General features: G+C 39.2%; 4 protein-coding genes and 1 pseudogene across 4 annotated transcripts in view; 1 reads left to right on the forward strand and 4 right to left on the reverse strand.

The window, feature by feature from the left end:
• LOC127441620 (GPI-anchor transamidase-like) overlaps positions 1-13979 on the forward strand; it is a 47625-nt gene extending 33646 nt beyond the window's left edge. The window contains exon 11 of the mRNA XM_051699220.1: positions 11548-13979. Coding sequence (XP_051555180.1) covers positions 11548-11664 — 117 coding nt within the window. The 3' untranslated portion in view covers positions 11665-13979. The remainder of the gene's footprint in view (positions 1-11547) is intronic.
• An 8950-nt stretch (positions 13980-22929) lies between these two features.
• On the reverse strand, positions 22930-75102 carry LOC127441621 (alpha-N-acetylgalactosaminide alpha-2,6-sialyltransferase 5-like). The gene is made up of 5 exons (XM_051699221.1): positions 74591-75102; positions 73729-73929; positions 41120-41532; positions 32255-32362; positions 22930-24368 (listed from the first exon to the last, which is right to left on the reverse strand). Exons 1-5 carry the CDS (start codon positions 74603-74605, stop codon positions 24122-24124), a joined length of 984 nt encoding a protein of 327 aa, XP_051555181.1. The 5' UTR covers positions 74606-75102; the 3' UTR covers positions 22930-24121.
• A 26267-nt stretch (positions 75103-101369) lies between these two features.
• Positions 101370-242728, reverse strand: LOC127440346 (alpha-N-acetylgalactosaminide alpha-2,6-sialyltransferase 3-like). The gene is made up of 5 exons (XM_051696885.1): positions 242514-242728; positions 206126-206320; positions 180590-180999; positions 125936-126043; positions 101370-109542 (listed from the first exon to the last, which is right to left on the reverse strand). The coding sequence occupies exons 1-5, from the start codon at positions 242529-242531 to the stop codon at positions 109353-109355; spliced, it is 921 nt and encodes a 306-aa protein (XP_051552845.1). The 5' UTR covers positions 242532-242728; the 3' UTR covers positions 101370-109352.
• Positions 242729-252595: 9867 nt separating this feature from the next.
• On the reverse strand, positions 252596-264901 carry cope (COPI coat complex subunit epsilon). Its single transcript, XM_051696886.1, has 10 exons — positions 264751-264901; positions 264501-264563; positions 264310-264410; positions 264029-264181; positions 260846-260899; positions 256928-257009; positions 254914-255069; positions 253265-253333; positions 252965-253039; positions 252596-252794 (listed from the first exon to the last, which is right to left on the reverse strand). Exons 1-10 carry the CDS (start codon positions 264850-264852, stop codon positions 252747-252749), a joined length of 903 nt encoding a protein of 300 aa, XP_051552846.1. The 5' UTR covers positions 264853-264901; the 3' UTR covers positions 252596-252746.
• Positions 264902-279004: 14103 nt separating this feature from the next.
• Positions 279005-279867, reverse strand: LOC127441136 (calcium-binding mitochondrial carrier protein SCaMC-1-like; annotated as a pseudogene).
• Positions 279868-288358: the final 8491 nt, after the last annotated feature.

The following is a 288358-nucleotide window of genomic DNA, read 5'->3' on the forward strand; positions in this document are numbered from 1 at the left end:
TGTGTTCGACAGCGTTTTCCAGTGACAAATCAACTGGAAGTCATTAGTTTGTGCTGAGAGTTGGCGATTTGAGGAAACAATAGCGACCACAGCCAGTGGTGAAATTGAGCATAGTTTAACTTAATCTATGCAAATGAAATGTGGTGGCTTTAAACTTTATATTTCCTATTTTAAATGAATTTGTTAAACTGAATTGTATTTGTTATTGTAGATTGTCCCCTTTTTTGCCCCCAAAACATTGAGTAAGGGATTCCCAATCAAAGGAAGCACATATGCATTCCTCTGCAATTTTATACTTTTCTTTAAAATGTATTAATATAGACTTTCAAATCAAATAGATTGGCTTACAGATTAAATTCTTTTGTGGATGCTTTTCACATACAGTAAGTAATGAAAGGGCTGGATTTCAGTTTCTCTTGCTTTTCTTCAAAGAAAAAGTGGTGGTGTTCTGAGAGTGCTTTAGTCTACTTGTAATCTTTGGATCCAAAGCTGGCTGGCCATATTTTTCTATCAAAAGCCAGTTTTTTTTTCCATCTCTTCTTAAGCTGTGAGACTTTCAAGAACCCTTCAAAGTTGATTGACACACTGACACCTGGTTTTAAGATGCATAACAAGTGATCTGATCAGTGGCAGTTCTGGCTTACTTGGTGCCGTAGGTGAGATCAGACGTGGCGCCCCCCAACAATTTGTTAACAATTGTTTTTTTTTTTTACAGAACTATGCTTTAACACAAAATATATAAAAGGGTTAGTTCACCCAAAAATTTAAATTCTCTCATCATTTAATCACTCTCATGACATCCCAGATGTGTATGACTTTCTTCTGCAGAAAACAAATGAATTTATTTTTAAAGAATATTTCAGCTTTGTAGGTCCATACAATGCAAGTAAATGTTGGTTAGAACTTTGAAGCTACAAAAATCACAAAGTCATCATAAAAGTAGTCCTTAAGACTCCAGTGGTTTAATCCATGTCTTCAGACCGACATAATAGGTGTGGGTGAGAAACAGATAAATATTTAAGTCATTTTTTTTTCTCTATACCTCTTTCACTTTCACATCTTAAAGTCACATGTGATGCCTGTTTAGTTTCACTTTCAGATCTGAAAGTGTAAGTGGAGATTTAGAGTAAAAAGGGATTATCGATCTATTTCTCACCCACACCTATCATTTCACTTCTAAATACACAGATTTAACCACTGGAGTTTTATGGATTACTTTTATGCTGCCTTTATGTGCTTTTTGGAGCTTCAAGGTTCTGGCCAACATTCACTTGCTTAGTATGGACCTACAGAGATGAAATATTCTTCTAAAAATGAAGTAACTATATATATATATATATATATATATATATATATATAAATTAACTGAATTCTGCTCAAAATGTTGTGTTTTGCTTAGATTAAATTTCAACTGTATCTGGGAGAAACAGTGCACCATTTTTTCAGCTCTTTCTTTGTCTTTTATGTCTTTTGTGGTTTATTATCATGCAGTAACACACTGACTGAGTGATTGATGAGTGTCGTCATGAAATTAGAGACCCTCCCCTTGAAATCTGAACATGAGTGGTCACAGGAGATGCATTTAAGCAAACTGGTGAAAACAGCGATGTGTCTTGCCTGACAACATGCGATTATCTGGATTTATTTATTTACTTGCTTTCTTACATGCATTACTTATTTGAAACAGTGACTCTGGTATAATGTTGTAAATTTAGAAAGTAACTTAAAAGTAAAGATGAAACAAATCATACAGCATGACCAGTGTTGTCTGATTCCCAAACAAATTACTCTCATGAACTGGTTCTTTTGAATCCACAGCGTGACTAGTGCTACCTCCCAAGAATACGAATGCTTTGAGTGAGAAACAGATCAATATTCAAGTCCTTTTCACTATAATTGTTTACATCCGTTCACTCTCCAGAATGTGTCCATGACGGGAATCAGTTCATGTTGCATGACGTAAGCGCGTTGCCATGTTCGTCACGAGAACTGACGTGACACAACCGGAAGTGCAGCTTGATTTGTTTACAAGAGAATGCTGTTCACAAGCTTCATTGGTTTCACTTTCATTTGAAAATGCCAGCACACTTACGTCACATCAGAGGCAGCATGAACTGATTCCCCTCATGGTCGCGCATTGGAGAGCGACCAGAAGTAAACAATTATAGTGAAAAGGACTTTAATATTGATCTGTTTCTCACTCAAAGCGATCGTATCACTTTAGAAGACATTCATTAAACCACTCGTATGGATTACTTTTACGACGATTGTCTGTGCTTTTTGGAACTTTAAAGTGCAGATCACACTCACTTGCATAGTATGGACTTACAGAGCTAAGATATTCTTCTAAAAATCTTCATTTGTGTTCTACTGAAGAAATTAAGTCATACACAACTAGGATGGCATAAAGGGGAGTAAATGATGAGAGAATTTTCATTTTTGTGTGAACTATCCCTTTCGTGAGACTTAAACTAGAGTAATTACTGAATCATTGCGTTAAAGATCGCTGCTGAGTGCAGTAAATCCAAAAATAATTGCATTTCTTATTTCCAAATATTTATTTCTCAAAAGTACTAAAAGGATCGTTAATGGAACCATTAAGGAACTAGAATCATTTAGAGGAAATAGTATTGTTAAACTCCTTACAATTCCCATTCCTACTAAAGAATACCTAGACAGTGGAGTAATAAATAACTTGTTACCTTTAAAATAATTTGATTACATTGCATGTTACTTTTATGTGTTACCTCCAATACAGGTTGGGTGGTGGGGGGCGAGGCCATTGGCAGACACATAGGCCAGACTAAACAGTGTCTTGAAAAATGTAAATTTAAGCCCTCTGCTAGAAAAAGAGTTTATTTTTCAAGTACCCCTATCTCCTTCGCTTCTGTTCCCATAGAGACCCTTTCAGTTTATTTCCCCTACAGTTATATTTGATCAGATATCAATCAAACTTTGTGTGGACCGCACACAACTGTGCAATGAAAATCTTCTTTCTTTTCTCTTCAGATCCAACGTACATGTTTGATTTGAAATGTAGCTGAGAGCCAGTTAAAGTTTGATTTTTCTTTTTTTTTTCTTTTTTTAAGCTGTTAAAAAAACTTTAAAGGGTTAGTTCATCCAAAAGTTAAAATTCTTTTCATAATATGAGGGTGAGTCATTTACTCAAAAGAGATATTAGGCATAATGTTAGCCTCGGTCACCATTCACTTTGGTCGTACAGTAAACGCTGTAAACTCTAAAAAGTTGACTTTACTCAAATGATTGAGTAAACTCATTCCCTCAGTTGAATTGAGCAATGGCGTCTCCAAACTTGTGTAATTAATTTAACTTTGTGTTCATACAGAATGAACTTAATATTTAAGTTAAGATAATTAGATGCAAGAAAACTTAACTCAGATTTGCTATTCAAATATTGTTGTTTCTTCTTAATAATTTTAGTTTAATTGACTCAAATTTAGATCATACAATTTAACACAGCTCAAATAAAGAAGATTATAATCCATTCTAGGTCAATCTGTAAATTAATGTATTTCTCCACAGAAATGGATAAATACCTATACTTCAGTTGCACATGCACAAGGTGAGCTGAAATAGAGTAAAAAGGGTCCAGCTTGACCAAAGGGGACATAGATCACCCTAATGGTGTCATAACATGGAACAACATAAATAATACTACTGTACAAAAGAGCTAAAACTTCTATGAATTCTTAATTACAAATATTAAAATGCCCCCATATGTTCCCATTGACCAAGGAAACATAATTAAATAATTATAGTATAAGGGATTATTGACCTGTTTCATTTGACGTCACTGTATGACCGTGCAAGACCGTGCAAGATTGCGGTGCATTAGTGACTTGTGCAGCAATCTCGTTGTTGGCAATCCCGTTTGCCAGAGCAATCTTATCATTGGTGGAGTGTGTGTGTCCTCCACCTAGTAAATGCGACGTCAGTGTTCACTCTTGTTTTACTCTTTTCTTTGTCTCTGTGGCTTTAACATATGTAGACAAAGCAACATTTATTTTCCTCTGTACAAGTCTGCCGTGGTTGATAATATTCTCCTGGCTGAACGGCTAGTTCAAGTAGCCACGCCCCAAACTCGCGCTATAGGCTGAGCTAGAAAGAGATGGGTGGAGCTGAGCGGGCCGCTCAAAATATGAACATCAATGTTTTGATAGTGCCTGGGAGGCTCAATGTTTATACTTTTGGGGGAGGTAAACCCACGATTGGCTTACTTTTAGTTGTCAATGAACAATAAACTGGGATAGTAGTATTTTGGCATAAAAAGTTACATACTTCACCTTTAAATGTCCACGAAAGTCCAGTTTGGCTATATTTGTGCTTTTCCTGGGACTTGGCATGGATCAAAAGCAATTTTTTATGTTTTTCTTGATATCGTTTCACGGGTGTTTTTCCATTCACCGCCATTGTATCCTCCCACTGATGCCCACTAATATGGTGGCAGCGAGGAAAAAGTGACGTCACTGAAACAGGTCAGTAGGTGTTCCCCATTGTCTAAATTTTGTATACAATCGTTTCAGTTATTAACACTTAAAATCTTAAGTCTATATATTTTTTTAAGATAAATAGGTTCAATGAACATAGATATTTGAATTATGAGCCAAAACTTGATATTTCAAGTCATTTTTAATTAAGAAAACCTTTTTCCAGTAATGACAACATTAGGGTATACACTGGATGCAATGAGAGTGAATGTTACTGAGGATAACATTCTGCCTAACATCTCCATTTGTGTTACATAAAAAAAGTCAGTTTTTAGTCAAACATTTTTATATCTTCTGTAACTTCTATGTTTAAGATACCAAAAGCAGCTGTATGCCAAATACAATTTATTTGAAAAGACAAGTCAGTGTGTAAGGTCACACTATTGGGAACACTGTGGTATGACCTTGTCCTTTCTTCAAAGAGCACTTGTACTTGGTCTCCTGCATAAAAATGTCTATCTCCGGCTGCAGATGAGGTTTTCTCTTTTGTGCAGCGATGGTTCTCACTTCTAAATCCAGCTTGAAATGTCAGAGACTAATCACAGTGTACTTAGCTGAAGGTGCTTTTCTCCAAACTCAATTACTTGGCTTGTTGTGATGATTTTGCTCGGAGAAGGCTTGTCTTCGACTTTGAATAGTTCTTTGTTTGCTTGACAGTTTGATGCCTCAGCCTCATGGCATTAGGGAATCAAAGCTGAAGGAGGAGGATGCATGCTTGTTTCCTTTTGTCCTTTTTGGCTGGGCTGTGAACCAGCTAAACTGAAAATAATTTCCTCACTGAATAGCATGACGTTTGATGACAGAGTTGGCAGTCTGTGGACTGGCACCATTCACTTCCATTGAAAGTGCTTTACTGTAACTCTGATTTTTGCTTTTTTGCTTGTTTTTAATGAATGAGGGAGTCAAAATTATTTTTTGTACTATCAACACTATGCCACAAATGCTGTCAAATGAACGTAGCTTTTACTGAACCCGGAACATTACTTTAAGTGCTCATTGCGATTTCTGCAGTTTAGTTTCAATATATGTTCTTGGTGGACTTTGCGCTTTGTGGTCTGAAAATTAGAGTATGTCTACAAACTACATCAAACTCTTTTTTTTATTTATTTTATTTATTTATTTATTTTATACAGAAGGTCAAAAAGAAAAATTCTGTCTTCTCAATTTGTCTGCTATAGATCTTTAGAAGCTTTGAAGTGAAAGATCTGTAACATTGAGTTAACAATTCAATGTACTTCAGTTCATGTTCCAGCTCTGTGCGTTCCATATCCAAGTACGCAACACTTCATACCTATAGAAATACAGAGGAGCATTCCATAGTTTTATTAATCTCCATGGAAACCGGGCCTGGGTAGCTCAGCGAGTAAAGACGCTGACCACGAGTTCGAATCCAGGGTGTGCTAAGTGACTCCAGTCAGGTCTCCTAAGCAACCAAATTGGCCCGGTTGCTAGGGAGGGTAGAGTCACATGGGGTAACCTACTCGTGGTCGCTATAATGTGGTTCTCGCTCTCGGTGGGGCGCGTGGTGAGTTGTGCGTGGATGCCGTGGAGAATAGCGTGAAGCCTCCACACGCACTATGTCTCAGCGGTAATGTGCTCAACAAGCCATGTGATAAGATGTCACTGAGATTCGTCCTCCTACGCCACCACGAGGACTTAGAGCGCACTGGGAATTGGGCATGCCAGATTGGGGAGAAAAGGGGAGAAAAAAAAAACTCTCCATGGAAACCAGCACAGTATTTTATTCTTGCTAACTTGCCATGATACTCGTGATCCCTTTTCTTAAACCACTCACATGCATCGAGTATTTCTTTTTCTCACCCTCAAAACAAGCACATTATACATTGTAGTAAAAGGCTTAATTATTAATTATTTGTAATTTTTGTAGAATGAAGACATTCAGAAACCTGGAAGTTTATCTTATTGTTTGATTGAGAGTGAAGCTGTTATTGAAGGTTGGGACAATTAAAAACTATATTTGACCTGACAGCAAACCCACATCCCAACCTGCTTTATTCTAAGGGTCTGAGAAAGTCGGTTGAAAATGGCACCAAAAAACATGACTTGCATGAACCAGATAGAAAAAAGAAAAGTTATGACCCCTTTAATACTTACGGTTTTTGTTTAGTTCAAATCCTTAATCTTAGCAACCATCACCGTTAAGGTTCCAGTTATCTAAAGTATTTTATTTACATGTTTTTTCCCATGCAATGTAAGAAAATGAAAGTACATTTTTTCCAGCTTATGGGGGTTTTTAAGTCACAGATACTATGAAATGTAAATTACTTTGCATCTACATAAGCTACGTTAGACCAAAAATACTCCCCCAAATGTTGTCGTGACAGAGTTCTCTGAACGAACAATTTCATACCAAACAATGTTGCTGATTTGTGAGTTGCCAGCATGCATGAATAACATGAATAAATGATGCGGGTAGTGTTATAGGCTTATTTTTTTGTTCATGCTACTGTTTTTTGTTGCCAGGGTTAGTTAATTGTTGTGTGTTAAGAGCTCATCTTTTAACTTAATGAGGTTTGTTGATTGTTACCATTATAGATTTGTGTGTTGAGGGTTGAGGTCTATTGTGTGTCTATGCCAAACAATTGCATGTACTGCCCTGCCTTGCAAGACGTACCTTTCTTCAGAGGCAAAGATTGCAGTTAACTTCATGTAAAAGTAATTTAAAACCATACACACAGTAAGATTGAAATGGTGGCAAAATAAAAGTTCTCGTAATTGCTAATTGATAGTTGGCTGAACAAGAAAAAGTAGTTCTCTCAATAAGAATTTCTGCATTTAGTGAACAAACTACGGTGGCCGTGAAGTGCAAAACAAAACAGCAAATAAAAAAACACAACAGCAAATCCAAAGACAAAATAACAATTCAGAAAACACAGCAGCAATTCAGTCGAAACGGAAAGGGTAGGGACCAAAGCTTCTCACCTGATTGGCTGTGTGAATGAGACCTAGTCCTTTCTTCAGGATTGGTTCACTGATTATATCAAAATCCCTGCAAGAAGGTCACTGACTGAAAATCTAAATCATTTGGAGTGTTTTCTCTCTCGGGAAAACAGTAACAGGAAACTTTATAACACAGAGAGTAGAAACAGCGAGTGGGAAAAGTTAGTTTTTGCTACAATGTTCATCTTTGGTCTTCTTGGTTCATCTAGTGCGTAAGGGACCATCTTAAAGTCCACAACCTGCACTAAAATGTTGGTGGCATCCAAGCGTTCATTCAACTTGCATGTTCTAACTTTTTTTGTATTTTGTATTTTTTTAATCAAAATTATAAAGGTTCCGGTTGCTGCCAATGCATAGATTTTCCAAGTATATCTAATTATATGGATACAGGATTAAATTATTTTAGAAAAAACACCACTAAAATTCATTAAGATGTAATTTTTACATTACAAAGGTTGTAGCAGTCTGCCAGTGGTGTGAATGACTAACTTACATTGTTTTTATTATTATTAAAAAAATAATTGAATACTGTATATGTATAATTCCACATTCTGGGAAAATCTCACTTAGAGTAAGTCAGCATATCTTATAGAAGCCTTCTACAGCCTTTACAATATGAAAATAATATCTTGGTAATATTTCAGCAATCACACTGTACTCATAATTGGACATGCTGTCTTTAAATGTAGAAAGTGAGCCATCACGCCGGTAGTCTACTGCAGCCTTTAGAGTGAGAAAATGCTTTTTTTAATAGCAATATTTGTTATGTTGGAATATTCAAGTCAAATGAATGAATGCTTGGATTCACAGTTTGTGGAATTTTTAGACGGTTCCTTACACACCTCGCTGTTTTTGCTCTCTGTGTTATAAAGTGTCCCATTACTGTTTCACTGAGTGACAAACCACTCACAATTTACATTAATTGAGCATTTAGAATTAAGAGAACCAATCCTGAAGAAAGGACTAGATATTCTCCACACAGCCAATCAGGTGAGATGCTTTGGTCCCTACCCTTTCCGTTTCGACTGAATTGCTGTTGTGTTTTTAGATTTGTTGTTTTGTTTTTCACTTCATGGCCACCGTATTAAAATTGACTAAACAAAGCAATGTTACTGAGGACAATTATTAAATGATAAAAAATCGTACTGCATCATGTGCCTTGATTTTTTTTAACTTTGATTAACAGTTATTTTTGTTTTGCTTTTTACAGTGATTTATCACTGGCTATCAAGAGAGTTTGCCCTTTGCTTGTGATAGCATCCAAAAGTCCCATGACACAAGTCCCCTTGCAGAATGAATCGCTTTCAGAGTGATGATAATCTTTGTATCATCCCACTCAATCTACCTCTTCCTCTTTATCGTGACTCTAGTTAACTCCAGCTCAGTTCCTCGGTTGCTCCTGGAGGTAGACTGAGTGATCTGTCAATTCATCAGTCCTTGTTCAGCAATGTGAAAAGCCCCCTTATGTACAGACAGCACCCTCCCAGGCCCCACTTAGCTGTGGAGGTTAACTACCACAGCACTCAGGACGTCTCTTCCGCTTGCCTCTACCATCAGCTGCAATGTATTATTCAGATGAAGGCTACTCATTATTGCTGTCTTAAGTCTCTGGTGCAAAAGACATTGGGGCGAATTCGCTAAACAGTTGAACTACATTTGCGAGTGGTATTTCATGGCAAAAATATGCGTTCTATTCACTAACCATCTGCAATTCAGTTGAACTAGGTGCTAAATGCACTGAAGTAGCGCTGCACCATATTAAATTTGTCACTGTTGTTCTTTTCAGCACAAACACCTCCTTTCGATGTAAATTAGGCTGGATTAATATACAAAACTTGGCTCTATTTGGAAAAAATAGATGTTTGTTCACATTTTCTATTGATCATGGCAGCATTAATTCATCAGATGATGGAAAAGAGTGTTATAGTCCAACATATAGGGCCTTATTTTCACACTTTTTATTCCAATTAATATTTAAGGTTCATTTTTGAAATCCAAGTCATATACCTTAAAGTCATGGTGACAAAAGAGCTATTGAATATTTTCACAATTATTGGCCAAGTAAAAAAACACATTGACCTTTTGTGACTTGACCCAATAGTGGTACAAAAACAATGCTTTTCCAGGTTTTCCGACCCCTTTTCCAGGTTCCTGTGGGTGGTGGCATCTGCGAGTCAGGTTATTTGCGCTCTGGTGGTCAGCTTGTTTGCGTACATCAGGATAATTTCTGGGTCGGTGTTGAGTTGGGCCTCAGGGTGTAACTCCATTTGAGTTGTAAACAGGTCTTCAGTTATATTCCCTGTCATGGTCACCTACAGTGACGGCAAGGCCCTTTAAGAATGTGCCATTTCCCACACCTCTGTTATATAATTGGAAAGTTATGAGCACTTTCTTTTTAGAGGTTAAGTCTTTTTTCTCAGTAGATTATTCAGTCTGCATTAATATGTAAATGCACCTCTGGTTATGCATGTTTAATAGTGGCTGATTTAAATGTATAATATTCATACACTAACTGATGATGAAGCTGTAAATGTGCAAACACTGACTGAGGCTGATGAGTCCTAATGCTGACGTGTGTGTGTGTGTGTGTGTGTGTGTGTGTGTGTGTGTGTGTCCTTTCTCAGGCACTGCAGCCATTTAGCTCTTATATCGTACATTTGTTTATCATTTCACTTATTTACCTAGGTCCATTTTTAATGTTCGTCAAGGTCTCTTGCACCAAACACAGTCGTATAAAATTTTTTGCTTGACCATTTTTGACCATTAGGATTAAACCGGCTGTTTTTTTCCTCCTGAGACCCGAGCACAACTGCTGTGGGGAAAAGCACAAACAAAAAAAACTATACAAAGAAAAATTATTTGACTTGATTTGACTTTTATGTTACAATGTTTTTTTCTACTTTGGCAACAAAATCTCAGTGTTCTCTCCTTGCACTGTCAAACAAACAAGTGATAGCCAATGCTGAAGCATTTTAACAATCAGAATTTAGCATAATTAATTAATTCTGATTCTAAGTACTGATGATTACCATTATCCCATGTCTGCCAAACACGTTGAGTGGTCCAAACATCATCTGCAGCCTGAAACTGAACTGTTGGTTGGAAGTTTGGAGTGAATGCACTTAGCTGCATAGGAAAGCTATAGGATGCTCCTTTGCTCCCTATTTAGTGAATGACTTAACCTCCAGTGTGCTGTCTTTCTGCACTGGTCTCAGAACACTTCAAAATGCACCTTATTTTCATCCTAATTCCACATAAAGCCTCTGAAAGCAAAATTTTTCAGCTTTTGGATTGAACCCGTCAATGTGATAATGCACAGTTAATATAAGATTTTTATGGAAAATAGCCCTATAGTCCACGTCAGTGGTCATTGTGTTTAACAGTATGACTCCGTGCGTCAAAAGCTTAACCCTTTACTGACATCCCAGAGTGTCCTGAAGTGAGATCAGTCAGTTTAAATGAAATTATATCATGCATAGCTTATCGCAAAGACAAAACACACAGTCCACTCAGAATGACGTGGGATTGCACGAGGCTAAAGAGAAAGTTCACCTAGAAACCGAATATAGAATACAGAAGAGAATAGCAAAGCTAATACTTTTATGATGCTTTCATGGTGCTTTGTTGTCCTGTTTGAGCTTGACAGCCACTGGTCACTATATGCTTTCATTGTATAGAATGATTTTTCCCCCTAACATCTCCTTTTGTGTGCCTTGGAATAAGAAAGGACATGGGTTTGGAATGACATGAGAGTGAGTAAATGATAACAGAAGTTTCATTTTTGGGCGAACTATTCCTTTAAGATGCCCTCTCCGCATGTGCAATGACCAACCGTGCGTACTCACAGGCTGTGCGTTTGCTGTCGGGACCAATATAGTTTTTGCTGCCCCATCCTTCAACAATAGCCTATATGCAAAGCCTGTATTATCTTGTTACAGGTTCACAAAAAAGTCTTAGACTGGGGAGAACATTTTCAGTTTTGAAACGTGCAGTACTTTTACATGGTACATCTATTTCAAAAGATCATGGAATTTGTTTTTGCATGTTATGACCCGTTCTCGCTCTGCTGTATACACAGAAACCCAAGCAGAAAGACTGGCACCCTCCTGATGGCTTCATTCTGGGGCTCTGGACACTTATCCTGCTTGTGTTCTTCAAGACCTATGGCATCAAACACCTCAAACACATCTTCTGATGGAGTCGACCCTCCCAGCACCAGAGGGGTCAAAGAACCGACCACCACATCAGGGGCCTCCATATAGTCTCTCTCATAAAAGAGCCCACCCTAGCTTTGTTCATGACTGATTTGATCAGGAATAGCTTTTTATTCATCTGACTGATGCAGGTTTGTTTTCTTTGGGTTTAGATTTGTGTCATGTTTTGAAAGTGTACCATGCACTGACTACTTTGAAACGGTCTTTGTTGTTCACAGAACTGTTGTGAAATCCATTTGAATCTCACATGGAGACTTTCTTTTGAAATTAAGAGACACACAGACAGCTTGCAGGGAAGAGCTTTACTTTTTGTTTGTTTGTTTTCTTTTGTGGGTTTGTTCTTTAATTTCTAGTTACAGTTTCGTTAGCCCAGGGCAGAGTTAAATTATTTTCTAACACTTCCAATGTGGAATTGCTATGTAATGGAAACTTGAATTGAGGACATGCCCTCCTCCTATATTTCTTCATTTTGTTCACAGTGGGGTGAAATAGAGCTGTTGAGGTTTTAGCTTTAAAACCGGAAGAGAATAAACATTTGAGCCATGGGTTCCCTCTGAAATTTCCAATGGGCTTTTAGAATAGCAGTTTTCAATTTGAGTAAAACAAGGTCTAAAAAACATTACTTTAAGGCACTTTCACGTTTTGCTCTTCAACATAAACTACACACAGTCATACCTCAAAAATGACTTTTGAAGCTGCTGTATTTTAAAAATGCGAGTTGCTGACAAACTAGCAATGTAAAAAAAAAAAAACACGGGTTGGGACTTTGTGTAATTTGTTGTAGAACAAAACGTGAAAGTCTCCACAAGTAATGTTGAACTCATAGATCAGAAAACACACTTTGGAAATTTCAGAGGGAACCCATGGCGAAGTAGCCTTCCAGGTTGTGCCTACAAATTGTCGCCGCTTTTTTTTTTTTTTTTTTTTTTTTGCAGATATCCAAAACTAGTGTATGTAATTTCTGTATTATTGCCTTTTTTAAATCTATTCTGGTTAATGGGACTGTATAATTTGCACTCACATTATTTAAAACATTTAATTGTAAAATAATTTAGCAGTTTATAATGCTGTGATTTTACAGATTGTGGCTTTACACTGAACTATTCTACTAGAACAGTACTGAAAGGCTGTGTAGGGGATGAACGTGGAGAATCTGGTTGTGTAGAATGTCGAACAATACCCCGAGGTAGCACTGAGAGGACTTTTTGGTTGTGAGTGAAAGAAAGGAATGTCTGGGTCATATTTCACTCATTTGTTTTTTTTTGTTTTTTTTTTTACTGTTTTCCATGATATTTAAGCACATTTTACCCTAAATTCTATTTACCATAATGTGAAAAAAACAACAACAAAAAAAACATTTTTAACAAAATAGAGTAATGAAAATATCCATGTCATATTTTACTCCTATTATATTTTGGATAAAGAAAATTAAACCAATTTTTAAGACCATTAAGATTTGTTTCCACCTTTTTTCCATAACAATTAAGCACATTTTAACCCCAAATTCTCATTACCGCATAGTAAAAAATAAAAAACAAAAAGCTCATTGTAATTACTGTAGTACACTTTAACTTTTACTTTTTTTTTTTTTTAAGTCAGCATAAATTAAATTCAGTACATAAAATACTACATGATACATATTTACAATTGTACTTTACGAATGTACTTAATTAAATGATATTTTTTTGTGTGTGTTACAGTATAAGAATTGATTTGCATTACTTGCCAACTGAAATTTGAATGTACTTAAATGTGCTTAATTGTCATGAAAATAATGTCACAATGCAAAATAATTGTAAAGGTCCTAAAAAATAGGGTTAATTTTATGTATGCAAAATATTATTTTTTTCTTTACATGTCCTGACAGATTTGATGAGATTCACCCAAAATATCATGTGAGGAAGTAAACAATCACAACATTTCCACACACAGTAACTAAACAACCCTTTGGCTGTGCCCTGAATTTGTCCATTAGCATCTCCAATCCACTTGAACTGTTACGAACATGCTTTTAAAAGGGGTCGACCGAATTCACCCCCAGCCACACAGTAAGTGTGAATGAGAGACTTACAAATTGCAGGACTCAGTCATTTTTTTGTTTGTGTGTCTGCCTAATGCATCATGAACTGTTGGTGCTGGCCAGTGGCCAGGCATCCAGCATTGTTCAGGACATCAGAAAATTCACTGGCATTTACATGTGCTGTGTGAGTTAATGCATTATGTGGGGTGGGGTGGGGGTTATATATATAAAACTGGTAAAAGATGACATTTTAAATAAAGCCTGCAGTGAAAAGACTCTTGAAAGCTTTTCATGTTCCCTTCCTTTTAGACTTGAAGGAAAATAATAAAGCGAATAAGGAGCAGAAAATAGTGGCTATGGTGGAAAACAGACACCTCAGCTTTTGTTCTTTGTGAAATGATGGAGAACAAAAAAACTCACATTTTATAGTGGAGAAACATTATGGCAATGAACACCATAACACCATATTGAGGTATGAGAAAGCTGTGTATGGTTAAAAAACACCCAGAGACTGGTTATGCTGTGTTAGTGGTAAAACATGTTGCACATCTTCTACATCAGTAGTTCTTAGCCAGAGGGGCAAAAGATGATTTAAACTTATTTAAAATAAGTAAATCTTATTAAATAAATACAAAAATTGATTAAACTGCTAGAACTCAACATGTACACCTACAAATAAACTGACTTTATATATAAAGTTTCTGAAACTTCTGGATTTACTAAATTAATATATGGACACTATTGTTTTTGGGGACGTGGGTTTCAATAGAAGAAATTGCATACCAATTTACCTCCATATGTCATATTTCAGACATATGTATCAGACATTTAAAATATCCAATGGGCCATGAAATACAGTCTTGTTAAAATGTACATTATGCTAGACAACAGCCCGCTCAAATGAGATAATCATTATTAATTATGGTTATTTCATTTATTAACTCATGCAGACCAATTGAAGTTTTATTAGTGCCCATTCTTCCTGTGTGCATTTTCATTATGGAAAAAAAAAAAAAAAACATTTTTAATGGACGGGATTTAATGCAACAGGGTCAATATGAATGCACCCCTCTGAATATAACACACTTATGTATTCTACAGCAGTTTTGGTTCTTTCATCTGATCGGATAAGCGGCGTTCCAAGAGTTCTGCTATTAAGTATAACAGCACTGGGCCGGTTCACTGTTTATGGGTCAGTGACAAATAAGATTGTCCAGTTTGATAAAAATGAGAAATCTCTACATTTAAAAATCTAGAAACATATTAAGTTTGTAGAAATATTCTCTGAAGAAGAGTGCTAACCTGCAGTTGTTACCTCAAGAATATATTAAATCCTATCGGTTTTTGTCAGGTAAATTTTGTCCGATTAAATTTTTTATTTTTTATTTTATTTAATAAAAACAATTCAGATGTTGTACCAGAATTTTTTTAAGTTGCTTCAGAAGTATTCATGTTGGTTTCATAAATTTTTGAAAAACAGTATTTTCTAAAAAAAAAAAAAAAAAAAAAAAAAGATTTAATGATAGAAAATGTCAAGTGGTGTAACCATCGAACTTCCTTTCATCTTTCTTTGCATAATTTATTTCAAAAAGGTTTTCAAACATATTTTTCAAGGTAAAAAAAAATAAAATATTATTTTTAATTCAAGAATATCAGGAAGTTTTCTCAGGATTATTCCATTTTACCTAAACAATATGTGACTTAATAAAAATGTCAAAACAATTTTTTAAAACTTCACATTTAGTCATAATGAAGGTCTAAAGTCTGTTTTTGATTAATATTATTTGTTTTTTGTCACATGACAACATAATGGTTACCTACATGTTGGTTACACCACCTGACTTTGATTTGCTGGACAAATGTTTATATATATATATATTAATGTTAATATTTTAAAACAAAGTTGTTTCATGGCCTGTTTTCTTTTAAAGAAATGATAATAAAAGATTACTCCAAAATACAAAATAAATAAATATTTAAATAATTCTTTTTAGCACTTCAACTGAGACTTATATATATTTTTGTACTGTGTGTGATATTTTTTTGTACTGTCTCTGGACGGTTCCACCACTTAGGCGTTTTTCACTTTAACCCCAAGAAAAAATATCAAAATGGCTTTGAACTCAGAAAATGCTCTAACTTAAAATAATGCTGTTATAATGAATTTAAGCAGGGCTCTGGTTCCCTGCAGCCTTTTTCCTACAGGCCAAATCACAGCAGTGCATATATTTAGTGCAACAGCACTCTTGCTTGTGTGACATTGAATGTCATTGTTTAACGTTTATATGACATCAATAATATAGCAATGTGAATTTTCGTATTTTGTCGTTTGAAGAGTGTTCTTTAGCAGCTTATTTCAACCAGACCTTTTAGCTCTTTGATTTAATTATAAGCCCATGCGTAAGAAGTGTTCTTCTTTATCATATTCTTTCATGTATTTTAACCATTAAATCATTAAGCATGTGATTCTAGGGTTGATTAACTGCTTCATCCAATATAAATGGCCAGTTTAGTGTTTAATTTTAGCACAGCACATTGCAAAGCCCCCAGCTATTTCATCTGTCTGTATTCTCAGAGCCTGGGAGAGGTTTGTCTCACAGTCAGGGACTCAGTGTTGGAAAATAGCCGGGGCATCACAGATCAATACACCACCAAGAGAAAGACTCCTGCTGTAGTAATCTGGGTCTCATTGCAGTGGCCCATATAGCTTTATGTCTATATCTCCAAATCCACCTACATCGCAAATTCAATATCAAACCGTAGTGCCACACTTGAGCTATTCTGTAGCAAACTCATTGTATTTTCTCTCAGTGTGGCACTTACAATGGAAGTGAATGGAGCCAATTTTTGGAGGGTTTAAAGGCAGGAACGTAAAGCTTATAATTTTATAAAAGCACTTACATTAATTCTTCTGTTAAAACTCATTTGGTAAAGTTGTTTAAATAGTTGTTTTATGGACGTTTTAGGGTGTTAGGGTTTACTCCGTTACGTCGTCATGGCAACAAAGTTTTAAAATTGGATATAACTTTAAACAGAAATGGTTACTAAGCTATTTTATCACACTAAAATCATGTTAACAAGCATATTAGTTACAGATTTGTGGCTATCCTTTTGAAACAGTGAGTATTTTGATAACTGGGGGCAGTGGTGGCTCAGTGTTTGAGGCTCTGGGTTACTGACCAGAAGGTCAGGGGTTCAAGCCCCAGCAATGCCACTGCTGGGCCCCTGAGCAAGGCCCCTGACCCTATCTGCTCCAGGGTGCTGTATCATGGCTGTATATGTTAAAATATATATTATGTGTGACATAAATAAAGGCTCATTACTATTTGCTTGTCATTTTGGACTTACAGTGACACCTAGTGGTGTGGATGTAGCATTCAAACACAATAGTTTTCAGTTACAGATGCCATTGTAGAAATTCACTATTCAAAGTCAGCCATGATTAATTTAATCAATGAGTGAAAGTGTCAAATAACAGGATGGTTACTGAAATTATGCGAGTAGTGTTCAGCTGATCATGTGATGCTAACATGCCTGGTCCATGAGGGCGCCCCTGCCCCATGTAGAATAAAACATCTTTTATAAGATTTCTGATATGACTGGAGTCTTCATCTCATGTGGGTGCTCATGAATTTATACATGTTTCAAAATTACAATTAATTTCTTTAGAAGTAAAGCTTTTTTAATGGGGAAAAAGTTACAGAGTGCATCTTTAATGTTTACGGATTTGCCCCATTCAGCTTAAGAGTTTAACTTGTATTGAACCTTTAAAAGCCACATCCTTCAAATAAGCTTACAAAATAGACACAATTGTTGTGCCCAGATCAATTAAGATAACGACCCTATAAAAGAAAAATGTGCTATACTGGATTCAGACAGGACTTGAAAGCACGGTTACATTTATTTTTTTATTTTTTAACAAGTATTTAAAGTTGATGTGTGTCATATCTGCACCACTAGCATCACCAAATTCAATCGCAAAAATAATCCGTTTTCAAACAGATTCCAGAAAGCTCCCCGTCTTCCATTGGTTGTACAAACAAATAGTCCCGCCCCACACTCACACCACTGGTCGAGCCAACATTGCTGTGTCTGGCTGGATAGGCCTCTCAAACAAATAGAGCTGTTTTGAAAGTGCCAAAGAGTCACAGTGTTACACTTTTAGGTGAAATCAACCTACAGATCGCTTACTTATAGTTCACTCTGCATTTTATGCTGAGATACGAGAAAGAAATCTGCAGTTTTTGTCACGAATCAGACTGATCTCACAATGAAATTGGAAACAGTAGACTGATTTTTCTATAACTAAAATCAGTCTGCGCTTACTGAAATGCAAAACACTGCTCCCAGTGGCCAAAGCGGTAAGTGGTGTTGGGCTTATAAGCACGTGTGAGCACCATTGTCTGGGTGTAATGTCCACAGAGGGGCGCCTAAAGCGAAGTTGTTTTCAGCTGAACAGGCTGTAATTCAGTGAGGAGGAATGCATATTTTATGAACTGTACCCCCCAACCTAAACCTAACCATCAGTGGAGTAAAAATGTAATGTTAGAGGGGGAAAAATCAACCTAAGAATCGCGCTTGTCTCTGATTATGCAAACGCGATTACTTCCTGATTTCAATGCTGGATCCCAACCTCAGTCTCCTTTGATGTTGACGCAACGTGCTTCCGGTCACAACACAAGGGACAGTAAACACATTAGAGCTGATGCAGAAATATCTAATAGGAGATGGAGCTCGTCACTGAGTCAGCATATTGTGACCAATCTTAGGGTACTGGAACTCTGGGAAACAACTTGCCGACTTCCCGTGTAATCTTGCTGCACAAATGGGTAAACAAGGGAAAAAATCTAAATGATCCATTGTCAAAAGGACAAATAAATATATTTATATATTACTAATAATAATGCAAACTACAGTTGCATGGCTGGTAAGAAATATTTATGACAAGTACATTTCTCAATTCACCTGCCATAAGTAATTGTGGCAAAAAGTTAATTCTGGACCCTGCTTGAAAGCTTTGTCTAGAATGCTGGATCTCAAAGTGACACGATTCACCTTCTTTCAGTTTTTATTAGTGCTAAATAAATATTCCACAATTCTTCAGCTCCAGCAACAAATGGACAGGCACATTTCAGCATTCAAACAATAACCAGTACGTTTTGCAATAATTCACACTCTACAAGGCAGTCTGATCGCTAGTTGTGCAGTTGTCAACAGTGATGCCAATGTAGCGCCCTCACCACCTGATGAGGGGAGAATTTGATGTGAAATAAAACACAAGACTGTTTTATTCTGTATTATTTTCTATAAACATTAAAACTATTTAAATATTTTTTTAAGTTTTACATGGATCAGCATTAGATTTGAATTAACAACATATAATTTTAACTCAACCAATCAAATATTACATAAGAAAAATCACATATAGTTTTCCTTTAACTAATGTCCCCAAAAGTTTATATATTTACTTCAGTCCTTTTACATATCAACGTAAACTCCTTTAAACATAAGGAAACTTTGTGGGGTCTCTTTGCTACTTTGCACTTCAGACGTTGTTTATACAGCTCAGTCGCCCCCTTTTCTTGGAAATGAGCTCTGAGTATTTGTCTTAACAGTGGCAAGGTAAGATTTGCCCTTCCATCTAGAAAGCTGCAAAGCTGAAGGCCAGGTGCAATTGCTCGTATGACAGCATTGATGATCTCAATCCCAAGGAATCCTTTGCTCAGTCGATGTTCAATTTGGTGGGCAAGACTAGAAAAGGTGAGTTTATCTTTTTGTCCCGGTTCACCTATCTGACCTGAGAATTTGAATTCTCTGTTCCATGGCATAACTGTTCTTGCCTGTGCTGACTGCCAATGTTGACTGATCTCTTGCTGGGCAGGTGAGTTCTGGTGTGTGTATGGGTTGTGACATGTGCTAACATTGTGTTGTATGCTCACTACACTGTTTTGTTTTCGCTCCATCAGCCTCTGGAAGGCTGACTGTAATGTGTCGATTTCCTTTTGCAGCTTATCCTGCTCTGTGACTTGTATTGTTGAGTCTACAATCACCTCTTGGGGTACCTGTGCTGTTTGTTGACCTACAACACTTTCATCACCCTGTTGAAGTTCACAAATTTTGTCTTTCAACCACAAAAGTCCTGACATTCCCTTATCTTCAAACGCCTCTAATTCCTCTCTCTCTCAATGTGTCTCACAACAGTAGAAATAACAAATGAGCGGCTTTTGCCAGTAACATTTTCACTCCTTGAAATTTTCAAAAACTCACACAATTTTACAAGACCTTCCTTTGACAGTGTATACAATGCTCCAATTACATCACTCAGACTTGGATATGTGCAGTGTGATGAAGATAAATGTCCTTGAAAAAAAAGCTGGCTGGAAGATGGCAACACTCCGGGTATCAGCGATCAACCTCAGTTAGCACGCACTGTCCCTCCTAACTCAAGGTGGACGTCAGTCGCTCTCACTCTGCTGTTCTCCTAAGCCAGAATGTAGGGTAAATGACACTGGAAGTAGACCATCAACTATGAATGCCGACCTTCACTGCATTCATCCTCGCTGGGGCCTCCAAAATGTAGCACCCTCACCACCTGATGGGGGAGAATTTGATGTGAAATAAAACACAAGACTGTTTTATTCTGTATTATTTTCTATAAACATTAAAACAATTTAAATATTTGTATACGTTTTACATGGATCAGCATTAGATTTGAATTAACAACATATCATTTTAACTCAACCAATCAAATATTACATAAGAAAAATCACATATAGTTTTTCATTAACTAATGTCCCCAAAAGAATATACATTTAATTCTATCCTTTTACATATCAACATAAACTCCTTTAAACAAGTATTTGATGTCCTTAAACTCAGATAATCATTAAAACACAGGCATATAATATCATTACCCTTTTCATATTTCTGATACAGACATTTTCGTAACGCTCATCCTCAATAAACAATACACTTCTTCTGAAATATAGTCATCTGTAACTCAATACCCCTGTTTTTCATGTTCTTTATCAAGAAAACACATTATATTCTCGTGTTCAGTCCATTATCACTCCATTGCTAAGACCGCATGGTCCACACTGTTAGCATAAGCATCATGAGTGACAGACCAGCTAAACTTAAAACGAACTTTCAAACGTTCAATACAATAACGTAAACCATTTAAACAGTGACATTAACCTTTATAGTACCTCTAATATGTCTGGAATGTATCCTTGCTTTATTATGTGTATTTCATACCTGATGAGGAGAGAATGTGAAATAAAACACAAGACAATACAGTACAATACAACCTACTGTATATTTTATATATACTATATATACTATTTTTATTGTATAATGTGTATTCTATATTGTGTGTATTTTATACTGTACAATATTCTATATTGTGTGTATTGTATACTGTACAATATTCTGTATTGTGTGTATTGTATACTGTACATTGTATGTTATTATTTGTATATTGTGTTGTGTGTGATTATGTGTATATTAGATATGTAAATTGTGTTGTGTAAATCTGATGTTTATTGTAAATTGGTATATGTCTCATCACTGTCATGACTGCTATGTTGCTCGGAACTGCACCCAAGACTTTCACCCACTATTGCACTTGTGTATATGGTTGTGTGACCAGTGTTGCCAACTAGTTTCAATGGAAAGTAGCTAAAGCCTGCTCGAAAAGTCGCTAAATGTCGCTAGATTACGTCATACGCTAATTAGAATATTCGTGACGTCACCGCGTCTCATTTGAATTTTGCATAGTGTCCGCCCTTTACATGTGTTTGCTTCTCTGTGCTTACTGTACATACTGTAATACCCTATTAATTCCCTATATCTATCAATCACTCAGAGAGAAAGTTAGAAGCGACAGAAACTTATCTTTTCTCTCACACAACGCTCAGCCATAACAAACCACTATGTGCATATTTACAAAAAAAATAAAAAAAATAATATATATATATATATATATATATATATGTGTGTGTGTGTGTGTGTGTGTGTGTGTGTGCGTGTGCGTGTGTGTGCATGTTTACAAAAAAACAATACAGATTCTTGATTGGTCCTTGACAACGCCGTTTGCACATGCGCAGCTCATGTCTTCCCGCCTGCTCACCTCTCTCTGTGTCAGTCTCACCAAACAGAGAAGAGGCAGAGAGAGTTGTGCCTCCGATTCCGGGCAGGAAAGCAAGACCACGCGCTCGCGGGGCAGTACTGGCGACTTTCTTCTACGGAAGGTAGCTAAGGTTTGTCCAAAAAGTCGCTAGATTTGTTGCTATAGGCGCTTTTTTGAATAAAAGTCACTAAGTTGGCAACACTATGTGTGACAATAAAGCGATTTGATTTGAAGACACGGGCCTGCTGCTTCCCCATCGGAGTCTCTGTATTATTTGAGCAGCGCGCCCCCTCCCCAGTCAGGTGAACATTCTTAAAGCAAAAGCAATCAATGATCGACAGATCGCTCAAGGCTGAGCATAGACAAATGTATTATCATTTATAGGCACTGTTTATTAAAGAACTATTTAAATTTGAGTACATTCCCTTTTTTAATATTTCAGTTACACATATTTGTTTAATATGATTTATAGTTTTTCTTCCTTTTTCTAGCCACCACACCAACACACTTGTCAGTCATCTGGGGTGCCTCCACATTAATTTGACAGTCCCGATGAGTGTGTACATTTGCATGACTGACAGGTGCAGTGTGGTCATGCGTGCCCTCCTGCTGTGATGGGCATAATTGCACCTGTACACCCCTAACATATTCTGCTCCAGACTGACCAAAAAATAATGGATGTTGCGGCATGTACAGTTTCTATTTCATTTTAATGTGCTCTGTGTCACCTTCCTGAGTTTTCAGATGCCTCTGTTCCATTTTATCTGGAAATAAGAATGGCATTTGGTATTGGTATTTGGCATAATGATTGTGTATTAATATGTGTTCCGGGTGACTTAAAGGGGTATGTCACAAAACTAGTTTCATCCTCTATCTTTTACTTACCCTCATATGGTTCCAAATCAGAATTACTTTCTTAATAAGGAGATTTAAAGCAGAATGTCCAAGCTGCTCCTTTTCTATACAGTGGAAGTGGATTGGAATTACATTCTGTACAGGGTGAGAAATAATCTTGATTATTCCAGCATTAGATAATAACAAGCTAAAGCTGCTGGATTACATCACACTGCCAATAATTTTTTTTAAAGGTTTTTCAGTTTAACAAACAATATTTTTTATTGTTCATGTTAAAACATTAGAATCAAACTTACAGTCAAGTATCGTTTGCACCATTTATGTGATTTCTCATGTGCAATGTGTTTAGATGCTAAATTATCTTGAAAGAATAAAGCAAATAAAATAAAATAAAAAAGACAATAATAAATAACTGAATGAAAACATTAATACATACAAAATAGATAATAAAAAGACTAATTTCTAAAAATACAACAATAAAGTGTCAGTGGGGAATAGATAAAAAAAATTACTTTGAAATTGGCCTTGTTATACATTTCAGTATGAGTTTTTATTTTAAAGATTTTGCACTGCAATGAGCTGTCTACATATTATAAGGGTCATTATTACACTGGACAGTATTGTGCCAATTTATTTTTCCTCTAATATTATCTCCTGCTCCCTAATGTGATTACAAAATCGTTGTATTATTTAAACTCAATATGAAATCAAAATGTACCCCATTTACATTCTTTATACATGTTCCTTGTCTTGTTGTGAGTGATTCATCAGTGCTCTTTATTCAAAAGAAAAAATGGTTGTCTTCATAATCTTTCATCAAAATTTAATAAATTGCTCTGCCTCTGAATTTTTTTGCATGTGACCAATCCATCTTATTTTTCAACCTCTCCCCTCCAACCAACCTCTCATATAGAGACGTTTCACTTTTCACAGCTTTTCACAATCCTGTCAATTCCAGATGTTTCTCCCTGAAATACGGCACATTACGGAAGTGGGTTGCGAACACTGTTGAATGTTGACTTTAACACCATTATTTCCAAGGAAAATTCCAGAGCTCCTGGCTCTGCCCCAGACATTGCCTAATTTTATATTTAAGCCCCACCCACCTTTCTTTCACATACTTCTTAAAACTAAAACTGACCAGTGGAACTCAATTCGATTCGAGTTTTCTATTTCAAGATAACGCAGATATGGTCCAGAGAAACACGCACAGGCTGTTGGAATGTCTTTCATACATAAATAAACTATGAATGAGCACAAAAAATTATTTACGCTTTAGTCCTCCATGAATGTGAGAAGCCCAGCATGAGTCTTCTCAAACTCAACCCTCTCCCAGTCAATCGAACATGTAAAGCTCCATCCACATGGCAACAGGAATTAGCCTGTGAGTCATTTGAGGCAGTTTGAGATCTTTTGAAGGCTCTGGTTAGAATCACGTTTTCTGCAATCGAGGCGAGGCTGTGGTCACCGAGCTGTTTCTCGGTAATGGAGGAGGGCTCCAGTCTGGCTGGTAGAAATGGATGTTGAATGTCCGAGCCCAGCTAGCGAAGACCCTCTTCTCTGTGATAAAGCGATGGTGGCTGCCTCGCCGGCCACGCTCATGGGAGATGTACATGGCACATTCGTCCGGACCCATCGGTTCATAGTAATGATATGGGACAGAGTGGTGCTGAGGCTCCCTGTAGAGAACGAGAGCAGAGATTCAAATGAGGACTGTGTTGAAATTACCATTACATGAATAAAGTCCCTGATTCCCAGATTAATACTGAGCTAGATATTCATTTTCAAGGCAATTAACCTGATTTGGTTCAGAGAATAACTTGCTTCAAGGGGAATAAATTGATTTTATGTAATACATTAAGGTTGCAAAATGGGCAAGGTGGGAGGTCATGCCTCAGCAGGGAATCACAATGAATCATTTAATTTTCGGCTCTTGGTTATTTTTCTTATGTCTCTGGTACACAGCAGGGGGTGCCGTGGCATTGGGTGTAGAATAACACATTATGTGGGGGGGGGGATTTAATGCTTTAATTGAGTGCAATTAATTATATTAAAAATAACACAAATAACAAAATTATCAATCATGCCTCCAGCCCATATAAAGGAATATTCCTATCATCAGAGCAATTGTAGCTTGAAGTACCACTTTCATGTTTTTGCAAGTCAAAGTCAGCAGTGGGCAGTAAGCTTAATTTGCGACACGGAGCTGAACAGGCAACAAAACATACTGACAGCAGACAACACGAGATGAGGACACATTCTTGCATTCAAACACAGTTGGACTGAGTGCAACTCTAAATGCAGGGAACTTAAGACATTTTTTTCTAAGTTTCAAACTATGTTTAACTTAACTTCCTAAAAATGCTGTGTTTATGATGCTATGCAATTAAGGTGAGATGGGGCAAAAGAGTCTGTTTGAGCATGTGTACATAGTCGTGCCCTTAAAAAAAGTCTGGGCTGTCGATTTCACACGTTTATTTAGAGAAATTAATAATATATAAAAAAGCCTGTTAAAATATTGACACAATTAATCGTGCCCCCAGATATGTATGTAAATTAAAGTACAGATTTTCCTACAATACGAGCAATTCAAGCTTGAAGTGCATCTTTTTTACAAGCTGCATCAAAACTCACAAGCAGCACAGCCACTGAATGAGAACCGCTCACTTAGGAGGAAGCACATCAGGTGCGGTGAAGTACAACAGAATACAGGAATCTTAAGTTCCCTATCTGTCACTCACTCGACATTGTGTCGATATAGTGACACTAGGGGTCACTCTTAGGAGCCCGAAACACATCTGGTCTTTGAAAAAAGGCCAATGGGAATTGGCGAGTGGTATTTGCATACCACTCCCCCAAACATACAGGTATAAAAGGAGCTGGTATGCAACCACTCATTCAGATTTTCTCTTCGGAGCCGAATGGTCGATGCTCACTGAGCTGAATTCCCACGGCTGTCCATTCACCTCTGCTGGATCTGACGGTACATTTCAGCAGCTTCTCCCCCTCTGCACTGGTGCACTGCAGAGAACGCCCCTGGGCGCTTCGGCAGAAATAAAAGAGTATATTCTAAAAAAGAGTATATTTCTCCAAAAGAGCGGCACACACAGAATGTCTTTTTAAAGATGCTCTTCCGTTTGTGTGTTATTCCTGGTTGCGGTCGTTATCTCTCGCCTTCTGATGGTCACGATCGCTGTCTTTCGTGTCTGGGCGCTACCCACGTGGAGACATTGTTCGTGGATGGGTCATGTCCTCATTGCGAGAACATGACCATGTCAACGTTGCGGTGGTGGCTTGCTTTCAAAAAGAAATCAAGCCACCCCAGCGGCTCCCCGCCTCGGTCCTTCTACCTACGGGTATGAGGCCAGCGCGGCTAGCACTGGGGGAGATCTGGGGACCTCAATGGGACCACCTCCGCCGGGAATCCCCCCACGGACCTCCCATTCCCCAGCACGCTTGTTTGCCCCGGTTGGGCTTCCGGATGAGTCCGCCGGCTCGTCTCAGGGTGAGTTCGACCTCTTGTTCGGAGCCCGCGAAGGTGATGAGCTCTCGAGCGCAGCATCGGAGAGCAGGCTCATCCAGTCAGACACGGAAGCCTCAGCTGGGCTTCCCCCCTCGGGTACGGTCACCCAGTCACAGGCTGACGCGGAGATGACGGACATGCTTTCCCGGGCAGCCGCGAGCGTCGGGCTAGAGTGGAACCCTCTGCTCTCCCCTGAACCCTCGCGGCTCGATGATTGGTTCCTGGGCCCGCGGCGCCACTCACAGCCACGCCCTGCCCCAGTTCCTTTCTTCCCGGAAGTGCACGAGGAGCTGACAAGGTCTTGGGAGGCACCTTTTACTGCCTGGTCCCGATCTTTCAGCTCCCCCGCCCTCACTACCCTCGATGGTGGGGCGGCCAAGGGGTTTTCGGTGATCCCCCCGGTGGATAAGGCGCTCGCGGTGCACTTATGCCCGCAGAGCACCACCACCTGGCGCGGGTGCCCGAAGCTCCCGTCCAGGGCCTGTAGGTTTATGTCGTCCCTGACAGCCTATGATGCCGCTGGACAAGCCGCATCCACCCTGCACGCCATGGCTCTCCTGCAAGTCCAACGAGCCAGGGCGCTAAAGGAACTGCACGAGGGTAGTTCCGCCCCAGGATTGATGCAGGAGCTGCACTCGGCGAGTGACCTCGCCCTCCGGGTGACGAAGGTCACGGCGCGGTCTCTCGGGTGGGCGATGTCCACCTTGGTGGTCCAGGAGCACCACATTTGGCTCAACCTGGTCGAGATGGGAGAGGCCGACAAGGCACAACACCATCGAGGACTTTGCCAGCAGTTCTCGGCAGTGAAGCAGCAGACGGAAGCTATCCAACACATCCTGCCCCAGCGCGGCTCAAGATCCCGCACCCCGTCTGCTCGTCGCCAAGGGCGTCCTCCTGCGGTGACTGCACAGGCTCCTCCGCAGCCCGCCCCCACAGCCTGGCTCCGGCGTGGAGCCCACCACAGGAAGCAGACGCCACCCGTCTCACGGACGGTCGCCAAGAACCTGAGAAAGGCTTCAAAGCGCCCCAGAGACGGGCGACCCAGGGGCGAGGAAACCAGCTGCTCTGGAGCTGGTAAGCAGACCACTCCATCCCCTGGTGCAGGGCCGGGAGGAGAATCTTTTGTTACCTTTTCATTTAATTTCGCCTCATGCCCAAGTGGCTGCGGTACCCAAAAGTTCAGCAAAAGAGCGGTTTCCTCGTTCCCTGGGTCACATACCTAGTGCGCACAGCCGTCATTACGACCACCATCCACATTCCATTTCGGCAGGTTTTGTGCTCCAGCGGCGGGCGGCCTCCCCGCCCCTGTGCGCCCAGCTGTGGCACAAATCTGCACCCGATGTGATGGTCTCCATGGGTCACGAGGACAAACCTCTTCCTCCACCCATCCCAGGCTGTTCCGGGGGTGGTCACAAGGAGCCAGGTAAGTGCTTTGATGTCCCTGAACTCAGCACGGCCACGGCACGACATGGCACCTCATGCTCCGCTCCGCCGCGAGGCCCCACCCACCGGTATGTCCGACGAGATTGTCCCCTTGGTCCCCCTCACCCGGAGCTTGGATGCGTGGCTTGCGCTTTCCAACCCGTCGCGATGACTGATCCGGACCGTCCGACTCGGCTAAGCGATTCAGTTCCCCAGGCATCCGCCCAGGTTCAGTGGCGTCCACTTCACCTCGGTGAAGGGCGAGAACGCCGCTACCATGCGCGCGGAAATCGCTACCCTTCTACGGAAGGGTGCAATAGAGCTTGTCCCTCCAGCTGAGATGAAGAAGGGGTTTTACAGCCCTTACTTCATTGTACCGAAGAAAGACGGTGGGTTGCGGCCAATCTTGGACCTGCGAGTACTGAACCGGGCTTAACACAGTCTCCAGTTCAAGATGCTGATGCAAAAATGCATTCTAGCGAGCGTCCGGCATCAAGATTGGTTCGCGGCGGTAGACCTGAAGGACGCGTACATCCATGTCACGATTCTCCCTCGACACAGACCATTCCTTCGGTTTGCATTCGAGGGTCGGGCGTATCAGTACAAGGTCCTCCCTTTTGGCCTGTCCTTGTAGACCTGTTCGCTTCCCGAGAATCCTCCCATTGCCCGCTCTGGTACGCCCTGACCGAGGCACCTCTCGGTATAGACATGCTGGCACACAGCTGGCCCCCTGGACTACGCAAATATGCGTTTCCCCCAGTAAGCCTACTTGCACAGACCCTGTGCAAAGTCAGGGAGGACGAGGAGCAGGTTGTCCTAGTAGCACCCTACTGGCCCATCCAGATGTGGTTCTCGGACCTCACGCTCCTCACGACAGCACCCCCCAGGCGAATTCTCCTGAGGAAGGACCTTCTTTCTCAGGGACGGGGCACCATCTGGCACCTGTGACCAGACCTCTGAATCTCCATGACTGGCCCCTGGATGGGACGCGGAAGACTTAAGTGGCCTACAACCCGCGGTGGTAGACACGATCACTCAGGCTAGGGCTCTCTCTACGAGGCGTCTGTATGCCTTGAAGTGGCATCTGTTCGCTAAGTGGTGTTCTTCCCGACATGAAGACCACCAGAGATGCGCAGTCGGATCGGTGCTTTCCTTCCTGCAGGAGAGGTTGGAGGGGTGGCTGTCCCCCTCCACCTTGAAGGTGTATGTAGCCGCTATAGTGGCACACCACGACACAGTGTACGGTAAGTCCTTAGGGAAGCACGACCTGATCATCCGGTTCCTGAGAGGTGCCAGGAGGTTGAATCCCTCCAGACCATGCCTCATTTCCTCATGGGACCTCTCTGTAGTTCTTCAGGGTCTATGGGGAGCCCCCTTTGAGCCCCTTTGAAGACTGCCCTCCTGACTGAGCTCACTTCCGTCAAGAGGGTAGGAGAACTGCAAGTGTTCTCTGTCAGCAAAACATGCCTGGAGTTTGGTCCGGGCTACTCTCACGTGATCCCGAGACCCCGACTGGGCTATGTGCCCAAGGTTCCCACGACCCCATTTAGGGATCAGGTGGTGAACCTGCAAGCGCTGCCCCAGGAGGAGGTAGACCCAGCCCTGATGTTGCTGTGTCTGGTGCGCACTTTACGCATCTATTTGGATCGCACGCAGAGCTTTAGAGTCTCTGAGCAGCTCTTTGTCTGCTTTGGTGGACAGCGGAAAGGAAGCACTGTCTCCAAGCAGAGGATCGCCCACTGGGTCATTGACGCCATAGCAATGGCATATCACGCTCAGGACGTGCCGCCCCCTGCAGGGCTATGAGCCCATTCTACCAGGAGTGTGGCGGCCTCCTGGGCCTTGACCAGTGGCGCCTCTCTAACAGACATTTACAGAGCAGCGGGCTGGGCAACACCCAACAAGATTCTACAATCTACGGGTTGAGCCGGTTTCGTCCCGTGTCTTGCTAGGTACGAACAGGTAAGTCCGGGACAGCTGGCCGGGTGAATCGCTTGCGCATAGTGCCTTTCGCCTCCCCTGAGCTGAAGCGGTGCGCTGTTGACTCCCAGTAGTGTTCACAAAGTGTGTTCCCTGGATGACTTCCTCCGAGCCCTGTGGCAGACGAGTTTGCGGAGAAAATCGCTGCAGGCTCAGTACATGTGCTATCTAAGCCCTGTACTGGGGTAGGTGCTCCGCATGTGTTGGTTCCACATAGGTTACTCCATGTGACATATATCTTCCGCTAAATCGTTTCCCTGTTGGTAAACTGCGTCTTCCTTGGGCAGAGGCCCCTCTGCCCCAGTCACTATGTTTGTAGAAATTCCTTCCCCGGTGGGTAGGACCTATCATGGGACTTCTCCACATGACATACTTCTGACAAGGCTCGGCAAGACCATGTGACATATTTCTACTCAAAATACCCCCCCCCCTTGGGAGTGACACCCCCCCGACGTAGACACTGGTGGCCCCAGTCGGTTAACAAATTTCACTCTTTTTTGGGGAGAGAAAAAAGAGGATAAGAGGCCATGACTGGGCTAGCCTGTCCCTAACTTTTGGGCAGTCGACTTGTCCCTGAAGGGCCGTTCAACACTCATAACAGCGTTGGGGGAGGTTACGTGTTGGCCTGGTGCGCTGGCTACGAGGCACACAGTGGTCTGCCCTTCTCGCACTGCCAGTTCACGTAACACAGTTCAGCTAGTTGTGGTGTTTCGTATAGGGACCCCTAGTGTCACTACATCGACACAACATCGAGTGAGTGACAGATAGGGAACGTCCTGATTACTTTCGTAACCTCCTTTCCCTGATGGAGGGAATGAGATGTTGTGTCCCTCCTGCCACAACACTGGACTACCCGCTGAAATGGCCGGGACCTTGTCTCGGCTCCTCAGCACAAAACCTGAATGAGTGGTTGCATACCAGCTCCTTTTATACCCGTACGTTTGGGGGAGTGGTATGCAAATACCACTCGCCAATTCCCATTGGCCTTTTTTCAAAGACCAGAGGTGTTTCGGGCTCCCAAAAGTGACCCCTAGTGTCACTACATCAACACAACGTCTCGTTCCCTCCATCAGGGAACGGAGGTTACGAAAGTAACCAGGACGTTTCCACTACTTTTAACTTGACACAGTGTTCTAGAAATGCACGTTTATGATGCTGAATACCAGTGAGATGCTCCAAACACATCCGTCCTGTGAGAACTGGACACGTTGACAAACTCAGTGCAAAACAAATTACTGTAGACTTGTTCAGTGATATGAGAATCAGATAATTATATATATATATACATATATATATATATATATATATATATATATATATATATATATATATAGAGTTCTTAAACCACTTTTTGTTTTGTCTATTCAATGCTTTATTCATCTGCCACAATAAGGCAATTTATTTCAAACTGAATTTCAATCCATATTATACTGTACATTTATTATAGGCCCTACATATTATATTTATAAATATTTGAATTATTATGCATTATTTATATGAATTATATTTATTTGGGGGCCTTTCTTAGCAAATAATGATGTATGTGATTAATTGCAATTAACTGATTAATTAATCAGCATGTCATGTAATCGATTTTTTATTTTAATCCCTAAATTAAAGCCCTAATATATATAGTGTATATATACTGTATTTACTGTATAGAATTTAAATATTTTTTATAAGTATCTAAGCATATATTAAATTATTGTTATTTGGGGGCCTTTCTCAGCAGATAATCTTATTATCGATTTAGAGTGCAATTTATTTAGATTGGGATTAATTTGATTAATAAATCTGCATATTATGTAATTACTTAGAATAGCAAATTTTAGTGATTGACAGCCCTAGTTAAAACTTTTATCTCATGTCCTCGAATACTGGTCTGATCATGGCCTTGATCATCCTTCAAGTGGAATTAGGTATAACTTGTGGTGGTATGGATTTTAATATTATTTGTGATAGTAATGACACATGTTAAATCTTTTCACTTTTTGGAGGAAAAGTTCAATATGTCTTGGACTTGCTAACAGAAAAAGTTGGATTGAACTTATAACGATAAAAATAAATAGATTGTTTCTGAAATAAAATTCTCAAATACTGATCTGGCAATCACACCTAATAAACCTACTCTCAGGTCATGATGTAAAAATCTTAAAATTAATGACATTTCTGATCTTCAAACTGTCACTTTCCTGCCATGGCAAAGTTGAGCTTTCCGTCACTTGTTTCCATCATAATCAAATAGAAACCCCTCTGGAAAAAAGTATTGGGGACAGTGATTCTGTGTGTTATTGAAAAATAACAAATTGTACACATAAATATTAAATGAACAGAAAAAGTATTTCATGTGACAAAGTGAAAAGCAGAATTTTACACATTTAAACATTTTTAAATAAACATTATAGATGGGGTAGTTTAAATGTCTGGATGGAGGAAAATTCTGTCAAATTTTATCTTTCAACACTTAGTGATTAAAATAGTGATTAAAGAGACAACAGAAATTGATTAAAGAGACCATAAAGTTCAAAACCTTTTAATGTTTACTTAAAATTAGACTTTTTTTCTATAAAAGCATTCAAGGGGACAGAAAAGAGTAGTATATGCTAAAATGGAAATGCAACTCATTAAATTCCGACTTACCTACAGAAATCTGGAGGCACCATGCCATATACATTGATTCTGTCGCAAAGCTCTAAGGCAATAGTCATTGTGAACCAGCCTGTGCTTAACCAGGAGTTAGAGATTCTCCTAAAAATAGACAGAGAGAGAGAGAGAGAGAGAGAGAGAGAGAGAGAGAGAGAGAGAGAGAGATAGTCTGCAGTTGCATTGAAAGCAATAAGATGCATACTGAACTGTGAAGCTATAGTTAACATTCCAGAGGACAATTCCGTTAGAAATTCTGCACACGCAATCCCAAGATCCCGTTCCGTTTAGAATGCCATCCAGCTGTCAGGATCATTTCTATAACTCAACGTTATCATCAACTGCTCATCAGTTCTGCCAACCTGCATTCTGACATAAAAGCCCTGGTGATTCTCCTACAAATAACACAATAATAGAGGAAAACAAACACCATTAGTGAACAACAGTCCTGGACGTGATTGATAAGAAGCCACTGATTACTGTTAAATTACCTCAGACAACAGAGTATTCATCTACGGTCAGGCAGATGCCACGTCAATAATCCCTGGTGCATGTGGTAGAATATATAATGGAATTAATCAACATCAAAACTATAACCTCAGCATAGATAAATCATTATGTCTAGTACCCTGGTCATTTATAAGCTTTGCATTTAGAGTTGTTGATAAGTTTTACACAACAGCTTGATCTATTGTCTGGAAATGGTTAGAATCATGCTTTTGTTTATGATAACAGCACATTTTACATCCGTATATGGCAGAATGTATCATTCTTCTGACTTCCAGTCCACTGATAGTAAAGTAACTGCAATGTATAACATTCGTAACAGTTGTATAAAAGCAACAAAACACTCAAGATTGTTTGTTATTTTCAAATAACATCATAGCTGTGACATTAATTTGTATGATATTCAGTATAAAACGGTCTCTTAACCAGGCACGATGCAAAGCAACTAGGGATAAAAGGCATATTTTCCATGTAAATCCAGCTCAATCTCATCGAGTTCTAGTCGTAATAATAGTACGAGATGGCAAAATCGTAATAAATCAGATGAGTTGGCCTGTACAAAAACTTTGTAATCAGTAACCAAATTTGTTTACAGATGTTTACTGTCTTAAAATAAATTGTTGGATAGGAGGCAAGCCAAAATTAAATGACTGTATTGTATCGATTTCAAATCCGTTTTATTGATTGGTTGTTGTCTTTGGGAATAAAGGTCGTACTTTTTTTTCAAGCTAAGACATATGATATCTTCAGATTTTGCCATCTTGTGCAAATTATTATAGTTTGTCATGAGACTAGTTGTGTGAATCTGAGTTTTTGTCCAAACCAGCTACCAATGTGACAAGCAACAGTACATCTGGTCATATGGCTTCTACTTTAGTGCTGTTTTGTTGGATAGCCCCATCCACAGAAAAAATCTCATTAGTCCATAATCCTACCCCTAATAACTGTACTGTACATAAAACATCAAATATGCTCTGTTGTTATATTATATCTGTATGTTATACCTGGTTAGTAAACTGTGTAATATGCTCCCTCTTGTGTTTGTCAGTTTAATGCTTTATGTTTGCATAAGTGCATGTAAAATAAAGGTGAGTGAAGGGGTCTGAAAACTTTATGAATGCACTGTATATAATAAATATATTCAGAAAATATTAGGACTTGTGTCAAGTTAAAGTATTTGAAACATTGAAAATCGCATTCTGTTATGCTTCATCCAGCTGCCATGAACACGTCCGGTGTAACCGGTTCTCATTCTGTGGCAGTGCTGCTCATGAGGTTTGCTAAGGCACACTGACACAAAGTTACATGTACTTCAAGCTTGAATTGCTCTGATGGTCGGAAAACACGATCTTTTATTTCAGAATTTACGTATGGCTCAGGAAGCATGATTAATTCTGTAAATATTTTAATATAATTATTCGCACTAAAATAACGCAATAAATCAACAGCGATCTTTTGAATTGCAAAACACTATACATACAGAATTGCAATGTTATTATATCGTGACCCAGGTATTCATATAATATCATATCACCAGGCCCCTGCTGATTCTTGCTCCATTGTATAATAAAGGTGGAACAACCAATTAAAATGAAGAATCATCTGTAATGCACATGTAAAGTTTCTGGATATTTCAGCTTGACACTGTTTTACTCATTATAGACTGTATGACTCAGTTCAAGGTCACTTCATTAAGCCTATAGTCTCAGAAACCATCCAAGAATAAAGATTTATCCAAAGGCATAAACCTATTGCATCAGTCGAGGCTTAGATTATTTCTTGGGTTTGTTCTTCCCTGTTAACTATTGAGTTGCATCATATAGACACTCTTTTTATGAATCCCAATACTTTCTCACTTACCAACTGGGAGTCTGAGCCTCTTATTTGAAGATGATCATGCATGGCAATGTTTAGTGCATGAACAGCTCTTACACCTGTGTGTGTATGTGTGTGTGTGTGTGTGTGAGAGAGAGAGAGAGAGAGAGAGAGAGTGGTACAGTATATCTGTGAGACTGCTCATAAATTCATGGCAGCACAGTGGATGACCACAACATCTGAATTCCAGTTATCCAGAGAATTCAAGTGCGAGGTTCTATTTTAGCAAAGTCATTACACTGAACTTGTATACATTAACCAACCAAATATTCAGCATTTGCCACAAATCAGCAAATGCTATTTAGATACCATGGAAACCTATTGCATACATTTACTTAAAAAACACTTAGAACACACTTTGACAGAAAAGTTTCTTCAAAGCAATGTTGTTTATAAGCCTGCATATGTGAATGGGTGCATTAAAACTACTTTGAGTGGAAGGAGAGAAAAACAGAAAAGAAAGAACAGAGTGGCCGTAGAAAAAGTCATAGAAAAACAAAATGCAGAACACTGGGTCGTGTTTGTGCCGCAGGGCTGTCTGTCACACTCACACTGGCAGGCCAGAGAGCAAAGGCACTGCATCTTGACTGTCAAGTGTTCCCAAACTTGCATGACCATTTATACATGGCCAACAATGCATGATTTTCAACATCATCAGCATGAATTTCTTGAAGGTGTCTAGGGTTCTTTTTCTTTAAAATGTTCTGAAACACAAACTACAACTTCAAATATTTGTTGACAGTGGTTAAGAGACTTGGATTTCATACAATTGCAGTTTCTGGTGACCGCCTCTTCAAGCTTCATAAACGATGCAAAAGTATAATACAGAAGTCTAATCATTTATTAAGTACTTAAGTAGTTCATTCATTCATAAATTCACCTCTAAATGCTGCAAAATATTTAAGAACAAAGAAAGCATACTAGATAACACTGACTATGATAAAATAGCATATCAAACAAAAAATATGTGAAGAAATACCCAACTACCATTAGTATTTGTTATCGTTAATCACCACATGTCGTTAACAGATTAACTTTTGGTCAGACTGATCTCATTCGGCAACAGTAGGTCGAAAGTTCTTCAGCTGAAAACGGTTTATGCTTACCGAAATTCTAATCACTGCCCTCAGTTACAGAAGCTGCAAGTGCTGAACATATGGGCACGTGTGAGCAGTTACCAGATGAAATGTCCACAGAGTGGTGCTAAATGAGAGTTGTTGTTTTTGTAATTGTAAATTATGTAATACAGTGAAGTCGAATGCTTATTTTATTAACCCTACTCCCTAACCCAAACCCCAAGCCTAAATCTAACCATCAGTGGAGTAAACCTATGGCTCTGACATGGTTTGCGCAACACGCTATCACTAGCACCACAGGAAAAGGTAAACAGATTTGAATTGATGCAAAAATTATTGATGGGAGATAGAGCTTGTCAGTAACTCTGCAAAATGGGGTCAATGTCAGAATCAGAATCAGAATTAGCTTTATTACCAAGTACAGTTGAAGTTTTTCACAATTCCTGACGTTTAATTGTAGAAAACTTTCCCTGTCTTAGGTCAGTTAGGTTCACTACTTTATTTTAAGAATGTGAGAGAATGATTTATTTCAGCTTTTATTACTTTCATCACATTCCCAGTGGGTCAAAAGTTTACATACACTTTGTTAGTATTTGGTTGCATTTAAATTGTTTAACTTGGGTCAAATGTTTTGGGTAGCCTTCCACAAGCTTCTCACAATAAGGCTGGAATTTTGGCACATTCCTCCAGACAGAGTCAGGTTTGTAGGCCTCCTTGCTCGTACACGCTTTTTCAGTTCTGCACACAAATTTTCAGATTGGGGTCAATGCTTTGTGATGGCACTCCAATACCTTGAATTTGTTGTCCTTAAGCCATTTTGCCAAAACTTTGGAGGTATGCTTGGGGTCACTGTCCATTTGGAAGACCCATTTGCAACCGAGCTTTAACTTCCTGGCTGATGTCTTGAGATGTTGCTTGAATATATCCACATAATTTTCCTTCCTCATGATGCCATCTATTTTGTGAAGTGCACCAGTCCCTCCTGCAGCAAAGCAACCCCCACAACATGATGCTGCCACCTCCATGCTTCACAGTTGGGATGGTGTTCTTCGGCTTGCATGCCTCACCCTTTTTCCTCCAAACATAACGATGGTCATTATGGCCAAACAGTTCAATTTTTGTTTCATTAGACCAGAGGACATTTCTCCAAAAAGTAAGATCTTTGTCCCCATGTGCACTTGCAAACTGTAGTCTAGTTTTTTATGGCGGTTTTGGAGCAGTGGCTTCTTCCTTGCTGAGCAGCCTTTCAGGTTATGTCGATATAGGACTTGTTTTTACTGTGGATATAGATACTTGTCTACCTGTTTCCTCCAGCATCTTCACAAGGTCATTTGCTGTTGTTCTGGGATTGATTTGCACTTTTCACACCAAACTACTTTTCTAAGACAGGGAATGTTTTCTACAATTAAATGTCAGGAACTGAGAAAAACTGAGTTAAATACATTTGGCTAAGGTGTATGTAAACTTCTGAATTCAACTGTTTAAGATTTAGTGTCAACGTAGTACTGGCCTGAAAGGCCGAAATGTTCACGCTGCCCCGGGCCAACAGGCCTTCCTTACTGTTGAACCATGTTAATAACTGTATAATTAAACATATATAGTTCTCAATTTACATTAGGTCACGTAAAATGCGCAGCCAGCAATTAGTAAGTGCTTTATTAAGATCTTTATTAAGCATTAATTTATTTAATAGTAAGTGCTCCTAAAACATTAAAAAATACATTAAGTAGAAATATGTCTCAAATTCATTGCATATTTGATATCTTTATTAACCATGAATTTCTGCTTTCTTAATGTTCAGATAAATACTTCTTTACCACTGGTTTGCATCAACTAAACACATCAGTTATGTATGATTAAAAAGTTGTTTCCTAAGAATAAAAAAACATGATCAAACTGCCTATATCTGAATTTATTCAACAATAATAAATCATTTGCTAAAGTTAATATGTAAGGGATAATGTATAGTCAGCCGGTTGTTATCACACAATAAACCCCTACAGGGATTTTGTGATAACAACCGGATGACTGTACATTATCCCACTTATTACACGTCTACTAACCAAATAAATAAATACATGGACATAAAATATTGATTTGCATTGAAATTATGTAATTTGAGAAGAAAGAAATCGCTGAACAGCTGGAATAATGTAAATAAATATCTCATGTACACATGTAAATTCACTTATATTTAATTCAATAAATGTATATTTCCCTACCTTGCTCATACATTACCACTTGCACATGTACATATGCCTTTCTGTTATATTTCCTATTATTTGTATATTTATTTATACTCTTACCTTGTTTTATTGTGTCTCACTGTAATGTTCTGTGTGCACTTGTTTTTTCCTCAATTCTGTGTACATGAACACTTGGCAATAAAGCTTATTCTGATTCTGATTCTGAATCAACCTCTAGTTTGCATTGGAGTTCTGTTGGTGTTTACTTTGTAAAATGACTGTCTGACTCCTCGATATTCAGCCTATTACAAGGCTACTTGCCATATAAATAAATGCATGTGAAACATTGATTTGTGTTTAAATTATTTTATTAGCTTACTTATAGAGATCGCACAGTGAGCCAAGATGCAGGAGAGACAGCTCGCAGAACCTGGATAAGCAGTCTGATACATCTAAATACCCGGATGTGCGGTTATCACAGAGCAATATCAGACCGCTGGATGGCGCTATTAACTAATCAGAATAGAGTATTCCAGAGAGCCGTGTAATAAAAACAAATAACATAGTATTTATATGCAGCTTATTAATGTATTAATAATGTACGAACAATAATTTACAAATGGTCAATTAACTATAAACTAATGCTTTACAAATACTTTATACCATGTAGTTATTAAAAAGTGTAACAAATATATTTGCTCCCAACCCTAATTCCACTGTAACCTTGCAAAGGTTTGCCCTAAAAATGAGAATGATTGGTATCTGACTGTTTCTGATTAATGCGTTATTTATTTGCAATGGTTCTGTCTCTTTATCTTAGAGCAACATTTGATAGACCAGCTCTTTGAAATTCGATCAATGTAAAACATTGATCAAACCAATAAAAACAACAGCAGCCTCCCTTTGCCAGTCTAACTGCTTGGCATAATCTTAGCCATCTTAGAGAAACAGTTTTTCATTGATATGATTCTCACAGCAATCTCTGGTCTTTCATTTTCACTTCCCCATTTTCAATTGCCACTTTGGAGAATAACACCAAAGAAACAGATAGAAGATGAAAGACACACTCTGACTATTGCAATAAGACTGCTGTGGTAATAAGGGACCAGTGCTACAAAACACTTGGCTGTATCATTCTAAGCGAATTCATCAGTGCTAGTATTTGCATTTCTTACTAATGAGCCTCCAAAGAGTTTTGACGATACTTTAGTTTTTTTTTTTTTTTTTTGATGGTACACATAAACAGACTTGATGCATTCACTAATGAGAGATGCAGAATGACACATATCATAATGAGATTAGTGGTCACCATATAAATGACTGGATTGGGATAAAATAAACAAAGATAGGTGTGAATACGCAGATTAACAGTACATAAACTATTCAAAATTTATTCTAGAACAGTACACTGCTGAAGAAAAAAAGACCCAGCTTAAATTATGTTAGCTGTTCTCCCAGCCTGGCCAAGCTTGTTAGGCTGGTCTGTTTTGCTGGTTTCAGAAGTGTTTTGGGCACTGGTCAACTGGTCAGAATGGGAGATCAGATGGCCGACCAGCTAAACACTTGCTTAGACAGGCTAGAAGATCAGTTAAACCAGTTTAAACCAGCTAAGGTGAGAGAACCAAAAATAGCAAACGCATGGCTCTCACCTGGTTTTGCTCAAGGACATCAGCAACAAAAGATATGATACAGGTAAGTGTTTTCTCCTCCCTTTTAATAGTTGACTATACTATTCATTTTGCTATCATAAGTTGGATGGTTAAGTTTGGTTTGTTGGATTTTAGCATTTGAATTTAGCATTGTTTGTTAGCATTTGTATTTTGATGTACATTTATACATCATATGAGAACAGCAATCAGCTTATAACATTACAATCTCTACTGAATGTCTTCTGAAAAAAAAAAGACTATATCCCGCCCCATTCTCTCCACACTCTAACCTCCTTTTCCCTTTGATTAAATGGTGATCCAGACTTAAAGTTTAAATCTAGAAACCTTCAAAAACTGATTTCCCTTGTGATTCTAGAGTTAAATGAGAAAAAGAGGTTGGTCCTCTCAGAGATCTGAAATTCTGGAATAAGAATGGCCTCTGCAGACTCCATTCTAGGACACCTCCCAGTGTTCCCATATAACATCTCTTTTAAGTAAAAATAGGTAATAACAAATTAGGGCATGCCACACGCACATTATTGGCACTTAAATGCATGCTCTCGGTTAATCGTGTTCTGCAGATCCATTTATATCCAGAAATGGGTTTAAACATTTTTCCACTTAGCTTTATACAATGTATCATGAAAATAGTAAATTATAACACATTTTCTGGACAACATCAGGACAGATACTAAAATAGGCCTCACAATTTCAAATTGGGTTGTAAAAATTAGACAAAGACCAATAATGTGTTTCACCCATATTTTTAACTGATATTTCCACTTTTCCACTTAATCGTGTAACAGTTCTTTAATATCAGCCTATTGGTTATCGGACACAAAATTTAAATCTGTATTAGTCATAAAAAAACAATATTTGTCGTTCTCTAATAAAAATGTTCATTATCTGTCTTTACCCATCTATCTTTTGAACAGCTCATTAAACTGTAACTGATATGCATATACGATTTTTAATCTGTTTGACCCATATTTTTACTGATACTTACAATTTTCCACTTAATCGTTTATCAGTTCTTTAAGATCAGGCCTATCGATAAGTTATTGATAAGTTAGATAGTCCAAATAAAAAAAAAGAAACAATACTTAAAAATCTACTATGCATATTGGTTATCAGACTCTTAAACATAAAAATAATCAGTATCGGTATTGGTCATTAAAAAAACGATATCTGTCAATCTCTAGTAAAAATGTCATAAAGTGCTCATTACCTGTCTTTGCCCTTCTCTCTTTTGAGAGAACTGTAACCTATATGCATATCCAATTTTTAATCAGGTTGACTCATATTTTTACTGACATTTGCACTTTTCCACTTAATCAGCTATCGGTTCTTTAAGATCGGGTTAACCGATAATTAAACCAATAGTTTAAAACAAAGATGAACTCACATAATTGAAAATTATTGTTATTAATGTGTCTAAAAGCAAAAAATAAAACAACACTTAAAAATCAGATATGCATATTGGTTATCAGACACTTACACAAAAATAACCCATATCGTATTTGTCATATATTTCAATCCCTAGCAAATATGTCATAAAGAGCTCATTACCTGTCTTTGCCTGTCTCTCTTTTGAACAGCTCATCAAACTGTAGCATTTTCTGCCAGGAGATGATGTAGACCTTCAGTTTTGGCAGAACTTGGTTCATAAGCCGCAGGTTGTTATAAACCAGACCCTTCCCGTCACGCCGCATGTAACTGCTGGGTCCCCAGAAGATGAAGACCGTGTCCTGACTGGAGTTGAGGAGTTCATGGCGGCTGCGCAGCACTCTCTGCATGCTGGAATGAGCGATAACCCTCAGGCTCGTGCGGTGACCCACGTCCGAGCCGTAACCGTGGGCTGTGGGCGCGTCATTCATTCGGATGACGCACTCTGCCTGATCGATCTCTTTTCCTCGACCCCCAGCAGTCAAATGACCAGAGCTGGTGACCAGCGCGCAGCTACTGCAGTGCATCTTCAGAGGCTGTGGGGAACAGAGCAGAAAGATTAGCACGGTCCATGACCCCAATGTGTAAAAGCACAGTCAATATTTCATATTCCGAGTGTATAATAGATGTAATGTAACTAATGTAAATGTGGCTGGCAGTGGCGTCTCTACACTGGGGGCAGGTTGGGTTGCGACCCACCAAATGTTATGCAGTTGTGCAAAATGCTTGGCATAATGTTACATTTATTTTAAGAAATAATATATTTTCTGCATCTTAAAGTTCAAGTCAAGTCATTTTATTTGTATAGCGCTTTTCACAACACACATCGTTTCAAAGCAGCTTTACAGAAAATCATGCATTAACATAAAATGAAACTGTAATATCTATAAAGTCTTAGAGTCATCATTGTGTAGTGTGATTAAATATGATTGTAAATTGTGTATAGATATTAAATAATTTAATAATAATTGTATTTATAACCCCAGTGAGCAAGCTGAAGGTGACTGTGGCAAGGAACACAAAACTCCATCAGATGTTGGTTAATGGAGAAAAATAACCTTGGGAGAAACCAGGCTCACTGTGGGGGCCAGTTCCCCTCTGGCTAAACAACATGAATATAATGCTAATATTAGTTATTCATGTGCAGTGCAAGTCATGGTTTTAAATGTGTAACTTAAGTAAGCGTTATGGTCCGTTTGTTTTTTTTTTAAATAAATAAAAAAGATTATTATTTTTTTTTTTTTTTACTTTAAGATTAATGACTAATGTCTTTGAAGTTCATCCTGGATTAACTGCAGAAGTTCACATAGATGCATTGTCCTTTGTTAGTTGGCTGATGAAGGGTTTTGTTGGCAATTAAATGACAGTCTATGAATTCCATTTCGAGAGTGTAGTCCATCAACAGACAAAGGTGATGCAGGCAGAGGTTAATGAGGTGCATCGCATTTCAACGTGCAGGGCATTTCGATGAGGTTCTGTGGGGTCCATCCTAAGTCCAAGGTTCAGGCAGTGTCATATGAAGTATCCCATGTCTTACAGTTGGAGTTGGCATCAGTTCATCCTCTGAAGTCAAAAGACTAAAGTGATGTCTGGCTGGCACTGGCTGTAGTCAAAATCACTGAGATCACATTTTTTCCCCATTCTGATGGTTGATGTGAACATTAACTTAAGCTCATGACCTGTATCTGCATGATTTTATGCACTACACTGCTGCCACACGATTGGCTGATTAGATAATCACATGAATAAGTAGGTGTACAGGTGTTCCTAATAAAGTGGTCACTGAGTGTAAATGTTTATATGTGTAAATGGTTTTACAGCAAAAATAGTGGTAAATATGTGCAGATTTTGTGACCAGTATTTCTGTCTGTCCAAAAGTAATAAGTATAAAATAATTCACAGAAAACAAATTATATATAAATGATCGTGCTTTACAGTTTTGTGTGCAATATATCAGAAGAATTCATCAGAAGGTCAGTAAATAGATAATGCCTTCTGACACTGGGAATAAGGAGGCTCTCCAAGTGAACAGGAATATGTCAAAGTTTAACTATAATGTTGACATGAAACACTTGCAACCGTATGCAACACAGTTTTCTTTTATGATGTTTTTATTCACAGAATCTTGCTGGTCAGTAATTGCAGTGGTTATCAATTCATGGTTCATTGCCTCCTGACCTTGAAAAGCTGGTAGTCTTTACAATCCATCCAGCTTCTCCCACACACCTCCACATTCATGCCAAACAGTATGCCACTGCATGTCTCTCCATTCTCTACGGCTTACCATGAATTATTCCAACCCGACATAAAAGCCCCATTGGTATTCTTATAGTGATAATGCCAGTCTCTCCAGCCCCCTCCTTGGGGGATAAAGTGTTTCGGGAATAAAGGCCCATCTCTGAAGTGTTACATTTATGGCGAATTTCCTCTCCCCCATTCTCTGTCACACTCTTTAAATCAATAATATGCAAAGAGTACGGCCAAATTTGCGTAATTTGTCCTGGATGAAGGCATCTGCTGTGAGAGAAATAATAATAACAAATGGTACCATGTTTTCCGCAGGCAATGCTGCGGTATTTGCATGCGTCTCCTCTTGGCATCCGTTGCTCTCTCTCAGTAATGAAACTCAGCTGTAGGTCACAGAAGACACAGGTGCTGCTCCACTGACATGATGTTTAATGAGGCTGGGAGCAGCTTAGGTCCTTGTGGGGCACATAAGCTTTGTGTATCACCCCAAAACCTTCGTTTAACCATTGAAAAACACTAGTATAATTGACAGCTGCATGGGAGACTCTTGGGATCTGTTCCATGAAGACGTGCAATGTATTAGTGTGGGTTACATGAGGACAACAACAATTGCCAAGATCAGTCATCCTCCACTGTATCTTAGCTGTGGGTGGTGAAAACTGCTCTGGGACCTGCTTGAATAAACACCCACAGGCTCCAGAATTGCTCACCAACCAGCCTGGAAATCATTAATATCTGTGAGGAGAAATGGAAGAGGCACAATGTTCTGCTCCCGGTGGATTCTGGACCATTGTGGAGCTTGTGATCCACAAAACGAATAACATATAGCAGAGAGATTGAGACTCTGTCCATGAGCTTAAGGAAATGTCACACTGAAAAGGCAGCATCAGTTTGACAGCCATATGAGTAATCTTGTGAAATAACATACTGTATGAACCCTACCCTGGCAAGACTGCTTGTGAATTTAATAATATGGTGTACTTCTACAAAAGGTCAACTAAGATGGCTATACTAATTTAAGTGTTACATTGGGAAGGTTCAAAATTTAATTTGCATTAGTTCTTTGCTTGAAGCCATTATTATAGATCATGTTTTCATACCATGAAATAACAAGATATCAGTTAGAATTAGAGTTACATTCTACAAACACATCTTTTTCTTTTGTGTGGAAATGCAGTCAAACCTTCAATTTAAAGGAATAGTTCACCCAAAAATGAAAATTCTCTCATCATTTACTCACACTTATGCCATGTGTGTGACTTTCATTCTTCAGCAGAACACAAATGAAGATTTTTAGAAGAGTATTTCAGCTCTTTTGGTCCATACAATTCAAGTGAATGGGTGCCAAAATTTTTAATTTTAAAGTCAGCATTAAAATAATCCATATGACTCCAGTGGTTAAATCAATGTCTCCAGAAGCGATCTGATAGGTGTGTGTGAGAAACAGATCAATATTTAAGTCCATATTTTGCTGTTATCAATAACAAAGCCGTTTTGTCTGTATGAGTGTTGTCATAGAAACTAATAAATTCAGAATTCCCAAGATGTGAACGGCTCTGAGTACAACCTCCAAGCTGCCATCTCGTAATTACAGTAATTCCGACACGACGTGAACGTAGCATATGGCCACTAGAAAACGTACACAATAAAGTTCAGTTTACCGCCTGCTTTCCGTAGGCAGTAATAGCTAAATGTTAATAGTGCCAGGCAAATGCCGTTGTGTGTTGTGTATAAAGCAAGATCCATAAACAGCCTAATTACATAGAAAGGAGGCATGATTGTGCTGAAAAGAACTATAATTTCAATATGGCACAATGCTATTTCAACGTATTAAGTGCCTGGTTAGTGAATATAATACAAGTGTTTTGAGCTGAAATACCACGCACAAATATAGCACAGATGTTTAGTGAATTTTCCCCCTAATATTTACTGATGCAGACTTTTGTTTGAGCAAAGTTTCCTTTGCTCAGACAAGGTTTTGTCTCCATATTCCAATGTGTTTAGAGCACGCTCATGAAACTCTCAAAAGGGAATAAAGGTTGATTGAAGACAAAAAGACACAAGGAGGCAGTAATTAGTCTCAGTGTACATACTGCAGGCAACCTGACCAGAAAGAAAAAATAGATATAAATTTCAAATGAGTGCAGAGAGAGGAACTAAAATTGCATTTGCATTGTGGGAGGAAGTGGCTTCGGGGCATTGTCGATTAAGGGCTCTACCGAGATCACTGTCTCCCTGCAAATCGCTCTGCTGACCTGAGCGGCCCATAGTGCACATGATGTACCGAGCTAACGAAGGAGACGCAACAGGCGTATCAGCCTTAATGAAACAAGCAGCAATTAGCTAAATCCCATCTGTCTCCCATCATCCCCCTGCTGATGGTCCAAGCTGCATGTTCCTGCAAGCTCTTAATTAGACAAAAAGCTTTTATTTTTGCTACACAGTCTACTAAAAAAGAATTGTATCTCAATTATTTGGAGCTTCCAATAACAGTACGTGACCTACAGGGCCTTGATTACCAGCTATCTGCAGGGGCTGTGAATTCTTCTGAGGGCCAAGGAATGGAAATAGGACAGTGTTATTAGGATGGTGTTGGAGCTGTGCTGTGTTTTAAACAGATGTCTCAGATGGAGATGTCTCTTACCTGAAAAAGAGATGTGCTGTAGGTGTCTAGCGATGTTCTCTTCTTGCCACCTTCTGTGATGTTTATATTGGAGGAAACATACTCAAGTCATCATTGCACAGACCCATAGGGAGACAGCGGAGTTGATTCATCTCTAGATGATGAGCAACCTTCACAATGTTCTCGCTGTGACAGTGTTGCTTATGTCTCAAAAGAACTGAATATTACTATTAACTACTCAATGCCACTATTGACAGAGGGCACGATGCCTGCACTGGCTTGTTTTCTCCCTTGCAGGTTGTTAGCACGCTCACACAGAATCTGCACCCACAATATTATAATTCAAATAATTAAAATTCATTACATCATATAGATACCACATATTGTGGCAACAGACAAGTAAAGCATTTAGCCAATACAAAAAGTGGCTTTAAAAGTTAAAATATTGTTTGTTTAATAGTTGTATTTCCATATCATCGAACATAACCCTATTATTGGCCAACCTTCCTCTGCACTATTTTAAATTTTTGGTCTATGTTCTCGTGCACCAGGCGGACGCTTTTGGAGCATCTCACATTGGTTACGTCACGTCTCACTTCAGTGTTTTCAGGGTCTCTCATAAGTCCTGTTTTTTAGAATGCTGTGTCAAGTTAAAAACGCATCTCGACATCCCTAAATTCTAGGAATGCTGATAACAATTCTGTTATTGGCATCGGGTCCGATACCGCACACATATACTTATACTCGTGCTCGTAAAAATGCTCCACATAAAAATAATTTTAAAAAAAAACACACACACACACACACACACACACACGAGAAAGAAAGGGCATCAAAATAAAAGCTTTGCCAAAATAAAAGCTCAACTTTAATGGAAAAAAGAAATATATCAGTTCTGTATATTTATGTAATATTCACTGTAATACTACTATTACTACTACTAATAGTAATAAAATAGTAATTGTATTATAATTGTACAATATCTGATATCTGTGATGTTCTGTTATGCAGCACTTTATTTGACAAAAATAACTGCAATATTGTATTTTGGATTATGCTGTGAGGTTCTGCATAAAAGCACTTAATTAGAAAATTGTTTAAACAATATTATGTTGAAAATGCATTGTTCTATATTCATTTGATTACATTTTGAATTTATTTATTTATTTAGACACCATTTTGATGATAAAACTGAAATTAACTGTTGATATTGAATTCATAAAAAATAAAACAAAAAACAGGTATTTTGTATCGGCAAGTACCGAAAGAAAAAGATTGTTTGTTTGACGAGGTGTGTTGCTTGAACAACTGAAGTTGCGCTGACTGCCCCAAGATGCCACAGATTCACAAAAATATCAAGGTGGTACAGCAAGCTTGAATTGCTCCGATGGTAGGAAAATTCTGTATTACTGTTTGGGGGCATGATTAATTACATTAACTTTTTAACTAATTATTTTCATATAATTAATTGCACTTAAACCTAAAAAGGTTTTTGTATCCTGGGGGATTCAAACATTTAAGAGGCTGGGGAGAGGAGCAATGAGTGAGTCGGTCACATTTTTGTGAAAAATATTGAAAAGGGGTCCTTGCAAATACTGAGGACAAGCCTTTGACTTTGTATATAAAGGCAGCATTTTTTGAAAAGGCAGCTGACCTCGAGGCAAAAGCTATCTATTGTTGTTATTTTCATGATTTCTGCAAGCTATAACATTTAAAATAAAAGGATGGAAATGCATTATGTGGGAAATGTATGTATGATGGCAATGTATGTTGGAAGATAACAATTACAGTTGAAGTCAGAAGTTTACATACAGTCATTAAAGTCATTAAAACTCTTTTAACCACTCCACAGATTTAATATTAGCAAACTATAGTTTTGGCAAGTCATTTAGGACATCTACTTTGTGCATGACACAAGTAATTTTTCCAACAATTATTTACAGACAGATTGTTTCACTTTTAATTGACTATATCACAATTCCAGTGGGTCAGAAGTTTACATACACTAAGTTAACTGTGCCTTTAAGCAGCTTGGAAAATTCCATAAAATTATGTCAAGCCTTTAGACAATTAGCCAATTAGCTTCTGGTGAAGTGAATTGGAGGTGTATCTGTGGATGTATTTTAAAGCCTACCTTCAAACTCAGTGCCTCTTTGCTTGACATCATGGGAAAATCAAAAGAAATCAGCCAAGAACTCAGAAAAAAAAATTGTGGACCTCCGCAAGTCTGGTTCATCCTTGGGAGCAATTTCCATATGCCTGAAGGTACCACGTTCATCTGTACAAACAATGGTATGCAAGTGTAAACACCATGGGACCATACAGCCATCATACTGCTCAGGAAAGAAATGCATTCTGTCTCCTAGAGATGAATGTAGTTTGGTGCGAAAAGTGCAAATCAATCCCAGAACAACCGCAAATGACCTTGTGAAGATGCTGGAGGAAACAGGTAGACAAGTATCTATATCCACAGTAAAATGAGTCCTATATCGACATAACCTGAAAGGCTGCTCAGCAAGGAAGAAGCCACTGCTCTAAAACCGCCATAAAAAAGCCAGACTACAGTTTTCAAGTGCACATAGGGACAAAGATCTTTCTTTTTAGAGAGATGTCCTCTGGTCTGATGAAACAAAAATTGAACTGTTTGGCCATAATGACCATCGTTATGTTTGGAGGAATAAGGATGAGGCTTGCAAGCCGAAGAACACCATCCCAACCGTGAAGCATGGGGGTGGCAGCATCTTGTTGTGGGGGTGCTTTGCTGCAGGAGGGACTGGTGCACTTCACAAAATAGATGGCATCATGAGGAGGGAAAATTATGTGGATATATTGAAGCAACATCTCAAAACATTAGCCAGGAATACCTCCAAAGTTGTGGCAAAATGGCTTAAGGAAAACAAAGTGAAGGTATTAGAGTGGCCATCACAAAGCCGGTCAGGGCTTATATCAATCTGATATAAAATTTGTGGGCAGAACTGAAAAAGTGTGTGCGAGCAAGGAGGCCTACAAACCTGACTCCGTTACACCAGTTCTGTCTGGAGCAATGGGCCAAAGCAACTTATTTTAAGAAGCTTGTAAAAGGCTACCCAAAACTTTTGACATAAGCTAAACAATTTAAAGGCAATGCTACCAAATACTAACAGTGTATGTAAACTTCTGACCCACTGGGAATGTGATGAAAGAAATAAGCTGAAATAAATCATTCTCTCTACTATTATTCTTACATTTCACATTCTTAAAATAGTGATCCTAACTGACCTAAGACAGGGAATGTTTTTTACAATTAAATGTCAGGAATTATGAAAAACTGAGTTTAAATGTATTTGGCAAAGGTGTATGTAAACTTCTGACTTCAACTGTAATTAATTTTCATGGGTACCTTTACATGCTTACACTCAGGCTTAAGCCCCGGGGCCCACGGCTGCAGGGGGGCCCCGAACTCCTGGGGGGGTATTCTCCCGTCATCGTTCTCGGGAGGGTGCGTATGTAAACGCATTCTGTAGGACACACTGATGTAAACACAGAGAGGGTGCGAAATGGCTAAACCCGTCCGTGTAGCGCATGGTCATCGAGTGATATGGATATATGTATATGTATACAGTATGTATATGTATTTGTATATATAAAGTAGGGGTGTAAAAAAATATCAAAGCCTTCTCTGCTGGCCTAACATGTCTAATAAATTAATATTTCTTCACCTTTTTGCCTATTTATTTTCAATCGCTTTCCACTCCTAATTCATCTAAAAAGGAATAGTAAACAATGAATAGTTTATCCAATCAGAATTGATTATTACAAGCGAAGCGTGGCGACTGGTTCACAAATCGCATGCCCATAGCCGAACGCTTTATCCGAAGCAGCACGTGAGTCTGAGCTCCATCCCGTTAAGCCTTCAGAATTTCTACAGAATCCCTCAACAGTACAGTGAATAGGCATCTAAAGTCAGATTGTCAGATTCATCAGCCAATCAGATTTATTTGTTCTTGTTGGGTGTATTCTTTAGGATATGTCCCAGTCGAGGCCTTCTAGCTGGCCTTGAGTGACGCAATCACACTTTAAGTGATGTACATAATTTGAAAGCGAAGAGCGCAAGATCTAGCTGACAAGTCGGCTGTCATCACTGCCGCAATCAACACTGAGAAAGAGATCCTTATGGATTTAAAAACCTGAGATGTAAACAGGAAAGGAGGACTGATTTTCACTTCAAGTAAATTGGTAAGTGCTTTTTGCATTGTTATAGCAACATCAGGAGTTTTCTAAGTGTAAATTAGGCTGCTTGAGCATTCAGTGTCAGTTTGAGTTTTGAAAAGTAACCATTTACCCTTTCGAAACAAAAATTATTGCAAGCAACATTTAGATCGCAAACATTATTAGAGAGCTTTTTCTTGGTATTAAACCTTCTTGGTTTTGGCTTTCGGGCGTGAACGTGTTTTAAAAATGTCAATTGGTATTATTATTTGGCTGCGATGTAATGTATGATGTCCATAGGCATAAGGTGTCTTATTCATTGTGAAACAGTATTTTCTTAATGGCATGAATCGCACTGAAGGCCAAGACTTAAAATGCACGGGTCGCCACTTGTGTAGACAAACTTATTTTCTCAAGAAAAACATGAAAATTGTGAGTTAATTTACATTTTTCTCAATAATCAAACAAAATAAATGCAGTGCTTTTGCTTAAGTTACTTAGTGCTCTGCTTTTTGATGCCAATATCAGACACTGTTGTGGCATTTATGATTTAAAAGACATTTATGTCGAATCCTTGAATAAGTCTGAGCGAAACATTTGTGGGTGCTCGTATTGTATTGTATCGTATCATACTGTGAAATTTGTGTATCATTACATGCCTAATATACAGTATATATATATGTTTGTGTATATATATGTGTGTATATTTCTATATATCTCTGAATTTTCTCAGCCAAATATCATATAACATATCAGAAATAATATAACATATCAGTCGACCACTATAAGTTGTATAGGCTTATAAGGAGGAAGTTCCCAGAACATAACAAAATTTAACAGTGGTACAGGCAACTGGCCTTTCAATTACTAGACAAATCTCCAGCAAATAGCCAGTTTTTATTATGAATGAAAATCAAGGATGCTGTTTCTACCAACAAATCTACTTGAATCAGCAAGCATTGAGACTGCAGTAATATCAACCTAGTGTTATATTTTTGCCAGATGATTCAAAATGCACGACACAGTTTAATCCATGGAAACACTTTATTTAATTAGTACCGGCTTATGCACAAGAGAAAAGAGCTTTTTTAAAGGAATAGTTCATTCAACCTTATGTTGTTCCAAACTAATGTTATTTTCTTTCTTCCGTTGAACAAAACAGATACTAGGCAGAATGTCCAAGCATCTCATTTATAAACAATGGAAGTGGATGGTGATTTATACTGCCAAGCTCCAAAAAAAAAAAAAAAAGAAAGAAAAGAAAGCATCATATGTCATACAACTTGTGCACTATATTTCAAGTCTGCATATGGTAGCTTTATGTGAAGAACAGTCCAAATATCCCTTATTCATTGATAATCTATAATAGCTCTCAAGTCTTATTTGTGGTTGTGTTCAATTTAAAAAATGGCATCTTTGGATGCATTGTGCTAGGTGTGATGTATCTGATGGCAAACACCATTGTTTTTTTATGTGTCTGGTCAAAGCGGGCAAGTTAAAAAAATTTACCAAAACTCAGATTTTGAATATAGTGCATGAGTCATATGGTCTGCTTTAATGGTACTTTTTTGGAGCTTGTCAGTATAAATCATCATCCACGTTCGTTGTAAGGAATACAGAAGCCCTGACACAGAAGTAAGAAATTAATACTGGGTTGGAACAACATGAGTATGAGTGAATGATGACAAAATTTTTATTTTTGACTATTCCTTTAATAAAATGTGAAGTATACAAAGGCATCGTAGGAAAGACACGTGTGTGGAGGTTGTTTGGATGTAACCCTTCCAGCATCATCTGTGCTGTGACTGGCAAAGCCGGGTAGATTCATCTTTATCCTCCAACCCTATAAGCCACAGTGGCTCTCCTCTACTCCATACTGAGGGTTCATCGCCTCCTCAGCAGGAAAGACACAATGTGTCTCCATTATTTCTTTTCCTCCTCATGTGATATGAGCAAAAGAGAGAGAATGGAAAAGGCAAAGACAGAGGGTGTGATAGAGAAAGAGCAAAAAAAGACAAAAAAGAAAGAGGAGACACTGCCAGAGTGGAGGTGAGATGAAGACGCCCCCCTTCGGAATGATTGACTTGCCCTGAAACCAAAAGGTGCTCCTGGTTCGTGTTGTTTGCGAGCACAGATAACAGTAGGTCATCCACAGACACCTGCAATTCCTTGAAAACAAGCCCTTGGGGAGAAATTAGCATCTATCTGCGGGCTTATAAAGCAGAGATGGGCTGCAACGATAAAAAGCTCCTCGCAAGGAGAGCGATGACGGGGTATGGAGAGTAGGAGCAATCATAGCGAAGTGAGAGGAGGGGTTAGAACTGCAAGAACAAGTGCTTTGAAAGGGGGGGGGGGGGCTTCTAGGAAACAATCCTGGAAAGAGTCCTTACAGCAAAAGGAAATGATCTAGCATCTGAAAGAGCACTTTTTGAAGTACATTACAATGACATTTTTAAAAAAAATACAGATCTAACTGATCTAGAAACACTAAGGATAGTAGGAAGGTTGGATGATAGATGGATGGATAGATCTTGTCGCACAGTCAAAATATCTAAACATCCTTAAAACAAGATAAATATACTGTATTTGAGAAGCAAAATCGTGTAAGATAATAACATTTGTTTTGAGTCTACAATATATCTTGAATAACTTTTATTTTTCTTACCCCAGTGCTAAATATTTTTTTTTCTTGTTTTAAGCATAAAAATCAAAAAAATTTTTTTTTTTTTTTTTTATATAGTTACCCAAAAAATGAAAATTCACTCATCATTTACTCACCCTCATGCCATCCCAGATGTGTATGACTATCTTTCTTCATCTGAACTCAAATGAAGATTTTTAGAAGAATATTTCAGCTCTGTTGCTCCTCACAATGCAAGGGAATGGGTGACCAGAACTCAGATGGTCCAAAAAGGACATAAAGGCAGCACAAAAGAAATCCATATGACTCCACTGGATAAATCTATATCTTCAGAAGTGATATAATAGGTGTGGGTGAGAAACAGATCCGTATGTAAGTCTTTTTTTACTATAAATCTCCACCTTTGACCAGCCCCAACCAGTAGGTGGCTGAATGTGAAAGTTACTTCAACACCAGAATGTGTAAGTAAAAGTGAAAGTGAAAATTTACAGTTAAAAAAGGACTTAAATATTGATCTGTTTCTCATGCATACCAACCATACCACTTTTGAAGAAATGGATTTAACCACTGGAGTCTTATGGATTATTTTTATGCTGCCTTTATGTGATTTTTGAAGATTCAAAGGTCTGGTCACCATTCACTTGCATTGTATGGACCAAAAGAGTTGAGATATTCTTCTAAAAATCTTTGTTTGTGTTCTGCAGAAGAAAGAAAGTCATACACATCTGGGATGGCATGAGGGTTAGTAAATGATGAGAGAATTTTCATTTTTGGGTAAACTATCCCTTTAAATATTTGCTTGAAATATTAGGATAATCGCATATCCTATGCAGTTTTGCTTCTTAAGTCAATTTACGACCGTTTTAATAATGTTTAGACTTTTAATGTTTAGAATAATGTTTTCACTGGAAAACAACAGAAAAATACTGAAAAGAAAATGATTTCTTGCAGTGTAAAGCCGGGTTCACACTGTACAATTTTAGTCATGATTTTGCCATCGAAGAGACATCTTGGGGGTCTTAAATGTTTTTCTTGTCGTAGGGCAAAATTAAGCTTGTTTTAAGCATGTTCAAGTATTTTACTGTGAAAAAAAAAATACTGATTTAGATTGTTTTTTTTTTTTTTTTTGCTGTGTATAGCCGAGTTCACTGTACAATTTTAGCCACAGTTTTGCAGTCTGAGACAAATATCTGTCATGGGGCAAATTTATGTTGTTTAAGGATGTTTCAATTTTTTACTGGAAAATAGACAAAAATACTGATTAAGAAAAACAAAATCAGTATAAAGCTGGGTGCACACTGTACAATTTTGGCCACAATTTTGTCGTCAGAGCCAAACTTTGGGGATCGTAAAAGATTGTCAGTCTTTGATTGCTTAAGTGTGACATGTACACCGCAACCAGTTAACCAATTTGCAATGCATCTTAGGTTCCAACAACATTCTGATGGTGTAAGAAATTTATCGTCACAGTTTAGGTGTCACAGTGTGACTGCTTCTGTGTTGGCCAGATGACATTACACTCAGTCAGAGTTGTCAGTCAGGATGCTTGAGACCAAAGCTTTGACATCTCAGTATCGCACAGTCTGAAAAAATGTCGCACACTGTTGCCATGGCTTATACCCAAGATCGCACTGGGAAAATATTGGGGATCATAACAGCCTCACAAGCAACAATCATAAAGGAGGACCATATAAATTGTACTGTATGCAACCAGCTTAATGTCAAATTAGGTAAATGGGTTACTTTCGTTAACTAAATTTAATGATGCTTGACATAATTAATGTCATTGTTAACATGGTAACTTTGGCAGCCCTTGAGTTTGCTTTTCTTTGAGGTGATACGAGCAGCAAGAACTGCAAATATGTGTGCGTGCAGATAAAAAATTACAGATCAAACTTGAACAAAAACCAGTGCAGAGTAGAAAGAGCAATTTAAAAAAAAAAGTGCACAAATACACAACAGAGAGAGTAAACATCTCCAGCCTTGATGCTTCACAGGATAAGAACCCTATTGCTGGAGGGGTCTTCTGTTTGGCATTCTGTATGCATACTGTGTGTTTTGTGTTGGATGAAATCAGTAAAACTGTCGATAATAGAGACACACAGCCCTGAAGACACATGCTGTCACCCAATAAGACACACTCAGTATTCATTAGAGATGTCCTATCATTGCCATATACAACACACCAACACACATGTAAGCTGTGCCAGTCATTAACCCCTCAGCATCTTTATCAGATAATGATAATGATGCTGAGCTTCTGCTGAGCTACTGAAACTATAACCTTGTGTTGATAACGCTCTGAAATATGCTTCTTTTCTCCTCGGGCTCCTGACTGGATAAACCTTTCTTCACCGACAACATGAAGGTGGGTAAATGATGACAGAATTCTCATTTGTGAGTGAACTATTAATTTAAATTTGAATTACAATTACAATTCTGTATCATGTTTACTACCACATCTCAAATTCAATTCAAATTTAGAAACTGAAATGGAATTTAAAGGGCATTCTCTATTAATTTCTGAATGATGCTGCCTGGACAATACAGCTGTTTATAATTATTACATGCTACCGTAACCCAGACACGACTGCAGAACTGTGTCATAAACGACTGTGTTATGCACATTCAGTCCAATTAACCTCGGAGACTCAATTCAATTTAAACCAGATTAATGCGATATGATTAGTTAGATAATATGGTCTATTGTCCCACAGTAGGGTTAATTATCGTCCACGATTCACTTCTCAAACCTTTCTCTATAAACCCCTGACCTTGGTAATAGCTGCTTCATATCTTTAATGGCTGACAGATATTAGAACAAGTCATTTAACCACCATGATCAAGGAGATGCTGTTACAAACGTTCTCCATTCATCTCCCAGATGGCACATTGCTGCTTATCCCTCAGCAACAAGACTGATCCTGAATTACTGTCAACTCCCAGCGGGGGATCTCCATATGCATAAAAATGGATGATAATACTGGATCTGTACAATAGCGCTTATGAAGTCTCACATAATGGGCTGTCAAGTGTGTTTTGAACCAAAGTATTGTGCAACATTTCATTCTGTCATGTCACCGGCGCTGATGAGAGCTGCCAAAAGCATCCATCATACTTGCAAAGCTGTGCCATTAGTCACTGTTGAATTGTGGGCAAAACCGGTGAATTCCTTTGGGAATACCAGAGTGTCAGCTGGTTCTCTGTTTTACTGTAATTGAGTCCAGAGGGGAAAGTAAATGATAAAATTAATATAAGAAATCGTTTTCCTTTGCAGATATTGTGGTTTGATTAAACCTGTACTGATTCTGACAATCTGAAAGTTTATATTTAGTATTACCAGTTCATCCAGAACATGTTTTAAAGGTGAAGTGTGTAATTTCTGTGACACTAGCATCAGCAAACAGAATTACAAAAATATTGACTATTTTTAAACAGCTTTTTACTAGGGATGAGTCACGATGGTCCAACAACTGGTTGATCAGTAAGGTTGCTAGATTAAATTTTATTTGCTTTGATATTTTTAGTGGTGGTGTTTATTTAGCATGCTGACAGTGTGCTGTGCTTTATCTGTTAGAAAGTTTGAAGGATAAAACCTTCTCAGAAGAACTGTCTGTAGCCATACACTAGGGCTAGTCAACTGGCACCTCGCGGGACAAATCTAGCCCTCCGACTGATTTTGATAAAATCGCGTTGCAGTCTGAAACATTCGACGTCATTTTTCTGTGGCTGCAGAGCACGTCACATTGAAACTGGCGCCAAGATCGTGCTCACTTCCGGGGGAGTCGCAGGGACCCTGCGCCAGCTGAGCACCTCAATAGAGAGGAATGGGAACTCTACTTATATCTCTCTCCAGGTATTTTAGAGCTATATTGTTTGGCCCACTTAATGAATATGCCCCTTTGCTGAACCAGTCAGTCATTTGAGTCCGAACAGAATGAGTCATCTCGTTCATGAAAAAGCATGGATTAGGATCTGTTGACCAACTGATGGAGAGGGGGAAAGCATTCTTTTAGTTCGGTTAACTTAGGTAATTTAGGTTAATAAGGAGAGAAAGGGGCTGGCTGGATTTTGAGTAAAATTGACTGATGACATTACAATCACATCAAGACGTAATTAAAACGTATAATTATTTTTAGGCTAATATTTTCTTTTTGTATAGTCATGCACAGCAGTTCTCAAAATGATAGATAAGCTTTGTTGTCATTTGAGGGGAAACAAAGTCTCTTAGCAGATTTGCAGGCACTCAATTTTAATACAGTAATTAGACTTGTGGAATGTGGAATGACTCAATGGTTTAATGACTCACTCAAAACACATAAAAGATGTTCATTGGTTGCCACCTACTTGTGTAAAATTGTGATTTACAAAAATCACAGTCAACTAACAAATTAATCTCATTGGTGAACAAATTCAAAAGACTCGAGTCACGAGTTAGTTAGAAGAAGAATGTAAAAGTAAACGTGGAGAGTGATAGTAAAAAGGTACTTAAATATTGATCCATTTCTCACCCACACCTATCATATCACTTCTGAAGACATGGATTAAAACACTGGAGTCTTATGGATTACTTTTATGCTGCCTTTATGTACTTTTTGGAGCTTCAAAAATTTGGCACCTATTCACTTGCATTGTATGGACCTACAGAGTTGAAATATTCTTACAATCTTTGTTTGTGTTCAGCAGAAGAAAGAAAGTCATACACATCTGGGACGGCATGAGGGTGAGGAAATGACGAGATAATTTTATTTTTGGGTTAACGGTCCCTTTAAATATTGCTGTGTTTCTCACCCACACCTATAGTATTTTATCACTTCCAAATCATGGATTTACCCACTGGAGTCATATGAATTATTTTTATACTGACTTTATGTGTTTTTGGAGATTCAAAGTTCTGATCACCATTCCCTTGCATTGTAAGGACCTACAGAGCTGAGATATTCTTCTAAAAATCTTTGTGTTTTGCTGAAGAAAGAAAGTCATACACATCTGGGATGGCATGAGGCTGAGTAAATGATGAGAGAATTTTCATTTTGGGTGAACTATCCCTTTAATGACCATCTGAGAAACATAATCTGGAGTTAATTCACTCCACTAAATAAATGTGACATTTATTGTAGTAATAGGTATTCATGGTTTTTAATATACTTTTAGCTATAGAAGTTGCAAAAAATTTATTCATTTTCTATATTTTCTTAATAAATGGAGAACAAAAAAAGGATTGATTAGGACAGATGAATGGTGTTGCCAATTAATAGACAGTTACAATAATATATAGTTTGTCTATATTCTTCAAGTGGTTTTGGTTATTTTTATAACTTTATAAATATTTAGACATTAAACATTTACAGAAAATGACAATACTCTGATTTTTAAAAATTATCATTCTTATAAGACAGTTGATATGTGTATTTGGAATTATATCTGTCTATAAGAAAATATCTGTAATTGAATTTAGAACAGGAGTGAATGACAGATCATTGTGAAATTCTACTAGTAAAAATTTAGTTACAGTTACAAAAATGCAGTTTTGGCTTGTTAAAATTCCATTGAGATATATATATATATATATATATATATATATATATATATATATATATATATATATATATATATACAGGTGCATCTCAATAAATTAGAATGTGGTGGAAAAGTTCATTTATTTCAGTAATTCAACTCAAATTATGAAACTCGTGTATTAAATAAATTCAATGCACACAGACTGAAGTAGTTTAAGTCTTTGGTTCTTTTATTTGTGATGATTTTGGCTCACATTTAACAAAAACCCACCAATTCACTATCTCACAAAATTAGAATACATCATAAGACCAATAAAAAAAACATTTTTAGTGAATTGTTGGCCTTCTGGAAAGTATGTTCATTTAATGTATATGTACTCAGTACTTGGTAGGGGCTCCTTTTGCTTTAATTACTGCCTCAATTCGGCGTGGCACGGAGGTGATCAGTTTGTGACACTGCTGAGGTGGTATGGAAGCCCAGGTTTCTTAGACAGTGGCTTTCAGCTCATCTGCATTTTTTGGTCTCTTGTTTCTCATTTTCCTCTTGGCAATACCCCATAGATTCTCTATGGGGTTCAGGCCTGGTGAGTTTGCTGGCCAGTCAAGCACACCAACACCATGGTCATTTAACCAACTTTTGGTGCTTTTGGCAGTGTGGGCAGGTGCCAAATCCTGCTGGAAAATGAAATCAGCATCTTTAAAAAGCTGGTCAGCAGAAGGAAGCCTGAAGTGCTCCAAAATTTCTTGGTAAACGAGTGCAGTGACTTTGGTTTTCAAAGAACACAATGGACCAACACCAGCAGATGACATTGCACCCCAAATCATCACAGACTGTGGAAACTTAACACTGGACTTCAAGCAACTTGGGCTATGAGCTTCTCCACCCTTCCTCCAGACTCTAGGACCTTGGTTTCCAAATGAAATACAAAACTTGCTCTCATCTGAAAAGAGGACTTTGGAACACTGGGCAACAGTCCAGTTCTTCTTCTCCTTAGCCCAGGTAAGACACCTCTGATGTTGTCTGTGGTTCAGGAGTGGCTTAACAAGAGGAATATGACAACTGTAGCCAAATTCCTTGACATGTCTGTGTGTGGTGGCTCTTGATGCCTTGACCCCAGCCTCAGTCCATTCCTTGTGAAGTTCACCCAAATTCTTGAATCGATTTTGCTTGACAATCATAAGGCTGCGGTTCTCTTGGTTGGTTGTGCATCTTTTTCTTCCACACTTTTTCCTTCCACTCAACTTTCTGTTAACATGCTTGGATACAGCACTCTGTGAACAGCCAGCTTCTTTGGCAATGAATGTTTGTGGCTTACCCTCCTTGTGAAGGGTGTCAATGATTGTCTTCTGGACAACTGTCTGATCAACAGTCTTCCCCATGATTGTGTAGCCTAGTGAACCAAACTGAGAGACCATTTTGAAGGCTCAGGAAACCTTTGCAGGTGTTTTGAGTTGATTAGCTGATTGGCATGTCACCATATTCTAATTTTTTGAGATAGTGAATTGGTGGGTTTTTGTTAAATGTGAGCCAAAATCATCACAATTAAAAGAACCAAAGACTTAAACTACTTCAGTCTGTGTGCATTGAATTTATTTAATACACGAGTTTCACAATTTGAGTTGAATTACTGAAATAAATGAACTTTTCCATGACATTCTAATTTATTGAGATGCACCTGTATATATATATATATATATATATATATATATTAAGAATGGGTTTTTCAGCAAGTAATGATGTTATTTTTTACATCAAGAATTAACCTGTTTTATTAGTGCAAGATGATATTGGTATCAAGAATGAGTATTTTCACTAGTAGCAATTCCATTGCTGATATCAAGAATCAGCCTTTTAACTAGTAAAATTAAAATATAGATGTCAATGGTTCACATCCTGCACATGATTATATGTTGAAAGGGCTTGCTAAATTAGAAATTAAACACACACACACACACTACACAGCAACCCACCGACTTGTCGATTATTTCCTTTTGCATAACCTCACTATTTTCAAACACTCCCCCCACATAACATTGGTTGGTCAAATAGATAGCTCCACCCCCAACACTATTTGTTGAGTCAATATTGCTTTGTCAGGCAGGTTGGGATAATCAAACAGTTATAGCAATGTTTTGAAAGCACCACAGAGCAACAGTGTTTACGCTTTTTTGGGGGAATCTGGCAACAAATTCCTAATAGCTATCTCTGCATATTAAGCTGGCATTGAAGAAAGTATTTTACATTGAAAAAAATTACATACTTCACCAGTCAAGTGAGTCATTTTTTAAAAAGTATTACACCTTTACATTCTTTAAGTAAGAAAGATTATTTGGAGCGACTTCAGAGCAATGATTTGATTTAGTGGAGCTGTAATGAATTGCTCCATGTGGTAAACGCAATATGTTGCAAATCTCACGGGAAATGTTATCGGCACACCAACTTATCAAGTCCAGATTACATCGAACACACAAATAATAGCTTGATAGCTCTTTTCTGGGGGTGAAAGACAACCTCATCAATCACATCTAAATAGCTGCATACTGTAATGCCTCGGGCTTCTTGAGCTGTATGGGCCAAAAAAATAAATAAATAAAAAAATCATTAATATCTGCTGTTTTTTTGCCCTCTACATTTCTTACCAGGAGAATAGCAAAAGGAAAATCAATTAATGTGTTATGTACGTATACCTTGCTGCAGACCACAGCAAGAATGTATCATTGTGCAAGTGTTTATGGTTTGTGAAATGAAATGCCTCTTGAGACTCAACTGGCAAATATCCTCCCCTCAAGCTGATGGATCACAGAGAACAAGAGGTTAAACATAAAAAGCATGAAATCGGCATTCTGCACAAATAAGTGCCTTCAACAACCCCATATTTCCTGAATTGCGCTGAAACACCCAGAAGCAGTTTCCTGACCTAGAATGCCCAAATGGCCCTCTACACAGTATTGTGTTGATGAAGGAATGCCCTGCCGTAAAAAATAAATAAATACATATTTTAACCCAGATAAAATGGCTTGCTGGTCTTGGCCGATCTAGCAGCCTGGTCTGATTTGTTGGTTTTAGAGGGGGTTATGGGGCCAATCTAGCATAATCACACAGGACTGTTCAGGATGGTCTCAGGTGCAACATTATGACTAATAATTTAAGGGATATACTGAATTTTTCACATATCTGAAGAAAATGTAATTGCTTGCCCATGTAAAACTCATTGCCACAATGCAAAAGTGGTTGCCAGGGTGGTGCTATGCAGCTGCTAAGGTGTTCTGAGTGGTTTTTAGCCTGTTGCTACTGTATGGTTGCTAGGTCATTGCGGTGTAGTTGCTAGGGTGTTCTGGGTAGTTGCTAAAATGTTGCTAACTGGCCCAAGTCTGAAGAGCCCAGATTGAAGTCTTTATGGCTACATTCACACTATAGCTGAGTGCTCTTTACTCATGTCACTCACACAGAAAATAGTTTCGATATTTCTCCAAATGTATCAAAACAGTGAATGCAAGCAAGTTAATGCAAATCTGAAATTATTCTAAATAACAGCTGTTCTTACCTTACATATACCTGTATGTAATGCCGTATTTCCTGATACCTTTCGCTTGTACGTAATATGACATTCTTGAGCTTAGATGGTAATTAAATTCCCTCCCATAACTGCAAATTACTGATAAATACTTCATTAGCCATCAAGAAGTCATTTTTTGCTCATTTATTTTTTTCTGACCACATAGAAAGTAATAGCACGCCTTTCTTCAATAAGGTGCACAATTTGAGGTGTCATTCATGTCCATAGCACAACCGATGCCGAAGTTTAATGCTTAAGGTAAAGGGTTTATTCAAATCCCTAACCCAAAGTCTAAGCAATAATAATGGCAATAGTCTCTTCTAAAAGTTAAATCTGAAATCACTAGCTCTCGAGATGCTTTTAGCACCAAATGGAAATTAAGTTTCAGGTATGTATTAGCTGTAACGACTGCATTGGCAGATTCTCAGTGTACTTGAGAAGCTCATTTCTGGCATGATGCAGCACAGAAAAATCATATTGGCAAAAAAAGAAATAGAAGGGAAGATGTGGATTGACTCTCATATCCCTCTCCACTGGTGGGACCCAATATTGGGTCACAGGTCTGTTCTGATAAGGTTGCGGACAGCACGGAAAACAAAGTGAAATGCAAATAATACAAATCTAAATAACTGTGCAGAATTAGGATAGAAAAATAAATAGGCTGGGTTAAGGGTTTCTGTTGACCACAATGTTTTTTGTGTGGCTAATTATTGTCTTAATAAATATAATAAATAATAATAATAAAAATCAGTGTTTGATTTTAAAGCCATTTTTGTTTACTTTTGTACGATAAACTGTTTTGGTACTGTGTTGGGTCGCCACTTGATGTCCAATGTAAAATCTGGTTCCTGAAGCGCAACCAGTTAAGAAACCACTGCTGTAAACTGAATACCTGAGATTGAAGCAATGTATCAGTGCATCTTCAAAGCTCCCCTACTGGTTAGGTCCACAGATTATGTGCTTCCAGAGCGAACAGATTGGAGGTTTTCAGCCCAGAGCAGAGAGTGTGCAAATCCACCCTCAATGGACACATCAGCCTGGGTTGGTGAGCAGAGCGAAGACCACTGGGATCTCTCTCTCTCTCGGCTGTCTCTATCTCATCCTCTCTTCCTCTCCACAGCCGACAGAAGAACTGACACTCATCTCGCCCCACACTAAGTGGATTCAAAGGAGCAGTCATCCAGCAAATGAAATGCAGAGAGCTGATGAGAGAGGGGACCAGTCCTATCACCATACACCTTTAGGAAGACGTTAATTGAACAGGCTGGGGGGAAAAAACCCCTTTCCGAATTGCTATGTGATCAACAGAATTAAATGACACTTGCAAAAATCAAATCAAATATTTGACTGCACAGTTTCAACATTACCATAGCTTGACAAAATATTAAACAAACATAGTTTCCATCTTATGTGTGATGTCAATGGCTTGCTTGTATAATCATCCAAAATCACAGCCTGAGGTTAATGAGCGGGAAATGCTAATAGCGCGCTCTAAAGATCCTTTGATGTCCACATGAATCTATCTCTAGCTTGTCTCTTATCATTAGATCTATTTAAGTCCTCTCAATTACTGGACACGCAAAGGGCATACAGGGGCAAACCTTCACACATTACTAAGAAATGTGCTATATAATGTGGGACTATAAGAGATGAGTTTTCAGGTTTTTTGAGTTGATACTTAAAGGTGATGTGTATCATTTTTCGATGGTAAATTATTTCTCCTATCCCTGTTTAATGTGCAGTGTCGAGCCAATCATAGGTTTATCTCCAGGAAAAGCATAAACAGTGTGGTTCTGTGGTGCTTTCAAGTATTGGAAAACATATTTGAAAAGCAGCCTGATCTCATGGAAATTAAAGGTGGCAACATTTTTGCAAAATGACATTATGTGGATCATTACATGTATAGCCGCAGTTTCGAGGTGAATGAGTTGCGATAAAAGCAAGTTAAATGTTCTCCAGAACAGATGAGGTTAAGGTTAATGCTTTATCAAGTTTTAAATCAACAAAACAACCATCCCTTGCCTAAAACTTAAACCTAAACCTAACAGACTGTGTCATAAAAAGCAAATATGAGTGAAATAAACACAATTGCTGAAGTAACCACATCATTTTATAGTGTTTCTTTGACACTTCTTGCTCTCGTATTGTGGGTTCTTTGCATCGCAAACAAAAGAAGAAGAATGTGGAAGTTAAAGTGGACATTTATGGTAAAAAAATAACTTAAATATGGATCTGTTTCTCACCCACACCTATCATATCGCTTCAGATAATCAAAGAATTTTCATTTTTGGGTGAACTCTCCCTTTAAGGACTTTATCAAACCTCTAACCCTACACTGTAAAAACTGTCAGGTAACTTAAAAAATATGCTTAATGTGGTAAATCTAAATTCACTGGTTTTATTCATGTAAAAAAAAAAAAAAGCTCCTTAAGGTACTGCTGAAAAATTAGTCATATCTAGATACCAGAATATCATTGGAGGTGTGCTCTATTGCCTTAGACCAGCAAGCAACCACCTAATAACCACCAAGAACACCCTAGAAACTACCTAGCAATGCTCTAGCAACCACCCAGAACACATTAGGAAATTGACAGCAGCATGCTAAATGCCACCTTTGGAACATCTTATGGTCTGTTTACACCTAACTTCTTAGCACTTCAAAGAATGTGGTGAAGTTTTAAAGCAGTTGAAATAGTACTTCATAATTCTATTTGCGTCCATGTGCCTTCCAAGTGGAGCTATTCCTGCATTTTCAAACCACATTATCAGACTCTACATTCTCTTACATGCTCTGGAGGATTGCTCCCTTTGAACTGGCAAGTCTGAATTTGGAGCAGCATATAATATGCATTCTTTCTATATGTTAGCTAGAGATCGCTAACAAAAATGGTGGATTTCCTAATCCACCCACATAATCCCATGGCAAACAAAACAATGAGCAGCACTTGGCATCTACTTTAGAGATTAAACCGCTGCCCATTTGAAGATCTTAAAGCAGCATATAGCAATGCAAGTGCACTCCACCATCAGCTGTACCAGACTGCTTTAGTACTTTTAAGCTGATCTTCATGTCTTTTCTCTCACGTTTGAACTTACTGTCACAAACAAAGCACAAATGTTAAAATCATAAATATCTTTCGCACTGACATTCACTCATCTAATGCAGAAACTCAGTAAATTCAGATATGCTGAAAGAGACAGGCCACCCAGACGTCTATTCAGGCTCAGTCACTTTAATAGTACTTAAAAAGACATGCACTGAATTCTGATCAACTGCACTTGATTCATACAGTCTAGGCCAAAAGTGCAGGAAAAGTGTATATAATTCTCACTTGAATAACTTACATATAATACTAATTACTGTAATATTCACCCCCTCATTTATTTTGACTCATTTGTATATTATAGGGCTAGTTCACACATCATTTACTCACCCTCATGGCATCCCAGATATGCATGACTTTCTTTCTTCAGCATAACACAAACAAAGACTTTTAGAAGAATATTTCAGCTCTGTAGGTCCATACAATGTGAATGGTGATCAACCATTTGAAGCTCCACATAAAAGCAATCCATATGACGCCAGTGGTTTAATCCATGTCTTCTGAAGTGATCCAATCAGTTCTGGGTGAGAACGGACCAAAATGTAACTCCTTTTCACTATACTGTAAACCTAGACATCAGCAGTCTCCTTGGCAATCGTGATTTTAAGCTCGATTACACTACCTATAGCGCCGTCTAGTGATCATCACTAGGAAGTGTAATCGAGTTTGAAAACATAATCATGCCTAGATACTGCAATGGCAAGATGTACAGTGAAAAAAGAAGATTTATATTTTCTTACCGAAAACCAATTGGAGCTCTTGAGACGACTGAATTAACCACTGGAGTCAAATGGATTACTTTTATGCTGCTTATATGTGCTTTTTGGAGCTTCACAGTTTTGGTCACTATTCACTTGCATTGTGTCGACCTACAAAGCTGAGATATTCTTCTAAAAATCTTTATTTGTGTTCTGCAGAAGAAAGTCATGCACATCTGGGATGGCATGAGGGTGAGTAAATGAGAGAATTTAAATTTTCGGGTGAACTAACCCTTTAATATAATAAAGATTTATTGGAAGTTTCAAATATGTTTACATAGGCTGAATTTGCTTGCACTGCACATATTTTACTAATGATATTATGCAAACAAATAATTAATAATATACAATATATTTCACTAAATGTTAACACACTAAAAAAAAAAAACTTAAAGATTTCAAAACAAATGCTGTTTGCAACTGTAGACACTGTTGCTCTGTGGCACTCTCAAAACATTGCTCTGTTTGTTTGAGTACTCCAACCAGCCCGAAATAGCAACATTGGCTTAACCAATAGTATTAGTTTTGTGCGGTACTATCTGTTTTTCTGACCGATGGAAGTGTTCAGGAAAATTGATTGAAAACAGTGATTGTTTTTACAATGCTGTTTTTGCAATATGGTGAAGTCATGAATTAAAACTAATGTCACAATTAAATTAAAGCATCTAACAATGCCATCCCCAACCATTAGGGACCTCCCCAGTAAACCTGGGTGCCTAATAATCAACCCACTGAGAACCATCAAAGTACAGGTAGCTCAGTGATCGATCCCAGAGTCATTTAGCTTTGTCAACAGCTCTTCTGTGACTTAAAGCGCTCCGCAACTACCATAACAGTGCATTTTCTATCAGCCCTCATGTGAACAGCAATGTCAGTCATTGGTGGCGGCATGAGACAAGTGGTGTCAGATCTCACTGCAGAAAAATTGCTTTGGGTTTATCAATAACAGATAGAAGAGGGCAGTGAGGGATTTCGCTTGAGCTGAAGCTGATATTGCTAACGGCAGGTGAGTATTGAACGGTCCGTCTGCCTGAGCCAGAGGTAAACAGTGATTAATGGGAGATGCAGGAAGGTTTTTCAAAGAACTGTGTGCGAGTGCCTGCAATCTGACTCTTCCGCTAAGCTAAACTCTTTACTCTGTTCAGCCTCATGCAAGTGAATCAATGAGAATAGGAGAAATTAATTTACTAATGTAAGTGCACCTTCTTTTTGCACCCAAACTGCTAAATGTTTGTGTTAATCAATGATGAGATTAGAAAAAATTTATTATTTTCTATACTAATCTTATTTATTGATTAGCAGTGTCAGCAAATGAATAAGCTTTAAATCTGACAGAATGGCTTAGGCAGTTTTTGCTGAATTTAGCTTCAAAAGCCTGGAAAATAAGCTAGGATATATGTCTGTCTGTGTAGACTGTGGTTTAGAGGTCTGCACGGGCCTTAAAATGAAACGACTCAACCCGGCCCGAACGATACTGTCAGATTTTAAACAAGAACCCGACCCGAACCCGAAATCACTTACTATCTAATTTCTTCTCCTAGCAGGTACTGTTGCAATAGGCTGTATTTTATGTAAGCATATAGGCAACATTCGTAAAACAGTACTGAAACAGTAAACATACACAGTTTTAACAAGGCACAGCAGCCCCTTAGTACACTAGAGCAGAAGGGGGGAAAAAGCATTGACTTACCATTTATTTAATGAAACTTCACTTGGTGCAGAATCTGGAATAAAATGAAACAATGCAACAGTCCCCTCCATGCAGCCTGAACTTGTTCAAAACAATGAATCTTTGTGACAACTGCGATAAAAACAATCTAGACGCAGCACAAATAATGAAACAGAACGCAGGTGTCTCAACATGCGTATTTGAAAATTTGAAGTTCTTTTTAAATTGAAATGGTGTTTAAAATGTGCCGGTCCTGTACGAGATGCGGTGCAAATTTCAAAGACATTCGTCCAGCATGTGTTTACATAGGAAAATAAGGGGAAAACAGAAAAGACGCACGCAAAAACACGTTCACTGTGAATGGCCCCTAACACGTCCGTTCGCATGTGTCTATGAGTGAGAGTGTGTCCGCGAAACAATTACAGTAAGCCTGTTTATTTTTTCATTAATTACAAACCCGAACCCGAGCCCGACCCGAACCCGAAGTCCTACTTGAAAAACTGACCCGAACCCGGGTCGGGTTGCAGACCTCTACTGTGGTTGTTTATCCATTTTAAATGTCACAGCTTCATTTTTAACCACATTGTCTTCCAAGATTATCACACTCTTTATTTTTCAAATAATTTCAACTCATCCCTACTTTTCTTAAACAACAGAAATAAAGAAAAATTATTCTTAATAAAAAGCAAATATCTGCTTTACAGTGAGGCACTTACAATCCAGAGAATGGGGAACATTTTTTAGACAGTTTAAAGGCAGAAATGTGAAGCTAATCATTTTATAAAAGCACTAACATTAAATCTTCTGTGGGGGGGGGGGGTCCGGTTCTCCCTATGGCCAGTCCGCCCCTGATTGAACCCAGAATATTCCTTTCAGGAACTGGGAGTGGTACCCTCAAGGGAACCCTTTTTGTACCTCTAGTTAAAACATATTTTGGGTACAAAGTTGTAAGGACCTTTTCTGTACCTTTAATGGTGCATTTATATGTTTTGTTCCTCTGGGAACTAAAAAAAAAGCTGTACCTTTTTTAAGGTTACAAATATGTACCCAAAACAAGGGTACGACCTCAGTGATAACCTTGTGGTCGTTGTACATTAAACAGTACTATTTTTTCTTGTGTTGGTTTATTTTTGAAAGTCACTTTATATACAGACATATTGTAAACCTTAAAATCTTGGCTACAAAAAGCTATTGACAGTTTTTAGTGTCATGGCAAGCAGAAAAGACACAGTTCGTATTGTTATTGTTGATGTCGTCACACTACATGGGGTAAGTTGTCACAGTTTAACCTGTTACATAGCCTAATATGGGCTATTTAATTAATGACTATTTTTAACAGCTAAATTTAAACAGTAAAACAATTATGAAGTGCAAAACGATTGATGAAACAGCAAATGTATACAAGGTACAAAAATATCAAACTACTGTTTTGGCCAAAACATTTAAAACCCAACCTGACATTTACAGTATGGGAAAACCCTTGTCCTAAGAATACAGTTGAAACATTTGGTTATATTCTAACGTCATTATATAGTTGACCCTTGCTTAAATGTATGCTAGTGCAGTTTTATTGTCTTGTTTACTCAAAAGTCTTTGCTACATTTGATGCTATTGGAATGCTTGTTTGGATATTTTACCCAAAAATGTCCTAATTAATGACAGTTTTGAACAAGGTCTTTGAAACAAACATACAGAACCTCTGCTAAAAAAAGTAAAACAGGCATTTGTGTAATTGGACTTTTGACTCAAAACCTTATATGCAAATAGAGAGCTCTGTTATTGAAATTCGAACTAGTTAAAAATCTATCATGGAGCTCTCTAATTGAAATATTACTAATAAAAATGCAATTGTAGAGCTCTCTGATTAGAATTCTTGTAAAAAAAAAAAAAAATCAATTGTAGAGCTCTGTATTTCAATTGTAGAGCTCTGCAATTGCAATATTACTAGAGAAAATGCAAATAGAGAGCTCTGTTAAAGGGATAGTTCACCCAAAAATGAAAATTCTCTCATTATTTACTCACACTCATGATCTCCCAGGTGTGTGTATGACTTTCTCTCTTCACCAGAACACATTTGAAGAAATATAGAAAAATGTCTTAGCTCAGGCAACTTCTCTTTAAAGGTCCAAAAATCACAGACAGTCAGCATAAACGTCATCCATACGACACCAGCTATTAAATGAATGTTTTCTAAAGTGACACAATCACTTTTGGTGTGAAAAAGATAAATATTTAAGTACTTTTTTAACTCTAAATCATGCTTCCTGTCGGCAGCAGTACACACATGTGACATAATCGCATTGGCATTTGAAACACGCATGAACTGACACACGAGTCACAGCCGGAAGAGCAGCGCTGTTTACAAGTGTGATGGAGGAACGCTGTACAGTAGCTTGGTTAGTTTTGGTTTAGATCTGTATTTATCTGTTTCTTTACTCAAAATGGTGCGTTTGTGTGCTTATCCTGGATGTCACAACCAAGTTGAGAACGTTAGATTACGTCGGTATCATGGCAATGAGAATATGTCACATAAGAGACCGCTTGGACTCCCCCTCAGCATTGGATTATAGTTAAAAAGTACTTAAGTATTGATCTTTTTTCACACCAAAAGTGATCGTATCGCTTTATAAGACATTAATTTAACAGCTGGTGTCGTATGGATGATGTTTATGCTGACTGTCTGTGATTTTTGGACCTTCAAAAGAGAAATTGCCTGAGCTAAGACATTTTTCTGTTTTTATTCAAATGTGTTCTGGTGAAGAGAGAACGTCATACACACCTGGGATATCATGCATTTTGGGTGAACGATCCCTTTAATGAAATTCTTACTAGTAAAAAATCTATTATAGAGTTTTGTATTTTGAATTCTTAGTAGAAGAAAATATATTATAGAGCACCACCTAATGAGTAAGACTAGAAAACAGTATCAATGAGATTTCCTATATTTCATTGTATTTATGCAGTATATACAGTATAATACAATTTTCACTTTCAGTATATCTGTCATTCACTGGTGGTCAAAAGTTTGGAATAATGTACAGATTTTGCTCTTATGGAAAGAAATTGGTACTTTTATTCACGGCATTCAACTGATCACAATGTATAGTCAGGACATTAATAACGTGAAAAATTACTATTACAATTTGAAAAAAATGTTCAGAACTTCTTAAACTACTTCAAAGATTTCTCATCAAAAAATCCTCCACATGCAGCAATGACAGGCTTTGCAGATCCTTGGCATTCTAGCTGTCAGTTTGTCCAGATACTCAGGTGACATTTCACCCCACGCTTCCTGTAGCACTTGCCATAGATGTGGCTGTCTTGTCGGGCACTACTCACGCACGGTCTAGCTGATCCCACAAAAGCTCAATGGGGTTAAGATTCATAACACTTTTCTCCAATTATCTGTTGTCCAATGTCTGTTTCTTTGCCCACTCTAACCTTTTCTTTTTGTTTTTCTGTTTCAAAATTGTCTTTTTCTTTGCAATTCTTCCCATAAGGCCTGCACCCCTGAGTCTTCTCTTTACTGTTGTACATGAAACTGGTGTTGAGCGGGTAGAATTCAATGAAGCTGTCAGCTGAGGACATGTGAGGCGTCTATTTCTCAAACTAGAGACTCTGATGTACTTATCCTCTTGTTTAGTTGTACATCTGGCCTTCCACATCTCTTTCTGTCCTTGTTACATTTACATTTACATTTATGCATTTGGCAGACGCTTTAATCCAAAGCGACTTACAGTGCACTTATTACAGGGACAATTCCCCTGGAGCAACCTAGAGTTAAGTGCCTTGCTGGTGGTGGCTGTGGGGATCGAACAAGCAACCTGATTACCAGTTATGTACTTTAGCCCACTATGTCACTACCACTCCAGTGGTTGTGTTAGAGCCAGTTGTCCTTTGTCTTTGAAGACTGTAGTGTACACCTTTGTATGAAATCTTCAGTTTTTTTGGCAATTTCAAGCATTGTATAGCCTTCATTCCTCAAAACAATGATTGACTGACAAGTTTCTAGAGAAAACTGTTTCTTTTTTTCCATTTTTTAACTAATATTGACCTTAAGACATGCCAGTCTATTGCATACTGTGGCAATTCAAAAACAAACACAAAGACAATGTTAAGCTTCATTTAACGAACCAAATAGCTTTCAACTGTGTTTAATATAATGGCAAGTGATTTTCTAGTACCAAATTAGCAATTTAACAAGATTACTCAAGGATAAGGTGTTGGAGTGATGGCTGCTGGAAATGTGGCCTGTCTAGATTTGATAAAAAAATGACTTTTTTCAAATAGTGATGGTGCTGTTTTTTACATCAGTAATGTCCTGACTATATTTTGTGATCAGTTGAATGTCACTTTGGTGAATTAAAATACCAATTTCATTCCGAAACAGCAAAATCTGTACATTATTCCAAACTCTTGGCCGCCAGTGTATAGGGATATATCAATATACATATATTATATACAATCAATTACTCACATACTTCACAACCTGAAGGTCATCAACTAGGGCATTTATTAATAGCATAATATCTTAGCACATGGGTTCATTTTAATAGCTTTTTTGTCTGAAAATCTATGTTGTATTTTATGTTTTTTTCTCATTCACACTGACGTGACAACAGTTTTGAACGTGGCACAATGCAACTAATGCATTGGCTGGCTAATTGAATGACTTAATTGCTGGTGAAAACGTTCCATTGCATTTTTTGTGTGTGTGTACGGCAGGGCTCTTGAACTACTTTCTTGCGGGGGCCAGATTTTCCAGATGAAAACATGTTACTTAAAAAACACCCTTAATACAGCGCATTTATATATATTAAAATAGTCACAGGGTATACTGTATATTGAATTATAATTTTTTAAGGTCTGGCCATAAATTCCTTCATAAGATCTGTCTGAAGAACAAACATGACTTTTACTCTTAACTAACAAATAATTTTTAATAAACTTTACTATAAAAAAAAAAAAAACATATACACACACACACACACACACACACACACACACACACACATATATATATATATATATATATATATATATATATATATATATATATATATATTTTTTTTATTTTTTATTGTTTACAAATTATTGAAACTGAGGAGAAACATTTAGACCTGCTTAAACCCTCTCACAATATCAACCCACATATGAAAACAATGGTCATATAAAAATGTCATGTTTACTTAAGAATGCATTTAAATTTAATTTTCTTTTTGGGGAAAAAATAAATAAAATGTCTATTCTTCCATTTTCTCTATAAAGTATCATCCTTTTCAGTGAGGAATATATTGTGAATTTGCACACGATAGTCAGTGCAGGAGCCAGATTTTTGTGTAGGTAATCATTGGCAATAGAAGAACAAACTGAGTTGATGCTGTTTGTGATTGAGAGGGCTGACTCACAGCTGTATAGCACCAAATATAATCAGGATATTTGCAGATTCAGTTTCACGTTATCATCTTTTCCCAAGCAATACAGACCCTGAACAGATGAGACACGATTGTTTGACACTTCAGGAATAGTGAATAAAAGCAAACTTTTCAGCTAATTTTCTTTGAACGTTCAGTTTTCATAATTGATTGCTTTTGTTGCCTAATGTGCATATGTGCTGACAACATTTCTGTCACAACTGCGGTGATCATTTTTTACATCTGTAGATTTGTCTGCACTCCACACAACTAAGCAATTTTATATAAATACATTTGATTGAAAAAGAAGCTATCAATGCTCACCTAAACGGTGTGATCCATATTTAGCAAAGCAGTGTAACTAAACTATCGCTAGAAAAGCTTAAACGTGCGCTCCGGTCCGCACGACTGATGACGGCTGAATGCTGTTGCAAGTGCCAGTGAGCGTTGTTAAACTCACCACTTATTTCTGAGGCTCGCGTCTATGAACGTTGAGTTTTGCACAGAGTGTGCTCTGGTATTTCAGATGGCGAGACAATTTCATCAAAAATCACTCGGAGGGTCAGACAAAGATGATTGGCGGGCCGGATTTGGCCCGCGGGCCGCCAGTTGACTAGCCCTGGTGTACGGTGATAGACATGAACCCCAGGGAGATACGTGGTTCTCTGATGCCCTCATCGCACATGCATGATGTGTATCTAAAATTTTACTGTAAAGCTCTCTAACTGGAATTATTACTTGTATAAACAAATGATAGAGCTCTGTATTTCGATTGTAGAGCTCTGCAGTTGCATTCTTGCTAGTAAAAATGCAAATACAGAGCTCTGTAATTTGAATTCTTACTAGTAGAAAATATATTGTATAGCTCTCTAAATAAAATATTCCTAGTAAAAATGCAATTACAACAAGTGATGCTGGGAGCTTTAAAAGCTAAATCGGCTTGCCATATGGTTACAGACAGCAAACTTCACTTGAATAGCTTTCTTTACAATACACAACAGCCTGGATTTACCTTGTGGTCAATGATGCTGCTGTATCCCTGCAGTGGTGGCGGCGCTCGGTGCGTCTTGACTGGCGCATCGGTGGGCTCCACTTTGTCACCCGACGCACCTTTGGACGCGCTGGATGTTGTACTATTATTATAGCTGACGCTGTACACGAAGAACAGACTGGTGCACATGGTGATCGCGAGAAACACGGCTACTCCATGACGCTGGAAAACACGAGGGCAAAAGTTCACATCCACCACTTTATATCACAGACTGATCAGAGCGCAAGGTCGTAAATCATAACCAACTAATGTCCTCAGTGCAATCACACATTGGTTTTTAAATCGCATTGCCATGCTGAAATAATAAACCTATTCTTAGACTATAGAGATTATAAGAACTGAAATTATGAGCATGTTCTTGCTAAATGATGATGATGCCTAAAAACTAACGCGTCAGATCATGCATTAATGATTTTGCAACCACAATAAACTAAATACAATCTTACTACAAAATAACCGCTTCTTTGTTAGAAGCATCATATAAACTGCACCGTTATTATAATCTCTTTTATTTGAAAGAATATTATTTATTGAACAGTGCCATACTCAAATAAATTAATGCATGTATTGTTTTAGAATGCATATAAAATAACAATAAAAAAAAACCAGGCTCTTTCCATAAGGCAAAGCCTTCTGTCCCCAAAATGTAATTTCCGACAAAGTACTTCTCTTTCAGGAAATGGAGATTAAGGTTTTTGAGTTGTTTTGTTCTTTAATCTTTAATTCAGCATGTGCAGTGGAAAGCAACAGAGAGCCGCAGTACTTCAGGAACAATGCTAAACAGGAGAAGAAATCCATTAAAAACTGTTTTTACAACAATTACCATCGGTGTCTTCATCCTGAAGCCAGCTGGAATATTCCCGCGAATGTGCGCATGAAGATCCAGTTTTTTCCCCTGATTGTTGCTACTTCATCAGATTATGCCGTCATTCAATTGCCGGCTCCGCTCGCGCAGGGTGAGATTACAGTGTGTGCGCGCGGACTGAACCCATTCTTATCGTGGAATTCACACAGACTGAGAGCAGCGAGCAGCGAGCAGAGATAGACCGATGTGACACCTCACGGTCCTAAAGATCATTGTGTTTTTAGTGTAAAGTCTAATTCAAATGGACTTCTTGCCCTCCTACAGAGCACTTCAGACAAATTGCAGAATTACATTTATTCATTGCGGCCACTACGGAAATCCCAATAGACAGGCTATCTTAAAGGTGCACTCAGTAATTTCTTCCTAATTAAAGTTTTACTTTAATGAGAAAGTTGGAAATGGAAAGTTTTACTTCTAAAGACATAAATTGTAATACATATTTATAAAATCATGAGCACTCAAATGAGATGAAGTCCCCAGTCATAGCAGTAACCTAATCAAATCTAGTTTATTCTACATGGGCATGGTCCTCTCATGGCCAAAGTAAGTTGCAAAGAGAATCAGACTTTATGCCATAGCCAAAAGTCTAGCTTTGCAAAACTGCCTATGATTCATAGTGCTACTGATAGAATGCTATGAACCCTTTCCTTTAAGCATAGTGCTTAACACTAGGCTACTTACTGCTTTGAAGCTCCAGCTTAAGCATCTTCTAAGGGACAAATACAGTAAATGATGTGTAGCCTACTATTGTGGTTTCAAAGCTTGTAACTTAAGGTAATGTTGGTCCTCTAGATTGTCTGACACTAAAATTAAGAGGTGTGTGCAAGACAGTTTGCCTTAGATCCACCTCACTGATATTTATTTGCGTGAGGGCCACTATTTCTGAGTGAGTCTGCCAAAGCACACCCCATACACACTCTGTGTGCTCACCTCATTACATTTGCTGCCAAAAGGCACATGTGTGGATGTTGCTATGACAGCCACAGAAGGAGAAAGCGCGTGATAGAGAGAAACCAGTGACTGATTTGCTATACATCCTCCACTGCATAAGATCATGCATATTTTATACTGCTTTTATATTTTAAGTGCCTTTTGAAAAGAGATGAAACATAAAAAGGCATCACATTTAGCCATGCAAGTTAGAAAACTATGTAAATGGCACACAACACAAACAACCCAAATATGATTCAATAATGAAAACAAAATACTTTACAAAATAAGTCGCAACTCGCGAGAGATGCAACTTTACCGTTCTGTGCTATTTAGTGCTTATGTTTGAGTTTGAATTATCGCTCTCCCTCTTGTGCTTCAGACTAACAAGTTTAATCGAATTATTAAGCCTTTACCTGTATATAGACATCATTGCAGATGATTTCTCATTTGCTCTTCAGATTAGGTATGTCCAAAACTACTAATTTTCATAGACTAGTTAGTGGGTTGCCTGAATGACCAGTCAACTAATGAGTCTTAAGAAAGACCTGTTAGGCTGGTTTTGGGTTTACCTGACCCCAATCAGAACAGAATGCACAGGGTATCGAGACCTATTTTTTAAAAGTGATACAATTTTAAGGGGTTGTTCAGTGTGGAAGCGGGATCCTGCCATGGAAAAAAAGAGATAATTCTGACTTTATATATCACAATTGCAACTTTTTTCTTGCAATTTCGACTTTATATCTTGCAATTGTGAAAAAAAAAAAAGTCTGAATTACCATTTGTATTGTTTTATTCTGTGCCAGGATCGAGGCATCATAGTGAATGGCCACAAACATGCCTTCCTAAAAATGCAACATTTGGTGGTAAAATGCTCAAAAAATAGCACAGAACATGATGCTTTAAAGGAGATTAATATTACAGGGTGACTACTTGCACCTGGTGCAAATTGCACCTGCCACACAGTGTGGCTATTTGCACTCAAATAGTCTGGTGGAAACTAAATTAATTAAAAACTTAATGGAAATTAAAAACAAACAGTGCCCCAAGTGTTGCTTCAATGGCATAGTGTGTTTGGATGTCCCGGGTTCGATTCACCCTTTTGCCCCACTTTTCCCAGTCATGTTTTCTTGTCTCCACTCTTTATTTTTCCTTTAATACTACCTATAATAATAATTAAAAATTAATATTAAGGTTGATTTTCTCACAGTGATTTGGTCACTGTGAATGTCAGGGAGTTTAGAGAAATGTTTGATCTGGGTAAAATTAACCATGGTTCCCTTTTGATTATGGTTAATTCGACATTGCATCAAACACTATGGGGAATTCCTTCTCTGACAACCTAGTTGAAGCCCTTGTACAATAACGCCAATCCTGTGATTGGCAGTGGTGTCTGAGCCCTTTAGGCGCGCAGTTGGCCTATACAACGGGTTTGAAATCACCATTTCTTCAGAATTGTCTTCCTTCAAGATAGTGACATTATCTCTCATCTTGACAGCCCTCTCTGCTTCACCGTTGAGATAAACTTCTTCAGCGGATGGGATCTTCTCTGCAGACAAGGACAGGATGACTTATCGCCTGGACTACTCAGCGCCTGCAGCGAGAAGACTCACCCACTACCCTGCAGTGTTCCGGCAAAGATTCTCTCCGCCTCGCCGTTGAAGACGCTTCACTGGTGAACAGGTTCTTCATTTCAGATGCTCATCGCCATTGACAATGCAGCACATCAGCGAGACACTGACTCACTTCCTGCAGCATTCCAGCAGGAGCTATTGTATCCTTTCCATATACAATATTATATTAAATGAGCCGCTTGCTTGTAATGCGTCTTTTTAAAGATGTCGTTCTGCAAGTGTTACATTTGTGAGCGGCACATCCCGCCATCAGATGAACATGGGAGCTGCGTTCACGCCCACGTCGAAGCGGCTCTCATGGAGACAGACTGCCTTCACTGTGAGGGCATGAGTCTCCGGCGCTCCACTCAAGGATCGCCCTCGTTCTGATTCTGGCTCCTGCCTCCTCTCACCCCGACTCCTCTGTGATAAATCCTGAGGGACCACATGAGGAGGCACGGTGGGGCCACGAGGTTCAGATGGATGAATTCGAGGAGGATCTAACACTGGCTCAAGCCCTGCAGATCCCCCAATCTTCCAATGCAGTGTCCTTGCCAGTGCAGTATGCATGTGATGAGCTCTGGCCTTATGTTGGAGTGCACGGCCTTATCACATTGAAACTGAATGGCGTGCACATTTAAAATTACCTCGCTGATTGCCTATTACTAGCCCGATCAGAGGCTCTGCTGTGTGAGCACATAGACTTACTACTTTGCCATTTGAACACCCTAGGTCTCAATGTCAATTGGGCAAAAAGCAAACTTTCTCCCAGCCAACAGATCTCCTATTTGGGGGTCCAACTTGACTCTGAGAGCATGCGTGTGCACCTCACGAGTGAGTGCGTTCAGATCATTCTTCAGTGTCTGTCTTAGTTTTATGCTGTCTGGGTTTTATGGCGGCAGCATCCACCATCATGTCTTTAGGTCTTTTACACATGAGGCCTCTCCAGTGCTGGATCAAGCATCATGTACCACAGCATGCCTGGCATTGGTGTAACTCGCTGCTGTCTGGCTGCTCAAGCAACATGGACAGCTCCAGCCTTTTACCAGCAGGGTGTTATGCTGGGTCAGGTTTTCAGGTGAAAGGGGGTGACCACGGATGCGTCCAAAACAGGCTGTGGCGTGTTGTATGATGGACACCTGGCTTTTGGCACCTGGACAGGTGCGAAGTGGGCGTGGCACATCAGCCTTCCTAGCCTTGAATACTTCATTCAATGAAGTGGCAGTGGTGGATCAGCGGGGGCAGTGGTGGCTCAGTGGTTAAGGCTCTGGGTTACTGATCAGAAGGTCGGGGGTTCAAGCCCCAGCACTGCTGAGATGCCACTGTTGGGCCCTTGAGCAAGGCCCTTGACCCAATCTGTTCCAGGGGAGATATCATGATATCAACAGGTATGGCCCTGCACTCTGACCCCAGCTTAGCTGGGATATGAGGTATGGCCCTGCACTCTGACCCCAGCTTAGCTGGGATATGTGGAAAAAAAAGAATTTCATTGTATATGTGCAAATGTATAATGTGTGATAAATAAATATAATTATAAATTTCATTCTGACATAGTGAATCACCACATTCTGATTTGTTCTGACAATATGATAGTAGTGGCATACATAAATCACCAGGGTGGAACTCAATAGCTGCCAATGATGAGCAGGCACCATCTCCTTTCCCTGTGTACGACGTGTCCCGGGCCACCTAAACTGCGAAGCGGATCTGCTGTCATGCCAGGGAGCGATGCCGGGGGAATGGAGACTTCATCCTCAGATTGTCCTGAGGATTTGGGAAGTATTTGGCAAAGTGGAAGTCTACCTATTCGCCTCCACAGAGAATGGCCATTGTCCCCTCTGGTACTCCTTGTCCCAAGCCCTGCAGGGGGTGGATGCCATGGCCCACAGATGGCCTGCGAAATGCAACTACGCATTTCCCCCAGTATGCCGCCTCCTTTCTGTCATCTGCAAAGTCAGAGAGGACAAGGAAACAGTTCTGTTGGTTGTGCCAAAATGGCCCAGTCAGTTCTGGTTTCCAGAGATGATGGAGATACTGGATGGCCCTACATGGGAAATACCACTGAGAAGGGCCCTCCTCTCTCAAGCACAGGGCACGATCTGGCATCCCCAGCCAGAGTTGTGGAACCTGCACATGTGGCCCCTGAACAGAGTGCATCGAACGTGCCAGAACTGGCTCAGTCGTTAATGAACACCATCTTACAGGCTAGAGCACACATGAGATGCCTCTATGCACTGAAATGGCATATATTTGCAAATTGGTGCTATTCACGTGGCAAGTACCCATTGAATTGCTCCATAGCTGAGATCCTTACATTCCTTCAAGAGTGGCTGGACGCAGGTCTTACCCTGTCAATGCTTAAGGTCTATTTTGGCATATCACGCCCCAGAGGCTGGCTCTTCTATAGGCAGACATGATCTAGTCAAAAAATTCCTTAGGGAAGCGAGGCACTTAAACCCCCCTCGCCCTGCTCCAGTCCCAATTTGGGATTTAAACCTGATGCTGAATGCACTCACAAGCCCCCCGTTTGAATCATTGGAATCTGTTGAGTTGTGTGTGCTTTCTCTAAAGACCATACTCCTGTTGGCTCTGGCCTCAGTTGAACGGGTGGGTGATATGCAGACACTGTCAGTAGACAGCTCATGTCTAGAATTCGGGCCAGGTCTTTCAAAAACCACCATCAAGCACAGAAAAGGCTATGTGCCTAAGGTTCTATCCACCCCTTCAGTGCTCATGTGGTCCACCTGCAAGCCTTCTTTCCCCCACTGTTTAATTTGGATAAGGAGCAGTTGATGCATTTGTTATGCCCTGGGCAGGCATTACACACATATGTGGAGCGCACCTCCCAGTTTAGGCTGTCGGATCAGCTCTTTGTTTGTTAGGGAGGACACACAAAAGGTATGTCCGTCCCCAAGCAAAGGCTCCTCACTGGATCGTTGATGCGATCACCCTTGCTTATGAATCACAGGGCGTGAGATGCCCTACTGGTGTGAAAGTGCATTCAACTAGAGGTATGGCCTCTTCATGGGCATGAACAGATAGTGTGTCCATGCAGGACATGTTTTACAGGAGGTTGGTCTCACAAAACATGTTTGTGTGGTTTTGCCCCCACCCCACCCCACCCCACCCCACAGAAGTCACAAGCACTTCCAATAAGAAATAAAACCTTCTTTCCCAACCTCTGGTTGTGAAGGGGTTAAGTTTATACTGTGTGTATTTATATGGTTCATATAGATTCCCAGGCTGAGATTAACTTATCGTCTGGTTTTCATCATGTGGGTTTATTCATTAATCTATATACTTGAAGGCATGTCTTTAATAAGTCACCATCCTGTAGGCCTGTGACTTCCTATACATATTATTTTTCAAGGGGTAGGTCCCTCTGGGCATATGACGTTATGTAGTGTGGCGTGATGGGACTCTGTTCCCCATAGCATTTGACACAATGTCGAGTGAACCCGTAATAGAAAGGGAACGTCTCTGGTTACACATGTAACCTCGGTTCCCTGAGATGAAGGGAACGAGACATTGCATAAGCTGGCCGCACTACTACTTCAGAGTTTCGAGGTACGAGCGATGCGCTTGTGGAACATTCTGAAGAAATTATGATTTCACACCCGCTTATATAGGCCAAATGCGTGCCTAAAGGGGTGGGGCTCAAACACCATTGCCAATCACAGGATTGGGGTTATTGTACACGGGCTTCAACTAGGTCGTCAGAGAAGGAATTCCCCATAGCATTTGACGCTATGTTTTGTTCCTATATCTCAGGGAACCGAGGTTACATGCGTAACCGTAGACATTTTACTAGAGTAATCTTGTAGTAACCATGTTTTCTGACAGAAGCCATAGTTTTAATGCAATTAACCATGGTGTTACTACAGTATTATAGTGTTAATATAGTTACCATGTTTTAATTTTGTGGTTACTGTGATTTTACTACAAAATACCATTGTGAAACTATGGTTACTGTAGTAAACCCATGGTTAATTTTTGTAAGAATAAGATGCTTTTGGTTGCTATTTACACTTAGTGCAAACTGCCTCTGCCTTAATTTTAAAGACACAACATCTCAGAGAGGGTTTTACTGTGCAAAATAGTGTCTGTTAAGCGCAAACATGCTTTTGCATTAAAAAAGCCAGATACAACACGCTGAATGAAACAGAATGAAGGTGTCTCGAGGTGTAAAGTTCTTTTAACTTGAAACAGCAGGTAATTTTAATAATTAATAATTTTTAATAATTATAATAATTATTATTATAAATCGCAAACTTCTGCACTATTCAACGTAAATCTGTCGTGTAATTAGTGCGATTAGTGTACTACATGTACTACTGTGTGAATATGTAAGTTGTTTGAGATACAAGTGTTGAACTGAGGTTGGCTAATGCGCTAAAGCTAGTGGCAACACATCACGTGCACTTGAAATGTCACTTCTGTCAGCTATTAAACTGTGAATGCTTCTGTGTAATAAAAAAACATTAAGTGTTCCATTTGGGACAGTACTACACTTTGAAAATTCAAACACTACATGGCTAAGTGCATAGTGTTTTGTGTAAGTGCATAGTGTATAGTGCGTCATTTGGAACACATCTATTGTCTTAAAGACATGGCACTCCTGCATGAGATGCTAAAAAATAGCGCAATGCAGCAATGGTCAAAAACATCCATCTACTGCACATTTAGCCTACACAGAAAAAAAAAATTAAGAAACAGCTCACATGGATGTAAATATAATGTTTTCTATGTGAATGGCCTTTCACAGCAAAAAAGAACAAATTAAAGTAACAGCACACACACAAAAAAATCTGTATAAGAAAATCTAGATAAACTAGTCAACCACACTAATCGAGTCAGTAGTTGGATGACTAGTTGACTATCATGACCCAATTTTAACGTAATTTGTAAGGGAATGGTTTATAATAATAAAAAAAGCCAAATATGGATCAAGTTTCCATATTAGTTTTGTGCCTCACAGAGCTTCATGGAAAGTAATCATCAGACAGGTGGTTTGAGCCAACAGCACAGATTTTCACCTGCCTAGTCACCCTGTTAAATTAATCTCCTTTAAAACATCGTGTTCTGTGCTATTTTTTTGAGCATTTTACCACCAAATGTTTTTAGGAAGGCATGTTCGTGGCCATTCACTATGATGCCTCAATCCTGGCACAGAATAAAACAATACAAATGGTAATTCAGACTTTTTTTTCTCACAATTGCAAGACATAAGTCAACGACAGACAGGTGGTTTAAGCTCGCACATATCCATGAAATATTAAAGAGAATCAAATTAGAGAACATGAAACTGGAAAGTAACAAATGATACCATGGTGACGGGGGGCACCTAGGCAATAAAATCAAAATGGGAAATGTGAGACAAGGTCCATTATTTATGTTTCATATCATCTTTTCATTAAAGAAATGTCCATCGCTTAGGAGCTTTCCTGGAAAAGGTAATCACGAAATGTGTTACCAAGAAACAGGGTGGAACATGTGCCTTAGCTTATAAAGCACAGCGTGTGCTAAGATCTCCATTAAGACCTCTCAAAGGTGTCAGATCTGAGATTCAAAAAGCCTCTTTGCAACAAAGAGCATATGTTGACATCCATCTATGAGAGGTATTAAAATCTTAGACCCTACCGGTATTATAGATAGTATTACAGTATGGACCATTTCTGACAAATAATCACTGATGAGCCTTTTTATGGCCCATTAAAGGGAAAGTTTCAAATGATAACCACATGCTACAAAAAGGGCTGGCTTGCAAAATCATACAGACATTAGGGATCAGTAGGCCTATATTGTTCACATCACTGGCTTTATCTTCTTGTATTATAAAAGCATTAAACTGAGAGCCAGATTAATGTGAAATAAGGTAATGATGTAAAACTACCTGTAATTTTGTCATTGTATGTTCTCACTTGGACCTAAAAACATCCACAAATGAATAGAGTTCCCTATCTGTCACTCACTCGACATTGTGTCGATGTAGTGACACTAGGGGTCACTCTAGGGAACCCCAAACACCTCTGCTTTTTTTGAAAAAAGGCCAATGAGAATTGGCGAGTGGAATTTGCATGCCACTCCCCCGGACATATGGGTATAAAATGAGCTGGTATGCAACCACTCATTCAGATTTTCTCTTCGGAGCCGAGCGGTTCTATTCATTGAAGTGCTCACTCTCGAGAGTTGCTGTACGCACACAGGGACCTCGTGCTCCGGCACCTCAGCCGACTGGGGCTTCGGGTCAACTGGGAAAAGAGCAAGCTCTCCCCGGTTCAGAGCATCTCTTTTCTCGGTTTGGAGTTGGACTCAGTCTCAGTGACAGCACGCCTCACAAACAAGCGCACAGTCGGTGCTGAACTGTCTGAAGGCGTTCAGACAGAGAACAGCGGTTCCACTGAAACTTTTTCAGAGGCTCCTGGGGCATATGGCATCCTCAGCGGTGGCCACACCGCTCGGGTTGATGCATATGAGACCGCTTCAGCACTGGCTTCAGACTCGAGTCCCGAGATGGGCATGGCCCCACGGGACACATTGCGTGACCATCACGCCGATCTGTCGCCGCCTCTTAAGCACGACTTTATCATCATGTTCCTGAGAGGCGCTAGGAGGTTGAATCCCTCCAGACCGTGCCTCGTCCCCTCGTGGAACCTCTCCGTTGTCCTTCGGGATCTACAGGGAGCTCCCTTTGAGCCCTCGGAGTCAGCTGAGCTTAAGGCACTCTCTTTGAAGACTGCCCTCCTGACTGCGCTCACTTCCATCAAAAGGGTTCGGGACCTGCAGGCGCTCTCTGTCCGCGAATCGTGCCTGGAGTTCGGTCCAGGTTGATCCTGAGACCCCGACCGGGCTATGTGCCCAAGGTTCCTACGACTGCTTTTAGGGATCAGGTGGTGAACCTGCAAGCACTGCCCCAGGAGGAGGCAGACCCAGCCTTGGCGTTGCTGTGTCGGTGTGGCAGATACAAGCAGGTAAGTTCCGGGACAACTGGCCGGGTGTACCGCTTGCGTATAGCGCCTTTCCCCTCCCTTGAGGTGAAGACGTACGCTCTTGACTCCCAGTCATGTTCACAGACTGTGATCCCTGGATGACTTTCCTCCTTAGCCCTCTGGCAGTTGAGTTTGCAGAGAAACTCGCTGACCGGCCCAGTACATGTGCTAATGAGCCCCTGTACTGAGGTAGGTGCTCCACATGTGCTGGTTCCCCGAAGGTGACCCCATGTGATATCTTCCACAAAATCATTTCCCTAGTGGTAAACTGCATCTTCCTTGGGCAGAGACCCCTCTGCCCCCGGTCACCATGCTCTGTAGAAACTCCTCCCCCTTCAGGTAGGACCTAACATGGGACCTCTCCACATGACATACTTCCGACAAGACTCGGTAAGACCATGTGATGTATTCCACTCAAAATACCCACCCTCTTTGTGGGCAGGGTGTGGTCTCCACGGTGTCTTCCCCTTGGGAGGGACACCCCCCGACGCAGACACTTAAGGCTCCCAGTCAGTTAACAAATTCCACTCTTTTTGGGGAGAAAAGGGAGGGAAAAGAGGCCTCGGCTGGGCTAGCCTGTCCCTATAGTTGGGCAGTCGACTTGTTTCTGATGGACTGTTCAACGCTCATAAGAGCGTTTGGGTGGGTTACGTGATGGCCTGGTGTGCTGGCTACGAGGCACACAGCAGTCTGCCCGTCACACACCACCAGTTCATGTAACACAGTTCAGCTAGTTGTGGTGCTTTGTTTAGGGACCCCTAGTGTCACTACATCGACACAACGTCGAGTGAGTGACAGATAGGGATTGTCCTGGTTACTTTCGTAACCTCCGTTCCCTGATGGAGGGAACGAGATGTTGTGTCCCTCTTGCCACAACACTGAACTACCCACTGAAATGGCCGGGACCTGGTCTCGGCTCCTCAGCACAAAACCTGAATGAGTGGTTGCATACCAGCTCCTTTTATACCCGTATGTCCGGGGGAGTGGCATGCAAATTCCACTCGCCAATTCTCATTTAGCCTTTTTTCCAAAAAAGCAGAGGTGTTTGGGCTTCCAAGAGTGACCCCTAGTGTCACTACATCATAACTCAAAATGAAAGTATCAAAAATATTCCTTTTTAACATAAATTATATCTACGTCAAGGGCTTTTTAAAAAATGTACATTGTTTTCTTACATTTTTAATAATATTTTATTATTTTAATGGATTTTAATGAATTAAAATCTAAAGTTTTTTTCAAGGTTTTAATTGCCTTAGAATAAAAATGATTTATCTAAACTGTCTAAATCTTGAGTGTCATTTTGTGTAGGTCTAAACAGTCTATTTAATTTCACTGTTTTTCTATTCATAGTCACATTTTGCAGATTTTGATTTAAGAAATATGAAAACAACCATTATTATGAGGTAAACAACAATAACAACAACACAATATTCAAATCAATATCAGTAACCATTTGATTTAAATGAGTAACCCAGTCTGCTGGGTTAACTGAACGTCTCAGGGCTGATCTTGTGGGAAATCGACGAGAAAAGGTCAACATTTTTGTCAGCTAAAATTGGCCTGTGCTTTCCGAATTTCCAGAGTACCCCAAGTGGGCGAAGCTGGAACTGTATTGTGGAACTTGAACGCATTTACACCTTCATGCAACACACTGTGCAAGACAAGGGTGGGCTGGCCATCGGGAGAAGCAGCACTTTTCCCGAAAGGCCGGCCACAAAACGGGGCCAAATGGGCCACCGCGTTATGCGTTATGCAGAATGGGCCACAACAATCCCGGGCCGATTTCTCTTCCCAGTCCGCAAGACATTAGCGCAACTAACATGGCGATGACAAACACAATATAAAGCAGACTGTTAAGAATATTTCATTAAAAATATATAAAGGCTACAGTATTTCATGTAAAAAAAATATATAAAAAATATCCTTAATGGAACTTCTGTTGCTCTTTCTAATATATGACGACACAGTGTCTTCCATCACCTTAATGTGTTCCTCTCAGTTGTGCCATAGTTCTGCAGGGAACAGACACTGGAGTGAAAATAGGCCTCCCTCTCATTTGTCACCAGCGTTTGGGTAATGAACGAGGTGGACTAGACGTACTTGCTAATTATATATAGGACAAAGAGCCAGCCAAAGATGCGAGTCAAGGTCTCAGCGCTACAGCAGGAAGAACAGTGGCTGATGAAGAAAATTAGTCGTGGTGTAAAAAAGAAATGTATGAAGATTCTCATTATCATCAGGGATGCCATCATCTTGCTACTGAAATGACACGTAGTCGTTCTTTAGTTGGTGTAATGAGCTCATTTGGCAAGCCATTGCTGTATTTCAGCAGATTTCTCTATGGCATAAAAATGGGTTCATTCATTGGTAATATTGGTGCTGTGATTAAATGCATTTTGTGTTTGATTTAAAGGAATAGTTCACACAAAAATAATAAAGTTTATTCACTGCTACCATCAGGTAGGCGGTATCGCAGCATCAGGACCCGCACCAGCCGACTCCATGATAGCTTCTTCCCCCAAGCAATCAGACTTCTGAACCCTTGATCTCCCACGATCAAAATACATCAGCACTGCACTTTATTACCCTTACTCTTATATCTCACACCTGTCATAAATTATATTATTATTATTATATTATGTTCTCTCTTAACAACTGACTATCAACCGACAGCCTGAATGTCAATACAGTACAATACTGTACATTCTATATATATATATATATATATATATATATATATATATATATATATATATATATATATATATATATATACACTATATTGCCAAAAGTATTCACTCATCTGCCTTTAGACGCATATGAACTTAAGTGACATCCCATTCTTAATCCATAGGGTTTAATATGACGTCGGCCCTCCCTTTGCAGCTATAACAGCTTCAACTCTTCTGGGAAGGCTTTCCACAAGGTTTAGGAGTGTGTTTATGGGAATTTTTGACCATTCTTCCAGAAGCGCATTTGTGAGGTCAGACACTGATGTTGGACGAGAAGGCCTGGCTCGCAGTCTTCGCTCTAATTCATCCCAAAGGTGCTCTATCGGGTTGAGGTCAGGACTCTGTGCAGGCCAGTCAAGTTCTTCCACACCAAACTCGCTCATCCATGTCTTTATGGACCTTGCTTTGTGCACTGGTGCGCAGTCATGTTGGAACAGGAAGGGGCCATCCCCAAACTGTTCCCACAAAGTTGGGAGCATGGAATTGTCCAAAATCTCTTGGTATGCTGAAGCATTCAGAGTTCCTTTCACTGGAACTAAGGGGCCAAGCCCAGCTCCTGAAAAACAACCCCACACCATAATCCCCCCTCCACCAAACTTCACAGTTGGCACAATGCAGTCAGACAAGTACCGTTCTCCTGGCAACCGCCAAACCCAGACTCGTCCATCAGATTGCCAGATGGAGAAGCGTGATTCGTCACTCCAGAGAACGCATCTCCACTGCTCTAGAGTCCAGTGGCGGCGTGCTTTACACCACTGCATCCGACGCTTTGCATTGCACTTGGTGATGTATGGCTTGGATGCAGCTGCTCGGCCATGGAAACCCATTCCATGAAGCTCTCTACGCACTGTTCTTGAGCTAATCTGAAGGCCACATGAACTTTGGAGGTCTGTAGCGATTGACTCTGCAGAAAGTTGGCGACCTCTGCGCAGTATGCGCCTCAGCATCCGCTGACCCCACGCTGTCATTTTACGTGGCCTACCACTTCGTGGCTGAGTTGCTGTCATTCCCAATCGCTTCCACTTTGTTATAATACTACTGACAGTTGACTGTGGAATATTTAGTAGTGAGGAAATTTCACGACTGGACTTGTTGCACAGGTGGCATCCTATCACAGTACCACGCTGGAATTCACTGAGCTCCTGAGAGCGGCCCATTCCTTCACAAATGTTTGTAGAAGCAGTCTGCATGCCTAGGTGCTTCATTTTATACACCTGTGGCCATGGAAGTGATTGGAACACCTGAATTCAGTTATTTGGATGGGTGAGCGAATACTTTTGGCAATATAGTGTATATATACTTCTTTATATTTTTTTATTTTTCATTTTTTATTGAATAATGTGTATCTATATAGTGCGTATTGTATACTGTACAGTGTATGTTATTATTTGTATATTGTTGTGTGTAATTATGTGTATATCAGACGTTTAAATGTTGTTAATTTGATGTTATTGTAAATTGGTAATGTCTCATCACTGTCACGACTGCTATGTTGATCGGAACTGCACCCAAGAATTTCACACACCATTGCACTTGTGTATATGGCTGTGTGACAATAAAATGATTTGATTTGATTTGATTTGATTTGAAAATTCTGTCAATATTTCCTCATGTTGTTCCAAACCTCTATGCTCTTAGTTTTGGTATGTGGAACACAAAAGTAGAATTTTCAGAAATCTTCACATAGATCTTCTCCATAAAATGACAGTTCATATTGACCATGGGCTGTCAAGCTCCAAGACAAAAAAGTACCAGGTTGATTTGTTACAACATGATCACACGAGAAGTTGGCATGTTGTATCTGAAAATTTCTAGTACCCTAGGATTGGCCACATTATGCCGAGTCACTGACAAACGGCATCTCCTATCTGACATTTTTGCATCAGCTCTAGCGCATTTACCTTTTGGCGCGACTGGAAGCACATCGCGGCAGCCGCGCAGGGGACTTGCATTTGGACCCTGCATTGAAGGTAAAGAGTAATTATGTTCGCATAATCACTGACTAGCGCAAGAGGTTGTATTTTCCCCTCTAATGTTACATTTGTACTCCACTGATGGTTAGGATTAGGTTTGGGGTTTGAGTTGGGGGTACAATTTTAAATTATTTAGTCCTCTTCACTGTTTTACAGCCTGTACCGCTGAAAACAACTAGCATAACAACTTGCTTTTGGCACCCCTCTGTGGACATTTCACCCTGAAAATGGAGATTGTATGTCCCCATACACCCAACAACATTTACCACTTTGGTTACTTGGGGCAGTTTTTTGATTTTCTGCAAACACAGACTGATTTTAGCTAAAGAAATTTCAACCTACTGTTTCCGATTTCACTGTAAGATAGGTCTGTTTGTTAAGTATGAGGTCTGGCTCAATTAGTCTAATGCTGCTATTCATCTAAAAAAAAAAAAAAAAAAAAAAAAAAAAAAAAAAAAACAGTAAACTCTTTCTAAATTCTTATGGTTTCAAAATGTTGTATACTGGTAAGGGGAAAGCAATGTCCAGCAAGATGTTCTTCTTCTTAATACTTGTTCCTCTCTCAGTTTGGTTAGAGCTGATGATTGTCCTGAACTCAGAGCAGAACTTTAATTAAATTGCTCCCTGGGGCATGATGGAGCTGCAATTTAGTTTCAGGGGTGACTACACTACAGGAGCTGTGAGATTCCAGCTCTTATGCCTGGCTAACTTATACACACCAGCACTTGTAGACATTTTGCCCTAATTCACATGACACAAATGGAAAAAGTAACTACACCTTGTTTTCTTTTCACTGTTTTTTTAAATAATTGGCCTACCCAGCAATACCCTTTCATGATCTGGGATAAACAGGAGGCAGCTGTTTTAACAGTTCCTCAGCTTATACACAATTCTTAATTAGTGGCAAGGCAAGTCTCACTATTACTATTGATCATATGTAGGGATAGTAATTCAAACAAATCCGTAACTCAAGGTATTAAACTTTAGTGCTTAACATTCTGCACCATTTGTACTACAGACACAAATGATAAATAACATGTCCATAAAGGGGGATAATAAAGTGTCCAAGGGGAATAGTGTTTATAACAAAGGGGGAATTTGGCATCCTCGCGGTGAGACGGGGCTCCGTGAAGGGCGGGGTAGTGTCCATGGAAAGGCCCAGGCATGAGATGGGCCCATCGGCCGCACACGCTCCCCTTGGTGGCCTGTGTATGCAGCCTGTTGTGGAGATGTGTGCTATTACTTTTCTAAGAGAATATACTCAGCATTTTTTACCTGCTGGACAATAAAACAGGCAAAAAAATTATTTGGACATTAAAGGCAGTGTTGGGTGTAATGCATTACTAAGATATTAATTATTGTAATTAAATGACTTTTTCATTGAAAAAAGTAAAGGGATTACTCTTAATTTTTCAGTAATTTAATTACAGTTACTTCTGATGTAATTGTGTTAAATGGATTTAATTAACAGAGGTTCGGGAGGAGCATGTTAATTTTAATTGGACAAATCACGGCCCGTGAGTAGGAATATATAAGCTGCTGCTTACCTGCTTCCTGTGACAATTCTCTTGACATGACAGTCTTTCTGGCATTGGCCCTGCCCATCCACAACAGAACCATGCAACATCCGATTACTCCGCTTGAAGAATTCGACCTCCTCATCAGATAAGCCATTTTATCACAATCATTATGTTATTCAATGGAAGCTGCTACAGCAGTTCACTATTTTCAGACATCGTAATATGGTGGCTGACACTTTAGCGCAGTAGGTGGTTTTTCTACTCTGCCTTTCTCCCTTTCAAACTATTACTTGCCGAAGAAGATCCAATTGCATCGAGGCTGCCTCCGCATGACCTGCCAATTTTTCACCGTATACCAGTTCTACCATTTCATAAGGCCGTGCTCAGGTCCTTTCATCATAACTCTCCCTATTCATTCCCACGTGCCAGATTGTTTTATTCCCGTGCTAGCGCACAGGTGGTTCCTCTTAGCTTAATTGCAGCGCTTCAGCTGTATCCTCTCTCACTCTCTCGCAACTCCTGAGAAAACTCCTCACGCACTGGAGCTTGAGGAGCCCAGTGTGAAGGCTGGAGAAGCTGAACATGCAGCACCAGCTGAAGTCTGGGCTCTGATTCTCCAGGGATTGAGCGGAGTACTTCCTCCTCACAAATCTATCGCCCTGCGATGCATTACCATGCAAAACGTGTATTGTATGGCAGGTGGCAGTCATACTCCTAAGGAGTGAATGGCCATAAGTGAATCCATCAATAATGATCGCAATTCGGGCCAGGCGCTGACTACCACCCTTGCAGTCGCAAGTTCGAATCCAGGGCGTGGTCTCCTAAGCAACCAAATTGGCCCGGTTGCTAGGGAGGGTAGTCATATGGGTGTGGTGGTGTGAGCAAGAGTGTCCAAGGGGAATAGTGTTTATAACAAAGGGGGAATCTGGCATCCTCGAGGTGAGACGGGGCTCCGTGAAGGGCGGGGTAGTGTCCATGGAAAGGCCCAGGCATGAGATGGGTCCGTCGGCCGCACACGCTCCCCTACAGGGTCCACGGCACGAGGGGCGGCGGCGTCCTTGGTGGCCTGTCTACCCAGGCCCGCGGCAGGTGAGAGGGGAAGGCGGCCCGGCCTCTAGCCCGTCAGCCATGACGTGTGCAGTTCTTTCCCGGTGACTGATCTAATCGGCCCGGGGGTCCGAGGAGCGGATTCGGCGGCACATCAACTCGTATGAACCCTCCCAACTCTGGTCCTGGCCGTGTGAGGATGCCAGTGTGTGCACACATGGAGATTTGAAGCCAGCTCCCCGAGAAGAGGTGCGCTCTGCATTTTAAAGACAGCGGTGATGAAGCCTTATTCACATCAGGTGTGCTTCATTCACCACTGTCAGAACGAGGCTTATTAATTATGCACCTCTTCTCGCTCTCCTGCCCAACTCCCATCGTGAGTCTGGCTGAAGGGCGACCCTAAGAGGCGGGGTGATGATGACGAGCCGGAGGGGCAGATCATGGGGTAACCTCCTCGTGGTCACTATAATGTGTTTCTCGCTCTCGGTGGGGCGCATGGAGAGTTGTGCATGGATGCCGTGGAGAATAGCATGAAGCCTCCACACGCACTATGTCTCCGCAGTAATGCACTCAACCAGCCACGTGATAAGATGCGCAGATTGACGGTCTCAGATGTGGAGGCAACTGAGATTCGTCCTGGATTGAGGCGAGTCACTTCACCACCATGAGGACTTAGAGAGCGCATTGGGAATTGGACATTCAAATTGGGGAGAAAAGGGGAGAAAATAAAAATAATAAAACATTTAAAAAATAATGATCACAAGTCCATTTCTCCTGTATTTCAGTATGCAGCGCAGAGCCAAAGCTCTTTATTACTCAGATCATTTTAAGCTGTTTTATCTCATTGTTTATTAAGATGTATTTCCCAACACATTTCTACTGCATTTACCATGCCCACAAATACTCAATCCACTGCAGCAACAGTACTTTAAACTCCGCTCCCGCAGGAAGCCCACTTACTCTACAGCCGCAGCAGCATTTTACCATGCTTCCTCCGAAGCCCTTTGTCTTCGCTTCTCAGCAGCTGCAATGAGCATTATAGGAGATGGCGGTCACCACCTCCCCCTGTTCTTTTCAAGCACCATATTTCCCTGTCTCTGGGTAGATTTTTGTGTGAGGCTACCTCCGCAAGACAGCCAATCTGACAGTATATCTATGGTTCAAATCCCTATGGTCGTACACAGGTCCTTTAATCTAAACCTTCCACTCGTATCGGGCCATTACGCGAGGCCGCCCCGTAAGCCGGCTGATTAGATGCAAAATATCACGGTACAGCTCCCTATAGCCGCATAATGGTCCTTCATCCAAACCTTCCACCTAGAGCAGGCCCTCGTGTGAGGCTGCCTCTGAAAGCCGGCTGTTCCAAAGCAGTTTACCACGATCTAGCATTTCTGTCAGCTTTTGATTTGGCGTTTCCTTCACCCAATTTTGGGGGTTATATATATTGTGCTTAATAATGGTTCTACTACAGCATATTATCCATTTCACCATTCGTTTCGTTCCTCAACCAATTCAAAAGCATCCAACCAGATACCACCAAAGGCTATCTGAGCGGCGTCCTTTTTCCATAAATCAATATTCGGCAAGTCCGCCCCAGCAATCAGTAACCCCCAAATTTCTCTGCTCATTAAACGCTCAGGCACCAGAATGCCTCTAACCATCGATATCTTAACAAAATGCCGAATAACCCTCTGCCTTGGTTACCATTCAGTAAACACAGCTTTCACGCTCAATGCTATGTTTATCCTAGCCTTCTTCGGCTTTCTGCGTTGCTCAGAAATCACTGTTAATACACAATTCAATCCCAACATCCATCCCACCTTCACAGACCTGCAAATCATAGACAACGAAACAATCAGACTCTTCATTAAACAAAGATCAGGTTAAAAAAGGGGCATTCAATTTACATTTTCAACCTGTCCTCCATCATCCAACCTTACCAATCTCATGCATCATTTCTCGCTTACAGATATTCCCACATTAAGTCCCCTCTTGATCCGCTTATTCACCGATGATAATAACCACGCAGCTTCAAGATTCTGGTTCCAAAAGCACCTTAAATCAGTCCTCCTCCAATCTGGCATCCCAGCCAGATTTTATTCCAGTCATTCATTCCGTATCGGCGCAGCAACCACAGCTGCCCAAAAAAGGTTTATCAGAACAACAAATTCAATCTCTCAGTCGTTGGTCCTCAGACGCATATCACAGCTACATCAGATCTAATTGTTTCCACATCAGGAAAGCTCATCAATCACTGTGCCCTGTTAAATTCTTTGGCCAGTTCATGAATCATTTATTTGATTTTATATGATTTATTTTAAATTATAAAAAGAACAGTTTCATGTCTATCCTTGTATTTTTCATCTGGTTGAGGTTGATAAGGATTTTAGAAAGTAATTAGTAATAAGTAATGCAATTACTTTTCAGACAGAGTAATTAGTACAGTAATCTAATTACACTGTAGAAGATGTAATTAGTAGTTAGTAATTAATTACTTTTTTAGAGTAACTTACCCAACACTGATTAAAGGTGAGATCTGAAATGACTTATAAAGAATTAAAATAAAAATAATTATCACTGGGGTGGGCTCCTTTGACTAAGGTGTTGTGGGTGGTTGCCAGAGTGTTGCTATGTGGTTGCTAACGTGTTTGGATGCAATGTGATATGTGGTTGCTGAAGTGTTCTTGGTGGTTTCTTACTGGCCCATGTCAAAAGAGCCCACCTTTAAGTCTCTATGATATTCTGGTATCTAGATATGACTCAGGTCCCTTGTTCAATGTAAGTCTATTAGATTTTTTCATTCCTTTTAGCGTAAAAGGTGCACTCTTTTTCCTCCTTAAAAACGTTTTGATGAATTAAATTAATCATGGCTGACTGTGAATATTGATTTTCAACAATGGCATTGGTAACTGAAAACTTTTGCGTTTAAGTCATGCTGCCCCTAGGTGTTAGTGTAAGTCCAAGATGACATAAACATAAAATTACTGAGTGCACCTTTAAGTTGAATACTTAGGATAACACTAAGGGGCCGTTTACACGACAACGTTTTCAACTAAAAACGGAAAACTTTTTATGCGCTTTGGCTGTTCGTTTACACGACAACGGCGTTTTGGAGCCTGAAAATGCAAACTTTTGAAAACGGGTTTCAAAGTGCACGTTTTTGAAAACGATGCCATTATCATCTCCGTGTTAACATACAAAAACGTGAATATGTGAAAACGATGATGTCATGTGCACGCGTATTACGTGTTATATAAAGAATGATGGATTGATAGGCATCAATTTGAGATGCATAATTATCAGTATGAATACTGGTGTCTGTGCAAATAACAATAATAAACAATTTATTCATTTGGAGTGTTTTGAAATGGAGTGTGAACATTGTACAGTAGGCAGAAACTGCAATTTGATAATCTTGAAATTAATGTATGGATTCAGATGGTAAAAATGTATTTATATTTTAAATGTTATTTATTTATGTAATTTTATTTGATGTACCTTTACCCTGCAATTCATTCACCCACCGCTTATGTATATAGCCTATAGCCTATAGATGAGGCAGTGAAAATGCATGTTAGATCCAGTGTACAAAAGACCTCTCTCTCCATCAGAAGATATCCATATATCAGAGTTTTGTCTGATATCCAAAACCAGTCAACATCAATAGCTTATGTTAACTTACTCTCCTACCAGCCCAAGAGTCAGCAGGGGGAATACAGAAGAAGGCAAGAGATGAAGTGATGGTAAAAATGAGCAGAGTTTATTGAATAATCTTGAGAGTTCAGTCTATAGACATGCGTGCAAGTACTTCAAATCTTCAATGGCGGACTACAGGACTGTGTTTGTGCTGCTCAAGATTTTGAGTTTATTGACACTTCTCCAGCAAAGTGTAGATTTACTGCATCACTACTACGACCAGCAATCGCCATCATTGTTCATTGTTTGTATTCACTGCTCTGTGGAAGAAATGCTTATGTGCGCAAGCACGTAGTGTTTCTTTACAAAGTGACATCGGCAGCTACTGGCCTGGCATGCATAATACAGTGTTTTTAGTCGTTTTCGCAGATCCGTGTGAATGGGGATCGTTTTGACAATGTTGTCGTCTGTACGCGAACCTTTTCAAAAATGCAAAGGAAAAACTTTTCCGTTTTTAGTACATCGTTGTCATGTAAATGTACCCTAAGTATGAGCAGTAGTGGTTGTGACTAATAAATGCTTAATTCAAATTAACCTATTGATTTCAGGAACCATTCCTTGTCAGGAAACCATCCTTGTCAACCGATTCCACCATGTTATTTTGCCCATCAGCTGAATTTCATACTTCATCTATCCATGACTTCTTGAAACAGTGACAAATATCAAAGAGCTTGTGACTTGAAAACTTCCCGAAATATAACGAAATATGATATTATCTGAGTGTTCCTTTGAACCGTTGCCCATTCTCCAGCTAGCCTCAGTCTGCCAGCATGTTCCTCATTTAAATTTGATTGGAGGCGCTTTGGTCTTTGACTTCAGAGAGAGCCGAGTTGATTGAGATTGTGGAAAGGAGGGATTAGTGTGATTAGAACTCCACCACTTAATAGCCTCCATCACTTAAATTGGCACTCATGCAGAAACATGTTTAACTTCTGTCATGCTGAGGTTAATAACAATTCATTTAAGCTAAGAAATCTGATTAAAATATCAATTATCAATAACACCATAAAAATACTGTGTCAGTATTCTGAAGGTTTTTAAATCAGGGTTTTTATGCCACCTCAAGACTTGAGCTGAACATAATACCACAACAAGGTAAACTGATATCTTAAAGGGATAGTTCACCCAAAAATTAAAATGTCTGTCTTAATTTACTCACCCTCATGACCTTCCAAACCCATTTGACTTTCTATCTTCTGTGGAACACAAAAGGAGATGCTTTGAAAAATGTTCACAGTGCTCTGTTACGTACAGTGAAAGTGGATGGGGACCAGGGGCTGTCATGTACCATTAAAACACAGTAAATTAGTCAATACAACTAACATCTAGCTTTGCAACCTAGTCTTATAGAATGAACGTTACTATTACTAAATTTTTGCTAACTGACTTTTACATGCTGAATTCTATGTTTCGCTGCAGTTTCCTGGTGAAATGAACACTAGAGGTGCTACAAAAACGTTAAAATAAAGCGTTTTATTTACTTTTACACAAATCACGAGTACAACGGCTGATTATGACTTTATAAACACGTATTTTTCACATGTTATGATATCAAAACACTTATACTCTAAAGTATAACTTTAATGTGTTTTGGAAATAATAATGATTGGTTTTAGAAATTAATTGGACTCTATATTAATATTTAGTGTTTAGTGCTTTAGTTTTAGGTGTGCAGAAGCAGAAGCTTAATTATGGCATGTTTAAAACATAAATTTTCTCTGGAAGATGTGTATGTACATTTGTGGTCATCATCATTGCCAGAAGCAATATGACTTTACTCTGCCAACTGCAGGTAAAAATCAGAACGTTTATCAACTTAGTACAGACCACCACAGCAGCACTAAAGCCAGAGGCTTTGGCTTTGAGACAGTCTATTCAGATAGATTATCATTTATCTATTTGGCTCATGCAGTTATATCTTTAAATAAGAAAACAAAAGTGCTTTTTTTAATTAATTCATTCATTCATTCATTTTTATCTCAGGCTGGTAAATGAAAAGATATAACCCATTTAATGGGAATAAATTAATGTACTGTAAACTTTCTGTGGGAGAACGTGATTGTACAGAGTCTGTTCCAGAGTATCTTTGATGCAATCTGTTGCAGCAGGCAGGGAGCAGTAGTTAATTGGGTTGTGGCTGGAAATAAGGCAGCTGATTGGATTCAAGTCCCTTGCCAAGGAAACCTTGAATTACAGCAATATTATTTAGAGACTAGCCACAACACTGAGCCAAAAGTCTCCAGAGACAATAGAAAAGGGAACCAAGTAATGCCCCTTAAATATGCTACATTTTATTTCTTCTCTTGACCCGCTCAACACCACTTTTGTGGAACTATCCGTTTATTGCTTATAGAGATTCATTGTTAGCAGGGTTGGGAGGGTTACTTTTGAAATGTATTCCACTACAGATTACAGAATACATGCTGTAAAATGTAATTTGTAACATATTCCATTAGATTACTCAAGGTCAGTAACGAATTCTAAATACTTTGGATTACTTCTTCAGCACTGGTAGATTTTTTGTTGTTTTGACTATAAAAACTCAGTACATTAAGACAAAATACACATTTTAGAAATACATTCTCTGAAAAACCTAAATATCTTATGCAGTGTTGTTTCTAAAACAAGATCAATCAAATTGATCTTGTTTTAAGGATTATAAGATATTTTTACAGGAAAACAATACAAAAATTATCATCAAGAATATGATTTTTGCCCTAATATCAAAGGTCTTACTAGAAAAAAAGAAATGATGATCCAATGTGTATTTTCTTGATAATAAAATATGCTCGTGCCTGGTAACATGTGCATGTAAAATGGCTAGAAATAGCATTTTAGCTTAGCGTAAAGCTGACAATTTACAGCTTTACGCTAAGGTTTATTTCTATTTCTTCTGCTCCAAACTTACTTCAAACTTACTTCTCTGTCTGCTCGTATGAATGTAACACATCATAAGAAAGTGTTTCACCGCTGTTCAACTGCACTTTGGATCGCATCATTTATATGTATAAATGTTTTCCTTCTGAAAGGACTAAATATTAAATGAAACAAATGACAATAAAATGCAAAGTAATCTCTTCAGTAATCAAAATACTTTTTGAATGTAACTGTATTCTAATTACCAATGATTTAAATTGTAACTGTAGTGGAATACAGTTACTTATATTTTGTATTTTAAATACGTAATCCTGTTACATGTATTCTGTTACTCCCCAACACTGATTGTTAGTTATGTGTTAATGGGGAGAACAAGGATACTCAATTTTTTTTTAAATCAGTTAATTATTATTCACTCACTCTCATGTCATTCAAAACCCATGTACTTTCTTTCTAATATTAAGTAAACAAAAAGGACACAAAAAGGGAGAATGTTAAGAAGTGACAGTCACCATTCACTTTCATTGCATATTTTTCCATACAATGAAAGTGAATGGGGACCGAGGCAAATGTAAAAAACATCTCATTCTGCATTCCTAAAAAACAAACTATGGAATTTAAAATTATGAAAAACAATATCCATGTGGAGACTATAAAACACCTGCCATAAAAATGACATTTTCACAATATTTAGTATAATTATAATTAAAATGACATTTATTTCCAATAAAGCCTATACAATAGGCTGCGGCCAGTGGCTGCGTAGCTCGAGATGGCCGGTCCCGCTCTGCTCTCGCGCTGCGCGGTAGTGGTGTTTTGTCTTCCATGCACAGCAGTAAATGAAAGTGCTTAATGAATAAGAGTGGTGCGATTGAGGGGCACTCCTCGTGGTTGCCATAAAGTGGTTCTCGCTCTCGGTGGGGCGCGTGGTGAGTTATGCGTGGATGCCAAGGAGAATAACGTGAAGCCTCCACACGTGCTAGGTCTCTGCGGTAACGCGCTCAACAAGCCACATGATAAGATGCACGGATTTACTGTCTGAGACGTGGAGGTAACTGAGATTCATCCTCCGCTACCCGGATTGAGGCGAGTCACTACGCCACCACAAGAACTTGGAGCGCATTGGGAATTGGGCATTCCAAATTGGGGAGAAAAGGGGAGAAAAAAAAGAGTGGTGCGATTGACTTGCCAAATGCTTGATCAGCCCACCGGGCAAAGGCCTGGTACGCCAGATGGCCAGTCCATCACTGCAAGAAGAATATGAATGTGAAAGTGGAGATTGACTGAGCAAGGAGGAGAATTTGTAGTAAAAAGTACTAAAATATTGATCTATTTCTCACCCACACCTATTATATCGCTTCAGAAGACATTGATTTAACCACTGGAGTCTTATGAATTAATTTTATGCTGACTAATGTGATATTTGGAGCTTCAAAATGTTGGCACCCATTCACTTGCATTATATGGACCTACAGAGCTGAGATTTTTCTAGATTTAAACATTCCTTTAAGTAATTTCATAATTCTAATGTCTAGTGTTATATAGAAATATAGAATATAAATATGGAAATTCACTCTAGGGATTTCTATGCAATTCAATGTCAAATCAACCACATTTCAGAACCCCCCCAGTTTCTTTCTGAAGAAATAGAAACATAAAGGATACTGGAAGTCAATATTGAAATCAATATTCACTGAGTAATTCATTATTCACACTTTTTTATGTTGTTTTTCCAAAGTTGGAGTATAGGACCTTAAATATGAATATACAAAAGTAAAGTTTATTCTGAACCAGAATCTAAAACAATGTTAAGATATCTTTAATACTTTTGGAGGTACTGGTATAGGCACTCCAACTTCAGAAAAACAACATAAAAATCAACGAGCCGTGATTAAGTTAACTGATTTTAGTATTATATAGTGTTGGGTTCGAGTCCACCTTAGTCGATTCCGAGTCAAGTCCAAGTCTTTACACAATCTAGTTTATAATTAAATTAGAAACAAAACATTTCACTGCCCAAAATATCCTAATATTTTATTGTGCATGGTTGAATGTTGTGAATAGTGGACAAATGCTGTAAAAGAATGTATTTTAAGCAGCTCATCATTGTTTTGAAAATTGTCAATCAATAATAAATATGTGCTGTTTATCTATTTAGAGTTGCTGTCTGCTTTAGCAATAACGCTTTTTCCCCCCTGACTATTTAAAAAGTTACACAGTTAATTCATCAAGCTATTATGGACCAGTTCAAGCTGACAACACTGAGTGGACCACAAGAGACTACAGAAGCTTTCAAGAAGATACATTACGCCTAAAAAGACTTACAGTGATATCCAATATTAATACTATATTTATGTATTTTTATTTTGATATGCTGTTTTTAGTAAACTGTGAGAGATGATGTGGGTGACTTGACTCAATGAAGTTCTTGATTTTAAGTTTTTAACCACACGCAATTTTACCAGTTGTCAAGTCCCGTATCATGTGAAATTGCCTTGTTTAGTTTCTATTATATTGGATACATACACATCTTTATTTTTTCGTCGTGCCAGCCACCTCAGTAGTCGATTTTATACAGTAGTCTCTGTAGTAACATTCAAGCGTTTTGGTTGACTGATGAGTGTGCCTGTGCACGTGTGTATGTGTGTGCGTGTGTTTGCTTAAACACAGTGACACAACTCTGCCTACGTCTACGACTTCAGGGGCTAATACAGCTGCATGCAGACAGAGATGTGTTCATTAATTTCTGTTTTATTTTTTTTTCATTGCATCACAAATGTCATGGACTCGGCTGGACTTGGAAAAAAATCCTGAGTCCCAAAGGTTCGAATCCAAGTCAAGTCTGAGTAAAAATGCATCTGAGTTCGTGACAAGTCCAAGCCCGTTAAAATTGGACTCGTGACTCGACTCGAGTCCAGACTTGAGTACCCCAACTCTAGTATTAGAGTTAGTACCTATCTCTGAGTAAATATAGAATAATAACACTGCCACTTTTCTATGGTTATTTTTCGACCTGCTGTTTTGCTCTCAATCATTGACAGAAATTGACATTTTGGACCCCCTCTACAAAATATCAGATAACTCAGTAAATATTAATCCATGGCATTTAAGATTTTGGCTTTCAGCATCATTAATGGATGTCTTTCACCAGTAAAAGAAATATCAAAAACTACATTCTGAGCTGGGGACCTGTTTCATTTAATGTTAAACAGCATGGTTGTTATGAATGTAACAATGTAATGAATGTAACCTTCAAGTAATTTCTGTTTATTTGTATCTGAATTGTTTAAAGTATTCATTGAATCATTGGTATGCAACACGCTGGTTTCATGGAACAACCAAGCATAGAAGCCCTTATATAACTTATTAATTTACTTCATTTATTACAAACAGCCAGACAGCAAGTACAAAAATGAGTGTGACACAATCTCATTGCTTGAAAAGTGTTGACTAACTGCTTGAAAAAAATTTTTCTCTCAGAACCCAAACACTGCCATTTAATGGACAATAAGGTTAAACAGAAAGAAAGAAGACACAGCATACATAGTTATAGATGTTAAAGAAGATAAAGTGATCATATAAAACAACTCAGAGAACAGTCAGCTTTCACAACAGCAATAAAAATGTAAAATTAAAAATGGTGTGATGGACCACTGACTATTTCCCCACTCTAAATAGTGGGCAAAATATATCATTTGAAAAATACACAAAAGGTTATTTTTTAATACAACAAAGTCAAGCAGAACCACTGATGTAGACAGATACTCCACAGGTGTCTCTTCACACATTGTTTTCTACAGTCATTGTGACTTCTGCAGAAAGCATTGAAATTGTGGTGGTGAGCTGAGAGAAGAGGCCTAGATGGTAGCACAGTGCATATGGCAATACCATCTGTTCAATGAATGGCATCAGCACAGTTCGGCAGAAAATGTATCTATTTGATAAGGAAAAATCTCTGAAATGATGTGCTATTGAAAATTCTCTCATCGTTTTCTCACTCATGCCATCCCAGATGTGACTTTCTTTCTTCTGCAGAACACAAATAAAGATTTTTAGAAGAATATCTCAGCTCTGTAGGTCCATACAATGCAAGTGAATGGTGACCAAAACTTTAAGTTTGCAAAAATCAAAGAAACTCAGCGTAAAAGTAATCTATATGACTCCAGTGTTTAAATAATAATTTGTTTCTCACCCACACCTATCATATCACTTCTGAATCATGAATTTACCCAGTGGATATATAATAATTACTTTATGTGATTTTTGGAGATTCAAAGGTCTGGCCACCAATCACTTGCACTGTATAGACCTCCACAACTGAGATATTCTTCTAAAAATATTAGTTTGTGTTCTGTAGAAGAAAGTAAGTCATAAACATCTGGGATGGCATAAGGTGAGTAAATGATGAGAGTTAAAATTTTTGGGTGAACTATCCCTGTGACGAGGAGGAGGGTGGGGCTGGGCCATGAGGACACACAGCCGGCCCTGAATCGGGCTAATCAGCCGGGAGGGGGATAAAGACTAGCTGGAGGCACCAGTTCGAAAGAGAAATACGCATGTGGCTGCGCTGCATGTGTGTCTGTTCGTTTATGTTTTATGTTGTTTTAAGTTTTATATCATTAAACCTTTATGCTGACTGTTCAGCCGGTTCCCGCCTCCTCATTGCCTGTCCTTATACTGTTACAATCCCTTTAACCACAAGAGACATAAAGAGTGAGGAAAAGGACAAAACTACAGTATGTTGAATGAGGAGATTTGTGGTAGATAGGGTATCAAAAGAAAGGATAACCCCAAAAAATGTACTAATTTTTGGGTGCCCTTTAAGTATTTTCTTGTAAAGAGGAGGAGGGCGGGGCCGGGCCGTGACTATGCACACCCGGCCCCCAATCGGGGTTATCAAGTCCCTCACCAGCATCCAGCAAAACCAACACCAAGCCCTCATGGTGCTATGCCTGGAGCTGGAACAACGGCTCCAAGCCCTGCTCCAGGCACAAGCGGAGGACCGGTCTGATCGCCAGAAAGGGGGCTGGCGTTGCGACCCCCCTGGAGCCAACCCCACCTGTGTCTCTGATGAGAATGGGGCCAAGTGACGACCCAGAGGCCTTCCTTAATTTGTTTGAAAAGATGGCCGAGGTATGGAAGTGGCCTCCTGACCAGTGGGTGGCCCGCTTATTGTCCCTACTCTCTGGGGAGGTTCAGCTAGCGACACAACAACTTCTCGCCACCAGCCTCCTTAACTATCAACAGCTGAGGAAAGCCATCCAGCAACGGGTTGGTCATAGCCCCGAACAGAGTCGTCAGCTCTTCAGGTCCCTGAGCTTCGGGAGGCACGACCACCTGTTCGCTTTTGCACAACTGCTCCGGAATGCCGGCCGGAGATGGTTGCTGGCAGAGGGAACCCGCAGCGCTGTGAATGTCGTCGATCTGGTGGTACTAGAGCAGTTCATCTCCCGAACTGCCACATTCGCTACACTTATCCCTCTCCTTGGCTGATTAGCCCGATTAGCCCTCCTCCTCATCACAGTTCTATAATAAAAATGAAAACAGAAGTCTAAAACAATCATCTTCATTGCTACAATGTTATTCACACCTTCACTGACAGCAGGGAAAGCTGGAACAGGAATCGGCAAGACAAAGTAATTACATCTAATAACCTCAATTGATTGATAAATGTTTTAACACATATGCTTTCAAAAATATACTGTTGCGCCAATTTATTAGAATGATTGAAACAAGAAATAAACTAGCTCCTCCCTATTTGATTGCACACCAAGTTGCAGTAGACTGACCTGAAAATAAAAAATATAAGTAATTATACAGTAACAGGACAATGTATGATGATGCCTAAACAGTTCGAATCCATTTGAAGGCCTTTGCAGTGAGACAAAGCATTGTTTGTATGCATCACAAAACAATTCACTAAAACAAGATTTACAACATTTTCACATTACACTTTTTTCCAATGCAAATTTTATAACATACTCAAGATCACAACACAAAATGGTACAGTGCCTTGCAAAGGTTTCCATGCCCTAATTAATTCTCTCATTTTACTGAGCTACAAATCCCTTTTTAATTAAATAATAATAATAATAAAATAATCATAATAAAAACTGTATGCAATTCCCACACTACAATATATTAAAGAGCCACACTTTGCAGCAATGACAGCTCTTTTGATAAGTCATTTGGAATAAGTATGTGCCAGTTTTGCACATCGATCAGTTGTAATTTTGCCCCATTTTCCTGGGCAGACTGGCATTTCAGGTTAGTCAGTGACCCTTGCACTGTGATTTTCAAACAGCAACTGGAGATTCACTGGGCCACTGATGGGAAATTCACCTCTTAGTCCACTCCACTGTTAAACTGACCTTGTGTTTGGTATCATCATCGAGCTGAAAGATTTCCCTATCTTTTTCACCATCCTTCACCACCATTATTCTTTTTTTTTTTTTTTAAGCAAGTTGCATAGACCCTGCATTTGAAAAGCAGTCCAACAGTGATTCTATCACCACTATACTTCAAAAGACGTATTTTTTAGATGTGGCTAGTAACATTATATTTACACAAAGTAGGGCCTTCAGCCATATCTAGGGAACAGAATATCATAAAGAATATCATAGAGACTTGGCGGTGGTTATTTTGACTTGGGCCAGGAAGCAACCACGTTGCAACAACCTTACAATCAACCACACCTCTCAGCATCACTGCGGCATGTTTTGCATGGGCCAACACTCTTCATAATTATTTTCAGAAACTGTTTTATGTTATAGTTATATTCTGTGATATTCGTTTATACCCTTTTCTAATCTGTTCACTTGTTTTACATTATCTCTAACTTCTTTGTAATGCTCTTTAGTCTTTTTTGTTTTCTAATAGGCCTTCTGAATCACAGTCTGAATGATGATACCTTAAATGCTTTTTTTGTAGAAAATGTAGAAGTAATTTTAATGATTCACAGATTGGGACCAATTGAAAGGTGTCCTTGTTAGGGGACTTGTATATACTTTAGCAAGGCACTGCATATTTGACTATTAGATTACACTACTAATGGGGGAAAACACACAAAAATCTTAACCAGCAAAAAAAGATAGCCTACTTTTGTCTGCCGTGAATGGCTGAAATCTTAATAGTGTGACGACATACAAATAGCAACAAAGAAAAATATAAAAAATAAAATCCAATAATCAGAATGAAAGATAAAAAAAGGACACTTTATGCTGCAAAGAAAAAGTGATGAAGTGTACACCTCAAACAAGCACCTTTTTAAAAGGTTAAAGAAAAGCACTTATGACATTTGATAAAAGAAACAAAATAAGACAAGCCCAATGCTGAAGTCAGTTTAGTGTTTTCACAAACAAAAAAAAGCAGAAAATGTGCTGGATTAAGTCACGGTCGAACATCTGGGTGATGAGTCAATATTGCCATGCTAGTGCAGAAGCACTAATGGTGCTGCAGATCAATGAAAAGGCATGGACTGCAGCAAGCAGATCATGAGATTTAGATCAGCAAGCTCTTCAAGAGTCACAATCTCTCCACTCACAGTTCAGAGTATATCATTGGTATACTGTGGTAATGACTGAGGCATGAACAGCAGGATATGGGATAAATTCAAGAATATTTACAAGTTTAAATGTGCTGTTTACCTAAACAGGACGTTTTTCATCACTTAGTGAACAAAATCAATACATAATGATGCCGGACCCAGGAAATTATTATCTTGAGTCAACACTCTGAGTAGGGATGGGTACAGATCTTGAAATACTGATACCAATATTGATGTTGTATCGAGAGGGTTAATTCTCACATTAAAATATTGACCCTAAGTGTTTTTAACGCTTCTGATTTAATAAATTATTTTGCTGATTACTAGGGCTGCAACTAACAATTATTTTGATAATCGACTAATCTAACGATGATTAGAACGATTATTCAACTATTCAGGCGATTATTGCAACGATTAATCATTAGCTCTTAACCAACTATTCAGCTTATTCCCAGAGTTAAAAGGTTGTATTACACATGCTTACTAACAATTAAGAGGACAAAATCATCTTTTAAAAATACTAATGTCTATATGACATTCACTGAATGAAAGAAAAATAATACTTTTTATTAAGTTTAATTCTGTAAAAATTCACTGCAAAAAATCCTATTGTTGTCAAGTGTTTTTGTCTTGTTTTCCATTTAAAATATTTTAAATATCCTTAAAATAAGAAACATTTACTTTAGAAGGAACATATAAAGCTGATCACAAGCAGAAATGTTGACAGACACAAGCAGTCACAGACAGTGCTCATTTAAACAGAAAATCAACATGTTGCTTCTGAAAGTTCATGTACCCTAAAATTAACCCCATTCAGACGATTTACTGGCAAGCAGAATCCCCCATCAGAAATCAATTTACGAATGAATGCATTTCCCTCTAGCTCGACCAGGGGCGGACTGGGAAGAAAATTCGGCCCGGGATTTTAGATAAAACCTGGCCCAAAATTTGTTGAGTTGGGGGGGTTTCTGTCCTTTTCTGCATATCGCGGCGCCGTTTTGTGGCGCGTTCTGCATAATGCGGTGGCCCATGCAGCCCCATTTCGTGGACGGCCCACTGGGAAAAACCAGGAAGTAATTGCATTCACATAAACAATGGTGAGCGTGACTCAAAGGTTGCATTTTCCCACTAAGATTACATTTTCTTGGCAGGCGGGTAATCCTCAGGGGATGGAGGTCATCTGGTGCACCCTCATTTCGTGAGTGGCGCTTCGAGTTAGGCAGGGTGGCAGCATTTGAGGAATTGGTATATAGAAGGCAGGGCAACCTGGATCTATACATCAGGAAGTGGGTCGGCTAGCTGGCCTTTTTGGATGGCACTCGGGGAGGTGCAGAGGGAATAGTGTTTTTATTTATTTATTTTATGTCGCTATTTTCTGCTGTTTTATTGTCTATTTGTGTGTCTATGTCAGTTGGCTTTTGACCACTGGAGTGCTTGTTTGTGTTGGATGGGGGGGGGGTTAATGTTCGGGGGCAAAAGTTATGATTTCATGTGGTTTGATTTAGCATTTTCTGTTATGTCTATGTGATTTGCTGCATGGAATCAATAAAAATTGTTAATAACAAAAGATTTATATACATTTTCACTCCACTGATGGTTAGGTTTAGGGTTGAGGTTTGGGTTAGGGTGTAGGGTTTAAAAAATATGCATTCCTGTTTCCTGCAATACATTATTTACAACTAAAAACACAACTTGCTTTTGGCGCCACTCTGTGGACATTTCACCCAGAAACTGGAGCTCACAAGTACACATTCTGTACGTTTAACAACAATTTCAGCTTCGGCCACTGGGAGGCAGTTATTCAAATTTTGGTAAGCACAGACCGACTTCAGCAGCAAATGTTCCACCTAATGTTACTAAATTCACACTGTGATCAGTCTGGTGTTTCATTTCACTAAATAACGGCCAAGCTAACTACTGAGTGTTATGAACTGATAATCTGCGTGATTTGTGTGAAAGGGAATAAAAGACATTGTGCCTCAAGTGTTCATTTTCGATACATACAAGCCATGTAAAAATCCTTTTGCAAAAATGTAGGTATAGTAACGTGATTCTACAAGACCAGGTTGAAAACCTTTCATGTAATAAACATATAAGTATTGGTAATTTGGTATCAATATCGCCAATACTTACTTGAATCTTGGTACTCGTATGGTATCCCATCAAAAAGAAAATAAGTGTTACTGGCCATCCCTAACTCTGAGAAATTGACCTTGTATCAATTGTTAACCTATTGGCTAGAAGCATGGGCAATATCTCATCACAAAACCGCTCCAGAAGTAGCACCACCTTCCTGTTCTCTGTGTATCAGTCTCATATTCTGATACCAAATTGACTCCATTCACTCTTCACAACTAATCCATTTAGATGTGTCTTTTTCTCCAGAGAAAATGTCTGGCACTGCCATGGTGCTCACAGTTTGTTGCAATGCTACAGCAATGCTGGTCAAACATGCACAGAGTGGTGGTGCATTAGAAGAGAAAGGCTGTCCGGGCTGAGCTGCCAGATGATGTCATAATCACAAACTGATTCGAAAACGTGTTACATATACTATCAAGACTATCCTTGATATAAATGCAAAAAGATTTATGCTGTGCTTTGATGGAGAAAAACCACAACCACATGCGCAGGGGACGTCTCAACACAGCGGGGGAGCCCCCGGGGTGCTGCATTGTCTGCTGGTTTGTGTTATGCTACAACAATTAGCTACAGTAGCTGATCAAATTAGCCTGCTAAACTGACAACAGGGAAAGTGTAAAATCATCTTAAAGGTTCATTCCTAAATGAAACTAGTTTTTTTACTCACCCTCATGTTTCATTTTTGGGTAAACTATTCCTTTCAGGATACTGACAGTGTCTGGACAGGAGGGTAATTTTTTTAAATACGAAAATAAGGCATAAGGAAAGTAATGAATAGGTTGCTTCAGCACTCAATGTATACTACACTTAATTCAGGCACAATCTTGACATTGGAAATCACTAAAATATGCACTGGACAATTCTCATGTCATCTGTCTATGGTACATATGGCAAACAATGAAAAATAAACAATACAACTACTCTCCTGTTTTCTTGCTTTTTTGCCATGGCACATAACAACAGAATATAAATGTACTGTATATTCCACAGCCTATTTTCACAGCGTGAAACTCGCATAATAAATGCAAGTATGAAAAAATTATATGCAAAAGATTGTGAATGACCTAATATTATGCTGTTCAAAGGGTGCATACAAAGTAATGTGTCCCCAAAGAGATGTGAGCGGCGTAGCGAAAAATTTTTAGGTTTTGGGCTGATGACTTTTGTAGGTCATGTAAAAAGGTAAAAGGTTTGACAGTGGCATCACTTTTTCTGAGGTTGATTTCAGGTCGATGTGTGTCTATGAGACAATAAATATAGTACAGAAACCAAGATCCATTAATGTTTATATCAGACTGCATCAGTAGCTGTTGTGATCCGAGATGTCTGTCAAAGCAAAGGTTTCTCAGTCATGCACTTCATCATCTCTTTTCCAACTCTGGTGATGAAAAAAAAAACTAAGCTACTCGACTGCCCAATGAGTAGAACATGCAAAATCCACTAGACTAGATGATCACAACGATTCAACAACAGGTGCAATAGAGACCTTTCAGTATGGTTTCCATGGGTGACTTACTGCACTCAAACAACTCCTGTTTGAAATTGCAATCTGAAGGATTCTTCTCCTTAAGTTTTGTGTTAATTTAAAATGGAAAGGTTATAGGCTGACAGAGCCTTAGTTCAGGGGACATTCAGAAGGAATGGGAGTCTTCCATTGGTCATGACAGCTGCCACTCTGGACTGAAAAACTTGATGGGGTGAGTCTTGGCCCACTTTGCAAAAACTGCCTTCTCTGTGATAAAACGGTGTCCGCCATATGGGGCACTCTCGTGCAAAAGATACTCTGCACATTCATCTCGACTTCCTGCTTCATAGTAGTGGTACGGTACCTTCCTGTAGTCCTCTGACCTAAAGGGAATGACAAGAGGGAAAGAGGCAAATGTTATTTTGTTATTCCATTACATGCAATGTACAACATTAATTCATACATCCATCCAACATGAAACAGCTTGTACAACCTATTTAACTTTCATAATGTGACATATTTCCGAGTGACACAGAATATTAAATAAGCAAAAAATGCAGGGCTGGACTCATGGGTGGCGCTGGGGGTGGTTTACTGGAGCTTAAACCCCAAAAGTTTTCAGCAAAGCCCCGAATGTGTTTATGATCTTGTAGTGATGTCAAAAGTACCAATGCTTTGGAATGAAGCTGATACTAAAATATAAATATTTGAAAATTAAGTAGTATATATACTGCATATTATATATATATATATATATATATATATATATATATATATATATATATATATATATATATAAAAATTAATGACACCAGTCTTTCCACAGTAGCGATATCACAGAATACAGACAAAATTCAGTACACTTGTTGGTGGCTGCTTTCCAGAACTCATGCATGTGTGCGTGGCTGAGTGCATGCAAGAAGACCACTCGTGATTACGGCTGTGCGTGTATGGTCAAAATGCCTGTCTTGATGAGATATTGTAAACTGTTTTGAGTTGGTGCATCCAGATGCAGTAAGTATGTATCAAATATTTAGATACTGTATATAACCCTGAAAACAAAGAGTAATATATGTACAGATGTGCTCGAGGAATATACAAACTTGAAGTCATGAGTCAGGGCATTTGTGTTTTTTGAAAAACTCTTTTTGAATGAATCTTTTAAGTGTACGAATCGTTCTCATTCACCTCAATACAATGACTCATATTTCTTGTTTACTGATGTCTTTCTCTTTTGAAGCCAACGAGCTCTAGCTTGAAGTGCGAGACTGCTTTGGTGGCTTTTCATGCCTGTAAAGACTGACTACAGCATGAGCCAATAGCATTTGAGTGCGTGCTGTGAAGAAGCATATCATTGGTTCGACCCGCTGAACGAATACACCCCTTCACTGAACTAGAATTAGTTGGTCATTTGTGTCTTAATGAGATGAGGTGTCATTCATGAACGAACCGAATGTACTAGTAAACTCTTTCGCGAACAAAATGAATGATTCACTCAGTCATTTCCTACATGAATGAAGATCTGCTGAATGACTGAACGAGAGGAGGCATGTTGCGCGTTCAGTTCGACATGTGAGTCAATCGCGTTCAACAAGGAGAGAAAGTGGTGAAATGCACTTAAGACATGTTTATAGGTTTGCACAAAACATGATCCCCAATTTATGAATATGCAAAAATGACAGAAGATGTACAGTTAAATAACATGAATTATGGATGGAAATGTTGTGCTTTGATGCACAAGATATTTAAGCTTTTCTCTGTCATGGTAAAATTTATTCCCAGCATTTGACAAAATATAGGAAAAATAAACCTGCCATTTGTGGTTATGGTGTTTAAACTCTATTTTTAAAGTGTCTTCATACATTTGTAGACATGCAAATTCCATTTGTGTTGCTTTGTCCTGCTTTTAAACACTGCCTATAGTGAGAGCAGGCTGTGAAGGAGCATACCATTGGTTGGACCCAGTGAACGAATACACTCTTTAAAGGAATAGTTCACCCAAAAACAAAAATTCTCTCATGCTATCTCAGTGTATGACTTACTTTCTTCTGCAGAACACAAATTAAAATATTTAGAAGAATATTTCAGCTCTGTAGGTCCTCACAATGAAAGTGCATGGGTGGCAAAATTTTGAAACTCCAAAATCCACATTATGGGAGCATAAAAGTAATCCATAAGCCTCCAGTGGTTAAATCCATGTGTTCAGACACGATATGATAGGTGTGGGTGAGAAACAGATTAATATTTAAGTCATTTTTGTCATAAATTCTCCTCCCTGCCCATTAGGGGGCGATATGCAAGAAGGATGTGAATCACCAAAAACAGAAGGAGAATGAGAAAGTGAAAGTAAAGTGGAAATTGAATGAGCAGGGAGGAGAATTATAGTAAGAAAAGGACTTAAATATTGATCTGTTTCTCACCCACACCTATAAATCACTTCAGAATATATGGATTTAACCACCAGAGTCGTCTGGAATACTTTTATTTTGCCCTTATGTGGATTTTGGAGCTTACATTGTATGGACCTAAAGAGCTGAGAAATTCTTCTAAAAATCTTTGATTGTGTTCAGCAGAAGAAAGAAAGTCACACACATCTGGGATGGCATAAGGGTGAGTAAATGATGAGAGAATTTTCATTTTTAATTCTCCCATGATTTACTTACCTTTAAGCCATTCCAGATGTGTATGACTTTCCTTCTTCAGCAGAACTGAAATGAAGAATTTTAGTGGCCCATTTCAGCTCTGTTTGTCCATACAATGCAAATAAATGGGTGCCATCAGCCTGCTGGCTGTTTGATGGTCCAAAATGCATATTTAGGCAGCATACAAGTAATCCACACAACTCCAGTCGATCAATTAATGTCTTCTGGAGCAAATCGATAGGTTTAAGAAACAAAATGATAATTAAAAACTTTTTAACTTTAAATCGTTGCTTCTGGCCAGTGCTGGATTGATGTTTGAAATGACCTAACTTTTGCATGTCAGTCGTTCCTCTGTTGTAAACAAAGCTCACGCTTCCTAATTCTTGCGTGAATGCACCATTGCTCTTACATAACACGACAGTCACGTGATGTGTCGACTGCTGGCAGTAAGCGATTTTTAAAAGTTAACGAAGTTTTAATTATCGATTTATTTTTTACACAAACATATTGATTCAGTTCAGAAGACATTAATTGATCAACTGGAGTCGTGTGGATTACTTTTATGCTGCCTTAATATTCCTTTTGGACTGTCAAACAGCCAGCAGCCTGATGGCACCCATTTACTTGCATTGTATGGACAAAAAGAGCTGAAATGTGCTTATAAAAATCTTCATTTCGGTTCTGCAGAAGGAAAGTCATACACATCTTAAAGGTAAGTAAATCATGAGAAAATTTAGATTTTTGGGTGAACTAACCCTTTAACTGAACCAGTCGGTCATGTAGTTCATGAACAAACTGAATGTACTGGTAAACTCATTCGCAAAAGAATTAAATGAATTATTCATATCTTTGTGAATGATCTGCTGACCGGCTGAACGAGAGGAGGAGCTGTGTGTTATTCGTTCAGTTCGTCTCTCGTTCAACAAGAAAAGGGGCCGGATTAATTATGAATAAAGTGAGTGATGACCACACGTTACAATGTTTATTCTGAAGTCACTTTTGTAGTAGAATTGTAGACACAATTTTTAATAAAGGTTAATTAGACTTGTTCTGGTTGTGAATTACTGCTTTCCGTTCAATGCAATTACTTAGAAGATGGCCATTTGGTGCCTTCCACAGGTACAAAGGCATAACTTGAAGAAATGGTCAATGAACGAATCAATGAACGAATATGAATGAATCTTTTTGGTGAATGGAATCAAAAGAATCGAGTCATTGAAATGAATCAAAATCACCACCACAGAGGTCAGATCAGATCTTCAACAACGCACTAGTCTCTCCAATATGGTAGGAAGCATTGTAGGGTATCGTAAATGAAATGCAATTAAGAATAATGAATGAACAATAGTAAAAATTAAATGAGGAGCATGCATGTCATGACATTGTACCAGGATGTTTGACAGGTCGGTCTAAGGTGACAGTATGCACATAACAATGCCACTGAGGGGTCTTTGGTTTCAAGACACAATTTTATGACATTATAGTATGTCCCACTACTATACATTATAGTATGTCTACACACTAAAGTGTAGACACTTTTCCATCACAAAAAAGAGTGCACACTTTAAAGAGGCAAATTGGGATGCAGCAATGGCAAGGATAGATCAGGGGTCTATACCATAAAGCTCATTGAACAAACTCAGGGTTTCAGCATTGGTTTTGAGTTGACAAAACCAAACCAAACCAATCCAATCAAGCTTAATTGGTACCATGATGCTGCTCATTAACTTTCTCTGTCAACTCAGGCTTTGATGCACATGAATGAGTGATCAGAATCACTTCTCGCAATAGAGTTAGCTGGATTTAACTTTCTGCTTAAGGCCGATCATTATGAAAATATGAAGAATTTAAATACATTTAAATAGCACAACAAGCGATTGTTATAAACATATGAAAAATGAGAACGGATTTTATACTGCACAATACACCATTCAGCCACAACATTAAAACCACATGCCTAATATTGTGTAGGTCCCCCTCGTGCCGCCAAAACAGCGCCAACCCGCATTTCAGAATAGCATTCTCACCACAATTGTACAGAGCAGTTATCTGAGTTACCATAGTCTTTGTCAGTCCGAACCAGTCTGGCCCTTCTTTGTTGACCTCAGTCATCAACAAGGCATTTCCGTCCACAGAACTGCCACTCACTGGATGTTTTTTGTTTTTGAAACCATTCAGAGTAAATTCTAGAGACTGTTGTTGGTTTGAGTGGCATTCATCCCTTTTGCCATGTTGTGGAGCAATTAAGCTTTTAATATTAAAATCAATCACTACTGGCAGGTATTATATTAATCCATTTTACTAGCTGTTTTATAGATAGCTTAATATTATATTATGTTTATATTTTCATGGATATTTTTATTTTTTATTGTATGGCTAGAGTTGGTAAATAAAAGACTCCATCTGTTGAAAAATGTATATTTAGACTTTTTAAAAAATGATCATGAATAGTCAATTTTATGGATTTCTAAGATTTTGTTCTGTAAACTGCACTTTAAGAGACACAGTAGAGTGACTTCATTGTGTCAGAGATGACATTTTACTCACAGCTGATTGGTTCAGTATCTGTTAGCGATCTGTAACCCAGAAAAAAAAACCTGCCATGGTGCAGGTTAGCCGTGTAGCTTAAGTTAATATGGCGATGAACACCGGTAAAAGTCAATGTCAAAATCAAATTCAGGTTTATTGTCATTTTTCCTTTGCAGGGGAGAGAGAAAAACAAATTACAGTTCCCTATCTGTCACTCACTCGACATTGTGTCGATGTAGTGACACAAGGGGTCACTCTTGGGAGCCCCAAGTACCTCTGCTTTTTTTAAAAAAGGCCAACGGAAATTGGCGAGTGGAATTTGCATGGAAGGATAGCTGGTATGCAACCACTCATTCAGATTTTCTCTTCGGAGCCGAGCGGCTCTATTCATTGAAGCTGAATTCATCCGCGAGTTCATTCACCTAATCTGCTGGATTTTACGGTGCATTTCAGCGGCTTCTCCCCCTCTGCACCCGTGGAGTGCAGAGAACGCCCCTGGGTGCTTCGGCAGAATAACAAAAGAGTATATTCTAAAAAAAAAAAAAAGAGTATATTTTCATTCTAAAAGAGCGGCGCACACACGGAACTTCTTTTTAAAGGAGTCTTTCCGTTTGTGTGTTATTCCTGGTTGCGGTCGTTATCTCTCCGCTTCTGATGGCCACGATCGCTGTCTTACTTGTCTGGGCGCTACCCACGTTGAGACATCGTTCGTGGATGGGTCTTGTCCTCATTGCAAGAACATGACCATGGCAACGTTGCGGTCGCGGCTTGCTTTCGTAAGAAAGCAAGCCACCCCAGCGGCTCCCCGCCTCGGTCCTTCTACCTACGGGTATGAGGCCGTGCCAGTTAGCACTGGGGGCGATTTGGGGTCATCAATGGGACCACCTCCGCCGGGTATCCCCCCACGGACCTCCCATTCCCCAGCACGCTCACTTGCCCCGGTCGGGCGCTCGGACGAGACCGCCGGCTCATCTCAGGGCGAGTTTGACCTCTTGTTCTGCACTCGGCAACTGACCTCGCTCTCCGGGCGACGAAGGTCATGGCGCGGTCTCTCGGGCAGGCGATGTCCACCCTGGTAGTCCAGGAGCGCCACCTTTGGCTCAACTTAGTTGAGATGCAAGAGGCTGACAAGGCACGGTTCCTTGATGCCCCCATCTCCCAGGGTGAATAAGCAGACGGAGGCCATACAACACATCCTGCCCCGGCGTGGCTCAAGACCCCACACCCCTTCTGCTCATCGCCAAGGGCGTCCTACTGCAGCAACAACACCGGCTCCGCTGCAGCCCACCCCCGTGGCCCGGCCCCGGTGTGGAACCCAACACAGGAAGCAGATGCCACCCATTTCACGGCCTGCCGCTAAGAACCCGAGGAAGGCTTCAAAGCGCCCCTGAGACGGGAGACCCAGGGGCGAGGAGACCTGCTTCTCTGGAGCTGGTGAGCAGACCACTTGGTGGAGGGCCGGGAGGAGAATCCTTTGTTTCATTTTTTGCTGCATGCCCAAGAGGCTACGGTACCAAAAAGTTCAACAAAAGAGTGGTTTTCTCATTTCCTGGGTCACATGTCCGGTGCGCACAGCCGTCGTCATGACCACCGTCCACCATCCCATTTTTGCAGGTATGGCGCTCCAGCGGCAGACCCCCCGCCCTTGTGCACACACAAGGACCTCGTGCTCCGGCACCTCAGCCGACTGGGGCTTTGGGTCAACTGGGAAAAGAGCAAGCTCTCCCCAGTTCACAGCATCTCTTTTCTTGGTTTGGAGTTGGACTCAGTCTCAATGACAGTGCGCCTCACGAACGAGCACACATAGTCGGTACTGAACTGTCTGAAGGCGTTCAGACGGAGGACAGCGGTTCCACTGAAATTTTTTCAGAGGCTCCTGGGGCATATGGCATCCTCAGCGGTGGCCACACCGCTCGGGTTGATGCATATCAGACCGCTTTAGCACTGGCTTCAGACTCGAGTCCCGAGATGGGCATGGCGCCGTGGGACACATCGTGTGGCCATCATGCCGATCTGTCGCCGCCTCTTCAGTCCTTGGACCGACCTTGCATTTCTATGGGCAGGGGTTCCCCTAGAGCAGGTCTCCAGACGCATCGTGGTTACAACAGACACCTCCAAGATGGACTTGAGTGCCGTATGCAACGGGCACACAGCCACTGGCTCCTGGACTGGTCCGTGGCTGCGTTGGCACATCAACTGCCTAGAGTTGTTGGCAGTACTGCTCGCCTTGCGGAGGTTCCGGCCATTGATCCAGGGCAAGCACGTGTTGGTCCGGATGGACAACACAGCGACGGTAGCGTACATCAACCGTCAAGGCAGTCTACACTCCCATTGCACGTCACAACTCGCCCACCGTCTCCTCCTCAGTTAGCAGTCAGCAGAGTCAGCAGCGCCTCAAGTCGCTACGAGCCACTCACATCCCGGATGCGCTGTCATGACAGGTTACCCTCAGGGGAGAGTGGAGACTCCACCCCAAGGTGGTCCAGCTGATTTGCAGTCAATTCGGTCGAGCAAAGGTAGACCTGTTTGCTTCCCGGGAATCCTCCCACTGCCCGCTTTGGTACGCCCTGACCGAGGCACCCCTCGGTATAGATGCGCTGGCACACAGCTGGCCCCCTGGACTACGCAAATACGTGTTTCCCCTAGTGAACATACTTGCACAGACCCTTTGCAAGGTCAGGGAGGACGAGGAGCAGATCGTCCTAGTAGCATCCTACTGGCCCACCAGACGTGGTTCTCGGATCTCACGCTCCTCGCGACAGCCCCCCCTGGCGAATTCCCCTGAGGAAGGACCTTCTTTCTCAGGGACGGGGCACCATCTGGTACCCATGACCAGACCTCTGGAATCTCCACATCTGGCCCTTGGACGGGACACAGAAGACCTAAGTGGCCTACCACCCGCGGTGGTAGACATGATCACTCAGGCTAGGGCTGTATGCCTTGAAGTGGCATCTGTTCGCTAAGTGGTGTTCTTCCCGACGTGAAGACCCCCAGAGATGCACAGTCGGATCGGTGCTTTCCTTCCTGCAGGAGAGGCTGGAGGGGCGGCTGTCCCCCTCCACCTTGAAGTTGTATGTAGCCGCTATATCGGCTCATCATGATGCAGTAGATGGTAAGTACTTGGGGAAGCATGACTTGATCATCATGTTCCTGAGAGGCGCTAGGCGGTTGAATCCCTCCAGACCGCACCTCGTCCCCTCGTGGGACCTCTCTGTAGTCCTTCAGGGTCTATGGGGAGCTCCCTTTGAGCCCTTGGAGTCAGCTGAACTTAAGGCACTCTCTTTGAAGACTGCCCTCCTGACTGCGCTCACTTCCATCAAAAGTGTAGGGGACCTGCAGGCATTCTCTGTCAGGGAATCATGCCTGGATTTTGGTCTGGGTTACTCTCACGTGATTCTGAGACCCCGACTGGGCTATGTGCCCAAGGTTCCCACGACTCCTTTTAGGGTTCAGGTGGTGAACCTGCAAGCGCTGCCCCAGGAGGAGGCAGACCCAGCCTTGGCATTGCTGTGTCCAGTGCGAGCTTTACGCATCTATTTGGATTGCACACAGAGCCTTAGAAGCTCCGAGCAGCTCTTTGTTTGCTTTGGTGGACAGCGGAAAGGAAGCGCTGTCTCCAAACAGAGGATCACCCACTGGGTCATTGACGCCATCGCGATGGCATATCAGGCTCAGGATGTGCCACCCCCTGCGGGGTTACAAGCCCACCCTACCAGGAGTGTGGCGGCCTCCTGGCCCCTGGCCTGTGGCGCCTCTTTGGCAGACATCTGTAGAGCAGTGGGCTGGGCAGCACCCAACACCTTTGCGAGGTTCTACAATCTCTGGGTTGAGCCGGTCTTGTCCCGTGTATTGGCAGGCACGAGCAGGTAAGTTCCGGGACAGCTGGCCGGGTGTACCGGGTGTACCCCAAAGGCGACCCCATGTGATATCTTCTGCAAAATCCTTTCCCTGTCGGTAACCTGTGTCTTCCTTGGGCAGAGGTCCCTCTGCCCCCGGTCGCCATGCTTTGTAGAAACTCCTCCCCCTTCGGGTAGGACCTACCATGGGACCTCTCCACATGACAAACTTCCGACAAGACTCTGTAAGACCATGTGACGTATTCCACTCAAACCCACCCCCCCCCCTTTTTGGGTGGGGTGTGGTCTCCACAGAGTCTTCCCCTTGGGCGGGACACCCCCCGACGTAGACACTTATGGCTCCCAGTCGGTTAACAAATTCCACTCTTTTTGGGGAGAAAAGAGAGGGAAAAGAGGCCTCGGCTGGGCTAGCCTGTCCCTATTGTTGGGCAGTCGACTTGTTCCTGAAGGACCGTTCGATGCTCATAAGAGCGTTGGGGGAGGTTATATGATGGCCTGGTGCGCTGGCTACGAGGCACACAGTGGTCTGCCCGTCTCGCACCGCCAGTTCACGTAACACAGTTCAGCTAGTTGTGGCGTTTTGTATAGGGAACCCTAGTGTCACTACATCGACACAACGTCGAGTGAGTGACAGATAGGGAATGTCATGGTTACTTTCGTAACCTCCGTTCCCTGATGGAGGGAACGAGACATTGTGTCTCTCTTGCCATAATGCTGAACTACCCGCTGAAATGGCCGGGACCTGGTCTCGGCTCCTCAGCACAAAACCTGAATGAGTGGTTGCATACCAGCTCCTTTTATACCCATATGTCCGGGGGAGTGGCATGTAAATTCCACTCGCCAATTCCCATTGGCCTTTTTTAAAAAAAGCAGAGGTGTTTGGGGCTCCCAAGAGTGACCCCTAGTGTCACTACATCGACACAACTTCTCGTTCCCTCCAACCATGACGTTCTCCAAGAAACCTTGGTGCAAACATTCAACATTTAGCAGAATTACAGCAGCACAGAAGCACCACGTTACAGACTGACAATAAATAGGCATGAGCGACAGTATGTCCAGACATGAGGGACAGTATATACAGACTATAGACAATTTACATACAAGCAATAGACAATATAAATACAAACAATAGACAACCAGTTATAAAACCGCTAGTGCAACATCCTGTACCAACGACAAGGAGAATTGTGCAAAAACTTATTCCAGCAGTTTGGCAGTTTGGCTAGGGTGAGGTATTTGTTAATTAGTGCAATAAATGTATAGTATGTGGGGGGGGGGCAGTGCAATGAGTCCATATGGATGTATGTGTGAACAGTCAGGCCGACCAACCTTCAGGGTACCTAAAACCCAGGGATGACGCAATCTAAACTTAAAGCAGAAGCAGCAACAAAAAACCGAGCATTTCTGACAATGGGTCAGAATGAGGGTCGAAAATGATGTTTTACAAATATATGGCTGCTTTTTGTGCAAAAAAAAAAAAAAAAAAAAAGAAACTTTACTAATATTATAAGTAAACCTCATGGAACATATCAAAATGATAAAAAAAAAAAAAAAAGGCATGCCATTTAAGCAAAATTTTGGCAAACTAGCAACAATTATTTTTTCTCATAATCACCTGTTTCTTTTACAGTATTTACAGCCTGCTATCTTCTAAAATAACTTTAAAACACCTGATGAATCAATAATAGGCTATAAAACTGTCAGTTGTACACAATGTGCTTTGAACTACGGTAAGCTGAAAGGGATAAAAATAGTGTTTTTTAGATCACGTTTTACATACTTAAGTACATACTGTTAAAAGCACGCAACTTTGAGAACAGCTGAGGGTAAGTTTATAAGACAACGATGTACTAAAAACGGAAAAGTTTTTCCTTTGCGTTTTTGAAAAGTTTCACGTACAGATGACAAAAAGATCCCCGTTCACACGGATCCGCGAAAATGACTAAAAAGGCTGCATTATGCATACCAGGCCAGTAGTTGGCAATGTCACTTTGTAAAGAAACACTACACGCCTGCGCACATAAGCATTCTTCCACAGAGCGGTGAATACAAACAACAAAGATGGCGAAAGCATCGAGCAATTTTGTCTGGACGGACGATGAGGTTGCTTTATTACTACAATTACTTCGCTGGAGAAGCATCAATAAACTCAAAATCTTGAGCAGTCCAAACACAGTCCTGTAGTCCGCCATTGTAGTTTTGAATGTCTCGCGCACATGCCTATAGACTGAATACGTAATATGCGTGCGCATGACATCATCGTTTTCACAAATTCATGTTTTTTTATGTTTACACGGAGACGATAACGGCATCGTTTTCAAAAACGTGCACTTTCAAACCCATTTTCAAAAGTTTGTGTTTTCAGGCCCCAAAACGCTGTTGTCGTGTAAACGAACAGCCAAAACGCATAAAAAGTTTTCAGTTTTTAGTTGAAAATGTTGTCATGTAAACGGCCCCTGAGGCTGACACAAAAGTTTGTGGGACCTTTCAGTTACAGTTTAAGTAATATTTAAAGATTTACTATATAAATGACAACTCAGATGTAACATTTAAACTTTTATTATTAAGTGTAATATATTCTGATATTTCATTAAATGATGGCCCCATACGTATCCACAGAGGTCTTTGCAAAGCCCCAAATACCCACTGACCCTAGAACCGCTCCTAGCTGGACTTGATTTTATGCATCAGGAACTGACTTGATTACGACATGTGGACATTCAATTCCAAAATGCATCCAGACCTAAATGTGAGTTCACTCTTAAGAACATCTTAATGTATATTAATGGTAAAGTTTCTCTTTCAATTCTATTATTATTAAGGGTCCAAGTACCACATAAATTGTATATTTTATTTTTACTTATTTTCTTATTATTCTTTTACTGACCTAAAAAGTGTCTGGGTGTCAGAGACCGTATGTTGTAGAGACCCCAAACATAGCCAGATGATCCCAAATCCCAAACCCTACTCAGACATACACACACCCATCTGACTCTAGGTGACATTTTAATTAACACTTTTACAAAACTCCTGAATCGTATGAGCAGGAATGAAAATAAGTTTTTCTCTTCAATTCCTAGAGTGAAGGGATTTATAGTTTTTCTGCCATTTTGATTTCGAACTCCTCCTAGGCTGATATATCATCTAAAGACCCTCCTGACAAAAAGTTATCCAAAGAATTTTGATTCGTCAATGCTCTTTGGAGTTACAAGCCAATGGAATGCTTTGGCGTGGCCCATTTTCACTTATGGACCAATTTCTACTAAATGCAGAGTCCAAACTGAAAGAAACTTGGTAAACCTCGACAGGAAGACATTTTGAGGATGCACACCAAATTTTGTCCAGTTCTCCCCGCAGGGGACTCTATAACTAAAAAACAGCCATAACTTTGCAACCATATCAAGGAAGCTGGAACTTGGCATGCATTTTCTTTTGTTCAAGTGCCAAAATATAGATTCGACAAATGAAAAAAAACAGCCGCCAGCAGCCAATCAATATTTCAGCACCTAATAACTTAAATTGCTAATTGTGCACATTAAGACCAGGGGCCTGTACCATGAAGCCGTTTTCAGTGGCTAGCCATGTAAGTTTCAATTTACTTTACGTCAACCCTGGTTTCAGGTAACATGAAGGTGGGTCAGCTTTTACTGGTGTTCATCGCCATATTAACTTGTGCTACATGGCTAACCTGCTCTGTGGCAGGTTTTGTTGTTGATTACAGATCGATAACTGTGAGTCAGCGATCAGCTGTGAGTAAAGTGACATCTCTGTCACTCCCCCATGACAATGTGACAATGAAGTCACTCACCCGTGTCTCTTAAAGCGCACATTACAGAATTATTTTTTTGTAGAAATCCACGAAATCTACTCTTTTTGATAAATTATTCATTTGAGAGTCTGAATATAGATTTACGGTAGTCTTTTATTTAATTTAAATACACTATAATTGTTTTTCATTTGCCTACTCAAAATAAAAATATAGTATCTATGAAAATATAAACTCACGTATAATATTAGGCATTCTATAAAATAGCTAGTGAGATGAATTAATATAATGCCTGCCAAAAATGATCACTTTTAAAATATTAAAAGCCTAATCACTCTACAAGATGGCTATAAAAATGGATGAATGCCCCCCAAACTTGTTTGTATCATGGAATAGAGATGAACATACTGTATTTCATATGAAATTCAATAAGTGGTAAACAAAGTACGTTTTAAAAAAAGAACAAGCATGTCTTCATATTGCATAATAATTATTGCATGCAGCAGGGTTCTCACTCTTTTCAAGGCACAATTTTCCAGGACATTTTCGGGACATTTCATGTACCCAACAAGTGTCATATTTAAGCAAAAACACATGTGTCCATTTAAATCAAGCTTTTATTTTGCCGTTTCTGTTTGTATTTTACGGTAGTTTCTCACCTCCAGATATGCAGTTTGCTCCATGTCCCAGTGTGATTATTAGTCCCCACAAAGTGCTCTCTGTCTCTGTCATCTCACACACATAAGAGCGCGCTTGATGACCATGATGAGGTGTTTTCAGTATATGAGCGGCCGGCTTCACATATTCATTTTGAAGCATGCATCACTTGCAGTTTATTTATTTATTCAATTAAATCAGAGACTTTTTTAGTTTAATTATCACACTAGGACATATCACAATTTTAATTTGATTAATTGTACATTCAAACATTCATTTTCATCCAAATATGTAATATTCCATGACATTCTGCGTTTTATTGCTAATGCCATTTTTTTTACTAGATTCCGTGGTCTAATTATAATAATCAATATCAATAATGTCCTTACCTTCTGCTTTATTAAAATTTGCATGTCAAATCTACTAATTTCAGTAGAATGTTTAAACATTATAAGAACAAAGCAGATCTACTGTATAATTTTCCTATAGTATTTAAACTGCTGAGCGTGACTTTGATAAGAAAAGACAACAATAATAGCCTAATAATAATCATTTTGAGTTTCAATAAGGTCCTTTCATCATTGTAAAGCACATTTCACATGAGTTGAGTCGAGGCGACAACACTTCGCTCAACGCCAGCGTCAAGAGGCGCTTTGCCAACCACATGACAAGCATTGCAGAAAGCGTCACTAGTTTTTACAAGCATGACATGCAAGAAAGCGGGAGGTGTGCACAATAAACATGAAAACATGTATTTGGAAAAAAAAAATGGCTATTGCTTTGATTGCAAAAAATAAAAAGAGGGCTTATTTATGTTTAGGTCTTTGTGTTTTTTTTTGGTGAATGCAATTACTGTAGTTCAATAACTGGGGTCTCTGGATAATCGGAAACGATAAGATAATAATTAATTAAAATCAGTTATGAAACATTCAATATCTCTTCATAAATTTGGACAGTTTTGAAATATTTATTGTAGCTTTGTGCTCTCAAAGACATCATTTGTAAGGCAAAAACGTGTTTAAAAACACTTTTGGTGTGAAGCTGGATCCGAGGTTGAGCTAATGCATCACTTAATGAACTTCAATGTATTTGGCAGCGCTGACGCGAGTTATGTGAAAGCCCCTCAACATGTATAAACATCAGTCACTTTTACGCATTAATAGCTCTTCCGCCCTTTTCTCTCCGTGATGAACAAGGTAGACTCACATGCCGATGCTCAAGTAAACAAACAACATGCCCTTCTCATTCAGTCGGTCGATACATGTACCAGGTCATCCAGTTTGTTTATGAATGAGAAGTTTCACGTGTGCTGCTTCTCACTGTACATGTGCTGCTGTAGCCAAGCACACAATTGGCAGTAGCTGTAACCAATCGTGAGGGTGTAAGCGCCCTTAACCGTTGATGTTGTTTCACAATGCGCAGCCGCCGGCAGTGACAAAATGTACGTATTTGTTATCCTATTTAGAGTCTTGATCGTTCCATGTTTTTGTACATGTAACGAAAACCTTGCTAGCAACACAGTCAAACTGTTTTAATATACTGAAATATTTTCCAGGACAAATAATTATTTTCCAGGACATTTAGGTATTTTTCTAATTTTCCATGACTTTTCCATGACTGGAAAACTGCATTGCAAATTTCAGGTTTCCAGAACGCATGGGAACCCTGACGCTGTATTGCAAGTGCTCTCTTTTTAATTATTCAATAGCCTATATTAATTTGTAATAGTATTATTATATAGATATTAATCTTTCAATTTAAATTAATATATGCTTTTAAAATTAATATAAGCTTTTAAAATTAATAATCCTGTGTGCTCTTGTTGTGGACCTATATGAATTCAAATATGCATTGATATATTAGCTGTTTCATATTTTTATCACATTCAGAATTTGTTTCCAGCAGTCCTCTTAAGATTTTGCAGCAGACGTGGTGTTTCTTTTTGCCGTATAAATATCTTTAATTTCTTCAAATTGTACAGTGATCCCTTGTGCTTGTCATGTGTTTTAATTCATCATGATTTCATGGTGATCTCTTGATGAGCAGCATCATAGTACCAATTAAACCAGATTGGACTGGTTTGGTTTTGTCAACTCAAAACCAATCCTGTAAGCCTGAGTTTATTCAACTAGCTTCATGGTACAGGCCCCAGGAATGTGTTTTAAGAAACCAATAAGGGTACGTTTTGGTTTTCAAGCTCTGACCCACTCTTACTTTTTCCTCAAAGCCTGAATACTCTAAATTCTTAAGGAGAATACCCTTAGAGATATGGAAGCTCGGGAGGCCTATTTTCTTTTAAAGTAATTCAATTTTTCTCTCCTGGTAACACCTGTTGAATATTAATTTACAAGAGCTCAACAGAGGTCAATTGCAACAACAGCTCACCACATTATGCTAAAATTGTTCCTTCCCAGCTCAACTGCCTTTCTTTAGAATGACTTTGTTGTGGCCACTGTTCTCTCATTTCCCAGTCTTTACAGGTGACTGGGAATTGCTGTGAAATGAAAATTGCTCTTTGTTTTGTAGAAGAAAGTGGAATTAATAAATGGTTGGGGAAAACGGATGATAATAGCTAGTTTATAAACAAACTAATCACATCATCGCATGCTTTGCTTATCATGTCTATCTACAGCAAGGGGTGGGTGGAGGGGGGGCATGAGGTTGTTGGGAACACTATTATTAAACTGCAATCAGACTGTGCGATTCATGATAAAGGGGATTAATGTGCTGCCAACTACAGACACACAAGGCAATGAGTTAGAAAACACGACAATTGGAGTATTTTACATGGCAAATGTTTTTTTTAATTTTTTATGTGACTTAAAATGCATTCAAGATATGCAATTAAAATTTTTTCCGTATGTGCGTTCACTGGGAATCTGTAGTTCGTTGAGCCACAGGACTATTATTTTGCACAGGAATAGAATTTTGACTGATGAAATAATTATTCCACTGTGCCAAAATGACCATTTCACAAATCAGAAAGAGAAAAAGTATAATTTTATGTGTAAAGTATAATATAATTTTTAATGCAGTAGTACTGGTAACAGTAATAATGCAATAGGAATAGTAATACTTGCCTTAGCAATCACCAATAAAATATTATAGAAACATATTTTATTGCTCTGAATCTGATACCTTGTGAAATTAATTATCATTATGGCAAGCCCATCGAGACAATCTCCACCGAGAGAGGTGTTGTCTATTGCTGAGGCTTTGTAATTATTATCAGCTCTGTAGTTTGTCCTACATAAACACTCAGCAAATGGGTGGATGAAGCTACTTTCAAACCATTGACTAGTTCTTGGTTGCATATCAGTCTTACTTGCAGTACGTGTCGTTGATCATGCCGTAGACTCGGATCTCCTTGCACATGTCCATGGCAAGAATGAGTGTGAACCAACCGGTGCTCAGATATGACCCCGACTGAATCCTGCCAACACAAAATCATCATGTCAGCACTCTTCCTTCATCATACCTCATTTACATACTCTTGATTCAGCAAGAAGGAAATCATAAACACAGATTCAACACTTCACAAGTCAATCCATTGCCTTAACCTTTATTATTATATTTATAGAGAGGCAATTGAAGATGCCACTTTGAATGACAGCACAGTGGTTTGAGCCTAGATTTGTCATAATAGAGTGAAAACCGATACTGAGTGAATACTGATACTGCGAGACAGATATTGCCTCGGTTAATAAATATGAATTAGATCTATGGCATAACATTTCTTTATTGTGCATTTTTTTTTTTTTTTTTAAAAGAACTTTTTCTGTTTATTATCTAAATTACATTTTGAATCTCAGATTTTTATTCTAAACTTGTGTACCCCTACTATATACAGTATATTTAGCAGACCAACCTAATATATGACTCATAAATAGGAGATTGAATACAAACTTACTGATATGCTGTAGACAGCAAGACTGATAGAAGACTTTAGAAGCTGTTCTATACAGGACCTGCACAGCTAAGAAATGTATAGTCACTGTGAATTTAATAGCCAAAATCATAGCAGTGCACAAAGTAAATAATGTATTATGTCACACACTATACACACTGCTTCACATGTGGAGCTTCCATGCCCTGTATTAAAGCTCCTTCACAGCCTCAATAGCTCCATCAAACACATTCAACCCATACTCTTATATTTCCAGCAACCTTGGGTCCATGAAACCCTCCCCTGCCGGGCTCAGGAGGGCGGTCAATCATGAAGACATATTAGAACATGTGGCCATTTAGAGAAGCTATTGGCACCTGTGGAAAACTCAATTTCCCTGGAGCTTTGTAAAGAACATGGGCTTCATCAGAAAGAGCAGACTTGCTTTCAAAGTACACGCATTAATTTAAAGTTCCCCTCCCCACCATCTCCCCACCTTGACTCTGTGGATGTTTAAATTGTCTTTCACACTGAATTTCAGAGGCATTGTTCACCTCTAAATCACATGATTTGGCTGATGAAACACAACACTCTTGTAATCACTGGTAGCTGCAGAAACTAAAAGGGATAGTTTGCCTTAAAAATGAAAATTCTGCCATTACTCACCATCATGTTATTTTAAACACATTGTTTTGTTATTTTGAATAATACATTTTTAATGAATAATAGATAATGTGCATTGTTCAACTCTTGCAGGGGTGTATAATAACGAATTACAAATACTCACGTTACTGTAATTAAGTAGTTTTTCCCAGGAATTGTACTTTAAGTAGTTTAAAAATGGCATACTTTAACTTGAGTACATTTTAAGTGCTGTAACTGTACTTTTACTGCGCTATTTTCCCTGCATCTGTGTTCGCTACTTCCCTGTCCTGATTTTATTATTATCCATCAACGTGATTGGCTACGGAGAGTCTCATGACTCCCGTTAAATCACTCCAGTCACAATCAAGCACACTAAAACTTGAATGGCAGCTGTATAGATTGGGCTCCAACTCTTATGGATGTGGAGGCTGCCTCAAGCAAAGTTCAACACCTAAACATCCACGGCCGCACCTGAAAGGGATTTTCGCAGCGAAAAGGCCAATTGCTTGATCGTGTCATGTAAGTTTAGCTTGCTCAAGCCAGATATCAGCATTAATCCTGCCTCTAACTTAAAGAAATTTCACATTTCTGCTTACAGACTTCTATGTGTGTATAACATAGCCTGTAATTTAGCTGTCATTGAGATTATTGTGTTGCTGTGAGAGATTAATGCAATGTTATCAATAGGGCTGGGCGATAAATGATCTCGATGTTTGTCGGAAAAAAAAAGAGATGTCCTCGAGTATTTTCTATACTTAGTCTATGTTCTACATCTAGACCAGTGGTGTTCATTACATCGATCGCGATAGCAAGAGCACCACTGGTTGGCTGATCTAGATAAAATATAAAAGATTGACTTTTAAACAAAGCAGTCGTTTATGTCTATGTCTTTAAGTGAACGTAAACAGTGGGACAAAAAGCATATTTGTACCAAAATGTCGGACTTGAAGTGTAACCGAAAAGACCACTGTCTAGTAAGTAATTAAAAGGCTAATAATCAAACAACAATAACAAGAAAATGAGAAAACCACTCACTGCTTTTGGCTGAATAACTTTAGTAGCTGTAAAAGTATTCATGTAATAGAATCAAACAGTGGCATTGTTAATAATAATTATTATTAATTATTAATAGTTAAAGTTTTTTATAATACCGACCCCTGATGTAGAGAGTGTGTTAATTGGTATAATAAATTACCAGGAAAGTATAGATGATAAAATAATTTATAATTATGCTTAGCCTTTATAAAGATAAAAAGTATCTGTGATGTGAATTGTGGAGCTTCAAAATTTTGGCACCGATTCACTTGCATTGTATGGACCAAAAGAGCGGAGATATTCTTCTAAAAATCTTAATTTGTGTTCTGCAGCAGAAAGAAAGTCATACACATACGGGATGACATACATGTGAGTAAATGATGAGAATTTTCATTTTTGGGTGAATTATTCCTTTAAAGCCTGATGTGGCCCCTGTACCAAACAACTTTTCCCACGCCTGCCCTCTCTCCTCTACTGTGCGGGACATGACGTGTCAAGTGATCCTGCTTTTTTAGCATTTTTTTTTGCATTCCTTACATTGTTTTTAACATGTTTTATGCACAACAATAACTCGCTCTGTCGTCATTAAGGGAAATTTAGACCCTGCACATAAACTGATTTTAATGTAATTGTTTCATACATTATGATATTGAAAATAACTTTCATCTTTTAATTTCTGTAATCATGTCACCCTTTTATTTTTTTGGAATCAGATTCATGTAGTGTTTATCATAGATAAGTGATGTATTTTAAAATTTGGTAGTCAAAAACACTTATAAAATACCTATATTTTTTATTCTTTCTGGCAAACAGCCATAAAAGGGAATGTAAATTACGGTATGTGTGCTGCATTTTCAAAATGCAGCATACAGTGTTTTTTGCAACTTAGTACTCAATACTCAGTACTCATGAGTACTTTTAAATGAGCTACACTTTTACTCTTTGAGAAGTTTTTTGGACAGGTACTTTTACTCTACTCACACTACATTTTTTGGGAAGTAACAATACTTCTACTTGAGTATGATTTTTCAGTACTCTTTTCACCCCTGAACTCTTGTGCAACTCTTGTCCATACAACAGCATATAGCGAGTTCACAGCAACCATGACTCTCAAGCTCCAAAAAGGACAAAAAAACACCATAAAAGTTCCAGACTTGGCACTTTTATATAACAGAGCGAACATTCCTTTTAAAAGAATAGTCCCGGCTTAAATACAAGTTAAACTCAAACAGCATTGTGGCAAGCTCTCTATTACCACAGAAAATAATTTCACCTTGTCCCTTAAATTGTAAAAACAAGCAAAAATCATATTTACAGTGATCCACTTACAAATGAAGTCTGTGTTGCTAAGCACTGCACCTGAATAAGCATTGAAATACACATTGTTTCAAAAGTAAAGCCACATATATATTTTAAAATGAGACTAGTGTGATAGAATTGCTTACCAACCTTGCACAAATAGGGAAGCACAGCTATTTTTTTATTTAATTGATTAAACTAGACAGGTAATATTTAATGGTAGGGTTCTGCTGACTACAGGACATTGCTTTCCTAAGATTTTTTAAAACTATTTCTTCCCTTGGGATGAGTTCTTCATTTAGCCAGGGGCGAATGGTATAGAGTTGGCTAGCGCTCTCAGGCAGCACCAATTTGTCTTTGTGAGGGAACTAAGTATGGCCATTATTACCTGACATGTTAAAGAAGACAGACAGTTCCTCAAAGCTAAGGTTGTGTTTACTTTCATTTCGGCAAGAACTATTAATAACCCCAAGGCTGTCAGCAGTTGCTAGTAAATGATGGGACTTCAGTAAGTTCACTGGCTCCTGTTCTTAAGTGGTTTTGCCTGGTCAGCACAATACTTTCCAAATGTATCCACTAACAGCTAATGATGCCATACCTGCTTTTAGTCTTCATGTCTGTGTGAAGGGTTTTTGTCACTCTTTTCTTTAAAATGCCATTTTAAATTTTACCTCAGTCATTGCTTTCTTGTGTGTGATCAATACAAAAGAAAAAGGTTTGAAATTACAGTTAATTAAAGTCAACTGGACTTAGCAGGCTACCAACCAAGCTGTCTGGTTTGATGGTTTTAGAGTTTCAGTCATCTAAACCAGCTGACCATCAAACTGACTAGGCTTGAAGACCAGCTGAACATTAGATTGACTAGGCTTAAAGACCAGCTAAACAGACTGATTAGGCTTGAAGACCAGATAAACCTGCTGAACATTAGATTGCCTAAGCTTGAAGACCAGCTAAACACCAGATTGCCTAGGCTTGAAGACCAGCTAAACATCAGACTGATTAGGCTTGAAGACCAGCTAAACACCAGATTGCCCAGGCTTGAGGACCAGCTAAATCAGTTGAACATTAGATTAACTAGGCTTGAAGATTAGCTAAAACATCTGAACACCAGACTGACTAGGCTTGAAGACCATCTGGTGTTTAGCTGGTCTTCAAGCCTAATCAGTCTGATGTTTAGCTGGTCTTCAAGCCTAGGCAATCTGGTGTTTAGCTGGTCTTCAAGCCTAATCAGTCTGATGTTTAGCTGGTCTTCAAGCCTGGGCAATCTGGTGTTTAGCTGGTCTTCAAGCCTAATCAGTCTGATGTTTAGCTGGTCTTCAAGCCTAGTTAATCTAATGTTCAACTGATTTAGCTGGTCTTCAAGCCTGGGCAATCTGGTGTTTAGCTGGTCTTCAAGCCTAATCAGTCTGATGTTTAGCTGGTCTTCAAGCCTGGGCAATCTGGTGTTTAGCTGGTCTTCAAGCCTAATCAGTCTGATGTTTAGCTGGTCTTCAAGCCTAGTTAATCTAATGTTCAACTGATTTAGCTGGTCTTCAAGCCTGGGCAATCTGGTGTTTAGCTGGTCTTCAAGCCTAGTTAATCTAATGTTCAACTGATTTAGCTGGTCTTCAAGCCTGGGCAATCTGGTGTTTAGCTGGTCTTCAAGCCTAATCAGTCTGATGTTTAGCTGGTCTTCAAGCCTAGTTAATCTAATGTTCAACTGATTTAGCTGGTCTTCAAGCTTAGGCAATCTAATGTTCAGCAGGTTTATCTGGTCTTCAAGCCTAATCAGTCTGATAAACCAGCTGAACATTAGACTGATTAAGCTTGAAGACCAGCTGAACACCATACTGACTAGGCTTGAACACCAGCTAAACCACACACTCAATCATTACCTTTACGTAATTGAATTTGTATGTTTTTGCAAGCAATGTAATCTGTTTAATTCAAATTAAAACAGTTTAATTGAGCCAACATAATTTAGTTGGATTAGATCAAATCAATGCAATATAGTTGGTTTAACTCAACTTAATTAGATTATTTTAACTTTATGTCGGTCAAACTTAATTGTATTAATTTACTAAGGTTTAATTAATTGTCTAATCTTTGGCCAAATTATTTTATTTTTTTAATCGTAAGTATATGCCTGGTGGCAACTGTAAGGACAGGGAGACTGTTGCACTGTCAGATAGGAACTGCTTAAAGAGCTAAGCAGCATCCAAATCAAACATTACTTGAAAGTGTAAGTCCATCCTCAACCAAAGCAAAAGCAACAGTCTTCACAATGGTAGCCCCCCAAACTCCAGCCAAACAAACACTACTTTTAAAAAATGATAAAACAGAACGGTAAACAAGAAAACGCATCCTGTTCTTATCCTTGTAATGAACTGGCAATGGAGATGGTGTTAGGATCCATGTGCTGGAAGTTTATAACACAAGCAAACAATCCAAATCGGCAGGCAAATAGAGAGTCGTTATGCAGGCGGTATAATCCAATAAGCCAAAAAGACAGTCCAACAAGGCAAACAAAACAAAGGGGTATCCAAAAAGCAGAAAATCCAGGAATCTGGCAAAGGTCATAACAAATAAACAATCAGTAATGGCAATGGAAAAACACTTGGTAAGGCAGGGTAAGCTGGCAATACTTCGCAACGTGACAGTGGAAACAGCATGGTATTTATATAGTTCAGACAGGAAGTAACCAATGAAGAAACGGTACAGAGTTAGTATTCGTGAGGTGGCTCCCTCTGGTGGTTGGTAGGAGGGGTAACAACCTCAGATGTTACAGAACCCCCCCCCTCTACGAACAACTCCTGGTGTTCTTCTGCTGGGATGTCCCCTTGGTCGTGGTGCTGGACGATCAGGATGGGCATGATGAAATTCTTGGATCAGGGACGGGTCCAATATGTCCTTGGCAGCTACCCATGATCTCTCCTCTGGTCCGTAACCCTCCCAGTCCACCAAATATTGCATCTGGCTCCCTCGTCGTCTTGAGTCCATGATCTCTCTGACCATATACGCTGGGGCTCCATCTACCTCTAATGGAGGTGGAGGCTCAGAATCCATGGTTCCGGAGCCAGACGCCGGGTTTCAGCAAGGACGCATGGAAGGAAGGAGAGATATGGTAATTAGCAGGAAGCTCTAAATGGTAAGTAACTGGGTTTATTTGACGGATAATTCTGAAAGGACCCACATACCTTGGACTGAGCTTCCTGCAGGGTAGCCGCAACTTGAGATCCCTCATGGACAACCAGACCCTCTGTCCCGGCTGATAGTTGGGATGAGGACGCCTCCGCTAGTCAGCCTGGAAACGTTGAGCTCTGACAGCTCGCTATAACTGGACATGTGCGCTGTCCCACACCCTCTCGCTTCGCCTAATCCAATCGTCCACCACTGGCACTGTAGAAGGTTCTCCTGACCAAGAGAACATTGGGGGTTGGTAGCCCAGCATGCATTGGAAGGGGGTTAGACCGGTAGAAGTATGGGTGAGGGAGTTCTGTGCATATTCGGCCCAGAGCAGGAAGTCACTCCATCTCTCCTGTTCATGGCTACAATAGCTTCGAAGGTATCTGCCAATCTCTTGATTCAGACATTCCACCTGTTCATTGGCCTAAGGGTGATAACCAGAGGTGAGACTCACATTAATGTCCAACTGTTTGTAGAATGCCCGCCAAATTCGTGACGTTAACTGTGGACCTTGATCGGACACAATGCCCTCTGGTAATCCATAGGCCCTAAAGACTTGGAAACTGCTAATGCTTTATTCCACCATGGCAGTGGGTAAACCGTTGAGAGGGACAAGTCTACATGATTTGGAAAATCGGTCTATGATTACCAGAATGGTAGTGTATCCATGGGAGTTTGGCAGGTCTGTGACGAAGTCAACGGACAGGGGAGGCCATGGTCTTTGAGGTATGGGCAGTGGTTGAAGCAACCCCATGGGCAGTTCTCTGGGGGGCTTGGACTGGGCACACACCTGGTAAGACTTCACATATTTAGTCACATCATGAATCACAGATGGCCACCATTAGGAATTACGTACCAGAATGATTGTTCTTTGGATGCCAGGGTGTCCTGTGCTCAAGAAAGTGTGGACCCATTGGATTGTAGTGCTTGGTTGGGGCGCAGTTAGGTGGTGATGGTTCATGCTGTTGTGCTCATAGTATTTCTTCCATTATGTCCCAGCTAATCGGTGCTATGATGACAGATGGTGGCAGGATAGTCCCAGGGTGAGGTTGGAGGTGAGGTGGATCGTGTCTGCGTGAAAGAGCATCTGCCTTGCTGTTCTTGCTGCCAGGGCGGTAAGTGACTGTGAAATTGAACCTGGAGAAAAACAATGACTATCGGACTTGGCATGGATTCAATCTCTTGGCTGCCTTGATATATTCAAGATTCTTGTGGTCGGTGATAACTTGGAATGGGTGGACTGCCCTCTCTAACCAATGACGCCATTCCTCAAGTGCCGCTTTCATGGCAAGTAACTCCTTATTCCCCACATCATAGTTACGTTCAGCTGAGTTCAACTTTCTGGAGAAGGCACAAGGGTAAAGCTTGCCTGGTGTCCGTGACAGGACTGCTCCATTCCCACAATCTGAAGCATCTACCTCAACGACGAAGGGAAGATTGGGGTCAGGATGTTTCAGTATTGGAGCGGTTGTGAAGCTTGACTTGAGGGAGATGAAGACTTGGTATACGGCATTGTTCCATGGCAACTTGCTTGGCTTTCCCTTGAGCAATGACGTGAGTGGTGCTGCAATGGTACTGTAGTTCCTAATGAAATGGCGATAGAAGTTGGCAAAGCCCAGGAACTGCTGTAGTTCCTTGAGTTTAGTAGGTCGAGGCCATTCCGTGACAGCTGTTACCTTTGAGACATCCATCTCTACACCTTGCTGGCTGATGTTGTAACCCAGGAAGTTGGTATGAGAGGTATGGAACTCACATTTCTCTGCCTTGATGAATAGTTGATGTTCCTGGAGACGTGACAAGACTGTCTTGACCTGCTGGATATGTTGTTCCATGTTTTGTGAGTAGATGAGGATGTCGTCAATGTAAGCCACCACACAATGATTCAGTAAGTCTCTGAAAACCTCATTGATGAAAGACTGAAAAAAATCGAGGGGGCTTTAGCAAGTCCATACGGCATGACCAAATATTCATAGTGCCCCCTGGTTGTGATGAATGCAGTCTTCCACTCATCCCCTTCTCGGATCCTGATGAGGTTATATAGCACTCCTTAGATCCAGTTTGGTATAGATCTTGGCTTCACGGAGTTGTTCAAGGGCGGAGGAGATAAGTGGCAATGGGTAACGATATTTTATGGTGACAAAGTTCAGGCCTCGATAGTCGATACAGGGATGTAGACCTCCATCCTTCTCCACGAAAAAGAATCCTGCAGCAGCTGGGGAGGTGGAGGGATGGATGTAACCGGAGGCAAGGGCTTCCTCAATGTAACTCCATGGCGAGGGTCTTGGGGTATGACAATGCATAGGCCTTGCTTCTCGTGGAGCTGTATTAGACAGAAGTTCAACGGCACAGTCCCATGGATGAGGAGGAAGTTGTGTAGCTTTAATCTGGCTAAACACTTCACTGAACTCTGCATACTCCATGGGAATCGTGGTCTCCTTTTGTGATTTAGGGCTCTCTACACTGGTGATAAAGCAAGGCCTGGAAACAGCAACATGAAGACAATGTTCATGACAGAAACTTGACCAATGTGTGAGCTCACCTTGGTTCCAGGATATCGATGGGTCGTGGACAGCCAGCCAGGGATGACCCAGGATAAGAGCATGATTGGGTGAGTCGATGACATATAGTGAAATATTTTCAACATGAAAGTCCAATCTTGATGGTTATAGGAACAGTCTGTTGGGTTATGCCAGTACAAATAGGTGCGTTATCCACAGTGGTGATGTTAAGCTTAGGAAAGCATTCAATGGTGGGTATGTTGAGTTCTTGTACAATCCCCTGATTAATGAGATAAACAGCAGCCCCAGAATCCACTAATGCTGTAACACATCTTACATGATCAGCAATGGAGGTCTCTACAGGCAAGAGAAAATTATGTGAGATGGGTGATTTAATGTTCATAGTACTCACGTGCTGCCTTGACTCAGGGAATCTTGATATCTTGTGTGGGCATGCAGCATTGAGATGACTTGGTGAACCACAGTAAAAGCAAAGTTCTTTGTTGCGCTGTCATTGGCGTTCCTCCATGGAAACACGAGTGTGAGCAACATGCATGGGTTTGGGTAATACAGTGGATGTCTGAGCCTGTACTGAGACTGTAGAATCTGGGGTGAAACATAACTGAGGCTGTGAAGCATTCTGAAGCAGGTTATCAATCTTGATGGCCATAGTGATATTCAGAAAGATTCATACCTTCACCATTGCAGGTTAGTTCAGTCCTGAGTTTCAGGTTAAGCCCCTCACAGAAAACAGTCTTCAGAGCAACATCATTCCACCCACTCTGAGCCACTAGTGTCCTGAACAGAACTGCGTAATCTGCTGCTGATCGATGACCCTGGTGTAGATGAAGTAGCTGAACAGATATATCTTGACTGCCCACTGGATATTCGAAGACTTAGTGGATTTGTTGAACGAAGTAATCAAATGAAACCTGGATTTGAGTATCTTTATCCCAAACAGCGGCGGCCCAATCGAGAGCTTTGCCGGTAAGCAGTGACATCAAAAAAGAACATTTCCTGGCATCTTGATCAAATGATTCAGGCTGATTTTGAAAAAAAAAAAAAACCTACATTGTCATAAAAACCCCTGGCATTTTTCAGCAGAACCATCAATCTTATCAGGGAGAGCAAAGCTTACCGGGTTAGCATGGGGAGCTGGCAGTGAGTGAATATATTGTGTCAAACATTCGTTGGCAGCTCGTAGTTTGTTCAGCTGGTCTTGGTAACCCCTTAATACCTCGCACTGGTGTGTGAATGTGGCCTGGAGCTGTGAAACTTCTGCTGGATCCATGTTAGGTGAAGTATTCTGTAATGAACTGGCCATGGAGATGGTGTTAGGATCCATGTGCTGGAAGTTTATTAGAACACAAGCAAACAATCCAAATCGGCAGGCAAATAGAGATAATCGTTTTGCAGTCGGTATAAACCAATAAGCCAAAAAGACAGTCCAACAAGGCAAACAAAACAAAGGAGTATCCAAAAAGCAGAAAATCCAGGAATCAGGCAAAGGTCATAACAAATAAACACTCAGTAATGACAATGGAAAAATGCTTGGTAAGCTGACAATACTTCACAACATGACAGTGGAAACAGCATGATATTTATATAGTTCAGACAGGAAGTAACCAATGAAGAAACGGTACAGAGTTAGTATTTGGGAGAGGGCTCCCTCTGGTGGTTGATAGGAGGGGTAACAACCTCGGATGTTACAATCTTGCTAAAAATGCATTAAATAACACTTAGTTTCAACATTTGTTCACACCATCCAGTCCCCCTGCAAAGCATGCTGGAAAATGGAAATCCCCTGGCCAGTTTCATCAATGCTACAAAAAATATTCATATAAACCTTACTCAATTGGATTAAGTAAACTTTAATTTGACAAATGTAATTTAATTTAACATAATTAATTTAAGACAAAATGTAGACAGAATTGTGTTGCTTTAGTTCATTTTAATTAAGTAATGTGAACAACCTGCAAAAATCATTTTTTTGAGTGCAGAACATCATCATCAACACCAGACTGATGAGGCTTGAAAACAGGCTAAACCAGCCAAACACCACATTGACTAAGCTTGAAGATCAGCTAAAACAGCTAAACATTAGACTGACTAGACTTGAACACAAGCTAAAACAGTTAAACTCCAGATTGACTAGGCTTGAAGGCCAGCTAAACTAGCTGAACACCAGATTGATAAAGCTTGAACACCAGCTAAACCAGCAGAACACCAGAATATCATCATCAGCACCAGATGGCTTGAAAACCAGCTAAACCATCCGAACTCCAGATTGACTAGGCTTGAGGATCTGCTAAAACAGTTGAACTCCAGATTGACTATGATTAAAGACCAGCTAAGCCAGCTGAAATCCAGATTTACTAGGCCTGATGGCCAGCTAAACCAGCTGAACACCAGGCTGACTTGGCTTGAAGACCAGCTACACCCACCTAACACCAGCTTGGCCAGACTGGAAGACCAGCAAAGCCAGTTTAAACCAACTAAGACCAGCAAGCTAACTTAGGCTGGTTAATCTGCTTTTCTTTCAGCAGGGTTGCCACTTTATATTGATGGATAGAAGAAAGAAGATAAGAAACTACCGTGGACAGATAAAGGGGATTGGGGTCAGGCTACATCAAAGGCTGGAATCAAACCCACATAAGTGTTACGGCTCAACACATCTGGAGCCTGTGCACTAACCACTAAGAAACAGCTCCAACACAAGTGCCACTCTTGACTGAAAATCTTGATAGAGTATTTGCCCACTTCTCTCTGAAAAACGGCTGTCATAAGGGGTACTCTCATGCAAGAGATGCATTCATCAAAACGTCCTGCTTCATAGAAGCAGAATGGCACATTCCGTAGGTTTCATATCACAGCCTGGCATGAAATATCACCATATTCCCTTAGGAAATCTAAGCAGGCATTAATTTTGTTTGTGCATTTTGTACAGAGTGCTCTATAAACTTTTCAGGAGCTATAACTATTTATGAATCATGATTGATCAATCTTGACCTGGAAATACATGCAAAAGTAAGGTGACCTAAAATATTATTCTCTTCACTCACAATCTTGACTCCGTTTCAGTTCTATTTTGAAATGGAAAGGAGAAATCCAAATTAAAACATTATATAGTCAAAAGCCATTAACTAATATCTCTTTCCATCTCCTTTCACTTTGGATTCCTTCCCCAACAAATTTAAATATAGCTGCAAGCAGCAATGATGGGCCCAAGCACAACTGGTCCATTTCCACCCGGTGGCTTTCGGAAAACAATGCAAGGTGGACACATGCATTTGGCATCTGACATTATTCTAAACAATTTTGAAGCAATTTGAGTTAATATAAGAGGACTATTTTAAAGTCTGCTATAAGAGCCACACTTCCTGCTGCCAGATGTTGGCGCTATGATCGTGACCCAAAATAGTCAAATCCATGTGATTAGCCCCCATGACTAAACTTACATCTCAATTTTGATCTAAATCACACATTGCACACAGAAGATATAAGACACTTCCTGCTTCCCATTTTTCGCCATTAATTTAATGCCTCATCATGGCAACAACATTCGATATATCAAAATCTGTTCGCAATTTACATCTTCAATGTCTTGTCATAATGTTGTCTAAATGTGGTGACAGTCTCATGAATCACCTAGGAGGAGTATTTAAAAGTTCAGAGACTGCAATATTCCAAAAATCCAAAATGGCTCAACTTCCTGTTGGGTGGAGCTAATGACTGTAAGTATGAAAGTTGTTTGGCTTGATGAAAACAATATATGTACCAAGTTTGGTGACTCTAGGTGAAAATGGGGATACTACTGAGACCCCATTACATGCCGATTTTAAAGGGAGTGCTAAAGGGCCCCCCGCCCATGTGTCAACTTTTGCACATTTCTAATGGCCGATGATTCTGATGTGTGTGCAAAATTTCATGAAATTTTAAGCATGCTAAGTACCGTCTCCGTTACTGTCGTAACCTCCGTTCCCTGATGGAGGGAACAAGATGTTGTGTCAATGTAGTGACACTAGGGGTCGCCCTTGGGAGCCCCAAACACCTCAGATCTTTGAGAAAAGGCCATTGAGAATTGGCGAGTGGAATTTGCATGCCACTCCCCCGGACATACGGGTATAAAAGGAGCTGGCTCGCAACCACTCATTCAGGTTTTGTGCTGAGGAGCTGAGACAGGGTCCCAGCCATTTCAGTGGGTAGCACAGCGTTGTGGCAGGGGGGACACAATGTCTCGTTCCCTCCATCAGGGAACGGAGGTTACGACAGTAACCTAGACATTCCCCTTCTGTCACTCACTCGACGTTGTGTCGATGTAGTGACACTAGGGGTCCCTATACGAAACACCACAACTAGCTGAACCATGTTACGTGGACTGCCGGTGCAAGCAAGCTACTGCGTGCGTAGTAGCAGGTGCCTAAAATCTCGTCTGCACATAGCCTCCCCCAACGCCCCAAAAACGTCGTATAGTTCCCCACAACCCTGGGGGGGGGGAAGAGACGTATCTAGTATGGAAGCAGGCCGCGCCAGCCACGGCCTTTTCTCTCTATGTTTTCTCTCCACAGAGTATTCAGTTATTCGGCTAGGGCCATTTTAATGCTCAATATATGTGCCGGGGAAGGTGTTCTTTTCCTATCCTATTCTTTCAGGGGGAAAAGACCCCGCGGAGACCACATCCTGCTCAGAGGGGAGGTAACATGTGGCAAGCACGTCATGTGGGCTCAGAGCCGCACATGGAAGAGGCACAGTGGTAGGTCCAGCCTGAAAGGGGAGGAGCTCTACAAACACGGCGTCTGGGACAGAGAGGGCTCTGTCGAAGGGAGACGCAGGTCTGCCGACAGGGAGTCCGTACTGCGGAAAATACATCACAGGGGGTTACCGAAGTAACCGGCACCTGTGGAGCACCTACCTCAGTAAGGGCATATGAGCACAAGTACTGGTTCTGGCTGTGAATTCCTCCGCTGAATTCGCGAGCCACAGGGCTAAGGAGGAAGGACATCTAGGGTTCACGGGTTCGTGAACTCGCATGGGAAAAGAAGCGCACATCTTTGCCTCTTTGGAGGAGAAAGGCACTATATGCAAGCGATACACCTGGCAAGCTGTCCGTATTCCCAAACTTACCAGTTCGTACCTGACAGAACACGGAACGAAACTGGCTCAACCCGGAGATTGTAAAATCTCGCGAAGGTATTGGGTGTCGCCCAGCCCTCTGCCCTGCAGATGTCTGCTAGAGAGGTGCCATGGGCCAGTGCCTTCGAGGATGCCAGACTCCTTGTGGAGTGTGCTTGTATTCCCGAAGGGAATCCAGTTGGCAAGCCTCTGTTTGGAGACAGCGTTCCCTTTCCGCTGTCCGCCAAAGCAGACACAGAGCTGCTCAGAGCATCTAAAGCTCAGCGTGCGATCCAAGTAGATGTGCAAAGTATGCACCGGACACAGCAAAAACAGGGCTGGGTCTGCCTCCTCCTGGGGCAGTGCTTGCAGGTTCACCACCTGATCCCTTAAGGGGTTGTGGGAACCTTGGGCACATAGCCTGGCCGGGGTCTCAGGATTATGTGAGAGTCACCCAGACCGAACTCCAGGCAGGTATCGCTGACAGAGAATGCTTGCAGGTCCCCGACCCTCTTGATGGAGGTGAGCGCAATCAGGAGGGCCGTCTTCAAGGAGAGGGCTTTCAACTTGACTGAATCTAGCGGCTCAAATGGGGCTCTGCGAAGGCCAAGGAGGACCACGGAGAGATCCCATAAGGGAAACAGGCTTGGCCTAGGAGGATTCAGCCTCCGGGCGCCTCTCAGGAACCTGATGATCAGGTCATGCTTCCCTAAGGACTTACCGTCCACTGTATCATGGTGTGCCACTATGGCGGCCACATACACTTTCAAGGTGGAGGGGGACAGCTGTTCCTCCAGCCTCTCCTGCAGGAAGGAAAGCACTGACCCGACTGCACATCTCTGAGGGTCTTCAGCTCGGGAAGAACACCAATTAGCGAACCAACGCCACTTCAGGGTATAAAGCTGCCTCGTGGTGGGAGCTCTGGCCTGAGTGATTGTGTCTACCACTGCTGGTGGTAGGTCACTTAGGTCTTCTGTGTTCCATCCAAGGGCCAGACTTGGAGGTTCCAGAGGTCTGGGCACGGGTGCCAGATGGTGCCCCGTCCCTGAGAAAGAAGGTCCTTCCTCAGGTGAATTCGCCAGGGAGGGGCTGTCGCGAGGAGTGTGAGGTCTGAGAACCAAGTCTGGGTGGGCCAATACGGGGCCATGAGGGTGACCTGCTCCTCGTCCTTCCTGTCCTTTCACAGGGTCTGTGCAAGTAGGCTCACTGGTGGAATGCATACTTGCGCAGCCCCCGGGGCCAGCGCGCCTGGGCCGAGGGGGGCCCCCGTCAGAGAATACCAGAGCGAGCAGTGGGAGGTTTCTCGGGAGGCAAATAGGTCTACTTGTGCTTTGCTGAACCGACTCCAAATCAGCTGGACCACCTGGGGGTTGAATCTCCACTCTCCTCTGAGCGTCACCTGCCGCAACAGCGCGTCCGCTGTGGCATTGAGGTTGCCTGGGATGTAAGTGGCCCGCAGCTGACCACTGGAGGAGACGGCGGGTGAGTTGCAACATGCGACGTGAGCATAAGCCACCTTGGCGATTTATATACGCTACTGTCGCTGTGTTGTCAGTCCGGACCAACACATGCTTGCCCTGGATCAACGGCAAAAGCCTCCGTAGGGCGAGCAATACTGCCAGCAACTCGAGGCAGTTGATGTGCCAACACAGTCGTGGTCCTGTCCAGGAGCCAGGGGCTGCGTGCCTGTTGCACACGGTGCCCCAGCCTCACTTGGAGGCGTCTGTCATAATGACGCTGCACCTGGACACTTCCAAGGGCTGAACAAGTGGCGGCAGATCAGCATGATGGCCACGCGATGTGTGCCACGGCACCATGCCCATCTCGGGACTCGAGTCTGAAGCCAGTGCTGAAGTGGTCTCATATGCATCAACCCTAGTGGCATGACTGGCGCCAATGCCATATGCCTCAGGAGACTCTGAAAGTGTTTCAGTGGAACCGCTGTTCTCTGCTTGAACGACTTCTAGCAGTTCAGCACCGACCGCCCGCGCTCGCTCGTGAGGCGTGCTATCATCGAGACTGAGTCTAACTTCATGCCGAGGAAAGAGATGCTCTGAACCGGGAAGAGCTTGCTCTTTTCCCAGTTGACCCGAAGGCCTAGCTGGCTGAGGTGCCTGAGCACAAGGTCCCTGTGTGCGCATAGCAACTCTCAAGAGTGAGCTAGAATCAGCCAGTCATCGTTGTAGTTGAGTATACGGACACCCACTTCCCTTAATGGGGCAAGAGCTGCCTCTGCAACTCTCGTGAAGACAGGTGAGAAGGGACTTTTTGACCATCCTTGTAGTCCGTCACAACCACCTGGCCATGGGTGTGAGTGTGGTGTGACCGGACGTGCGAAGGCGGGGGGCCCGCATTCGCGGCGTCTAAGTCGCAGGTGCTCAGTGCCTGGTTGCCATGATAACGGCGGTTGTAAACACTGCCTATGTGACCCAGGGAGTGAGAAAACTGCTCTTTTGAGAATGTGGTTCCGCAGCCCGTTCAGGGTGCGGTGAACATAAAAGAAAAGGAAACCAAGGATTTACCTCCCAGCCCACCACCGGGGGATGGAGTGGTCTGGATACCAGCTCCGGGTTTGCAGCAGACATCTCACTCCCTGTGTTGTCCGTCTCAGGGGCGCTTAGGAGCCTTCCGGGTCCTCGTGCCGGCCCGTGAGGTGGGGGGCATCAGCTTCCTGCAGGGGGCTCTATGCTGGGGCCGAAAACTGGGCTTGGGCTGAGGCGGAGCCACCTGGGCTTTCACCGCCGCAGGGGGATGCCCTCGGTGAGCAGACGGGATATGGGATCTTGAGCCACGCCGGGGCAAGATGTATTGTATAGCCTCCATCTGCTTCCTCACTGCCGAGAACTGCTGGGCAAAGTCCTCAATGGTGTCACTGAATAGGCTGATCTGGGAGATGGGGCGTTGAGAAAGCGAACCTTGTCCGTGTCCCTTGCCTCAACCAGATTCAGCCAAAGGTGGTGTTCCTGGACCATGAGGGTGGACATCGCCTGCCCGAGTGAACATGCCGTGACCTTCATTGCCCGGAGGGCGAGGTTGGTGGCCGAGCGCAGCTCCTGCATAACATCGGGATCAGGAACCCATGTGAAGTTCCTTTAGTGCACCTCCAGCCTCCAGCGCCAGCCGGGCCGGCCTTGTACCCGGAGGTAAATGGCGAGGCGCGGGGGGCAGCTAGAGTGGCTTTCCCCTGGAAGAAGGAAAGCCACGACCGCAACATTGCCATGGTCATATTCTCGCAATGAGAACATGAACCATCCATGAATGCTGCCTTAGTGTGATCGCTGCCCAGACACGTGAGACAGAGCCTGTGGCCGTCGGAAACGGAGAGATAGCGACCGCATCCAGGAATCACACAAAGACGGAAAGGCATCTTTATAAAGACGCATCTTTAAAAAGATGTTCAACTTCGATGTGTGTGCTCTAATAGAGAAAATATACTCTTTAGCTGGAATATACACTCTTTTAGCGCTGTCAAAGTGCCCAGGGGCAAAATCTGCACTCGTCGTGGAGAAGGAGGGAAAGCCGCTGGAAATGCACCGTATATCCAACAGCATACACTTCTTAAGAGGTGAATGGAACAGCAGTAGTACTCAGCTCGCTGATAGTACAACCACTCAGCTCCGAAGAAAAAATCTGAATGAGACCAGCTCCTTTTATACCTGTATGTCCGGGGGAGTGGCATGCAAATTCCACTCGCCAATTCTCATTGGCCTTTTCTCAAAGATCTGACTTGTTTGGGGCTCCCAAGGCCGACCTCTAGTGTCACTACATCGACACAACGTTGAGTGAGTGACAGAAGGGGAACTCAAAAACTCCCAAATATAGGAAGAAAGGAATAATAACAATTAATGCATTGCCATGGCAACAGTATTTAAGATATCAAATATTCCTTTACAATTGTACATCAGCAGTGTCTTGACATTATTCTAAAGAATTTTGAAGCAATTCATGTAAACACAAGAGGGCTATTTCAAAGTCTGTTAAAAATGCCATACTTCCTGCTGCCAGTTGGTGGCACTATGACCGTGACCCACAATAGCCGCATCAATGTGATCAGCCCTCATTAACGAACATACAGCTGAATTTTTATCAGAATCACACAATCAATCAATCAGTTTGCAATTTAGCATCTACAATGTCTTGGCATGATGTTGCACAAATTTGGTGCCAGTCACACGAATCCCCTAGGAGGAGTATTTAAAAGTTAAGAGCCTGCGATTTTCAGAAAATCCCAAATGGCCGACTTACTGTTGGGCGAAGCTGATGACTGTGAGTATGAAAGTTGTTCGGCTTGATGAGAACTATACATGTACCAATTTTGGTGACTGAAGGTGAAAATGGGGAAGCTACAGTGGCCATCTTACATGCCCATTATCAAGGGGGTGCTACAGAGCCCCCCACTTTCAGTGCTTGGGCCCTAATAATAATAATAATATTAATAATAATAATGATAATAATCCTTAGAAGAACAATAGGGCCTGTACACATTCAGTGCTTGGGCCCTAATTAAGCAAAAAATATTCATTAATCAGTGACGAGCCTTATGCTCTGATCTGTATCAGCTCACAGAAGCAGCATTGCATGATTTTACAATCTTTCAAGGTTGGAAATAGAACCAATAGATCTAATGTCTTTAATGTCACTTTCACTTCATCTGAGGACTGCTTGTGCATTTCCTTGTGCAAGGAAAAATATCTCTGCATTTGATTTGATTTATTGTGAAGTTAAGTAGATTAATTTGATAAGTGTATGCACATTTTTGCATCGAGGGATTCCAAGATCAATATACAGTATGTCAAAGCTTGTCATAGAAAAACTGAGACCAGCACAAATAATAACACCACTATCTTGATTTAAAGATAAGAATAGGAAAAGGGTACTATATCATAGCTGGAAAGATTAATATTGTAAACTGACCACTGCATGCATTATGAATTTATGAATTAACTCAGGCAGGCGTTGCAGCTCATTGTTATTTCTAAAGAGGCAAAATATGGGGAAAGAAACATAATAACATCTAACTCTAGTTAATTTGTCAGCATTTGAATGAACAATCATCCAATATCAATCTTCAAGGGTTAAACTGACTTTGTTGAAGTACAGATCTAATCTGGATGTAGTTGCATTTGCTGCGGGTAGGATTCTGAGTGAGCAAAATAATGAACAATTTCAATATTTGAATTCCGCTCACATCCCATCTCGGTAATGTCAGTTTCAAAGGCTCCAGAATTCTGCAATAATAGGCAATGAATGATGAGGCCATTGGCATGCATTAGGACTTTTATTCCCTCGCCCTACTCACACAGTCCTCAGGCAGCACCTGAATTCATGGACTACAAAGCCATCCATCCCAACAAGCAGTTGATGCAACAGAACTTGACCAAAATACACAAATAGAGGTGCCTCAGGAAGAACTCTCTTGATAATGGGAGGTCATTTCTGCTATTTTGCTGACATTCAGGCAAATTCTACAAAAGCACTAAAATTACAGTGGCCGCTAAGAAAGAGAGAATGGATTTCCTAATGGCATAAGCACCTCATAATACGTCAGATAGTTCCTTGGAATGAGGATATATAAAAGCTATGTTACAATTTCCATACTTCTGCACTATTAAATGGCATTATGTAGAATAACTAGTGTGAGTAGTAGTGTTTGCCTGGACAAATGCAATGGCCGCAGCTTTCCTTGCATAGTGGAATGGTAGGGTTTATTGGTTCGCAATGTTGGCCTGACAAAATAATTGTCATAATGGCGGACGTGGCAAATGTTGAACAGCAAAATTGAATTGATTTGAGATAAATTCTTTACCATAACCCCATGTTGTGCAAATATGTACATAATTTGAGATGTGGGTTAAGCTACAGCTAGCGGCAACACAGGCATTTAAAACAGTGTTTCCTTCAACTGAAAAACAGAGAAAGCTTCTGCGTTGCAGAAAAAAAGGGTATTGTTCCATTATTCCATTACCCCTTGAAAATTCATACACTATAGATGGCTGAATTCATAGCATATAGTATAAGTACACAGTTTACAGTACATCATTTGAGACACAACTGAAATATGCAGAGCAACTTTGTGCAACCAGGCACAATTACAAATAAATTAAAAGATAAGCACATCTCAAAAATCCTTTATGAGAATTCAGAATGGAAACTGTAAGCTGGAGAACTAATCGAAAAGAATACCTTTTCAGTTCCAGTATGATATAAGGGATTAGAGTTTAAATAGGGGTCAGTGCTATTGGCATGGTAGATTTCAGACTTTTGAAGGTATTTTAAACCAAACTGCCGTGCAGCATTTGCACAGGCAGTCTTTCTCTCTATGAATACAGCTTATAAATCAAGAAGGAAAGCACAGCATTATGCTTCAGATAAGTTTAGATCTATTAATTACTCTTGATTAGCTTGGATTTAAAAATTCATCAGTGGAACTATATGTCTTTTTAATGAAACAGATTAAATGCAGCACATTTATGAATGTTGGCAAGCCTGGCTGTATTCTGCTCTTGTCCTCCATAAGTAAAGAAAGTCAAGTAACGTCTGAAAGAATTAGGAAAATTTATAGGTATCATATTTAAGATGCCTCCATGCTTTTGTAACTTTTGACTGTTGAGTCATTAGAGACGTGGACACCATGGACAATGACAGCTAAACAGATGCAGCTTTTTTGCACGATTTATTTAGGATGGCCAACTGCACTGTGCAAATTGTGTTCAGCACAAAATTTGCATTACTTTATTGAATCAGGTGCTAAAAAAATTTGCATGCAAATAAACTACGCTACCAGCGGGTGCTATTTATTCTTAGTGAATTCCCCGCTACCGTCTCTACACTCTTATAGTTACTATATGATTTATTTTTAGAGTTGGCACATTAAATCGTTCATCATAGCTACATTTTGTTTAAAGTCCTCTCATTGTTTTTCAACAAAAAGTGTATTTAGTCAGATTTATTCCAACCTAATAGTCAGCGGATCCAATTATCGCTGATGATATCTTTCATATTATATTACGTGATGTGCAGGTGTATTGTAAATAGCTTGGGTAAAAGGGTCTGATTCAATTAGGCATAGAGAGGCAATGCTTTCCTGAGGCAGGATTGTGACTACTTGAAACTGTTAATGAGAACCATACGACTCTGTCTGGGCAATTAAATTAATTAAATAAATAAAAAATTATTTAAAATCATGTGTAAAATTATGAACCGGATTGTTCCAAATATAAATTCTGCTTGAATGAGCCACCTTTGAAGCGGCTGTAACATAGCCTATATTTTACTGAAAGTGCACATCAGTTGAGTTTTATATCAATGCGCCAAGTTGCTGTGTTGCATAGCAAACGTAAACAGCCTCCAGTTTGGCTAATGAACTATATTACGTAATAGATTTTCTTTTTATTATTATTCTTTGTTTGAATGATGCAGCATCCAGGCCACTAGGTGTCAGTGTAAGCCAATGTAAGCCACTTCAACATCATAAAATTACTGAGTGCACCTTTAACACTACTTATAATAATAAATAAAATGAATATAAAGGTTGATTTCCTCGCAGTGGTGCCAGTAAATGTCAGTGGGTTGAGAGAAAGGTTTCATCCCGGTAAAATTAACCATGGCTTTACTATAGTAATATTGTAGTAACCATGTTTTTAGGCAGAAGCCATAGTTTTAATGCAATTAAATATGGTAGTAATATGGTGTCAATATATTAACCACATTTTCATTTTGTGGTTAATATGATTTTACTACAAAATACCATGGTGATACTATGGTTACTGTAGTGAAACCGTGGTAAATTTTTGCAAGGGAGGGTCAGGGATAGGGGTTGGTGTAGGGTGTCTATGGGACTCTCAATAAACACAATAAACACACTGCAGTGATGCCCCTATACAGTATGTTACTATTTAATTAGGGATACAAAGAGTATCTGCCACTATTTGCACCAATGCAAATAGCCTCTGCCTACATTTAAATGAGGTAACAAGTTATCAGAAACCTGTGTGACTCTGACATTCACAGGCTAAACAAAAACCAAATCTGTCATTCAAAGTTTATTTGAGAATGTGCGCTGCTTCTAAGCTTGGTAAATTGAGTCTGAAATTTACGAAACTTCAAAGACTTCTGGAGAATGTATCTAAAGTCTCTGTATCACTGTCATATGTATCACTGCTAAATCAAATCTATAGATGAAGGCAATATACTTACAGGTATGAACATCTGTTTTATCTGCTGAGTATGTAATAAAATTAATTTAATAAAACGGATAGTTCGTCATTATCGTGCCAAATCACATTAATTCCTGGCAACCTTAAATGGCCTACAGTTAGGTTAAGAAATATCTTATATAGCAGAAGAATTGTTTACTGTAATTATTGTTCTGAATTAATTTAAAGCTGCACTACGTAACTTTATGCTCTCAAGCAACATCTGTGGTTGAAACATAAAATTGCAAGCAATTTGCAGAAGAATACGTTACGTCAGTTGTGTTCTGGCACTGCTCTTCTGGCGGATGAATCTCCCAATTTGAGCTTATCTGGTCATCGCCTGTGTGTGATCATGACTGAAGCCAGAGTCATAACGTGCAATTTTCATGTTGATGTTATGTTATACAATTAAACATTTGAAACGGAAATATTACTTGCTTTGATGAAAATAAACAACACTCCTATTTACATATTTAAATGAATTTTACACTTAAATCGATTTTCTGACACTACACTCAAGGCACTTTTAAATAGAGAACAGGGGACTCTCCTCAGCCATCACCAGTATATCTTAATAGGATTATTCAAGTGTTTTATCTACTATTAATGTTTGAATTGTACAACAATTTACAACATAATAGGTTAAACTCGTGATATGGCTGATACGAGAAGACTCCATTATTTTTATTCTATATTGTCCAGCCTCAGTTACTACAGTAGCATGTCTATGTAATGCACACAATAACACCGTAAACCTAAAACATAAAACGAGGATTCAGTAATGATGGGGATAAAATATACTTTATTTAACGTAAAAATAATATGCTTAAATATGCAATATAACAATTACAAGTCAATTTCAGAAGTCATCCGTATTAAACATGTCACAGTAACTTCACAGCACAACGTAGATACATCGCGATCAGTTAACACACAAGAAATGTTCGATTCATACAAGCATGACAAGCAATATAAGCTTCAACAACCCTACCAGAAAACATATCCAAGCGTTATAGCAGGTAAACAACTTCGCCAAACAGATAACAGATAAATATCCATCTAGACTGCAACGATGCTGTCCTGAACTGTGAGTGTTACTCAGCTGAGCTGAACAGCGTAGGTAGTTTCTCCAGCCGGAACATGAGACAGCCGGTACTTCTTTCCTGTTTGTGCGGACATGACGTAATGACGCAAGGATGAACGTCATAAGCCAGCGATTTCACACCAAATCGAACCCGACAGCTCAAAATACAAATAATTTTTGTAGACTTACCATAGTGAATCGATGTAAGGTAAGGACATAGTTTTGAAAATTGATTGTATATGTACTCAATCAATAATGGCAATTTGTTTATTTTTAACCAAAAATCTTACATAGTGCAGCTTAATTTAACTATTTCTTGAGCACTGAATGTCTTTTATTAAATTGCTGTTGCTTTCATTTTATGAAAGTAATAAGCCACTTGAGGCAAAGTGTTAAAGTGATTTTACCATGGTTAAGTGGGTTTTAGGCACCTCTGTGGAAACATTGCTGTAACGTAATTAAACAATGTAAATTAACTTACACCAAAGTCTTTCTAGCAAGTCAGTCCACTGTCGGCCATCTTTGGAATGCTCTCAGGAGGCTATTTCCTGTCATGCCAGTGCAGCTCCTATCTACTTGAATAGGGAAAGACCGAAATCTCAAAAACAGTTGGTCAAGCTTACTGTACGATCAAAGAACATATTTCAAATCAGCAATAAAATTTGACAATAATGGAATCATAAATTGTGATTCTTTACCTCATATTACACTAAAAGTTGATTAACAGGTGATGTCTGTATATAAAAGGTGATTGGCTCTTTTAACTGTAAGGCGGGACTTCCTTTCTACAACCGTTGACGCGCCCAGAGCACCTTGGTTGTATGTTCCAATTTCTCCCATTCATTTTAATAGAAGTGGCCCATCTCTGCTAAATAATCTCTGCTTACACATTTGTATATTTGGATATGTTTAATATTAAAAGGGCAATGTTTGTATTGTTGGAAAGTGGAGCAAAAGGGATGGGTATAATGTAATAAAGTGATAGAAAAGCAGTTATAACAGATATAAGATAATAACGGATAAGATATAACAGATGCAAAAGTGGAGAAACAAACAAAATAGTTCACAACATGAGCCTCAGACTATCAGTAATATCTGCAGTCTTGGCACCCTGTCTGTGTCAGCTCAGAGGTCAACAGCACTATCATGGCGGTGTTACCAGCACAATAAAGTGACAGTGTGATTTAAGAGGCCTGTCTGCTGTTATCTGTACATAGTTTAGCAGGCCACCCCCACACATAGCATGACAGCAAACCACTAAAGGTGCAACATTTAAGATAAAACAGTTCAGTCAGGAAGATTCTGCTTGGCCCAACACACGGGGCAGGAAATGATGGGGAGGCAAGAATGAAGGGAGAAATACAGGATAATGAAAGCAGAGAGGGATAAAGGTTATAAGGAAGGTTAAAAAAGCCAGGAAAAAGGGATCAAATTAGCCTGAAAACACAAGCAGTTCAAACTCTAATTAAGCTGATTAAAAATCTGGAATTTTCACCTGTTAATCCCAACAGTATATAGTCAAGTAATGAGAGAAACTGATGGAGAAAAACAATCTTAAACCAGCCTAAGCTGGTTTGCTGGTCTTAGCTAGGCTAGACTGGGAGACCATCTTAACCCAGCTAAGACCAGCAAGCCAGCTTAGGCTGTTTTTTCTTTTTCTTTTTTTTTCTTTTTGCAGATCTTAATCAATCGCACCACAATTAAAAAAAAAAAACAACAAAAAAAACGATTATTTAATTGCTCGGATAAGTAAGTCAGTGGACTGTATAGTTAGCAGTACAGAAGCTTGTCTCAATCTATTCTTTGTGAAACGACATTAATTGAACTTGTCCGATATGTCCTGTCAGAAAAGTGTGTTGTCCTTATAGGGGTAGAGTAAGACAGAATATAGGTCAGCATAGTAATGAATAAATAATGTATGGTATAATTATGTAGCTCTATCCCATAATAACAATGCCCAACTTTGTTCACTGCACTGCAGTTCATTTATCACTTTAAAACTCCAACCAAAGAAGACAAATAAAGAGATCTTTAAATAAAATTTAGATGTGCATTTCCTGAAGGAAATACCAGTGCCTTCAAGGCAGCAAAAGTCTAGGGTTGAATTTAAGGGTAAGTTTAGATTTTAGATTTTGGTTCTATGTAAATAAAATGCTGCATCAGAACTGATTTGCCATCACATGATACGTGACATGCATTTTGTTTTCAGTGCAGTGTAAAGGCAGTCATAAATGGTTAAATAGGAAGACAAGACCAATCACTATTCACACTATACAAATATTATGATGACTTTATTGTTGGTGGTTACATTTTGAATGTATGGACATTCTATCAAAGCAAGTCAATGTGAGATTGTCAATCTTTAATCTTAAACGAATATTCCAAATTCAATACAAGTTAAGCTCAATCAACAGCATTTATGGCATAATTGTGATTACCACAAAATTAATTTTGACTTGTCCCCTCTTTTCTTCAAAAAAAGCAAAAATCTGGGTAACAGTGAGGCACTTACAATGGAAGTGAATGGGGCCAATCTGTAAATGTTAAAATACTTAATGTTTCAAAAGTATAGCCACAAGACGTTAACAATATGAGTTTTAACATGATTTTGGTGTGATAAAATTGCTAACTAATCTTTTCTGTTTAAACTTCATTGCCATGACTGTGTAACACCGTAAACCCTACAACGACTGTAAAAATGACAATTACATTTTTTTTAAAGCTTAAATAATACACAAGTTTTGACAAAATAATTAATGTAAGAGCTTTTATTAAATTATAAGCTTTACATTTCTGCCTTTAAACATTCCATAAATTGACCGTAATTCACTTCCATTGTAAGTGCCTCACTGAAACCCAGATTTTTCCTTTTTTTAAAGAAAAGGGGATTACGTAATTTTTGGGGGGAATCAATATTATGACACAAATGCTGTTGAGTGGACTTAACTATATTGAACATGGAATATTCTTTTAAGTGTCTTTTAAAAATATCAGTTTACAAAAAATAATGATACTTGGAGATTGTAGTTTGTGGGGGACTAACCAGTGTTTGAGGAATTCAATTTAGTGTTCCTTTGCTAGCACTATAATAGCATTTTTTCTCCAAGCAAATTACAAAATCCTGCATCTAATAAAATGAAAAATCAGCTCACTTCAATCTGAAATATATCAATAAATTTGACTTTACTATCATTACTTTCATAATTTACATTTAGCAGATGCTTTTATCCAAAGGGACTAACTGTGCAATTTAGAAATTCATATTAATGGATTGGGTGATACTTGGGTATCAAACCCATGACCTTGGTGTTGCTAGCATCACGCTCTACTGGTTGAGCAACAGGAAAACTTAGTATACGAACACAACACATATGTGAAGTTTTCAGAGTTTAATTTGAATTAAAATAACAGGTCATTTTTTGTTTACTTTTACTCTCTGTGTTGAGCCTGATTACAAAGTGGATTTACTGTGGCACTTTCTCTGATGCCTACTGTTAGAACTGAAGTTGCCAATACATTTCAGATTGCCTCCACTTAGTGACATCTATACAGTATCATTCACAGCACCTCACAAGAGCTCAAACTGATCACAGTCATCCTTCTGGAAATCTTAAAAGTTCCATTCATCACGTGCTACATTAGAGCTGTTATCACACATATCTGAAAAGCAATTTCTGCTCACAATCAGACGAGTGGGTGTCTGACACTATAAGAATAATGGAGTGTCTCACTTGATTCCCCTGCTGGTTCACACTTTTGGCCTCTGATTGATGACTAATGAGACAGAAATGGATAGTCTGATGTATTCTCGGAATTCCATCCAGTTTGACAGGTATCAAAAACTGGGCTTACAGTACGTGTTGAACGATGTGAAAACTGAAAGACGATGCAAATAAATTATTAACAATGAGGTGCAAGTGCATTCAAATGAAATATAAATGCCAACTCATTTTCAAAACTTTCAGACAACTTTCAGACACCGGCACAAATGAGTGGGACTAATTTGTTCAAGACTAAACATTATACTGAATCAGGCTGTATGTAATCCAATAAAGATTAGTACTGTTGCACTAACAGATAAACAAAACTTTTTGTTTATTTCACACTCCTCTCTGAAACCTCACGTCTATAAAATCCATTACAGTCTGTGTAGAACATGTTACAGTAAGTGACATGGTGCAACAATGAAAGACAATGAATTCCTTCCATCCATTTACAGATTACCGTATATTGAATCTGTCTCGGAAGATATATATTATATAGCCAGTGCGTGAAATTGGAGCAGCTTCAAAATGCCAGGGGAAATGAGCTCTCTTGAGCTGCAATATGCTTACCTCTAGATTTATAGAATATATCATGCCTTAAAAGGTTTTCAAAAATGCTTCCTTTAGTTTATGTCTTTATGTCACAGTTGGTCCCACTGTATCTAGTGTGGTTTACTAAAGCAATCATAATCTTCCTCATTTTTTAGGGTTAATAACATGATGTACCAATTGATTAATCGAATTAATCACAAAAATCGCATATATAAATATTTGCTGAGAAAGTCCCTCAAAAAACAATAATTCAATATATAATGATTAATTAATTTTAAATAGTTATATTTAAATTCTTATAAATATATATATTCAGATACAGTTGTATGCAAAAGTTTGTGCACCCCAGTTTGGACATATTTATGCAAACTGTTGTGCACATTTTTTATTTATTTGCTTAATTTAACAGATGAAATCTATCTAAATCTCTGGGTAGTTTACTGAAAAGATTCTGTTGTCTTTTTTTAACTTGGAAAATCAGCAAAACATGCCATTTGGCTAGTAGGGGTGCCAAACTTTTGCAAACAACTGTAAATAAAATGCATTACATTATTGTGGCAGACGAGTAAAGCATTAATTAGGCAATACAAAAAGTGGCTTTAGAAGTCAATATTTTGTTTATTTCCATATTATTGAACATAAGCCTATCATTGCAATCTGTCCAAGACAGATTTAATGTCTAAGGATTCGTCAAAGTACACCTGCATCAGAGTGTTTTTTGGAGTGTCTCACCTTGCTTTGCGTAAACACAGCATTTTTAGGTCGAGTTAAACTTAGTTTGAAACTTAAAGGTGCTGTAAGCAATTTTTTCATGGAAAAGTATGCAAAATAATTAGTAAAAATTATAGTATTCCTACTTCCTTTAAGATATTAATGAAATAAATGTCCTGAGATATCTCACCGGTCTCTGTGACAGCTGCAGACTTTGTAAACAGCAAACAAAAATGTGTCCGTGGATCGCGGACAATGACGCTTTACCTGTCAATAATTTTGCTCATTCTCATAGTATAGTCTTCGAAGCAGATCATTGAGGCTATGATTCATAATGTTTGTCAGTTGAGGGCGCTATTGTGCCACTGTTGAATTTGACAGCCACAGGAACAAACAATACTCCTCTTTTCTTCGGTTTTGGTCTCAAAATTATATTTGGAGGGTGGGGTTTTTAAATGAGGGGCGTGGCTAATTCAAAGGCTCAGTCATGCGAAAGCTCCAGAACGCTAAAATCGCGTATAGCACCTTTTAAGGCCGATTTATACTTCTGCGTGGAACCTATGACGTACGCTGACGAGCACCTCTTCAAAAATGTAACTGCACGTCACGTCGACGCAGACCACAACAGCTGTGGTCCACTTTAACCAGAGACCGCCTCCCTGGATGATACAAGGATATCTGAGGTTGCGGTGCATTTAATACAAGATTATTTTAATATACAATCTATGCATCATATCACATTGTATTTGGACTTACAAGCTAAATCTGTTTACAGCTTATAAACAGGCAACGTATAATAAATATGTACCTATATTTCAACATGTTCACATACTTTGAACTCATTTTTGATGCTACAATAATAAATAATTTAATAAATCCTTCTGAATCCAGAAATTACGTTGCTTGCATTGCTTTTGTTTATTTATAAAAATAAATAGTTAGCATCAGTGGCATAGCTAGACCCTAGATGATAGAGCTAAAGCCTCTGATCTTTTGTTAATAGCTCCAAATGTTTTGTTTTTTTTTGTTTTATTGTGATGAGAAAAAAAAGTAAGGTATAATGTTCATTACATCACGGTACAAAAGCAACAAGGCAGGTTGCAGTTCTAGCTTCAAATGTAAATTAATTCTGATCAGCGAGCCCAACTTGCATTAATTGACAGTTTGCACTTTTACCTGCTGTTCATTCTCAAGTTCATCAGACACATTATGAATGCCTCATGTGAGAGCTGTCTATTTTCTCTCATGGGGTGCAACTTTTCTGTATCAGAGGCACACGTTATGAACACCTCATGTGGGAGCTTTCTATTTTCTCTCATGGGGTGCAGCTTTTCTGTATCAGAGGCACTGAGGTTTTATTACGCAAGCCTTATTTTTAAATATATAATCTATAAGCCTCATTTCTAATCTTCATTTGTTTATAACAATCCACACACGAAGTAGATTTTAATGCATGCACCAGTCAACATGTTTGGTTATTCGGGTTTAGTCGGGAGTCGGTACGTGGGAATAAAGAATGTTTATTGCAATGGAATTTCCTAAAACACAACTCAAAATAGCATAACAGTGAGCTATAAGCCTAAATAGCACAATACATAGGTCTTAAAATGATAAAATCTCACATTAAAGTCAAACAAAAATGACCAAACTGTCACTGCCTGTATATGCGCTCTGCCCGGGCTGGTTCACATTTCCATGCCATGTGCATGGAGTTAAACTGCTACGTATAAAAGCCTCTTTGATTTTTAAATGGTTTAAAATCAAATGGCATTGAACTTGTCTAATTATTGTACTTAATCCGCACACCAGAGCAAAAGGGAAAAAACACTGTCTTACCGTTTATCAAGCGTTGAAACTTTGTGTGGTAATGTGGGCGTGGCCGAGCTACGTCTGTTGAGAGCGAGGCCATGAGAGAAGGAACGGTAAGGATTGACACCTGTGGGAAATCTCCTCTAACAGATGTTCTGTGTTGCAGTGAGAGCTGGAGGGGGTTAAAAGTGCAGTCCAGACCACCGGAAGAGAGAGAGAGACGCATGCAGCAGTCTTCATGTGTGCATTCGGTGTGTTAAGCTGAAATGTTTAGAAATAAAGATTTACGTTGGATTGTTTGCCTGACTCCTGCTTCCTCCTTTACAAGACAGTCAGAGAACTGTTACAGTGCAGCCAAAACCCAGAAATTAGGAGGAAGAAAATGCCATCATGGATTACTTGCTGCTGGCCGAAATGTTCAAGACCCTCGCCAACATCCACCAAGCCCAACATCAGTCTCTGCTTGAGCTGCATATGGAACAGGAGCAGTGGTTCCAGGCACTCTTCCAGGCTCAAGCGGACGATTGGCAGGTGCTATGGAGCTTGGTACACCAGGAGGGGTCTTCAGCCGTGACCCCGGACCCACCCATGGCCATGCCGCATGTCACCCTAACCAAGATGGGACTTCAGGACAAACCGGAGGCTTTTATCAGCCGAAGCCTGGAAGTGGCCGAGCACCAAGTGAGCGGCCCACCTACTGCCGCTGTTGTCCGGGGGAGCCCAACTCACGGCCCAACAACTTCCTGCGGCCAACCTCCTGGTGTATGAAGATCTGAAGAAAGCCATCCTGCAACGGGTCGGCCGAAGCCCTGTGCAAAAACGCCAACACTTCTGCTCGCTGATGCTCGGTGATTTTGCATTCGCTCGACAGCTCCATGACACCTGCAAAAGGTGGCTGCTGGCTGAAGATTGCGATGCCGAGGAGATACTCGATCTGGTGGTACTGGAGCAGTTCATCGCCCAGCTACCAAAAGGGATAGTAGAGTAGGCCCAGTTCCACCGACCAGCGTCACTGGATGGGGCGGTCCAGCTGGCTGAGGACCATATGGCGGCTTATTCGGGGGCTGGCGAGTCCTCTTCTTCTCTCTCTCTCTTTCTCTCCTCCCTCCCCCGCTCCTTCCCTTCATCCTGTTCCTATTCCCCAGAAACAGGGAATTAAGACCGCAAAACCAGTTCCCCAGTCCTGTGGAACTTTCAACCCACCAGTTTCCCCAAATCTGCTGTTGCAGGTGTGGGCTTGAAGTCTGGGCCGGTCTGCTGGAGCTGCAGGGACTTCCAAGAACAATGCCCACCGATGGAGGTGGAGACATTGGTCCAGATCCCCGATGCACCACAGGCTGCCCCCAATCGAGCAAGAGCATATCGTATACCTGTGAGTATTAAGGGGGGAACATACCAAGCCTTGGTGGATTCAGGTTGTAATCAAACCTCCATTCACCAAAGCTTGGTTCAATCCGAGGCTTTGGATGCAGACCGGCGGGTGAAGGCAAGGTGTGTGCATGGGGATATTCAAAATTACCCTGTAGTGATGGTCATTATTCAGTTTCGGGGACAAAATTATAGTGTCGAGGCTGCCTCAGATTGATGAGCTGCTTGATCGGTTAGGCATGGCTCACTTTTATTCGATATTGGATTTAACTGGCATATCCACTTAACTCCCATGTCCCATGAAAATATGGCATTTTCCACACCTTTGGATTACACCAATTCGTGATACCTCCGTTCAGTTTGTTCGAGGCCCTGGCTATGTTTCAGCAGCTCATGGACCGAATCCTCAGACCGCAAGCTGCCACTGCCTATCTGGATGACATCATTATTTACAGTAATGATTGGCAGCGGCACCTGCAGTATCTGAGGGCTGTCCTGAGGTCGTTGAGATGGGCGGGACTCATAGCAAACTCAAAGAAGTGCACAACTGGGTTGGTGGAAGTACAGTATATGGGCTTCCACTTGGGTCATGGGCAGGTGCGGCCCCAAATTGATAAGACCGCAGTGATTACAGCCTGCCTGAGACTTAAGACCAAAATGGAGGTGAGACACTTCCTGGGGCTGGCTGGCTATTATCGCAGGTTTATGCCTAATTATTCGACCGTCACCAGTCTGCTGACTGATCTTACTAAAAAGGGGGCACCAGATCCGGTCCAGTGGACGGAGCCATGTCAGCAGGCGTTCATGTGGGTGAAAGCTTAACTTTGCAGTGGGCCGTTATTGCACTCTCCAGACTTTACTCTCCCTTTTATCTTGCAGACGGATGGATCGGACAAGGGGTTGGGAGTGGTACTGTTCCAGATGGTGGAGGGGGAGCAGCGCTCCGTGCTGTACTTTACAGAAGGAGTGACTGGCCATCAAGTGGGTGGTACTCACCCTCCGGTACTATTTGTTGGGGTGTGCTTTCACCCTCTGTTCGGACCATGCCCCGCTCCAGTGGCTCCATCGCATGAACGATACCAACACGCGGATCACCCGTTGGTATCTGGCTCTCCAGCCTTTTAAGTTTGAGGTGGTCCACAGGCCAGGGGCGCAGATGACTGTTGTGGATTTCCTTTCCAGAAATGAGAGGGGGGGGGGGATGTAAGTAACAGTCAGGCAATGTGGTGATGTGGGCATGGCCGAGTAATGTCTGTGGAGAGTGAGGCCAGGAGAAGAGGAACGGTAAGGATTGACACCTGTGGGAAATTACTTCTAACAGCTGTTCTGTGTTGCCGTGAGAGCTGGAGGGGGTTAAAAGGGCAGTCCAGCAGTCATCATGTGTGCATTTGGTGTGTTAAGCTGAAAAGTTTAGAAATAAAAATTTATGTTGGATTGTTTGCACAGTTCCCACTTCCTCCTTTACAAGAAAGTCAGAGAACTGCTACACTTTGCTTTGTTAAAAACAACCTGGAATCATGAAACTCAATGCAAGTGTTTCGAGATGCATTTATACAAATTTAAGTTATTTTTAACTTTACTCTGTAATTTTTTATTTATCCTCAAAATATTATTATTATGATGTTGGGCCTCATGTACTCAGATATGAGACAAAGGCAGGCCTACATACAGTCATAAAGCCTGACTGAGGCCTACAAACAGCCTGATAAAATCAAACAAAGGGAGTCCAAAACAGACAACAGATCCCATGAAGCTTTGCTCTCTTTACATTTATGAGTGAAATTCTGAAGGATTGAACTCTCAACTCTTTGGATGAGGCGCATGACAGAACGCATACATATCTTCCTCTCATGTATTATAGGTTTATTTGTAAACATATCTAATCATGTTACTCTTTAGTTTGTAGTTGGAAGTTGGAAGTTTATTGACTGCATTGTATTGATTATTAATTGATATCACTGCATTTATAAACTGTTATATTTTAAAGAGAAGTGTTTTGGTATTGTTCTGCATGCACCTGTGTCAAGGGCTGGCAGTGGATGTCAGTGCTCAGATTCAAGCCTTCTTTGTTTACCTTTTGAATGTCGATGTTCTCCAGATGACGGCTTTCCTAAGAAAACAATCCTATAGTGAGACTGCTATACTGTTTGGTTATTAGTCCCTGATTCCAGGGTGGTGCCCCGGCGATATTAATCCTTATTAATATTCTATTGATTTTAATAATTGATAATTATCTTTGATGATTGTTGATTTGAAGGATCAATAAGCTAGTTTTCTATTGATTTTAATAATTAACAATTATCTTTGATAATAATTAATATTCTACTGAATTTGATAATTGATGGTTATCTTTGATAATAATTAATATTCTGTTGAATTTGATAACTGATGTTTATCTTTGTTGATTTAAAGGATTAAAAAGCTAACATTGATTTTAATCAATGTTCTATTGATTTTAATAATTAATAATTATCTTTGATAATTATTAATTATTGTTAATAACCAAACCCGCTCTTGAACGAAGTGCCCAACAATGATAAATGACAACTGCAAATTTACATTGTTAAATTACTTTGATTTTATTGTTAGCGTTAGTTTCTGCACAATGAACAATGAGCCGACAAGTTATAATTTTCGCTTTGATCCGCAATTTAAAATAAAAAATGTGTTTAATCCATTTATTGTGTGCCTGATGTTTGCTCATATAAAGTTATAGACCGGTGTCAGTGTTGTGTGCTTTATAAAATTATTATTTGACAGATAGAGTGGTAATTTTTTAAGTCATGGAAGGAAGGATTCTTCTTATTTTTACATTATGTGGGCTAAGCCCCGGATTTCACTGAAGTCTTGCAACGCCCCTAGTTAGGATTATGGCTGTGTACTCACAGAATGATGCAGACACACCAACGCAGAACTATAAATGCAAACAAACGTGTTGGCCACTAAGCGGAACCTACGCCGTAGGTTCCACGCAGAAGTATAAATCAGCCTTTAGAAAACCATGTTTAAGCAACCCTGAGTCTGGTTTTGTTCTCTGTACAGCTTCACACTGCCTATACAGCTGGGGTTTCACTTACTGCCCCCTGCTGAAAACAGGTGGTACTTCAAGCTTGAATTGCTCCGATTAACGTGTTACTTCTTCATATAATTAATCACTGAATCAACGCATTAAATCGAAAGTCCTATTTATTTAACTCAACTTTTTTTTCTTAAATGTGGGGTGACCAATTAATTTTAAAAAGTTCAAGTGTGTTTTCACACGTCATGAAATTGCATGCATAATAATATTAACTGTCACTGTTTGAAATGCCATGTCAGCTAGACATTTGAACACAAATTAAGTTAGAACTTAAAATAAAAAAAAAATTTCGCATACAATTATAACAAGTGTATAAGAATATGTGTGCCATAGCTGTCCGAATGTGATCTGCAAGGTCTAATTTACCTCCATGGGTTTTGGAAAACAAACATTTACTGTGACAGCAAAACACCTGCACTAGTATTTTCACATAGTAGAGGGGTGGTGTAACCTAACACTATCATTTGTTTGTACAAATACTTTCAGTGTTTCCACACGGATTTACGTTTTGATTGACTGTCCTAAGTAGCTTCAATAACTGGAAGTTAGATGACAAAATCTGGAAGAGCGGAGCACAACTAATTATCTGAGCAATCAAGCATATTATTTTTTTACCAGGCGGACATTAAAACAGGTGTAAAAATCCCTTAGACTTACACTGAAAAATGGACCAGAGCCATATCTGGGGGCCAGAATATCATAGAGACTTGGAGGAGGGCTCTTTTGACATGGTCATGTATTTCTTGTTTTATTGTACCAACAGATGTTCACATTCTCCTCCTTGACACACACACACCTCAAGCCTCTGAATTCTGCCGCAGTCTACTGTGATTTTAGGCTATATTAGTGATAATCTGGTACCTCTGAACCACACGGTCCAATTGCAAGTGTTGTAGTGAGACTGCCCCTAAAATGTGATTCAAAACAAAGGCTTTACCGCCAGCTGTTCCCTGACATGCCGATCTGCTCTGTTAAGGCTGATTTATTACTGACATTACACACACATCTGCTCATGGCCATGCATTCACACTCACACACATTTCTCAGCTATTTAAATGGGGACATATCATACAATTCTATTGTTTTTACATAATACTAGCTATAATTAATATAAACTAACCTTAACCCATCCCTAACAGAATTTGTTTTTGCATTATTAGAATTGTAAAAATCATTATTTAATTGTAATATGGATACAAACACACACACGTTGGTGCTGCTATCCTTATGAGGACTCTCCATAGACATAATGATTTTTATACTGTACGAACTATAGATTCTATCCCCTAACCCTACCCCTAAACCTAACCTTCACAAAAAACATTTATAGCATAATACCCTTGTAATTACCAGTTTGTAACCTAAAAAATTTCCTTGTAAACCACGCATACACACACACACACACACACACACACACAAGTGCTTCTTCCCTATGCAGCAAATGCCTGCATATCACCTTCTGGATATATAAATTGTAGCACACTGCTAAAGACATTGCAATCAGCTGGATTTTCTTCTAAAGGAGTTGATGTTGGATAAGGGATAATCCTCTCCAGCCCTCCTTTGGAATATCTTTTATCTGTGCAATAACACAACAGCATAAGGGCTATAATTTGGGGATTAGCCTTGAAAGGCAGAACTATTGCAGCATTTCAGTCGGACTGATCAAATGCAATCTGAGCCTCTCCATGAAAGAGAGATATTTGGGCTACTTTTTAGACAGTAAGAGTGAACCTGCTGACTTCAAATGAAACATTCATGAGGGTGTTATGTTTTGGTCTGATGATTGTAATGAGTAATATCAACAGCTGATTAATTTCTGCACTCTGACTGCACAGTGTGCCAGACTCATTAGCACACAGCAAGTGCTCTTCACAACTCAAATAACCTTGAGAGTCCATTGATTTCTTCAGTTGACTTCTCACCTTTGGTACCAATGGGATGTTGTTGATGACAAGAGGAACATTTGACATACTCTTTCTTTCAGAGATTACTGAGTAACTGAATAGCCATATCAAGATGGCTGGAAGGTGATATTGCTGCTTTTATACAACATGTAAATAAATTATGTTGCATATCCAAAGGGAACAAAGAGCCCATTTGTTTCAGGTGTGATGTGATTAAATTAAATGACCTCGGACGAGTGTAGGAACAATTTGAAAAGTGTGTTTAGATTGCAGTATCTAGGAACGATCATGATTTCAAGCTCAATAGCACTTCCTAGCGCTAAGAAATGTAATCAAGCTTGAAATCATGATCGCCAAGGAGACTGCTGATGTCAAGATTTATTGTAAAAAATAAGCTATATTTTTGTCTATAGACCTTATTCACACTAGCGCCATCATTGATTTTTAATGGTAATGACAACAAGGCTGTGAGGAATAGACTTACTGTCTCTTCAAGTGTTTTTGGATCGTTCTGCGGACAAAACATTGATAAAATATCTGTCCAAGAACATTCAGTATACAAAGAACTCCAGACAACACGAGTTGTGGAAAATCACGTGATCTAGGAGCTTTATTCAGCTTTATACTGTTCATGCCATTGAAGAGATTTTAAGTCTTTCCCTCACAACCTCATTTTCATTCCCCTTAAAAATCAAAGATGGTGCTAGTGTGAATAAGGTCTATTCACACCCAGATCCAGTCTGATCACTTCAGAAGATGTTGATTAAAACACTGGAGTCTTATGAGTTACTTTTATGCTGACTTTATGTGCTTTTTGAAGCTTGAAAGTTTGGTCCCAATTCACTTGCATTGTATGGACAAACAGACATCTCCATCAGAATATTTTTTTGAGTTTGAGATGGCATAAGGGTGAAAAAATTATAAGACAATTATAATTTTTGCGTGATCAATTACTTGAAATATACTGTTTTCAAAAATGTTGATCTATTGTTTTTTTATTTGTTAATTTATTATGAGTAATTAGTTTCTTTGTACTTTATTACTCACTGTTTACTTATCTTGAATAAATTTGACTAATTACTTGATCATTTTAAACAATGTTTACTCAAATTAGTTGAGTATTTTGTTTGTGGTACCGAAACTGGTTTAGAGAATCATCAAAATTGCTTACAAATGCATATGTAAGCAAAATGAACATCATAACTGAAATTTACCCAAATTAACCAGAATCTAATCAAATCGAAATCAAATCGAATCAAGGGCACGTGAATCAGAATCAAAACAGGAAATCTGTGTCTATACCTACCCCTAGCATAGAGTAACAGTGTCTGGCCTTAAGTAATAAGGATATTCTCTGGAACGAATTTAGACATTTTTAATAGCAGTTATAATTGTATTGGAGGTCGACCAATAGTGGATTTTGCCGATACGATAACTAAGGTGGTAGAAAAGGCAGATTACCAATTAATCAACCAATAGTCTTTAAAATTGATTTATAGAATGTTAAAAAAAATTCTTACTCTTTCCTTACTATGATGGGAACAGACACAGAGGCTACAAGAGTCCAAAATGAACAAAAGCTTAGCAAAATGACACCATTCTCCCGTTCCTATTAGGATTTCCAATCGATTTTCCCCACTCAGTGATGCACCCACTGAGAGCCCTGGTTATAAGCGATTCTATTGTAAGGAACGTGGAAATACAGACTCCATCCACTATTGTTAATTGCATTTCAGGTGCCAGAACGTGTGACATCAGATAAAATTTGTGAATGTGCTGGCTAATGCTAAAAGTAGATTTTCTAAGATTGCTATTCATGTCAGCACTAACGATGCCCGGCTTTGCCAGTCGGAGATCACTAAAGATTAGTGATGTTAAAGAGGTTTGTGAACTTGCAAAAATGATGTCAGACATTGTAATATGATCTGGCCCCCTCCCTGCTCATCATGGTGATGAGGTTTTTAGTAGATTAGTGTCACTAAATGGCTGGATGTCTGAGTGGTGTCCGGAGAATAGCATAGAATCCATAGACAATTTTTGGGGTAGACCTGACCTGCTAAAGAAAGACAGACTCCATCCCTCCAGGGAAGATGCCACTCTACTATCTAGCAATATGGCTCATAATTTTAATAGTGATATTATTTGACTAACTGGGGCCCAGGTCAGGAAGCAGACAGAATGGCTTAACCATCCATCTGCAAGTTGCCTTGAGATGTCACACATGTCACATAAACTGCAACACATAGAGACTGTATCACCTAGATATCATATAGAGACTTTGTCTGTTCCCTGAACTACCAAACACAAACCCCACACTAAATTATTTAGAAAAAATTGTATTGAGGTCAAACTTGAAAATAACAAAAGATTTGAAGATAAACATCATATAAAGGTAGGGCTACTAAACATTAGGTCTCTTTCAACCAAAGTACTAATTGTAAATGAAATTATTACAGATCATAGTTTTGATGTGCTCTGTTTGACTGATACCTGGCTTATACCAGATGCATATATTAGTTTAAATGAGTCTACTCACCCAGGTTATTGTTAAAACATGAGCCTCATCTGAAGGGTCGAGGAGGAAGTGTTGCTAAAATTTACAGTGAAGTTTTTGGTGTTACTCAGAGGACAGGATAGAAGTTTAAGTCTTTTGAACTAATAATGTGTAATGAGACATTGTCAGATATAAATAAAAAATCTCTGTCGTATTTTGCCCTTGCTACAGTACATAGATCGCCTGGGCCATATTCTGATTTCCTTGGTGAATTTGCAGATTTTCAATCAGATCTAGTAGTTACTGTGGATAGAGCTTTAATTGTTGGTGACTTCAACATTCACACAGATAATGAAATGACACATTGGGATTAGCATTTATCGATATTCTCTACTCTCTTAGAGTCAGACAAAATGTGACAGGCCCATTGCCATATTCATACACTGATTTTATTCTGTCATACAGAGTTGATGCTGATATTATAGAAATTCTGCCACAGAGCGATGACATCTCAGATCATTACCTCATCTCTTGCATGCTGCGATTAGCTAATCTACACCACATTATCATTCATGTAGAAATATTCTTTTGACCACTAAAGATAGATTCACTAATAATCTTCCAGATTTGTCTCAAATAATCAGTAAGCCAAAAAGTCTAGAAGAACTTGATGTAATCACAGAATATATAAATACAGTCTTCTCTAGCACTCTTGATAGTGTTGCCCCCCTTCGATTAAAAAAATTAAAGAAAAAAGCCCCGCACCATGGTACAATGATCACACTCATGCTCTCTAGAGAGCAGCTCAGAAAATGCAGCGCAAGTGGAAGAATACACAATTAGAGGTATTTTGCGGTGCATGGAAGGATAGTGTCTATAGCTACAGACTGCCAGGTCAGCATATTTTAGCAAACTCATAGAAAATAACCACAACAATCATATGTGTTTATTCAGTACTGTGGCTAAATTGGTTAGGAATAAAGCCTCGACTGAACCAGATATTCTGTCACAGCACAATAGTAATGACTTCATGAATTCCTTTACTTATAAAATTGAAATCATCAGAAATAAAATTGGAATTATACAATCGTCTGTCACAGCTCCTCAGAAAACAGTCTCAAAATTTTCCTCACGAGCAACTTCAATCCTTCGCTGTCATAGGTCATGAAGAGCTAACAAAACTTATCGATACAAACATCAAAAGCAACAACATGTTTGTTAGATCAAATACCAAGTAAGCTCTTAAAAGAAGTGTTCCCTGTAATCTCAGAACCTCTTCTTAATATTATTAACTCCTCACTATCCTCAGGACATGTCCCAAGAAACTTTAAAATGGTAGTTATCAAAATGCTTATTAAGAAGCCACAACTTAATCCTGGAGAATTGGCTAATAATAGACCGATTTCAAATCTCTCATTTATGTTGAAAACATATGTCGAAAATACTAGTACTGTGGTCTTCGGTCTGACCACAAACGGATGTTCACAAACATCGGGTCCACATCCCAAGCAACGGGTTTCACGGGTCCTCAAGCACTATCATGCTAACGCCACGATTGACCACTTAGGAGTCTACAAGTCCTTCAAAAGACTTAAAGAGGTTGCATTTTGGCCAACAATGTGGACTGATGTGAGGAGGTTTGTGAAGGGATGTAAGAAATGTCAGACGGACAGGAAACTCATCACTGTCACACATCTTATCCAACAAGATACTTCAAGGCAGAAAATGTCCTCTAAAAAGAGAAAATAGAAGAAGGGGAACAACTCCTGGGTAGATGCCCAAAGACCTAGGCTAAGACATGTTCAATGATTTTTGCCAACTGTGGGTTGTTTCTCAAGGGGGGGGGGTGGAGTATGGTGGAGTAAAAAAATGTGCACCGCTCCTATAAGGATCTGCCATCCAATTACCATGAGAGGGAGCTAGCACATAAAATGGCTGCTCATTTATGCACTGAGAGTGACAGGTATGTGGTGACACTGAGTTGTGTGCCATGCTGATGTGAGGAGGAAGAAAGTTTGCTATTGGTGTAGACTTGTGGAGTTAAGGAATGTTATTGGAGGAAAGAGAAACATAGAAACAACGAAGGGAGTAAATAAAGCAGTGCTCATCATTTGAAAGTGGCCTGAAAATTCAAAGCCATTGAATGCACCTGACTTGAAGTGGAGTGGCGTGAGTTGCAAGGAACTGCAAGCAGCCTAAGGACATGCCGAAGAGCTCAACTGTCAAGGTGTGATGGTGTGATGGAGAAAAGGGTCTCAAGTTGAAGCGCCAGACTGCTGGATCTTCAGACTTACCCAGTTGTGGACTCTCCCTCTTCATTCCAGCTGCACTGCCCATACACCTAAGGTACATCTAATCGCTCCAGACCCAGCGTACACGATTCACATACATACCAACCCAACTGAACTTTCACACTCTCATATATTTACGCACATACACACCCACTAACACACTGTGATAAACTTTGTTGTTTTGTATCGTTAATTGTGATTTGCTGTTATTGATCATATTTTGTTTGTGTAATTGGGAATTATTTGTCTTTGTTCATTTTCTGAAATAATATTGTTTTGCTGTGTTTACAGAAGAAAATACATTTAAGAAATCTTTCTTTACACACTTTTGTAACTGGTGGCTTTTAGAGCTATCCTGGGTTACGTTATTATTTTTGATAGACTTAAACCTGTCTGGCGCCCGATATCTTTCATGCAATTATTATTATTTAATTGAAGAATTTATTAAATTGTATTTTGGGTGCGCTACGGTTACAAAAGTAGTGTCCTCCCACCTATGTTAATTTCTACAGAGAAATAGTGTATATGAACAATTTCAGTCAGGATTTAGGCTCCATCACAGTACAGAAACTGCACTTATCTGAGTTACAAATTACTTGCTCTTATCATCTGATCGCGGCCACATTTCTCTCCAAGTGCTTTTAGATCTTAATGCTGCCTTCGACACCATAGATCAGAACATTATCTTGGATAGGCTTGAGAATTATGTTGGCATTTTTGGTCTTGAATTAGCATGGTTTTGGTCCTATTTATCAGACCGCTACCACTTTGTCTGTGCAAACGAAGAATTGTCAGATAAAACAAAACTTAAGTATGGAGTGCCAGAGGGATCAGTTTTAGGGCCCCTGCTTTTCTTATTATATATACTTCCCCTGGGAGATATTAACAGGAATAATGGAATAAGTTTCCACTGTTATGCCGAGGATACCCAACTTTATATTTCTTTGAAACCTGATGAAATTTCTCTCCAAATTAGCAGAGTGTATCAATGAAATCAAAGACTGGATGGCCAGAAATGTCCTCCTACTCAGTTCCGACAAAACAGAGGTACTAATTATTGGCCCAAAAACCTCATTCTTCCACCTCAGAAATATTGCTAAGTTATGACACATGCTCTCTGTTGCTGATGCAGAAAAACGAATTAATGCGTTCATGACCTCAAGACTGGATTACTGCAATGCATTACTGTGAGGATGTCCTGTAAGTTCAATAAATAAACTTCAATTGGTTCAAAAAGCAAACCAATAAATATGATAATATTTCATCCATCAACTCATAGCTCTGCTGCGTTTGTTAGGTCTGTTGGAACCTGAAACACTTCTCATAATCTGAAACACTTCTCATAATCAAAGGATCTCAACACTCCGCTCTCATATAGGTCACTGAGTGTTGTAACCCCCCTCACAATCCACTCTGACCAGCAGAAAGGGGACTTATTAATACATAATTTTGGGTTTAGCCATATGCTCGAGGCAACATTTAAATAAATGTCCGAATTAAACACTCTGGACACTTTTGTCCATACCGAGTGAAAATGCGAGATAACGGGGTGTAATTTAACTTCCCCGGTTAGTTTGATAGAAAAGAATTGTAATGGCGAAATAGAACTTCCTGTTCAATACAAAACCAGGGAGGGGCTCTCTCAGGTGGAAGAGACCAATGAGGCAAATGTCTGAGACCGACCGCATAATAATAAAACAAAATCTTGGGTAGACCTAGCCCACCTTTGTCAATTGGCCTATGCAGCTTACTGAAATGTAATCTGGGATGTTTACCATTCCAAATGAAGGATTTCGCCATGCTATCAAATTGCTTGAAATAAGCGAGGGGGACATCTATAAGGAGAGACTGTAGCAGGTAGTTGAATTTTGGAATACAATTCATTTTAACATTAACCTTCCCCATCATCGATATATGTAATGAAGCCCACCTGCCCACATCGCTCGAAAAACTTTTTATTAAAGGGTCAAAATTAACTCTAACTAAATCACACAAATTTGCTGAGAATAAAATACCAAATACTTAATGCCCTGTCACTGAAAGGCACCCGGCTGAAAAGCCATTATAGGGCAGTACGCTGTCAGAGCCAAAGCTTCGGATTTAGACCAATTAACTCTGTGTCCTGAGAACTTAGAAAAGGAATTAATAATTCTGTGGAGGCAAGGCATAGATCTAGAAGGGTCGGAGACGAATAATAAAATATCATCTGCGTAAAGCAGAAGCTTATGCGCCACACCTTCCCCATCACCCCTGGAAAATCATCTTCCTTTCTTATTACGGCTGTTAATGGTTCCAGGGCAAGACAGAGCAATAATGGGGAAAGAGGGCAGCCCTGCCGGGTGCCCCTATCCAGAGTAAAGTAATCTGAAATTAAGCCATTTGTTTGTACTCCCAAACCCATACATTTCCAAAATCTTAAAAAGATAATCCCATTCTTCCACATCAAATGCCTTTTCGGCATCAAGTGAGATGGCAGTGACCGGAGTCTGATCATTCGCCACTGACCACATTATATTGATGAAACGCCTAATGTTATCAGAAGAGCTATGGCCCTGAATAAACCCCACCTGATCTATACGTATAAGAGATGTCGTAACTTCATTTAATCGGTTAGCCAAAAGTTTTGACAATATTCTAATGTCTAGCTTGATCAGGGAAGTTGGACAGTAGCTCTTACACTCGCTTGGAACTTTGTCATTTTTAAGAAAGATGCGTTTCTTGAAGAAACACTATATCATATTTCTTATGTTTAAGAAAAGAAATAACCTTCCTTCTTTTTATGGGGTGCCCCAACCCATTCACATTCCATGTGGAGAGAGACAATCCACTCATACTAACATCTGACATTTTTACATATTAGAAAAAATAAATTGTGTCAAAAATAAAATTATAAAGACCACATTCCACATTAATGCAACAATCAAACCCTGCACCAAACAAACAGAAAAAAGACAAACGTGTGCATTAACCCCGTGCACGACAGCACCAACCTGCCTCCATCCCTCTACACTCAAACTCAAACAGTCCATGTACGCCATTGAGAACCCTCGCGACAACTTTGCTGTCGGATTGCTCAAGTCCAGAGTTTCTATACAAATTTTGTGAGACAGAATTACATAGCAGAAGAAAATCTATAAAACAAACTCCAGCCAATAGGTGGGATAAACACAAAGAACGTGTAGATTCATCCACATAACTGTCCCGAAGGTGTGTCCCTCTACAAAACAAGCTTCAGCCGCTAACAGAACCAGCACAAAAACAAAAAAACTTTCAGTTTCCTCAGGCAGTCAAATGAATGTTCAGTGAGCCGGCTGTTACACGAGTGCAACAAATGTCCTAATCACTCCAATGTCCTGCAAGAAATACACCACAAAACAAACTCAAACCGATAGGAGGCATAAGCACAAAGAACATGCAGATTCATCCACAACACTGTCCTGAAGGAGTGTTACTACACAAAACAAACTCCAGCTGCTAGGCGGAACCAGCAACAAAAGAAACAAAAAAGCCACTCAGTTTCCTCGGATGCTCAAGTAAACACTCAGTGAGTCAGGCCCACTCGGCGGCAAAGTGAGTATCACAGAATGACTTACTCCATTGACTCCATGAAGGACAACGCCTACTGGGGACATGCAAATACTCCTTGGCTATCCCTAGCATCCACTCCCAACCTGGCCGGGAATATCACTGCAAAAGCACCCTCCGTTGATGCAAGAGTTTCCTGCACTCCCCGAATCAATCACGTCTCTCCCCTCTCGAACTCACAAAGTCTGGGAACAATAAAATGCTGTGGTTCCTCCAAGAAAGCCTTCCTTTACTCCTCGCCTCGCGCAACACAAGATCTCCATGGGATGATCTCAGAAACTTGGCCAGAAACGACTGGGGCCTGTCTCCCTCAGCGGATCGCCGAGCCAGAACTCTGTGAGCTCGCTTGACCTCCAGCCCACGGCCCGCCATGTCGAGCAGACCCGGAAAGAGCCTGTCCAGAAATTCCACCACATTCCTACCCTTTGCTCGCTCAGGAATTCCAACAATTCGGACACCATTCTGTCGGCTACGACTCTCCATATCCTCCAACTTCTCCCAAACCTGCTCCAAGTCCACCTTGGTCGCCAGTGGTCCAGCAGCCAATTCCCTCTCCGATGACTCCAGACAATCGACCCGCCTCTCAACATCCACCACTCCTGTAATCATCCCAGTGAACCTCATCTCCATGGCAGTGATCAATCGACGCATCACAGCAAGCTCCTCCAAATCCGCAACGACCCCCATCAGCATCACCGACATGCTCAACAATTGTCGCTGAACTTCCTTCACCTCACCGGCCAAACCGACTCCTGGGCTCTCGGCCTGCTGCTCTGGGGCTTCAGCTTGAGCACATAAGTGTCTTTTAATGTCTCCAGAGCCCAAGGATTTTGAATTCTTTGACATATTGTCTTCCTAGAACAGTTAAGAGTCAGGGTGTATCGAGTCTCACCGGTTTATGACACAAAAAGTATTAAAACAAGCAAAGTGCGCAGAGCTCGCCATTCACACGTCCAAACCTCGCATGGTGCCATGTGACTCAGAGTTTGGGAACATTGTCAGAGCAGAAGGAAGCAAGTTTTCTTCTAGGATAACCTTTTACGTGGCTTGATTCATGCGTCCTTCACTAAGACGAATCTGCCCAATTCCAGCCTTGTTGAAGCACCCCCAGTACATCACTAATCCTCCACCAAATTTCACAGTGGGTGCGAGAAACTGTGGCTGGAAGGCCTCTCCAGGTCTCCTTATAACCATTAGACGACCAGGTGGAGGATCGGTGATGATCTGAGGGTGCTTCAGCAAGGCTGGAATCGGCCAGATTGTACAAGGTTATCCTGGAAGAAAACTTACTTCCTTCTGCTCTGATAATGTTCCCCAACACTGAGGATTGGTTTTTCCAGTATGACAATGCTCCATGTCACAAAGCCAAGAAACTAAGAGACTGCCAAAATGGCCCCTAAATTATGGTATGGCCCAGCTAAAAGAGAAGTTTGTTCATCTGCCTAAAATGTAACTGTCACAAAACAAGGGAGGGGGTCCAGGAAAACCCAACCTTTTAAACTTTTAATGTCATAAATTAAAGACTCTGCTCTGCTAACACCAAACAAATGAGCCAGAGGCCTGAAAAGAGTATTTTTAAAACTGCTCTGCTGGTGCCAAGGAGTCTGAGATGACCCACATCTGGCCAATAAAATGAACAAAGGAGACTTGTCCAGATAGCACATACCCCAAAACACTCATGTTAATAATTATTCACATGACTTGAAGACTACTCTTCTGAACAAACCCCCCATGCCATGAAATCTAAGACACACTCCATTGTCCTTCAATTTAACCAATTTGACACACTTAAAAATGAGACATTTTCTGTGTCACATGCTAAAAAAAGAGCTTGAAGACTTGAAGAAAGCAGGCTTTCTTTGAAATGATCCCTTTGTATTATCTTTTAGCAGGACAGGAAACTAATGCTCTGCTCATAACTTCAAATGTAAAATTGAACTTTCCAAGTGTATACACATATCAGCACATCTACTCTTAATCCAGGAACTTTGACACAATCTCAAAACTTACTTTACTGTAATTTTATCCTGTATATAATCTGCCAAAGTGCCTAGAACTGTCATTCAAGGTTTAACCTGATAATATACCCTGACAATCAAGTTTCTCATAATGTGTAATGTATTATCCATGTTGTAAAACCAATGAATTAACCATTATGTTTTTTAATCAAGTATTTTCATGTTTTGTTAATTGCACATTGAATATTCATGAAAGTATGTCATGTTTAGCATGTAAATGCTTGCCTGTTTATGTAGAGTATGATGATGTTAACAGATGTCATCTCTCTTGCACCGATTTCATTATAGAAAATGTATGATTAGAACATGTCATTTTTCGAGCATGAATTTTTAAGAATCTTTTATATAAAGGATTGTAAATCAACTTCAGAAGGAGGGACAGAGAGATGATCACATGGTATCTGAAAACACTTCTGATTGGCTCAAGGCACCTTTGGGGTGTGGCGAACCTCAGCTCAACAAAACCTCCCCACAAAGGAAGAACTAGTCTCTCTTCTGCGTGCTCTTGCATCCTCGCTTCTTCTTCCCTCATGGCTCTTAGCCCTTCTTCGGCTGGCTTCGCATCGGCACTGCATTGCCAGGTTCCGCACAATGTAAAGTCCAGGAAAGTTCGGAATGAAAAGTTCTGTGGAAGCTCTTCTCTTCTCTGCGCTATGACTCACACATGTGACAGGGAGTCACAAGTCTCCCTTGCGGGAGGCCTCGCTTCAAAGCCCCGACTCATCATTCCAGCAACTAACTATCCACAATCTTAACAGAGGTCCAAAACATTGACGGAACAAACATAACTTTCTACAAAGAGTCAAAAAAACAAAGCAATGCAAGGAAACGCAAGTACATCTCCAACTTTCGCTGAAAGTGCTGGTGTCTCTTTAATATAATTTGAGGAACCCAATTGCAAATCAAGTTAGACTAAATTAAGTATCGATGGTTCTCAAGGCATTGTCTATAGAATTCATAAAGTTAAATTTTTCTATACAGATCATTTCATACTCCTTCTGTTACAGCTCACTCACCAACCTGTTTTCATGTTTGTCTATATATGTTAGTTAGTTTGATGTTTTAGATTAGCAATAAAGTCTTGTTCATATTCAATGATAATTTGACTGTTGTATATTTTGATAAATAATCTCATCACTTGATTTTTTAAAAGATCTGTGCTCCGAAGTTCGAACCCTTATCTAAACATATTTGTGCTAATATTTTCAATAGCCATGAGAATAGTATTACTCTAAAGAGTTAACAGCTGTGTCATATCAACTCAGCGTGGCCGAGTGATTAGACGTATACTGTAATTCTTTCAATAAGTGAATTATTCATAATTCCCTTATTAAGCTAATTCCTTACATATTAATTGTGATCGGATACAATGAGCCCATTGTATTACATTTTAAATGGTGGAGAATTTTATTCAGATTTACAATCTGATCATTTGTCATTTATCCTTCTTATAATGGTGATCAAACGTGACTAATTCTATTACACAATTGCCTATGTATTATTGTTGGAGATATGCAAAGTCGCCTACATAATTTAATTCCTAACACACATAATATATTATTGGTGAAGGTACGTGGGCACTTTAATCCATACCGTGTACATTTATACTACCAAATTTTCCCTACAAAGGTGTGGATGGAGGACCACCGGACCAAGACCGTCATGACCAGCCCAATCTCCAGACCTGAACCCCATTGAAAACCTCTGTAATGTGATCAAGAGGAAGATGGATGGCCACAAGCCATCAAACAAAGCCGAGCTGGTTGAATTTTTGTGCCAGGAGTGGCATAAAGTCACCCAACAGCAATGTGAAAGACTGGTAGAGAGCATGCCAAGACGCATGAAAGCTGTGATTGAAAATCAGGGTTATTCCACCAAACATTTTTGAACTCTTCCTAAGTTAAAACATTAGTATTGTGTTGTTTAAAAATGAATATGAACTTGTTTTCTTTGCATTACTCTAGGTCTGAAACACTGCATCTTTTTTGTTATTTTGACCAGTTGTCATTTTTGGCAAATAAATGCTCTAAATGACAATATTTTGCTTTGTAATTTGGGAGAAATGTTATCAGTACTTTATAGAATAAAACAAAAATGTTCATTTTACTCAAACACGTACCTATAAACAGTAAATCTAGAGAAACTGATAATTTTGCAGTGGTCACTTAATTTTTCCCAGAGCTATATATATATATATATATATATATATACAGGTGCTGGTCATATAATTAGAATATCATCAAAAAGTTGATTTATTTCACTAATTCCATTCAAAAAGTGAAACTTGTATATTATATTCATTCATTACACACAGACTGATATATTTCAAATGTTTATTTCTTTTAATTTTGATGATTATAACTGACAACTTAGGAAAATCCCAAATTCAGTATCTCAGAAAATTAGAATATTACTTAAGACCAATACAAAGAAAGGATTTTTAGAAATCTTGGCCAACTGAAAAGTATGAACATGAAAAGTATGAGCATGTACAGCACTCAACACTTAGTTGGGGCTCCTTTTGCCTGAATCACTGCAGCAATGCGGCGTGGCATGGAGTCGATCAGTCTGTGGCACTGCTCAGGTGTTATGAGAGCCCAGGTTGCTCTGATAGTGGCCTTCAGCTCTTCTGCATTGTTGGGTCTGGCATATCGCATCTTCCTCTTCACAATACCCCATAGATTTTCTATGGGGTTAAGGTCAGGCGAGTTTGCTGGCCAATTAAGAACAGGGATACCATGGTCCTTAAACCAGATACTGGTTGCTTTGGCACTGTGTGCAGGTGCCAAGTCCTGTTGGAAAATGAAATCTGCATCTCCATAAAGTTGGTCAGCAGCAGGAAGCATGAAGTGCTCTAAAACTTCCTGGTATACGGCTGCGTTGACCTTGGACCTCAGAAAACACAGTGGACCAACACCAGCAGATGACATTGCACCCCAAACCATCACTGACTGTGGAAACTTTACACTGGACCTCAAGCAACGTGGATTGTGTGCCTCTCCTCTCTTCCTCCAGACTCTGGGACCCTGATTTCCAAAGGAAATGCAAAATTTACTTTCATCAGAGAACATAACTTTGGACCACTCAGCAGCAGTCCAGTCCTTTTTGTCTTTAGCCCAGGCGAGACGCTTCAGACGCTGTCTGTTGTTCAAGAGTGGCTTGACACAAGGAATGCGACAGCTGAAACCCATGTCTTGCATACGTCTGTGCGTAGTGGTTCTTGAAGCACTGACTCCAGCTGCAGTCCACTCTTTGTGAATCTCCCCCACATTTTTGAATGGGTTTTGTTTCACAGTCCTCTCCAGGGTGCGGTTATCCCTATTGCTTGTACACTTTTTTCTACCACATCTTTTCCTTCCCTTCACCTCTCTATTAATGTGCTTGGACACAGAGCTCTGTGAACAGCCAGCCTCTTTTGCAATGACCTTTTGTGTCTTGCCCTCCTTGTGCAACGTGTCAATGGTCGTCTTTTGGACAACTGTCAAGTCAGCAGTCTTCCCCATGATTGTGTAGCGTACAGAACTAGACTGAGAGACCATTTAAAGGCCTTGCAGGTGTTTTGAGTTAATTAGCTGATTAGAGTGTGGCACCAGGTGTCTTCAATATTGACCCTTTTCACAATATTCTAATTTTCTGAGATACTGAATTTGGGATTTTCCTTAGTTGTCAGTTATAATCATCAAAATTAAAAGAAATAAACATTTGAAATATATCAGTCTGTGTGTAATGAATGAATATAATATACAAGTTTCACTTTTTGAATGGAATTAGTGAAATAAATCAACTTTTTGATGATATTCTAATTATATGACCAGCACCTGTATATATATTAGGGGTGTAACGGTACATATATTCGTCCCGAACCGTCACGGTACTGACGTCATGTTTCGGTGCATGCAGTCAGACAAAGAATACATCTGTGTCAGTCACAGGCGATCCACACTCTAATCCAGAAGGGGGCGCGCGCGGTAATGCAACGCTGTTTGCTAACCACCACAACAGGAAAAAGAGCAGAAGAAGAGACCACCTATGCACCAAACCAAAAGAAGAATGTCTTCTCCTAAAGTTTTATTTTTCATTATTCTATTTATTTTGTACTTTTATAACACAAGAGATGTTTTTCAGTTTTGTCACTGATTGTGACCAAATACCTTTTGTTTTTTTATCAACCCTACAAAAAAATATGACCTATGCAAGAGTGCATTCTGTTTACTGCTCAGTGCTTAATACACTAAAGGAGGCTATACTGTACCAACTACGTCAGGGGGGACTAAATGCCGCTAGGTGGAACAAACTGTAATTTGTACCAAACTCGTATCGAAGCGTGACCCCAAAACCAAGATATGTACCGAACCGTGACTTCTGTGTCCTGTTACACCCCTAATATATATATATATATATATATATATATATATATATATATATATATATATATATATATATATACACGTATATACACCGATCAGCCACAACATTAAAACAACATGCCTAATATCGTGTAGGTCACCCTCGTGCCGCCAAAACAGAGGCATGGACTCCACAAGACCTCTGAAGGTGTCCTGTGGTATCTGGCACCTAGATGTTAGCAGCATATCCTTTAAGTACAGTAAGTTGCGAGGTGGGGCCTCCATGGATCGGACTTGTTGGTCCATCACAACCCATAGATGCTCAATCAGATTGAGATCTGGGGAATTTGGAGGCCAAGTCAACACCTTTAACTCTTTGTCATGTTCCTCAACCATTCCTGAATAATTTTTGCAGTGTGGCAGGATGCATTATGCTGCTGAAAGAGGCCCCTGCCATCAGGGAATACCGTTGCCATGAAGGGGTGTACGTGGTCTGCAACAATCTTTAGGTAGGTGGTACACATCAAAGTAACATCCACATGAATGCCAGAACCCAAGTTTTCCCAGCAGAACATTGCCCAGAGCATTACACTGCCTCTGCCGGCCTGACTTCTTCCCATGGTGCATCCTGCTGCCATCTCTTCCCCAGGTAAATGATGCACCTGGCCGTCCACATGATCTAAAAGAAAACGTGATTCATCAGACTAGGCCACCTTCTTCCATTGCTCCATGGTCCAGTTCTGATGCCCACATGCCCACTGTAGGTGCTTTCGGCGGTGGACAGGGGTCAGCATGGGCACTCTGACCGGTCTGTGTCTACGCAGCCCCATACACAGCAAGCTGCAATGCACTGTGTGTTCTGACACCTTTCTATCATGGTCAGCATTAAGTTTTTCAGCAATTTGTTTTACAGTAGCTCTTCTGTGGGATCGGACCAGACAGGCTAGCCTTCACTCCTCACATGCATCAGTGAGCCTTGGGCGCCCATGACCAGTTCACTGGTTATCCTTCCTTGGACCACTTTTGGTAGGTACTAACCACTGCATACCGGGAACACCCCACAAGACCTGCCGTTTTGGAGATGTTCTGACCCAGTCGTCTAGCCATCACAGTTTGGCCCTTTTCAAAGTCGCTCAGATCCTTACGCTTGTCCATTTTTCCTGCTTCCAACACATTAAATTCAAGAACTGACTGTTCACTTGCTGCCTGATATATCCCACCTCTTGACGGGTGCCATTGTAACAAGATAATAAATGTTATTCACTTCACCTGTCAGTGGTTTTAATGTTGTGGCTGATCAGTGTATATACTAATTTACATATATATATATATATATATATATATATATATATATATATATATATATATATATATATATACATATAGTATATACACACACACACAAGATATGAAGTTGGAGATATTTGTATTATATTTGTAAGTTTTTGTGTATATATATATATATATATATATATATATATATATATATATATATATATATATATATATATATATGTAAATTAGTATATACACTGATCAGCCACAACATTAAAACCATATATATATACATACACACACAAGATATGAAGTTGGAAACACAAAGTATGTGCTGATGGGGCAGTTTCCATGTAGTCGCAGTTTTCTTTCCATGTTTTCTCGCTTCAATTTAGAGCACTTCATTTTCTAATCAAAATAACAAAATATGCGCTGAGGCGAGGATAAAAATATGGATGAATATTGTCAATGATTAAATATTTAGAAACTTCCTACAAGAGTGTTAAAAAAAGAAAAGAAAAAGAAGAGTGTAAAGAAAAATATCAGCAACCATTTGCAAAGATTTTTGCAGATAACCGATAGTTCCAAAAAGTAACAATCAGCACTGATTAATAGTAAAATGGATGTATCAGTCTACCTCTAAATGACATGGCCCTCATACAAGCCACAGTTCTTCTGAGGATTTTGTAGGCAATAGGCATACAAGTACAGCTGTTTGTCAAGATTAAGTTTCAATAACATTGTAAGGGGGTTCAGTGGAAAGGAGGAGGCGAGAACCAGCTTGACAACTTAAATAATAATTTAATGAACAACTTAAACACACAACCAAAAACACACAGCACAGCTGTCTGCAATTCTCTCTCTCTCTCGAACTGTTGTCCCCGGCCGCCTTTAACCCTCGCGCGCCCCATCAGGTTGATTGGGGACCGGGTGTGTCTCATTCCAGCCCGGCCCGCCCTCCTCGGCTCTATAAACATTTACAGTATTATCATAAATATAATAACAGCAAAAAAAACTGATAATTGTCACACTTCAAATGTTTTTTAGGCTTGACCAACTAATGCACATACTCATTCTAGAGTAAACAAACAGCCAATGCCTCCATTATTGGCTCTTTCAACTGAAAGGCATACTTTCCTTTATTCCTTCAGCCTCCAAATTGAGTACTGAGTAATGATTTCTCACATTCATTTTTAAGGAGTGGTCTGTCTCTACCTCATACTGTCTTACACATTAAACATGTTTACAGTTTCATAATTCAGGCCAGATTTTCTGCTTGATATTCTGTCTCAATATGCACCATACAGTAAAGCAGTGGTTCTCAATATTTTTTGGTCACGCCCCCCTTTGAAACAAGAAAACTTTTGCGCACCCACACCCATCTCAAAAACGTCATCCATATCACTTGTGCCTTAATTTAAATTATTCTGAAGCCATTCGATAGTGCTGTGTGAGGAACAGACCAAAATTTAAGTATCAATTCATCTTTTCCCCAATTTGAAACTGGTGCATGCGAGACATCTTTGTTTACATAAGTGCAGCTGTGAGTGCACCTGACACTGACTAAACGCTTTGGGCTGTGGAAAGCTCCATGCAGGAAGCACTGCGGTGCCTGACGAAAGTTAAAAAAGGCAGGAGAAAAGGTAGAGGAGAAGAAATCGTGCACATTGGTTCTTCCGTGTATTGTCACAAATTTTGTTGAATGTGTGTGAAGTGATTTGAGAACGGGTCAGTCTTCCACGCCCCCCCCACAATAACTCTACACCCCCACCACGGGGTGCATCCCACACTTTGAGAACCACTGCAGTAAAGCACAAACATGTGACAAGACTTCCAAATGAGGTGATTACAGCTCTCTCACCTGTCTTTACCAGTCTCCTTCTTGAATACAGTGTCGCAGTAATTCATGCGCTCTTCTGTGGTGACGTAGATGCGAGCCTGTGGGTAGTTATCCACCGCCTGCCGCAGCATGTTGTACACAATGCCCTTGCCATCCTGCCTCATGTTGCGTAAGGGTCCCCACACCACATAAACAGTCTCGTTCCCCTGGCCAAAGAAGTGCTGGGGCTTTTGGATTAGCAGTGGAACACTGGTGTGGGACACCACCCTCAGGTCCGTCCTGCGTCCTACATCCATCTCAAAGCCCCTTGTGGGTGCGTTGTTCATTCTCCATATGCAGGAGGACTGGTCGATCTCTGCCCCGGCTTCACGCCCCAACATCTGGCCAGAGCTGGACACTATACTACACACCTCACAATTGAGCTTCAGTGGCTAGAAGAGAAAAGAAAATGTTTTTTTAAATCATTCATGCAAGCTTCCATATTCTATTTTGACTATGTACAGTATAATAAAATAATAAAAAATGCTTTACGTTATATCAACTTTTATCGATTATGATAAGATGAAATTATAGTTTCCTGAAAATGCTAGGTAAGACAAATTATTTCATACATCTTTATTTAAAGGATTAGTTCACCCAAAAATAACAATTCCGCCATTACTTACTCACTTGAATGTCATTTAGTATGAGTTTGGAATGAATGTTTTTGAGTAAATATTGACAGAATTTATATTTTTGGGTAAACTAATTATTTAAGTATGCTTTATCAACTAAAGGAAGCATAGAAGATTTGTGTGGATATTTGTACAGAACTTAATAATTAGCTTCCTGCTAAACCCAAGCTAAAAACAAGAAAACGTATTTCCCTCCTGTGTACACCAGCCAAATAGTATGTCTGCTTTGTCTGTTGGAAAGCTATACTCTTAAACTGTGAACATGCTGGCAGAGTGTGAAATGAATACTGTTTCTCTAAGCCAATGACTTGGGAGACAGCACCTTTTAACACTTACCTCTACTAACCGGCAATGTAATGACTAATCATCAGCACTGTGGCATTAAATCTATCATCCTGGTCTTTCTATTTATTCGCCTAGAATACCAAAGGTATGCTGAGTGCCGTGAGATTGCCCTAACAAATTAGAGCATGTTGGCTCTGCTTGGCTGATCTGCAAATCTGAGCACAAATGACTATTGCTCTAGACAGGATAATGGTGGTGGGGACCGATCAATAGCTTATGACTGACCAGCAGATCAGTAACAATTAGGCAGTAATTTGAGGTTTGTCTCTCTCTTTCTCTGTTGTCTCAGTGTCAAAAGCGACAGTGACTCAGTGGTCACCTTATCTGTTCTTTGTGCCCAAAAGAATAATGTGACTAATGTAATGTTTTTTTTTTTACTATTCATCTCAAGATTGGACAACTGCAATGCTTTAAAACTTAAACTTCCAATGCTTGCATTTAGAACCACCTCTGTGGCAGAACCTTCCTCCCTACACACTCTTCTACAAAACAATGGACAAGTTGCAACTCCAATCTCCCATTCAGTGGAGACTGAGAGACATTTCAGTGCAACTTTGGCCTCTCACCTGTCCTTCTATTAACACTCAGTCTGTCTCAACATCCCGCTAGACAGTACATATACAACTCACACTGATATACACATATCGATTGGCTGGCTGGACCAGGAACGCACTGTCATTGAGTTGATAGCCAATAAAGCGTTTGGGAGCATCTGGACTATGCCTGGATATCAAACACCAATCTGGGCAGAATAAAAACAAATGGTGGAAAAAAACACACACAATAAAGTGACCTTTTGAACATACTAGACAAGGCTATTTAATGTGAACCCAAGAAATATGCTAAAAAATACAGAAAGAAATCCAATACGTTCAGAAATCTGTGATGCTTCTCATAAAAGTAAAAAAACAGTTTTTACATAATACACTGTAAGATTGTCTTATCATACAGCTTTTTTTTCTAACAGTACAACATGATGAAAAGGCAGCACTGTTTGTGCATATCGTTTATGTTAACGATTCATAGGACTATTTTATGGTGACTGTTTCATGCAATAATTGTCTGTTCCCTATCTGTCACTCACTCGATGTTGTGTCGATGTAGTGACACTAGGGGTCACTCTTGGGAGCCCAAACACGCTTTTTTTAAAAAGGCCAATGGGAATTGGCGAGTGGAATTTGCATGCCACTCCCCCGGACATACGGGTATAAAAGGAGCTGGTATGCAACCACTCGTTCAGATTTTCTCTTCAGAGCCGAGCGGTTGTGTTCAGCGAGCTGAATTACTCTGCCGATCCATTCACCTCGAAAAGCTGTTGGATTTACGGCGCATTACAGCAGCTTCTTCCCCTCTTGCACTGGTGAAGTGCAGAGAACGCCCCTGGGCACTTCAGCAGCTAAAAGAGTATATTCTTCCTACTAAAAGAGTATATTTTCCCTTCTTAAAAGAGTGGCATTAATGGAGAGCGTCTTTTTAAAGATGCCTCTCCGTTTGTGTGTATTTCCTGGTTGCGGTCGTTACCTCTCCACTTCCGATGGCCACAATCGCGGTCTTACATGCTTGGGCGCTGCCCATGCGGAGACAGCGTTCGTGGATGGGTCATGTTCTCACTGCGAGGGCGTGACCATGGCAACATTGCGGTCACGGTTTTTCCTTCGTTAGAGGGAATGACCACCCCAGCGGCTTCCCGCCTTGGTCCTTCTACCTACGGGTTTGAGGCCACGTCGGTTAGCACTGGGGGTGATTTGGGGACCCCAATGGGAGCCACTCCGCTGGGTAACTCCCCACAGACCTCCCATTCCCCAGTACGCTCGTTTGCCCCGCTGGGATGAGACCGCCGGCTCATCTCAGGGCGAGTTCGCGATCTCGTTTTGCCGCTCGTGAAGTGGATGAGCTCTCGATTGCAGCATCGGAGAGCGAGCTGTCCAGTCTGACACTGAGGACTCGACTGGGCTCCCACCTTCGGGTGTGGTCACCAAGTCACAGCCTGACGTGCAGCTGGCAGCCATGCTTGCCCGGGCGGCTGCGTGTGTTGGGCTGGAGTGGAACCCTCCACCCCCCTGAACCCTAGCAGCCTGACAATTGGTTCCTGGGCCCGGAGTGCTGCTCATGGCCGCACCCTGCCCCGGTCCCTTTCTTCCGAGAGGTGCATGAGGAGCTCACAAGGTCATGGCGGGCACCTTTCACTGCCTGGACCCGGTCTCTGAGCTCCTTCGCTCTCACTACCCTCGATGGTGGGGCTGCCAGGGGGTACTCAGCGATTCCCCAGGTGGATAAGGCAGTTGTGCCACCTGGCGGGGCCACCTGAGACCCCCGTCCAGTGCCTGTAGGGTTATGTCATCTCTGGCGGCTGAGGCCTGCGGTGCCGCTGGACAGACCACCTCCGCCCAGCATGCCATGGCTCTCCTGCAAGTGCACCAAGCCAAGGTGCTAAGAGAACTGCACAAGGGTAGTTCTGACCCGGGATTGATGCAGGAGCTGCGCTCGGCGACCGACCTTGCTCTCTGGGCGATGAAGGTCACGGCGCGGTCTCTCAGGCAGGCAATGTCCACCCTGGTGGTCCAGGAGTGCCACCTATGGCTCAACCTGTTCGAGATGAGAAAGGCTGACAAGGCACGGTTCCTTGACGCCCCCATTTCCCAGGTCAGCCTGTTTGGCGACACCGTCGAGGACTTCGCCCAGCAGTTCTCGGCAGTGAAGAAGCAGACGGAGGCTATACAGCACATCCTGCCCCGGCACGGCTCAAGACCCCGCACCGCCCCCACGGCCCGGTCCCAGCATGGAGCCCACTGCAGGAAGCAGACGCCACCTGTCTCACGGCCAGCCACCAAGAACCCAAGGAAGGCTTCGAAGCGCCCCTGAGACAGGCGACCCAGGGACAAGGAGACCCGCTTCTATGGAGCTGGTGGACAGACCACTCCATCCCCCGGTGGAGGGCCGGGAGGAGAATCTTTTGTTTTATGCCGTCAGTTGAGATTAAGGAACTCTCTTTGAAGACTGCCCTCCTGACTGCATTCACTTCCATCAAGAGGGTAGGGGACCTGCAGTCGTTCTCTGTCAGCGAATCGTGCCTGGAGTTCGGTCCGAGTTACTCTCACGTGATCCTGAGACCCCGACCAGGCTATGTGCCCAAGGTTCCCATGACCCCTTTTAGGGATCAGGTGGTGAACCTGCAAGCACTGCCCCAGGAGGAGGCAGACCCAGCCTTGGCGTTGCTGTGTCCGGTGCATGCTTTACACATCTATTTGGATCACATGCAGAGCTTTAGAAGCTCCGAGCAGCTCTTTGTCTGCTTTGGTGGACAGCGGAAAGGAAGCGCTGTCTCCAAACAGAGGATCACCCACTGGGTTGTTGATGCCATCATGATGGTATATCACGCTCAGAATGTGCCGCCCTCCGTGGGGTTACGAGCCCACTCTACTAAGAGTGTAGCGGCCTCCTGGGCCCTGACCAGTGGCGCCTCTTTGGCAGACATCTGCAGAGCAGCGGGCTAGGCAACACCCAACACCTTTGCGAGGTTCTAAAATCTCCGGGTTGAGCCGGGTTAGTCCTGTGTATTGAAAGGTACGAGCAGGTAAGTTCCGGGACAGCTAGCCGGGTGTACCGTTTGCACCTAGCGCCTTTCCCCTCCCTTGAGGTGAAGACGTGCCCTTTTGACTCCCAGTCGTGTTTACAAGCTGTGATCCCTGGATGACTTTCCTCCTTAGCCCTGTGACAGACGAGTTTGCTGAGAAACTCGCTGCTGGCACATTACATGTGCTAATTAGGCCTTGTACTGTGGTAGGTGCTCCACATGCGCTGGTTCCCCATAGGTGACCCCATGTGAAATCTTCCGCTAAATCATTTCCCTGTTGGTAAACTGCGTCTTCCTTGTGCAGAGGCCCCTCTGTCCCCGGTCACCATGTTTGTAGAAACTCCTCCCCCCTCGGGTAGGACCTACCATGCGAATTCTCCACATGACATACTTCCGACAAGACTCGATAAGACCATGTGACTTATTTCCAATCAAAATACACCCCCCCCCCCCCCCCCCCGGGGCGGGGTCTCTGAGGTGTCTTCCCCATGGGAGTGACCCTCCCCCACCCCCCACCGACATAGACATTTATGGCCCCCAGTCGGTTAACAAATTCCACTCTTTTTGGGGAGAAAAGAGGAAAAAAGGCCACGGCTGGGCTAGCCTGTCCCAATTTGTTGGGCAGTCGACTTGTTCCCGAAGGACCGTTTGACGCTCATAAGAGTGTTGGGGGAGATTATGTGATGGCCTGGTGCACTGGCTACGAGGCACACAGCCGTCTGCCCGTCTCGCACCGCCAGTTCTCGTAACACAGTTCAGCTAGTTGTGGCGTTTTGTATAAGGACACCTAGTTTCACTACATCGACACTACTTCAAGTGAGTGACAGATAGGGAACGTTCTGGTTACTTTCGTAACCTCCGTTCCCTGATGGAGGGAACGAGACGTTGTGTCCCTCTTGCCACAACACTGAACTACCCGCTGAAATGGCCGGGACTTTGTCTTGGCTCCTCAGCACAAAACCTGAATGAGTGGTTGCATACCAGCTCCTTTTATCCCGTATGTCTGGGGGAGTGGCATGCAAATTCCACTCGCTAATTCCCATTGGCCTTTTTTCAAAAAGCAGAGGTGTTTGGGGCTCCCAAGAGTGACCCCCTAGTGTCACTACATCGACACAACTTCTCGTTCCATCCATCAGGGAACGGAGGTTACGAAAGTAACCAGGACGTTTTGATTTAAAGCCCCATGCAGAGTTCAGCACCTCTGGATTTGTTATATCAGACTGAAAACAAGGTCATCACAGAGAGGGAGTCCAAATATACATAGCAATGACTAACGCTGTTATGAAGCAGACCAGTGCTTTTATCATAAAAATTGTGCGGGCAGTTTAAGACCCAACACATTTGTCATATACATTTTTTTTTTTCATACTACCTTGGAAATGAGTGATTACATAAACAAATGTTTTGCATAGCAGCATTGTTAGACATGGTTACACAAACCTTTTTGGAAAAATGAATGATGGCCTTTTTAAAAGTATCCAAACATGTCTTGTGCAAGCCTGGAAACCTGGGATTTTAATTACATTAATTTTCATTTAATTTTGTTCTGAATAAAATACTGTGTAGTACTGTAATTACTGCACTATTTAATTCTCTCACAATGCTTAAAAATGCTGAGAGACAAAAGAGGCAGAGTGAGAGAAAAAGAGAGAGAGGATTCATTTGGCATTCAAACTTCAAACCAGAGATGGAATACAATGCATAAGACTACTGCATAGGCCCCTGATAAACTGAAACTAAAGTGTGCTTAACAAATAAGCACAAAATTTATTTCACCAACACTTCACCCAAAATGACAAATATATATATATATATATATATATATATATATTACATTATATTCTTTCTTTTGTGAAACACAAAAGGAGATCTTAGGAAGAATGTCTTCTGAATGCGCTTCTGTCAAAGTTCTAAGAATGACATAAAAAGCACTATTAACTGGTGGGCTATATTCCAAGTCTTCTGAAACCATGCAATAGCTTTGTTTGAGACTGAAATTTAAATAGTTATTCACTGCCATAGCTCCCAGCTCTCTTTTGTGGTCTTGTTTTTAAACATGTCATATGGCAACCGGTCAAGTAACCAGTATCGGCACTCCCTATACGCATATTACGCAGTCTACGTAGGGCACCAACTCCCTAGGGGGGCATCACAAACTCCACTGCACATAACATGTAATTCAAGGACCCGATAGCAGTCATGGAACACAATCGATCGCCTCGTGCTCACACTTTCGTATCCATAACAAGAGAAAAATACAGTAGAATCATAAACAGTTGCAAATGAGTCATTAGTATCTGAGGATTGTACAAAGTTTCTGGTTCTTTCTAAAAGCCCATATGGCAAAGCATTAATTTTGTTGGCACTGCTTAGAAAGGCGCATCTAAGTTAATTCCACTTTCCTTTGATGCCATAATAAAATTTAGAAGTCTTAACAGAATACATAAACACTTTTAATTCATAAACATCTTGTTTATAATCAAAATGTGCATAACTTCTCTGCAATATTTTAGTATATTTGACTGAATTGTAAAAAAACACACAAAAAAACACTTTGCACAGACTGTATATATATTTAATGTGAAATCTACTGGATACAAATGTTCAGGAAAAATGGCGTGACGAAAATCTCGTCTTCAGCAGAGTGCTCGAGTACTGAATGCATGCAGCCCGATTTTTCTAACCGTGCATCTTTGAACGTGCAGAATACGCATGCGCCTGGAATTAGGCAATACTCAAATTTGAGCCATTGTCACAAAGAAACGCCAGAAGAAGACGTAATCACCGGTAACTTACAGGAGACGAAAGTAAAAACAACAACAGTGGATGTGCAAGTCACGAGCACGTGTGTGAGGAGGTCTGGAGATACCTGCATTTGTACTGTATAACTCGAGTCTGAAGGAATATAAATACATCTTTATGAGTCTAAACTCCTGAAGAAATTGTCCGGCGTCTCACATGTATACGTGTACCATCAAATGGAGAATACTTTGACAGGCTCGCGTTCGAATATACACAGACGCTGGGCGTTCGTGTCAAAATCGAAGTATACTTTGTAAGAGTAGATACAGAGTATACTAGTACAGCATATTATAAAGTCATACATAATGCTTTACAAGATAACAGATTTGATAATAAATTATAATAATTAATCTTATGGGATAAAAACCTAACCTTGAGATTCATTAAGATGCTTAAAAGCATTCTTCACTAAGGGAAATGTTTGTGCACTTTGTGCCAAGCAGGGGGCCTCCACATGAGCCTGATCCACCACTTTATTTTGATCACAGATCAAAAAAGTGAGCTCAAAGGAAGAGTTCAGTCAAAAATGAAAATTTTGTCGACGACAGCTGTCAAAAAAGGGGGGGAAATCACCGTAAAAGAACCATAAAAGTTGCCAATATGACTTGAGGGGAAGATTTTCAACCTAAATTTCAGTCTGTTCATCCAAGACTCCAAAAATAGCATGTTGCATGACATAAGTCATATGCACTACTTTTATGTTTTTATTGTGTTTTTTTGGTACTTCTGGGGCCTGTACCATAAAGCTGGTTTCGGTGGCTAGCCAGGTAAGTTTTAGTTTAGTTTGCCTCAACCCCAAGTTTTAGGTACCATGAAAGTTGGTCGGCTTTTAACGGTGTTCATCGCCATAGCAACTTATGCTACATAGCTAACCTGCTCCGTAGCAGAAAATATTAAACAAATGAAATCAAACAAATTAGTTCAAATAAATTAACCTTGATGAGTATTTAGAACTTTCTCTTTCTTTTGAGTTCACAAAACTTACACCTTTTAAGTAACCTGAATTGTTTAATGTTTTGAGTTGAATGAACTTGTCTCTTTAAATTTACAGGAACTTAAATTTGACTGAATCTTGGAAGGGGATTTTTATTTCCCAGCATGCTTTACATGGCACTCGACAGGGAGAGTAAATGTTAAAATGATGTGTTATATAGTGTGTCTTTGTGCAGGATGAATTTAAAGGGAGATACTTGTTAGTGTTTAATGTTTTGTTTTGTTGTTTAGAAGAGTTTCTGTCATGTTAAAGTATTTGGGGGGTTACCATTACAGTGAATAGTAGAGCTTGAGATTAGCTTGAGGACAGGTACAATATTAGGTCATTTTAAAGTATATTGATATACTTGTTGCACAATTGCTATGCTAATCAAAGCATAGGTTCATCCAATCAGCATGCTTTTAGCATGCTAACATTCACTGTACTAGCTTGTTCTAGCTAGTACTAGCTTGCTAGGTTTACTCAACGTGACGTATTTAAGCTAAGCCTACATGGTGATTTTAAATTCAGCCAAAGAGTTACATTTAAAATTAAGTACCAATAAAATCCAGTTAGTTTACTCAATATTTCAAGTTAAGAAAAAATCAACAAGCATGAGTAGTACAAAATCAAAATCTGACAGTTCTGCTTACTTAAACTTGTAATTTATTAACTTAAAATATTTGATGTAACTGATTACCTCAATTTTTTTTAGTCTTGCTAACTTATTTGGGTTTACAGTGTAAACGGTCTATAAAACAGCCAGTAAACTGGATTACTATGATACCTGTAATAAATTATTGTTTTTAAAATATTAAAAGCTCAAGATTGCTATGGAAAGAGGTGAATGCCACCCAAACCCCTTCTTTCTTTCATGGACTCAAGATGAACATACAGTATTTTACTTGAAGTTATAATAATATAAGTAATAAGCAATATAAGCAGTACACAAAAGACATCTTTTATAAAAAGAACAAATACGTCTTATTATTGCATACCAATTTTTTGCATACAGTATTCCAAATGCTCCCTTTTCATTAATCAATAGTAGCCTTTTTTATGCTTTTTATTTTTTTTATTATTTTTTTTACTAAAGACAATGTGCAAATTGTACATCAAGAAAGAGAAATAAAATTTTTATTTTAAATAACCATATCAAATAAACATTCACAACATATTCTATAAATAACATGTGTAAGTCATTCATTTACATGTTATATTTTATTTCAAATGAAGTGGAAAGAAAGATAAGGCATCACCTCCTTTTTTTTAAAATAATAAATGAGATAGGACATCATACCTCGTATTTTAACTAATTTTGTTCAAAAATCAAGAATCTGAAGGAAACAATATCTAAATTAATTTATAATATTTTTAAGCAAATCCCATTTATGTTCACATTCCAGACTTTTATTATTAATTTTAAATGTTACTTTCTCCATTTGGTATATTTCTGTAATCGTTTCTCTCCATCTTTGAAATTGTGGGGGTTCTGGTTTAAAGCCAATTTTTTGTAATCTGTTTCAAAGCTGCTATTCTGATTACCCTAAATATATTTTGTTCGGTTTAATTTCTTAAGGACAATGGCATTTTACCCAAAATTAGGTTTTCTGGATGTTTCAACTGTGCAGTTAAATATTAAATTAATCTGTCTAATCACTCATTCCAATAAGTTGTCAATTTAAAGCACTCATATAGAATCTGACTGTAATGAGCCTTTTTTTCTCCACAATTTCCCAACAATCCCCTTTTATTTTAAATAACAGGTGTTATTAATATCTCATTTGTATCTTCCAAGCATATTTCCTCCAAACACTGGATTGAGTAGTATGGAATGTATTATATGATATTTCTTCACAGTCTTGCTGACTAATTTTTATTTTTAATTCATCCTCCCACTTACATATCATTTTATTCAGTGTCCTGTATATCTCTTTCAAGTGCACTCTTCAAAATTCCTAACACTTTTATTGGATTAGTTGTATTTTATGTATCAATTATATAATTAATTAATGGATTAATTTCCTTTTTTATTTCTTTTACTTTAACTTCTGTTAATAATTACCTTCATACCTGTAAATAATTAAATTGTGAATTTGGAAGCTCATACTTTATTGCTAGGTTTGAAAAGGTATCCATTCCTTTATCAGTGAACAGTTGGTGATATCTTTTCAGACCTCTATCTGCCCCAAACTTAAATGTATTATCTAATCTATTTGGCATGAAATCAGGATCTTTAGCAATTTCTTGTAAATTAACTATATTTTCTTATTTTTTACTATTTTTCTTTTTTCCTAACCAAATTCTAAAAGTACTATTAATACAAATATTATCTATTGATTTAAATTTGTTGCTTTCTTTGAGTAGGAACAGGGATATACTAATAGGTTCCCCCATATGATACATTTCCATCTTCCTCCGTTTCACTTTAGATTCTTCGCTCATCCAAATCAATATAGGTTGATTTGGGCAGCTTTATAATAATTCATTACATTTGGGAATTGTAGTTCTCCAAGCCTTTTTGACATCTTAAGAGTTTTAAGACTATTTCTAGATATCCTATTATCCCATAAATATATATTTAAAAAGTAGTTTATTCCATTGTCTAAAAACACTTTTTGATATACTAACTGGTAGATTTTGAAAAAGGAAAATAAACTTAGGGAGAATATTCATCTTTATATTCTCTATTCGTTTTGTAATCATAAGTAGCCTATATTTATTTGTAATCATTTTGAATGATATATAAAGTTTTCAATTCAAATAAATATGCAAGCTATTATAGTTTAAATAAATGTAAGCTTTTAAAATGAATAAGCCTGTGTGTTCTTGTAGAGGGCCTACATGAATTACGCATTGATATACCAGCTGTTTTATATATTATTTAATCACATTAAGAATTTGTTTGCAGCAGTCCTCTTGAGCAGCCGCTGTTTCTATTTGTTGTAATTTGTCTATTTGTGTAAATGTCTATAATTGCTTCATAATATTACAGTTATCCCTTGTACTGTGTAAATCATGTGTTTTAAGTCTTCATGATTTCATGCTGAACATTTGAGCAGTGTAAATGCATTTAAATTTTTTATATTTTTAAAACAATGTCTTGTGCACAGTTTAAATGAATTGAAATTCTTATTTTCATAATCATCAGCTTTCAGCAGAGATAAATCCCACTGAGTCTCAGAAGTGAATCGCGTTCTCTCACATGATTGGTTGTGCGCTGCAAACGTCAATCATTCATGCGCGCGAGTGCATAATCTAATCTAAAAGTCAGGATCGAAGCCTGAGTTTACAGAGAAAGATGATGAGCTGCATCATGGTACCAATTAAGCCTGATTGGATTGGTTTGAATTTGTCAACCTGAAACCAATCCTGAGTTCGTTCAGCGACCTTCATGATACAGGCCGCTGGAGCTTGTATGCAGTTTTGTTGTTGCTGATGATGTTTTATGGAAAAGAGCTGTGTGAAGAAACTTTATTCCTTTTGCATTCCAACAAAAAAAAAACAGCCTACAAGTTTGGAACAATATGATGGTGACTAAATAAAGACAGATTTTTCATTTTTGGCTGAACTATTCCTTTTATATGCATGTACTATTTAAAGGGTAATATTCTGCACCAAGGGTTGGATAAAACGCCCTCTAACAGCAGTATCCAGTTTTTAGCTTAAGCCTATAGCACTGTCCTTGGTCGGCTATCAACCTAAACATCACTCCTTGTTAAAAGGCAAGTCACATATTTTTGTCAAAATAAATATCAGTGGAGGCACATTTATGGTGTCTGATAAGATTAAGTCATGTAGGAGCATAATCCTGTGCTGATAATAAACACTAATGGCATACTCAATCAAATATCCTTTTGAGCTTACATCAGACAAGGACAAAAATACCAAAGTTCAAAGGGACCAACAATGAAATTGGATAACTTTTGGTTGTTTCAACAACTGCAACTCAGTGTCAGTGTGAACGCCCTTGAAACTGAAACTTCAACATGTCAAACAAACTTCAGAACAGACAACAGTCAAATTCCAAGGCCTAATTAGATTAACCTAAGAGTTAGTTACAAAATCAAGTCCATCATTTACCTGAAAGCAGCACTTAAAGGGATAGATCACCCAAAAATTATAATTCTCTCATCATTTACTCATCCCCCATGCCACCCAAGATGTGTATGACTTTCTTTCTTCTGCTGAACACAAAGATTTGTAGAATAATATCTCAGCTCTGTAGGTCCATACAATGCAAGTGAATTGTGACCAAAACTTTGAAGCTCTAAAAAGCACATAAATGCAGCATAAAAGTAATCCATTCGATGTAATCTGTCTTCAGAAGTGATTTTGTAGGTGTTGGTGAGAAACAGATCAATATTTAAGTCCTTTTATACTATAAATTCTCCTCCCTGCCCAGTAGGTGGCAATAAGCATGAAGAATGAGAATCACCAAAAACAAAAGTAAAATATGGAAGTGAAAGTGAAAGTGAAAGTGGAGATTTATAATAAAAAAGGACTTAACTTTTTATCTGTTTCTCACCCACACTTATATTGCTTCTGAAGACATAGATTTAACCACTGGAGTCGTGTGAATTATTTTTATGCTGCCTTTATGTGCTTTTTGGAGCTTCAAAGTTCTGTCCACCATTCATTTGCATTGTATGGACCTATAGAGCTGAGATATTCTTCTTAAAATCTTCATTTGTGTTCTGCATAAGACAAAAAAGTCATACAAATCTGAGATGGCATGAGGGTGAGTAAATGATGAGAGAATTTACATTTTTGGTTGAACTATTCCTTTAAGACAGTGTGGAACTCTTTTAAGAGTTCCTTAAGTTTTGGTGCCAGCTTACTCAGCAACCTGTCTCGAACCATACCACCTGACATGTCGCCTGCCAGAGGGCCATGACCTTAACCTTTCTGACCATGATTCAGGAACACCATGAATGATTCATGGGTCAAACCAGATGATTTTGCTGACACTTGGCCTTATGTTACCTGCAGGTAGGGAAAAGACTTATTGATGTTGGACATTTTTCTGCAGAGCTAAAAGCATTTGCTCAATCCCAAAGGCTTCATAAGACAGACGGTGTGGGGGGGGGGGGGACAGCTCTGAAGTCCGAGTTGCTTTTAGAACACTGATTTTGTTGTTTGCGTGGCACACAGGCCATTGTGGACCCAGTCCCTATAGAGCCAGATCAGTTACATTTGATTTATGTGCGTTTCTAAAGGGGTGGAAAAGCAAAGTTGCTTGAAATGCAAATGTATATGGTTGGGTTTTGGGCAGCTCTGTAGAAGCTTTTGGATGTTAGAATACATTAATGTTCATTGGCACTGCTATTGTAGAACTAGGAAAGAAAGAGAATGATACACTACATTAGTCCAAGAGCCCTGAAGAAAATAAGATTAATAAATTCAGTTATTGAACCTGAGATGAGAAAAGGAGAAAGGAGACAAGAAAAATATGCTGCATCTGATATTGTCGAGCCAAAACAGCACTGCATAAGCATGTAAACAGACAATATTTGAAAAATATATTTTTGCACGACTCTGCTAGCGTGTGGGTTTAGTTTGTACATTTGTGAGTGCAGAGGGAAAACAGGGTGGTTTTAAAATAAAATAATTCAATATTTTCTAAGGTGTACTAGTCAATTTTTTAGACTAGAGTATTGTACGGTTTCAGCAGACTTGGAATAAAGCAGACAACTTGTATTGGCTACTTTTGTGCTTATATAGTAACTTTTGTCCTTGTTGGAGCTTGACAGCCCCTGGACACTATACACTGTCATTATATGAAAAAGATCTACGTGAAGACTCTTCAAATTCTCCATGGGGGTTTGGAACAACATGCCGGTAATTCATGACCAAACTTTTATTTTTGGGTGAACTATTCCTTTAAGACTATAGGAATTGTGACAGTGTAAACAGATTTGAACAGTTTGAAGGGACCTAAAAAATGTCATCTTAAAGACTTTGGATATTTGTTGTGCTTTTTCTAGACTCCATTCAGTGTCAGATTTAAAGGTAAGATCAATTCAGTCTCAGCTGCAGCAAAGTAATGATTCATATGCCATCTTCGCACATCAGAGGGGGGAACAGAGGCTGTTTCTCAATGCTAAGAATGCAGAGAACTGACTTGCATTCTTATGAAGACCAGTCTTTTCAAGCTACCTTGGAAGAAAAAACTTGGAAGGACAGTAGGATGCAGAATAAATCTATTGCGAGCTTTGAGATGTGCTGCAATTGCCCTGTTGTCCAATCACCCATCGCAGCACATTTGTAGCCAGAGAGAGAACTACTGGTATTATCACACCAGTGACAGCATTAAAGGTGCACTCAGCAATTCCTGAGAAACACTGTTAATATTCAAACTCAACTGCCAAAACAAACACACCCCTCCCTTCAGTGCTCCTTTGGAAGCTCCGCCCCCCCCCCCAAATTCATGAACGTGCATTGCCAAGGGAACGACAGTAACAGTTTGTTTTGCTGACCAAAAGACAAATATGGCGGAATCAGGTGCGTCTGCTGCCCGAGAGTAAATTAGCTTCAATAAGTGGAAGCAATTTTTATCCCAATGAAAGTTCAAGTGGCTTATGTTTTTTGTAGTACTGTAAAAAGTGTGACAATAACCCTTTTACTCGGTTTGGAAGCAAAATGTTTATCTTAGCAAAAGCCTAAGCTGAGGACAACCTTATCAAATTTATCGATACATTATCGCTTGTAACAGTAACTAATACTCGACAGTTATACATGTGGAAACATAGTTTGTTGTCCTTTCTAAAATAAAAAGGAATAAAGTAACATGGCAGGATAATGTATCTTTCTCATAGCTGAAGCGAAGCAAAGTAATAATCTAATACGTTAATAAGCGACAGACAAACAAGCACAAAAACAGCATAAAAAAGTTAGTTGTTTAGTTTGATTTTACAGTAACACATACAAAACCACAGTGACCAAAGAGGGTGCTACCAAACATGTTTTTCTAAATCTTTGTTGCTATAAAACCCTTTGCAAACATTGTGCGGACAAATACCATTAGACGATTAGAGCAAACAACAACACAGCAAGTAATGTAAATAACGTTAGCTATGTAGTGTGTTACAAACTGTTGCTACAGTAAGTTGCTGCTGCTAAGATAAACTGCAGAGAAGACGAGACGGTTTTACGCACACTAGCTCCAGATACTCACAACTGTCCTGCTACTCAATCTAAAATCACAACAACAGCATATATGGGTTCTGTGAAACATAGCAAAATTTATATTACCCACCTATCGAGAAGAAAAAGAGCAACTTCTGCATCCGTCTTCAAGCCTTGTACCTCTCGGAGGTCTCTCCACAGCTGAAAAGCCTCGCTAATGTTGACACAGCTCCTATCTCTCAACTTATCATAATCCTTCTTTTTTAGTTTATATTTGTCTGACCTTTTTCTCTTGGTCTGTTTCTCAGCCATTTGTACTCCTTGGAGTTTAGAAAATTTGCATCAGCCAGATTTGCCATCGCTCTTCTAATGAATTTCCCTCCGCTCTGCCCCCACCCCCCATCCTGTGCACGTGCAAGAACCACCCCGTTGTTGATTGGCTGGAGTAGTGTTGTGCGGATCGGTCCGATCCACTTTGTTTTTGTTCCATTTACAGAGCCAGGGCTGTGTACAAATACTAGATTTTATTTTCAGCTCACCCACAGAATGGACAGCTAGCGAGGAGATATCTGCTCCATGTGTTTATTACTTTATTAAAATGATGCCCCAAAAAACAACAACTGTTAACGAGTATGATGACTGTTAGTGGAGTATGATGACTCTCACAAACCGTCAGACTTTAGTGAGCTTACAGCGGGACACTCTTGAGGAAAAACACAGCAAATGTCCTTCATTTGCCACCATAGTACCACTATGTCTTGAGGGACTTAAAATGGGTTCTTGCCCACAAGTGACCATCCAATGCATTCTCGATATTCGCTCTGATCAAGAGCACATCTGGGTAATTTTATCCATTCTCGATACTTAAGTTCTTGAGTACTGCCATTGAACTTTGGCAGTGGATGATGGTTGTTGAACGTGTCCATGAGAAAATAAGAACACACAAGAACGCACATGGAGAAACAGCCAGTGTCATAATAAGTTTAACGTAGCAAAGGGTTGAAAGGATATATTAAAAACTATTTGCAAACCAAGCACATAAAATCCAAGGTGAAATGACAATACCTCTTCAAATTCAAATGCACAAATATTATTTTGAATGTAGGACCAATATTAACATTTCATAACCATTTCATTAATCTTTAATAATGTGAATTGGTAAGGTTTTATCATTTTCAATGAGGTGAGGCAAAAGTTCAAGATCTAAATGCAGCTTTTAATGAAGGTACGCAAAGCAAAATCAGGAAATCCTCAAACACAGGAAATATTAGAAATCATGAAAACAAACACTACAACCATAAATGTAAAACAACTGACAAAGAACACAGGAAAACCAAAGGATTAAATACACAAGGGGCAAATGAGGAAACAAGGAACTCCTGGAACTAATAATCACAAGAACCAATGAAACAAAAGACAATGACAAGAACTACAAAACCCATAATCAAAACTCTATACAGGCAGGGAACAATAAACATACATGGTCACCAGGGTAATCGTGACAGAGCCCCCATCTAAAGAGCGGCTCCTGAAGCTCCTTAACACATAAACACCAAAAAAAAAAAAGTTAATGGGAGGAGCAGGAGGTGGAAGCCCAGGGGGCGGAGCCACAGGAGACGGAGGCTCAGAGGACAGAGCCGCAGGAGGCGGAGGATCAGAAGACCAAGGAGACCAGGGCTGATCAGGCTGACAGCCCGGAGACCAAGGAGGCCAGGGCTGATCAGGTGGATGGCCAGGAGACCAGAGCAGATCAGGCAGAACAGCAGGAGGCGGAGCCGCAGGAGGTGGAGGTGCGGCGTGGAAGGATCGGAGGGCGGAGCCATGGAAGGCTCAGAGGGCTCAGAGTTCAGATCTGCTGGGGACTCGGGGAGCAAGGCACTAGGGAGCGTGGCACTAGGGAGCATGGCAGCTGGGAACTCAGAGGGCTCAGAGGCCAGGGAATCTGAGGATTCAAGGGGCAGAGCCATGGAAGACTCAAGGGACTGAACAGCCTCGGGGAACTGGACAGGTTTTTTGACAGCCTTGGTAAACTGGACAGGCTCGTCGACGGCCACCGTGGTCAGGAGTGCTGGCAGCAACTGGGAAATGGCCTCCATGGCCGGGAGTGCTGGCAGCGACTGGGGAACGGCCTCCGTGGTTGTGAGCACAGACAGTGACAGGGAAATGACCTCCATGGCTGTAAGCACAGGCAGTGACAGGGGAACGGCCTCCATGGCCATAAGCACAGGCGGTGACAGGGGAACGGCCTCTGTGGCCGTGGGCACTTGCAGTGACAGTGAAATGACCTCCGTGGTCGTGAGTACAGGCAGTGACAGTGAAACGACCTCTGTGGTCATGAGTACATGCAGTGACAGGGGAGCAGGAGCCCTTCTCTTCCTCCTTCTCCTCATCCTCCTCTTTCAGACAGCCAGGAGCTCTGCTCTGAGAACAGTCTCGGTGGCCAAGGACGCTGGCACTGGGATGGTCGAGGCTTCAGGCGCTGACTCTGGGACAGTCGGGGCTTCAGGCGCTGGCTCTGGGACGGTTGAGGCTTCAGGTGTTGGCTCTGGGACGGTCGAGGCTTCAGGCGCTGGCTCGGTGGCCGTGGCAGGCGTGGGCGCTGGCTCGTTGGCCGTGGCAGGCGTGGGTGCGGGCTCGTTGGCAGTGGCAGGCATGGGCGCTGGCTCGTTGCCCATGGCAGGTGTGGCTGCTTGCTCTTTGGCCTTGGCAGGCGTGGCCGCTGGCTCGTTGACTGTGGCAGGCATGAGCATACTGGGTGCCACCTTTGGTGTGAGAGGAACCACCGGGACCACAGAAGTTGAGACTACCTCCGGCAAGAGAACGATGTTCACATGAAAAGGTATAGACTCTATACCTTTCACATGAAAGGTATAGACTCTCCAGAGTGATTTTGATGGACTCCCTCCATGTAACCTCTCCCATCTCTGGCAAATCTGTATTGCCATAAAATTCAGGTTAATCCAGAAAATTTTACTGAGATGAGTCACTCCAGTTCAACTGGCTCGCCAAGGCATAAAAACCCAACAAATAGTCCTAGAAAGAAAGTCCTCCCTGACATAGCTTGCCAAATTCTGCTGCTAGATCCATATTTAGGTCGGTTGGTCTGTAATGTTCAATAAGGTGAGGCAACAGTTCAAGATTTAAATGCAGCTTTTAATGAAGGTACGCAAAGCAAAATCAGGAAATCCTCAAACACAAGAAACATTAGAAATCAAGAAATCAAACATTTCAACCATAAATGGAAAACAACTGACAAAGAACACAGGAAAACCAAGTGATTAAATACATAAGGGGCAAACGAGGAAACAAGGCAAATCTGGGACTAATAATCACAAGAACCAACGAAACAAAAGACAATAACAAGAACTACAAAACCCATAATCAAAACACAAGAAAGGCAGGGAACAATAAACATACATGGCGACCCCTAGTGGTCACCAGGGTAATCGTGACAGGTTTGACGACTTAAAATACAGCATTGCTGTTTGCTCACATTTTCCTTGTTATATTGTGCAAATATTTCCAATATTTTATTGCTGAATAATTACAGGATGTTGAAAATATATAATTAAATGATAAAAGTGGATTTTTAATTGAGGATTGCTAGTGTGGTACTGGATAATATTACAGCAGTCACCTTGGTTGCAATGAAAAATGACAGGACCACTACAACAGATTTACCCACCCCATTCCCATCACCTTATGGCAGGAGTTCAGGAGTAGAGCAAAGTATTGACAAGAACATCAGCAGAGAGATGAGAGGCATTCATTTCACTGTGAGTCAACAGACACAGGCACTGATCTGACAGGTAACCCTGGTCTAATCTGAATGTGAGGTGCTTGAATTCAACTGCCACACTCCATCATTACAGAAGGAACAATACAGCCTGTCATTATTTCAATTGTATTTATGCATACAAAAAAATTCACAAAAATTAAACTAAATAAACACAACTTTGTAGTTTGTGGAGTGATGCATGGTGGAATATGCTATAGGCCTATACAGTACATTGCATATATGCATGTATCAGGAATTTTGAAACATCGCTTGGCCAATTAAATTTAGAGGAGTTGAACTAACTGATGTATAAATGCAGGAGACTTAAAGTATATTGCATCTAACCCTTACCCTAATGGCATAACATCTAATAAAAAAACAGCAACAACAGAGATCTAGTTATTTTGCCTTTAGCTAGTTAAGAGTAGACAAGTTAATGGGTATCAGATTGTTTACCAGAAAAAAAAAGAAAGGTGAAATAAGAGGGACAGAATTCACATAAACCTAATGTCAGCAGTAATACTCACTTCCTGTACTTCCATTAAAAACAAAAACCTAGCTCAACACTGAATTTCCAGATGTAAGGACAAAAAGGGCAATAATGTCCTCTGTACCAACAAGTAAACTACTGTTGTTGAACAAGTTATTGAACAAATTTGAAACACTTCTATGTATTGTTATCTGACTGAATTTAATTGTCACCACATATAAGAACTTTACAAACAGATTTTCCATTTAGTATTGTTTTCATCCCTCCTCATTTGAATTAATGTCTACTAAGTTTAAAGGGATAGTTCACCCAAAAATTCTTTCATCGTTTACTCACCCTCATGCTATCCCAGATGTGTATGACTTTCTTTCTTCTGCAGAACACAAACAAAGATTTTTAATAGAATATTTCAGCAGTGTCAGTGTTTTGTGACCAAAACTTTGAAGGCTCAAAAGGTAGTATAAAAGTAATCCATAAGATTCCAGTGGTTAAATCCATGTATTCTGAAGCAATATGATAGGTGTGGGTGGGAAACAGATATTTACCTGTAAATCTACACTTTCACTTCCACATTCTGGTGTGGAAGTGACTTTCACATTCAGCCACTTTCAAATTTCACATTCAGCCACCTTCTGGTTGGGGCTGGTCAAAGGTGGAGATTGATAGTAAAAAAGGACTTAAATATTGATCTGTTTCTCACCCACACCTATATAACTTTAGAAGACATGGATTTAAACAGTGGAGTCATGTGGATTGCTTTTATGCCTCATTTATGTCATTTTTTGGACCTTCTTTTGGTCACCATTCACTTGCATTGTGAGTACCAACAGAGCTGAAATAGATTCTAATAGATTCTTCATTTGTGTTTGTGGCAGCGGGGGCAGGGTCAAGTGTCCGTCCGGAGAGAGAGAAAGCGGTAAGGGTGCTTGCACCTGAGCTAGATTATGTTTAACACCTGTCTCTTATCGCAGAAAAACCAAAACAGAAAAATGCTTGATTTTACAATGTGTTATAGACTTACGTATTACACTGAAAGTTAGGGCTGACGAGTATCCAAATGTGCAAAACACACTCGTGTCAACCCCACCCTCCCTTTTTTAATGGAAAACAACTGCTATAACATTTAGTGAGATTTTTAGACCTCCAGTCACTGTATACAATGTCATATAACAGTCTAAATATGTTCCCATTCTGCCGGAGCAGGGAAAAGCACTCATCCCTGGAACGAGCTTTCACTTAAGAGATCATTTTAACATAGGCTTGTTATCTTCTTCATAAACTTTGTATGGTCATTTCAGATTCTCCATCCAACAGACATCACTTTTCTCTGGTGTTTTTTTAAACTTTTTTTTAATTTATTTTTGTTTGGTGCTAAGTAGTGTTAGCATCAATCTTATAATTTTAGATCTAATTTTACAATCTAAGATATTATTAGCCTATTAAAACATTACCATAAATTACATTTTTATGATTGACTATCATTTATCATACGCACACTTGCATTAGCCATTGTGCATGCTTGGAATGTGCTGAAGCATAATCAGATGAAACAACAGCTGCAACTATGTGGATCTGTTTAGAGCATCTTGACAGACTTCCATTTTAGCTTTTCTATATTATACCTATATCCTGAGGCATCATTCCCATTCATATGTACGTGCTCTCTAAAATTTGAGCCAACTGGATTTTGAATGGATTAATTGAATTTTTTTGTTATTTACAGCTAATTAATTGCATCAGCGTTTGCACAGTTAACATAATGCCACTTATCTGATCTCTGTGGAACAGTCAATCAGTTTTAGTTTTAATAGTTTAATATGTCCATGTTTTTGTTTGGTCGGTCGCTGTTCATTTCCCGTGGTTCTGAAATGCGTGTTTTACACCGTCTTTTCTTACGCTCTTCACTTCTGTTTAAGGAAAACAGCAGCTTATTACTGTATGTTGGTTATTTTAGTGTGAATCCTTTCCTTACTAATCACTTTAAAAAGGTTAAAGTTCTGTACATGAAGTAGCCTGAAGAAAGGTTCTTTTACAAGGGATATGCATAGGCTTCTGTTCATTTTCAATAGGAAAGAGAAGGCAGACAGCAGCTGATAAAGGAGTCTTTTTGTCGTGTATGACCGTAGGCTTCTTTTGCATTATTGCATTATAAGTGCTTTCCAAACACGCGACTCACTCTCTGTTTCCCACTGGACAGATAGGCGTGATTGCAGAGCAGGTCCATCAGCACTGCTCAGGTGAGAGAGACCACTTCCGTTCTGCTCTTGTGCTACGGTTCTAATCGTGTGGCGTCCGACCGATCCACAACTCAACCGGTCCACCAGAAAATGCTCCAGTCCAGTGAACCTGATGGCGAATCCATCTCTGGTGCGACCATACAAAGTTTATGAAGAAGATAACAAGCATATGTAAAAATCTTTTAAGTGAAAGCTCGTTCCATGGAGGAACCACTTTTTCTTAGACTGTTATATGACATTATATACAATGAATGGAGGACTAAAGAGCATGCTAAATTATATTATTGCAGTTGTTTTCCTTTAAAAAAGAGAAGGTGGGGGCGACACGAGTGTGTTTTGCCCAAAGTGGTATTTGGATACGTGCCAGCCCTAACTTTCGGTGTAATACGTAGGCCTATAACACATTGAAAAATCAAGCATTTTTCTGTTTGGGTTTTTCTGCGATTTTCTTTTCATTGCAGTAAAGGAAAAAGATACGTTTTTCCTTTTTTCAATTTTGAAATATTGAAAGGTAATCAAAAAACGATTTGTTTTTCATTTATTTGTTTCTCTTTCTAAAATGAAAATTGAATGACCAGAAGGTACACGTACCACTATCCCTTTAAAAAAAATTTTTAAATGCTTAATAAATCTTACCATTTAAAGATTAAAGGCTTTTAAATATAAGTATTTTTCAAGATTACACCAATGATGGGATTGATCCTACAACATTTCTTTTCAAAGGAAATTTTTTGTATTTATTATTATAATTTTATTTATCACACATTATACATTTGCACATCTACAGTGAAATTCTTTTTTTTCACATATCCCAGCTAAGCTGGGGTCAGAGTGCAGGGTCAGCCATGTTACAGCACCCCTGGAGCAGATAGGGTCAAGGGCTTTGCTCAAGGGCCCAACAGTGGCATCTTGGCAGTGCTGGGGCCTGAACCCCCAACCTTCTGATCAGTAACCCAGAGCCTTAACTGCTGAGCCACCACTGCCCCTTGAAATTTAAAATTCAGTTTTATGTAGTGCAGTCAAGGATTTTAAAACCATATTGAATAATGTAGCCCAGGTCATTGAGATTTGATTCACTGAAGTGTTTCAAAAATGCCTTGATGACTCAACACTATCTGAGAATGAACATTTATCTATAGTATCTTCAGCACAGGAATTTGTTCAAATGTACCACAGCACAAGAGACCTTGATAGATACCCCTTTAATCACCACACTGTTAAATACCTTAAAGTGCTTTGATATTTGATTCACAGTGTCATCAGTAGGTCTCTATGTGGATACGTGCACACCTTTTTCACATTTCTGTGCCAACTGAAGGGGGAAACCTGCGCAATGGATTTAAATATAATGTGCTGGACAAGGTTGTGCGCAGTTCAGAATTGCATTAAGAATGTGTTTTAAATTTTAATTTAGTTCCTGAATTTGAACTGAGGTAGCAAACAAGATATAGAATTTGAATTTGAGTTTAAATTTGAGTTTGAAATATAATTATTGTAAAATGAAATGAAATTCTGAATTCATATAACTGCTGTATGAATTACCCATAAACATTTATTATACACACAATATAAGGGGTATTTCCTGAATCATTATATTATATTAATAATTATATAATAATAATACATACATCATTATTTAAATAATTTACATAATTATTCTTTCCTAATATGCATAATTCTGAAAAATCTGCAATGCTTTCTCTTGAATAATGGGGTAGCAGATTTCATGCAGGCCTAGTTATTATGGTAGTAATATTTCCAATATTAATGGTTTTCTATTTTTCAAAACTGTTGTTTGTGAGGGGAGTTTGTGACACTGAAAAGGCTTAATTATTTATAGAGGCTGCCCAGCAACTAAAATACCTTTCACTGAATGCAACCTTTCACTGACTGTCAAGACAGCACTCGTAACCTTGACAAATGTATTCAGTACTGCATTACTACCGGGACATTCTCTGCCCCTAAATCTGTGTATACAGCAGAATGTAAACACAAATTAGTGAATAAATCTGACCCTCCTGACCAATTTGATCTATTCTGAAATGCATTTAAAAAGCCGTATGCACACACAGTTTAGTTTAGTGCAATAAATTCATTTAACTTTTTCTTTAATAACCTCTGTTTCATTGTAAGCAGGGAAACATGCAAACCTCTGTACTAACTGTGGAAATAAATCACAAAAGCAATTGAAACTGCATTGACTTGGCAGTTATGAATCAAAGCCTGTTCTGTGTGTGAGGAAGCCTCTCCAATGACCTTCAACATAAGAGAAACAACTTGGCAAAACTCCATTTAAACATTTGGGCCACTGATTGTTTCATCATACACCCATCTGAGACAACATCTTGAGGCAGAATAGGCTAAAACTATTGTTAATGTCCTCATAAATATTCATGCGATTAGAATTCAGTCTTAACAATCTCATTAGCACTGGGTAAAATACTGTAGAAAGAGGGTTTTTTTCTATACTTGCTATTATAGGAACTCTTCCAAGCGACAATATCAAAAGGCTTGAAGAGTATTTTTAACCATCACATAAATCTTTCAGGGTTAATAACTGATTACACAGAAGGGGTCAAGGTTAGCGTCTGCTGGTAGATGCCGTTTGTAACTACACCACTGAGTGTGGCAAAAAGCATGTTCTCTATTGACAGCCATTCAAAAGTGGCTGTGCATTTAGACTAGAGCTGTCAAATGTAAAGCGTTAATGCATTCGAATCATTTTAAATGATTAAACCATTAATTTTTCTTAATCGTGTTTGTGGAGGTGGGACCGTGGTCGAGCTTATATTTTTTAAATATAATCTGTTGGACAAGATTCAGAAATGAAATAAGAATGTGTTTTAAATTCCAATTTAGTTCCAGAATTTTAATTGAGTAGCAAACAAGATACAGAATTTGAGTTAAAAAAAAATTGTTTGAGGTTGATTTACTGTCAAATTAAATTAAATTCTAAATCCATATAACTGCTGTATGAATTACCAATAAACATGTTATCATACAATATACGGGGTATTTCCTGAATCATTACATGATATTAATAATTATATAGTTATCAATTTTATAATAATACATACATACACACATACATCATTATTTACACATCAGCATTTCTATTTTTATACCGTGGAAGGCTTTGTTTGGAAAATGTTAATAAAGCATAATTATTACATATTGTTTTGTTTTCTTTCCTAAGAAAGAAATAAATAAATTTTGTCACTAAAGAAAGCATATACAGTCAAATTTCCGCACTTTAAAAATCTGTGATTAATCGCGATTAACTATGAAAAATGATGCGATTAAGAAAATGTATTCAACTGACAGCACTAATTCAGACAGAATAAATGTATTTGCGAGCAAAATTTCTGTATGAAATATGGCTGTGTAATTTATTTAGAACACAGTGTGACCATCTATTCAAGTAATGTTAACAACAGACCTTATTTTACCCGGTCATCAAAAACCGCTATTCTAAAAAGCCATTGGAAATTCCAGAGGGAACCCATGGCTAATTAGACTTCATGGTTAGTCTACAAATTGGCATCATAAGGGTTACCTCCTGACTGGGGATACTGAGGTAGCCGCGGTGGGGTTTGAAGGCTTTGTGTGGTGGGCGGGAAAACATCCTGTTTCTGCTGAAGCTCTGGCCGAATACAGGCTGCAGAAGGAAGTACGGCTTCTCTGAGTAATTCATCACCACCAGAAACAGAGACACTACGATGATCAGACTGCTCACTATCACGGACTTCCTCTATGAGGGAGAGAAGAACAGAAAACATATTGTCATTAAGTCTTTCTGTTCATGCTCATGGGCCAAATAATTGACAAGCTAGCGGACAGGGAATGAAATACTGTCAGAACAGAACTGGCAAGTTCACTGCAAGACTGCTTAAGCTAAACGGGTTCATAACAACATACAAAAGAAACCCTGCAATGTAAGCAAATAGTGTGAATTCACAACATATTCCTGGGACTAGTTGCTGTACTTTTACTGTAATTTTTACAGTAGTTATTCTAAAATGTATTACAATTAAATGACAACTTTAAACTGTGTAAACTTCAATGTAAAATCACAATGATTAGCTGTGTCTGCATTTCAGTAATCTCTTGTATATTTCCAGATTAAGTGTAATAGTGTGATGCCCACCATGCCATGTTATCACTTAAGTTCCAAGCAAGCACAAATAAATTAAGTAGCATTTTTTTTTTCTGTAACATCTTGGAAAATCTTGCCAATTTTTAGTCTGCGTGCTCACAGTAAAGGACAATGGGAACAGAATTGTACCAAATCAATAATATCTTAATAACACACAAAGCAAGATTTCGTCCACAAAACTTGTCCTTAAGGCCTAAGCAGTATAAAAATAAAAATAAATCCACCTTTCCACATCACAATATAACATAAGTTGTATGCAGTATACATTGTAGACATTCAACTTTTTTTTCTTTTTTTTTGTGGGATTTAGAAGATGTCTGTTAGCTTTGAGCTCATCAACATAATAGTGTACTCCTCAAAGTCTACAATTCCCTAACTGATAACTATCAGTAATTAAAACATTTTTACACAAAATCGAAAAATGCATTTATTTCAGAGATGATACTTGAAACTTTTATAATTGCACAATGCATACTGTTTCAAGTACTACTTTATTTTATTGCACAGTATGTAGTAAGCATTGTTTACAGCAATGATTGCGCCGGGCTGTGATGTTCACACTGGCTATTTTGTTTGCCAAACCTTTTCATGGGATCTTTAATTTTAACAGTAAAAATTGACAAATTTGCAATTATATGAAGCATAACGGCATCTCTTCACATCATGCTCCATGCTATGTCTGTGTACTGCAATGTTTTAACACATTACAGGTGCATCTTCATGCAATGGAGACATAAAAGCAAAGCACCCTCTTTTGCTGCTAAGATGTGGATGTCTGTGTTCTTTGATGTGGTTTGATGGACTGAAATTTGCCATCTAAAAATGGAATTGTGTTGGGAATAATAAGGTGGCTGTCAGCAAACCTGTCTGAGCCAGTGGGGCTCAAATCAGGCACATCAAACATCTCAGGGAGAGTGTCTGGCTTTACACTTCACAGGAAGAGATCAAACATTAGTTGATACCAAAGAAATGACCATTTAAAGCTCAGACTAAGATACTGCATTTCACAAATTGCAGAAATGTTACATCATTATCTTTGTGATGGTCTCACATTTCTGCCTTGCCATCAGGACCGGTACTAGGATGCCATCTTTGTGGGGAAATTGTGTGTTTGTCCTGGAGTGCTCAGACTACTAATTTAATGGCGTAACATGGCATAATTGTTAAGATCATAAGGCCTAATATAACTATATTATACAATTATTCCCCATATTAATAATATATTGAAATAAATAAACTGATAAACATTGTATATAATCATAAGATTGAAGTGAGCCCTGACAACATTATTCTTGGTATATTACCTCCATTACTATTAGATGGAGAGATCATAACATATAAGATTAAGAACCTACAATTTGACACACATGGGAACTGCTTCAAGAAATAATTATATAATATTTAATGATGACAATTCTTTCTATTTGACAGAAATGTAATAAGCAATTATACTGCCCTACAAAGGCAAAACACAAAATTGAGTAATGACTGAAACAGGTCTCTTATGATCTGTCTGGTGACAGAGGAGTTTGTCGAGTTATGTGAAAATGCAGTAACTACAAAATCCAAAATACTACAAAAACTACAAAATAATTCAAGCCATTTTTCTCAGTTTCATTGTTAGTTAATGAGTATACGGCCTAGGATACTAAAGGGTATTGATATTTTTACCAGTGAAACATGTTAAGTCATTTAGGGAAATATACAGGAATTTAGATGGATGCATGGATGGATGGATAGAAAGTAATGCCATGTCATGGTTATTTTCATGGCAAAAACAGAGTAGTTTAAAGTGCAATGACAAACAATAAACAAAAAATGATCACAGTATTGTAAAAGATGTAAGACACAAAGAGACAGACAGCACCTCTCAGCAACACCGAACTAACAACAAGGGAAACAGAAGCACACATCACGAAAATACTGTATCCAGCCATGGTCGCGAACGTATACTCTTCTGACCGTAAGCAAATAAGAACACGTTTGATGCAAGTGCACTACAACTGCTTTGTGATACTCTTTAATTACAGTCAATGGCAGGCACAAGCGCCAACTAGGCGCACAGACAAGGACTGTCCACGTGCTGAGAAAATCAGACTGTGCTGATGACGACATTTGCGTCACACGTATGCAAGCGATCAGCAATGCGAAAGTATACCGAAGTATACTTTGGCCTTTAGACCCGGCCATGCTTTTCATTGAGATCAACGGTGAATGCTACCAACTGATTTGTGCAATTTCTGCACCACTAGCATCACCAAACGGATTGCAAAAATAAGGATTTTGAAACAGGCTTCCGGAACACTCCCTACATTTGTCATTGGTTAGACAAACATATTTATTGAAGCATTAAAAAAAATGGATGCACCTTGAGTTACATTTTTAATATTTATCTTTTGGCAGAGTCTTTCTTACTAAAGTGACTTTAAATTACATTTTAATGTTTAAATCTGAAAAAGACCAAAGGTAAAACAGTAAAACAATTTTAAAACACTTTCTAATATCTCTGTTATATCTTGCAAATATCAGTTTCTTTGCTCACTGCCTTTGTTAAAAGGCTACAATAAGATTATGGACTGCAATTTGATTAGGATTTGACAAGCTTCCAAGTGTCTGAGTCATAGTAACTCCTGTGAGACTGTAAGCCCTAAAGCTCTTCAATACCCAACCAAGAAAGAGAGAAAGAAAGGAGGGGAAAAAACCATCCATCTGCTTGACCTCATCTGTTCTTATGGTAAGAAGGAATATTAAGAAAATATCCCTCCAACTTGATTTCAATCTCTGGTCACAAATCTTGGTGAAGCAATGTGTCAGATTTGGGGGTGATGTAAAGGCTTCGGGGAGAGCGAGGAAGTCTGAGAACTTCCATCAGCACAACATATGACTCATCTTATCATTGTATTATCCATCAGGGTTATCATCGCACAGGCCTTGTGTTCTGCACAATTTCACCCATTTTAGTGGAGAGGAATTACTTAGAAGCAGGCAGAAATAGAAAGAGTGACGAAATAAGAGCACAAGAGAGAAAAGGAGAGGGAGAGAGGGAGAGAGAGAGAGAGAGAGAGGACAACAGTGCCATCATGATAAGACTATTACTACACTCAATATAAAAGTGAGCAGATACAATCCAATTATGGACAACAGAGTGACCAGTGACCACCAATAAAAAAAAAAGGTCTGATATTATATTTTATATATATATATATACTTTTTATTTGTACATATTTTTACTAAAGACAATATACAAATCATACATCAAAGAGAGAAAAAATAGAAAAATAGAAGGAAACTAAAAAATATATAATAATAATAAATGTTATTTATAGGTGCCTTTCAAGACTCTCAAGGACACCTTACAGACATAATTAAGTTTACAATAAGAGAACATCAAAGATAAATAAAAATCTAAAATCACAAATAAAAAATTAGCATTATCATAGGAATAAATACCTTCATAAATAAGAGTTATTTGTAGTAAGCTAATTTAAAAAGGTGGGTTTTGAGGAGGGACCTGAAAGTGGAAAGACGATCACAATTACGGATATTTGGCAGTAAAGAGTTCCAGAGTCGTGGAGCAGCACTGCTAAAGGATCTGGACCCCATAGAACCGAAGGTATCACAAGGGAGAGAGAGGAACAGGATCTAAGAGTGCGGGTAGGAAAATATATATGAAGAAGATCGAGAAGATAGGAAGGTGCTAGGCTATGAAAAGCCTTGAAGGTCAATAACAGAATTTTGTAATCAATACAAAATTTAACAGGAAGCCAGTGAAGTTGTTGGAGAATAGGTGTTATATGGACAGAGTTAGGGGTTTGTGAAATAATCTGTGCAGCTGAGTTTTGTACCAGCTGTAATTTATGCTGAAGGCTAGAAGGGAATTACAATAATCCAAGCGGGACGTGACCAGAGCATGTATGAGAGTGGCAGTGCTGTGAGTTGAGAGGGAAAGGCGAAGACAATTTATGTTGCGCAAGTGGAAATAAGCAGACCAGGTAATATTAATTACATGTGCTTCAAAAGAAAGAGTGCTATCCAGAATGACACCCAGACTCTTAACTTTCAAACAGGGAAGGACAGTGGAATTGTCAATGATCAGAGCAAAACTTTTTGATTTGGCAAGATTAGATTTAGTACCTATAAGAAGAACCTCAGTTTTATTACTACTGAGTTTGAGAGAGTTACAAGAAAACCATGATTGTATTTCAAGTAAACAGTTATGAAGGGAAGACGGTGGGATTGAAGAATTTGGCGTGGTGGACAGATAGAGCTGGGTGTCATCTGCATATTAGTGAAAGTGGATTCCAAATTTCCTAAAAATATAGCCAAGAGGTAGAAGATAGGTTATAAATAATAAAGGGCCCAAGACAGATCCCTGTGGAACACCAGTAGTAACTGGAGAGCACTGTGAACGACAATATTTCAATTTAACGAAGTGCGACCAGAGAGATAAGATTTAAACCAAGTAAGAGAAGTGCCGCTAATACCAATGGATACTAATCTCTCTAAGAGTATGAGATAGTGTCAAAGACTGCACTTAAATCAAGAAGAATGAGCAAACTTGACTGGAACTGTTCATAAAGGTTATTAGTTAGAACAGTGGTTCCCAAACTTTTTACAGTGGCATACACCTTCAAACATTCAACAACCTTTCGTGTACCCCCTCTCTAATGCATAGATAAAATTCACACAAGGTAATTTGAAAATATGTCTGTTTAACACAGTTATCTTTGTAAAACAACTCCCATATATTAAACATGTTATATTACATGTTTTGTACATGTTATATTAATCATATACATACTGAATAAATGGCTTACTGATTGAGATGGGTATGCTAGATATGATATAACTGCATAACTTTAAAACTCCCCCCTCATCGCATCACGGTATGCAAGATTAGCGTTCGGTTCTGTGCCTGGATATGTGCATCATTGCCGAATTCGAGCATTGCGGGCATGTATTTGTGCAATTGTGCGGTCAGCTCAAGGTGGTTTTTTATGTCACATTTGACACTGTTAGCAAGGTTGAGGTCATTTGCTGAAAAAACATCATGCAACAATGTAAAAACAGGTCTCTAGCATGCAAATAAATGTGAGTGAAAATTACTGCATGTGAATGTGTTAAATTATTTGGTGGCACTGAATGTCTGATACCTGTCATCAATGCTTTTGAACTTACACCATCAGAAACAAAACTCCTTATGCATCTAATTAGACCTTAAATACAAATTACGCTTTAAACTGCAGGAAAAAAAAAAAACTAAACTAAAATTGTGGATGACTGACATGTGCGAGTCTGGTAAAACAGTGAAGTATTTTACTTGCTATCACTAAGCTACGTCACCTAGCAGTGTGCTGGGCTGGCGAAAAAAGATACTTGTGTGACGCACGACGCATGAGTAGATGCATTTTTTTAACCGCAAAAGATAGGGTTATTTCACTGTATATTTTTCTGACCTTTATGACACAACCATGTGGTGTTTCTACACTAAAGGGCACACAAAATTCTTTTTGCCAGTGAGAAATACATGAGCTGGGTTTGAATGTTATTTTAGACTGTGATGAAATTGAAAGAACGGTAAATCTCAGAATGTTATTTGCGTCCCCCATTGTCACCTCACATACCCCCAGTTTGGGAAACACTGAGTTAGAAGATGTGTGTGGACCTGAGAAGCAACTATCCTTTCTAAAATGTTTGAAAGAAATGGTAAATTGGAGATAGGTCGGTAATTTTCAAGTATTTGTGGGTCTGAACCAGGTTTCTTCAGTATAGGACTAATCACAGCAGTTTTAAAAGATGACGGGACACACCCAGAAATAAGAGATGAGTGAATAATTTTAGTTATAATGGGGAGTAGGGAGGGTAAACAAGCTTTAACCAAATATGTGGGAAGGGGATCTAGTTGAGGAGTAGATGATTTGGAATTAAGAATAGAATTGGATATTTCAATATCTATATCTGTCGGGAGATCGAAACTCATAAGAAAAGTTTGGGGAAGTTCATGAGAGATTGGATAAAGTGAACTACAAGCTACATTACTCATGGCATTCAATTGCTGGTGAATGTTAGAGATTTTATCCTTAAAAAAGGTCAGAAAAGTGTTACAATAAGCTGTAGATTGCATGTGAGCTGGAAGAGTGTCAGGGGACCGAAGAAAGTTATTTACAGTAGAGAAGAGAGTTCTAGTATTGCCCTCAGCAGTCCTAATTAGATTAGTATAATGGTCAGATTTTGCCTTAAGAAGAGATTCCTTATATAATAACATAAGGTCATCATACATGCTTTTGTGGATATTAAGACCGGTTTTGATATGAAGACATTCTAAGCAATGACCATGGGCTAAGTTGACGTAATTCAGAGCTGTACCAAGGTGCAGAATGAGAAAAAGAAACAGTACAGGGTATTTAGAAGACTGTCGTTGTAATATATATATATATATATATATATATATATATATATATATATATATATATATATAATGTTATATATTATATATATGTAATATTTATATATATATATATATATATATATATATATATATATATATATATATATATATATATATATATAAAGAAAACAGGATGTTAGTTTCAATAACCATATATTTTCAAACATATTTCATAAATAATATGTATAATTCATTCATTTACATGTACTATTTTATTTCAAATAAAAAAAGAAAGTTAAAACATCACATCTTCGTTTTAAGTATTAAATGAGATAAGACATCTTACCTCATATTTAATTAAATTATTATGTCCAAAAAATTAAAATCAAGGATCAGAAGAAAACAGTCTACCTATTACATTTATAAAATAAATATTTTTGAGCAAATCCCATATATGTTAACATTCCAGACTTTTATTATTATTATTATTATTATTAATAATAATAATAATTAAGCTGTTTTAAGCTGGTCTCCCAGCCTGGCCAGGCCGATCTTCAGTTGGTCTAGCTGGTCTCCCAGCTTGGTTCAGCAGGAACTCAGCCTGACCAGCTAAAGAAGGGGTGGGCAACAATTTTGGTAAAGGGACCACATCGGGCTTTAAGTAGTGCATAGGGGGCCACATTGGATTCCTTTTGAGATACAATGTTCTGCAATGATTTGGTTTTTGTATCTTTTAAGCCCAGAAATAGTTGTGTACTTAATTTTCTGAAGTGTATATGTGACTAAAAGACTATTCTGCAATTGCCTGAAGTATTGTATTGCTCTACAAAGGTAGATACTTTTCTATCAGGCATTAAAAATTGAATAAAGGCTGAGCTTATAAATGATTTATTTTACCATCTCTACTTCTCTGTTAATTTATTATTGAATTTAACACTCTCTACATCAGAATGAATGTTTATTGCAAAGCGGTACTTATTTTATTCTCAAAACATTACTCGTTTTCACGCTAAAAGGGTCATGATGCAGGTCTCGTCAATGGTTTGACTTTCCATTCAGCACACAACTGAATAAAACAGGTTGCATGACTATGATAAATGATTACTGCAAGAGACAGATTAACATACTGGTGCGAGGGGACTTCAACATTTCTAAATTGCACAAATACAAAATACATATACATATTCGTCACCGCTTGCTTTTGCTCGCGTCTCAATAATTACCCCTCCGCACGTCAATGATGCCGAGAACTACTTTTATATTTAATTTCATCACTGAGAAGGTTTACCTGCAAACTGAGCAGCACCAAACATAACAAGCAGCCTCAAGAATGGACACAGAGTGGCCGTACAACACTTTTCCTTGAGCAGAATATTGCACTAGACATCGTCAAGTTTGTTCAAAGGGGAAAGCGAGAGATAGAAAGAGCGCACTCACGTGCATGGTTGCCAGACTGCACAAAATAAGTATAACATTAGGCGGAATATTTCCAATTTGGGGTGTTGCGTCTCTTATCTGGCAACCCTGAGCATGTTAAACGCTTATGGAGGTGTGTTAGGTCCCAATGCAAGTTAACTGAAATATCCAATGAAACAAAAAACGCTTTTAGGATAAATGAACGGGCCACATTAAACCATGTGGAGGGCAGGATCTGGCCCGCAGGCCGTATGTCGCACAGGTCTGAGCTAAAGTGTGCCCAAAACCCTTTTAAAACCAGCCATAAGACCAGCCTTAAATCATCTTAAGTTGGTTTAAGCTATTCTTTAGCAGGATGAACACTATGCTACCATAAGGAAGCTATAACAGACAATTTTACAGGAGGAAAAGAATGATAGTATAACGGAAAATTAGATTTTTACAATTTCTTAAGAAAATCTGAATTGTGCTTGCCTGTGCAAAACATGCCATCATGTTGCACCACAAGATTTGTGAATGGTTGCTAGGGTGTTGCTATATGGTTGCTAGGGTGTTCTGAGTGGTTTTTAGCACATTGCTATGTGTTTTGCTAGAGTATTCATATTGGGTGGTTGCTAGGGTGTGGCTATGTGGTTGCTAAGGTGTTCTGAGTGTTATTTTAGTGTGCTGCAATAATGTTGCTATAGAGTTTTGCCTGGTTGCTAATGTTTTGCTAGGGTGTTTCCTTGTGGTTGCAAGAGCATTGCTACAGAAAGGTGTTTGAGTGGTTTTTAGTGCGTTGCTATGTGGTTTCTGGGTTATTCTAGGTGGTTGCTAGGGCATTACTATCGTGTTCTGGGTGGTTGCTAGGTGGTTGCTCAATGGCCACAGTCAAAAGAGCCAACCATCAAGTATGTTATAGGATGCTATGATGTTCTAAGTGTTTTTTTTTTTTGCTAAGTGGTTCATTTTGGGTGGTTGCTAGGGTGTAGCTTTTTTTTACTAAGGTGTTCTGAGTGTTTTTTAATGTGTTTCTCTGTGGTTGCTATGGTTTACTGGATGGTTGCTAAGGCATTGTTATGCGGTTGCTAGGGAGTTTCCTAGTGGTTGCTAGGGCAATGATACTTTAAGGTGGTTTTAATTGCATTGCTATGCTGTTGCTGAGCTTATCTAGGTGGTTTCTAGGGTGTTGCTATATTGTTCTGGGTGGAAGCTTATTGGCTAATGTAAAAAAAAGCCCCACCACAAAGTCTTTATGGTATTATGGTCCCTATGATATGTCTTGGGTCCCGTCAAAAATGTAAATCTAAGGGGGTTTTTTTATCACGCGATTTCTCATTCACCACAAAAATCAAGTCAAGTTCAGGCTTTGCTATTTTTAAAAAGTGAAGATTAAGTTCTTGGTGAAAATCACTGTAGATTTTTTTGTTGAATTAACATGAGGCCTTGTGCCAACTGCCAACCAATAGAAGTATCCATTACATTCTCTGCGAGAAACCATTTCCCCTTTCAAGGGATCACCACTCCAATCTCACAGCCAGTATATAAAGAGGGACCATAAAATTCAAGGTTCCTCTCCAGGACTGGACACTGAGCTGGAAACATTCTGCTTCTTTTTATGAAGCTTTTTTACAACTGTCTCTGACAGAGAATTTTACAGTGCTAGAGGTTGCAGCTGACACTGTGGCTAACAAAGCTTTCTCTGTGCTCAGGGCTATTTCTAAAGTCACGACCAGACTAATTTCAACAAGTATTGATCTCTGGCCACAGACTGAGCACTGGGCATCACAGCAATCCCATACACTGACTAGAATCATTCTGGCAGCCTAGTATGTATGTGTGATAGAGTGAGAGAGAGAAACTGGATTTCTCCCAGATATAAGGTGGGAAATTAACACATCTGGGAAGCAAAAACATAGGTGCCATGCTGAGACACATGCTAATAATGCATGAGGATTGCTGATATTGTGAAATATTTAAGTGCTTCAAGTACAAATTTGCTAATACTAAGCAACTAGCTGATGAGAATCACATTTCACAAGATTACTGGAGATGTGAGGTAAATCTCAAGTTGCTAGAGAAACCTACTGAAATGGCTTAGCAAACATCACTATATTATTATTGATCATATAGGGTAAGGATTTGAACAAAGCCCTAAGTATTAGCCTAAACTTTAATGCATAATTTATACTGCGTTGTTTGTAAGATACATGAATGACACATCAATTTGTGTGACTTGTTGTGGGGAGATGTCCTATTACTTTTCTAAATAGTCAGACAAAAGATTTTCAGTCAGATGATAAAATGTGCATAAAAATCCCATAGACTTAAGAAGGGACTGGAGATATATCCAGGGACCAGACTAGAGGGTGGGCTCTTATTGGACCAGTAAGTAACCACCTAACAATGAACCCAGAACCCCTTAACAACACCCTAGCAACCACCCAGAACACTCCTGCAACCATCAAGAACACTCCAGAACCAGCCAGAACTCCCTAGCAACAACCTAGCAACCACCCAGAATACCCTAGCAACAACCAAAACACTCCAGCAACCACCCAGAACTCCCTAGCCACACTGTAGCAACCATCCAGAACACCCTAGCAACCACCCAAAAACTCAAACAATCACCCAGAACTCCCTATCCACACCCTTGCAACCACCCAGAACATCCTAGCAACACCCTAACAATTACCCAAAACACTCCAGCAACCACCCAGAACTCCCTAGCCACACCCTTGCAAACACCAAGCACATCCCAGCATCCACCAAAAACACTCCTGCAACCACCCAGAACACCCCAACAACCACCCAGAACACCCTAGCAACCACCCAGAACAGCAACCGCACAGTTTTGCCTGGGTAAAGGCCATAGTATACTTCTGTTGTCCACGTTGCTGATCCCACAGTATGTGTGAGGCAAATTTCATCATCAGCACAGTTTGAGATTTTCTCAGTACACAGACAGTACTCAGCTGTGTGCATCGTCTTCGCATGCGCCTGCCATTGACTGTACTAAAAAAGTGTAACTAAGCAGTCATAGTGCACATGCGTCAAACGTGTTCCATCAAAAGAGAAACGCGGTCGACAGGACCTACCCATGCCTTAAACATCATTCACATTTTCTTAAAAAAATTTACAAATACAGTTCAATTTGCTTTTGCCTTTACAACCTCTGTCACTATTTTGGCCTATGTAAGTGTAACAGTAGCCAGCTGGTACGTGCTGTGCAGTATGTCTAAACCTCACTCCCCTGGCCCCAAGAGGTGCACTAGCGACTGACGTTAGAGGCTATAGCCTTTAGCCTCCTCCTTAGCGAATGTGAAAGTGATTTGTTTCTCACCCACACCTGTCATATCACTTTAGAAGACATTGATTTAACCACTGGAGTCTTACTGATTACTTTTATGCTGATTTATGTGATTTGTGGGCGTAAAAATTTGGCACCCATTCACTTGCATTGTACAGCCCAAAAGAACCGAGAAGTTCTTCTAAAAATCTTCATTTGAGTTCAGCAGATGAAAGAAAGTCATACACATCTGGGATGGTATGTAAGGGTGAGTAAATGATGAGAGAATTTTCATTTTTGGGAGAACTATTTATAACACTAGTCATGTTTGACTATATTCAGACTTTTTTTAATTTTTACAATATGGTAAAAACAATATGGAACCTTACTTGTGACTGAGAACCAGGGACTAAAAACGGTTCAAGGAACGATAACGACTAAAAACGGTTCAAGGAACGATAACGAAAACAGAAAACGAACAACATTTTTAACAGAATGTAACCGAAAACTGGAACAATGTGATTTGCAATCATTCTGGAGTGAAAATGTTATTTTTAAATTCTGCTAACCGGTTATAACCGGTTAATTTTGTTCCGATCATTTTTTATTTTTTTTTAAATTAAGCTAAAGGCCAAAGGGTTTATCACAGTAAAATTTTGGAACTACACCACTTCATGTGCCCGAAAAAATTAAACGTGATCCTGAAGGAAACTGCTGCATCACACATTTCTTTGCCTTATCGCCCGTTGTGGATGTTGCATTCTGTGAATGAAGAGCTTTTTAACAACTATGTATAAATACTACATATACATGCACAGCTAATCCAGATACAAGGAAAACATTATTAGATGTAAAAAGTACATTTCTCAGATGTTTCCAAGTCTTCACTGAATTATTGTTAGATATGATGCATTAATACAGATTTGATGCTGTCTGGTTTTGACTCCGAAGCAGATCTGTAAATAAAATTATACTTAACTGTTAATTAACTGCTTGTTGGGGGCCTGGGTAGCTCAGCGAGTATTGACGCTGACTACCACCCCTGGAGTTGTGAGTTCAAATCCAGGGCACGCTGAGAGACTCCAGCCAGGTCTCCTAAGCAACCAAATTGGCCCAGTTGCTAGGGAGGGTAGAGTCACATGGGGTAACCTCCTTGTGGTCGCTATAATGTGGTTCGGTCGCGTGGTGAGTTGTGCGTGGATGGCGTGAAGACTCCACACGTGCTATGTCTCCGCAGTAACGCGCTCAACAAGTCACGTGATAAGATGCGCGGGTTGATGGTCTCAGACGTGGAGGCAACTGAGATTCGTCCTCTGCTACCCGGATTGAGGCGAGTCACTACGTCATCACGAGAACTTGGAGTGCATTGGGAATTTCCAAATTGGGGAGAAAAAGGGATAAAATCAAATAACTGCTTTATGATTGTTTTTTTTTTTTTTTTTTTGCTTAATTTGGTGAGGCAAGTGGCTTATTTTGGACTCGTTTTTCCAGACCAGGTTGCTTGTTTCTCTTGCGAGATCTGGCAACACTGCAATTGGTATTTCACCAACCCCTTGGAGTAGATTACTGTCATTTTAAAAATAACTTTATCCGTTCTTTTATTTTGTTCTAACCGGTAACGAAAAAATAACATTTTTGCTCAGAACAAACCGAAGTAGAAAACATTTAGTTTTTAGTCCCTCCTGAGAACAGATTTGTATTATTATATGGGGATTCGAGGATTTACCATGGACGTTTTTGAAAAACGGAGGGGAAAATTTAACCATAGAATGGATCAATTTCAAATTCATCAAACGGATGAAAATGATGGATAAAAATGACAGAACTGGGTATTATCGCTATGTCTCTTATGGTTTACAGTCAATAAAATAACTTTCTCTGATCGTGTCACTGCCTCGCAACTCTACTCTTAATAAAGCATGGGAGAGATGACGCTGATGCGATAGCAATCTAAAAGACAATAAGCATAAAGGAATCCGGTTCTGAGGTAGAGGAAAAAATATTCAGCGCTATCTATGCCTGACTGTTTTACTAAGTTATGACAAAAAAAATCATAGCAAATAAATTCATGCATATGACATTTGGAAATAACAATATTTTAGTTTAGTCATAAAAAAAAAAAAAGAGACTGGAATGTAAAAGTCTTGAGTTTTGAGAGCAAAAAACATCCAAAGTTGTTTAATTCAGCATTTTATGTCAACTCAATCTGGTTTTGATGAACAGGATAGAAGCTATTTAAATGTACAATATAGCTTTATTAATACAATTCATAGCAATCAATGCACATATGACATGTCTCATCGCCACATCAGGAGTTTGCAGTGTAAATAGCTTTGTTTGAATAAGAGCGTTCTGGTTTTGTTTTCTGAGCTGCTGTTGTTTTGAAAGGTTAAATGCTGACATTACCCAGTCCAACAGTCTCTGATGTTAGCAGTTCATGGTTTGTTGCCAGAAACTTTTTGGCTGTTGGTGGAATAAGGGCATAAGACAATGATTTGGTGGGGTGGGCCCACCTCCCAGGCCCACCCTTGGCTACGCTAGTGGTAACATCTTACTTATGACTCCACTACCTTCCAGAAAACATGCCGTTCTTCATTATTTATGATCAAATACATATGCTTTTATGCCTAGCAATTGAAAACCTTTGCATTTTTATGTTATTTTGAAAACTGTTGTGGAATTGTGCTGATTTAAATGTAGAGTGTTCTAGCTGGCATAGATGAGGTTTTGTCAAAATTGCAAGAATTATTTGTTATAATCTAGGAAGTATCAGTTAGAATTGGTTGTAAATTATAAAATATGTGTTATTTACGAATTTATTGGTGTCTTGGAGTTACATTATAGCTTTTGTTGTAATGAAAAATATAACTACTGTAAATACTTTTTCTGACACCTAAAAATATTCTGCAAAAATAGCTATTTATAATATTTGTGGCTGAGCCAGTGAAACTGTGGGAAGGCAAGTTAAAATCTGAACTACTAGCTTTAAAAATCGTTATTGTTCAGGCCTGTACTCTCTCTGGTTTACCTACAAGTTGGTCTGCAAATACTTCATAAATAGAGTATATAAGACTGTAGTTGTACCAACAGTAACCAGTAGAGGGATCTCCTCTCTCTATATAACAGCAACAGCAGTGTTCAGAGTCTCCAGTTGACTTCCCTCAAGCCTCATGAAAAGTGAGCTCTTTTCATTCTGCCTGACAAAAAGGAGCAACAAAAGAATCTGGAAGCACAAGAGGCAACTTCTGCATCAAGTTAAATGTGCAAAAGTGAGTCTGTCAGGGTTGGGTAAAGGAGAAAATTAAGAATTAATAAATATCGTTAGGTCAGTAACTGACAACTTAGTCTATAAAATGGCAAGGATAAAGATCTGAGCTGGTAACCAAAAGGTTGTGGGTTCAAGCCCTGCAAGGGTTGTCCAATGAGCCATCACCACAGTGCCCTTGAGCAACCCAAGGTCCCTGCAATAAATGTATGTGTCACTTTGGGAAACAGCGTCTGCTAAATGACCACTAATTGTCTATCTCTAAAACCCGATTTAAAACTCAGAATGTTCAAACTGTCTCTTTCTCGTTTCATTTGAAGTAAATTGGGTCTGCAATTTCATTGACGTCATTAGAGCATACTTCTGGCCTATTGTAATTCCAGCTCATGTGCTCTACTGCATTAATGTGTTTAATGTTTTAGATGTTAAAATATTTTATTGTATCCCAAATACAGAGAAACTATAAACCAATTGTAGTTTTATTTCCCTGAAAAGTGGTAAACACTGACTTTGTGATACTTTCCAATATCCATCCATCTTCTAAAGCCGCTTGTCCTATGTAGAGTCATGGGTAGTGCCAAGACCTATCCAAGCTGTCTTGAGCTGAAGGCAGGGAAACACCCTGGTCAGGTGGCCAGTCCATCACAGGGCGCTTCCAAATATTGCTCCGCTTGTTTAAGCGTACTGACGAGTCAGACAGCAACATTGACTCAACCAATGGCATGAGTTTGGGGTGACACTATCTGTTTGTTTGACCAATGGCAAACAGCGAGTGTGTTCAAGGAAGATGTTGCTATACAATGTTTATTTTTACAGTTCCATTTGTTTGCAGTTTACTTCCGAAGTTTAGTGGCTAAAAAAAGTGAGTTTGCTTTCTTTGTATGGTCAGTAATTTTATCTAATTTTTTCTATATTTGTCATCTTTAATGATACCAAATATGGCCTATTTGTTTTCTTTTTAATGTTATTTATTACAGCCTTTGGTTAAAGGTGCACTCAGTAAGATTTTAGCTGGCTCTTACTCGTCCCATCGGTCCCAGTCGCACTTGTGGTTTTGGACTCCATAATGACACCTGTCATCCTGGATACTGGAAGTTGGTAAACTAAGTGCTGTCGCTTTACATTGAAGATGTTTATCTTCTGTTTTGTTACTTTTAGTCTGTGTTTTTCTCGGTCTCAAACTACACACATCCCTATTACGGACATTCTTGGATTCAGTCCGAACTAATTAAGTGTTGCTGTGTGCTGGACTGTGACTAGGCAGCCGCGACTCACCAGTTCTCTGCTAGCTGAACACGTTTGTTGCGCTGTTTATCTGTGATCCATGCCATGAAAGCTGTAGTAGCGGGTGGTTTCATGACTCCAGCTGGAGCCTCTTGAACCTCTTGGACATTTTATCTTTCCACTTGCACTCATTTTGTTTGGACTTTCTGGTGGATCACACCTGTTTATCAAAACCACACCATCACACTGTACTATACTCTTGTATTGGGCTTCCTTGTTGTTCGTAGTAAGTATATTGTGTTTGTTTTGTTTGCTTGTTTTGTTCACATGTACTTATGTTTGAGCTTTGACTGAAAGCGCTATATATAGTAAACATGTTGTTATTATTGTCATTATTAATTTGTAGTAATATGCTGTCAACATGGCAGCGCCCATGAGGGGGCGACACACCATGTAAAATTAAACCGCTTTTCTTGAGTGACTGATGACTGGAGTCTTCATCTATTGTGAGTGTGAATCACTTTCAACATTTCTAAAAAATGCTATGTCTTTGTGGGTTTTTTTTTTTTTTTTTTTTTTTAATTAGCAAAAACGAATTTGCCTGGTTTCTCCCAAGGTTATTTTTCTCCATTAAACAACATCTTATGGAGTTTTGTGTTCTTTGCCACAGTTGCCTTTGGCTTGCTCACTGGGGTTCTAAATACAATTATTTTATACACTATTTACAATTTAATCAGACTACACAATGAAGACTTTATAGATATTACAGTTTCATTTTCTGCTAAAGCATGATTTTCTGTAAAGCTGCTTTGAAATGGTGTGTTGTGAAAGGTGCTATACAAATAAAAATTACTTGAGTTGACTTGATGCCACCAAAACGAAAATGAGGGAGAAAATCATGATAATTTTCTCAATTCACCCACTATTGGTAGGTGTGGCATGCTACTTTTTTTTTTTTTTTTTTTTTTTTTAATACATACAGCCACTTACAATTGAATGTTCGCTCTCTCTCTCCTTCTCTTACAAGTATGAACTGTTTAGCATTTAAAAGGCTCTCATGAAACCAGGTCACTGCAGATCTAATCCCAGTGATATGACACAGTACTGTAGTGCTATGAGCCAGTATGTCACAAATTCACCACAGATGATTGCTTGTTCCTCCCCAACCCAGCTCATGGAGAATTAAAACTATATTAGGGGAGTGAAACGGAGTAGAAGACCAGAGAATATGGCTTTCAAAATGGAAATCGCAGAAAATGAGCTCATGGGTTACACTTTCTCACTCCAAACTGATCACTCTGTGAATTCGGCGATAGTAGGCCAAAAATTCTGCTACAGAATTCGCTCTGTGCTTACCGAAATTAGAATCATTGCCCCCAGTGGCTGAAGCTGGAAGTGGTGTTGAACGTATGGGCACGTGTAAGCTCCAATTTCTGGGTAAAATGTCCACAGAGTGGCACCAAAATCAAGTTTTTAGTTGATGTGAGGATGTTATATGGTAAACAGGAGTGTATATTTTATTCACTCTACCACCTTACCAAAATCCCAACCCTAAACCTAACTGTCAGTGTGGTAAATATGTAATCTCAGTGCATAAATGCAATGTTCGAATTGCTTTAACCAGTATGTGAACGTGATTACTTCCAGGTTCCCCCGGAGGCTGCTCTCTCAATGCACTTTTAATAGAGCTCAAGGGAAACGTGTTCACGCTTTAATTGATGCAAACATTTCTAATGGGGGATGCGTTTGTAAGTAATTTGGCTAAATGAGGTTTTTTTTTTTTTTTTTGAGGTGCATTAAACTTTTGGAAGCAACATGTCGATTTCCCGTGTGATTTCATGTCCACATTCTCTCTATTTGTTTCCCTAACTTTTTCTTGCTTCAGTGTCAAACACCCACATACAATAATTCTTGCCAAATTATGAAATCTCGCTTGCTACAGTTGACGGAGCTAATGATTTATGTGCTGTTCTCCAAGCCCAAGATAATGTCTGTCAGCTCTGTGGGTGATTATTGTGAATACTGAGCTTTTCACTGACACTGCACTTAAAAGAATTGCACTCCATTTATTCCTGATGTGGGTTACACAAAAAGGTTCTCATTTGCTGATGTACTTATTTGGCTTCATATTTCGGAATGACCTGGAACTTTGCCCGGCCACATATATCAGCTCAGTTGCTGCCTCGTGAAATTATCGTGGCACTTTTAGATCTGGGACATTGTGTACTTGAGGTAGCTACCCAGCAATGACCATCTGGTTCAGGAAATAGCTACTCTGCCAGAGTAACTAAGCCAACACTGGCAATATTTTATCTGGGATTTACCACCAGATGCTTTTTAGGGCAGGTTTTGATCCTTCCTCCCTATGACAGGAGAAACAGAAATACAACATTCTAGTGAACAAGGAGGTATTTAAGCAAGTATACCTGAGAGTACACTGTATGGGTCCAATTGCAAGTTATGAAAATGGATTTTGCAAGTTAGAGAGAAGCTCAGAAAAGTCAAACAGTTCTTAAGTACTTAAAGGAATAGTTCACACACAAATGTATTTTCTGTCATCAATTTGTCACCCTCGTGTTATAAGACTGAACACAAAAGGTGAATATTTAAGGATTTATAAAAAAACACAAGTCCATACGACTTGTGCACTGTACTCCAAGACTAATGAAGTCATTTGATAGCTTTGTGTGAGAAACTGATCAAATCAAAGTTGTTCACTGAAACTTTTCCCTCAAATGCATGTGGCATCTAGGCCTCTATGGCATTTTTGTGCAACACAACTTTTTAGGTCAATTCAGAGTTGAAATTTTGGTCCGTTCACCACAAAAAGCTATGGTAAAGGAAGACCAGACTACATTGCACAAGCCATATGATCTACTTTAATATGCGTTTAGCATATGATAAATGTCACTGAGCTTGAACAGCCTCATTCCCCTTTCATTATATTGAAAAGGGTAGCCAGGATATTACTTAAAAATTTACCTTTTATGTTGCACAGAAAAACAAAAGTCATACACGTGTGAACAACCTGGGGGTGAATAAAATAATGACAGAATCGTCATTTTTTTTGGGTGAACTTTTCCTTTTTAAAGACTGAAAAGAACCAGATACACAAGCAGAATCTGCTGTCTCAAACTTGTATCTTCTCAGAGAGATAGCTGGAGAGGTTCATGTTTGGAAAAACCACAACATCTGGATTCAGGATGGAAAATTCACTTTGTGTCACTGCTTAAATATCCTACACTTGGAGCTTTACAAACCTTTTCTTTTAAATGCATATCTGTATCAGTGAAGTGCCTACACTGTAAACCCAAATAAGTTAGCAGGCAATCAGCTACATTTAAGTTAAAGTAAGCAAAAATGTCAGATTTTGATTTTGTTCTAATGCGTGTTTATTGCTCTTAACTTGAAATATTGAGCAAGCTAACTCATACATTTTTATGGCAATCAACTTAAATTTGAGATTACTTGTTAACTTAAATACTTCAAGTAGAGGAAACGTATCTAGTACTAGTAGTGGTGGAGATTTTGATTCATTTTAGTGACTATTCTTTTGATTTCGTTCACAAATAATTTGTTCATTGATTTAGTTTACTGACCAAATTTTCAAGTTACGTCTTTGCGCCTGCAGATGGCACCAAATAATTTAACTGAACTGAAAGCAATAATTCTTGACCAGAACAAGTCTAATTATCCTTTATTAAAATTCTACTAAGAAACTTCACTGCAGAGTATTAAAGCATCATAAGCTTTTCCCCACAAATGCATATCTATCATACTGTGAACTGCTGAGCATGACTTTTTAACAAACTATACAAAAGGACAACAATACTAGCCTAAAACTGAGTTTCAATAACGTCCGTATGTCATTGTAATGTGTGGTCATCACATTTTTCATCCGGCCCCTTGTCTTGTTGAATGAAAGCTTCTCCTCTCGTTCAGCAGATCATCAGTTCATGATGACTGATTCGTTCATGTCGGCCAAGAAAGAGTTTACCAGTACATTTAGTTCGTTCACGACACAAACGAAATGACTGACTAGTTTAGTGAAGGGCTGTATTCATTCAGTGGGTCCTACCAATGATATGCTCTTTCACAGCCCGTTCTCGAATGCTACTGGCTTGCGCTAAAGTCAGTCTTTTAAAAACAACACAAAGACGGATGGAATTAGCATTTCTACAAAAGTATGAAGACACTTTAAAAGTAGTTTAAACACCATAACCATTTTCACCACAAATATCAGGTCTTATTTTCCCTATATTTTGTCTAATGCTGGGCTTAATTATTACCAAAACAAAGTTCTAAACATCATACACTGTGCATCAAAGTACAACATTTCCATCCATAATTCATGTAATTTTTACTGTACGTCTTCTGTCATTAATACACATTCATAAAGTGGTGAATGTTTTGTGTATACCTGTAAACTTGTCCTAAGTGCATTTCACCCATTTATCTCCTTGTTGAATATGACTGACTCACATGCTGAACTAAATGATTGACATGCAGCTTCTCTTTCAGTCATTCAGCAGATCTTTGTTCACGAGTCATATGCGAACGAGTTAACCAGAATTCGTTCACGAATGACATCTCATGTCGTTCAGACTCAAATGACTGACTAGATCAGTGATGGCCGTATTCAGTCAGCGGGTGAAACCAATGATATTCCCCTTAACAGCCCGCACTCGAATGCTATTGGCTCATGCTGAAGTCAGTCTTTATCGGCATGAGAAGCAGTAGAGCTTATTGGCTTTGAAAGGAAGAGACATCAGTCAATGAAAAATGAGTCAGTATATGGAGGTCAATGACTCGTTCACAAGCAATTGCTCAACAATAACGGCAATAAACTGTAGAAAAATATTCTTTAATTGTACTTGTCCTCGACTTAATCTCAAGCTCCACTATCCACCATAATGGTAAAACTGTAACATAAACTTCTAAATAACACAACAAAACAAACACTAAGTATCCCCTTTAATTCATCTTGCACAAAGACATTATATAACACTTAATTTTAACATTTACCCTCACAGTTGGGTGCCATGCAAAGCATGCTTTGAAAAAGAATTTTACCCTGCCCAGTTTAACTTTGTTCCTGTAAATTTTAAAGAGACAAGTTTATTAAACTCAAAACAATAAAACAATTCAGGTTACCTAAAAGGTGTCAGTTTCGTGAACTCAAAATAAAGAGAGTTCTAAATACTCGTCAAGGTTCATTTTATTTGAACTAATTTTGATTTAATTTTTCCCTACTCAACAATTAATTATTTGTGCATTGGGGTTTACAAGTCAAATCAAGTACTATTTATTTGTATAGCGCTTTTCGTTTCAGAGCAGCTGTACAGGAAATTATGCTATAACAGAAAATGTCTTGGTCATAATTGTGCTATTTAATATGAATTTGATTGTTGATTTTGACTTAATTTTTAGTTTACAGTGTACAGTGGCCCCAAATTGAACACTTAAAGGAATATTCCGGCTTCAATACAAGTTAAGCTCAAATCGACAGCATTTGTAACAATGTTTATTACAACAACAATTACTTTCGACTTTTCCCTCCTCCTCTTTAAAAAAGCACAAATCTGGGTTACTGTGAGGCACTTGCATTGTAAGTAAATGTGGCCAATCTGTAAATGATAAAACACAAAAAGTATAGCCACAAGACATATACAATATTCATGTTAATATGATTTAAGTGTATTAAAATCACTTAACCTTTTCTGTGTAATGTTATCTAATTTTACATCTTCGTTTACATGACGTCTTAACACTGTAAACCGACCGTAAAAAAACATTTAAACAACTTTTCAGCTCAAATAACACACTTTTTAACAGTAGAATTAAGCTTCACATTTCTGCATTTAAACCTTTCAAAAAATTTGCCCCATCCACTTTCATCATAAGTGCCTCAAATGTGATTGAGCTTAACTTTGAACCCTTAATAGCCTATTCCTTTAAGCCACACTTACAAAATTTCATATCACTTACTTGAATTTCATTGCATAGGACATCAAAAATCAAAGCAAGTGTGGCATCTGCAAATGAATGCTGGACTTTCTCAGAACTCGCTTCACTTTTCTTTTGCCATTTCTGCTATTTTTAACCTAAATGCTACCAAGCTGATTTTTAGTGGATGTATGAAGAAACTTTTTGTGAAATATTTTGCTAAAAAAAGAAATTCTAGGTTCTTTAAATGCCACATGGTTTGATATTTTGTTTTCTAATGCAATGAAATTAATATTTTTAAACGTGGCTTAAGAGTCCAAATACTGTGGGACCACTATATGTAATGCTAAATGCGAACACACAAACTGCCATTTTTCTCTCTCATGGTCCAGAAATGATATGTCAGGCTAGTCTATGAAGATAGATTTTTCTCAAAAAGACTGCATTCATGTAGCAGTCAGGGATTTGTTCTAAGGGAAACCAAAATGTAGATAAATGTATAGGGACTGGTCAATTGGAAAAAATCTCAACTCTCCCTAATTTTGAGCAGGTAAATGGTGAGGAAACTGTTGAAAGGGGTTGTTAGTGCCTGGAATATGTACAGTAGCTTATCTCTTCCATCGCACAATACCAATGAAAGCCTTAGGATTGAGCTTTCAGTCTCTAAACATTTTATAGCTGAAGAGCTTCAAACACATTTATAGTATGCAAAGAGAGAGAAGTTTGCTGTATATTAATAAATGTTCACAGGAAGTGTGATTCAGTGATTCATCTAGATTCCAAAATATGGATGTTTCATAGATGACACTGTAACATTAATCATAAATGAATTGTAATACCTTTTTCTGTATTGGTTTAAACAATCTGTATCAAGTCTGTTCATAGAGGATGAATTTCACATTCAGATTCAACAATGGCATATTTGAAACCTTTGGCACAAGTCAGTTTTCTGTAACCAAACACACTTTACACTTTAATTGCAACCATTTTTATTACAAAAAACTTATTGCGACAAAATTGCAACATGAACATTAGAAATATCATTACCAAGTATAACCAGCAATCAAAACCAATCTCAACATTTTTAAAAACATTGATTTAACACAAAGCCCAGTTTCTAAAAAGTCTGACCTTCTTAGGTGCTGGGATTTTCAATCTGTGTAGACTGTAAAGTGCTTGTTCAACCATATGCACAAGGACACTGAATAGCACCGTTAACAAATTCAGTCAAAACTGACACGTGGGTTTACACTTCAAGATGTCAGCAGCATTCATCACAAACTGTTTATAATTAAGGGGGTGGAAACACAATGTCATTTACAGCTCTGTTTAATGGGATAATTGTAGATCAATTCTTTACTAACGACTCTGACATGATGGATAATGTGGTCCTCACAATATAAAAACTTTACCCATCACAAGTCTCAATTTAACTATTTATCTAGCACATTTAAAACAACAAAGTTGACCAAAGTGCTTCAGAATTTTAGGACACATTAGAAGACAACAAGAGACAACAGAAGACAAGACATACTGCAAGCGTTTCAGAGCATACTGTATATCCTCAAACTCATTTTCCAGACTCAAAGGCCAGTGAAAAAAGGATTTAAGGAAACTGGAGAGAGATACACCACTGAAACTATGGCTGGGTGATATGAGATTTTATATATATATATATATATATATATATATATATATATATATATATATATATATATATATATTAGTCGATAGAGATTTTGCTCGTGTATATCGCGATATGTAAACATCCATGTGCGCAGCTTCGATTTATCTATTAGTGGGCAGGGCTTCACATGAAACAGAGAATTTAAAAAACATGGACAGGGTTTAAAAAAAAGTCACCGGCCACCCATGCAAATTCAATTACATTCATCTCGTGTTCAGCGTTTCATAAGCGCTTAATATGATTCTGATCTGACGTATGCATCTGTTTCATGTTAGTGTTGCATGCGCAATCTCTGGAGTCCAACATGCTTCCTGATATTTACAGGAGAGCGCAAAACGGGATCAGGCGTGCTACTTAATCATTTAGACCCAGGAAAAACCCTGAGAAAAACATCTTCACAGAAAGGGCCGACTCTCAAACAAGTCAAGAAAATGAAGAGGAACTTATTAAAACAGGTGTGACAAGGGTTTACAAAACCCAACACACAACAGAAAAATATATGCAAACTGTGTCGCACGACGATAATCACTCACAATACAAGCAATTTGTTTTCCCACAAAATTAAGCACACAAAAGAATATTATGAAAGCAAAAAGATGCGCTCTGCAGTAATTTGGTGTGTGTACGGGTTTTTATTTTTTTATATATATATCACACACACACACTGGTGGCCATAAGTTTGGAATAATGTACAGATTTTGCTCTTATGGAAAGAAATTGGTACTATTATTCACCAAAGTGGCATTCAACTGATCACAATGTATAGTCAGGACATTAAAAACATGAAAAATTACAATTTGAGAAAAATGTTAAGCTACTTCGAGTTCTCATCAAAAAATCCTCCACGTGCAGCAATGACAGCTTTACAGATCCTTGGCATTCTAGCTGTCAGTTTGTCCAGATACTCAGGTGACATTTCACCCCACGCTTCCTGTAGCACTTGCCATAGATGTGGCTGTCTTGTCGGGCACTTCTCACACACCTTACAGTCTAGCTGATCCCACAAAAGCTCAGTGGGGTTATGATCCATAACACTCTTTTCCAATTATCTGTTGTCCAATGTCTGTGTTTCTTTGCCCACTCTAACCTTTTCTTTTTGTTTTTCTGTTTCACGGAGATTTCTCTTTACTGTTATACATGAAACTGATGTTGAGCGGGTAGAATTCAATGAAGCTGTCAGCCGAGGACATGTGAGGCATCTATTTCTCAAACTAGAGACTCTGATGTACTTATCCTCTTGTTTAGTTGTACATCTGGTCTTCCACATCTCTTTCTGTCCTTGTTAGAGCCAGTTGTCCTTTGTCTTTGAAGACTGTAGTGTACAACTTTTTGTATGAAAAATTAAGTTTTGTTTTTTTTTGGCAATTTCAAGCATTGTATAACCTTCATTTCTCAAAACAATGATTGACTGACAAGTTTCTAGAGAAAGATGTTTCTTTTTTTTGCCATTTTTGACCTAATATTGATCTTAAGACATGCCAGTCTATTGCATACTGTGGCAACTCGAAGACAAAGACAATGTTAAGCTTCATTTATCAAACCAAATAGCTTTCAGCAGTGTTTGATATAATTGCAAATTTTCTAGAACCAAATTAGCAATTTATCATGATTACTCAAGGATAAGGTGTTGGAGTGATGGCTGCTGGAAATGTGGCCTGTCAAGATTTGATTAACAATGACTTTTTTCAAATAGTGATGGTGCTGTTTTTTACATCAGTAATGTCCTGACTATACTTTGTGATCAGCTGAATGCCATTTTGGTGAATTAAAGTACCAATTTCCTTCCGAAACGTGTGTCGATTTAACATGTTAATTCAGTGCGATTGATATAAAAAAAAAAAAATAACGCAATTAATCAAGTCCCTGAACCATAATAAGGGATATTCCTTTCATCTGAGCAATTCGAGCTTGAAGTACCACCTGTTTTCTGCAGGGGACATTAAGCGACTCTTCAGCTGTTTGGGCAATGCGCTTATACAGAGAACAAACCAGGCTCACCGACAGCAGATCTCAAGATGTGTTTTTCTATGTATCAAACTATGAACTTGGCACAGCGACCTAAAAACTGTATGTTTATGACGCAACGCAACCGAGATGCTCCAAAAGCATCTGACGCAGATGTACGCTGACACGTCCGTAGACGAGCCCTCATAAATCTTTCTCGGACTGATTGATGAATTCAACTGCAGATTGGATTGCTGTGAACTGTAGGCCAATGATAGGCAGATGACATAAGTTCAATAATATGGAAATAAACATAGTGCATACTAAAGCCACTTTTGGAATTGTCTTTTTGGTAACACTTTACAATAAGTTTCTATTCATTAATATTAGTTAATGCATTAGGTATCATGAACAAATGGTTAACAATATATTGTTTACAGCATTTATTTATTTGTTAATAATACAATTGTTTGTAAGTTCATGTTAGTTCATAATGCATTTACTAATGTTAAACAACTTTTGATTTGAGAAATGTATTAGTATGTTGAAATTAGCATTAACTAAGATTAATAAATGCTGTAGAAGTATTGTGTATTGTTAGTTCATGTTAACTAATGTTAACAAATAGAACCTTATTGTAAAGTGTTACCGTCTTTTTTTTTAATGCTTTACTCGTGTGCCACAATGTAATGCATTAATTATCTATATTTTTTATAATTTTGAATTAAATATAACTATGTACTTAATCATTAATTATTTTGATTTGAAGGGCTTTAAGCAAATATTTATATGTGATCAATTACGATTAATTTGATTAATCTGCATACCATGTAATTCAGTTAAAAATGTAATCAATTGACAGCCTATATATATATATTATTAGGGCTGCAACGGTACACAATTCACAGTTCGGTACGTACCTCAGTTTTGGGATTGCGGCTCAGTACGGTTTCGGTACAGCAGCGGAAACAAAGTCTTTATTTATTTTGAATACACAGTGGCTGATGGGCAGCAATTCTTAATGTGAAGGCTCATTTATACATGACGGCACTTCAACAAAATTACAATACAAAACTTAAGATCCTCATATGCACATTGTATACAAATAAATGAGGACAAAATTGCAATTATATTAACTAACAAAATTAAGACAAGCATTGCAGATTTCTGTATCTTTTTCCTTTCAGCTCACCACTTGTACTTATCACACAATTTTCAAGCACATGCTTGTTTATATGAAGCGGGCACTACAGAATTGCTGAAATGCGTTCTTGTAGGAACTTTATAATGGGGCTCAAGCACGTTAAGTAGATGCTTAAATCCTATGTTCTCAAAGACATGAGTATGGTCGCATATCTGCAGCAATAAATACTCCTATGGCATTTGTTACCGCTTTAACCCTGTCTGAGCTTGCAGCGAGAGGCTGCTTGAACAGCGTGGTGAGACTAATTTGCACAGGCTGTTAAGACACATCAGAATCAGAAAGTGCTTTATTGCCAACTGTTCTCATATACACAAGGAATTTTTTTGGGTGATAAGAACACAGAACATTGCAGTGAGACAGAATATAAAACAAGGTAAGAGTATAAACAGACATACAAATAATGGGACATATAACAGAATGGCGTATGTACATGTGCAAGTGGTAATGTATGTGCAAGGTCGGGGTTGTGGCGGAGTGAATCTGCGCACTGTCCCTTTAAGGATCCGCCACCACCTAATTACAGAGAGGAGAGAGAAGATAAAATGTCCAATCGTCATAGAGCAGGAGTGCTACAAAGTGTGTACTACAAGAAGATATGACTTGAGTTGGAACAGGTGTGGGAAAGAGTTGTGTGCCGTGCTGGTATGTGAAAGAAAAGTGTCTGTATACAAGTGATGTGGGAAAAGGAACGTGATTTGAGTGAAGGGACCAAAAATGCCCATCACTAAAGTGCTGGCCTGGATCACACAGTGGTCAAACACTTCTGAGTTCATGTGGAGTGGCGTAAGTCAAAGGGAACTGCAAGCAGTCTGCTGACCGCCGAAGAGCTCCGCATTCAAGGTGTGATGGAACAAAGGTCGAAAGCTGAAGCTTCAGGATATTGCTTGAATCTACCTATGTTCCCTTCTGTTGAATCTCCCTCTATGCTCCTGTAGCACTGCCCCAATTACAAAGGTACATGTAAACCCTCTGGAACCAGTGTACACAATTCTTCTACCTCATCACACCTCAACTCTATATCATGTTCTCCCTCCTGCATTTTACACCCATATACATTCATACACATTGTGATATCCGCTTTGATGTTTTAATCATTGTTTTATGTGTTTTTGTATTTTGTATTGTGTTCTGAAATATTCATTTTGTTTATTTTGAAAATTGCATTGTGAAAACTTAAGTTTCTCGTGAATTCATTGTAAATACATTTACACATTTTTGTAACCAGTGGCTTTTGAGTTATCTTGGCAAAGAGATTTATTTTGACAGGCCCAAACCTCGAATTTATTTAATAAAAGGTTGTTTACATTGTGTCAAATGTGACTTCATTTGAACTTTGAACATTTGAATTGTGTGATTGGTTGACACCTGAAAATGTTTAGTGAATTTTGTTAAACAGCTGAAACTAAAAAGACTGTAAATTGTGACATTGAATCTTCTGTGCTTTCTGACTGGTGTTCAACTTAAACAAAAACAAAAAACTGAAGCAAATGTGTTGATAATATTTGGGAATTGTTTTTTTGTTTTTTATTTGTGAAATGAGACAACTTTAACAAACCCTGTTTTTGCACTGTTGAAAAAAAAAAAAAACATGGTGGACTGTCATGACTAATTGAATAGTAGGACTTAAAGTGTGTTACCAAGTACCACACTGCTCACATACTGTACATTTAATGGACTGAAGTTTTATTGGAAATATGTTAATGCTTTCACATGTTTACTGACACCACAAACGATTTTGCACTGATAACATTGTACATTTTAAATTTTCCCTTACATACTGCCATGTTGAGTCATGGGAGATTCCTAAGTTCCACAATCAACAATCGTGGAATTAGAAGCACCTGATGTGAGTACTCCATCTGTTCATAAAGTTCTGCTACCATTTCATATCCCTACCTTTCTTCACACCCCTACCCAGCACAGCACCATCCTTCCAGGAACTCCTGTGAAGTTTGGTTCTCTAACCCAAAAGCAGTGCACATCAGCTCGAGACTTTACATTTGGATAGAACTTCCAGAAGGACGACATGCTGTCAAACACTTCACCCCCCTCACCAGGAACCTCTGCAGCCCAGGTGACATTATCCATTCCACCCTACGATCTGTGTGACACACTTACAAACTTAAAGGAGATTGAACGGAGAGTCACGTGATGCCATGCAAGGTCCAGACGTGTGAACGGCGAGCTCTGGGCACTGTGCTAGTTTTAACACTTAATGATATAAACCAGTGAGATTCGATACACTCTGTTCCATAACTGTTCTAGGAGGACAATGTCAAAGAATTCAAAATCCTCGGGCTCTGGAGACATTAAAAGACACTTACGTGCTCAAGCTGACACCCCCGTGAAGGCCCTGAGCCCGGGAGTCAATTTGGTCGGAGAAATTCGGGAAATTCAATGGGAAATATTGAACATCGAAATACTGAAGGTCGTTGCTGACTTGGAGGATTTTGCTGTAATATGTCGATCTATCACTGCCATGGAGACTAAATTCATTGAGGTGGTTACAAGAGTGGGGGATGTCAAGAAATGGATCGATTTTCTGGAGTCATCGGACAGGGAATTATGTGCTAATCCGCTAGCGACCAAGGTGGATTTGGAGCATGTCTGGGAGAAGTTGGAGGACATGGAGAACCGTAGCCGACGGAATAATGTCCGGATTGTTGGAATTCCTGAGGCTGAAGAGGGTTTTTCCGAGTCTGCTCGACATAAAAGGGCTTAAGCTGGAAATCGAGTGAAAGAGAGAAACTTGCTTTTGCACTGATGTTCCCGGACAAATTGAGAATAGATGCTAAGGATGGCCGTAAAACATTCACATGTCCCCAGCAAGTTATGTTCTTCATAAAGTCAATGGAGTAAGTTATTTTGTGGTACTTACATTGCAGCCAAGTGGACCGACTCTTTGAACATTCACTTGGAAACTGAGCGCCCCTTTTTTTTTTTTTTTTTTTTTTTTTTTTGTGCTGGTTCCACCAAGCGGCTGGAGTTTGTTTTGTGAAGGAACACACCTTTCGGGACAGTGGATGTGGATGAATCTACATGTTCTTTGTGTTTATTCCACCTATTGGCTGGAGTTTGTTTTATAGATTATCTTTTGATGTAAAATTCTGTCTCGCAATATTTGTATAGAAACACAGGACTTGACCAATCTGACTGCAAAGTTGTCACGGGGGCTCTTATAGGCATACGTGGACTGCGAGTTTAGAGAGATGGACGCCATATGACGCTGTTTTGCATGGGGTTAATGCACACATTTTTCTTTTTTCTGTTTGTTTGGTTCGGGGTTTGGGGTTTGATTGAACCGTGGGAAACTGAGACGGGACCTTCTTTCTCAGGCTCATGGCTCGATTTGGCACCCGCGGCCGGAGTTATGGAATCTACATGTGTGGTCGTTGAGTGGGTCGCGTCGGATGATGAAGACCTCTCACAGTCGATAAAGAATAAAATTTTGCATGCTAGAGCCCTATCTACGAGACGGTTCTATGCCTGCAAATGGAATGTGTTTGTTAAATGGTGCAAAACACAACGTTATGATCCCGTTAATTGCCCTATTTCAGTCATTTTTGAATTTTTACAGGATCGCTTAGACGCAGGTCTTACTCCGTCTATGCTAAAAGTATATGTAGCTGCTATTTTGGCAAATCATGCAGCTGTAGGGGGCATGCCATTAGGTAGACACTGTTTCGTGGTCAGCTTTCTAGGCAATTTAATCCTCCCCGCCCAGCTACGATCCCTACATGGGACCTGGCCTTGGTGCTGGATGCGCTGACTAAAGCCCCCTTTGAACCGATCGAGACTATCGATCTACATTCTCTTTCCTTGAAAACAGCTCTCTTACTCGCCCTGGTGTCCGTTAAGAGGGTGAGTGATCTGCAGGCATTCTCAACGCACAGCTCCTGTCTGGAATTCGGTCCGAGCGAATCTAGAGCCAGGCTGAGACCGAAAAAGAGCACCTTTGCAAGATTTTACAACCTTGACGTGCATTCAGTAGCTTCACAGATATTGTCTGTGCAGCAGCATTAATTCATTGTGTTTTCCTAGGTCCACTTCGAGAACTCTGAATTCACTTCACTCACGGACTGCACGCACTTGTGATCTCCTAGGTCCACTTAGCGTTTTCTATTCAACAATGCAATACTCGGCCCTTCATGTTAAGCGCCGTCATACTTCGTTTATACTGCCTAATTACACTACATGCAATATCTCTTATGTCTTGGCTGTGCTTTAGACATTCAAACTGCTTGAATATATATTTACTGTGTTTTCCACACAAATACATTAATATACTTGTGTCTCGGCCACACCTTAGATGCTCATTCTCTGGTTGAAAGATAGATAAGCACTGTGTTTCCCTTAGTGGAACTCAGCTGACTGTTTCACTACTGGACCGTGCACCTGGCTGTGCTCTACTAGGTCCGCTTGGGGCCCTCTTAAAGGCAAAGCATCCCACTACTGAGCGTGCGAATGTGCTTGTTACCTCGCCCCCTCAGAACTGTCAGGGCAAGGTTGATTTATTTATACGCTTCCTATAAGCTAAGCATTGTTTCATACAGATACAATGTCATGTCCTGCCCCTTCTATAGACTTGGGGTAGTTACAACGAGGTTCACTCTTGAATGTTATGTGTTACGTGTCCTTTGTCCAGTACCGCGGCGTGATCGTACATGTTCCCATAAGTATCTGTGATGCAAGTGACCGAAATCAAAAGGGAACGTCTCTGGTTACGTATATAACCTTGGTTCCCTGAGATGTAGGGAACGAGACATCGCATAGCTAGACTTCACTATTGGGTGGCTCAGCCACAGCTTTCAGTCGATAAATTCTGACTGATGGCACTATGCCACCCGCTTATATAGAGAGCTGAGCGCCGAGCGCTCCATGTCATTGGCTGAGCGGGCGCAAACTCCATTGCATCTGATTTGGCGTGATCCAATAGGAGTTCAGAATTCAGAGAAAAGGAGTTTTTCTCATAAGCGTTAGCGGCGCGATGTCTCGTTCCCTACATCTCAGGGAACCGAGGTTACATACGTAACCGGAGATGTTATTTTCACAGTAAACCAGGATTAATTTAATCCATGAATGAAAGTGTGCAATAACAGGGAAGTTACTGAGATTAAGCAAGTAGGATTCAGATGGTCATGTGATGCTAACATCGCATTGCCCCCATGAGGCGCCCCTCCCCCATGTAGAATAAAAGAGCTTTTATAAGGTTACTGAAATGACTGAACTCTTCATCTCAATTGAGTGGTCATGATTTTATACATATTTTTCAAAATTACTATTAATTTCTTTAGAAGTAGAACTTTTCAAATGAGGAAAAAAACACTACTGAGTGCACCTTTAAAAACTGAATGGTTTGCACTAGACCTCTCTCCTCCAAACACAATGTTTGTCCTACTTTCAATATATCATGTTCTTTAGACAATTATGGGCTGAGTGGATTTAGACTTGATTGAAATCAAATTGATGTGGGTATTGGGGGAAAAAAATATTGTGGTAATAAATTGATGTGGGTAATTTGTGTAATATATTTTAGAAAGTATTAGCTTCGTTCCAAATATCCAATGAATCTAATTTCAAAGACTATCAGTAAGATGATGAGAAATAGCCAATTTTGACGGGTTTACACAAATCTCTATTAGGCTAATTTTAAGAGGCTTTTACAAAATAAAAAAGCTTTTTTGGCATGCATTGAGATAAAACATGATAGCAGCGAAATGCAACTTGTCATGCAAATCTTGAAGTCTTTTTTTATCATAAGACTGCATGATCTTAGCCCAATTAACCAATTTAAACATTGCACACATTGTCTTCAGACTAATCCAGCATCTACTCACTGACAGTTTCTTCACATCCAGGGTTTTATATACTGTAAGTTAACACTGCTGCATTTAAGGGGTTCTACAGTGAAAAGCATTAGGAATACTGGCAATTATATTATAATGGCTGTGCTTAATTCTATTTCAAGATGATGCACATTTGATTTTTCACTACTTGTCTTCTAAAGCTAAAGTAAATTTTCCAGTGATAACATTGGCCACAGTTTAAGTCTGGTTCTGAGGCGTGGGCCTGATACAATACTTATGGGTTTCTGCACTAAAAAAAAGTGTTTTGTGTGGTAAAATCTAGGCCTAAATTAACTGGTTTTATTCAAGTCAAAAATATTATTTAACATCACTGAATCAACCTTAATATATTAGGTTTCACCAACAAAACACATTTTTAAAGGGGTTCGATAAGGTAGAATAGCTCCTTAAGATAATAATTGGAGGTTGCCACTTTTTACATTGTAAACGCCAAGGTCAAAGGCATAATTCCCACAGAGCGTACTCATAAAAAGCATTGCTTGAATGCACTGTAATTTAATAATGTGAATGATGTATACATATACTGATGACTTTATATACCAAGTGTCCAGTAGGCTGAAGTGACCACTTCAGCTATGTGAAGTGGACAACAATGAGACTAATTCTCTGCAATTACAAAGAGGTTCTCAGTCAAACTCTACACTCTTACCAGCAACAAAACTGCCAAAAGCTTCCAGAAGTAAAGCAATGTGCTTAAACAGTGTCTAAGAGGAGGGGGCCTGGGTAGCTCAGTGAGTATTGACGCTGACTACCACCCCTGGAGTTGCGAGTTCGAATCCAGGGCGTGCTGAGTGACTCCAGCCAGGTCTACTAAGCAACCAAATTGGTCCAGTTGCTAGGGAGGGTAGAGTCACATGGGGTAACCTCCTCGTGGTCACGATTAGGGGTTCTCGCTCTCAATGGGGCACGTGGTAAGTTGTGCGTGGATCACGGAGAGCAGCATGAATCTCCACATACTGTGAGTCTCCACGGTGTCACACACAGCGAGCCACGTGATAAGATGCGTGGATTGACTGTCTCAGAAGTGGAGGCAACTAAGACTTGTCCTCCGCCACCCGGATTGAGGTAACCACGCCACCGGGAGGACCTACTAAGTAGTGGGAATTGGGAATTCCAAATTGGGAGAAAAGGGGATCAAAAATAAAATAAAAATAAATATAGGGTCTGAGGGATTCCTCTAAAATTCCAACACTTCATGTTAAGCAACCAGAAACATACAACTTAGATGAGTGTTGCTCTAAATAGTTAATCTGCGCACCTACTCTGTTTGCTGAAGCACTGAGGCTTTTTATAGTTACACAAGAGCCACAAGTATCTCCTGATTATATGTCTTCAGTTTCAATGAATGGCATACAAACCTTGAAATTTTACATTTTTAAATTGTTACTTGTTGAAACAGTGCCCATGGCTCACATGAAACAGACTGGTAACATGTGATCAACTCACCTATATGACACCTCTTCCATACGGCTTTTGTTTAGTGAGGTGCTTTAAAACAAGGTTGTTAAACAAAATATTGTATTCACAGTAAAGTGACTGTGAGTCATGCTGGTCTTTATATTCACAGTCTCCTTTTGAACATTTGAAACACACAACATAGAAGAACTATGCATTATGCATACCTACACATTAAGCTACATCCTTTAAGCTTAAGTGTATAATTTCTGCACCATTAGGGTCACTAAACAGAATTGCACAAATAAACATTGTTTTCTAACAGGTTTCCCAAATATTACCTTTTAAGATCAAATACTGGTCACACCAAAACTTTCTTAACACACACTAAAATTGTCCCACTTGTCTTCTGATTAATTAAGTTTGAAAATAAATCTGCTTCTTTTGTGTGTCTGTTCTTGCTGCCACTTCAATTTAAATAGTTTGAGCTAATATTTTGGAAACACTTTACAATATGTCTCCGTATGTTAACATTAGCTAAAGGGATAGTTCACCGAAAAATGAGAATTCTCTCATCATTTACTCACCCTCATGCCATCCCAGATGTGTATGACTTTCGACTTTTTTAGACAAATATTTCAGCTCAGGTCCATACAATGCAAGTGAATGGGTGCCAAAATTGTGATGCTCCAAAAAGGACATAAAATCATCATAAAAGTAATCCATAAGACTCCAGTGGTTAAACCCATGTCTTCTGAAGTGATATGATAGGTGTGGGTTAGAAACAGATCAATATTTAAGTCCTTTTTTGCTTGAAAAGTTTCTCCCTGCCCAGTCGGAGGCGGTATGCATGAAGAATGTGAATCACCAAAAAAAACAAGAAGAAGAATGTAAAAGTGATTTGTTTCTCACCCAGACCTATCATATTGCTTCTGAAGATATTGATTTAAACACTGGAGTTGTTTGGAATACTTTTATGCTGACTTATGTGATTTTTGGACTTTCACAATTTTGGCACCCGTTCACTTGCATTGTATGGGCCTACAGTGCTGAGATATTCTTTTAAAAATCATAATTTGTGTTCAGCAGATGAAAGAAAGTCATATACATCTGGGATGGGATAAGGGTGAGTAAATGATGAGAGAATTTGGGTGAACTATCCCTTTAACAACATTAGTTAACATTAACAATAAAAACACTTTTACAGCATTTATTAATCTTGGTTCATGTTAATTAAAAAATGTACTAACACATTTAAAAAAATAAAAAGCTGTATAAGTTAACATTAGTTAATGCAATATTAACTAACCTGAACTAACAATGAACAAATGTATCTATATTAATAAACATTCACAAAGATTAATAAATCTTGTAAAAATATGTTGTTTGCTGTTAGTTGATGATACCAAATGCATTAACTAATGTTAACAAATTTACTGTGAAGTGCTGCCAATATATTTGTAATTGCAAATAACATTAATTTGGTGCAGGTCAACTTTTGGACCAAAATGCTCAAAGCTTCACAGTTTTTTATGCATCAGTGGATTCAAATTAAAAATTTCTACAAAAAAAAAAACAACAACAAAAAAACAATTCTAATTATTTGAGCTAGTTTGTAAATGCAATCAGTCTGGATCCAATTTGCTGTCCTTCTTCACATCACAATGGACAGAATGATTCATGACACCAAAAAAACTATTAAGATGCATGAGGATCTTCATCAAGGATAATGTACAAAAACCATGCATATTTTCCTCTGACTGTAATAAAGTGTACAGAACATGAAAACTAATAACTTGATGTTGGCAAGTGCCTCTTTCCCAGTGCAATGAAAACACAATAATGGTAGTTTGTAAAATCAGACATCATCATATGCATGTGTCGATACATGATGCTCCGTCATTGCATAAATGAAGAATAAATCTGGATGTAAAGTCTAAGCAAACTGGGTGAACACACGTGTCGCTTTTGAACAACAACACGACATACAGTAACATTCATTAAAAGAGGAGCGAGATATAAATATGTATATATGCATAAATCTCCACGTCTCGCTCCCGACGATACTTTAGAGGTGAAACACCAGCATTTAAAATGCAGTCTGTGCATGTGTTAACAGCACACTTTATGCACATCCATACATACTTAATATAAAGCGCAAAAGCCGTAAGCTGCTCGACTTACCTTCCAGATCCAGGCCATCTTACAGGCTGAATAAAGAGCTTACAGCGCTGGAGTGCTTGTTTCAGGTTACAGACGGAAAGGCCAATATTGGGTGTTTACTGTTTTATTTATATGCGCCACCAAGAATGTCCGACGTCGGTGTGGCGGTGAAACATTTTAGTAAATATTGTAACGTACCGTTATTCATGCTCTATTCCCTGATCCGAAGAGCTCGGGTTAACGTGTACTCCTATTGGCTGATGGTTACGACAGCCCCGCCCCTCTCATCATGTGACTGATTTTGTGTGCGTCCAGCCTCAGTGTGAACAGTCTGAGTGACAGTGAAGTACTTCCCCATTGCTTCAAGATTCATTATTAAAAAAGATTTGATCTAAGACAATGTACTTACAGTATGTAATTCCCAGGTATACTATAATTAACACCCTTCTTTTTGTTTTTCTATTTGATAATTTCATGCTAGTGTGCATTTGCACAAGAACTCTAATTATTTCTAGAAAACACAAACCCCTTTTGTAGGGAATGAGTCTAAGTTACGAGTCTACAACTCAGAGTAGACCTGAAATAATAACGAATCTGTTGGTTAAAACATGTAAGTCGTTTTAACACAACATGACATTGTCATTAAATAAAACTGATCAAATGTAAACTATGAAGAACATAGCAATGGTCATTGATGTTTTAAAAAATATTCATCCATAGTAAAATTAAAATGAACAGGTCTTTAAATAACCAAAAGTATAAGGATGTATGTGTACTTCCACAACTATACGAAAATGGCTCCATAGTTTATTGTTATTTAATTGTTACATGTGACTTGTTAATTATACATTAATTATTGGTTGCCCATTTCCTTTCAGCCAATGAATATTACCAGTAATCCAGGTGATTACAGAATATAAAGCAGAAATTCAGAAGCATCTGGAGCATTCACACACCAATGTAATTCACACTAACAGACAAGCAACTCCAACAGAAATGTGGTGGTCCATATGAAATTGCATACTGACATTGTGTAAAAACGTTAAGTACTGGAAAATCCATACCAACCGATAAAGCTTCATGGGGGGCCTGGGTAGCTCAGCGAGTAAAGACGCTGACTGCCACCCCCCGAGTCGCAAGTTCGAATCCAGGGCGTGCTGAGTGACTCCAGCCAGGTCTCCTAAGCAACCAAATTGGCCCGGTTGCTAGGGAGAGTAGAGTCACAAGGGGTAAGCTCCTCATGGTCGCTATAATGTGGTTCTCGCTCTCAGTGGGGCGCGTGGTGAGTTGTGCGTGGATGCTGAGGAAAATAGCATGAAGCCTCCACATGCGCTATGTCTCCACGGTAACGCGCTCAACAAGCCACGTGATAAGATGCACGGATTGACGGTCTCAGAAGTGGAGGCAAATGAGATTTGTCCTCCGCCACCCAGATTGAGGCGAGTCACTACGCCACCACAAAGACTTAGAGTGCATTGGGAATTGGGCATTCCACATTGGGGAGAAAAGGGGAGAGAGAAAAACAGTCTAGAAGTCTAGATGTCCATGGATACGTCTATACCTGGCACATTGATATGCTTTTTACTATTATCAGAGATTATTACATAATTAATAAATTGCGTAGGTTTCACGTTCACTCGAAAAAATTTAATAATTGTAGACACACGACGCACTTGGGTATTTAAATGCTATCTAAGGTAATTTGTATGGAACGCCTGTTATTTGACTCCATAAACACTCAGTGACCACTTTATAAGGTACACCTGAACATCTACTTGTGATTATCTAATCAGCCAATCATGTAGCAGGATTGCAAAGCATAAAATCACGCAGATGCGGGTCAGGAGCGAATGGGCTACAACAGTAGAAGACCACATTGGGTTTCCACTTCTGTCAGCCAAGAAGAGAAAACTGAGGCCACAGTGGGCACAGGCTCACCAAAACTGGACAGTAGATGATTGGAAAAACAACACCTGGTCTGATGAATCTCGATTTCTGCTGAGGTACACAGGTGGTAGGAGACGTGGTCTTCTGCTGTTGTAGCCCAACCTCCTCAAGGTTCAACATGTTGCGCATTCTGAGATGCTGTTCTGCTCCCTACAATTGTACAGACTGATTATCTGAGTTACCTTTCTGTCAGCTCGAACCAGTCTGGCCATTCTCCGTTGACCTCTCTCATCAACAAGGCGTTTTCATCCACAGAACTGCCGCTCACTGGATGTTTTTTGTTTTTGGCACCATTCTGAGTAAACTCAAGAGACTGTTGTGTGTGAAAATACCAGGAGATCAGCAGTTACAGAAATACTCAAACCAGCCCGTCTGGCACCAACAATCATGACATGATGATCACTAAGATCAAAAATGTTTCCTCATTCTGATGGTTGATGTGAATATTAACTGAAGCTCCTGCCCCATATCATGATTTTATGAATTGCACTGCTGACACATGAATGGCTGATTAGATAATCACGTGAATAAGTAAATGTACAGGTGTACCTAATAAAGTGGTCACTGAGTGTAAATATACAATGTAAAATTAAAACATACTGAAAAGCATGAAATATGGATAGAGTCTCCATGAAATATGCAAATGTTTACTCAAGCTAAACTAGGTCACAGTAAAATGATTCTCCATGATTACCCAGCTTTCAAGGTCATGCCGTTCCCAGCACAATGCAACTCTGGCTCAGCGTTAATTCAGGCATTGTGAGGTTCTGTGAGATGGATTCTGAATGATGATCTCTCCAGGGCTCTGTAATTCTCTCCCTGTGCGCACAGACTGTAACAATGCAGCTATGCCAGCGAAAGTTCCCCTCTGAAGCTTTCCAGACCTTTTATAACGAAGGAATGCTCAGGAATTCTCATTCTTTCTGTTTAATAAAGAATAAGGCAAGAAAAAATTTTCTCAGAAACAGCATGCACAGGGCTATTTTTGTGTAAAAAAGGTAGATACGGACCAAAAAATTTCTACCCAACCTGACTACTAAAAATTACTTTGACTGGTTTAATGCATTTGGTTTGATTCTAATATATTAAATACTATATTTGTCTTCAATAAAACCAATTAATTTAGATGTTAATGCATGATGTACATTTTTAGGTTATTTACCAAAAGCATTTGTACAGTGTATTACAGCATGATGCTTGATTGTCTAAGTCAAGATTTATCCACAGTATTCTGATATTTTAGTACAGCAGTGAATAAAAGACACTTAGGGAGTCATATGCAATTTTAGGACTAAGCTTTTTTTTAAAAAAATGACTGGAACCAAGCACTAACATAAGGCTAATCCTCATGTCTGTGTGTTTACTCTTCTCCATGTATCTAACTGCACGAGGCTCTGTGAAGAAGAGCTCTAATGACTGAACAGAACTGGCCATCAGGCAAAACACTTTACTCTTTTCACTTCCTTAAGAATAGTTCACTTAGAAACTGATTAAAGAGGTCAGAGATGAGAAAAAGAGATAGTTAAAGAAAATTAAATATGTAGACTCATAACTTAGACTCATTCCCTACAAAATAATTATTCAAATGTACAGTATACATGGGTTTTTGAGATGTGCATATTTCAAACAGACAATATATAAATAGAGCTTTTCCAATGTTCTTGGAAGAAGGCTTTGTCCATGGAAAAATGTTTAACATCCAATTATTTCTTTGAGCATAGTTTTTAAGTGTTGTACTAATTGTAAGTGCATCCTTAATTAATCAATAACAATTCAGGAAAAAGTATTTGTGAAATACATAGAGGTGTTTCTTATAACATTGCAGCATTCAGATTATATTGCATAAAAAGGCTTTTGGTAGGAAAGCCCATTTTTGCTTTGCATTAAACCATATTGGCATCGGATGTATAATATTACAATGATATTACAGATCTTATATGGCTTTGCTATTGACTCTATAGTATATAGAAATCAATCTAATAGCAATTACTGGAAAATGTAAAGCAACTGATAAAATATCTCTCAGAACAGGTGTCAAACACACAGCCAGCTGTCAGTTATAAAGATTACATTCAAGACTCCAATTCAATTCTGAAACATGTTTCAGTGGTAATATAGTTATCAGATTGAAATGGTATGTTTTTATTTAGGTTGTTAATGAACTTAAATTGACACAGGTAAATAAAAAATATAGCAGTTTGAATAAAATGTTTTTGGGTTGAGTATGAGACAGGACTGCTTTAATTTTTAAGTTTTAGTATTCAAAATATGCATTTAGCGATGTCCTGCATTAGCTATGGTAAACTGGCATTACTGCAACAACATTCATGAAAGCAAAGGTTGTGTCAGGTCTAGCAAATTAAGAGAGTAGATTTTGGTGACATCTAGTGTATAACATGCAGTAAATACTGTATATGAGAACTTTCAACTCAAATAATCACTGTTATTAGACTGAAACCAGGCTCTTGGATTAATTACTGTAGGTACAGGCTTGCATACTAAAATGCTTAGTATGCTGAATTTCCCTTGCAAAGCATTCATTGCTCTTTATATGTTTCAAAACACATGTTTCAGAAAATTATGTGTGGTTAATCTGGGTGCTCCTGCTCAAAACGAATACATTTTTAATAAATCTGACCTGATATTTATGTTTTATTGAGAAGTGTTACAATACCAACAGTGTAGATCACAATCAACAGATTGATAATAGTGTATCATATTATTGTTGACACTGATTGGAAGGATCACATTTTCTCACAAAAGTCTTCACATATAGCAGGCCTTATAGCACTGACTGCCAACTATATTGCTGCTATGAGAAAAAGACTTTGCATTAAAGGAATGAAAATTCTCTCATCATTTACTCACCCTCATGCCATTCCAGATGGCATGATTTCTTCTGCTGAACACAAACAACGATTTTTAGAAGAATGTCTCAAGTCAAGTCATTTTTGGTATAGCACTTTTCACAACATACATTGATTCATCATTATCTCAGCTCTGTTTTTCCATTCAATGCAAGTGAATGGTAGTCAGAACTTGGAAGGTCCAAAAAGGACATATCATCAAATGCAATGTGACAAGTGTGGGCGATTTTTTACTATAAATTCTCCTCAAGGCCCAGTAGGTGGCGATATGCACAAATAATGTGAATCGCCAAAAACAAAAGAAGAAGAATGTGAAAGTGAAAGTGGATATTTGTTGTAAATAAGGACTTAAATATTGATCTGTTTCTCACCCACAACTACCATATCGCATCTGAAGATATAGATCTAACCACTAGAGTCTTATGGATTTCTTTTATACTGACTTTATGTAAAATATATATACATATATATATATATATATATATATATATATATATATATATTTTTTTTTTTTTTTTTTTTTTGACATTCACTTACATTGTATGGACCTACAGAGCTGAGATATTCTTTTTAAAATCTTTGTTTGTGTTCTTCAGAAGAAAGAAAGTCATACACATCTGGGATGGCCTGAGGGTGAGTAAATGATGAGAGAATTTTCATTTTTGGGTGAACTAACCAGCTGTGACATCTTAGTACCAGACCAGCTACAGTAAATAATTTCTATGAAATGGAAGAATTTGCAGCAATTCTCTGAGCAAAGTGGTAGGCTATAAGAGGTTCTCAGCAGGTGACAGCAAGGCTGCCAGTCCTGATGGCATCTCACCATGAGTCATCATCTGTGCAAAGCAGCTGGCCCCAGTCAGCACTGACATTTTCAAGAGTTTGTTGACTCTCCCTGTGGAGTCAGTCAGCTTCAAAAGGACCAGTCTAATACCAGTGCACAGGAAGAGGTAGATAGAATGTCTGGTAATCAGACTTTATTATGTGAGATGTGCTGGGAATGAGCACAAGACCTGAAAAGTGTTTTTACAGAGGACTTTAGGTAACTAGGACTAGGTAAGTTGGGACACCATTCGGAGTAGCACCATTCTTATTACATCAATGTGACAAGGAAAGTGACAACACAAGTCAGTCAAGACATTACACTAATTAATATAAACACAAAGTGGACTGTAACAAAATGACATATTCCCTCTTATAATCTGACTATAATAATCTATTTTTTGCTGCATTCTGCATTGTGACATCATGAATTAGGCAATTTTATGTTTTTGATTAATGTAAAATGAAAAAGTGTATTTATTAAGTGTTTATAACATGTGAAGTAAAATGCTCACTATTTGGCAAGTATTAATTGAAAGTATCGCATATCAGAAATGTATAATGCATTTGCAAATGACTCTTTAGTCATTAATGAACCCTTTTCTAAAGACTTGACAAAGGGAACATTTATGTAAAGTGTTACTAAGGTGCCTTTAAAGGTGTCATTTTTTGTTTATCTTTCACTGGATAATATAGCAGTTGTCTTGGATTTATACTGACACCTAGAGGCGTCGATGCATCATACAAAAGCAAAAGTTTTCAGTTACTGATTCCATTGAAGGGTGTAGTTTTGGGTTGAAAGCTAACAGGGACATATCGCAAGGAGGACATTTTTCAAAATGTTGGTATTAAGAAAATGGGAGTAAGTCTGGTAATATAGGCAAAAGAACATTATTTCCTTATTTCCTATTTTTCTGCCCCACCATGTTAAATATTGGCCTTTTTTTCTCTCTAAAGAATAAACAGACCAGACTAAAGTTGGACGATGAATGCATTAAAATCATAGGCCTACCGCAATTTAGTTTGCGATATATTGAGAAAATCCTATACATCGTGCAGCCCTACTGGCCACAATTAAATTCTTAGTTTGGGATGGCAATCATAATCATAATCATATTGTTTGTGCAGTTACACTAGCATCTTAAAATCTTGCACTTCTAATCCACCATCTTACCTGTCACAGTTGTTCATATTCAAGGTGCTTACTGGCCATAGAAGCAGAATCCTCCATTGGGCCACATGCATAATTCAGGATGCTTTTTGACTTAAAAAGGAATAATTTGCAGATGAAAAATGAGACACATTCTAAGTCTCATCAGCCTCTCTTCACAACATAAGTTTTAAAGTACTGTTGAGAATATGTTATTAGAATATGTGATTTTTTTTTTTAGAACATGTTTTATGTTTTTTAGAATGTGCTATTTGAAAGAGGTATGTCAACAGAACTTTTAAAAAAACAGCAGCATTTCTTTTTTTATAGAACTTTAACAATTAGAACTAAAATGTAGCAACCATGTATGCATGAACATTTTCATATTAAACAAAAGAATTATCATATAATTTAATGATTGCTGTCAAAGATTTCAAACATTGGTCCAGTCAGCCAGAACCAAACAAAAAAGCATAAAAAAAAATAAATAAAAAAAAAACATTCCTTAATGTCAGTGTCAAATATTATCTTGAACAATTTCAGAAGCTTGTGTCACCTTGTGTCCACAATGTTGACTTGGTCACCAATCTTTTTTTTTTTTTTTTTTCTAAAACAGATATGCCACAAACATCACCATTACCATTAATGTAATATAATGGCCAAACAAAAAGCATGGAAAAGTCAAAGAACAATATCATTGTTCAGATTGTATACTATGGCACAGTACATAGTTACAATGGTTGCTACACCCCTGGATAGTCTTGTGATCTTAACATGGCAGCACCCATGAGGTGACCTGCTCAATGTATTTATTAGGCTACTGATATGACTGGAGTCTTCATTTCATGTGACTGTACATGATTTAAACAGATTTTTCAGAAGTACTATTCATTTCTTTATGTGTAAACCTTTTCAAAAGAAAAAAATACATGGTGCACCTTTAAGTGCTTTGAAAAACTAGTTCTGTCCCATACTGACAGCATCACTCACGAATCCTTGCATCCTTTGCAAATAGCACAAACAAATCAATGAATGACACAATTTCCCCAGCCTTGCACACACCCTTGTGCACAACAAATGTAATATGTACGACAGGATGCAAATATTGATTTACTGCCTAGCTCTGCTTTTAACCCCATAACTCCTTCAAAACGGGTCTTAAAACTCAGAGACAGGGAGTACATCTATCTGCAACTGGGTACTCTGCAAATATAATAAGTGCAGAAACTGTTTTCAAGACTAAAACACTTTGAATGGGTAACACATCCGGATTCCAGAAAGGTTGGTCAATTTTTCAAAGCACTCAGCAGTACAGGGCTGCTGCATTAGCCCTAAATTATGCTCACTATTCACCTATGTCTGCATCTCACACACTACAGCATTCAATCACATTTGCTGTTGACACCACCATTATTTGTTTCATCGGTGATGAATGAGAGGTACAACCTCAGATGTCAGCAAAACAAAGGAAATCATTTTTGACATCAGAAAACAAAGGACAACTCGCACATTATTTTGGGACAATATCAGAAATACTCAAACCAGCCCATCTGGCACCAACAATCATGCCACGGTCCAAATCATCGAGATCACATTTGCTCCTGACCCGTATCTGCATGATTTTATGTACTGCTGCCACATGACTGGCTGATTAGTTCATCGCATGGATTATTGTTGGTGCCAGATGTGCCGGTTTGAGTATTTCTGTAACTGTTGATCTCCTGGGATTTTCACACACAACAGTCTCTATAATTTACTCTGAATGGTGCCAAAAACAAAAAAAAAACCAGTGAGCGACAGTTCTGTGGACAGAAATGCCTTGTTGATGAGAGAGGTCAACAGAGAATGGCCAGACTGGTTCGAACTGACAAAGTCTACAGTAACTCAGATAACCACTCTGTACAATTGTGGCAAGAAGAATAACATCTCTGAATGCTATTCTGAGATGCGGGTTTGTGCTGTTTTGGCGGCACGAGGGGAATCTACACCATATTAGGCAGGTGGTTTTAATGTTGTGGCTGATCAGTGTACAAGTTCCATTGTGTCAAATAACATTTTCTGTTCTTCCTACAAATTCAGTCACATTTCATTTCATGCTGGATATGCAGGCAGCAAGCTAGTAAAATGATGGTCAAATATCAATAAAAATGTGCTACATTACAAACTGTAAGTTTAGGATGAGGTTATGCAGATCGTTACACATTCAGTGCTGGAGAAGATCTCATTGAGTTGATGGTTACCGGTGGCTCTCTTCTTGAAATAGGCTTTGAATTTGGTGAACTCCAGGTGGGCATCACTGATGCCTGTCACTTATGTGAAAGTGACGCAGCATGTACACAAAACTCTTGGTGTTCTGGTGAAGAAAGAGAATAGCACACCAACCTTGAAAATGCAAATTCAAAATAACACTTGATTGCATTAATAAAAAAGCAGATATAGAAGGAATGTAGATGTAAATTTGAAGTAGTACATTTCTTAAATATTGAGATGAGATCTTTACTTCAAACGTTTCCTAATAAAACTTGTGCTGAGGAACAGAGTAAGATTCTTTCTACATAGATATAAATCAACGGGTCAGAGCTGTTTTGGTGGCACTAGGGGGACCTACATGATATTAGGCAGGTGGTTTAAATGTTGTGGCTGATCGGTGTATATCACATGCCCGTAGAAACTGCCCAGGATCAGGTAAAACAGCAACAGGTACCAGGAACACCATGAACTTTCATAACATTTTTTTTATTTGTTATAGTGTTACTGGTCCCACTTAATATTAAGTATCTTATATGTACTAACATTACAATACACACAATACAATGTATTTATTGTTTAACTGCATGTTTTCCTGCAAAATTCTCACAAGATTCACATTTGCTGCTTCTGAGGTTGAGGTACTGTACGTGTAGGTTTAGGAGTAGGGGTAAGGTTAAGGTAAGTGTTGGGGTAGTGTTTAAGTTTAGGGGTAAGTTTAACAGTGTAACTACAGATGTTATTAAATGCAGGTACCTCACATGCAAGTCCAACACAACAACATGCATGTACATAAGTACATTGTAGTTAAAGACACCTAATAATAATGGGTCCGTTTTACTTCATAATGTTTATATTTTTATGCACAAATTTGTCCCAATAGTGTTATAATTTTATGCACTGGTTTGCTACAACTTAAACAAAATGGTCAATGGACAGATTTATATATATATATATATATATATATATATATATATAAAAAAGAAGACATAAATACACCATTTGTTTTTGTTTTGAGTTTATCCCAATATTAACAGTCAAACACATTCTAATAATGCAACAACACAGAGTATGATATAAACATGTTTATTTCCCATCATAGAGGAATGATTGTAGAGTATCTGGGACGACAAAAAGACAGAGCAAAATAAAAATTTGAGGAAGAAAGAGGAGAAATAATGTGTTGCATCATATGAGAGGTATAAATTACACATCTTTCTTTCAGGCGCTGGGGGCGTACTGCATTGCAAGTCTGTCAAATTCATTCTCCTGTAGAAAACATTAGAAAAAGTATTTTATTAAACAATGGTTCACTTTTTCCATAGTTAAACCACAGCAAATTCATGATTCAAACAACAGCCCTCACATTCTGTCTTCAAATATGAGGTGTTATTGCTCTTTAATGATGTAATGTATAATGCGAGACTGAGTAACCTTACCTTAGCAAGATATTCCTTAAGGAAAGGATGCGATTTGTGTGCATCTTTCAGTTGAGACAAATATCGATTTGTAACCTAAAACAACCAGGCACAATTATCATCCATAATATGCTTTAGTAAAAGACCATGCTACACAACCAGTACATTAAATGGAAGTGTACAACAAAACCCCTTCAAATACATTGGTCTTAGAAGTACACAAAATATGTCTGCAGTATTCAAATACAACATTCAAACATTCACAATCTGTAGATGAATTCTCCAGTCTGTGCAAAGAACGTGCATTTTCATGGAACTTACCTCAGGAGGCTTGCCCAAATGCTGTGTCAACACAATGAGGTTGATGAGTGTCTCAGGGTGACTGCTGTCCTATAGAAGATCAAAGGATAAAATCATGACATTTCACTTGGATAAACATGGACGGCTTCAGATGCAAAATTCAAGGACTTTTCAAGCACATTTGTATTTGTTTTCAAGGACTCGAGATGTCATTCAAACTAATTCTTTATTTGTACATTTGAAATAAAAAGATTTTATTCATTAAATTTATTTATTTTTATAAAACACCACTTATTACAAGTACAAAATATCTAAATGTGCATCTTTGACTACACATCCTCATAGAAACAATTCTTGGTTAATTCATGACAAAATTGATGTGCAGTTGTAGTGTGCTCCCTTAAAACGCGAAGAGCACACTACACACTTCCAACAAATGTGAATAACTGGGTCCGTAAACAGTAGTCCAAATGGCTCATGTGCTATGTTCCATGTTTTGTAAAGTCACACAACAGATATAGAGGAACTGACCGAAATTGCTAATGGGTTGCTTTCAAAAAATGTTGACTTTCCAACTTACAGAATATTGAAATTTTCCATTCAGTTTAGTTTTTGCCCATAAACGCTGAGGGTAAACACTTTGACATTATTTTTATTCATAAAGGACAACTTGACTGTTGTTCTTTTATCATTTCATTTTGTATCACGAATGAAGCAAGGGTTAACACTAATGAGGGTTAAATGTGTTACAACACCAATTTGTGTTGTGTGAAAATATTACAGTTAAAATGTGAATTAATAACTTTTTAACATGCTGGGAAAATCACTATATGCATCTTTATACAGCCTCTGAACTTTGACCTTAAAAATTATTTTCCACAAATTTGTTTCTTTAAAAAAAAAATTAACTTTGTTTTTTGTTTTTTTTTACATTGATAACAATAATGGCATGAAATCAAGGGACAAACATTCTTTTTAGAATATTTAAATTATTAATAATCGTTTTGCTTTTTTGCACACTTGCTCGGCCTTACACTAATGCTTGTATTAAAAATGTGTTAAAAATAAATAACTGTAAATGTCATAAAAGTGTATCAGATGAAGGGGATTATTTGTTTTTTTTTTTTCAGGCAATTGACAAATTCAAATACACTTTCTAAAAAAATTTGCAAAACAGAGTCAAGCCATTTCATATTATTAAATGTTAGGTTATAGAATGATACCTTTTAAAATGTTTTTGAAAGCATTCTAATGACTACAACAAGTCAAGGGACATGTTTGTCAACATATTTTGATATTGACCCAAATGCTGTCAGAAACAACCAGGGCTGTGTTTCCCGAAAGCATCTCAATCATTTACTTTTCTGTAACAGGACTGTATACATGTTTTACGAAAATACAAAAATGTATTTAACTTATTAAATGATTTAAGCAATGTATTTAACTTTTTTATATAATTCCAGCACTTTTTATGAACCTCTTCAATGATCCTCTTCATGATTTTTTCAGGACTTAAATTTAAAAAAGCATAATTCAAGTACTTCAAGCACCTTGTATGAACCATGACAATCACTAATTTACAGCCCTTTTTGGTCAACCTAAGAATGAATGGGAAAAGAAGCAGAATTGGCCCTAATTAGACTAAATGCATCACTTTGCTGAAATCGTACTTTGTCAAGGGCATCCTGTAGAACTGACTCAGCCTCATCCCACTTATTCTGAGCCATGTGACTGGAAGCCTGACCGTTCAGCAGTAGCAGTGTGGGGGAGTACTTGTCTGACATTTCCTGGAAGATGTAGAATGCATCCTGCAATTTATCTCCTCCCTATTGATGGAAGGAAGACAAGAAGGACATTTAAATTCAAGAAATTAAGGACAGCCCTTTATTTAAGTAATAGTTCACCCCAAAATGATAAATCTCTCACCCTCACGCCATCCTAGATGTGTATGACTTTCTTCTTTTTTATTTTATTTTATTTTTTATAAAATAAAATAAAAAAAAGAAGAAAGTCATTTTTATTTATTTATTTATCACACATTATACATTTGCACATATACAGTGAAATTCTTCTTTTTCACATATCCCAGCTAGGCTGGGGTCAGAGTGCAGGGTCAGCCATGATACGGCGCCCCTGGAGCAGATAGGGTCAAGGGCCTTGCTCAAGGGCCCAACAGTGGCATCTTGGCGGTGCTGGGGCTTGAACCCCCGACCTTCTGATCAGTAACCCAGAGCCTTAACCGCTGAGCCACCACTGCCCCACATTTTCGCATATCCCAGCCAAGCTGGGGTCAGAGCGCAGGGTCAGCCATGGTACGGCGCCCCTGGAGCAGATGGGGTCAAGGGCCTTGCTCAAGGGCCCAACGGTGGCACCGTGGCGGTGTTGGGGCTTGAACCCCTGACCATCTAGTCATTAACCCAGAGCCTTAACCGCCAAGCCACCACTGCCCCTAATTAAATGCTGAACACAAAGATTTTTAGAAGAATATTTCAGCTCTGTTGGTCCATACAATGCAAGTCAATGGTGGCGAAAACTTTGACGCTCCAAAAAGCAAATAAAGGCAGCATAAAAGTAACCCATACAACTCCAGTGGTTTAATCCATACCTTCAGAAGTGATATGATAGGTGTGGGTGAGAAACACATCAATATTTATGTCCTTTTTCACTATATATCTCTGAGCTCTCTGCAGGCTAAACACCGAACACATTTGATGTCGCGCTATTTATATGTCATCCACAATGTGAGAGTTGCAGGTAGTAGTGTGTTTTATCACTCCAGCAGGGACCTCTTGTTCGGAAACTTTATCTTCCCACTTGCACTCATTTTGTTCTGACTGTCTGGTGGATCACACTCCTGTTTATCAAAACCACACCATCACTCTGTACTACATACACTATTGTATTGGGCTTCCTTGATTTTTGTAGCAAGTATTTTGTGTTTGTTGGTTTATTGTTTGGTTTTAGTGGTAGTAACTCAGTCAACTGCAGACACAGTGTCATGTGCTGTCAACATGGCAGCGCCCATGAGGGGGCGACACACTCCATGTAAAATTAAACAGCTTTTATTGAGTGACTGATATGACTAGAGTCTTCATCTCATGTGAATGAACAATTTCCATCATATTTCTAAAAAAATGCTATTCATGTCTTTGTGTGTAAAACTTCTTTAATTAGCATTTTTTTTTACCTTAGTGCACCTTTAAATATTGATGCGTTTCTCAACCACACCTATTATATCACTTCTGAAGGCATGGATTAAACCACTGGAGTTGTATGGATTACTTTTATGCTGCCTTTGTGCTTTTTAGATCACCATCGCATTTTATGTACAGAACTGAGATATTCTTCTAAAAATCTATGTTTGTGTTCTGCAGAAAAAAATAAAGTCATACTGTGATGACATGAGGATGAGTAAAAGATGAGAATTTTCATTTTATGATTAACTATCCCTTTAAAGTGACATTACACTCATACACCAAAAATTACAACTCACCACAAAAATTAAAATAGGCAATTCTAAATCCATACATAGATTAGCCATCAGCATTAAAAAAACTGTACATGAATATGTTTAGATGTATATGTAGCGGATGATGTTTTATAAACCAATTCTTTGTATTTGTTAATGCTTAAGATAGTTTAAAAGTCAATCCTGATGTATTTCACTAAATCGCAAATACTCACAATTGCAAGGTTAACCCAGGCCGTTGCAAGCTGAGTCAGGGTGGCGTCTTCATCTTGGTCTTGCATCTTCTTTAGCTCTTTTCTGAGGAGAAAATATCCAACAATGACATGAAATTCAAACTGACCCTATTTAATAAACATTCCTGTTCTTATTGTGTTCGATTCATCAGTGCAAACGTTACTCCAAAGAAAAACAATTTTGTTGCTGTGCGATTTTTTTTTTCAGTTTATTCGAATTTACGCTTCTGACGTGATTTTATTTATTTTTAAATCATGGAATCGAGGTTTTGCATAAAATATTAGCAGACACTGTAGTTAGACACACTGTCAATCCACCAATGGCTGAATATAAAAGAGAAAAACAAATGTTCACAGCACTTGGCTTGATGCCGCCCTCAATCTGATAAGATGAACATGTGTGGAAATACGCGTGCCTGCGCTCTCCAACTAGGTTAACAACACGGAGACCGATATAAAAGCCGGTAATATTTCCAGTATGATTGTAGGTAGACTTAGTCCATCATGCATGTTTACACTGGCTTAATCAAACAATGACTATGTTCTGTGTAAGTTATGAAGCACTAAGCTACATTTTCTGAGATGTCAACAGAAATGTACAGTACTGTGCAAAAGTCTTAGGCACATAAGATGTTTCACAAAAACATCTGTCTTAAAACGATTATTAATATATCTTCAGCTTTAGTGTGTCAAAAGGAAATATAAATGTTAGACTCCCAAACATTACTTTTGCAAATAGAAAAGATTAGAATAGAAGAACAGGGAGCCCTGCAACAGATGTCATGGCCCCCACAAAACCCCCCACTGAACTTTGTGTCAGTCTGAGATTACATAAAGAGACAGAAGCAATTGAGACAGCCTAAATAGATAGAAGAACTGTGGCGAATTCTCCAAGAAGCTTGGAACATCCTATCTGCCAACAACCAAGAAAAACTGTCCAGGTGTATCTAGGAGAATTGGGGCTGTTTTAAAGGTAAAGGTGTTCACACCAAATATTGACATGGCTTTTTTATGTTTACTGGACTTTGTATGACATTAAGTGATAAATGAAAACTATTTATGTCATTATTTTTGAAGACATCCTCATTATGCAACATTTTTCACAAGTGCCTAAAACTTTTGCACAGTACTGTGTTTATAATAAAGTGTTAGAACATACGTGACAGTTATGGGCACTTCATTTCAAATCATATAATGGATAGACTATAAATGGGAGAATCATCCACATCTCCTTTTACCATGATGTTTCAGATAGATCGCTAATTATTGCTTTGTGACGTGTTTCAAATGTACTGTATTGTTACAACCCCCTCAGGTGGTCAGGCTCATATAGGGGGAGGAGGAGGTGGAACTTATGTTGGTTGGGTATGAGACAGTCAAAGTAGTGGTGGAAGTTCTGATTTCCAACCAGAAAGTGTGTGTGAGTGTGTGAAAGGGTCCAACTAAAATTCAGGAGACTTTCAAAAACAAAATGGAAGACTCTTCAAGACAGGGCTTGAGAAGAGCTAAGAGTGCCAATCTCAAATTTTACTTAGCAAGAGATCAAACTGCTCTCCTCCAAGCACCAGCCCACTGAATTCACACCAGAAAATATAAGAAACAAAACCTCCCAAAATATCAAAGGCAGGAGCCTTCCATTCCTCTTTTTTCTTAAATACCAATTACCCAGTCCCCAAGAAAACAAAAACATATCTTTTTTCCACTGTCTAAATCTTTATTTTCATTCTTTTTTCTTTACACACGCTCACTTATTTTCACCATCACTTTATAATCATAAGTTTTCAGTCAAACTAATACAAAATATTTTCTCCAACACTCAAACTCTCCTTTTCCCTTTCATGGAAAGCCACAAACTGAGGGTTTATATAGGCCTCCTAGTAACCTCCAACACCTGCAAGCACTAATTAACCCAACCCACTCAATTCAGTCCAATAGTGGGTTTTACACATTCTATCAATACCAGAAGAGGGAGCGAGACAGATTTTTAAAAAATTACACACTGCCAACCCAGGCAGGGATGTAGCATGCATTTATAGCCAACATTTAGGAAGCGAAGCAATAATTTTTACAAACAGCAATATAATTTCATTTTGCTGCTCTGCTCAGCGTGTACCACTAGAGGGTGCCACGTGCTCACAGCACTACTGACGTCATTATTTTAAACTGAGCTTTTTGCATTTTCAACTACACTGAAATGTTTCTGATATCTGGGGCCAGATGCACCAGCTGTGCGTAAGTTAAAACTTAGCCTAGTTGTGGCGTGAATGGCCACTAAGTCACAATTTACACACTACTAAATATTTGAGCATAGCACCATTAAACTTAGGTAGGATGTAACCCTACATATAAACTAAATATTTACGGAAGCCTCCGACCATGAGTAAGGAATGGAATAAAAAAGCAGACTAATATTTTATGACATCAATGAGCTCATGTTTTGTGTGACAGGCATTAATCATTTTGACATACAGTATGATGTTGACATTTACACTAGTTTACATTTACAAGAGAGAAATAAACGTACTTCTAACTATCGTTCCAACGGTGCCGTTTTCAGGGTGCCTCGCCCGGTGTCAAGTTTCAGCACATTCAAAATATATTTATAGGATATTAAAATGAATAAATGTCTGTTTTTCCAGCCTGCTGTATTACTATTTATTTATCATTCCTCATTTATTTTAGATACAGTTCCTATATAGTTATTTACATAGGGCAAATACATTTATCAAATCTACATTTATTACGTATCGTATTTTAATGGGGATATAATTTATTACAGCTGACAGTTACGTGAGCAAACAATATTTGAACATCAACCGTAACTAGATAAAATTGAAATTCACGGCTTTTTAACACTTCTGTGTTGAAGGCTGCTTATTGGATAAATACAGGTAAATGTCATATTATGCGACTACGCATCACTTTACAGAGAGCTTATGACCTACTTGTTAAGTCTTGCCTTAAGAACAGGTGGTGCAACCAAATTAAGCACTGACTTAGTTACAAACTAACTAGTAGTTACTAAGCCCTTAGCGTGAACTTTACCTCTCAACTTAAGTGAGAACTTACGCACATCTGGTGCAACCCGACCCTGGACTCTATCTGCAGGTGTTTATGGTTATACATACAAATTGATTGATATACTAAAAATACTTTCTAGATAAACAAGACTATTTCTAGATATTGCTTTCTAGACAACTTTCTAGATGGACTTGATTTAAATAAAAATAATACCTAAATTGGCTTTGAGGTATTTTGTAGTTTTCTTATTTTATACTATGAATTCTGAACATCAGTGTTATTTTAAATACATTAGATTTTAATTTATTTTACTTTTACGCTGTTGACAACTTTGTGTGTTGCACTTTTTTGTGCATTTCTGTTACACACCTTAGTTTTCTATGATGAAACCAACTTGGATTTTTCTAACCAGGCTGCCTTGCATTCTAATAAGGAACATATTATTTGAAAAATACCTTTAAATGTAGGAAAATCAAATCGAGAATCGTAAATCGCCCTTAAGTTTGAAAAAGATCTAGATTTTATTTTTTTGCCATATCGCTCAGCCCTACTTCGTAATCTTGCATTAAAATGTAATAACTTGCTCCACATCTGAAATGATGTTCCTTTTAGTCTGACATCACGTCACTCTTGTTCAAACCCTCCCCTCCAACCACCTGTCCTATAGAGGCCATTTCTCATGATCCAATCAATACCTGCTAGATAAAATCAAGACCTACATTTTGTTCTCATTAAATATGCTGCTAACTAAAAGTGGGAATATTTTCTTATGGCAAAAAGTCACAAGTTTAATCAAATAACAGGTACTAATATTTTTTAATTATTAATTATGCAAACAGCATTCACACACTCACACAAAAGATAATAAAAACCCAATACCTTGCCATATCAACTCTATCCAACTTTAGAAGTATCTGGACAGTCATGGCCATGCTACAAGAGAAATACAAAATGATGGTGAGCAACTTATAGACTTGATCATATATAATTTTATATATCAGGTTAAATAAACTTTGAATCTTAAAGTGATAGTTCACCCAAAAAATGAAAATTCTCTCATCATTTACTCAACCTCATGCCATCCCAGATGTGTAGGACTTCATTCTTCAGTAGTACACAAATGAAGAGTTTTAGAAGAATATCTCAGTTCTGTAGGTCCATTCAATGCAAGTGAATGGTGACCAAAACTCTGGAGGTCCAAATATCACATAAAGGCATCATTAAGCCACCCATACTCCCGTGACTTAATCCATGTCTTCGACCTCCTTTTTCACTATAAATCTTGACAGCAATCTCCTTGGCAATAGTGATTTCAAGCTCGATTACACTTCCTATAGCATCATCTATTGTTCTGCGCATGCGTCAAGCACTAGGAAATGTAATCGATGTGTCTAGAGACTGCACAGTGAAAAGGGCATATTTTGGTCTGTTCTAGGGAAGCCGCGATTATACGGTTTTACTATCAACCGTGATTAAAAATGTCAGGGTTAATTTAACCGTAAGAATTTAGAATACACGGTTAAAACCGTTAAATGCTTTATTTACATCTGGCAAAATATTATATATAATGCATAAATAATATATAATATAAAAGAGTTTTTCATAAGATTTTGTAAGCCTAAATGTGAAAACTCGTGTCTTTTTGGGTACTGGAGCTCTTGCTGTGGTTACTGACAGTGTCTGCGTGGTGCTTCGACAGGTGTCACGGACTGAATGTGAACTTTCAATTAATGTGAAACTGGGGCTTAAACACACGAAATCCAAAACATAACAGAGGAATTCGATCTACCAGACTCATATCCACCTAAATCATCTGTGAGCACTTAAATGACTAACAGAAGACGCCGGATGTGAAACATGCAGAAAGATACACATCCTATACAAATGGGACAGGATGCTCCACTAGTCACAACAACAAACTAGTAAGTTTCATATTTTAGCTGTGGTGATTTTAAAATGATGAATTAAAAGATGCAACTTTTTAAATGTTTATTCGTGCTTACAGCGCATGGTGCATTTGCATGCAGTTACTATCAATGAGTTAGGGTTGCAACGGTATGAGATTTTCACGGTACGATAACAGTCTCAGAAAATATCACAGTATACAGTATTACACAATTATAATTATTATTATTATCAGTTACAATGACCCTTAAAGGAATGAAAACAGAAGGTTTTTTTGGTTGAACAAATGCTTTATTATAATAACTGAAACTTGAAACCATTATTTTTATTTTTATGGAACTGTGTAATAAAAAGCCTCCCTTTTGAAAATAAATAAAATAAATAAGAAAGCTGTACATCTCCCATTTGAACAAATGAAATTAGGAAGAAAAAAGGAGCAGGACCGTTACAAAAAAAATTAATCGCTCTTTAGAAATAAATAAATCAAACTGTACTTCCTTTTGAACAACATAAATGGGAGAGTAAAAAAAGTAGAAAAAAAGTAGTGCAACCAGACTGCTCCTGTCTGTACCTTTAACTCACACACACACTCACTTATGTCTTTTTCAGCGGGGGATGGAGATTGGTGATATCAGCCTCGCTTCTTTCTGACATTTTCTCCGCTGCATGTGTGTGTGGCACAAGTTGACGAGTCTGACAGGCAGTCGAGGAGGAAAGGAGATGTGCACGCACAGGTGAGATTCTCCATCCGGTTGCATTTTTTTTTTGAATACCATAAATAAGCTAATGTACATGGTATGAAAACCGTCAATTTGCATACCATGATATACCGTGAAACCGGTATACCGCTACAACCCTACAACGAGTTACTTTGAAAAGTTGCATCTTAAATCATCATAATTATTATTTAAAGCATTGCTTGTGTACAAATTCACCGCATTAACAATAAATGTTCGGACTTTAAATCGCCTGCTGTAAGCAATTTTCTTGTTATTATGCATAGTCCAAAGTTTTATTTGTGAGATGTTGTGGACAGTATTTTTAAAGAGTCTGTTGCCGATTCTTTATGTTGGGGTGTCTGAAAGACAAAGGATTGCTTTAGTAAACTTTTGCAGAAGAAAAAAAAAAGCTGTTGGATGAACTACACATTACGCACCCACAATAATCTTACATTTATGCACTTTTGGAGCACTCTGGTTACACTGAAGCATATCACTGAGCTCGGGATGCACATAAGCAGTGTCCGGGCCTAGATTGGAGCCTTTCTATATATCACCTATTTATTTTTTGTGTATTTATCAGTTTTCTTATAGAAAGGCTGCCCTCGGCATCCATATATCCCCCATAAATAGGTGCACTAACACGTTTAATTGTAATATGATATGCATTTTTGCCTCAGTGCTGTTGCATAATAAGAAAATTTGCTAATAATCGTAAAACCGGTTAACCACGATATTTTCTCTAAAAAACTCACGCCGGGGGCCTGGGTAGCTCAGCGAGTTAAGATGCTGACTGCCACCCCTGAGTAACTCCAGCCAGGTCTCCTAAGCAACCAAATTGGCCCGGTTGCTAGGGTGGGTAGAGTCACATGTGGTAACCTCCTCGTGGACGCTATAATGTGGTTCTCGCTCTCGGTGGGGTGTGTGGTGAGTTGTGCATGGATGCTGCGGAGAATAGAGTGAAGCCTCCACACACGCTACATCTCCACGGTAACGCGCTCAACAAGCTACGTGATAAGGTGCGCGGATTGATGTTCTCAGACACGGAGGCAACTGAGATTCGTCCTCCGCCACCCAGATTGAGGCGAGTCACTACGCCACCACAAGGACTTACAGTGCATTGGGAATTCCAAATTGGGAAAAAAAAAATAAATAAAAAAAACTCACCACGGCATCCCTCACCAAAAAACAATTGGATTGCTTTAAAAGATGCCGATTAAACCACTGGAGTCATTTGGATTACTTTTATGATGCCTTTATGTGACATTTGGACCTTCTGAGTTCTGGCCACCATTTACTTGCATTGTATGGACCTACAGAGCTGAGATATTCTTCTAAAAATCTTCATTTGTGTTCTGCTGAAGAAAGTCAAACACATCTGGGACATTTTTGGGTGAACAAACCCTTTAAGAGGATCATAACTGAATTCACCACCCACCACTCCAGACTGTCTCCCTGGTGTAGGGTGCGTAACGCAGCATCTGTGTTCATCTCGTGCAGATAGATGGAGGCTGCCATCAGCAGGAAGGTGGTGTTGGAAACATCAACACTCTTAGCCATCTTTTTGTCCAATTCTGCCACTATTGCATCCCTAAGAAAAGTATGTATTGTGCCATCAGGTATATTTAGCTGATGGATCAACTGTATGTACTACATGCAAAGCTAGCATTTAACATCCTATATCATTTCAAAGTATTTGTGGCAAATGATTGCACAAACCTCTTGCCTTCATTCGACAGGTACTCTGCAAACATCCTAACAGCCTGCAGTTCCTCAGAGGAGCTGGGCTTAATGTCATCCAGTACCACACCATACTTCCTCTATGGAAAGAACATATATCTTGTCAATTGATCAGTGTTTATTTAGTTTGTTTTGAATCTCAACAACGTAACACATTATTATGAATTTACCTGAGCGATGAATGCCCGGTACAGAAAAATGTTCTTCTCGGTTTCTTTTTCTGGCCCCGATGTCTATAAAATACACAAAAGCGTTACACAAGACGGTTCATCATTTGTTAAACACACCGTTTTAAAGTACTGAACTACCGAACTGGACAAGCTAATGAATTAGTCTACTAGAAAACAGACGAACAGCGAATCTAGAAACGCTCCAGTAGCAAAGATTCCGGTGTCACGTAGACAGTTTATTTGCACTCACTTTTACTTTCTGGGCCTCGTTAATGCAGTGTTGATAACTGCCGATGTAAAAGGCATTTTTCACATCGAACAGCTCGTCCACTTCCCCCTGCTGCACCGCCATGTTTGTGAAACGTCAACTTTGCTGACGTCACAACGGCCACGTCGAAGAGCTCGAACAGGTTTGTGTGTGTGAGCTGTCGCCTATTGTGGCACCTCAAAGAATAGCAGCTGTAGCGATTTTATCAATCGAGCATTTACAGTATAATAAGGTGAAGTTAACTCAGGCCATAAATGCACAGTTCACCCAAACATAAAAGTCCTGTCATCATGAGGGCTCAAATGGCCCATTCCCATTCACCGACAGCCTCCATATACCTATATTTCTGGTGGATTGTGAGGACCCACTTTAACGTCGAGCTGTGGGTGAGGCACTTTCGACTAACCAGGGATCCGTTTGAAGAAGTGTGTGCCATGGTCGGGCCAGTCGTTGAGCCAGTCACGTCAAGCTCTCCCACAGCTATCCGACGAGCGCAACGCCATCGCGCTTTACAAATGGTTATGACACGTCATCGTTCATGCGAATATGCCGTTTCCATCACTTTAATGCGCATTTAACTAATGCGAAACTCTAGAAAGTCCAAGACTGTATGACTTTCTTTCTTCAGTGAAACACACACACACACACACACACACACACGCACAAGATATGAAGCAAAATGTTAGCCTCAGTCACCATACACTTTCATTGTATGGAAAAAGAATGCAATGAAAGTGAATGGTGACTAAGGCTAACATTATGCTTCATGTCTTCTTTTGTGTTCCTCAGTAGAAAAAAGTTCTAGGGGTTTTGGACTTCCAAAACCCATTCATTTTGCTATGTTTACGCCTCTCATACATTCAAATTGATACATTTGAAAACACTCCATTACTGCATACTTTGGAAAACGATAACATAAAGAAATAATAATAATAATAAACTTAGTTTTCAAGTATAAACACATTAGTGTGGATGTGGCCTGCCTGAGGCTGTTTTCTAAAAGTCCCAGAATCGACCTTGTTCGGCCCCAAGATATCTGTGTTATATGTCAGTACAGCATTTGTTTTAGCATTTAGTATTGCAATTATACTTTAATAACACTGCCTTAAAAACAACATCAAACATCTTGCAAAGTAAATATGGTGCAACAAAAAACAGTAAACTGGATAAATGTGAGCCACCTTCTTATTTACTAAGAAAAAGTATATTCAGTCACAAGACAATAAATGTAGCTTTCTGTAAAATATTGCATTAAAGTAAAATGTTTCAATCAAATTATTTAATTTGAATAGTGGTTATAATTTTTGAAGGGATAGTTCACCCAAAAACGAAAATTCTCTCATCATTTACTCAAGCCATCCCAGATGTGTGTGACTTTCTTTCTTCTGCTGAACACAAACAAAGATTTTTAGAAGAATGTCTCTGCTCTGTAGGTCCTTACAATGCAAGTGAATGGTGACCAGACTTTTGAAGTTCCCAAAAGGATATGAAGGCAGCATAAAAGTAATCCAAACGACTCCAGTGGTTAAATCAATGCCTTCTGAAGCAATGCAATTGGTTTTGTGTAAGAACAGAAAAGAACATATAACTCCTTTATCACTCTAAATTATTACATCAGCAGTCTATTTAGTGATCATGATTTCAAACTTGATTACACTACCTAGCACCATCTAGTACTCTGCTGCGATAGGAGAAAGGTGCCATCTGTTGTTCCTGGCAGGCTACTCTGACTTACAGGCTCCATATGGTTAGGATTAGGGTGGGGTTGTGGTTAGGGTATCTGCTGCCTGCCAGGAGTAACCCATGGCCCCTATGTACAGTGGGCGCACTCTGTGTATGCCAAGCACTAGGAAGTGTAATCGAGCTTAAAATCATGATCACCAAATAGACTGATGATTTCATAAATGGCAAGATTTACAGTGGAAAAGGAGATACATTTTGGTCTGTTCTCACCCAAAAATGATTAGATCGCTTCAGAAGACACTGATTTAACCACTGGAGTTGTATGGATTACTTTTATGATGTCTTTCTGTGCTTTTTGGAGCTTCAAAGTTTTGGCCACCATTCACTTGCATTGTGTGGACCTACAGAGCTTAAATAATCTTCTAAAAATCTTCATTTGTGTTCAGCAGAAGAAAGAAAGTCATACACATTGGGAATGGCATGAGGGTGAGAGAATTTTCATTTTTGGGTGAACTATTCCTTCAATTACTGTATGTACATTGGGGTGTATATCATGCTACTAATGTTTTTTTTGTTGTTGTTTTTTTTTAGCTAATTGCGTTATTTTGCTGTCATTGCTTTAGAGTCTTCTACGTTACCATCTTTGTCATTAGTATTTTTAAGTACATTCTGTATTACCAAGAAGATACAGATTTGTTACAGATACAGAAGTTGTTAACATAGTCTTCTAAATTACTTCAGGAAAAAGTAGGCCTAATCTCATCACTGTAATGTGTCACACACAGTAACACTGCTCAGGACTCTCAGAACTTGTACTCAGTCTCTACAGGTGGTTTTGGGGCATCAAAAGTACTGTATGTGGCCTTCCATACTTAAAACAAACAAACAAACAAACAAACAAACAAAAGAACAACAAATACAGACAGAGTTAAATAGCATTTTTCCTGAACCCTTGTTCTATATTATGACAATGAAGAAAGCAATGTCTCAAATTTTGAAGTCAGGCTATAATTCAGCAAAGCGCAAGGAACTGCCCTTATGAAGCTAGCACCCATTCCATTATAAAAAACCTCTGACTCCGTACTTCTCATAGATTCCAATTAGACCTTGAAGAGCATTTGCATGTTTCTGTGAGGCTGAACAGAAAGCTGAAATTGTGAAAAACACAACAGAACATCACAGTGCACAACAATCACAAGACATGTATTGAAATGATTCAAATTAGCCAGATTGTAAAGTAGAGTTAACCATTACTAAAATAATTAGTAGAGTAAAATGCATGTAATTATGATCATTTTAGGGTAACATTTACCTTGAGCTAGCTGCTGTGTTCTGATGACAGCGAGAGAGTAACTGGTGGCCTGTCCTGCTGCAAATGCTGCAAAACTGAAGAGGAAGAGTTTGGGGTCACTGATGTGGGCTGGGTCCTGTCTAGCCCAGTTCATAATCGACTGCCAGAGAAGAAAGGTATAATACGTTAATCTCTAGAAGATACCACCATTAGCCAGTGATAGGTAACTGTATCTTGATTAAAATTAGGACAAGAAGAAAATAAGAGTTTCAGCTTGCCTTTTGAGCAGCCACATGGCCTGAAACAGCTGTTTCGTTGTCTGCTTGTATACTTTCTTCATAGCTCTGACTTACCTGATGCACAGAACATTCCACACCAGCATATGGTATCATACAGAGTATGCTTCCACAGACTCATTATGGTAAATCAACTTGCCTGGAGATTGAGTCTTACTTTCAGGACCTGACAATAAAAGAATTAGAAGTCAGTCAATCAGCTTACAGTTCACACAAAAATTGAACATTTTCAGGCATCATTTACTCACAGTCATGTCATTCTAAACCTGTATGACTTTCTTTCTTCTGTGCAACACATAAAAAGTGACATGAGGCTGTAAAAAAAAAAAAGCACCATGAAAGTACCATAAAGGTAGCCCTTACAACTTGTGCACTATATTACAAGTCTTTTGAAGCCCTATTATATCTTTCTATTAGGAACAGAGTACGGCTTGATTTGGACAAGAAAATTCATATTGTGATTATTTTGAAAAATATTGTGATTGTGTTTAATGTATTTAAATGTATGTATTTTTATATATTATAAACAAAAAAACTACAAAGTGATTTCTTACCAAAATTTGGTAATGTTTTGCCCATGTTCTTAGACTTAGGCCCCTCTTTGAGGGTTCACACTTGAGTTCTCTAAAAAAGGACCAAACTCTGACCTTTTTCCACTTTAGCCACAAACAAACAACTAAAACAGTGAAACAAAGGGGAATATGTCTTCTTCATATTCACTTTGTAACGGTCCAATGTGTACCTGTATTTGTCCATTTTGTGAAATGATCTCCGCCCACTATTCATCATCATTATATTATGGAACACAGTCACCTTGAATATTATATACTTTATTATAAATATTTAATGATTCCAGTTCCGATTCATTTCCAATCTGCATTCAGACAATATCATGGTCAGCTATAACTCTGTGTACCCCTTTCCCACTTCCTGCTGATGGTTGATGCAACAGTAGGACACATGGTCTGGTAAGTTTGATATTTTTTTATATTTTAAACAAACAATGTTTAAGTCTCTGCGGTCACAGCTTCAACATGTCAACACCGTCATCCCATTGTGATAATTTCTGTTAAGAACTGTGGGATAATTTTCTGTATTTTAGTTTAGGTTATAGAGGCAGCGTTAACTGAGGGGAAAAAAATGAAATGGCTCCAGTGTACAACAAATGGTTAAGATGGAAATATATTACATTTTGTCAACTCCGTCAGAATTTTCCGAATAGTGTGAAAACAGAAAAAAATGTTTTATAGAATGTATTTTTCAATTAACTCCTTTATTGAACACCATTATTAGACAATTAAAGACTTTACACTCTTGTTGGATAGATCAAATAAAAATAGCATGCTTTTTAGTGTCTGGCATAGTTGACACAAATTACATATGATGTAAGTTTTGAAGTGAATGAATGTCAATTTTCAGAGAAAAGCCCTTTTATAAAAACCTGTTCCCTTGTTCGTTAGCTGAGACCTTTGTCTACAAATATATCCATTTCAAATTAATGTAGTATATATATATATATATAAAAAAAAAAAAAATACGATTTAAAACATGTTTTGTCCCCTCTCTCAAGAATTAGCAAAAAGGGTGGCCTGGGTAACTCAGCGAGTATTGACGCTGACTACCAACCTTGGAGTCGTGAGTTCGAATACAGGGTGTGCTGAGTGACTCCAGCCAGGTTTCCTAAGCTACCAAATTGGCATGGTTGTTAGGGAGGGTAGAGTCACAAGGGGGAACCTCCTCGTGGTCGCAATTAGTGGTTCTCGCTCTCAATGGGGCGCGTGGTAAATTGTGCGTGGATCGCGGAGAATAGCATGAGCCTCCACGTGCTGTGAGTCTCTGCGGTGTCATGCACAGCGAGCCACGTGATAAGATGAGCGGATTGATGGTCTCAGAAGCAGAGGAAACTGAGACTTGTCCTCCGCCCCCCAGATTGAAGTGAGTAACCGCGCCACTACGAGGACCTACTAAGTAGTGGGAATTGGGCATTCCAAACTGGGGAGAAAAGGGGATACTAAAAAAAAGTATTAGCAAAAGTTTTGGAGCACATAACCACTCTGAAAACACTGTAATAATGCATTAATACGGTACAGACAGGACAGAGAAGCGTGCATAAACTTTAAAGCAAGCAGTGCAAGCAGATTATTTATTCATTAAATAAATCGCAGCACTTTGCGGATTAATAACTGCACAAGGTCATATTTTGATTTCGATTTTACTTCGATTAATTGTGCAGCCCTAGAACAGAGCAAAATTTAAGTCATTACTCACTAAAGTCGCCCTCCACTGTAGCTCTCATATTTCATTCACACATGCAAACTTGACACATGAAAATGTGTTGTGGCAAGTTTGGCAACAATATTGTCAAAAACGATTGGTACGTGTCTGTCATGTAACCAGTCGTGACGCATGAATACTGGAATAGTGCATAAGTCAGACATGGCCTCTTTTTATGGTGTATTTTATTCCTTTTGAAACTTGACAACCTCCGGTCACAATATGCTTTCAATGTATGGAAAAGGGCAGTCAGTTCAACATTCTTCAAAATATATAACTGATATACGATGAAAGAATTTTAATTTTCAGATGGACTATTGTTTTAATAGAAACTGAATTATACAAAAGCAATGCAAGACATAACATGAGCATAAACAGGACATAAATATACAGTACTTCTTATGCCATGTCCACACTAATTCGTTTAAAACCTCCATTTTCAGTTTCCCGACATCATCATTTTCCAAAGTATGCGTAATGGAGAGCGTTTCCAAAATTCTGTTTTTGGTGGAGGAAAACGGCATTCTAGTTTGGATGAGAGGTGTAAACGTAGTGAAATTAATGTGTTTTCAAACGACAAAGTATTAGTGTGGACATGGCCTTAGAGAAAAGCAGAATACTTTGGAGACTTCATTTGATTATTTATCACTTTTTTTTTTTTTTGGTTCAATCATTATTTGATATGGTTATTGCATGGCTGTTTTTGGTGGTTGTTTTGTCCTTTCGCAAGGAATCTTTTGTAAAAGTTCACCTTATTGATAAAAATGATAACAGAGGTGCAAAAATCACACACATTTGAAAGCAAACACCTAACAGTAAGGAACTCCAACCTGTTGCATCTCTCTGATACCTCTAAGGGGTAGAACACAGCATGTGCTACAGCCCCTGACACACAGCCCAGTCCAAACCTTTGATGCACAGACAGACTGTCCCTCTCGCCAAGAGTGTACATCCTCATCTGTATAAAGAAAGAAACAAAGGATGTTTGGACATCTATGCATATATATGTGTAAGTGTGTGCAAGTTTGTGTGCTCACTTGGGCAAAGACAAAGCACTGAAGGGTTGATTGTGGTGTTCCTTTAAGAATGTTTACAGCGAGAAGCCGGTGATGCCATGCAAGGAGCAGACGTGTAAGCGACGAGCTCTGTGCACTTTGCTGAATTTTCGATTATTCTCATGTTATAATCTGGTGAAATTTGATACACCCAGTTACACATTTGTCCTTTGTTGCAAAACATGGGAAAGAAGTCAAAATCCTCGGGCTCTGGAGATATTAAAAGACACTTAGGTGTTCAGGATGAAAGCCCCGACAGGCCTACAGACCGGGGACTCAATTTGGATGGCGCGGCGGGAGAGAAGATCCAGCGTCAGTTGTCCAACATGTTGGTGATGTTGACAAAGGTTCTTGCTGACTTGGAGGATCTCGCTGTAATACGTCGATCGATTACAGCGATGGAAATAAAATTTAGGTACAAGAGTGACTGATGTTGAAAAACGAATCGATTTTCTGGAATCTTCGGAGAGGGAATTAACCGCTAATCCGCCCGCGACCAAAGTTGATTTGGAACATCTATTTGAAAGGCTTGAAGATCTTGAGAATAGAAGCCGCAGGAATAACATTCGAATTGTTGGAATTCCTGAGCATGAGGAGGGCAGAGATATGGTGAAATTCCTAGACGAGTTTTTCCCGAGTCTGCTCGACATAACAGGCCACAAGCTGGAAATCGAGCGAGTCCCAGCTCACAGATCTGCTGAGGGAGATAGGCCCCGACCGATTCTGGCCAGATTTCTGAGATCATCCGAAAAAGATCTTGTGTTGCGCCAGGCGAGGAGCAAAGGGAAGCTTTCTTGGAAGAACCATAATGTTTTCTTGTTCCCAGACTTTGCGAGTTCGACAAGAGACAAACGCGATCGGTTCAAGGAATGTAAGAAACTCTTACATCAGAAAAAGATCTTGTTCGCTCTGATGTTTCCGGCCAAATTGAGAATAGAAACGAAGGTCGGTCGCAAAGTATTTACATGTCCAAATCTGGCAATGTCTTTATAGAATCAATGTCTGAGTAAACCATTGGATGTTTCTCATGTGTGTGAGTTGACTCGCTGTACTTACTCTTGAGGAAGCTGGGCGACATTTTAGGTTTTTTGCATTGGCTCCGCCGAGCGGCTGGAGATTGTTTTGTGAATAACACTTTTCCTTAAAGAAAATTTTGCATTGATGAAAGATTACTTTTGCATTGAAGTTCCCGGACAGATTGAGAGTGGACACTACAGATGACCGCAAAATATCTACATGCTCACACAATGGATGTCTTTTATAAAGCTGACGGATTATGTAAGTCATGGTATATACTTTTATGCAGCCTCCGAGTGAATTGACTCGATCATCCGGGGAACCGGGATGCCAGTTTTGTTTCTTTTTGTATTGGTTCCACCTAGAGGCTGGAGCTTGTTCTATTGAAAAACACTCCTTTGGAACAGCTGTGGATTAATCTGTTCATTCTTCATGCTTATTCCTCCTGCTGGCTGTAGTTTGTTTTGTCGAGTTTTTTTTATGGGACATTGGAATGATTATGTCATCCGCTGAACTCATAACAGCTGGCTCACGGAACATTAATTTGTCTGTCCGAGGAATCTGAATGGCTTTATATCAGCCGGAATTTGTTTTGTGGAAGATCACACCTTTGAGACAGTTCTGTGAATGAATCTCCATATTCTTTGTGTTCATTCTTCCTATTGACTGGGTTTATTTCACAAAGTATTTTCTGTTATGTAATTTTACCTCACAAATTTGTGAGGCAAAATTGAGCAATCCGGTGGCAAAGTTGTCATGGGCGTTCATGGACCTTTTGAGTTTAGAGGGATTTACGCCGGTTGGCACTTTCGTGCGCGGGGTTAATGCGCATGTTTTTCTTTTTTCTGTTTGTTTTGTTCGGGGAGATGTTCGGGGTTTGATTGTTTCACTAATGGGGAATGTGGTTTGTATAGTTTTGTTTTTCACACACAATTTATTTTTTTTATTATATCAATATGTCAGTTGTTAATATGAGTGGATTGTCTCTCTCCATGTGGAATGTGAATGGGTTGGGGCACCCCATAAAAAGAAGGAAGGTTATTTCTTTTCTTAAATGTAAGAAATATTATATAGTGTTTCTTCAAGAAACACATCTCTCCCCGCAGGAAGCTGAAAAATTTGGGATGACATGGGGTGGACATGTTTTTTTTAGTACTGGCTCAAGTAAGAGCAGAGGAGTCATTATATTGGTAAATAAACATCTACAATTCAAATGTCTCAAACAGACTAAAGATAAATTAGGGAGAGTCATTGTTGTTTTAGTTGAAATTCAGGGGCAAAGTCTGATTTTGGCTAATATTTAAGCACCTAACGCTGATGATCAGGGCTTTTTTATAGATCTTGAAGGGATGTTGCAAGCTGCTGGCCCCCCTCATGATATAATATTGGGAGGAGACTTTAATCTTTTTATGGATTCAGTCCTTGATCACAGTAAAGCAAAAGTGTGTAAACCCCCTAGAGTAACATTGACGCTTCACAGGATGTGTAAAAATCTTGGTCTTTCGGATATTTGGAGACTTTTGAACCCATCCGGTAGGGACTATACATTTTTTTCATCAGTCCATAAGATTTATTCTAGAATAGATTTTTTTTTTATATATCCAAATCCCTCATTTCATCTGTTGTTGATTGCTCAATTGGAAACATTTTAGTCTCAGATCACGCCCTGGTGAGTTTAGAGGTGATGCCACATATAGAGAAAAAGAAATCATATAGTTGGCGCCTTAATGTATCCCTTCTGCAAAATCCTGATTTCCAACAAATGTTAAAGACTGAAATCAGTGTTTATATGGAGACCAACTGGTCCTCAGTATCCTCTGTGGGCGTGGCTTGGGAGGCACTTAAAGCAGTTCTTTGGGGTCGGATCATACAGCATGCCTCATTCATCAAAAAATCCAAAGCACGAGAACTTGTGGAGCTGGAAGGAAATATTAAAAGTGCCAAGGCAGAGCTGAAGCGCCATATGTCAGCTGTTGTCCTCAGAGAATTGACCCGATTGAAATATAGATATAATACTATTTTGTCACGGAAAGTGGAGTTTTGGTTATTCAGGACAAGACAGTCATACTTTGAGTCGGGTTACAAAGCAGGGAAGCTATTGGCTAGATATATAAAGCAGAGAGAGTCTCTTTCTATCATTCCCTCTGTGAAATCTGCTGGTGGTGAAATACTTACCTCAGCCATTGATATTAATAATGCCTTTAAAGAATTCTATATTGATCTTTATAGTTCCACACCTTTGTCTACTGATGAAGATATTAGAAACTTTGTGGAACCATTAGATCTTCCTAAACTGACGATTGAGCAAAAAAACTGTCTTGATTCTGAGATAACCTTGGAGGAGCTTGACGAGGTAATTAAGTCCCTACCTACTGGCAAGGCTCCGGGGACAGATGGTTTTGCCGCAGAATTTTTTAGATCTTATGCTACAGAACTGGCTCCACTTTTGTTAGAAGTTTATACTGAATCATTAAAGAAGGGAAAACTTCCTCCAAACATGACACAAGCCGCAGCTCTTCTGATAACATCAGGCATCTCATCAATATCATGTGGTCAGTGGCGAATGAACAATCTCCGGTCGCTGCCATCTCACTTGACGCCAAAAAGGCGTTTGATATGGTAGAATGGGATTATCTTTTTAAGATTTTGGAAATGTATGGGTTCGGGAGTACATTGGTTGGATTTAGTTACTTTATAAACACCCTGTAGCAGCGGTATAAACAAATGGATTAATTTCAGATTATTTTACTCTGTATAGGGGCACTCGGCAGGGTTGCCCTCTTTCCCCATTATAGTTCTGTCTTGCCCTGGAACCATTAGCAGCCGCGATAAGAAAGGAGGACGATTTTCCAGGGGTGACAGCGGGAGGTGTGGCGCATAAGCTTCTGCTTTACGCAGATGATATTTTATTATTTGTCTCTGAGCCTACTAGATCTATGCCTTGCCTCCACAGAATTATTAATTCCTTTTCCAAGTTCTCAGGATACAAAGTCAATTGGTCTAAATCCGAAGCTTTGGCGCTGACAGCGTACTGCCCAGAAACGGCTTTCCAGCCGGGCGCCTTTCAGTGGCCCAAACAGGGCATTAAGTATTTGGGTATTTTATTCCCAGCAAATTTGTCTGATTTAGTTAGAGTTAATTTTGACCCTTTAATAAAAAGGTTTTCGAGTGATGTGGGCAGGTGGACTTCATTACATTTATTGATGATTGGGAAGGTTAATGTTATTAAAATGAATTGTATTCCAAAATTCAATTACCTGCTTCAGTCTCTCCCTGTAGATGTCCCCCTCTCTTATTTCAAGCAATTTGATAGCATAGCGAAATCCTTTATTTGGAATGGTAAGCGCCCCAAGTTAAATTTCAATAAGTTACATAGGCCAATTGACAAAGGTGGGCTAGGCCTACCCAAGATTTTGTTTTATTATTATGCGTTCGGTCTTGAACATTTGGCTCATTGGTCGCTTCCACCTGTGAGAGCCCCTCCCTGGTTTTGTATTGAAAAGGAAGTTCTTGCCCCTATCTCGCCACTGCAAAGCCTTTCGATCAAACTAGCCGGAGAGGTTAAGTCGCACCCCGTTATTTTGCATTTGCACTCGATATGGACAAAAGTGTCCAGAGTGTTTAATTCGGATATTTATTTAAACGCAGCCTCGAGCATATGGCTGAACCCTAAACTATGTATTAATAAGTCCCCTTTTTGTTGGTCAGATTGGATTGTGAAGGGGGCTAATGCACTTGGTGACCTATATGAGGATGGAGTATTGAGACCTTTTGAAAATTTGGTTCTCTGCACTATTTTTGGGAGTGGCACGCACCCCCCTAAAGCAGCAGGTGCTTTGGGAGAGGTGATTGCTGCTTTTGGAAAAGGCCATAAAGCATCAGTGTATTACTCCCTACTAATTCAGAGTCTGGGGGATGGAGCCTTGACTTCTCTCAAGAGAGTATGGGAAAAAGATTTGAATTTGGTATTGGAGGATGGAGTGTGGACTAAGATTCTTAAAAATGTCAAGTCTGTATCTAGAGATGCAAGGGTTCGCCTTACGCAATTTAAGATTTTACATAGATTTTATTGGACCCCCTGTAGATTATATAGGCTTGGTCTTAAAGACACACGCACTTGCTGGCGATGCCAATCAGAAGTTGGAGACACTACCATGTCTTTTGGGGGTGTGTTAAGATCCAGGAGTTTTGGTTGAGGGTTCAGAGGTATTTTTGTGACGTTTTGAACACTCAGGTTTTGCTTTGTCCCAGACTCTGTATTTTGGGTGATAGGGCGGTTATGCTTTTAGGGGATAATCATATAAAAAATTGTGTTATGACCAGTCTCATGATTGGCAGGCAAGTCATTTTAAAGGGTTGGAAGTCAAGTGGAGCACCCTCTTTTTCGGAGTGGTGCGTGGAAATGGGGAGGGTAGCTGCATTTGAAGAGGTGGTAAGTAGAAGGCTGGGATTTAGGGACTTATTTGCTAAAAAATGGGGCAAATATTTAGTTTTTTGGGGGGACTCTCGGGGAGGGGATGTGGAGAATGTAGTTTAGTTTAATCATGTATGTTTATTATTATTTTATTTATTTATTTGTGTGTATATATATATATATATATATATATATATATATATATATATATATATATATATATTTTTTTTTTTTTTTTTTATTTTATTTTATTTTTTTTATTTTATGTATGTGTGTATAAAGAAAATTGGCCCCGGGGCCCTTGCTAGTCATAATCCGCCCCTGCCATACTCTCACCTACATCAAATACTTATAAGGACACCACCAAATTATTTTATAAAGTAAACTTCAGGATAACAGACAGTGCATGTGAACAACTATGGCAAGCCGAAATTACTTTTAATATTGTGCAGGAAATGAATTATAGATTTTTGATATCTGTAAATGTATTTCAACATTTAATTTAGTTCGATTTGGTATTTCAGCTATCTGGAAAGGGATTTAATTTATCAACAAATTGAAGAGTGATTAAATATATCTTAAAAGGCTTTCTAAATAGTTACAATAACATTTTAGATATCTGAACTGAACTTTTCTGCTAGTGAAAACCAATTTACCAGGTATCCAAAATAAGCGTTTTTCCTGGTTGTAAATAAATGGTTGATATCAGGAATGTACATTTGCATGAGTAACAATGTAATTATTGACATAAAAAATATGGTTTTTACTAGTATTATATTGCTGATACAGTATGTGAAATCGGAATTCCAACCAGTAAGAAATTGATAATAAATATCCATAATTGTTTTTTAAACAGGAGTGAATGACAGATCATTGTGAAATTCCACTGGTGAAAATGCAATGACAGCTATCGGGAATCATGTTTTTACTAGTTGAATTTCCATTTTTTTATATCAAGAATTAATGACACTAGTGCAAACTTAATCACTGAAATCAAAAACTTGTATTGTTACTAGTAACATTTGTTTTGCTGATATCAAGAAAGCATTTCTACTAGAGGTCAACCGATATATCAGTTGCGATAGTTTCTTTTTGGAACTATCGTTATCTGCAAAAATGTATGCATATAGTTGCCGATTGTTGCCATTATTTTTTATCATTATTTATTCCTTCATGTTCCTCTGTGGCCAAAGCCCTTCATCTGGTGAATAAATATTCTACAAAAAGCTTAATTTGGAGAAAATGTACATATAGATCACTGCAACTGAGCCAAGACTATGTCACCATCACTGTTTACTAATTCATGATTATTAATGCAAAATGTTTTAAAAGACACATATGACAATTGGCAAGCAATCGCTGATGTTCTGCTATTGATGGATGATGATCAATTATTGATGAATTACTGCTCATACAGTATTTGTTAGCCCAGATGACAATGTTTACTTTAAAGTGATTCTATTTTAATACATTGTAGATGGGGGTGCCTGGGTAGCTCAGTGGTAAAGATGCTGGCTACCACCCCAGGAGTATGCTAGTTCAAATCCCAGGGTGTGCTGAGTGACTCCAACCAAATTGACCCAGTTGCTAGGTAGGGTAGTCACATGGGGTAACCTCCTCGTGATCGCCATAATTTGGTTCGTTCTCAGTGGGGCATATGGTGAGTTGAGCATGGCTGCCACAGTGGATGGCATGAAGTCTCCACACGTTCTATGTCTCCGTGGCAACACACTCAACAAGCCACATGATAAGATACACGGGTTGATGGTCTCAGACACAGAGGCAACTGGGATTCATCCTCCACCACCCAGACTGAGGCAAATCACTACAAGACCACAAGGACTTAAAAGCACACTGGGAATTGAGCATTCCAAACTGGGAGAAAAAGGGGAAAAATCCCAAAAAATACATTGTAGATGGTTGTAAGAGTGCATGTTGTGTTTCCCTCTGTGTCTGTGCCTGTCACAGTAAGGAAAGACTAAGACTATTTTTTTACATTCAATAAATTGATTTTAAAAACTATCGGCCGATTATCGGCAAAATCCAATATCGGTCGACTAGTAAAAATGTAATTATATGTATTTTCAATTCATATTCTGCACATGATAAAAAGTCAGTTTGGCTTGCAATAGAACAACCGATCTGTGCAAAACACTGAATCAAGCTAAAGTATGTATTCATACTGGTTTTGGAGAGAAATAATTATTTAAAAGGCAATCTTTACCAGGTTATATTTTCAGGAAGACACCAGCTCTCCAATGTTATCTGCTGGGTTAATGATAACATGCTGAAGGAATTTCTCCCAGTCTGCTGTGTCTCTATCCATCCTAACAACAAACATAATCATTTTATAACTTAATTCACAAAGATCAAAGGCTATAGAAACTCTAGCAGAACATGCGTAAGTAGTCATTGCAAGATGTGGATTCAAGAAATGCAAGATATGCATTCTATGGACTGATCTGGAGTAATCTCACAAAGGTCTTACATTTGAAGGATTCTCTTTGCATTGATTTGATACAACCACACCTAATTCCTTAAACAGAGTCATGATATATTCCAGGTCAATTGCTCCTAATTAGAGAAGAAGAGATGGTAGGCTATTAATATAAAATCTTTGAAACTGAAAAGACACTTTTAACAACATTCAGCAGTGGCCAGTTCTAAGACTGTTTCATTTAGAAAAAGGATGACAGTTGTCACAGACAACTTAACACATTTATTTCTGTCAAGAGCATGGAAATCTAGTTTCCACTTCTTCTCTCTGTCCGTCATGTAAATGAGGAATTCCTGGTACCTTAGACGCCCATCCTCGTTTTGGTCATATTTGGACATGATGCATTTGTACAATTGTATTTATATCAGCAATTAATTACACAAAAAATATCTTACTTGCGCCTTTTCACAAACGCGTACCACACCTATTCTTCGCATTTCATCATGCAGTTCTTCAACTGATATAAATCCGTCTTCATTCTTGTCGAGTTTATTAAACAAGCCGCGAAAGTGATCCATGATTAAATCGCTTTCCATAATAAAAGACAGATGTACGTGTTGACTCACACACATTTTAAGTATTATATCTATCTCAATAACGCTGATTCACGAGTCTGTTCTGTATAGGATAGAATTTGTGTGGTGGTCCAGTGCAATGCCATCCTGTCACTGGCAAAACATGCTTGCTGTACCGACGCTAAGCTGCAGATGGCACTGTGATTTTTACTTTGGTTTCAATTGAGCATTGGGGATCACACTAATATAACAAATAATGAGGCCATTCACAACCCAGACACATTTCTAAAAGTAAATATGTGCCCGACCACACTTATTTTACAGTTTATTACTACTAGACTCTATCTAATTTATTTATTTATTTATTTATTTATTATTATTTTTATTACAGTAAAAGAGGAAAGATTGGTGTTGAGAGATTTTTTTAATTTTTTTTTAATTTTTTTTGCTAGCAGGCTGCCAGCAATGAAATTATAAATTCTGGTAATAGTAGCAGTTTATTTATATTTGTTTGCATTTCAGTCTGTTAAATGCTATTTAAAAGTCAATTTATGAATACTATTTTATTTACTTATTTATTTACTTTGGAAGTTGTTTGACTATTTTTAACCTAATTTGTTAATGATTTATTAGATTAGACTATTAGAATAGACCAGAGGTGCTAAGGGGGTTAAAAAAAACTTTCAGTTTAACATTTTTAAAAACTTAATAAAAAGTAAATATTTTCCATATACAATTTTAACACAAAAATTTGCTATAGTACAATGACAACATAAAAGCCTTTGTAATATCATATTAACTATTTCCTTCACATTGGGTCCCTTGCAAGGGGATCATCATGGGTGTCCTTGGCATTAAAATGTTTGAAATCCCTTGGATTTGACTATAAATTATTTATTGACAGTCACTGTCATTTTAGCATCATGTATGTTTTCATTGAGTGTGACTTTGATGAGGTGAGGTGTGTACTGTGTAATGCATATTGCAATTTCACTGCATCAAATGAAAATATTCAATATATTATGACAATATTATTTTACACTTGGCACTTGTTGGGGAAATTGTCCAATAAAGAAAGACTCAAGAGAAATCTTTTTATCATTTCCCAAGAGAAGACATTTTATTAAGGCACCGGGTGAAAAAGTTCTCATACACAAAGAGCAAAGTTTCAGTGCAGAGGAGTTCAAAAAATATGTTTCTATGAACATTTTTGCTTGAATCGTCTGGTAATTTTTGTCGATTGGTCTTGCAAACTCTTGATTTCAAACTTAATAAATGTAGTTTCCTTGACACTGTAAAAATGTTTTGTCAGGCATACTTAAAATGTACTTCATGTGGTAACGTCAAAAATAACGGGTTTTATTCAAGTCAAAATGTGATTTAACTTGGCAGAATCAACATATATTGTTACACCAACGAAAGTAATTTTAAAGGTTATTTCAAATATAAATTGATCCTAAAGTCAACAATTGCACATTATGTTACAGTGTACACTTTTTGACAATTTGACCCCAACAAAAATACATTGAAAAATACAATCCAAAATACAAAACTAATCCAAAATATAGCTGCAAGCAGCAATTAAGGGGCCAAGCACATCAACCATTATTAGGCATAACAATGGCAAAAAATAAGTAATTAAAGCAATCTGGTCATGATTTTAGGCAAAATGGTTGAAAAACCATGAATATTATCAATTGCAATGGGACATAAAAGCTTATTACTTTTGAGCAACAGGTGGTGCTGTCACCAAATTGATATGGTGTGGTCAAGGTGTGGTCATGATGACACATATAATGTTTCATGTCAATATGCCAAAGCTTTGCCAAGATAGAGCCTGAAAACCATTCTGTCACGTGCTATCAAATTCATTGTTGTGTTAAATGAAAACGGTTTAGTCTATCAACACGAAATCCATAATTTTTTGTCAGCATGATCTGAAGGTGATCTGATTCGATTTTGGTTCAAATCTGACAAACGATCTAGGAGGAATTCGAAAAAAGTAGGTTTTTAAAGGATTTCAAAATGGCGGACAGGAAGTTCGATCGATCATGGTATAACTGGTATCCACGTTCTTGGCATAACCCACAGAATCTACGAAGACTGGTCTCATGACAATAGCACAAAGTAATAATCAAAAGTTATTAGCATTTTATGAAAATTTGGTATAACTTTTGACCAGAAGGTGGCGCTGTCCCAAAATTTTTAAGTACCTTCAGGGCATTGTGCCAGTGACACATAACGAGTTTCATAAGATATGTCAATGCCTTTGAAAAAGACAATTTTACAACAAAATTCAAAATGGGCGACGCCCAAAATGGCCGACATAGGAAAATTTGGTATCATTCGATAAAAGTTGTTGCTAAATGTTATTAGCATATCCATGTGTGAAAATTTGGGGAGTTGGTGGCACTAGAGGGTTTGATTTAGAGACTCCAAATTTGCTCAAGTTAATGTTCAGACTGTCCTCTATCTGTGTGTCACAACTTTTCCGCATATGTTTCTATGGGCTGCCATAGACTCAGTGGTGGAAGAAGAAGAAGAAGAAGAATAAAAAGAACATTAATGATTACAATAGGTGCCTACACACTTTCAGTGCTTGGCCCCTAATAAATAAATAGTAGTAGTGGACTGCCATAGTGTGTACACTAATCAGAGAATGATGGGGTAAAAATGCATTGTATTTATTTATGTTTTAAGGATATATTGATGTAATATTTTTCATGGAGAACGTTTGAAGCATGTTATTAAACTAATTTGTCAATGTTAAGTAAATTTTTGAGCTATTAAAAGATCCTTGGCATCTCTGAGACCCCTGACAAAACATTGGGTTGAAATCTGAGGTTTCTAGATCTTTGGTACTTTAACTTTCTGGATTTGTTTAGTCTGTAAAAACCATACTACATTTACATGCCATATCGTATGACACAAACAGTCTAGTATGTAGTAGTTGTCTATCAGAAATGGAAGGAGAGTTTTTGCATTGTATTATATTGACTAAAGTGATGCTTTTTTAATACTTGTGTGTGCAGTGTTCCTGTTGGCCCCACCATGATGAAGGAACTGGGTTGTGTAACAATGTCACACAGCACCTACCTGATCCATCCACTCTCAAAAATCAAATGTCCACCATGGGAGTGCCCCCTCTTTCATTGCCACCTCCTGGTTCTGCGTTCTGTGTTTTTCAAATGTTGGCATCTGTGTTTGCCTAGGTTTAAGACACTTTCACTTACCTTTCTCACCCCTAGGTGATGCCTGTGAATGAGACTGACATCTTCTTTTTGAATTTTTACCATGAGCCATTTGTAGTGTTTATTATTATAATTGAGTGTTTCACTCTTCCATTTTGTGTGTGTAGTGTTTTGTTTTTTTGTTTTTTACAACAAACTGTAACACTGTAGTTGGGAGAGGCAGAGGTGCATCAGTCAGAGAAGGATGCCAACATCATTGCAAGATGTTTAATTCTCTCTCTTGACATGCATTTATAAATAACATTAAGTGTGAGTTTCATGTATTGAATTCTGTGAAGCCAGTTAGAATGTTGTTAAACTCTTACTATTGTGTTAGGGTGAAAAAGGTATTTGTTTGATAGTTTTAATATGCTTAGAAATGTATTTGTGTGTGAGGAGGAAGAGGAATGGGCTGATAAAGAGTGTGTCTTATGGCTGCCTATTCGCATACTCACAGACATCAGGTACATATGCTAAGAGCACACATAAAAAAATGCACAGACCTGTGCTGTTAGCAAACAGGGCAATATGTTGTTTACAAAAAAAAAAAAAAACAAAAAAAACTACAAGCACAGTTCATTAATAGCCACATAATACACAGATTATACGCAGAATACAGCCACAAATGTGCATAAGATGTTGATAATTATGGGTTTATTACAGTAAAGATACATTTTTGTAATTCCTAAAGTTAATTTCCATGGATGTTCTGTGTATGTTTATTCTAGATCAAAGAATGTGAAGGTGCCTATATTTTGAAGACTTAGACGACTGAAAAAACAGAATAGAATTTTGGAGACAGGTCTTCCTAAAAACTGGCATGTACACATCAGACACAAAGAAGGGTCTTTATAGAACATGCAAAACTTTATGTCTGTTAGTGAAAAACAGGTAGAGGGGGAAAGAGAGAGAGAGAGAGAGATTTGTTGTACTCACTGATATATAATATAGAACTGGATTGCTGATGACTTCATAACAGTGAAGCCACTGCTTTGCCATATTGCTATGCCCAAACATTCCAGTATGCCTGTTGATTTCATAGAAAATCATCTAATTTCAGCAAGTAAATATTAGTCATTCAGTCACCTATTTTATATCTGAAATCTGCCTGTACATCCCTACAACACAAATGTCTTGCACATGTAATGATTTATTTAAAGTTTGGAATTTTTCCTGTTTCTAGAAAGCCCGAGCGAGTTGTGTATACTGTGTAAGCAAAAATATAACATACAGCACAAAAGACTGAGTGATTTGCAATATGCTCACAATTTTAATTAAACTGCCCATATACACTATATTGCCAAAAGTATTCGCTCACCCATCCAAATAATTGAATTCAGGTGTTCCAATCACTTCCATGGCCACAGGTGTATAAAATGAAGCACCTAGGCATGCAGACTGCTTCTACAAACATTTGTGAAAGAATGGGCCGCTCTCAGGAGCTCAGTGAATTCCAGCGTGGTGCTGTGATAGGATGCCACCTGTGCAACAAGTCCAGTCGTGAAATTTCCTCGCTACTAAATATTCCACAGTCAACTGTCAGTGGTATTATAACAAAGTGGAAGCGATTGGGAATGACAGCAACTCAGCCACGAAGTGGTAGGCGACGTAAAATGACAGAGCGGGGTCAGCGGATGCTGAGGCACATAGTGCGCAGAGGTCGCCAACTTTCTGCAGAGTCAATCGCTACAGACCTCCAAAGTTCATGTGGCCTTCAGATTAGCTCAAGAACAGTGCATAGAGAGCTTCATGGAATGGGTTTCCATGGCCGAGCAGCTGCATCCAAGCCATACATCACCAAGTGCAATGCAAAGCGTCGGATGCAGTGGTGTAAAGCACGCCGCCACTGGACTCTAGAGCAGTGGAGACGCGTTCTCTGGAGTGACGAATCACGCTTCTCCATCTGGCAATCTGATGGACGAGTCTGGGTTTGGTGGTTGCCAGGAGAACGGTACTTGTCTGACTTCATTGTGCCAACTGTGAAGTTTGGTGGAGGGGGGATTATGGTGTGGGGTTGTTTTTCAGGAGCTGGGCTTGGCCCCTTAGTTCCAGTGAAAGGAACACTGAATGCTTCAGCATACCAAGAGATTTTGGACAATTCCATGCTCCCAACTTTGTGGGAACAGTTTGGGGATGGCCGCTTCCTGTTCCAACATGACTACACACCAGTGCACAAAGCAAGGTCCATAAAGACATGAATGAGTGAGTTTGGTGTGGAAGAACTTGACTGGCCTGCACAGAGTCCTGACCTCAATCCGATAGAGCACCTTTGGGATGAATTAGAGCGAAGACTGCGAGCCAGGCCTTCTCGTCCAACATCAGTGTCTGACCTCACAAATGCGCTTCTGGAAGAATGGTCAAAAATTCCCATAAACACACTCCTAAACCTTGTGGAAAGCCTTCCCAGAAGAGTTGAAGCTGTTATAGCTGCAAAGGGTGGGCCGACGTCATATTAAACCCTATGGATTAAGAATGGGATGTCACTTAAGTTCATATGCGTCTAAAGGCAGGTGAGCGAATACTTTTGGCAATATAGTCTTCACCTGTAATATGTAGGATTTTATATGTAAATAATTTGTTTAAGAATCTTGGCCATGTTCAGCCACCAATAAATGTAAGATACATGACAAATGATCATATTAGAAATCTGATTTAAAATTCTCCACCATTAAATATGTAATACAACAGGCTCATTGTATTTGCTCACAATTTATATGTCAGGAATTTAGCTCAACAAGGGAATTATGAATTATTCGGGAATACTGAAAGAATGTGACATATCTGTTAACTCTTTAGAGCAGGGATGGGCAACTTGCGGCCCGCAGGCCATATGTGGCCCTCTGTATCGTTGAATACGGCCCATCGGACAAGACTGAGGATTGATTTTATTTCTTTGAAAAAGGGATTATGTAAAGATTGCATTCAGTTTATGATGTTATTACAACTATTGACCAGAAGAGAATGCTTGTTCTTAGCAGACCTGCTGATCACTGTAGAATTCTATCATGCAACATCTTACACTTGTTTTTTATAAGGTAAAATGAGCTAAATTTTACCTCAGCTTGTCAGCGACAATGCACGCCCGGCCCCCAATTGGGCTAATCAGCCAAGGAGAGGGATAAATGCACTGGAACGCAGCAGTTCGGGAGAGAGAGAGAGCCACATGCAGCTGCCATGTGTGTGTTTGTATTGTGTCTTTTTGTTTCATTAACCCTTTAAAGCCTGAGCCCAAAATTCCGAAAATTCCATTCTGTGCCAGAATATGGTATTCATATCCAAATTCATATTATATTCATATACATATATCATCACACGCCTGAACTGTATATACCAGGGGTTTTCAAAATGTGGGGCGCACCTCCCCAGGGGGGCACTAGAGCATGTCAAGGGAGGAGCGGAGAGTGGTGAAACATTTGATTAAATAATGAATATGTGTGTGTGTGTGTGTGTGTGTGTGTGTGTGTGTGTGTGTGTGTGTGTGTGTGTATATATATATATATATATAAAATGTATTGAGTTTAACTATTATATTTAAAACATTATTTAAACAGTTCTGAAAATAATAGGCAAATAATAATATTTATCAAGAATCTTTGTGAAGATTCTCTGATGTCAAGCCTGCCAATAAAGCAGACTTGACTTATTAGATTGTAATAACAATGGAGTGGTTTCTGAGACCACCAAATTCGAATCCTTCAGTTTCAGGGGTCAAACCCAAAAGACAATGATACGATGAGCAGTATTTAAGTTTAGAATTTACATGGACAGGATCAGTTGATTCACCACGACCTTCATGCAGCTAATGACAGCATGAGACCTGCTAAACTCCGCAGACACCTTGACACCAAGCATGCTGAGGTAGCGGAAAACCTCCCGAGTTTTTCCAAAGAAAACTTCAAGCCTTTCAAGGTCAGAAAAATGTTGTCAGAGAATTTGTCAAATTAAATGTAAAAGCCACTGAAGCTGCATATCACGTTGCATTGTGTATTGCCAAGGCGGAAAAAGAACATAACATCGGAGAGACATTGATTCTGCCGGCAGCCAAAGATATGTGGTCCTTGATGGTAGGAGAGGCAGCGGCTTCTAAGCTTGATTCTAGTCCACTCTCTGACAGCACAGTGGGTCGGCACATCTCTGACATGGCACAGGATGTGAAGGAGCAAGTGTTAGACAGCATCAGGCACAGCCCATTTTTTGAACTCCAGATCAACAAATCCACTGATTTTGCCAGCTGTTAACATATGTGAAGTATATGAAAAACATGGACATTCAAGAAGCGTTTCTATTCAGTAGTCCTTTGCCCACGCACACACACACACACACACACACTCCTCCTCTCTGTTTCAGAAGATCTGTCTAGTTTGACTGAGATGATCCGTTATTGGAATTTCAAATTATGTAATTCATGTACGCCATCATGTACGTTGTGTCACAAGGGAGGCCCACTGTCTTTGACTTTGAAAACCCCTGGTATATACCATATTGAAGAGAAGAACTAGGGCTTTCAAATGTATATTAAATAAATATATGTATGATTATTTAAGGCTAATCATTTTATCAATATGATTTCACACAGCAATTGTTACAAAAATCTTCTCCAGCCACCATACTTCATCAGACAACTGCATTTTCAACCATTTTAATTACAAGCTAGAGGGAAACTAAGAGTGTATGAAATATACATAATTTTGTAGGCAATAGCAGACAGATTAGAAATATAATCTATAGTTTAAAAGTTATGACCATTCAAGTGATTAGTGGGAAAACAGAATAAAACAAACATTTAGAGTGTTAAGATATATTTCACATGACCACCCCTCAAATACTCCTTTTGAGCACCTGTAAATAATAAAATGAGATTGCATCTGAAATTGAAGGACACAAACACTGAAATATACATTTTATGTGTTCAATAAAACACACACTTTATTTAATTTGAACATTAGAATTATACACAAATTACACAGCAAATCATACAAAATCCAACTTTCGAACTATCTACAGTAAATACATTTTTAATAAAGAGTGCAGGAACAGAATATATATAAATTCATAAATACTCAACAACTGCAATACCTGTGGGGAGAAGAGAGGGAGAAAAGAGGGGAGCAACACCAGTAAACACAGCTCAACCTAGGCCTCTTTTCGCGAAACTGGTCACACTCAGCTGAGTGCCAAGACTGAAAACAGTTCCTATCGCGAACCAAGCAAAGTCTTTTGCCATTACATTTCTGCACGCAACAAGCTACTTTAGTTTTATTTTCAGACCTACTTTTCCGATAGCATAGCCAACATCTCTTAGAGGACTCTTCAAATTT

The sequence above is a fragment of the Myxocyprinus asiaticus genome, chromosome 5 (assembly GCF_019703515.2).
Source record: "Myxocyprinus asiaticus isolate MX2 ecotype Aquarium Trade chromosome 5, UBuf_Myxa_2, whole genome shotgun sequence".
In the NCBI taxonomy this organism is placed as follows: Eukaryota; Metazoa; Chordata; class Actinopteri; order Cypriniformes; family Catostomidae; genus Myxocyprinus; species Myxocyprinus asiaticus.

Bases quoted from the DNA above. Each gene is read 5' to 3' on its own strand.
- LOC127441621 (XM_051699221.1), bottom strand. The intron at 41,533-73,728 runs GTAAATCCAGGC...TGTTCCCCACAG, and splicing joins GCAGCATCATTGACCACAAG to CCTCTGAAGATGCACTGCAG. The intron at 32,363-41,119 runs GTAATGAGCTCT...GTCTATTTTTAG, and splicing joins AGAGAGACAGGCAAAGACAG to GAGAATCTCTAACTCCTGGT.
- LOC127440346 (XM_051696885.1), bottom strand. The intron at 126,044-180,589 runs GTGAGAGAGCTG...TTGTGTTGGCAG, and splicing joins AAGGAGACTGGTAAAGACAG to GATTCAGTCGGGGTCATATC. The intron at 109,543-125,935 runs GTAAGACTGATA...CATTCCCTTTAG, and splicing joins ATCAACGACACGTACTGCAA to GTCAGAGGACTACAGGAAGG.
- cope (XM_051696886.1), bottom strand. From the start codon at position 264,852: ATGGCGGTGCAGCAGGGGGAAGTGGACGAGCTGTTCGATGTGAAAAAT. The intron at 260,900-264,028 runs GTGGGTGGTGAA...TTTCTCTTGTAG, and splicing joins CAGGGAGACAGTCTGGAGTG to CATGGCCATGACTGTCCAGA. The intron at 257,010-260,845 runs GTATTGGGTTTT...TTTTCTCCTCAG, and splicing joins GATAGAGTTGATATGGCAAG to AAAAGAGCTAAAGAAGATGC.